Source organism: Lepisma saccharinum, chromosome 21 (genome assembly GCF_977018435.1).
Source record: "Lepisma saccharinum chromosome 21, izLepSacc3.1, whole genome shotgun sequence".
Lineage (NCBI taxonomy): Eukaryota > Metazoa > Arthropoda > Insecta > Zygentoma > Lepismatidae > Lepisma > Lepisma saccharinum.
Window position 1 is genome coordinate 61190615 of NC_139249.1, and position 288358 is coordinate 61478972.

At 38.7% G+C, this 288358-nt stretch overlaps 3 protein-coding genes across 3 annotated transcripts; 2 read left to right on the forward strand and 1 right to left on the reverse strand.

Annotated features, from left to right (window-relative positions):
* Positions 1-929: 929 nt before the first annotated feature.
* LOC146004018 (protein nucleotidyltransferase YdiU-like) lies at positions 930-93070 on the reverse strand. Its single transcript, XM_083142582.1, has 3 exons — positions 92464-93070; positions 82896-83026; positions 930-2551 (listed from the first exon to the last, which is right to left on the reverse strand). The coding sequence occupies exons 1-3, from the start codon at positions 92829-92831 to the stop codon at positions 1473-1475; spliced, it is 1578 nt and encodes a 525-aa protein (XP_082998708.1). The 5' UTR covers positions 92832-93070; the 3' UTR covers positions 930-1472.
* Positions 93071-99495: 6425 nt separating this feature from the next.
* Positions 99496-238834, forward strand: LOC146004211 (MORN repeat-containing protein 4 homolog). The gene is made up of 5 exons (XM_083142881.1): positions 99496-99607; positions 143358-143595; positions 187487-187696; positions 191914-192023; positions 238647-238834. The coding sequence occupies exons 1-5, from the start codon at positions 99496-99498 to the stop codon at positions 238817-238819; spliced, it is 843 nt and encodes a 280-aa protein (XP_082999007.1). The 3' UTR covers positions 238820-238834.
* On the forward strand, positions 197631-198617 carry LOC146004020 (high mobility group protein B3-like). Its single transcript, XM_083142589.1, has one exon. It carries the CDS (start codon positions 197667-197669, stop codon positions 198234-198236), a length of 570 nt encoding a protein of 189 aa, XP_082998715.1. The 5' UTR covers positions 197631-197666; the 3' UTR covers positions 198237-198617.
* Positions 238835-288358: the final 49524 nt, after the last annotated feature.

A 288358-nucleotide genomic window follows, 5' to 3' on the forward strand; every position in this document is an offset into this window, starting at 1 on the left:
ACACAGCACGCCACACCATTAACTTACCAACACTAACCATTCAGCTTTGATCTGTCGAAAATGGGTTATCAGATAAAAATCATCGAATATTCTGTTTATAAACTTCCTTATGAACATAAACATTAGCCTTGTCTCAACAAAGCCATGTGTTTTCAACATTTAAAACAAGTTGTTTAAAACACTTTTGTTTTAAACATGCCAACTTGCTCTTCGGTGTGAAAATCTCGTCTCGTGTTGTGTGTCTCTTTGGTGTGAAACTCTCGTGTCGCATGTCTCTTCGGTGTGAATTCTCCCTAACACATGCAACCTGGTTGAGGCTGGTGTGTTAACATAGCATTTCGTTGGAAGTTCGTGTTGATAATTTTATATTGTAATGTACATGGCCTAGTAGGTTCTGCCAGTTTTTAAATTCAGTTGTCGGATTATTGTGTCTCGACATAGTGGTGTAACTAAAGTTATGCAACTATGTATTTCAAATAATACTAAAATTAAAATTATTAATCACTGCTAGAGATCCACCATCACATTTGAAAGCCTGGCATGGATGTAGTGGAGCTAGTGTCACTAATTTAAGTCAAGAGAAAGCCTGCAGTTTGCATATTTTCCAAGGTTTCAGAAATCTTGGTGCTAGTATACTAATGGGCTTTGAGTGATGGAGAACACCTTTAGCAATCCTTTGGTACCAATAGCTCAATTTTGCCCAAAATACAAGGGATGCGTCATTGCCATATGATCAACAATTTGTTTCTTTACACTACTTTCATCATGATGTAGCACAGCAATGTCTCAGATTTTCTATGTAAAGAACCAAACTGTTTCATTTTCAGAGGTACATGATTACAAATAATGAACAAATGGCACAATACAACACACAGAATTTAGACCACACACGTTTAAATTATAACAAAAATATTTCATGTAGAGCGTTTTATTTTCTATAATATGCTTGAGTGTAACACACAAAATATTTAACAATTTAATATTTACCCAAATTTTAACATTTTTAAAAAAATGTAACTACAATGAAATTTTTAATGTGTATTTTTTTAAAAAACAAATCAGCATTACAACTTGGTCAGAAAATAAAATCAAGCATATTTGACAAGGATGTATCCTTTGTTATCTCATTAACATGAACCCCCCTCCTGAAAATACTGAGAGATACTAATCACAGGTAATTTCTAATATAAAATATATATAGTTTTCAACATCAGTAAATAACATTTATACATGAACATGTGCATATATATATGTGAATCATTTAAGTAAAGTCTCAAAAAATAAAATACAAATTGTAACTTCATCAAGTATATAGATATATAAATAGATCTTTAACAAATTTTAATAACATGTAACCTTTGAGTAGTAAATATTATGCATCATAGATATTGACTTAAAACTGATTTCAGCCACATTAAAACTGCTACTTTCAGTGTATGATTTGAATGTCTTTAAGAAGGGAAGGTACGAGTTTAACTTGAACAACTTATTTTAAGTGAACAAGCCCACTTTGGCGGAGGCTTTGCGTATCCTCTTTCCTCTGCCTTCTCTTGTATTTCAAATGGCTTTAGCATAACCTCAAGGAGAAACTTCACATCACTGAAATCATTCTTTTCTGCCTTCTCTATGGCCTCCTGAAGCATCCAATTTCTCAGGACATACCGTGGATTAACAGCCTTCATGGTCGCCTTCCTATCATTCTCGCTAATGCCCAGGTTGTCAAGCAAAGTTTTGTAGTCCTCGGCGAACAAATAGAAATTCGTATGGTTGGACAGCTTTTCTAGAGACCAGTACTTCTCAAGAACGCTTGGTTTCATTAAATCCTCAACATCTACTTCTCCCAGCTGATAAAAAGTCATGGTAAAATCGGCACCTGATTCGTCCATCATCTTCATTAAATTAGAAATGATGCTGGGTTCGTAGCAGTCTTCAATTCCTAGTTTCAGCATCATACCTTGAATAAACTTTTCCCTAGCAAAAAGTTCCAGTTTTTGGAAAAACTCCCTGCAAAAACTTTGCTGTTCCTCTGTCAGGAGTGGTTCAAATGCATCATAAAACCTTGCCAAATTCCACATCATCACTCTCAACTGACAACCGAAACTATACCGTTCATTACCATCCGACAAGTTGGACACCAAATTTAAATCAGTCTCATCCATGAAACGATATGGGCCGTAATCAATGGTTAAACCAAGCAAGCTAATATTATCCGTATTGAGAACACCGTGGGTGAATCCAAAACATTGCCAAATAATCACAAGGTTGACTGTTTGGTAGCACACATTTTTGAAAAACTCCAAATATCTCTCAGAGTCAGTTTGTTCATTTATTTTTGGATAGTGCTCATCTATTATGAACTGCACCAGTTGTTCCAAAGCATCATATTCTTCATTTCTTGAGAGCACTTCGATGGAACCAATCCTAAACCACGATTCTGCTACACGCAGCACTATTGCAGCACGTTCCTGAACCACCGTCCCATCTCTAAGAGGATCTCTTTCAACAAGGTCATCGCTAACAACCAATGCAGCTGCTCGACACGTTGGCACACCTGTAGAAGATTTATATTAGTTTATTACGATGAGATTTTTAAAAATATGAATATATGCAAATTAACACTATATGAGGTAACTATGTTGCTAAAGTAACCATAAATTTGGAGACTGTAGCATAATAGGCTGAAACTTTTGGGCTGTACCCATAAAGTCAAACAAATTACTGTATAATTGCTACATGTCCCATGGCAGGGAAGCAAGATTTCCAGATGTGCAAAGGAGGTCATTTTACACAACAGAATTTTTAGGTGCATCCACACAGCATCATGTTTCAAACATGCAAAACAACAAAAAAGAGAGTATGATTTGGCAACTACTGACGAAATACCTCCCTGAAGAAGACAAGGGAACTTCGCAAAATATGACGTGCCCAAGTGCGTATGCCAGGGATTCCCAATTTTTTTTGTTTCACGACACCCTTAGTGTTTCAAGATTTTTCCGCATTAGTTAGCGGCGCACAAGGCATATTTAACATTTGCATGTTCTGTTAGTGTGGTTAGGTTGCTTGACCCAAGTTAAAAAATAAACACACATTTGGAAATATTGGAACATTTTGTTGAACCCCTTTAAGCCAGCCACGATGACCCAGGGCACCAAGGTGCATACATTGGGAACCACTCGCATATGCTCTATTACAGCACCTTATTGATTGCTGACAATTTTACCTATCTGATATCAGATAATCTGCAATTTAGTACAAATGTTTTGCTATTTTGTTGTTATTGTTATACCCGTAAACTGTTACACGCGTAAATATAAATGTATAATTTACATATCCTGGTTCTGTAGATGAAAAGTCTAAATTTGCAGTTTCTTTTTCAAAGGCAAAACCTGTTGCAGACACAATAATTAAAGAGGTGATTAAGCCATGGAACATTTGCAATTTTATATTGAATCGATAGAATAGCAGCTATTAGTATCGGTAGAATTTCGTATCAGTAATTCCCTACTAATAAAAGAATGTGATGTTCAGCCCCTGTAACGTTTGCATTATTTTTGCTTTACAAACATTACACATTCAAAAAAAAAAGTGAAGAAAAAGCGACGTTCCCTTTTTTTTAGCCATCGAAGCTCGTTTTACCTCACGATGACTTCTTGTGCTGCCTCTAGCGGCGATTTCTGAAACCACTGGTCAGCTCGTAAAATACGCTGCTTCAGTCAGTCGGCGTGTGCGTTTCGCCTCTCGCAGCTACTTCCTACTACTGCTCCGAACGGCAGGTGCCTGTTCTTGGGCACGACGTCGAATTCTTTGTCGGCAAGAGATACAACTCCACCAGAGCTTCCTGAAGTGAAACCTGCCATTCCAACCGTTAATAAGCAGAAGCCTGTTGAATGAGTATAGCGGAAGGAAGGCGTGGACCTTTGTGTGTATTGAACGTTAGTGGAGGTATGTACAAAAACTATCTTTTGACCGTGATATGGAAATGGTGATTACATCTTGCGATCCTGCCGTTCGCTGCCAACATTTTGATAATTTACTTTGACCTTTACGGAACTTTGAGTAACGAATTCTAGAAAACAAACAGTGCTTCTACTTCGGTCGTCCCCCCCCCCTCCCTTTTTTGGCTTTGTGCGTTACTCTCGATGAACTTTTGATAAGTGTTTGAAACCAACGTATGTATTGGTGAGTGGGCGTTAAACAAAAAAAAAAAGGGGAGTAAAGGAAAGAAGGCGAGCGTATGCACGCATGAACTTGTCCTATATTGCCGACGCGTTTAATAATCTGATATTTTCAAAAAAAAGCCTTACACTAAACGTGACTAGCTGCATAATTGAACTAATTAACAAAGTCTATCCGCGCATGGCCAGCGTTTGAAGATTGACAGTGAAGTGTTCCCTTTTTGATTGCCCTAAGTTGCTGTCGGAGGAGTCGAATGCACGCATGTGCGCTTTTGATTAGAAAACAACGACTCTTACTGTCTTATCCCAATTCACTATCTCGTAGTTAATAACCTACCTGCCCGCCTTTCGGTAGCACTAATTGATTAAGTATAAAAGAGAGGCATTTGATTAAGTATAAAAGAGAGGCATTTGATTAAGCTTAAAAGAGAGGCATTTGATTAAGTATAAAAGAGAGGCATTTGATTAAGCTTAAAAGAGAGGCATTTGATTAAGTATAAAAGAGAGGCATTTGATTAAGCATAAAAGAGAGGCATTTGATTAAGCATAAAAGAGAGGCATTTGATTAAGCATAAAAGAGAGGTATTTTTTTGGGTTCAAACAAAAGAAATGGCGGTACGCTATATTTTGCAAATTGTACCTTCAAGGTAATTTAGAGACACAAATCGATACACGCCAACTGTTCATGGTGTCTCGCCCCATCAAAGAATAAGGTTGTGATTTAAACTGTATTTTAGGTGCATACTCGTGGTTTGTTAACAAAAAAAAAAAAATATAGAAAGTTACGCGAGAAGATTAAAATAGCACGCAGGACGCGCAGGTTATTGTTAATGTCACATTGATTGTTAAAATTGCTCCCAACTCTAGTCTTTTTGGAGATTGTGTATACTCGCAAAGTGTATTGTTTTGGAACTTTGAATATACATATATTTGTTAAATTGAATTGTGGAGATCATTTAATTTATCTTGGTTACGTGCACTAAATAGTAAGATTTACAAAAAAGGTGGGACTGGTTGAAAGCCCGATTTGAAGTTAACCTTAAAGAACAACTATTGGATTACACGTTTGGCAACGTTGGAAAAGGAGAAAGGATATTACGTCGGGAGAACGTAACCATAAAATCTAGATTACAGCGGAGAAGGCAAGCATTGCTATCCACTGGCGAATCCCTTCGAAACTATTGCATAAGTGTGCATAATTCATAAGTTTCTTTATTCCAGGGTCCCTTTTTTGTCTCGTGCTTCTTGTGCTTGCTGCCCGTAAACTCTCGCAGTACGGTGCAGGAAGTACGACACAAGAAGATAAAAGCTTGTAGCGTGAAGTGTGGACGTTAAGATTATTTTTTACCTTGCATGCGATCGCAGCCCAGTCGTTTCCAATTGATCAATTTGTGCGATTGCGTTTGACCACACATGTCACGCTATAAATTTTGGTACCAGAGCATGGTTCCTTGATTCATTGCGGCATCATTATTGTTGATATTACTTAACCTGACAATTTTTTTCCCCCCCCGATTGTTTTTGGCCCCCCCCTTTTTTTTGGGTAATTGATTTTTTTTCTTTTCCCTTTTCAGGTCTCCTTTTTCCTACATATATATTGTTTTACTACATTATCTTTTGTGCAATTGTAACTGGATTCAGTTCAGACTTAGCAGCACTGTCCTTTTTTTTGATCTAAGCAACCAACATTGTTCCTTTTCGTTACAATTGTAACGTACCTTTTTACCTTCTTCGGTCGTCCCCCCCCTTTTTTTTCTTGGATCTTACCTCGTCTGTTTGTTTTTTTTTTCTCCATTTTGCCTTTTTTACAGATATTTTTGGGGATTTTTCCTCTGTGTGTTTACATATTTCCCTGCCTTTTTCTGAGATCGCGAGATGACATTTGATATTCCGCCTCCCTATGCACCGTCCCCTTTACCTCCACCCTCACCTTCAACTTTGGATTTTGTTAGTAGTTTATTGTTACCCCAGCACCATACTCCCGTGCGTGACTTTGTCCGCTTTAATACCTTCAAATTCCTTTTTACGGATTTGCCTTTGTTACATGGACGGGATATCCACCTTTTGTTCACTTTCATGTTTAGACTCCATAAGATTGTTAATTTGGAATTGCTCGATGTGGAGTCTGTTTTGTTATGGGCCCTACAGTATACCTTACCCCCACTTACAGAGATTTGGATGGAGGGTCTCTTACAAAAGTTGCCCTGGCATTTATTTAAGTTAATGGTTTGGAATCGTTTGGTTCCATACTCCTTATTGTTGCCCTTTCAGAACGAGGTTTTACATCGGGTGCAGCAACCCGGAGAAAGCTTATATTCTTTCGTTCGCGACATTTTTGATGCTTGTCAAACCCTCCCGGTGGAATGGTCTGAAGCTCAGTTGTTACGCACGATAATTGAGGGTATCAATTTCCCAGCTCGTGCGTTACTTTTGGGCCATTCTTGTCCTCAAACTGTTGCGGATCTACTCCTTTTGGCACAAAACATCTGGCAGTCGGAATTGAAATGGAATCTCCAGCAACAACCTGACACTGCGGCCATTCCGGCTCATTCGCCTTTGGCGGACGATTCCGCGGATTGCAATCTTTCGCCCCATGATCCCCCTTCAGTTCAATCATGTATGCCCGCGGTAGCGTCTTTAACGCAGCCAGATTCTGGTTACGATTCACATTTGCCTTCTAGCACAACGCAGGTGGCCACACCTCCTGTTTCGTTACATGCCGAATATCCATTTTTGTTTGAAGGTCACTCAACACCCACCATGCGGGTGCTCCTTAATCAACAGCCTGTTTTGGCGTTACTAGACACAGCTGCGTCGGTATCTATAATTTCTTCTTCCTTACTCAATACACTTAACGGTTCTTTTCCTATTTTTTCTGATCATTCCATCGAATTGAGAGATGTTACTAACCATTCATTTTCTTTATCTTCTTTTTGTTACCTACCTTTGCGACTCGATCGACTTACTTGGCAATGGCGCTTTTGGGTGTCGGACGCTCTCCCCTTTTCAGTGATTTTGGGCACGGATTTTTTGGTCCATACCAAGGCGACCATTTCTTTTGAGACGCAACTTTTATCCTTTCCTTTTCATCAGGAGGGTGTACCTATGACTTTCCCTGACCTTGCTCAGATCTCTATCTCTGAGGCCCCTTTGGGTTCCTCTTCGAGTTCACCGGACACTTCTCAGGTGTCTGCCATTACCGATCCTCTTCCTGTTCACTTAGATAACCAATCCTTACAATCATTGTTACTTCAATTTCAGGATGTGGTTACGGAAAAGGTTGGTACTTGCACTTTGGATCCGGTTTCGATACCTGTTATTTCAGATATCCCCTTTCGATCGAAACCCTTCCAGCTAAATCCTGTTCAAACTGACATCATGCGGACCCAGATAGCAGAGTTGCAGGCTCAGCACATCATAGAACCCTGCCGGTCATCTTACTCCAGCCCGGCCTTTCTGGTTCCAAAAAAGAACGGTACTTACCGTCTAGTATGCTCATATAAGAACCTTAATCGTCTGATAGCGTATGATCAATTTCCACAACCGCGCATAGACTTATTGTTTCAACATCTCCAATCAGCGGCGGTATTCTCTTGTTTGGATCTCTGCCAGTCGTTCCATCAGATACGGTTAGATGATAGAAGTAAAGACTTGACAGCATTTGTCACTTCCTTTGGCCAGTATCGGTATACTCGCGTTCCGTTTGGCATCAATCTTGGAACTCAGATCTTGTCAAGAGTTCTTGATGAGGTGTTGGGGAAGTTTAAATACAAGTTCCTTTTGACCTATGCAGATGATTTATTGATATATTCACCGGACGAATCGTCTCATATGGAACACCTTAGAGTGGTCCTTCAGGCTTTGCGATCGGCTGGTCTTACTGTTAACCCGGATAAATCTATTTGGAAGGTGTCAGAAATTAAGTATCTCGGTTATATTGTTCGTAAGGGCCAGATGGTTATGGATCCGGATCGGATTTCAGCCATCCAAGATATTCCGGCTCCTAAAAGCCAGAAGGGTGTTTCTCAGGTCATGGGTTTACTCTCATATTATTCCCGGTTTCTTCCCCAATTCGCTGATCGTACGTCTTTTCTGACAGATAAGCGGAAGAAAGATACTACCTTTGTGTGGACTGCCGAGGATCAAATTCGGTTTGACAATTTGAAAGCCGCATTTATTGAACATACGGTTCTCGCTTTGCCCGACTTTACAAAGGAGTTTGTTCTTCAAACAGATGCTTCAAGTTTGGCACTGGGTGCTACCTTAAACCAACGTGAAGCGGATGGCTCCTTGCGTCCCATTGCATTCGCATCGCGAAAGCGTACGACCTTAGAACGTAAACAATCTATATATGAAGCGGAGTGTTGTGCTGTGGTCTTTGGCTTCAAGAAATTTGAAACATATTTAACTTCTAAACACTTTGTTCTCCAAACAGATAATCAGGCTTTGTCTTGGTTGTTAAAACACCCTGAACAATTTGGTAAGTTTGGTCGATGGCTTTTGTATTTGTCTCGTTTCTCTTACCATGTAGAACATATTGCTTCTGCTAAAAATCCGGTGGCCGACTGTCTTTCACGCATGCATTCTTCTGATGATTTTATGGTAACATCTCCGTCTTTTACTAGTTTGGCTTGCGCGGCTCCCAAATTTAATATCATTCCCTTTAATAGGTCAGACATTGTGGTTCTGCAAAGTCAGGATCCAGACTTGTCTCCCATTATTACGCAGTTGAAGGATAATCAACAGGTTAAGCATTATCATTTGCATCAGGATCTGTTGGTTTGGCAGCCGCCTCGTTCTACATCTTCTCTAGTTGTTGTTCCTCACGTTCTTCGACACTTATTATGTCGTTATTATCATGACACCCCTGTTGGTGGTGCGCATTTAGGCGTCAATAAAACCATCAAGAAAATAGCGACGCTTTTCTGGTGGCCTACTTATTTCTCTGATATCCGCAAATATGTCCGTTCTTGTGACATTTGTCAGAGGGCCAAACTAGCTGTACGTAAACCTCCTGGCCTTTTATCTTCTGAGGTTATACGACACCCTTGGCGTCGATTATATATCGATTTGGTTGGTCCTCTTGTTCGTTCCACTAAGGGTAATGTGTACATTTTGGTGGTGGTGGATGCCTTTTCCAAGTGGGTGTCCCTATTTCCGCTCAGGTCGGCTACATCCCATCACATTATTGATAAGCTCCGCACCTTGTTTCTGTTGTTTGGTGCTCCATGTGAGTTGGTCTCGGATAATGCTTCTTATTTTCGTTCTAACTTCTTTAATAATTTTCTATTCGAGTCAAATATTCGTCATATTTACACTAGTGCTTATTACCCCAATCCTTCCTTAGCGGAGAGATTCATACGGAACCTGAAGGCTTCATTAATTTGTTACCATTCTAAGGATCATTCCAAATGGGACTCTCATCTGGAAAGCATAGCTTTTGCCTTCAATACCGCCCAACATGATAGCACTCATACATCTCCATCTAAAATTATTTTGGGTCGAGACATAGACGGTCCGATGAATTTTTTTTGGGAGTTACAAACTGATTCCGAATTGGCAGCTCCTCCTTCGCCGGAGCGGGCACAGCGCTGGGGAGAGGCTTACCAACATCTGTTAAAGTCTTGGCGTTCTCGCCAACTTAAATATGATCCTTCCCGATCCCAGGTTTCCGTGAAACCAGGCGATATGGTACTTTACCGTACCTTTCCCCATAGCAATGCATTGCTTCACATATCTTCGAAGCTTCAAGAGCGTTGGTTGGGTCCGGCCCAGGTGTTTAAAATGCTGGGTCCGGTTACCGTCATGCTGGTCGACCCTGACACTCAGCAAATCGTCCGAAAGGTTCATGTCTCCCATATCAAGCCATATGTCATTCGTGACGAGGAAGTTGATCCTCAATCTGTCGATTTAGCGGATTCAGATGTTGCTGCTACTCTCCAGTCTTCACCTGTCCCTTCCGGTTCATAATGGGCTTTGATATTTTTTTTATGGGGTAGTGCTTGGTTCATCCGATATATATCCTAGCTCCCTTTCTTAAATCGCTCTTGTGTTTATATATATGATGTAAATTTTTCCAAGGTTTATTGTCATGCACACAGGTATTATTCTTATAATTAAGGCTTTATGTGTATTTATGAATGATTTTCTTCATTCTTTGCAAAGGTGTTTGTTAATACTGTTCATTATGTTCTCTTGAATATTGACTCTGTATATGTTCTGTATCCTATTGTTATTCCTGCTTCTTGCATCTTTTGTAATAGTGCTACCTTCCTTTTCCCAGTTGTAGTAATTTCCCTCCTCTTCTTTTCTATTTCTTACGTCTTCCTTCTCTCTTTTCTAGTTTTTGATTCCTGGTTTTTTTTTCTTTTCTATGTTTTTACTCCTCCGAGGATGTGATTTACTACTGGTGCTCTTTGGGAAATGGTTCAGTGTTACTACTCTCTGTACAACTCGGCGTAGCCATTTCATGCATGCCTAGGAATGACAACGTTGCAGATATGTTTCAGTCCGGAGAGAGTTGGAATTTTGTCAGACATCGAGGTGTTTCGACCGGGAGGCGTGCACGATGTTCTGCAAATTGGAGGATCGACATCAGAATTGATTTTCAAAATCTTGAACTTTACGTGTTAATTATGAAAATTGTCAGAGTTGAACTCTGATTGGTGATTCCGATTTAGTGTGCTTCATATGTGTTTTGTTAATTTTTTGGAATTTTTTTTTACTAGTATTACTTGCTTTACCATTCTTATGTGGTTGGTTCATAATGGGTATATATTTGTATTGCCTTCTCTATATCAGTGGGTTTTTCCTTTCTCTTTTCTAGTGGGGGGTATTTGTAACGTTTGCATTATTTTTGCTTTACAAACATTACACATTCAAAAAAAAAAGTGAAGAAAAAGCGACGTTCCCTTTTTTTTAGCCATCGGAGCTCGTTTTACCTCACGATGACTTCTTGTGCTGCCTCTAGCGGCGATTTCTGAAACCACTGGTCAGCTCGTAAAATACGCTGCTTCAGTCAGTCGGCGTGTGCGTTTCGCCTCTCGCAGCTACTTCCTACTACTGCTCCGAACGGCAGGTGCCTGTCCTTGGGCACGACGTCGAATTCTTCGTCGGCAAGAGATACAACTCCACCAGAGCTTCCTGAAGTGAAACCTGCCATTCCAACCGTTAATAAGCAGAAGCCTGTTGAATGAGTATAGCGGAAGGAAGGCGTGGACCTTTGTGTGTATTGAACGTTAGTGGAGGTATGTACAAAAACTATCTTTTGACCGTGATATGGAAATGGTGATTACATCTTGCGATCCTGCCGTTCGCTGCCAACATTTTGATAATTTACTTTGACCTTTACGGAACTTTGAGTAACGAATTCTAGAAAACAAACAGTGCTTCTACTTCGGTCGTCCCCCCCCCCTCCCTTTTTTTGGCTTTGTGCGTTACTCTCGATGAACTTTTGATAAGTGTTTGAAACCAACGTATGTATTGGTGAGTGGGCGTTAAACAAAAAAAAAAAGGGGAGTAAAGGAAAGAAGGCGAGCGTATGCACGCATGAACTTGTCCTATATTGCCGACGCGTTTAATAATCTGATATTTTCAAAAAAAAGCCTTACACTAAACGTGACTAGCTGCATAATTGAACTAATTAACAAAGTCTATCCGCGCATGGCCAGCGTTTGAAGATTGACAGTGAAGTGTTCCCTTTTTGATTGCCCTAAGTTGCTGTCGGAGGAGTCGAATGCACGCATGTGCGCTTTTGATTAGAAAACAACGACTCTTACTGTCTTATCCCAATTCACTATCTCGTAGTTAATAACCTACCTGCCCGCCTTTCGGTAGCACTAATTGATTAAGTATAAAAGAGAGGCATTTGATTAAGTATAAAAGAGAGGCATTTGATTAAGCTTAAAAGAGAGGCATTTGATTAAGTATAAAAGAGAGGCATTTGATTAAGCTTAAAAGAGAGGCATTTGATTAAGTATAAAAGAGAGGCATTTGATTAAGCATAAAAGAGAGGCATTTGATTAAGCATAAAAGAGAGGCATTTGATTAAGCATAAAAGAGAGGTATTTTTTTGGGTTCAAACAAAAGAAATGGCGGTACGCTATATTTTGCAAATTGTACCTTCAAGGTAATTTAGAGACACAAATCGATACACGCCAACTGTTCATGGTGTCTCGCCCCATCAAAGAATAAGGTTGTGATTTAAACTGTATTTTAGGTGCATACTCGTGGTTTGTTAACAAAAAAAAAAAAAATATAGAAAGTTACGCGAGAATATTAAAATAGCACGCAGGACGCGCAGGTTATTGTTAATGTCACATTGATTGTTAAAATTGCTCCCAACTCTAGTCTTTTTGGAGATTGTGTATACTCGCAAAGTGTATTGTTTTGGAACTTTGAATATACATATATTTGTTAAATTGAATTGTGGAGATCATTTAATTTATCTTGGTTACGTGCACTAAATAGTAAGATTTACAAAAAAGGTGGGACTGGTTGAAAGCCCGATTTGAAGTTAACCTTAAAGAACAACTATTGGATTACACGTTTGGCAACGTTGGAAAAGGAGAAAGGATATTACGTCGGGAGAACGTAACCATAAAATCTAGATTACAGCGGAGAAGGCAAGCATTGCTATCCACTGGCGAATCCCTTCGAAACTATTGCATAAGTGTGCATAATTCATAAGTTTCTTTATTCCAGGGTCCCTTTTTTGTCTCGTGCTTCTTGTGCTTGCTGCCCGTAAACTCTCGCAGTACGGTGCAGGAAGTACGACACAAGAAGATAAAAGCTTGTAGCGTGAAGTGTGGACGTTAAGATTATTTTTTACCTTGCACGCGATCGCAGCCCAGTCGTTTCCAATTGATCAATTTGTGCGATTGCGTTTGACCACACATGTCACGCTATACCCCTGAGGGCCAGGGGCTTCGGCAGGAAGGGAAGGGGGGGTTAAATGGCTCGGTGGACCCCCCTGGAAATTGACATCGTTCATTTAAAGATACAAGAAAGTTGAAAGTTTGTTACTCTTATTACATTGGATTGAAAACATTGAGCGAAAAATACTGGGACAAGGTTATATTTTCCCATTTCATCCAAAGAACAAATCGTTGCACAGTTTTCAAAATTCTAATAATTACAGTTGTAGGTGAAAGGTCACACAACAAACTTTATGAAAAAAGAAAAGTATATACAAAAGAAATAATGGAAAATAGTTGTGCTGGTATTCACTCGTTTGGTGGATCGAGTCTCGCCATTTATATAATAATAATTATTATTATTATTTCGAATAAAATTTATTTTGGTTAGTTTATAATATTTATTGTTGTATAACAACATTTGTAACCGTAGTAATAATACTTATCATTATTCTACTATTCAACTTTTTATCACTTGTCCAACCACCCTGAAAAAATTTCTGGTGACGCCCATGCTACCGACTACCAGCCTAACTTCCACATGCCTCCGCAGAGCTCGGCTATCATCCAGCCAGTTACGGGCTGACGTGTGGTCACCACAACAAAACCCCGTTCATTGTTGGGGGCTTCCATGATCAGGTGATGCTACTCATTTGTAGCTCCCCAACTTTCTCACAGTGGTGAATGGGCACCGTTCCCATACACTGGCTTAAATCTCAGGAAAAAAGTTGTTACACTCCACCCTTAGGAGACTCAAACCACCACGCATTCCAAGCCCAAAGCCTGATGCCTTAGACGGCACAGCCACGGTGGGGGGCATTCCTATTAATAAAGGTTAATGCATGCTATTTATCACATAAGCAAAAATGTTCTGTCATATTTTCTGTGTTAAACTGCAAGCAATAAGCAAATTGTTAAACATGCAACAAACTTGGATAAAGGTATAGTAAGTTATTCTGGGAGTCTACATGTGCAGTCCTGTCAGTCTAATATGTACATCACGAGAAGTGTAGTCAAGCACGGACAACCAAAGAGCATTATATGTGTGTGTATACTGGTGCTTGCATAACAGCCTCAAGTATAGGGTGACCAGACATCCTGATTTTTCGCAGGACAGTTTTTTTTTTAGAGTCATGTCCTGCGGTTTGCGATGCTCCTCGAAGAACCAAATATGTCCTATTTTTCGACAGCATCATGTAAAATGTCTTGCAAAACATCCAGATGAATTGTTTGCCTCCGTGAAACCATGAGTGCCTTAATAGTATTGTTACTTTGCAAACAAATACTTCTAGATCTAAAAAATTTTGCACTCGCTTCTCTTGCAACCTTGGTCTTACTGTAAAGCTCATATTAATTGCTTAGAAGCAGATATTGCATGCAATCTGTTCATGATATCATATGCAAGGTACTGAGTGATTACTAAAACTATATGCAGGAGGTGCTTTGAAAACTGAAAATAGACCAATTCTGGGGATTTGCACATTTGATGCATTGATGAGATGATTACTACAACTGCGGCAAGAGACAAATACACTGGTCAACAACTGCATGGTATGGGGGCATAATGAAAAATGGGGAAACACCACTGCACATCTTCGCCGCAGGATCCGTTACTGGAGCACGGTATTCTACCAAGATCCTGGAAGGTTATGTTCGTTTTTTTCGGGGTGCAGTGGGCCCTGACTTTCTTTACATTGATGATAATGTGCGTCCACACAGAACTGTCCACGTGACAGAGACACTGGAAAGAGAAAACATCACCTGCATGGACTGGCCTTCATATTCACCGGATCTCAATCCCATCGAACATGCGTGGCATGCTCTCGGAAGGCAGGTTGCACAAAGGAATCCCCCACCCCGGACCATGCAGGAGCTGAAAACTACACTTCAGGAAGAATGGGACAATATACTAGGGATGGGCAAATGGATCCGGATCCAAAAAATCCAAATCCGGGATTTTCGGATCTGGATCCAGATCTGGATCTGGATCCAAAAATCCCGGATCCAGATCCAAAAGTTCCGGATCTGGGTCCAAAAGTTTCAGGTCTGGATCCGGATCCAAAAGTTCTGGATTTTAGAGTTTCGTATCTCAATCCCATTATAATATTACCACACCTTAAAAGGTATTATGATCTTCGATTACAAAGAAATTTTTCATTAGTTAGTCCTTCAAGATTTTTTTTCTAGTGTTGTTCCTAAAATACTTTGCTACGCATCGGCTAACACACTTGTGCACAAAAATAATCTTACTTGTTTAACATAAAATGTTAGAGGTGATTTTGTAAATGCCACTGAAACGAATATGTATTCATTCGAATGTATTGGAAATGGAAAAACATATAAATGTGAGACATTCCATTCCAGGATTAAACCTTTAACACATTTAAGAAGATAGAAATGTAAAAAAATATATACAATTGTTCTACAGTTAGAGTTTTAAAAATTAAAATAAAACATTATAATATATGCAGTGTTATATAATTACAAAGTGTAAGACTAACAAGGGAGGTTATCTAAGTGTCCCCCTCCGATTTCCATGAAACTTCGCAGGTGTATAGAGGAGCCCAAAGGAAGAAATACGTGTTTTTTCTTTCGGCTAAAAAAACTGTTCTAAGGGGCATTCCCCCCTCAAACAAAAAAAAACACGTATTTCTTTGGGCCGCTCTATATACCTGCCAAGTTTCATGGAAATCGGAGGGGGAGACTTAGACCTCCCTTGTAAGTGTATTAATTACACAGGGCCGCCATGGGTTCTGTTGTTTTTATAATTTTGGGTGTTTTACATGTATTTGAACTTGCTGATGCTGAAACTGGCATTAGTTTTCTCACATCAGGCAATAATTTTTTACAATTCACGATTTATATATGTGGGTTGTGGTATGCACGTATCAGTGTAATTGAAGTGATTGTCACTAGATGTCACTAGTACGTTTCAAAGTTATTCAACAAATAATAAAGACGAATAAGCTTTAAATACAGAGAAGGTTTGTTTTATTTAAATTAATTAATATGTTTCTTGCCTAAATGCTGAAAAATAATACTATGTGAAACATTGATATATCATTTGAAATTAATTTTATATGTAACTGTCAAAAGTCCTAATTTGCTTCCATGGTATGTAAGATATGTTTGATCTCCTACATTAACATTTGGTTGTTCAGTGTGGTACATTACTGTGGTGTGGCTATGGCATCTCATGGTTGTCTGAATAGCTACATCTGCGGTGAATTTGTTCCCCGGATACAGAGACAGGGAAATTACAGATTTTGTAAGAAGAGCATATTGCGCATACTTTAAAATGAAACTAGGAGATCAAGATAAATCGTGGGCCCCACACAAGGTATGTAGAGCATGTGTGGAATCTTTACGAAACTGGAGCACGGGAAAGCGGCCATCTATGCCATTTGCAATACCCATGGTGTGGAGGGAGCCTCAGGATCACAACAATGATTGTTACTTCTGTTCCTGTAAAATTATAGGTCGAAATATTAGAAACAAGAAGAGGATAGTGTATCCCAATATTCCCTCTGCAATGAGACCTGTTTTGCATGGTCCAGACTTGCCTGTACCGACACCTCCATCAAGTCTTGAGTGTGTAAGTGATCCTGGTTCACTAAGTGATTCAGTGGAAGGAAATGAAATCGAAGATGACATTTATGACCACCCTAACGGATCTCGTGACCCTATACCGTTCACTCAAAGCGAACTCAATGATTTAGTTAGATACCTAAATTTATCTAAAGAATCAGCTGAGATTCTTGGTTCCAGACTTAAAGAAAAGAACTTGCTGGCTTGTGGAACAACATTTTCCTGGTACAGACACCGAGAAAAAGAGTTTGTGCCTTATTTCTCGAAACAAGATTCTCTCGTGTTTTGTTGTGATGTGTCCGGTTTGCTGACTAAGTTAAATTTTCCTTGTCTTTCAACTGATTGGAGGATATTCATTGACTCGAATAAAATAAGTTTAAATTTTTTTCTGTTACATAATGGAAATAAGTTCCCCTCCATTCCTATTGCTCATTCTGTGTCACTAAAATAAACCTACAGCAATATGCAACTTGTTCTTAATAAAATTAAATATGAGGACCATGGTTGGTTGGTGTGTGGTAATCTTAAAGTTTTGAGCATTTTACTTGGACTACAATGTGGATATACGAAAATGTCATGTTACATCTGTGAGTGGGATAGTAGGGCACGAAATTACCACTGGGAAAGAAAAGAATGGCTAATACGGAAAATGTTGAACCCGGGTTCAAAGAACATCGTACAAGAACATTTAGTCAGTCCTGAGAAAGTTGTACTTTCCCCTCTTCATATCAAATTAGGGCTGATTAAACAATTTGTGAAGGCACTTAACAAGGAAGGACAATGCTTTCAGTTTATATGCAACAAATTTCCATCCTTGTTGTACGGCAAAGTGAAAGAAGGTATTTTTGTTGGACCAGACATTAGGAAATTAATGAATGATAAAGACTTCGAGGAAACAATGACTGTAGCTGAAAGAGATGCTTGGATATCATTTAAAAGTGTAGTGTTGAACTTCTAGATAATATTATTATATTATTAGAATAATTAAATCAAGAAGACTTAGGTGGGCAGGCCATGTGGCACGAATGGGAGAGGAAAGAGGAGTTTACAGGATTCTTGTTGGGAAACCTGATGGTAAGAGACCTGTAGAAAGGCCAAGACGAAGATGGAGGGACAACGTTGAGATGGACCTAAGGGAAATTGGTAGGGATGGAAAAGAGTATATAGAACTTGCTCAAGATAGGGAAAGATGGAAGGCCTGTGTTGCTGCAGCCATGAACCTTCGGGTTTAAGAAGGCTAGGGAGTTAGTTAGTTAGTTAGTGTTAAACTTCTTTGGGAACCACAAAAGTCCTGATTACAGAGAAGTTGTTGAGAATATGTTACTTAAATTTCAAGAGCTGGGTTGTAACATGAATCTCAAATTACATTTTTTGCATTCACACCTTGATAACTTTCCACAAAATCTCGGTGAATTAAGTGAGGAACAAGGCGAACGGTTCCATCAGGACATGAGGGATATGGAGAAAAGGTATCAAGGACATTGGAGTGTTAGCATGATGGCTGACTACTGTTGGGCATTGTACAGAGAAACGTCAGAAGAAAATCACAAGAAAGTTAGGAAAGCTTACAGAAGAAAGCGTGCTAAACAGAACTGAAAAATATGTATTGTGTAATGATTTTCTTGTGTGTGTATTATATACTGCTATATGTCGTTTTCTATATTATATAGGTCCTTTGTGTTTGTCTATATTGATTTTAAAATAAACATGTTGATGCGTTTAGTGTGATAAGTAGAGCCCGGAAGTTTGGCAAAATGCCTCTTTTTATCTACTGCATATATTGATAAAATTTTTCCGGATATACGTTTTTCATGTTGTTTTGAATGTTTTAGAAGCCTTTTCATTTTGCCTATTTGGGACCTCACTGCCTATTTTTAATTATAATGCCTTTTTTTTGCCTTTTTCAATGAAATTTGACCATTTTTTTAAAAAAAAATGTGTATATAAATTATTTTTCTCTAAAAAAAAGTTGTTGGCATTTATTTTTCTTCCGTTTATTATGTGAATAATTTTCGCCTTATTTAAGTAATATTGAACTCACTCATGTTTCAACATTGCTGAAGGAGAAAAGTGTAAGAAAAAAGTATTTCATGCTGAGTTAGGATATTGCCTTTCGGTTAACATTTCCTTGTGCATGACTGACTGCTGAAAACCTGTTGCAGAACACCTGCACAATTACGTCCAGCGTCCGTGTCAGGAGGCTATTGACAAGAAACAGCACTAATGCCCAAGGGCCTTTGCATGGATTCCAAAATCAAGTTCTCTATCTTTAGTTTAGTTCTACACTTTGGAGGGAAAGGATCGTGTTGTTGTCATCATGCCGAAATTTAGTGTGCCATTAAGTGGTAAGTTACATGGTTACGTGCGTGAATTTGGTGAAAGCACATTTTCAACAGACGGTACAATTCTTCTCTGCAAGATATGTGAAAAAACAATCAACCATGAGAAAAAATACTTTATATCTCAGCATGTGTCCAACAGCAAAACATAAATCTGCAGCTGCTAAAATGATCGGGCAGAAGAAGATATCCCTAATTTCAACAGTGGGCACTTCATCCAACAGGCAATCTCAGTTTTCTCTTGAACTGTGTAAAGCCTTCATGGAAGCAGGAATGAATGCCTTTCTAGAAAGTGAAAAACAAGTCACTGAGGAAATTCCTGGAGAGATACACTAAAGAAACGGTGCCGTCGGAATCTATGCTGCGGAAAACATATTTAAGCATCTGCTAGGAAGAAGCTCTGCAAAGAACTGGTGCTGAAGTTGTTTTGAAAGAAGATCTGGATATCAATAGATGAAAGTACTGACGCTATGGGACGCTACATAGACAACGTCATCTTAGGAACTATGGAACCAACATGCAGAGAATCCTCGTCATTTCTTCTCATGTCAGAACAACTAGAGAGAGCCAATGGTTCGTCAATAGCTCAGTTATTCTCAAATTCCCTACTTCTGCTCTGGCCAGATGGTGTACATCATGATGACGTGTTACTTTTTATCAGTGATGCAGCTTCCTATATGAAGAAGGCTGCCATAGCATTGAAAATTCTCTTCCCGAACATGCTTCATATCACATGTGTAGCCCACGCAATGCACAGAATCGCCGAAGAAGTTAGAGTGTTGCACCCAGAAATGAACAGGTTGATTTCGAACACAAAGAAGATATTTCTGAAATCTCCCTCTCGAACCCGAAAATTTCAGGAAGTTGCGCCTGAACTTAGTTTACCTCCGCAACCAGTCTTGACGAGATGGGGAACCTGGATAGCAGCAGCTATATATTATGCTAACAACCTTGAAAAAATCAGTGAGGTGATCGATGATCTTCCAGAAAATGAAGCTGCTTCAATTCGTGAAGTGAAAAAACGCCTGTGCTATTCAGAACTGAAGAATGAACTGTCGTTTATTTTTGCACATTATGGTGCATTGCCAGAGACAATTACAAAGCTAGAAAAAAGAGGTGAGACTCTTATAGCATCTATGAAAATCTTCGAGGAATCTATGCAGCAGATGAAGGATGTGCCAGGAGAAAAGGGGTCAGCTGTTGCGGAAAAGTGCAAACGGGTAGTGAGTGCAAATGAGAACTTGAAACAATTGAAAACAATTTGTGATATTCTAAAAGGTGAAAATGCTGTTAGCGAAATGAGTCCAGCTACATTAGCTTGTTTTATGTAGTTATGTGCAATCAAGACGGAGAAAACTGAGATGCTCTTCCCAATGTAGATTTTAACATTGTACCAAAAATTAAAGATAAAAGTAAGTGACTTCCAAATGTGCCTTTTTCGGATATTTTGCCTTTTTTTTCATTTTTAGTGCCTATTTTCCACATTATAAATGCCTTTTTGCCTGCCTATTTTAACGAAAATAAATGCCTGAACTTCCGGGCTCTAGTGATAAGCTACTTATTCTGATTGAAGAAAAGAAAAATTATAATAAAACAGTATGCAATATTGGACAAAGCCCAAATTTTGAAATTTGATTTGTAAGAAAACCTTGCGTGATAGAGAAAAACGGATTTCATATTCGTGATCAGCATGGCACAAATAATAAAGTTCACCTATTAAACAAAAAACAACATTAAATTGAATTTAATTTGCGGCCCTGTGTTACAAATCGCGCACGCACACACACACACACACACTATATATACAGGGTTAGTCAAAATTATGTTAACATTAAATGGGACAAACCAATCCATTAGTGTTAACATAATTTTGACTAACCCTGTATATATACACTACCAACAAAAAGTTTAAGACCACTAGGAAAAAGTGCCAAAAATCAGTAGAAATGAATATATTTCGTAATTAATATACAAGAAATAGATGTAAGAATCTGCTTGGCAATGTACAGTACAAACATACCGTAGGTACATCCACTATACATACTAACGTCACCTCATATTTTGCTTTCATCTATATGTCCACCATGGGCCTTAATGACAGCAGCGCAAACACGTGGCATGCACTCCAATAGTTTGTCCAGATAGGATGGTTGAATGTTACACCAGGCATCGTTGATGAATTCCCGTAGCTGTTGAGTGTTGCTGGGTAACTTCTTCCTGATGTCCCTATTGATTTGGTCCCATAGCAGTTCAGTTGGTGAAAGATCAGCAGACTGTGGTGGCCACGTCATGAGAACTAATGCCCCTGCTGTTGCTTTGCGTTCCAAATACTGCATGCACAGTTTGGATGTATGTTTGGGATCATTATCTTGTTGAAAAATAAACCCATTACCAACAAGACGACGACCAGAGGGGATGGCATGGTGCACCAATATCTGATGATGCCCTTCTTTTACCAATGTTCCCTGAATTTTATGAAGGTCCCCCATCTGGTTTCCGGCAAAACATCCCCACACCATTACACTTCCACCCCCATGTTTCACTGTGGGAACAAGACACTCTTCTTTCATTCTCTCGCCGACCTTTCGACGCACAAAGGTTCGCCTATTGCTGCCAAGTAATTCATATTTGGATTCGTCGGTCCAGAGTACCCGTTTCCAGTTATCCACAGTCCAACCATGGTGCGCTTTAGCCCAGGTCAATCGTTATGTCTTGTTCAAACGTCGTAACAATGGCTTTCTAGCAGCTACTCTGCAACGCACCCCTTCTTCATGCAACCTATTCTTCACTGTTGACACAGACACAGGCGTCACTCTGCTGTTATTCAGGGAAGCAGCGATGCCTGTTGCTGTTAGGCGCCTCTTCTGTTTGCTAGTTACTGTAATATATCTCTCGTCAGCTGCAGACGTTACACGAGCTCTTCCACTACGTGCACGGTCAGCATGACTGTTGGTTTTACGGTATCTGTCCAATGCACAATGAACACCAGTCTTGGAAATATTCAGTTTTCTTGCTATTTCGCGTTCCGAATAACCTTCATTTTTCAGTGCACATATCACAGCATGCTTTTCAACCGAAATTGCCTGTTCCCCACCATGACGGGCCATTTCACACAGCTCCACTTACCTTGCACACCTCACACAATAATGGGCTCGCAATGTCGCCTGCAAGAACAGCAACTGACCGTGAGCCACTGATAAAGATGCACATGAGGCTGGCTACCGTACTGACCGGTTTCACGCACACAGCTGCAATGTTGCCAGCTTCAGCAACGTTTTTGTCACTTTCCATTTTGCCAACCACATGCTGCACATTCGGAAAAAAGTTGGTTTCGCATCTTGTGAGGTTCAAACTAGACTACATTGCATTTTCCATATGTATCATCATCACGTCTTTCTTGGACAGTAACCGTTGGTTCTATACAACACTCCATACTGATTTTTAGGCCATGTTTCATGGTGGTCTTAAACTTTTTGTCGGTAGTGTATATATATATATGTATGTATGTGTGTGTGTGTGTGTGTGTGTGTGTGTGTGTGTGTGTGTGTGTGTGTGTGTGTGTGTGTGTGTGTGTGTGTGGGGGGGTACGCAAATATATTCTTCTTAGGACCGGCGTATCTTTAAACACCTTTCTTAATGGGACCAAAAAAAATGTTGGGACTTTTTGCCGGTCCCAATAAGGAAAAGGCATTTCGAGACTCCTGAGAGCCCTTGCGACCTGTACGCGAAGTATTTCGAAGGTACCAAAAAGTTCATATTTGTTGGATTAGTGTTTATGTCGCTGTGTTACACTCTGCCACCTGCTGGTGAAAGCTGGTACCTTCAAGGCTGTGTAAAACTGTGGTGTTTAATCGCATCCCTTGGTACCGTGAAGTGTGGGTGTGTAAAATCTTGGATCTATTTCGCATGTATTGGTACCGAACATCCCAGGGGGATGAGAGGCGAAGAAAGGTACGTGCAAATGCCGACGGGGTTCCCCTCTCCCCTGGCCGTCTTGTTGCTTCCGAGCTGTCAATGTTGCCAACTTAAAACTTTGGAACCAGATCTGTTTTTCTATTATCTTCTAACCCTCCAAGTGTAATTGTAATTGATTTGTTTTGTTTTACTTCGCTTTTTGTACCACTGTTGGCTAATTTGCCAAGATGGGGATGAGTGATGATATCATGAAATTGATGAATCGACTCCCACAACATCCATGCCCAGACCGGGATTCGAACTCGGGAACCCTGGTGTCGTAGCGCGATGTGTTAACCACTCCACCACGGGGGTCGGCTTTAAATCTGCAATCAAACAAAATGCTACAATAGAATTTATTCCTCCAAATGTGACCGTTCTATATGTGCCTATAACAAATTATTAGTTGGGTTTTACTATAATACTGGTAAACAGAAATCCATTTGTAAAGCTCATTTTCTTCCATTACCAGGAAACAAAGAGTAGAGTTATCAGATGTTATCAGTAGAAACTCGTTACTTGTCTCCTTTCGGCCATGATGAGGATAAGAATGGAGATTTCTGACCAAGGCGACAAGCGATCCGGCAAAAAGGGGGGGGGGGGGTTCATATCGAAGTGACAAGTGACACGATACCTCTGTCTACAAGCAAGCGTTCTTCTCAAATGCTCTAACAGACCAAGGCGACACGCTGCATGACATCCATGACTTTCAGAAGCGGAAGCCGAGAAGCGAAACGTTTCGAAACGAAGAAGCAAGTCTCGCCTGTTACTTCCGTTTGTCAATATCCTGAATTGGGTCGCCTAGGTCTGGTGTTCGGGCTTTAACAGTGAATGCTTACTTGAAGACTGAAGTGGCTTGTCTTTCTTTTCGCTTGTCACTTCGGTATGAACTTCAGTGTCATTTGCAGCCGTCGTTTGCTACTTGTTGCCTGTCGTTTCGGTTTAAAATCTCTCGGCAAGAAAGCATTCAATGCGTAGGCATGACCACCAGACCGAAGCAACACGATAACGTCCCTAGTGCGTGAAACATGCAAGTGGCACGTGTAGTTTGTCATATCACATTTGTTAGAAAGTTTTATTTATTTAAGAATTTTTGTTTCCAAAGCCATTTATCGCTTCGGTACGAAAGTTCCATTGGGACGAAGCGACGAGCAACGAGGGGTTTCTCACTGAAGTAACACTACCCGTGCAGCATAGCATATATTATTGAGTGTTTGTTTCCAAGTGACACGTGTCGCGTCTCACTTCGGTCTGAAAGCATCCCAAGACTCGTACGGTATTCGAACATAGGATCCCTATTCGTAGAACACGAACACAAACGTTTATACTTCTCAAAGTTAACGGCTTGATTGCAATCCTTAACTACATTTAATTTCAATGCAGTTCTTTTTTTAACAGTCGTGTTTGGCAACACTGATAAGTGAAGCGAAGTTTTCACTCTCGCCTCTGCAGCCGCGCCGAAACCGTGGACAGAGAGCTGTGGATGTCTTTTTGCGACGTTGCATGCTACACGTATTTGACGTCTTCTGTACTCGCTCGCTCTGTTTAACGTGCGACTAAACGAGAGGGGAAAGTCTTCACCCGACAACGTCGGAGGGGCAAAACAATCGCTTCCTTGCTTGTAGTAAGTTAACCGCGCATTTTCCCCCTGTGTCTGTTGTCACGGTATCTTCGGCTTGATCTCTCTATTGCGTTATTTTCACAAAGTAGGAACTGTGTCCTGCTCGTCACTTCGGTTTGCGTGTGTTTCTTCATAGTTCAAATGTAAAAAGATAACATACAAATGCTTACGCAGAGATATTCGCATTATTATATGCGTATAACGCATTTGCTTATACATAATTGATTGATTGATTTGGTGTTTTAAGTCCACTTTATGCACAATAAGGCTAATCGGGACTTGACCTACAGTTTAAAGTGGGATCCGAACCACTATGAGCTTCCACCGGTTATCGAACCCGGGATCCCTTGATTACAAGGCAACGACGCTACCACTGCGCCATCTTATGCATAAAACAACCGAGAGAACAATGACATGTACATTTGATAATGTTCCCCACCAGAAAACTTTAAGGGAAAAAGCTCGAGTTGAAGACATCGATTCAATTTTTTATATAATGCCTGGAAACAACATATTTGCCTTCTATGACCTTAACGAAAATATTAAATCCACTGTAGTAAACATTACTTTCTAGATGGCAAAATAAAATGTAAACGACATAAATACTCTTCCCGTTTCTAAACCTGACAATTTATAGCCGTGTATTTGATTGCACTTTATAATTAATAATGAAATTAAGTAAATGGTCACAAAGTATTCAGGTTTAGTGAACGATAGCGTATTCCTTCCCTCAGTGTGGTCTTTATATAACAATATTTACAAAGTTACAGAAGCAAATGTACTTGAAGGGACAGCAAAGATTTTATGCCATCAAAATATATGTGGCGACTGCCTGTGTTCTCCCCTGTGTATGGCAGCGTGCCGTGACACCATTCGAGCAAATGATATGGCTCCACACATTCTCGATCTCTGCCGTAGTGAAAGAGACATGAATGATCAACACCACACTCTGATGTAATCTAGGGGTGGCGGGTTCGACACGCGGTGGAGGCACATGGCACAGTGGTTCGGATCCCACTTTAAACTGTAGGCCCAGTCCCGATTAGCCTTACTGTGCATAAAGTGGACTTAAAATTCCAATCAATCAATCGATCAAAAACCACGCTCTGATGAAGCATTATAAAGGGAAGTCTCCTTAAAACGAACATATTCAGTAGATTCGACTCTATTGCAGCTCACCTGCGTGAAGGAAAGGTTAACACAGTGCGTTACGACGATACGTGGTTTCAGGTTCGAATCCCGGCCTGCTCATGGGTGTTCCTTTGACGGTGCCCTTCATCAATTTCATCATATTCTTACTCATCCTCGTCGTTTGGATTAGCCAAAAATGAAAAAAACCGACGCTAAAAATAATCTAATCCAATGTATTCATTTGTTACCTTCTGGCCTCCATGAAGAAGTAGCTACGAAGCCAGAAGCCCTACTTTTGAATCCTGGGTGAGGAATGGATATATCATCGTGTTCGTTCTAATTCCACCATTAATTCTTATTAACGATTAACCTACGACGTAGAAAAACGCTTAAAATTAACGTAAATATACGTCGCATTCTTCTGTCGCTACATTGATGTGGATCATTTCTCTATCCTAGGGGGAAAATGTTAGTTTAGCAACGCGAAGAATATTCGCTTTCGAGGCAACCCAAGGCATTAAGAGGCAGTGGTGTAACAAGGGGTGAGGGAAGTGCCCGACCGCATGGCTCCTCGCGCGTAAAGGTGCCTCGCGTCGAATGAGCTTGAAACGAAAAATGTTATAAACAGAAGTGGGGGGACATGGAAAATGCTATTTTTGCGGGAAATAATATTAAAACATTTATTTATTATTTATCTGGTTTTAAATTCTAATTAAACGTTATAATTTGAATGAATACGTCAAATCAGAAGCATAACATACAGGCAGGCAGGTCTTAAGCCTAAGGGGCACGAAAGAAGTAAAAAATGATCGTCGTATTTCTCACGTGAAACAGTTAGCAAAAATTCACGATAACTTGCTTAGACATTTTTACCCATTTATTCTTTCATTGAATAAAAAGCCCGTTGTCTTGTATTCTCTTCTTTCTCTTTATCTTTCACTCCCGAATTTAATAAGTTAACAACAAACACCTCCAACTGCCACGAAGCAAGCGTGAGGCATTTAAATGCTCGCGTTTTTTCATTCCTTCCTAGAACAGGCCTGTACCCAGGATATTTTTGAAGTGGTTGGAGACAAATCCGAAAATGTGGAACAAAAGAGAACATCCGAAATGCTGTTGGATTTGTTGAATTAGGCTATTTTACGTCGATTTTCTGACACTTTTGGCTGATCGCGATGATGAGGATGAGTAACGATATGATGAAATTGATCAAGGAACACTCGCAAAGAACATCCATGCTCAAACCTGGATTCGAACCCGTAACCCACGGCTTCGTAGTGTGCTGTGCTAACCACTCCGTCCAGTTGGTCGACCCTGGTCGGCGAAATGCTGTTGGGAGTATAGGATGTGACCACCAATGTTATGGTAGTATTATTGTACGAGCTAGTGCTAGCTCGTAGATACAATGCTAAGTGTACACTCAACGGTTAAAGCAATATGTCCATCTCCTTTGAACTGTCATTCAGTCTGTTTTCCACAGTGTCATGATAATGGGTTGAAATAGAAACGCAGATGTCAACATAAACTTCGCATGAAAAGAATTAATGACCCCGTAGAACAACACAAGTTGTAGAGTAAAGAGAGAATGAAAATGGTGGTGAACAAATTGCCTACTATTATCTTTCCTAGTTGTAGAATTGTAGAGTTGCAATGTTACGGTCCAAAGTATCGGGAAAAATCAACTCACTGATAACCCCCTCCCCCCTATCCGACAATCAGCATTCAGCAACGCAATCGCTTACAGACTAAAGTTGTCACAAGGCGTACAGCTTGGTGCTTATTGTTTACGTTCAATTCTCAGAAGTATTCGAATATTTCTGTCTTCCGCAAACTAACAATATTTTATTTTTTTAGAAATGTTCTTGTACCAGCACCATTGAACAGCCGTGAAAATTCTATGGTTAGAAAATAATACATTTGTAAATGAAATGATATACATTAGCAATCATTATTAAAATGAAGAACATGTCTAAATGTGGGTTAACCCCCCACCCCCACAAATAAAACTCGAAACATTTTGGTAAATACGACTTAAGTTTGAAATAAATTGGGACAGGGATTTGGAAGAATGGACTGTCTCGACTAAATTAAATGTCTTGTAAACAGGCATCAATGATTATAAAACAAAAATTACAAGGACAGTTTACTTTTCCTTGGTAGATAAGGTTTAGCATAGTGCTGGTGCAAAGGTGGAAAAAAAGAGGGGAGAGACTACTCGCCCCCCATTTCCCCTTAATTTCCGCCACTGGATGGGGGCCTCGCATTCTAATCTCTTCCAGGGCGTCGCTATATGTTGCTACGCCACTGTTGAGAGAGGATTACTAAATTCAAAATTCCATCTTTAGAAGCGTCATACATGTTTTGTGCACTAGTTTTTATACAAGTACTTATTGTTAGTTGATTTAATTTATTTGACGTCGCATTTCTACCACTTCTGGCTAATTGCGAGGATGCAAACGAATGTCAGAAATTAATGAAGGGACAATCACAGATTTAAGGTTCTTATCAATAGCAACCAATTTTCGCGACGTGTGCAAGTCGCAACTGGACGTGTTCATTGTCAAAATAGGGGTGACGGAACTATGTTCAGGAAGTGAGTTTCGTGAAAATTGTCTGCTGTGGAAACAACAATGAAATTTCAAACGTAGTAACATCACCATCAAAATACGTAGAGATGTTTACGAATTATGTAAGGGTACAGAATGAAAAAAAAATAACCATCCATATACTACTATATACGCAAACGGAACATATCAGGAAAGTATTCATTACGTCACATTAGTAGATAAACTTGTTTGTAAACCAGGAACTTTATTTTGGATCATTCACTTAAATTGGTCTCCTTAGTAAATCGTATAATCAGCACAAATGCACACAGCAGTAATCAGGATAATATTCACTAGTAATAGTGTTCACAATAAAGAAAATGTAGTAACTGAATGTTTTTTGGCATTCTGTATTGTATCGAGGGCGTTTGTAGAATGTGCAACAGGGACCAAAGCGTCACAGTTTTATTTGTTCCACTTCGAAACGGTTTGTTACGAATTGTAAGAGATATCACAAACACAACACAGAAAGCAGTAATAAACACAGCAAGCGAACCTTAGCAAGCAAAAGGCACAGGGTGGTTTGGTGAGTGTTCTACCTGCTTCCCCTCTCGCGTTTGGAATCGTACTTTCCAGCTAGTTTCGTTTCCCTTGAACGGACTTTACCAGTCAAATAATTTAGAACTCCAAGTTACTTGGTGACAAATAAAAAAAATACTACACTAATCCGAAAAAAAATTTACCTTACTTCACAGAATATAATACTAATATGATCCTTTCTTTAACATGGAATTATCATTACCCGCAGACTATATGAGTGTTTCCAAAGATCTGCTGCATATACCCTTTCCCTCATAACAAACATCAACTAAAAAGTAAAACACGAGCGTTTCTCTATTTGCAGTCCGTCATTGTTTACGTGTAGCACGCAAGGTTAAAGTTTCAGGGTTTGAATCCCAGAAAAGCATGTTTTTGCACTTGTCCTTTCTTGCATCATGATAAGATGTACAAATGTCTCAGCTCGACAAAATTCGACGGCAGAACTGTTCTGCTGCTTGCAGGAGTGTATGTTATCTGCTTCAGTAATCTATACTCCCGTGTTCCACCTGCCAGGCTGCGAGAGTAGTGCTTTCAATTATTTTGACTGGTATGCAATTTTCGCTGCTGGCTACAAGCAAGGTGTAACAAAATCATACCTCGTGTGATATTGAATTTGAATTTAAAAATTTTGGGTGCGTCAGCACTTAGGCTATTTTGCACCCGTCACAATATACGGGGTCCAGCTCCTTACCGTAACTAAAATAGCATTATTGCACTGTCTTGTTACTAAATTACAAAAATTTTCTGGCTTTCGTTAAAAGCTGAGGCTGCAAAGTGGAACTCAGCACACACAAGGACAAAAAACAGGACAAGACACACAAAATTATACTAGCCATAGTGCCAGTCGCCAGAGCCTCGTTCGTCTGCAAAATGTAGTGTAGGGTGTACTACTTGACAATTGGGTGTACTACGTTGAAGGCCACCCCTTACACCCCACCTCAAGTGGGGATTGTTACAGATTAATTATTCGTTAAAATTAACATCAACAAGATAGCAAACAATGAACTATGAATCAACGAAATTAATAACAGCGTTTGCTTTTCTTTGACGGTTTACTCAGGAAACTGACCAGTGATCCAATATTTTGTTCCCAGTTATTTAAATTCATTATTTTATTATTATTATTATTATTATTATTATTATTTAAATCTTGTATCTACAAAGAAAATTAAAAAAAAAGAAACATAAGGACGTCTTATTTGAAATTCTTAACCCGTAGCGTGAAACAAAGGATGGGAGGGACTTCGAAATACAACAGTTAACTTTCGTACTTGGTTCTTGGAGAGAACGTGCGTAATATTAATTTAACGAATGGTTTGTCCAATGAATGATTAATAATTGTGACAGACAGGCGGAGCAAGGGGCGAAAATCCCGTGGATAGAACGAAATTACTATTTACATTGGGAACCATCAAACGTGATGTAGTTACCTAACAACCACTGCATAGCCAACCTAAATCTCGACAAATTAAAAGTAAAAGCGAGCAAATGTAGAAATATTATGCAATAGATATTGGTCCATCATTCCCAGCTGAATTGTATCCCCAGACATCTCTCACAAGTGACTTATCAAAAGTTTCATCTCCACATGATTTTGCAAAACTCTACCTCTCCAATTCTACTTCCCTCTCCAGAGGTATACCATGTTCGATTCCCGGTGGAGGCACATAGTGGTTCGGATCTCACTTTAAAACTATAGGTCGTGTCCCATTTAACCGATCTGTGCATAAAAGTGAACTTAAAACTATACATTAAAAAAAACTCGAGAGATATTCCGATCTCCGCACGGAGTGCTTAGCAGAGAGGTTACGAAGCCAATGGTTACGGTTCGCATCAACCCCTGGACGTGGGTGTTCTTTGTAAGTGTTCCTGCATCAACTTCCTAATTTCTTCCTATCATCACTCATCCTCATCGTCGCGATTAGCCAGAGTGATAGAAAAGCGACGCTAAATAACAAAATCGAATAATTCCAGACACACACACACACACAAACAACATACATACACTGAAGAGACTGAATAGTAGGAAATGTTTTGACATTTTTTATCACAAGTATGTGTGTTTTACATTGAAGGTAACTTCAATAATGCTTTGGGATGGGCCCAAGATATGTAGATCCGTCAATGACAGTCATTTGTTTTCTCCTCTCTCTTCCTCCGCATTGCTTTTACCCGAGAACCGCCGTGTTGCCAGTTTCCTTCAGTGCTTCGTTGTCAAAAGCTTCAAAAACGATAAATATTACATCTCTACTTTCGATGTCTAAGGTTCATGATGATACAAATGCTTAGCATTGAATAAAGGCGACGACCATCTGTTCAAGAATGCTTAACATTTTGACAACGCAAGGAAAGGATTCTATTGTAAAGAGCTGCTTGCGTCACCCACGCTCCGACCGCTCCCTTACTGTTGGACTTATGCACGTTGTGGTTCGCATACCACTTTTAATTATAGGTCAGCACCGATTAGCCCATCTTTGCATAAAGTAGACTTAGAACTCAATTTAGCGTGATCACAGGTTCCATTACCGAACATTTCGGTTTCTTGAAGGCAATTGGGGAGCTACGTGAAGTAGAGGATAAAGATTACAGGGGCAAAGGGATTCGATGTGCTGACCACGTGTCAACTTATAAGAAAGCCACTTAACAGGCCTTTGTTATTCAAGGCCGTTTCGCCACGGAGTTTTTTCATCGTAACTGTTATGGAGATGATTAATTTTATATAAGATTGGCGAGAAAATATTAACAAAACATCCTATTATTGTGTTTCACGCTAATCGGAGGTGAATTATGTTACTGGGTGATAGATGGGTGTTATGATATGTCAGCTGTAAAGTTAAGAACAGTGGCGTATTTAGAAGGAGTTTTAGAGCTAGGTAGTCTTATTTTTGCTCAACTTTCCTAAAAAAAAACGTCAAATTTAGGAAAAGATGGCATGATCTAGGAGTGGTAAGAAGTAACTCATAATCCCTTTACTGCATTTGTGAGTACGCCACTGGAAGCGTGGGGAATACTGCTGCAAATGGAGAGGGTTCCTTACATAACGATAACAGGAGCGAGGTGTAATGAATGGCTTTCCTGCAAGAGCCTAAATGTCAACCTCTCTTCCACGTCCTGGACTCAGGGGGGGGGGGGGGAAGGTTGCCATTAGGTTATCCTAGGCTATAACCTAGGGCCACACAAAAATGAGACACTGAAGGGACAGAAGTGAAGACCATGGACTATTAACATTTCTTAATGTTGTGATAATGGCAAATTAAAACATGCCAAATCCTATTACTTGCTTATTTCGTGAACGAAGGACTATCTAGCGCTTAAATAAGTTCTTACACAATGACCTATTTTCAAACGTCACCTAGATCATACAAACAATATGTACCGATATTGTATCAATGTTTTAAACTTTACAAGTTTTATTAGTACAGAGCATGCAGTTAGTGAAAATAAAGTACCATGATATCAAAATTATTAATAAAAATATCTACAGTGCCCGAAAGAAAAGATAGCCTAGGGGCCCAAATTCTATTACTATCCCGCTCTGCATTGGCTGCATTTTGCAGACAATTTGGGCATTGACGTCTAGACTCACATTCAGTCTGTTTGTTGCGTACTGTCCAAACATTTTTGTCATTGCCCTCACATCAATTCCATCCTAATCTTAGCGATTGACCAAATGAATCAGAAGCGAGAAGTGAAATTAGTTAAATCAATCTGTAGATAACAGCAGAAAATGGCTGTGCCTTCCTCAAATTGAAGATTCCTATCGCAAATATATAATATAACATGAAGGATAGTATGAATGATGAAACAGATTGTTGGAACAAACACAATTTCATGTCAAGGTTTTCCAGAATGCGAACCTAGGACCCCGAGTTTTGTAACACGGTACGCCAACCATTCAGCCACAGAGCCGACCTGAAATACTTTTTTTATTATTATCTAAACCTCAAAATAATATGTTAATATTGAATCAATGCTTTTTCTTGTTCACATCACATCACCTACAAATTATCAGTGATTGAAGGGTGTGTGAGGCCCTACACATCGTTTTATATATTCTGTTAGATAGTCTGGTCATTGTTAAGAGACTAAACAAAATGCAGGACTACATTTAGAATATAATCGTTATATTTGCACCTTCAATAACTGCCACAATCACTGTAGATGTAATGCCTATAAAGTGTGTTTACAACACGCTCCGAAACGTTTGCCGGAATCATTGCAATGGGTGTGATTTCGCGCAAACAATTGTGGGGGAAGTTGTTGGCTGAATATCATCCAATGGTAACAGCCGCTGAGGCTCTAATGGTGTACAGCAAACTTGAACCATATTGGGAGTACTGCATTCCCAACTAGTTGCCCCCATGCAGACGCCACTGTTGCTTGTGTATATAAGTGTTCACTCACTTACAAGCGAAACCGAAACTCGAGCTCTCAGCGAGACAACTCCAGGCGCCGTGAAACAGATAACGGTTGAGCCACTGACGTTCGTTGGAACATGCATTTATACAGTCGTGGCGCCCCACTGCTTTGGTTGCGTTGAAGTATTTTGACAGGTGTCCGTATTTCGTTGCAGGATACATGCAAGACTTAACAGAAGAATGTTAATGATATACATATGATATAAAATGGTGATTAATTATTATTCGGAAATTAATAGACGATTTCTCTTCTGCAGAGTGTAAGAATGTTTTCTTCCGATAAAATTAACGACGAAATAGTAAAAAAAATATTTAACCAGAAATCAAAAAAGTGAATAACAGCCCTTGCTTTTATTTACCTTTTGATATATTACCAAAGTAATTACTGACCTTTTTTTAATACTGTCGATACTGTGCGTAAATGCAGTCAGTACCCCTGCCCCCAAAATGATATGTTTACTGTCTCCTTATATATATATCTCTGCCTCTAATTAATTATATATTTGCCACGTAAGACAGATGAAACTGACATAGGAATTCGAACCTAGAATTTATTGTGTTCAGATAATGAGTCGACCGACATTTAGCAATCGTGACGTCCTTTAACTTCTCCAGGCACAAATAGCCTAGATATATAAATTTACTTTCTTTTGGTCTATAAAACACCCGATATTAACACAATTTCAAAAAACATCTTTTACATATGAAGCAAATTAAAACTGATTTGTGAGGGCATAGGAGTGCGCACGTGGGTTGCCAGTGGTGCATGAACACCTCCAAATGCGTCCTCAAAAAATTAAGAATGTAGAGACAACCATTATAATAATGAAAATAATGTCTCCCCTGCTGTCTCGAAATTTTAATGGTCAGATCTTTCTAAAGTTAAAGCCAGAAGAGTGAAACGACTTGCAGCCAAAGATATCCTCTTCTCTAAATTTAAGCTGCTCTTGCCTATCCTCTTCTCTACTCTGCTTCATAAATTACAAACGTGTCGTGAGGCTAACGCTCTCTTCATTTTCGTCAGTTAATTTTTGAACAGCCTGTGTAATTTTACTTTTCCTCCTTGATATTTTGCTTTTCTGACAGTGCGCAGCATATCTTCAAGGAAAAAATTCTTCTAAATGCAACTCAAATTTCGTAAATTCTTCTTCGCTCATTCCCGTGCAAGATTTATGGTACAATCAACAGCAAATGAATTAGGAGAAAAAAGATTTTCTCGACGAAAAATGAGTTGGCAATGCTGCGAACACCGAGGCATTTGCGATAAGACGCTTGAGGAGCTTCAAGCAAAGTTTTCTCAACGCACAACTTCAGTACCGAAGGTCATGTCGATTGGCAACTTTCGGGAGTATGTTGTCTGTCTACCTCTACACAGTTCTCCCCAAATGCCTGTTTGAAAATGATCTGGTGTTCACTTTTTTTGCCAACGTAGTTCTGACATTGCAGTAATGTTACAATATTTTTTTCCTTATTTTGCTTTGTTTTTACCATGACACATTTATAATTTGTCGCAACTATGAGGATGGATGATAATTACATTAAATTGATAAGGAAACACTGCAGAGATAGAACTCCATGCTGAGACCAGGAAATGACAATTTTTCCATCCCATGAATAAGGTATAGCGTCCCTGGGCTAGTGTGCTTCATAATTTCTACATTTAATTTGAGAAATCATTTTAAAAGATCTATAGTTTTGTTCCTCAGGTTCCAGGAGCTTAATAAAAATATCCTTAACTAGTAAATGTTAACAAACCTGAAACTTTTGGGGCCAAGTGTCCCTCTTTCAGATGCCAGAATTTGAACCCTAAAATAATAATTCTGAATTTATGAATAGTAGCGTGTTGAATGGCAGTGGGTAATTAGAGGTGCTGTGCGTATTATTGCTTTACGAATTCATTTTCGTTCTGAAGAAAGTTGCCATTCCGATACAGACAGAATATTTCGAAAAGTCTTTAATCATTCTGAGTCTGAGTTTTATGCACAAATAGGCAAACCGGGACGAGATCTACAGTTTAAACTAGAATCCGAATCACTATGTGCCTCCACCGGGCATCGAACCGAGAACTCCTTGATTACAATGCGGCGACGATTTCCTTGCGCCATCGTGGAGGCTCTCTTAATCAGTTGCATATGAATAAATTAGTATAAATTAAAGTATATTTCTCATACTACATAGAATTCATTATAACCTCAGTCGGGGAAAATAGTTTTAGAGAAAATTGAAAATAGAGGAATATCTATCGCTCTTCCCGTTTTACTATTTCTTATAAAATCAGAAGCATTTCACATCACTGTCACAATCTAGAGCCGCTATTGAATGCAGAAACAGCAATACTTCAAACTTTGAAATCGACACCGAGGGTGATATTTTTGTTATTTCACGTCACTGTTCTACCAGTCTCGGATAATCGCAATGATGAAGGTTGAAGATGTGATAGATGGAAGTGGGATGCAGACAATGACACATCTTCACCTTACTTCGAAGCGCGTGCGCTAACCAATTAGCCACGGGGTTGGCTTTTTTGTGTTTATCAGTTCACCAAATTAATTTATTCGTCATTCAAGATCCAGAGGTAGAAAAGCAACGTAAAATAACGAAAACAGAAAAAATACCATTCACTTATCATCGCCCAACAATTTCATGCTGACCAAATCCACACACGAACCTCTTTTGGCATTCGTTTTGCAGAATGGCCTTGGGGATTAAAAATCGCCCATTTACTGGTTCAGCTCGAGACAATCCAGGTGACCATGTGATCGAAGCTTATCTTCAATCCTTCACACAACTTCGCTATTTGCTTCTTACAGGTTTGACATCTTAACAGAACTTCTATCGAACATCGCTCATAGAGTATGTTTTACCTATCAGCTCTTAATTAACCTTCTAATTTTCACATATTTTTTATTTTTATTTAGCGTCGCTTTTCTTCCACTTTCGGGCAATCGCGACGATGAAGATGAGTGAAGATAAAATAAATAGAACATTCAGAAACAACACCAATGCCCAGACCGGTATTCGAACCTAGGATCTTTGACGTAAAACCGTCTAGTGCTACCACTCAGTCAATTTTCACATAGAAACTTACACTTACACACCTCTTCCTTACATACGTAAGTGTTTTGTTTTACCTGCTGCACTTCTCTTATGGTGAATTCTAACCCCTCATTTCAGGTTTATCTCATGTTTATAGCTATTGCTTTGTAGTGAATGATAATCCTATTACGCCATGTGAATCTTACTCCAACAAAAACCCTGTTAGAGGATGGAAACGTTACGTGTGTAATGTTGTTAAAAGTCTGCTTTGGTTAGCTTTTTTAGTGTATTGAATGAATATTGCATTTTCATTTCGTGTTGAGGCATATTTTCGTCACCTAGATTTTGCATTTAAAATATGTAGGTCCAGTATATATTAGTCATTGTGAATTCGAGTCAATTAAAACATTTTGCGTTGTTGCGAGATTATCTATGAGGCATAACGAATAAGTAGAGAAAATGCAACTTGTATATCAAAATTGCTATGTCCAACTGATCTCCGAAAGTATTGTTTAGCACGTCACATTTCAAGTATAGTCCATGATTGTATCTAGTATATGAACGAGATGTGTCCCTCCTCTCAAACAATACGTGGCTTGTCCCCACCGAACGAAGTGTGTCACTTATAAATAAAGTGTCCGAAAGCAGGTATTAGTCATGAACAGAACAAAAAATACTCCTGAGAAATTACAAATTTTATACTCCAGTTCATGGCCGGAAGTTGTTGACGGTCACCCCACCTTATCCGCTTTAGGTTTCGGGTTCGAGTCCTGGTCTGGCAATATCTTTTTTAAGCGTCTCTTCATCAATTTAATCTCATTATCATCCATCTTCATAGTTTCGATTAATTGTAAAGGTGACATAAAAGCAAAGCAAAATAAGAACAAATACAAATAATTGTAAAACGACTACAACGTCAGAACTACATTTGAAAAATAAAATGCGAGGAGAAGGCATTTGGGGAGAATTGTGTAGACAGACAGCATGCTCCCGAAAGTTGCCAATCCACGTGTAGCATGACCTTCGATACTGGAGTTGAGTTGTGCTTTTCAGGAAAGTTTGCTCGACGCTCCTCAAGCGTCTTATCAAGAATGCCTCGGTGTTCGTAGCATTGCCAACTCATTTTTCGTCGAGAAAATCTTTTTTCTCCTAATTCATTTGCTGTTGATTGTACCACTTTTTACAAAAACTACATTCTATTGCCCCCTCATAACAAAGTTCCTTGACGCAGCATTCAAGTATTTTATTCCAGCCTATTTCGGCTGCTTCGTCCTGAGACTGAGAGATCGACGTTCGAAACATGTTTGTACCACTGACCTACTTATCGCTAGCTCCCTAATCCCTTAATCCTGTACAGCTGCAACGAAAGAGCCTGCTCACCCGATCAAACTGTACAGCTTTTTTTCACTTTCTTACGCAGGACACAAATATCTTACACACAAATAATCCTATCTCAACTTATTATTAACAAGATTTCTTAAGTTAAATGTATTATCTCAAAAAATAATCAGAAGGAACTCCCGGTACAAGGCACCATGTAGCGTTATACAAAATTGATTCGAAGATGAATTTTTTGTGGACTGACGTCAAAAGCAAAACAGTAAATAAAACCAACAGTGGATTTATATATATATATATATATATATATATATAATTAATAGAACTGTGCTTTATAGGTGAGGTTTCAACATACAATATTTATACATCCAGGCCCAGGTATCTGACATCAACGGTTTATAAACGTTTTCCGGAATACGTTGAGGGCCAGCTTCCAGAATAGATTTGTTGAGATACAATACGATTTTTTTCAATAACTCTTTGTACCGTACAGAAATTTATTTTTTCTTGTTGTAACCAATGTTGCCTACTACACATGGCAAGAAACTACCTACCCTGTCGTTATTTATTTATTATTTTATTGTTACTATATATTTTTAATTTCATCACTCCAGGCGTTAACTTCCTTAGCGCGCTTAGTAAATATACTCAACACTAAACACACTAATCAATGAACACACTGAAGCACTAAACACATGGAGGGAGTTGGGGGGAATATAAACCTGGATGGTGACTAAAATCCAGTTGTATGTCTTCCATCTTCCTTAGTTCCGCTGTCTAGGGGTCCCGGGTTCGAATCCCGCTCGGGCTTGGTTGTTTGTAAATGCCCATTCATCAATTTCATCATTTCATCCCTCATCTCCATCTTCGCAAATTAGCCAAGAGGCACAAAACGCGAAGTAAAATAAACTAAATCAATCAATCAATCATTCAGTAAATTCGACTTTATTGCTAACGGCCCCCATGGCTGAGTGGTTAGCACATCGTGCTACGTCGGCAGGGGTTCAGGGTTCGAATCTCGGCCTGAGCATAGATGTTTGTGAGTGTCCAGTCATCAATTTTATCATATCATCATCATTCCCATTGTCGAAAATTAGCCAAAGTGACACACAAAGTGAAGTAAAATAAAGTAAATCAATCCGTCAATCTATTGCAGCTAACCTTCGTGGCGGAAAGGTTAGCACATCGCATTACGACGCTACTTCGGTGTTCCTTTGTGGATGCTTTTCATAAATTTCATCGTATCATTACTCATCCCCATAGTTTCGACTAGCCAAAATGGGTAAGAAAAGCGAAGCTACATAATAATAATCTAATCAAATCCACTTTATTTTGTTCATTTTTTTACCTTGCTGCATTCAGGAAGGAGTGGCTACGAAGCCAGAAGTTCTAATTTAGAATCATGAGTAAGGTATGCCATTGTGTTCCTTCTATCATTTATATCTGCATTCCAGCATTAATGGTCATTAACGATTAACTAAAGAAAAGGACTCAGATTAACATTAATAGGCTATACGTTTAATTTTTACTGTCGCTTCATTAATGTGGATCATTTCACTATCCTAGGGGAAAATGTTACTTGAGCAACGTAAGGAATACTTGCATTCGAGGCAATGCAAGACATGGGAGGGGGATTACTAAATTTAAACTACCACCTTTCGAAGCGTCACATATATTTTATGCAGTTTATGCTACACTGAGAGCATTTTATTGTTAGTTCATTTAGTTTATTTAGCGTCGGATTTCTACCATTTCTGGCTAATTGCGAGGATGCAAATGAATGTTAGAAGTGGAGAAGGGACGATCAGAAACATATAACGCAAACCCCACAGAGGATGATTATGTATGGCAGTTGGCAGTGGCTGAAAACAAAAATAAAGTATTTAAATTTTTCCTTCCGAATTTTTATGTGCTGTTTTATGTGCATGCATTACATTTCAAGCTCTTCTTGGTGATTTTGTTTTTCTACCGACTTGAATTTCTTTGGCCGTTATCTCTTTGTATCGATGTCACGGACCCAAACAGCACAGGTGACGTCACAGAAAGTACAGTAGTGCGTCCCAAATGGCGCAACGTTACCGTAATACGTCAACATATTATGCGCCGCTCAGTGTTCTGTTTTTTACGCCGAACAACCGATTGGGAATTTTAGGTTTGAAAATGAAAGCCTTAACCTCCAAAAGTATCATATTAATATGAAAGATTAATCTTAGAAAATGAAAGAAACTCTTCAACAAAGTTTTAAACTATATACGAATTGTAGTTATAAAAACCTACCGATTAAATTATATTCTTACACCAATATCCATATTTTGAAACATATTTTTATAGAAATAAATTACGGCTTTTCAACAACACTTTTAATGTCAGTTAAAATATATTCATATTTTCAATCATTGATTGACGCATAGTCGTAACGTAATTTCCTGAGAAATATGGTGTGAAAAGATTAATTTCCCCACTTCTAAAGGTTCGACTCTGTGGACGAGTGCGTTGAGTGACCGTACACTCCGAGTTCGAGTCCCGTCAGCCTGGACGAGGCTGTTTTGTGAGTGTCTCTTCATCCATTTAGCATAATCATGATCCATCGTCGTGAATAGTCAAAAGTGGAAGAAAAGCGACATAAAATAAATATGAAATACAAATGGCTTCTAAACAACACTGACCTGGAAGACGACAAAGCTTCGTATTGTCCATAAACTCCACAAATGAATTTCGCAGTCCATCACCCTCCCCCCCCCCCCACTTCCCTTTTAAACAGGGGATCATTTCGTGGGCTTATAACTGTACAAATATAAGACATAAAATAGAACAAAGTAGGTTTCACCGGTGACCAGTAGCATAGAAGCAGCTCCCTCACTGCAGGGAAGGGGGAGGCTAGAGAGCTGGAAATGTTGTCTATGCCTTCAAATATTGGATAATTTCACGTACATATTTTTTTACACTAATAAACCGGTCTAAATTGTCCATTTTAACCCTAAATTGAGTAAAGAAAATTTCCTCGCTCGGCTCACAATGAGAGCTTTTCTTCATATAGAGTATATATGTTCTAAAATAATACTTTCGACAGAAGCAAAAGTTTAATGATGTGTAAAGGGTGTGTCGAATTGTGTTGTTCTCTTTGGCATACAATTCTCAACCTACGGCTCTCTGAATGCACAAATTTTAAACAATATTCACTGTACAACTTCTCTAACTGAATGTAATGTATTCGCTATATGTTATACGTCTAATAATAATAATAATAATAAATGCATGTTAACTGAATCAAGTCTTTTTCGGTGTAATGGGCTTTCGATCCCCTAGAAATCTTAAATATCGATCTTTATGTGTGAGACGAGACTTTTTGCCCCTGGAGGAAATCTGTCGACGCTAACTAAACAGATTGGTGAAACTTCAACTGCCCTGGGAAAGCCAAGGTTTGCCAAGCAGTTTTTCAATGAATAACACCATGTCAGTGTATGGAGTCCAATTAATTTTGAAAGAAAAGCAGAATGAAACGATACCAAAATTAATGAACAACCATGAGTAGAAAAATTGCGAAAATAATTAAACACGAACACTTTCAGCACGAATAGAGGTTACATGGAAAGAACCCCTGCAACAATTCTATGCTGTCTTCAGCCGAAAAATATACGCAATGTTAGTGGTATAGGTGACTTCGCACACACCACACTGCGAGAGGAGGGGCCCGTGCCCCAAGACTCCATTCCGAGACCGGAAAGTGAAAGAAAGAAAATAATTATGATGATAGATTGAATTCTTGAAGTGCATCCGATTTGGAACACCTTTTATTAAATAATTCTGAATTTTGCGTACGTATTATGTGTGCCCATATTTCTATTATTCATTTAAATTATGAAACTAATTAGTATATTAATACTTGCTATTTAATCAAGTTAAAACATCATGACACTTTGCTGAATGAGTTGAAAGGTGCTTAGACTTAAAATGTGCTAAGGTGACAAGAGAACAGGCGATTGGTTTACATGCTGTTAACGAACAGCGATATCTCTTTATATGTAATCATCACGATCTCTCGCACAAACACTGCGTTATAAAGGAAGCAATAAAGAAAGATTCTGCCGAACTACTCTCCAATTAAAAATTATGGCTACTGGAGTTTGCACTCAAATTAAAAATTAACCACTTAACTTATTGAATTCTGATTTAAGCTAAAAAAAAAACTATTTTTTTTTCAAGTATGCTCTCAATTTCTTATCGTCGTGAGAACAAAAAAATGCAGCTTTTTTGTTGTTTTTCAAACTATGCTCTCTTTGAGATTCTGTAATTAAAAAACTTGTGGTCCAATCGGGACGAAATTTAAATACGTAGCTCTACTGGTTAATTTTTAATTGGAGTTCAAACTCGAGTCTCCATAATGTTTAATCCGACTGTAGACAATCATTCGCTCTCAGGCCATAAAGCAGAGAAAACAGGAATGGCATAGTCTCACTTCTGTCCGTACTTTCAAGCGGCAACCCTCGAATCAGCCACGAACGGCGTCACCAACCCCCTCCCCTCCCTTAACGTCCCCTCGCACTCAAGCAAGAAGCACAGCGTCGAAGATCCAATTGCTTACATGGGCCAATCTTGAAGGTCTCAAACAATTATTAAAATTCTGGTTTGAAAGATTGCGTTAATACTTTTTCACAATTTTCCGCAAAGTTTAGCTAAATCTAAAGAATAAACGCGATAATATGGAGTCATGGACATCGTGTTTGTACCTTCATAATTTTGTCATTCCACCTCATTGTCTCGATTTATCCACGAAATAGACCAGCGGCGAAAAATAAACAAAATAGAAATAGCTATGTAGGGAACATTTTAATTGAATAGGTCGCTAATTCTTTCTAAATAATGTGACGTGTAGAAACGTTTATATTACAATCGAAGCAAGCAAGAAATATTATTTTGCAAAATTGAGGGGAAAACCGGCAATTTTGACCAAATATTTAGTCTAAAATTTCTACTAAAGTAAAAAGTTGTTAACCGTAAGTGGCTGCTGGGAGATCAGAATGTAATCTTGATTTATTTGGGAGATGTAGGAAATGTCTCGTCTGACCACCCACTTCCCCCAAGAACAAAGTGTGCCTGTATAAAATGAGTAGGCATAATAGTCCTTCCATTAATACTGGCCATGGTTTGATTGCATTATCTTTCAGACATCTGTATTTCAACTGACTTGCAAAAGCGTTTTAGCATGATTTTTCTTTTACATTTGTTGAACAAAGAAAACTGGGAAACATTGTTAACTGTTCGACCATTTCTTACATTAATAATACGCAAATGCGCGTAGGCGTGGAACTAAACGTACTTGCAATCACACGTGTAGGTACTTTAACTTTGTTTCGGGCGGGGTATAATACTAGGAAACTCATTAACATACAAATACGTATTGCATTCTCCGTACCTTGTCCGGTACCCCTAGTGTCGTAGCGCCATGTGCTAACCAGTCCTCCACGGGGGCCTGCCGCGACGATATATCGCCTTCATGATAAATATCGCCAAATGTCGTGACTATATATCGCTGACACCTTATATGTCGCCAATTATCGTGACGTTATATCGCTGACACGATAGATGTTTTAAAATTTATTGACGATATGTTGCGCAACACTAGTAAGAACTAATAACCTGGAAGTTAAATTGGAAGTTTAATTCGAAAATAAACGAAAGAAGGCAAGGAGAGGAAATTTAAAATTACAAACAGATTTAATAAATGATTCAAATGTTTGTAGATAAGCGAAGATTTGTGGCCACCGAGAAAAGTGAGTTTACACTGGATATAAAGCAAAACAAACAGCCCGACTATTTCTTAAAAGTTCTTGAAAGAAATGGGCCGGAAAAATCAGACCATCCCATTGGCTGGTCGCAAATCTGAGTTAACCATTTTTCAGGACCAAACTTGAAACCAAAGCTGAAGAAAAGAAAACAGGCAGTTTCTGGATCCACGCATCTTTCAAATCTCCATTGCCGAAGTTGAAATTAAAAGATTGTCGAAGGGAATGTAAGGACACTTTATGTTTTGAAACATAAAAATGAACAAAACAAATTTTGCACTTTCATTTAGCGTATCGAACCGTACTCTTGGTTATTTGTTAGTTTGATTTTACAAGTAATCCTCTGCTCCAACACACCACACAAACACGTGGGGCCTCTCCGATGGCGTAGTGGCAACGTTGTCGTTTTGCCAAGAGGTCCTGGCACACAGTACAGTGGTTCGGATCACACTATAAACTGTAGGTCCAGTTCCGATTAGCCTATCTGTGCATAAAGTGCACTTTATTAACAATTCAAATCAACCACACATTCATATATACACATATTTGTGTGAAGTCAGGTAGAAGTCGTAGAAATAGTATAAACATATGTTTAAACGTTTTGGTATTATATTATCAAAGCTCAATTATTGTTTTCCCCTCCAATAATTCCCATCAAGCATCGTGTCACAACCCCCTCCCTCCGGACACCCCTGCCTCCAGTTTGTTTCACGACTGAGTTCACTGAAAACCTTGTCCGGTCAACTTAAGTAGCTGTTTTGTAGGGATATAAGAAAACAAATGCAGAAGTTATTAACTTTGAGCATCTCAAGAATTCTCAGAATTCAAGATTAAAGAATTTTTACTTAGAAATGCAGAAAGTGATTAAAAACAAATTCTCACGATAACTTATGACATGTGTTTACAAATTATTTATCTCGGTCAATAAGACTTACGAGCGAAAAATATGTGCGACTTCCAGAAAAAGATAATAATGATTTGAGATTTCCCCGCAACACAGTGGCGACAAGCGATAAAATAGTAAAAATGTACACATTTTTGTAAGTACTGTATACTGGTTGTATACATTCTGAAACAATAACGTCTAAGATTACATCAACTTCATACATTCTCTCTTTCCTTTTCCCTCTACTAGAAAGAACTTTTCGTTAAGCACTTTGGTTAGCGTAATTTGCATTGGATACCAAACTCTAGATTGAATTATTCTTGTAATAAATTGTTGACTATCAGCCAAGACATCAGAAAAGCGTCTTTGTCGTATTAGAACTTTCCTAATTTTACGCCTCCTCTCTGACAATTTTGATTGATTCCGACGATGAGAACGAATGATGAAGACAAGAAATGACAAAAAAAAAAAAAAAATTAAAAAATTTGTTTTAAGTCAACCTCTTGCAAAGATCGGACTCCAAAATGTGCCTCCGCAGGGAATAGAACCTAGAACCCCTTGATTACAAGGCAACTGTGTTACCCACTGCACGATACACTACACAAAAATAAAACAGTCATTCCCAAACAAGGGGTGTATGCTTTATGTGAATAAAGTGGCCTTAAAATTAAAACAAAAACTAAAAAAAGAAAGATAGAAAGCAGAAATAAACTCAAGGGGTTCAACCTTGAACCGTTGGTGATGATATCTACATTCTGTCATTTGACATCTGAAACCTTTAGTCGATTTCCGTTGCGGAGTAAACGGCGTAACACGCTGTGAAGCCTCAGGTTCCTACGTACCTGGTCAGGCGTGGATGTATCATTGTGTGATCCATCACCATTTCATCGGTTCGTCATTTATCCTCTTCGTCGCGATTAACCAGATAGGTAGAAAATGGGCGTAAAATAGAAATACACTGGAACCCTTAGTTTAGTGTTGTATTGGCGATGCATGGCAACTGTAACCACAAACATTCGTTCGTGTATTAGACGACCAAGATTTGAAATGTGTGCTCCTTTTCGAAGAATTCAATTGCTACTTTTTGCACAGAAAGGCTATTCGAGACTGAACCTACAGTCTAAAGTGGAATCCGAAACACTGTACCACGTGTCCCCACCGGTATCAAACCCGTGACGCGACCCCTTGATTACAAGGCGACGCTATCGTTTTCCAAGACCACAGCAAAACGTCCTTTTGCTGTATACAGTCAACGGCAAAAATTATAGCAGGCAAGATATCAATAGTTTTTTTCAATTATTTACTTTCCCAGACAGGGCTTTTTTTTAAGAAGCTGTATGACGATTCCGATCCTTGAAAATCACATTGAGGAACACAGACTTAATTAACATAATGATGAGCAATTTGTCTATTATTACATTTGCCTTCGATTGTGCGCACAACACAGGAATTCTGCATTTATCGCAAGTTACACAGGAAGAGCGAGAGAAACCTGGGAAGTGCTTTTACATATAACATCTAAAAGCAACACCGAGTTGTTTCCCCCCCCCCCCCATCCCTTGTCTGCGAGGGGCTTAGTGGGCATGGTTGCCACTGCTTCAGAAACACATTCAGGCCGTGTGGGAAGAGAGAGAACTAATAACGCTCACTCCCGTGTTCTCTCAGCATTGCTTCACGAAACGTATAACAGAAATATTTTCAATTTAAACTTTGTAAACCAACTTTATGCTTTAATGTTGAAAAAATAACGTTATTTAAAAGCAGCGAAGTTAATCATAAAAGATGAGTGTCTGGCAACCTTAGATACCGATAGAAGAGAAACAAGATCGCCTGCTTGACAGTAAGGTTGTCCTGTCTCCTGGTTGCAACGTTGCAAACGCAAGCTGCAGAAAATGCAAGCTCTTCGAAAAAAAGTTTAGAAAACACCTTTTTTTATAATCAATCGGTCTACAAACCGAAGGCAATAGCAATTGAATAGAATGGCCATATTTTCACGCAACAACTTTACTTTTTACTCTACTTTTTTTTGTCTGAGAGCGTACCGGGGGTGGGGTCTGTAGACTCCCCTAATACATTAGCAATATTCAAAGAAATTTAAATGCAGTATTTATTCATTCATTCAGTATAGGTTATATACGCGTGACTTACAAAGTACGAAATTACCTTACATATAATTTTGTTGTGGATTTGTCACATTTTACATTGTTATAACAATTTTCTTCTGCGATAAACAAGTGCTTAGCTTTCCTTAATTTGTCATTGAATATAAGTCAACTAAGGGGAAAACAGAAATCCTCAGCATTGTACGTACCAACATGTGACACTGACGACACCACACAAAATTAGATAAACTTCATAATACAACGACCTCGTACTCTAAACCAAACCAATGCAATGCTCAGGTTATAATACCAATAATATGGCTACCGTTCCAAGTATTTTTTTTTGTGAAAGTATTGTGGATTGTGTGGATTAGTACGAGGTGAAGGTAACTAATTTGTACCGTCTGGTTAACCACGACGCGGATATGAGAGGACGTGCAGAACGGAAGAAACGGAATGTTTCCTGCAAGTTATCTAAGGTTCTGGTCAAATAATCGTCTGCAATAAGTGAGAAATAATTCCAAAGGGCGGAATCACAGCCTGATTAACTGAAATTGCTGTTCTCTGCTTGCTTTCCTACTCAATAACATGCAACTCGCTATCACTACAATTCACGAATGTTGACGAAAAGAAGATTTAAATAAGATAAGGCATTTTGCCACCGCAAACTCGTTCACCCCAAGGTCCGGGCTGAGACGTTAAGGCAAAATAAATTCATTAAATGAAGGGCTCGAGTGTAAAACATGGTAAGTGACATCTTACCATGTACATCTTATACGTACCATCTTACAAAAATGATCAAAATGTCACAAACAGTTCAATCTGTTCTTTATACTTAATTTTTTGCGATTTTCTTGTCACTTGAAGTGAAGCGAAGGAAGGTTTTTCACCGTAACACTGGATTGCTCAATATCCCTCGAAACGATCTCCTCTCAGCGGATGATAGTGCATGAGAACTATTGGGAGCGAAGAGGTCCAAGGGCAAGGTGCAACGGTGGCATTTCCACAACAATCTCTCTTTCAAAAGATCATTAACAGATCTACAGCAATAGCAACGTATTCACAATTAAAGTGAAACAAGAAAGGACAATAAATATAAGAATGAAACCTAATTGATTTATATTAATAGCAAAACTAAACACAATGTTTCAAGTGTTACGCCGACATCCGTGGAGGAGTGGTGCTACGACGCCTGAGGTCCCGGGTTCGAATCCCGGCCTGGGCATGGTTATTTGTGAGTGTCCCTTCATCGGTTTCATTGTACATCAGCCATTTCCATCTTCGCGATTCGCCAAAAGTGGCAGAAAAGCGAAGTAAAATAAACCAATTCAATCAATCAATCTTTCAGCTGTACCATAATAAAACAATTTCATCAATTTTGAAATTAATTGACATCTTTAACCACTTAGTAAAGAAATCAGTTTGCTACTTTATGCAAATCTGATATTTATGAAAGTAAAAAATAATTCTTTAAATGTATTTAATAATGTTATTTCTAAATATTTAGTTATTTAGTAATTAGTAATGTTGTATTTAATTACGTATACATATTAGCGCGCACGTACGTGTAGATTAAGATCTTTGTAAACCTCAACCAGTGATTTCACACCATGTACACGAAGCAAAAAGAAGAAGAGTCAGTATTGATTGATTGAGTTGATGTTTTAAGTCCACTTTATGCACAGTAAGGCTAATCAGAACTGGACCTACAGTTTAAGGTGGGATACGAACCACTATGTGTCTCCACCGGGCATCGAACCCGGGACCCCTTGATTACAAGGCAACGACGAAGAGTCAATATGATGATGTTACACCCATATTCTGCCTTCCGTTCCAAAGATATGGGCCTTCCTGATTGTTTCATGCCCAACGCTGTCGCTTTGTAATGAAGGGATTCCGAGATCGAACTTTCATGCCTGCTTGGGGTAGATTGATCAGAGGCTCGAATCCCACTTTAAACTGTAGGTCCTTCCCGATTAGCCTATCATGCAAAACGTGGACTCAAAACAAAGTTAAACCACAGATGAATGTGGTTTGACCAAAGTTTTGCTTTGACACGTACGCCATATTAAACGATGAAACAACATTGACCCCCCACCCTTCACTCATCCGTTTTGCTTTGTATTTCGCATGTATTGACTTCAATTATATCCTACTTAAGTGGATGATGAACCAAGTTTGATGTACAGATATTACCAACGATGGCAAAAACGAAGTACGTAGTGACTAGCAGCTAATGCAAACGCAATTTTGAGTCTGTAACTTTTCCGAACGCGGGATGAGACTTCCTGGCGCCATTCTTTACTCCGCAGACGCTGCCAGCAAGGGAGGCCACGAAGCAAGTTGCACAGAATTATAAAAAAAACCGCGTTTGGTAGAACCTGTCCCGCTTCCCGCGCTAGGGAGCGCTCGACAGTTTCGGTGCCAATGAGAAACGAGGAAAAAATCGTCTGCTGGGCAGCGAGGAGCGAATGGAAGCCAGAAGAGAGGCGCTTACGTAGACGCTGTTGCGACGTTGCGTATTTTAATTGGCTGCCTGGCTTTGACTTTCCCCAGCACCGAGAAAAGCCAGGGAGCATCTAGCGCGGGAAGCGGGACAGGTTCTACCAAACGCGGTATAGTTATTGCTTGTGGCGTTCTGAAAGACCACTGTGGAAAGTAAAGGAACCCACCACAGAGTGTTTTCTTTTTACTTTGTACAGTCAACAGCAAAGAATTGGTAGGAAAATTGTCCATTGCTATCTTCATTACTTTTTATTCTATATCCTGTGCTGTTTTAAGGAATGACACTATGTTGGTTCGAAGCAGGCATTGCCCTCTTCATATTGACGTCATTATTTCAATTCAGTACCATCACATTGTGTAATACAGACTTAATGAAAATGGTGGTGGACAATTCGCCTACTGTTTCTTTCGCCGCTGAGTGTACAGCAGAACTATTAAATACATTTATAAAATGATCAGAAAATACTATAACTTTAGATCAATTCGTATTTTCTTTAAAAAAAAATCAGCCTGAGGCTATCCAACTACTCTTCTTTAGCCAACATATTTAAAGACGCTAAAAGCATGAAGCTTGTACAAAATTATGTAACGAGATTGCTAATTTGAAGCAAGTATATATGATAAAATATTTTGAGACTCATTTTAATCAACGCAAAGCAATGTTCATTTTCTGCAGCGACCAATTTATTCGTCCAACAAACTTATGTAAGTTATTTAGATAACTATCCACTTCTACTCGTTCCTCTGGACCGGCACCAGAAGGCAGAGTAGTTAGCACATCGCGGTACGACGCCAGGGGTCCCGGGTTCGAATCCTGACCTGGGAACGGAAGTTTGTGAGTGTGCATTCATCAATTTCATCATATGATCACTCATCCTCATCTTCGAAAATTAGCCAAAAGTGGCACAAAAAGGGAAGTAAAGTAAAGCAAATTAATCAATCAATCGTTCCTTTGGGGCAGGTAGGAGATTCAGTTCAGACGCGATTGAGTAATGTGCAACGGTTTCACCCCTAAATAGAACCGAGACGTAGTGCGATAATATTTTCTTTCGCCCATCTTTTTGTTAGATGTTTGACTATGCATTATGGCAATTGCCAGTGAGTCACTGATAAAATAAAAACATTTAAATATGAAGGATAATAGCAGGTTGACGTGTGAATATACAAAATTATTAATTTGGAGTACCTAAATGTAAAATCGTCGCGATTAACAAAACAGGAAGAAAAGCCACGTAAAATATACAGTGCATTCAATTTAAAATTGAACCCACCGGAAAAGCATCATGAGAGTAAGTATTTATTTCCTTTTCAATTTCCTTGCCTCTAAGTTCCACACCAAGCTACGTGACTATGCAGCCGTAGTGTTACCATTACAAACATATAAATGCATTGCGTTAGGTATTCGTAAATGGGCGGACTGCGGTACAATTTTAAATTAAACGCGCTGTAAATAACCGAGTATAAATAGTTGTTTATTAACTTCGGATTTTCCTTTTGTGTTGCTTACGAATTTAGAAACAGTACCTGAATACTTTCTTCCGAAAGAAGCACTGCACAGGCACACAACCTCCACATGTGTACATAAGTATAAGTGTGTGATTTGAAATTAAATATGAATGATAAGAAACGTTATACTTTTTAAAGATGGTGGAGTTATTGATTTACCGTTACTTGAAAATTCCGGAATATCAGGTATTGGCAACGACGAAATATCGATATATCGAAAAGGTACCTTCGTTATTTTCCGGTACTTTCTGCATCTTTGATGTAACCGGTAGTTCGAGATATTGAATCAGGGTATCTAAAACTCACTCTATTCTCGTAATATTCTGAGACTGACTCTTGCAAGGTATAAGTTTACTCTCCAGCACTTGAAATGAGAAGAGAAAGGAAAGGGGGGGGGGGGGATTTCTCGCGCCCATAAGCAAAGATGAAGACATGGGACTGGATCGCAATTCTGCCATTGATGGCAACAACTAGGGTGATGTTCTAGCCCCTTTTAGCCCTAGTAATGAGCATCACCTCACGTCACGAAGTCTCCGGGGTGTCACTTCGCGAGGTTTTCTTTCTCCTGATAGGAGAGGGAGCTACTTTTTTAGTTTTACCGTCGGGGCAAAACGAGCCGACATCTGGACAAAGCCTCGGGTTCGAATCTCGAACGTCCCCCAACCTTTACGTTGCAGAGAAAGCAATGGCAAATGGGCGCGGTAGGAAGAGAACCAACGAAACGCACGCATTCATGTAATATAAAGATTTTCATATAAAACGTTGTTAAATGTTTAAAAACTCATACTTGACTGATCGAAATCAAATTATTTCAAGGATGGGGTCGACTTCTCAACTGATCACTCTTTTGGTTTGCCTCTAATTATGGTCATCCATTCTTAACTTACTTATTTCTTTTTTCCATTGCTTTTGAAGTGGAGATGAGTGAAGTGTCAGGAAATTTCGTTAGAGGACGCAGTTGAGGGGACAAGAAGTGCCAAAATTTGAGGAGAGGCAACTACCCCCACGCCCCCATAATCGCCGCCACTGTGTATAATCCTATTCTAGTTAATATTATTAATAATAATATGTTAATGTAATTGCCCTTGTTCACCAAGAAGTGATTCCATGGCTGATGGTTACTGTGGCACGATATTTAGGGAGTGGCCTCGGCTGGAATCTACGATGGAATTATTTTTTATGTAATCCGCTTCGAGTTAATTACTTCATTTCCTTGTTTTTAACTTGCTGGTGTATATAGTGCACCGTAAAGCAGGCAAAATTAAAAAAAATATCCTGAAATGGTCACATAAAGGGGATATATTTTGTGCTGTTAAAACTATTGATTTATTTGGTTTATTTTACTTCGCTTTCTGCCACCTACGGTTAATTGAGTTGAGGACGAGTGATCATATAACCTAATGAAATTGATCAAGAGACTCGCACAAACAGCCAATTTCTGGCCAGGGTTCGAACCAGGGACCCCTGGCTTCGTAGCGCGCTGTGCTAGCCACTCCGCCACGGAGGCCGGTTGCTGAAACCATCGATATCCGTTATCTGTACTCGAAAATATGACCTCTAAATATCGATATACTGAGAACCTACATTTTCGGTATCTTCGGTAACCAACATAAGGTACTCTCTTTAATGGTGACATTCATTTATATCTTGTAAGGTTGAAGAGTAGAGGCACTAACGTTAGGCCCTACGAGAATATTTGTGCGCGTCTGAATTTATTTGCTCTCATCTACCAACCACTTCGACTCATTGTTATATTTATGATAGAAACGGATGATTTGATTTGAGTTGATTTAGTTTATTTTACTTCGCGTTTTGTGCCTCTTGGCTAATTTGCGAAGATGGAGGATGAGTGATGAAATGATGAAATTGATGAATGGACATTCACAAACAACCAAGCCCGACCGGGATTCGAACCCGGGACCCTTGGCGTCGCAGCGCGATGTGCTAACCACTCGGCCACAGGGTCGGGCTAGAAACGGATGAAAAACGCCCGCTCTAGTAAAGACGATTTTATTATTATCACTATTAATATTATTATGGTTTGTATATATTCTTTGCCCCAACAGGCAGCGAGTAGCAGAAGGGCGATTGAGTTGTGTAGAAAGAGCCACAACTGATGACCGAGACGCACTGGGAAAACATCCCCCACCCCCCTTTTTTTCAGAAGCGTGCGGTAAAGGAAACTGAGCAAGCACCACTTGCGTTTTGTTTTTTTTTAACATTTTTGTTCATGTCTTTCAATGCCTTTAACACCTTAGAATGGAATTAATTTCTACAACATATTTACATGTGCAGACCTTTCAGTTCTCCTATTTGCAGTGGTATTGCCTGCAAACATAAACCGGCTCGCTCAGCCACGCGGGTTAGCTGATCGCGTTACAAGGAAGAGACTGAAGCTTGACGCCCAATGAGACGCGGCGAAACATGGAAATTTCCGGCAACAGATCTGCTGTCTGCTTCTACTTAAATCAAATGGTGTAACGCCCACTACAGTGAAACGCGCGAAACCGAAGCACGAAAATTTTGGCAGGCTATGTTACAGATTATCGCCCACTGAGACGCCGGAAACGGGTCTGTCGTGTTCATTTGCTGAGTTTCTCCGCGTCTCAGTGGACGTCATGCTTTATGCAGTACTTACATGGTCACTGTCCGTCCCCCTTCACGTTAAATAAAAAGCGATTCCAGGCCCGTGTTTGTTATAATAAGCCGAAATGGAAAATTGACCCGTCGTTTGCCTATCACGAAAAGTCACGCCCCTTTCCCCCTTCCTATGGTTTAGCTGTTTGACTGTGCATTCTGGCGAATGTCAGTGAGAGAAGGATACGCTTAAACTAATATATTTGTAAAACATTACTCACATTATTCACAGTTTAGAAGTATATAAGATCGTCACGGTTAACCCAATACAAACAAAAGTGCCATAAAATTACTTAGTATAAATAGAAGTAATACTTAATTTGTCTAAAGTTGCATTATTTTCATAAAGCTTATCCCTTTTGCGTTGATTCCCAATTTAGTAAAAAAAAAAAAAACGAACGCACGTTCACCCCCCATATATTTTTAGTTTTGAGTTTGTATTTTAAGGCCACTTTATGCATAGATAAGCTAATCGGAACTGGACCCACAGAAGTGCAGAAATGCAGGACGTTGTCTGATTGCAATATAAATACAACTTGTAAGAAACGTGATACTTATTACGGCTGCTGGAAATATCAATATAGCAGACCCCCAAGTATTGGCATCAAACAAATATGTTCTGCATCTTCGATGTGACCTGTATTTCGATACACCGAAACCTGGTATCTAAAATCCATAACTGGCTGTCCTACGCATTTTATTCTGGGATTGACACTTCCAAGGCACAGTCAACGGCAAACAAAATGGTAGGAAAATTGCCCAACGCTATTTTCATTACATTTTCATTCTATTGTACATCCTATGTTGTTTTTAGGAGTAAACTACGTTAGTTCGAAGCGGGCAATGGCCTCTGCTTATTGATGTCATTATTTCAATTTATTATTATCACACTGTGTAATACAGACTGAATGAAAATGGTGATGGATAGTGGCGGCAATTGGGCGCCAAAACTGCGGTGCAAGGTGCCAAAACGGGGGGAAAGATGCCAAAACTGGGGGGAAGGTGGCAAGGACAGTTTAGTTTCCCTTCGTATATAAGGTTTAGCATAAAAGTTGCAAAAAAAGGGAGGAAGTGCCCCCCTTGGCACCTCTGGCGATGGACAATTCGTCGTTACCAGGATTTCTGAATAATAGAGCTGTCCTATGTTTTCTTGATGTTTTGTGCATAATAGGTTAGACGAACCAGGTGATTTAAATTGACTTGAGCTTTTATTATAAATCAACTTTGTGTAGAAATAGGCTAGTCATGGTGGATCTACAGTTTAAAGTTGAATCATAACACTATGTGTCTCCATCGAACACAGGACATCTTTATTACAAGACAACGAAGTTGCCACTACACCATCGGGGAGAGCCTCTAAAGACACACCAGCCAAATTATAATCGAGAACTCCAAATTACTTAGGGACAAATAAAAAAAAATAGTACACTAACCCGAAAATGTAATACTAGTATGTTCCTTTCTTTAACACGAAATTAGCATGACCTGCAGACTACATGAGTGTTTCCAAAGACCAAAGATATGTTGCTTATACTCTCTCCTTCACAACAAACTTCAACTAAGAATTAAAACACGAGTGTTTCTCTTCGTCATATTCTGGTGAACCTGATTAACAAAAATGTCAGATCTAAATTTTACTTCCAGTCCGTCTTTATTTACGTGCAGCGCGCAAGGGTAACGTTTCAGGTTTCGAATCCCAGAAAAACATGCTTTGTACTTGTCCTTTCTTGCATCATGACAGCTGTACAGTCACGAACAGTTCTGGGTTGTAACGATTTCATTGACTTTCAATAGGACAATTACAAACCAGTAGTGTCAGTGACTGTACTAACGTCCCAATTCGATATTTCAACGGCAGAGTGTTTCTACTGCTTGCGCAAGTGGGTGTTATCTGCTGCCGTAATCTACAGTCCTTCCCCTTCTCCCACTGGTTTGGCTGCGAGAGTAGTGCGTAAGAATTATTTTGACTGGTATCTAATTTTCGCTTCGGGCTACAAGCAAGGTGTAACATGATTGATTGATTTAGTTTATTTTACTTCGCGTAAAAATTGCCTCTTGGCTAATTTGCGAAGATGGGGATGAGTGATGAAATGATGAAATTGATGAATGGACATTTACAAACAACCAAACCTGACCGGGATTCGAACCCGGGACCCTTGGCGTCGCAGCGCGATGTGCTAACCACTCGGCCACAGGGTCGGGCAACATAATTATACCTAATGCCACATATAACATGACGATTATTATTAGAGATTAATTATGATTGCCCTTTTGCGGAGTGAAATACTTTTCTCTTTCGCAATAACTAACAACAACGGGATAGCAAAGTTATGAACTATGAATTAACGTAGTGAATAACAGCGTTGGTTTTTCTGTGACAGTTTACTTAGGAAACTCACCTGTGGTCGAACGTTTCATTCCCAGTTTTTCTAAATGTAATATAATTATTTTATTATTTTTCTAAATCTTGTATTTACAACGACAATCAAAGAAAAGTAAGAATACCTTATTTGAAATTGTAAATCCCCCGAGACAAAGGGAGACTGAGTTCGGAATGCAAAAGTTAACCTTCGTACTTGGTTCTTGGAGAGAACCTGCATAGTATTAATATTACGAATGGTTTGTAAAATGAATGAGTAATAATTGCAACAGACAGGCGGATCAAGGGACGAAAATCCCGTGGATAGAAAGAAATTACTATTTACGTTGGGAACCATCAAACATGATTTGCTTACCTAAACACTACTGCATACCCAGCCCAAAGCTTGACAAATTAAAAGAAATAACGAGCAAATGTAGAATGAAATGTATTAAGAAACAGTTATTGGTCCATCATTCCCAGCTGAGTTTTATCTTTAGACATCTCTCATAAGTGACTTATCAAAAGTTTCATCTGTCCATGATTTTGCAAAACTCTACCTTTCCAATTCCACCTTCCTCTTCAGAGGTATACCTTGTTCGATACCCGGTGGAGGCACATAGTGGTTCGGATCTCATTTTAAAACGTTAGGTCCAGTCTCATTTAGCCTACCTGTGCATAAAAATGGACTTAAAACTATCCGTAAAAAATCCAGAGATATACCGACCTCCGTGCGAAGTGGTTAGCACAGAGTTTACGACGCCAGTGGTAACGGGTTCGCATCTCTGCTGGGCATGGCTGTTCTTTGCGAGTGTTGCTGCATCCACTCCGTAATTTCATCCTATCATCACTCATCCTCATCGTCGCGATTAGACACACTCTGTAGGCGACGCTAAATAACAAAATCAAATTTTTCCATGGGCCCGCACGCACGAACAATATATACATACATTGAAGAAACGGAATAGCAGAAAGGTTTTGACATTTCCTTTCACATACTTCTGTATTTTACATTGAAGGGGCCTTAAGTGATGCTTGCCATGGGCCCAAAATATGTAGATCCGTCACTGGCAGTCATTTGTTTTCTCCTCTCTCTTCCGCATTTACCCGAGTACCGCCGTGTTGCCAGTTTCCTTCACTCCTTCGTTATCAAAAGCTTCAACAACGATAAATATTACATCTTGACTTTCGGTGTGTGACGTTCATAATGATAATGCTTAGCACTGAATAAAGGTGACGACCATCTGTTGAAGAATGCTGAACATTTTGGCAACGCAGGGGCAGGATCACATGGTAAAGAGCTCATTGCGTCACCACTCTCCGACCGCTCCCTTATTGTTGAAAATTAAATAACAGGGCCAGTGGATTTTTCTCATCTTGGTCAAGCTTAAACATCAAATTCATTCTCTCTATTTTTCTTAGCTGAAGTTCGACTTTCAATCATTCTTCGGCTAATTCCGTCCTTTGCAGCTGATACGTTTTCACCTTTCAAGTAAATGCAGGATTGATTGATTTGGTGTTTGAATAGCACTTTCTGCTAATCGGGACTGGACCTACAGTTTAAAGTAGGATCCAAACCACTGTGTGCCTCCACCGGGTATCGAACCCGGGACCTCTCATTACAAGGCGACGACGCTACAACTGCGCCATGGGGGAGACCCAAGTAAATGCAGGAAAAATCATGCCTTGTGTAAGAAATAAGAAGCTAAGAGGATGAAAAACGTTTCTGCTCTGTCACTTTGCCTTCCTGCAAGAAAGCGATAAGAACTGCGTGCTTTTTTTTCCTTTCGCCAAACTACATTGTACATGCAGTACAAGAAGACCTGTGTCAGGTGGTGCGGACGGAATAGATAGTCAAAATGCTACAAAAGAAACGTTTGACCCATCTTTCAGTGCTGACGGAGTATCTTTGCGAAACTTTTCTTTGGTTTGTTCAAAAGATTTACTGGTAATTCATTACTGCAAAGATTAGGTACTGTAACTGTGTTTGCTTTATCAATATTATTTCCGTAATCAACCCACGATTTTCAAAGTGCTTTGAAGCAGTCGAACGGTTATTGCCTAACATATACGGCCAACCCTATGTAGTTGTGGTAATTTCTTCGGCCTGTAATCAAGGAGATCCGGGTTCGATACCCGGGGGAGACACACAGTGGTTCGGATACAACTTTAAACTGTAGGTCCGGTCTTGATTAGCCCATCTTAGCATAAAGTAAACTAAGAAATCAAGTTAGCGTGATAACAGATTTATTTACCGGTGGGAGCTCGAACATTTCTGGCTCTTGAAGCCAGTTGGGAAGCTACGTGAATTAGTGGGATCCGATCGAGAAAACCAGATAACAGCGGCAATGCGATTCGATGTTCTGATCACGTGTCAACCAATCAACAGGCGTTTGTTATTCAAGGGCAGTTTCGCCACGGAGTTTATTCATCGTGACTGTTATATAGATGATTAATTGATAAGATGAGCGGGAAAATATTGAAGAATCAGTCTGTTATCCTAACCACTACGTCAGCTTGTATTGTGTTTCACGCTAAACAGAGCCGAATTCTGTCACTTGGTTATGATATGCCAGCTGGAAAGTTATGGAACAGCTGCCTATCTACTCGTACAAGGGGTTTTAGAGCAACTTTCCTTTTAAGAAAACGTCAAATTTAGGAAAACAATGCATGATCTAGGAGTGGTAAGAAATAACTCATAATCTCCTTATGCTCACATCCCTTTACTACATTTATAGGCACGCCACTGAAAGGGTGGGAATATTACCCACAAACAGGAGCGGGGTGTAAGGGATGACTTTCCTTCAAGCGCCTAAATGACAACGTCTCTTTTAGGTATGACACGATGGACTCAAGGAAGGGGGGCGGGGGGTTGGTACTAGATACCTAGGGCCGCACAAAAATGAGAAGCTGAAGGAGCAGAAGTGAAGAAGACCATGGACTATTAAAATGTCTTAACGTTGTTATAATAGCAGAATAGAACATGTCAAATCCTTTTTCTTGCTAATTTCATGAACGAAGGAGTATCTAGCGCTTAAATAAGTTCTTACATCATGACCATATTTTCAAAGGTCACGTGATACAAACAATATGTACAATTTTATTGCTCGAATATAAACAATTGTTCCTCGAAATAAGAATGTAAACATTTTGAATGCCAACAATTAAAAGTCAAGTGGAGAGATATTGAAGGCTGAAATCAACATCCTTGTTTCTTGGTTCGCGTCCAGTGTGGCTATTGTTTTCCTTTAGTGCGTTTGCGGTATTTGTGTTATATGGCGAAATATATATTGAAAGTGGCAGTTTTAAAGGACAACGAAGTTTAATGAATATTTTTAATCAGATGTATCGATATTTTAAACTATACAAGTGCTATTAGTACAGAGTGTGCATTTTGCAGACAAACGGGGCTTTGGCGTCTAGACTCACACTCAGTCTGTGTGTCGCTAACCGCCCATGCGTGTTCGTCATTGCCTGGCTTCAATTTCACCCTAATCTTCGCGTGACCAAAAGAGACAGAAGCGAGATGTAAACTAATCAAATCAATAAGTAGATAACAGCAGCAAATGTTGTGTCTTCATGCAAATGTCGCATATAATGTGAAGGCTAGGATGAATGATGAAACAGGCTGTTGGAACAAACACAACTTCATGTCCAGGTTTTTTAACCGGGATGCGAACCTAGGACGCCGTGTGTTTTGTGGCACGCTACGCTAACAATTCAGCCACAGAGCCGGCTTGCGGGAGTGATTTCCGATACGTAAACGATATAACTGGGAAGATGAAAAGAGACTGTTGCATTGGCGTCTTCAAGTCTGCACGGAGCGTTCACCACATCAGTTGCAAAACCTTAACTTGATTTTGCTGTTTCATGGGTGATAGATATTATTTATTCCCATATTTTCGGTCATTGTGTTTCTGTATAATCAAGGGGTCTCGGGTTCGATACCCGGTGGAGGCACTAGTGGTTCGGATCCCAATTTTAACTGTAGGTCCAGTCCCGATTAACCTGACTGTGAATAAAGTGGACTTAAAACACCAAGTCAATCAATTGTGTTTCTGTAGTCGACCTTTGAGATATGCATGCGAAAAGAAATGTTAATTCCACGATGGTGGATTAAGGGTGTATGCTTTGTTAACTGACTAGCAATTACAATTATGGAAAATTAAATCTTTGTAGGTAGGCTCACCTAAAGAATACTGGTAAAATGTTTTACTTTTATGTAGGAGTGCTGAATTCACCGCATTATTCCTACAAGGGAAGGGAAACTATGCCTTCAAAATGTAAATACTTTTATCCAAAACCCGATTAGCCTTCCTGTGCATAAAGTGGACTTGAAACAAAAAAATAATCAATCAATCTTATCCAAAACGCTAGTAAAAAAAGTAAAAAAAGAGGGTGGGAAAAGTTGTTTTCAGCACTCTGTCGCTGTCCTCAATATTTCGGCATCCATGTCTTACTTCAGAAGCACGGACTTGAACTTTCCTACAGTATAAACGAAATATTACGTGCAACCCTCCCCCACTCCATCCGCCAAAAAATCTGCTGCTACCAGGGGGCTCTGGGTTCTACTCTAACTCCGCGCTTTTAATCCGAGGAGACGGGGTTCTTCACACATTGACTCACATGTTAGCCTTTCATGAAAATTCGCGCTTTTAGTAGGTCATTCCCAGTGAATAGAACTGCGGAGGTGTAGCTCGCGCACATTGAAACAATGTTTGTTAAAAAGAACTTACGAAGCTTGTTTCACGTCAAAATAGAGGCCTAGCAGTCTTTGTCGAATTGTATGACTCGTTCCCGTGTGTCTCCATATCGATGGCGGGGCAATCGTTTCACGGTTAAGCTCTCGAAATTAGTAATATTTTATCATTACTGCAAGAATTGTGCGTTACTCTTCCTTTCCTTTATGCTTACTTGAGAAATGTAGATTTATTTCAATTTCACTGGTTTTTATAGTTTTCACTTTGTTCTACAATACGTATATCCTATCAACATACGTATTTTGTATTTTTACCTGCTCAAATGATATAACTTGGTTCTCTAATATCTAGAGTTGAACAACGGCCAATTTGTAGCCATTTTTATACCTTACTTAAAACTGTTATTCCGACGAAAATTATTTGTGTTATTGAAGTCGTGACTTTACAATTTTATGATCTGTAGGAATCGAAGATGAAAGAGTTTCAAATTACATCACCTAGCCTATACCTTTTTTCGACTACATTTGAATTGTATTCTAGCTCAGGAGTAAAATACAGAATAGGAAAGGTGGCAGCCAAATTGTTGATTGAATGGGAATCTGACCAAAGCGAAGAACCCTTGCAGCAATACCATATAGGGTAACTTCGGTGAATAACGCCACCAATTGGTCATTTCGTTCTAGAACTCGTACATTTTTATTGTTAGGAACATGAAACTTACATGTATAGGAGAATGAACTTTCCTCTATTGTGTAACAATAAAACATTGATTGCACTGTTATAATGAAAGCAATAAAATACTAAATTCTGTGTTAATGCAAAATGTCGTTATTTCCAGACCTGTCGGGTAATAACGCCATGTTCTTAATTACAAGTAAAACATTCACATTTTCTTTACTAAACTGTACTAGGAAAAATAATTACTGTAGTAAGTTATTAGAAAAAGCATGTCTTTTTTTGTCTTTTCGCGATACCCAGTCCCTCAAAGTTCTGCGAGGAATTTGGAACAAATGTACAGCACATGCTATCTTCATCCCTTGTTTGATGGCCGCCATAGCTTGCCTCAAGTCATCTACTGGCCATTTGGCCCGTATATTTCTACATTTCCTCGCCATCTGAAAGAGGAAATTAACCGAGAATAAATATCTGTACGCCTCGAAGGTAACTGAGCAAGGATAAACCTATTTTCGAAATCAACATTTCCTTAAATTTGAGTTTAAATTGAGTGGCGTTATTCCCCGACACGATGATGGCGTTATTTCCCGAAACAACAGATTGCAGTTTAACCAACTGTTCTAAACTTACGACACCGACCCTGAAAACCGTACACACATCATTCTCTTACGTAATAAACGTATTGTGTACGTACAGCATTGTTATCATTAAAAATCTAATCATACAATAGAAAAACGCTCATCTTTGTCGGCGCGATGAAAATGTGGACCCTTTTTCCTCGAAACGCAACTCAAACGTCTACACTGTTCAAAGTGTTTCTCTTAAATGAAGGCTCGACAATGGCAACCGTTCTTATCAGCAATGCTACCAGGCACCATTGTTTATCGCACAACGGTGAGTCACCCCTTAACTTTACATGCATCCATGCTTTCAGAGTTGAAACTTTGAAATGGCGTTGTTTCCCGCCTGGCGTTATTCACCGAAGTTACCCTAATACATGATTGCAAGCATAAAACCATTGTTTTACAAAAGAACTACAGTTAAGACTGGAATAAGTTTGGTTTTTCTTATCCCTAGCTTCCCCTGGCGTACAAGAAATTAACATACCTGAGGGGGCCTCAGAGGCCCAGACATTTTTTTCCTTTTTAACATTAAAATTAAAATTCATGGAACAATTTTTTAATGAATCATTTCTTCTTTTGTTTTTCATATAACTTATATAACAAATATAATAATTGCAAAATGACCATCATGTGAACCAATTATTACACGAGTCTCACACACATTTTATCATTCACTAGATCTCAAAATTACATGTTAATGTTGAATCAATGGTATTTCTTGTTTTCGTATGTGCTGTTCTCAAGTAATTATAATAACTACATTAATTACCATAATTATCAACCAATTGTACACTGTTACAGGCACAAGTTTCATGGCGGAACATACTGATAGGCCCACAGCGTGAATTTTCCTCCTATGTACGTTACCTTCATCATTGTATGAGCAAAAGTAATTCAGAAATATTGGTAGGGACCATTGCAACGTATTTCAATTTATTTTCATTTTTTAAATACAAATGTCCACAGTTGAGAATTTGGTTGGCCTGGAATCCCCCCCCCCCGGGTAAGCTAGTGCTAACAATATATCATTTTAATTAAGGGCGCGGGGGAGGGGCTGATTCCAAATAAATAATGGTTATGCACAATATAATGTAATCTAGTCAGTAGGGCGCCTGTCTGCCACACGGGAGTCCCTTGGATGATCTAAGGTCGAAATGTTTCCGTCGTTGTCCCCGCGTAAAGCGACTGGAGCTCATCCAGCCTCAAATAAATGGTGGGTAACTAGAGGTAAAACTCTGGGGTGTAAAGGCGACAGGAACGTAGTGCTGATCACATCACCTCCAAATTGGCCGGGATCGAAGAGTGTGTGAGGCCTTACACATCTTTTTAGATAGTCTGATAGATAGTCTGTTAATCTTTACGAGGCTAAAACAAAATGAAGAAGAACTGCATTTAGAATGTAATCGTTATATGCGTACCTTCAGTCACTGCCACAAATACTGTAGGCGCAATGCCTATCAAGTGTGTTAAAAAAACACCCCGAAATGTTTGCCGAAATCGTGGCCATGACGGTGGGTGTGATTTCGCGCAATGAATATCATCCAGTGGAAACTGAACCACTGAGGCTCGAACGCCGGACCGCCGCATCGTTACATGTGATACCGTTACCACTACGTGACTTGCGATAGTGGACAGCAGTCATACTATTTCCCCATCTTTCTTTGCAGTTCACGTTAATTGTGCAGCGAACTTGAATCAATTGGGGGTATTGCGTTCCCAACCATAACTATCCCCCTGCACACGCCACTGATGCTTGGGTGTATACATTACTCTCGTTCACTTGGAAGTGAACCCGAAACTCGAGCTCTCACAGCAGATCCAGCACACATGTCTGGGCGAAACAACTCCAGAGTCCAGACTCTTAGGCGCCAGTAAAAGTTAGCGGTGGAGTCGTGCGAGTTTCGTTGAAAGGAACGTTCATTTTTACACACGTGGCCAAAGTCCTTTGTTACACTGGTTTTGTTGCGTTTTTACTGTTGTCAATATTTAGCTGCAGGATACATGCAAGGCGTGACAAAATTACGATTTATCTTTTGCAGAGTAAAAAAAAATCTCTTTCGATAAAGTTAACAACAACGAGATAGGAAAATACTTAACCAGACATCAACAAAGTGAATAACAGCATTTGCTTTTCTTCACCTTTTGATGTATTACCAACGCAAATAGATGCCATTGTTTTTTTTAAAACTGCCGATACTGTGCGTAGATGCAGTGAGGACTTCTGCCACCAAAATGGCACGTTTGCTGTCTCTTCCAATTCTCTCTATACTCTGTCCCGGGTATATATGGAGCAAGGCTGCGCAAGAAAGGGGAAGAGTGAGTAAGCGGAGCGCTGCTGGAAAGGGTGGTCGTTGTTCACCTTTACCACAATCCCGTTCCCTCGCACGCGTTCGTTAGTCAGTCCTCCATATTGACTGATTGCGCAGAGACTTGCTTTCGTTCGGCCGCTGCAGAGAAACCTGGGGCAGAGCATATTTCCAAATTATTTCCTATTTGCCTCATTAGAGATACGAAACTGACATAGGAATTCCAACCCAGAATTTTTGGTGCTAAGATAATGAGTCCACCGAGATTTTACAATCCTAACGTCCTTTAACTTTTCCAAGCAATCATAGCTGAAAGATATAAAAAGGTTCGATTATAATTCTGTTAAAGTAGAAGCATTTTTCGTAAGTAACGAAAGCGCTTTGCTCATATTCGAATAGCATCGTTCAGTAAACAAACGATTCATTGATTGACTTTGTGTTTTAAGTACACTTTATGCACAGTGTGGCTAATCGGGACTAGACCTACAGTTGAAGGTGGAACCCGAAACACTATATTCCTATGCCTTCATCCGCTATCGAACCTGGGACCCCTTGATTACAAGGCGACGACGTTACCACTACACCAACGGGGAGGTCCCAGTTAACAAACGAAACACAATACGAGTGCAAGGAAGAGTAACAGTGTAAATAATGCTTTCTTTTCTTCTACAACACACCCGATATTAACACACTTTCAAACAACATCGCTAATTTTGGTTACCGTCAATACTTTCTTCTACAGATGAAGCAAATGAAAATTGATATGTGAGGGCATAGTCTTGAGCACGGGGGGTGCCAATGGTACCTGACCACCCTCGAATGTGTCCTCAAAATATAAAATATGTAGAAACAACCACTACAATAATGAAAGTTATATTTCCCGTAATGCCTCCAAATTTGAATTTTAACAGTTTGGTCTTTCTCGAGTTCTAGCGAGATGGGAGAAGCGATTTGCAGCCAAAGCTGGAAACATCTGGAAACATCTCCCTTTCTCTCATTCTCATTCTACCTTTACTAACCAGATATTGTTGAGAAGCATCGACATGGAGAAAAAGTATACAAAATTGATTTATGTACGAGAGGTGGTCAGAATTGCTACAGCGTAGAGCTAGAATTTATGTTTGCATTCATTAATATTTACATCGCTTTTCAGCCACTATTGGCGACGACGAAGATGAATTATGAGTTACACTTACAAAGGTAGACTCATGCAGGCCGGAACTTAAAAATACTTGATTGATTTATTTAAATTATGGACACGTCAGCACATTTAACACTCACTCTGGTCCCCCATTTCCCAGTTCTTCACTGCCTTCATTTGAAAATGTTGGTTTTCTTAAAATTTCGGAGTGGACCGTAGCCCCTTCAACCATCCCCCCCTCGGCCTACGCCAGTGATTACGTACAGTCGAGGCAAATACTAGAACTGCCGTCGTCTGAAGACTCAAGTCTGTACACCCTAGTTAAAAACAGATGTTGCGAAGGGCAACTTAGCATGCAGGGCGCCAACACGCAACCGCAGAGGATTATACTGTCCGTGCATCTGGGCTCCAGATCCTCATTATTCTGCAGAATGCGGTCCAGGGTTTTACTGCGTGGAATTCGTACTCTTCACAAACGTCACGCCTTACACCTCACACAGGGAATCGAACCCGGATCCATTGGCACCTAGGTCGCCAGTTTACCACTGAACACGCTCGACCACCGAGCTATCTACGTATGACCCATACAATGCAATGAAAAATGCTGCACGCCAGGCTGATAAAAATCAGAAGGACTGATAATAGCCTAATTGTCAAAATACTTTTTACTCCAAGGTGTGAGTTTAACGACTAACTAAAGTAAACCGTGCTCTAGAGAAATATTTTAGTGCTAAATTTTGAACTTTAGAAGATGTTGACTTTCTTAAATGTTCCCTCCTAATATTCTAAAGCTCATGAAATATTGTTGTTTTGCAAACACCAATTCACTTCTTCTCTGCCTACAGAGGAACGGGACCCGCCTCTGCAACTCATATGACGTCATGCTTCAGAAGGGAGAGTTTCCATGACCGCGTTGCATTCACCTTGTGGTCTTTCAACGGTGGGAGAGCTCCACCTTTGACCCCTGTGTACCTTCACAGCATGATTCAATGCACGTAGATTATATTTACCTTTTACCTTTAGAATAAGTATCACTGAAGATTTCAACGACGAATTTAAAATTCCTTTTTCTCCCATTTTCCCTGTTCCCTCTCACGCGTTAATTGGTCGAGCACTCTCGAGTCACTCTCGGAACAGAGTATACAAACAGAGCTACAATGTGCCTAGCTCGTAACTTCACTCAAAGTTTCAGAAAATTGTACATGAAAGGCCGAGTTATCCAATATATATAAAGCCCCAATCCCACCACTGACTAACTCACTGACACAAATGTTCTCCATGAAGGAACCCCCGGAGGCGAGAAATGCCCAACTACGACACCCCATGAAATCGTCACAAAAGGCCGAGAAAATTCAAAAATAGCTCAAATAGCCCTTCTTTTTTCACGTCCTTAGCAACCGTTGCCACGGACATTTTTTGCAGCACACACTGTTTCCTTCAATTCTTAATTGTGGAGATACATTATATTTCTCACAGATCTACAACACACAGCTGAATCAACTCCTGGCTTTGAAAAGGTGGATCAAACGAGGGTGACATCTACATAATAAGGAGTTTCAGCCCAGATACAATTACGTACATATATTGGTAAACTCAATGCAAAAATATTATCTACATCGTGGTTGCTTTAACTAAATGTTTAGAGGTATAATAACAAACAATTATTTAGAGAGTTTGCCGTGCTTGTTGTTCACCATGGAAACGGACGTTTCCCGTTTTGAACGAGACAGTCCTGTTTGAGAGGCGTGTCGCGGTCGTCCCTTCGATATTATTTAAAAACACTATTTGTACCGTTTTAGAAAAGCCTAGGGGTTAGCTTGAAAACCAAGTATAAAGTTGAGACATTTCATGCTAAAAAAAAAAAAAAAAAAAGTTGTATTGTTTTGCGTGTGTTCCGTTATTTGTAGAGAGTGCATAAGTATGCCCAAGAAACGTATATGCAGTTTCAATATGAACTTGGGACAAACCACAAACTGAAGTGGGAAATCTCGCGTCAGATGTGTGGGGTAAGGTTTTTGAGGAGATTTACAAACGGTTGGTGAAAAATAAAGCCGCTCTCAAGAAGATTGATTGTTCTGATACATACTTCTGGCACTCCCCAACTTCTGCGTAGGGCTAACATCAAAGGTTGATCAGAAGGAACCAGAAATACTGTGTAAGTCACACCGAGATTATAATAAATAATAGCTTTTGACAACGAGAGATCATATTTCAAATAATAAAATAATAATAATACTTTAATTATAACAATAAATTTATAATTAGGCCTAACTGATTTTTCAGGAGGGGAGGAGGTACACTGATCTCCTTGGGATGTCCCGTTTTGGGGTCAAAATATTATGGGCACCCTACTACTAGGGTGCCAAATATCTAGCCCCTGGGTTCTCATTCCATTGTAATTATCATACTCTTACCATGAAAAGGTCTCCTGCGTATTATCTGCGGTCCCGGGTTCGAACTTAGATGAGAGCTCCAAAATTTGGGTGATGACACAACACAATTAATATAATTCAAAGACTTAATAAGGTTCTCCAGGCGGGGGAGAACCGGAAATTTTTCCACCTGTTCAGGCAGCTCCGGCGTCCACCCATCGTCGTATAAAGTGGGTACCTGGAGGAAACTCTGGGGGTAAAGGCGGCAAGGGACGTGGTGCTGATCACATCACCCCCACCTTCGGCCGTAATCAAGAAAGTGTGAGGCCCTAACCCCACGCTCCCTATACGCCTTCATGGCGTGGTGCATTGCACAGGGGAGCACTTTCCCTTCACTTTTTTTTTTTTTTTTTTTAAATAAGGACGATCTGGCTCCTATTGAGAAAGTCTGATAACAGCGTCGATGGGACTGAATGCGATCAACGAAGAACCCATTTGATAAGCTCTGGTCTTCAAAAGGCTGTTGGACTATAGAGTTACTAAATACATGGTAAAAACAGATAACTTGGTCCAAATTTAACAATGTATATCTTGTCCCAACCCTCCATCCCCGGTCACGTTCCTGGTCTTGTGTGTATATATATATATAAGTGTCACTTCACCAGAAACCGAATTCATTGCCTGTGTGCTCACTGCAGGTCGGTCTGCTTGAGACGATTCCAGACACTTTGGCGCCAGCGGCCAGCTGGGTCGCTCGGAACTTGCTTTTGGCGCGCCACGATTCGGATGGAAACAGACAACTCTGCTAGTGATTCTTGCAGTCTAATTCTCGAATGAATATTTCACTTGCTCTCGTTGCCTTCACTAATTCTATTTAAACCAGCCCAATAATCAAAGAACAAAATAGCTATATTGGGAACCTTTCCAACAACTCCCACATTCGCAAAATAGTACATATTTTGCTTGGTTAAGTCCGCTTTATGCACAGTAAGGCTTATTGGGAATGGATCTACAGTTTAAAGTGGAATCCAACCCACAAAGTGCCTCCACCGGGTATCGAACCCGGGACCCTTTGATTACAAGGCGACGAAGCAACCAATACGCCATTTTTTTTTAAGGAATACCCCTAACCGGAAGTATCCCCCGTTTTTCACTATATTATCAAGATTTTCATTTCTCGGTTATTCTCAATTTTCAGTTTTTCTCATTTGGACAAACAAATACCCGTGCCTTACCCGGGACTCGCACCCGGAACCCCTGACGTCGTAGCGCTCTGTGATAACCACACCGTCACGGAGGTCGACAGGGCCATCGGGGAGGCTTTAAGTGGAACTCGTACCCCTCCTACTTGACTGCGAGAAGAACTACCGAAATAAGAAAGGACCGGGCGTCCGGTAAAAAAGGCGCGAAAACGAAATGCTTGTGGTCTAGGTGCTAGGACGCAAAGAAGCACCAGCAGGCTTCATGGGTGACGTGGAAGTAGAGGTCAGGTGATCAACAGTTACTGTGATTGGGTGGTTGCAAGGAATGAGATTTATAAAACATTTTCTTGTTCGCTCCATTCGCGAAACAAACATTTCTCTACGATTCACATCAAGTTTATACGTCAATCATTCTTTATTACAATTATGCCCTATTTCAGGGGATCCCAAACTTTGTAGTTTCAAAAGTTTTCTGCGGCGCCCAAGTCAGAATATAGGCATAGGCCTATCTAAAACTTGCAACGCTAAGTTAGTGTTGTTAGGTTGCTTGCCTTATGTTAAAAAATAAGCACATATTTCAAATTCAGAAACATTGTTTATGTAAATAGTACTAAATAAGCACATGTTTGGAACAAGCATATCTAAAACCCTGTGTAGATTAACAAGTAAGTGGCATTTCAGTTAAAATTCCGGAACATTTCGCGGCACCCCAGGGCGCCGCGGCGCACCCTTAGGGAACCACTACCCTATTCAATATTGAATCAGTTTGTTAAGAAAGGTTTAATTAAAATGTCCATTAAGACTCACACCATTATAAACTTGGATAGTTTCGCTGTACTGGACTTCTGGTAAATTAACACTTAATTCATTTTACAAAGAAATTAAATAAGTTACTTTTCCTTTGCTCCTTTTGTTCAAATCTACAGTCTACATGGAACAGCCATCTGAAGCACCACCCTCCTCCCCAAATCTAATAACTCCAACAGAAATAACTTTTTTGTCGACTATAGTCTCCAAATTCTGTTCTCAACCAGAGAGATAAAATCGTAACAATTCTATTGCGAGTGACCCTTCACAACGATGAGGAAAGTGAGATCCAAGTTCCAGCGAATAATTTGTTAGGGCCGCTTCAGTTGATTATAGTGCACGCTGAGTTTCAAATATAATGAGTGGCTTCGCAAATGATCTACGGAGACTGTATTTGTATAAGCATTCTCTTCCTTTCCTGAGGAGAATTCAATAAAACAATGGCTTGGTGTAGCTTTCAGAGGGGAGCGGCACGTGACACGCTTAACTTGCAAACCAGCATTCAGAAATAAATGCAACCTTTCGTATCAAGACAGGTCAAGCTGCACGTGTAGCTCAATACCGTGCATCCTGTCACCTAGTGCTCTTGTTAGCTCATGCGCGGTGAATGTTTGGATTTAGACTAACTGTGCTAGTGTCGCTTGCCGCTTGCAGCTTCTGTGTGAATTCTCCGTGTCGCTTGTCGCCTGTCACTTGTCGTCTGTCGTTTGCAGCTTTCTTGCCTTGTAAGGGAGAGAAAGCGCCAACCAACACATGTCCCTTGGAAGCGAACCAGCAGTAATGAATTGAACCTTTCGAACAGAAGCGACACGACAAGATGCAGGTGTCGCTTGTAGCTTGCGTGGCGCTCTGATTGGCCAGTTTTGTTAATACCGTGCATCATGTCGCTTCGTACTTTTGTTCGCGCATGCGCGGTGAATGCTTTGCCTTATATTGAATGGTCTAATGTCGCTTGTCGCTTTGGTATAAAATCTCCATGTCGCTAGTCGCCTGTCGTTTATGCCGTTTAAGCAGATTCCAGACCGAAGCGTAACGCGACAAGCGACAAGCCTCGGTAATCATTGCAACGTTTCGAACTGATACAGCACGGTAAGCTGCAAATATTGCATGTCGCTTGGTTGTGTCACTCAAACTGGCTACTTTATCAATGTTGTGCATCGTGATGCCTCCACTTGTCGTGCACGGGCGGTGAATGTTTTATTCTACAAGACAAAAGGGAACCGTGTCTCTTGTCGATGTGGAAGCACACTGTCGCTTGTCGCATCCGTCAGAATTCTTCCCCTGACCCCTTCAAGGAGACTTCAGATCGAAGCGACAAGTGGCAGGCGACAATCGACAGACAACACTGGCATGGACGTCAGCAGGGTTTTTTCCAGGGAAGGGCAAGGAAGGTATTTTTTTTTACAGGGGGAGCAAATAAGCCACATTTTACCCAATGTTCCTTCAAAAAAACATTGCTTACATTTGAATTTATTATGTTCGTGCATTAATTAACACATATTATTGTGGCTGAAATGGAATTATATGTGTGAAATATATAATTTTTGGTTGACTTTGATTTTCCAAAGGGGGCACGGGTCCCCCTTGCCCCCCCCTTACGGACTCCCATGAACACTGGCGACTTCGATCTAAAGCAAGAAATTCACCGCTCATGCGCGAAAAACCTAATGCACCGAGCCGAAAGCGACATGTGCAGCTTGCCCTGTCGCATCAATGCGAAAGGTCGAATTGATTACTGAGGGTTCAATTCCAAGCGATACGTATCTCTTGTCGCTTGTTACCTATTGCGTTTCGCTTGGTAGCGTTCCAATAAAGAGCTTCGTTTCACACAGTTGCGGCATGATAGGCCACACAAGCCTGCTTTGATTTCTGAAATCTTCAAACAACACATAAAAGTATGCAAAGTAAAAATTAAGAGTCAGCGATTAGGGTAAATGTGATTATTTTCTCAATTCCACAGTGGGGCAAAAACCCCTTAAGTACGGCACTGACTGCACAACAGTTAACCCCTTCCTAACTCCGCCGCGAGAGGAACTCTTCTTTTTCCCCTCCCCTTCCGACCGCCGCGAGAGGAACTCTTTCCCCCTCCCCTTCCGAATGCTCTGCGCCGAGACAGAAACGTCCAAGTTACGCGCTCTCAATTGACGCCGTAAAGCGCATTTCACAACTATTTGCTCAATTCGGTATGGTACGTAGCTGCTTACACACAGGAAGAAATCATGTGACCTACAAGAATTGTGATTGGTTGGACGGTTTGTGCAATATTGATCGGTACCCACAACGGATGCAATTGTATTAAAAATTACAACACGTAAATTAGACAGGTGATATTGGTACCAGGTTCCAACAAGAATAGTAACCATTTTTTCGTGAGGAAAACTGCATAAATGATAATTTTCAAAAACCACGGTGGTATTTGTAATCACATGCATGGTCTCGACATTTTAAAATGAATTTTATTTTGCTAATTTATCAAATTATAGTGGTTCCAACAACATATGTACACTCACTCGGGCCTTATAAGACCACGTTTACACGTATGTGTGTGTGTGTGTGTGTATGTATGTATGTATGTATGTATGTATGTATGTATGTATGTATATTATATATATACTATATATATGTATATTAGCAGGTAACAATATGTTATAAACACATTCTTACTTTCCAAAAAAGCGCTCATGTGGGATGGCAAAACGGATCCGGATCCGAAAAATCCGGACCCGAAAGTTCCAGATCCGGATCTGGATCCTAAGGATCCGGAACCAACCGGATCCGGATTTTGGATCCGTGAGGATCCGGATCTGGCCATCCCTACAATATACCCCTCGCGCTCAGGAACGCTCTCATCGACAGCATGCCAATCAGGTGTGCAGTTTGCTGTGCAGTCCGCGGTGGCCACACCCCATACTGATTTCCTCTGGACTCACTCTACACATGCCCAATTGTGATTAATGTGCTTTCTTCACTTTGTTTTGCTTATGCTGGTTTTGCTTTATCACGTCTTGTTTCTTTGGTTGATGAGGATTCCCAGTCATCTTTTCTCAATAAACCTTAACTGATATCTGTACTTATATATTGTTCACTTGTTGCACCCTGATCACGTAGTCAAAAGTTATTGGTCAAAACGTGTTTGTTCGTTAGCAATTGTCGACCAGTGTATATTCTCAGTATTGAATAAAATGTATTATTATTTCACAATGTATGGATGCTATATGGTAAAAAAGTAAGGAAAAACACACACACAAAAAACAGTAAGAACAAGAGAGATAGGAGAGTTAAAAAAAGAAAAAAGGAGGGACGAAAAAGATAGAAATGAAAAGGAAAGACTGCTAGGAGTGGTTGAATGCTAGGATGCCAGGCCAGGGGTCCTGGGGTCGAATCCTGGCCTGGGCATGGATGTTCTTTGTGAATTTCCATTCATATCATCACTGGTATTCATTGTTGTAATTAGCCAAAAGTGACAGAAAGGTGACGTTAAATAACAAAAATCAAATCAAGAAGAAAAGAGATTACAGAGAGTTGTGTAATACAGTCAGGAGACATGTAGGCAGCGTGACTTTTTCTTTGCCAAAGAAGGGTGTGTGTGTGTGGGAGGGGGGAGGAGGTGCACTTGGCCGTGCTCTTTTAGTTGTGGCTGCAATCCCCTACATACACATCCATGGATGTCCTGCTTTTCATTTCAGAAAATCTCGTCACCCTACTCACGTAACATGGAAAGTTAGCCAGGCCTTCAGTATTTATGTTCTCAGTGATCAGACATGCCAATGTGCTCTATGTTTGGTGGACTGTGAAATACAGCGTGTCCATAAATATACTGTCTTACTTTAAAGTGGTATTACGTCGCTTTGGATAATCATATTTAAATGAAATTGGTGACATTTGAAAGAAAAACTCAAATATTTTATTTTACAACTCATAGACATTGAATGTGGCCCCCACGAATGGCCCTGCAGACATCAAGGCGATATTCCCATTCATGCCACACAAGCTCCAACATATCCACAGGGATGGACTGGATTGCAGAAGTGATGCGAATTTGAAGTTCTTGCAGGTTTTGAGGCAATGGGGGTACATAGACACAATCTTTTATGTAACCCCATAAAAAAAAGTCACAGACCGTCAAGTCAGGTGACCTCGACTTCAATCTGCACGCTGAACCTTCACCAAACTCTCCGTGGAATGATAAAACACACCAACACATTCACCAAACTCTACGTGTAATGATATTCTAAAACACACCATCTACGTTCCTAAATCTTCTGTAATAACAACACAATTTTAAAGGAAAACATTCACATGTAACCTGCCTGCCTGCTAAATATCCATTGTTGTCAGGAGTGAATTTATTTCAGTTTCTATGTTTGATCTCGTTCATTGTTGTCCATTGCTGATATTGGTGTCCATTGTTGACATGCACAAAAATATTTGAGATTTTCTTTCAAATGTCACCAATTTAATTTAAATACGATTATCCAAAGCGACGTAATACCACTTTAAAGTATCACAGTATATTTATGGACATGGTGTATATTGTGCATCATGTGAACTAGTCTCAGTTTGCTGAATGATCAATGCCAGTGATTACATTGGTCCTCTGGAATCATGTTCACTCACGAACTCACCCTCTCTCTATCACTCACACACACACTGTGGAATCTCCTCCTCACTTATGAATTGCACTGTGTTGGTTTTATGCATAATAATGCGAGATCACATGTGATTCAGATGATTTGTGTAAGCATAATCTGCCTTCGCTGATAATAGTCACACAAGGCAGGTTCCCGACATATAGCAGACTAGCACATGTCTGAATCGTGACCTCTGGGGAGGAAAGTTCCCAACCCTTGACATTGTGGAAACTGCACCACACGGATTCTTTGCTTCCCATTCTAAGGAATTTTATCACAATGGAATCCATGGTCTTGCGTCACTTTGGCACAGTATTCTTCACGACTATTTTTGTGGCTACATATATTTTCATCCTGCCATACTGTAAACCTCATTTACATTCTAACCTGCATTATCTGTGATGAGCTGATGACCGTGTGAAGGTGAGTCAAATAAAAAGCCTCTAAGGTGCAACAAATATTTTAGGACAGATTGTATACAGCTCAAATTTAGGTTAGGTATTTGCTGTTATTTGCCAACATCCCCAAGGTTGAAACATTGACCAAATGAGCTATAAAATGCCATTGTACCTTGAACTATGGCAAGCGTAAAACCTGTCGAAATTCTCCAGGATGTGAATATTCAATATCTCTATGCAAGCTTACCACAGCAGTAAGTTTACAAAGAGATAATAAAGAGATAAATTTGCATCACTTCACATGGAGATAGATGGAGAGAGTGGCATATAAGTAGATGACTGCGTGTGTTTCCTGAAGATATATTTTCCACAGGTTACCCAGCACTTTTTGGACACTTGAAAATATGTGTTGATCAACAAAGAGTCTATGTTGAAATGTGGCAAAATTTTGCAATCATTTTGTAGTTCATACAAAAAGTTATTACATATGAAAACAAAATCAAATTATGGTTTTCATTGGACTTATCCTGATATATTACAGTGATTAAAATGTTCAGGGCACTTATAACCAAACCTTTGTGAAGACAATACATACAAACAAACAAATGTTCACTATTGGAAATAAAGGTAGGCTATGATTTTACAATACCGGACAATTCCCCGATTTCGTTCATATTTTGCATATTCAATAATTTAGGGCTCCTAATCATGAATCTGAAGTTAATATTTGGCGCTCACGTGTGGAATTCCCCCCCCCCCAAAAAAAAGGGCGTTCATGATCACAACCGACAATGTACGATTGCTCATTATTTACTGGAAGATTTTGTGTTTCTAATACTACGACACTGCTGTAATTTCTATCCTACTTCTTATACTCACAAAATATGTAGTCCCGATGAAGTATCTGAGGTTAACATGTGGGGGTAACGTGTTGAAATTGTTAATTGACGTGCAGAAGTTGTAAAATAAGCATTTCAATGACCGCATCGTTTTCCGTATCTAGCATGGAGACCATGTTTGTTGATATGAATACGTGACATTGCGAATCACTTGTTCAGTAATCTGTGTGGTCTGAGGAAGATGGTGACTTTGAAGGGGAAAAAAAGTTATTTCTTTCGTAAGTTCTTTTTAGTAACTTTTAGTTGGGTACATACGGGTGACAATTAATGAACTATATGAAATTAAACCGTCATAATTTCTGAACGGTTCCCGTGATGACGTCCAAACTGCGTGGCTGGCTACAGGGCATGATGGGAATTCGTATGCGCATGTGCACGCAACGTGTTGATGTCGGCCATTTGCAAGTGAAAATGTCACGATACAGTGTGCAGGCACTTGTGAAGGCCTATTATGTGAGCAATAACAGTCCGACTGCGGCGCAAAGGAAGTTTGCGACCGAGTACAAGTTAAAGACAACCGGTCCAAGTGTGCTAACAATCAAGAATTTGATTCGCAAGTTTGAGAGAACAGGTAGTGTTTGTGATGACAGTGTTGGCAATGTCAGTCGACAAACAAGTGTGAAAACGGCTGTTCGTCTACGCCACATCATCACCAGAGATGGCAGACATATCGAACATGTCATAACCTAAATCCGAATGTCTGTAGTGCCGTTTACATGTGCAATACAGTTTGTGTACTACGTGGTTTGTCACTAATTTCCATTTTATTTCATATAGTTCATTAATTGTAATGTAATTCATAATACAGGGCATTCGTTCATATTTTGCATAGTCAATAATTTAGGACACTTGATGTCAATTGTGTAGTTAAAATTTGTCGCTCAAGTGCTACAAAACTTACATTTTCTTACGGTGCCCCACACACCATTCACACATAGCCCCACAAACCACTCACAAATAGCCCCACAAACCATTCACGGTAAGGTTAGGTTAGGTTAGGTTAGGTTAGGTTAGGCAAACACTTAAAATTTTGGGTTCATAGTAATATCAGGAATGTATACTTCGTTTTTTTCAGTATGAGAAACACAAAATCTTCGGTAAATAATGAGCAATTGTGCATTGTCGGTTGCGATCACGGACCCCCTTTTTTGGAAATTCCACATGTGGGTGCCAAATATTAACTGCAGATTCGTGATTAGGAGCCCTAAATTATTGAGTATGCGAAATATGAACGAAATCGGGGAATTGTCCGGTATTGTAAACTCGCTCCAAAATAAATGTCATCACTAGAGCCTGGAAGTTTGGCAAAATGCCAATTTCTTCCTACTGCATTTATTGATAAATGTTTTATTGTTGCTAATGTACTCTTTATAGGGAGTATTTATGGATTAAGTTCTAAATGTATGCAAAATAAGAACAGCAAGAACAAAAGTGGATAATTGGAATATGAGACCTATACATTGACAAGCATTAGTATATGCAGATGACATAATACTAATAGCAGATACAGAGAACAAGCTACAGGAAGTGGTTACCAAATGGGTAGAAATGCTAAAGGCTAAGAGAATGACGTTAAATGCAAATAAGAGCAAAGTGATGCAAATAGGAAGAAGGGAAGAGGTAGTAGAAAGAATTCACATAATATGCGATGGAATAGAACTGGAGCACACAGAAAGATCCGAGTATCTGGGTACAATCAAAAACCAGAAAGGAAGGATAGAAGAGGAAGTTATGAATAGAGTAAGGACATCTAACAGTCCACACTACCAACTAAGCCAGACCATTTTCGGAAAAAGGGAAATACACACCAAAACTAAACTACAAGTGTATAAGTCAGTAGTGGAACAAATTTTACTATACGGAAGCGAAACGTTGCCAGTCAGAGGAAAAGAAATAAGACAAATAACGACAGTAGAGATGAAATGCTTCAGTACAATAGTTGGTAAAACAAGAAGAGATAGAATTAAATCAAAAGTCAATAGAAGAGAAACTGACACAAAGACAATCGAAATGGTTCGGGCATGTGGTAAGAATGGATGAAGCTAGCAAAACAATTAATGGAAGCTAGAACAGAGGGAATGAGAACAAGAGGTAGACCCCGGAAGACATTCAAAAAAGGAACAGAAGAAATAGGACAAAGGGAAAGAAAAAGAATAAGAGAAATGAAGAGGATGGCAAAGGAATGGGAGAGATGTAAGGAGTGGATAGATGCAACCCTGACCCTATGATGCAAAAGGGGAAAGAGGAAGAAGAAGATGATAATGTTTTAGAAGCTTTTCAATTTTAGCTATTTTTAATTTTAATGCTTTTTATTTAAAAAATCAATAAAATTTTTGAGAATTTTATAGAGGTTTGTATTTATTTATTTATTTATTATTATTTTTTTGTTGCTAAAACACCATTAGCATTTATTTTTATGTGGTTTATTATGTGAATAATTTTTGCCTTATTTAAGTAAGGGGACTGCTGAAGGAGGAAAGCTTGAGAAGAGAGTGATTCATGCATAGTTAGGGTTGCTGTTTAATATGCAAAAAATATGAAAAAGAAAAAAAAAACAGCGATGTTCTACCAGAAAATGAAGCACCTTCAATTTGTGAAGTCAAATAATTCCTGCTTTATTCAGAACTGAAGAATGAACTTTCATACATATCGGTACATTATGGAACGTTGTCAGAGACAATTACCAAACTGAAAAAAGGAATGAAACCCTTGTAGCATCCATGGAAGTCTTCGAGCAAATTGGTGCAGCAGCTGATGGAAGTACCAGTGGGAAAAGATGCTAGCTGTTGCAGAAAAGTGCAAACGTGTAATGAGTGCAAATGTGGACTTGGATTGAAAACAATTTATGATATTCTTAAAGGTGGAAATTCTTTTCTTGACGATATGAATCCAGCTAGAATATTCTGTTTCATGAATGCTCTAATTACTTCCGTTGAAGTAGAGAGAAATATTCTTTCTAACAGACGTTTTCAATTAAGACGGCCTCTGTGGTGAAGTGGTTAGCAGAGAATGCTATGGCACCAAGGGTCTCAGGTTTGAATTCCAACCTGGGCTGGAGTGTTCTTTGTGAGTGTGACTTCATCAATTTCATCATCACCACCACTCATCCTCATATTCGCGATTAGCCAAATGTGGCAGAAAAGTGAAGTAAAATAAACCAATTCAATTTATTGAATCCAAATCTATAAAAAAAAAAACAAAAAAAAAACAGCTAGTTTAGTTATGTGCAATCAAGACAACATGTTACTTTTATGTAGATTTTAATGTTTTGAATTAAATTGTAAATATAGTAATTGTAATATACTTGCAATTTGACACTTTTTCATTTTTTTTTTCACATTATAAATGCCTCCTTGCCTGGCCATTTTAACCAAAATAAATGCCTGAACTTCCAGGCTGTAGTCAACACTAGTTATGGCCATGGCCTGTATTTCAGCCAATTGTTGATTCTGTGGATCTCCGGCCCAGGAAGAATTTGAAAAATATCATGAATGTCCTACATTTAGCATCACATAATATTAATTAGGAAAATACATGCTTCAGTTGAACAAAGAAATCATGCAAGTTGCAAGTCTATTGACTGCACTCTCAAACTCAATAGAGAAATTTATTTTGATTCAATCATTGCCCAATATGACAATAAAAGTTTGTCCTGCTAGAACAAAAACGGAAGCAATTTATGAACGAAGTTTTGGGGGTCAGATTCTGATGATGTCACTGTTCAGTGACTGAGTGAAATTCCTTGCCTTCGGATTTATACTGATAGAACAAGGTGTTTCCTAACCTTATTCAATATTTTGAATGTAAATCATGTGGCATAGAGAACAAAGTTATTGAACTAAAAACTACCCAAAGTGGAACCATTTCAAGTTACGGTAATTGCTGAATATTTGCCATTTAATTCCAAGCCATAATGATTTTTTTTTCATTAGTCTGCAGTGGCGGACCTTTCCAATAGTGTAAGCCTATCATGATGAAGGCTATTTCCTGTTGTGCTTATTTTTGGGCTGACATGGTTAGTGATTTATCCACACACATCAATCCCCACCCCCATTTTTTCATAACACTTCCCTGGAATTTTTCACAAAATTAAAAATTTTGGATATATCCCTGGGATTGGTGTTTTCTTTGCTAGGCTGTATATCTCCTACATTTCAACAGATAATTAAGTCAGTGTTATTCCTATCGTAACATAACAATAAAAAATATGCAAAGTTAGATAAAATGAATAATAATAATAATAATAATAATAATAATAATAATAATAATAAAGAAACGAAAACAGTAGGAAACAGAAAAGTGCTGAATACTTTTTACAACCACATAACCAAGTATCAGCTTCGTACCATGAATCACAAAATCGGCGTACTTTATTTTCGTTTCTGTTACTATGTCTGCTAGAGAAGGAAGGGGTGGGCCTACCTACATCCACAAGTTTCTTCTTGGCAACATAATCCTTGCTGGACAACGGCATCTTCAACAAGTTCTACACCCCACCGCACAATCACACTCATTTTATTCCATAATGCACTTCACTATCACACCACAGCACAGGGACGACAGTCTGCTTTTCAATAGATGGAATTTGCAAAAGCAATACCTCGAGACTTTAACAAACACACAACAAGAAGGTGGAAACAAAAATAAACCAGATATAAAATCAGTCACTGCTTTTAGCAGTGACCTTTCGGACTGTGAGAGGAATATCCCATTCGGATATAAATAAATTCCCTCTCTTGCCTTAAAATTCCATATATTTAGTAAAAAAAATACCAATATAAAATAACTGCTCACTAATTGTAGGGACATATCCAGAAATTTCTATCAAAGGACATGTGCTTTCTTAGGATAGTGTAAAAGCAAATCTAGTACCTAAAATATCATAAACAGGTTTTTCGTACGTTGTTCGAAGAGCGTTTGAATAACGGACTATGTAATTAATAATATATTTGGTTCATATTTGACATGAGGTTTGTAAAATTGGTTCAATCTTCAGCTTTCATTAACATTTATTATTTATTTATTTATTTTCTTTTTTTGCGCTTTTTAACTCAATTATTACCAGCTGAGTTCATACATAAATGGAAAACAGAGATCTTAATATTTCTGATGTTCATGCTCTCCTACAAGCGAAAAACAGGAACAAGAATTTAGCACATCAATGTGTATCTAATTTTCCCATATCCCGCTCATTTTTAGGTTTCCCTTTTTCCCCTTCCTGTTAGATTTTTGCTTCAGAATTCCTTGTTCCTGGGGGAAAAAACCTCCTTGAAGCACCGCCGGCTCAAATTTCCTTTGCAGTCAACCATTCATACCCAAACAACGCTGGAGCCCCTCCTCTTGCAGGGCCTGTGTCTCGCTGGCACATATTCAGTGAAGCCAACCCAAGCATAATGGTGCTAAATCTCGCACAAGTTTAAAAAGTCGTTTGTAAGTTGGGGATATAAATAAAACAAGAGGGCCACTTTTCGTTGTGGTTGAATTTTCTCAAACTTTTCACGTATAAGGTCGAACCCATGCCGTTGATTGAACCATTCGAATTTATATTTATGTTTTTGTTATAAATTAATATTAATAATGAAAATCACAGAACAATTTAGTAGTATGTAGCATAATTTCGGACTTTAAACGACACCATAGATGTCCAGAAGGGGCCAGGCGAGGAGACACTTCCTGAAAAATGAATGTCAACCATTTTCACACATACAATTTCATTTCAGTCACATCAAATTGTTAATTATTGTAAGGGCGTTTCGCGTTGCAGAAAAATGTTAACTTCAAATTGAATTAGTATATTTTGAGAAGGGATATATACCTACTTTACCCCAACCCCTGAAAAAAAAATACTTTGCTTAATCCTCCCTGGTGGAAAGAAATACTGCGGACGTCCATGAACAACACTTTTTCTAAACAAGAGGTTTGCAATGCTGCTGTAAGCTTTGGGCTGTAGGTTTACAAACGTACGGTTCTGGCCCTCTCTTCTCCCTATATTCCTTGCTCTTCTCCATCAACATACGGTAGGCGACAGTAGGCACTAATCCTTTGCGGTCAGAAATTTGTAAGGCAACATTCAGACGGCTTACAACTTTCCGCAAGCAGAAGGCGGGAGTTCGCATGTGCCGCCTGGTGCTGAAGTGTTGCAATCTAACAAACAGGATCTAGAAGACTGGTATCGGGTTGAGTCGAACTTTGAAGTTTTTACTATATAATTACATACATTTTACTAGAACTAATAAAGTGTAAGCCCGGCTTACAAAGCTTACATGGACGCTCCACGACTGTTAGTCTGTAAAAAGTTTTTACTGGTTCAGTGTATTTTCAACGAATTTGTTGTTCAATTTCTTACACCGCACGGCCATGGCGCAGGACAATCAAAGGCCTTCCGGACCACTGTGTGTTTGAGGACACATAGTGGTCCGGAAGGCCTTCAATATCGCAAATTTTCATGGTTGCCACCCTTGCACTGAAACATTGTTTCTAAAATTGTCTTAAATCATAATCTGTTCATCAAACATACTAAAATTCCTGAAAAGTACAACACAAAAGTTGTGGTAAACTAATCTAGAAACTTGTAACAGAATAACCCAGTGGTGTGCCTCCCTGAGGAGGCGCCGGAGTTTCGCAGGGGAGGGACGAGAACTTGCGTAAAAATATTTCCTTTTCTGAAAATTTAAAAGGCGTTAATTAAAAAATACCAATTTCTTCTTATGTATCATTGCAACTGATTTTGGTTGTCCATCGAACTAACACAGGAACTGCATTCGAATCATGTATAACTAAACCATGCCAATGCTGAAAAATTCATTTATAGTGTCTTTGTACGAAAATTGGCATCCTTTCTGATATTTTCCACAAACTGAATTTTCTGAATGTACCTCTACAAGGTGAACCATTCGGACAAGTTGGCAGCCTTCAAAAGGAAGTTACTGGTTTGTAAGAGAAAGATTAAAGATGAAAGTATTGGTGGCTGCTTCCTCACATTAAGCAAGCTGTTAGAAGAAACAGCCATGCCTGTTCTTAACATCTATTATTTAGCTTTTCTTACTGTCTGTATTATCCTGTTATCTCATGAATATCGTATTGCTGAATGAATTGACACAAGGTTATAAATATTAAATATCACCTGTATTAATCAGACATTATATTTTCATTACTTGTATGTGTACCAATAATAGATAAAGTCATGTAGAGATCTTGTGTTGGTCTGCCATGGTCCTTATCTATTATGATTGATTGATTTGATGTTTTAAGTCCATTTTATGCACAGTAAGGCTAATCGGGACTGGACCTACAGTTTAAAGTGGAATCTGAACCACTATGTGCCTCCACCGGGTATCGAACCCAGCACGTCTTGATGACAAGGCAACAACACTACCACTGCACCATTGAGGAGGCATGTATTAGGTACCTATTATTATTATTGAGTGGAATCGCGACCAGATTTTTGAAGCTGAGGGAAGCTATGATAGTAAAAAGTTTAAAAACCCCTGGTATAACCAATAAGAAATTCATGTACTATTGTCATGACACAAGAGTATAAGAGTGAAGCATAATCTTGTAAGTTTACAAGAACTTATGAATCACTCTGGTACTCAAAATGTTTGGATTTAGGTGGAGGGATATTTGAAGAATCTGTTAGATAGTCTATTTGCTCCTGAACAATAGAATTACTGAAAGGTTAGTTGTATAGCTATGATCTTACCCAAGTTAGCCATGGCCTCGCATGCTAAGAACTCTCTAATGCATGAACGCAGAACAGCCCTTCCATCATCCATGCGGGAATATGGTGTTTTTCCTGCTCCTTTCAGTTGCAACTCCCATCGTTCACCATGCCTGCAAAAAGTGCATGAAAAGAAATGCATATCATATCCATAGGGAAAAACAAATTATGTACAATTGTCTAGACTGAAAGAATTCTTCTTGTGAACGTGCCTTTTCTTTAAAACTACACATGATATTTCAGTCCCGTCTTTTTTTCATTAGTATACTTATGAAGGTATGACATATACGAAATCTTACAAAACAATATATCTATTGTTACTATTATTAACAAGTGCAAATTGAAAATGTATTTTTCCCCCCTCCGAGTATTATGTAGTATATTTGTATTATGGGATATATCTTATAAAACAGGCTATAACACCTCAACCATGGCAATTTGCTGATATATTTCACTCTTACATGCAATAATGAGAACAAAAGAATGTGTTCATAACTTGCAATTACTAGTCCAGGGAGAAATGGCCAATTTTTAAGATTTAAGCAAATTATGACTTTAAAAAAAATGTGTGATTTCCGGTTTTTTCCTGGGGCCGGGCATTACATGTCCTCAAGGTTACACAAATGGGAAAAATGCAAAATTTTGTCAAAAAGTTGAAAATGAGAGTGGTGTTTTGTCATGGTTCCCTGCAAATTTGGTCCATCCAGCATTCATAGTATTGACGCTAGAAGTGAAATGCTGTATTTTTTCCAGTATGTCTGCAACACTGTCTCTCTTATACATTGTTATTATTCTTCCACCCAAGTAATATCAGCCTATTTTCAATGCAACTTTACATGGTTGTAGAAATGTACCACTGCTACACACTACATTTTCATTCACTTTGGTCTATTGTGATGGCCATAGGAATGAGCTGATTACCAATTTATTTTTTAAATTTTAATTTTCTTCTTCCTCCTTTATATTACTTGGAGGTTAAGGTAAAAGGTAAATTTTCTGTATACCATGGCATAAAGCAGGGTTGGCATGTTTAAAACAACTTGTTTTAAATGTTTAACACACAGCTTTGTTCGTTTCACAAATGTTTAAAACATTTAAAACAAAGTGTTTAAAACATGTGTTTATTAGATTTTGATACTTGATGTTTGATAGTCTGTGGTTATTTGCGGGTTTTGTAACTTTGTCTATTCATTCATTCTGTGTCATTTTGTTTACTGTGCACAGAAATCTGTTCAATGGCTGAAAATATATATACAATTAACAAAGAAACATATCGTGATGAATACCTGTTAGTCCCCTCTAAAATTCCTGCCTGTTCTTTTTATACAAGTGTTTCAAACATTTTTAAAATTGAATTCCATATGGATGAAACAGTTTTGTTCCTCACTTGATACACTGAACATAGTTGTTAATGGTTGCATTCAAGAGAAAATTTTGTATTTCGAAAAACGAGTAGCCATGTGAGAGTAGCTACCACGTGGACTGAGTGGGGCCTGGCAACTGTGCATTAATTGAAGCTTCTTGAATGGCCTACATGCGGGATTTTAAGAAGTTAGTCAAGCGTTTATTTCATAATTAGGAACATAGTTCTTCCTTGGATTTAACATATTCCTTATTAATCATTATTCTTAGAAAATAAGTCTTCTTGGCATTATGTTTTAAACGTTTTGTTTAAAACATGTCTTATTCGGTTCATGTTTAAAACATGTTTTATTCGATTCTTGTTTCAAACACTGTTTAAAATATTTAAAACAAAAAAAAATTGTTTGTTTAGTTTTTTCGAAGGAAAAAAAATGCCAATAAAGGCACATTTAGGAAATGTAGGGTTAGGGCCACCCATCCCGGAAAACTTACTAGGATGCACAATGTATAAATTTGACCTCTGCTAACAACCCTGCCATTCCGAAAAAAAAAATCATCCCTCTACAAGAATTGGTTCTTGAGCTAGGATTTTTTATTCATACAGTATCATCCGTTTGAGATGTCAGAAAAGTACAAGAGGTTACATACATATCTCTGTTTTGTAATATAAGCAGAAAGGATGTAAGATTTAAGTGAGTGGACGATTAGAGAATTCCGCTGTGTGGCAGTGCTGGCGGGCATGCATGGTAGACAAAGTTGGTGGTCACGCCGCAAAAGTGTCAGATGGTATGCAAAATTTTTCAGTGTTACACGGACCCAGCGAGCTTTTACACAACAATACAACTGGCACCATGCCCCTTCACATAGGGACATTGTTAATTGGTACATGTTCCTGGACAATGCTATAGCTATGCCTCATGTATAGGGTGACCATACGTCCCATTTCCTGTCCAGATCGTCCTTTCGATATTACTTAAATAATGCTGTTTTTCACATTATTGGTTCTTCTGACAAATAATTCTAGTATTCTTGAACTTTAGCGTAGGACTAACATCAAAGATTCTTCAGAAGGAAACAGAAAGACCACGTAAGTCACACCCAGATTATTATCATTATCATCTTTTGACAATGGGAGATCATATTTCATTTATTGTTTATGATGTATCATTTGTGATCCATACTTTAATAACTAAAATTTCATAATTAGGCCTAACCGATTTTTCAGAAGGGGGAACACTGACATCCTTGGGATGTCCCATTTGGGGTTAAAATATTATGGTCACCCTACTCATGTCCACACGTTATCTGTGCCATGTCTACAACGACTGTCATGTTGAATGCTAATGTACTAGGACACGAAACTTTTGATTCTCCTACATATGTATGTACCATAAACAGGCAACGCATTCAAATATTTTCTAGTATACAACGGTTTACTTTTCTGGCAACTCAAACAGATCACCCTGTACAGGTCAGTACCCAGGATTTTTTTGAGGGAGGGGGCCAGATCCAAAAAATATGCATAAGAGATGATTGTAAAGAGATTACAATAGTTGAAATGTTACTATTAGGTCTTAGATTTATATTCAGTTCTTGCTTTCTATTAATAATGATCAATAAGATTTCATACTTAGTCTTGTATTCGTGTTTTTTCTTTATTTTGTACATGTTTCTATGAGGTCCGTACCCATGATCATTTTAAAGGTGAGGGGGTAGATCTGAAAATGTGGAGCAAAGAGAAGATCTGAAATATTGCGAGGTTGATTAAATTAGGTTATTTTGCTTAGCTTTTCTGCCAAATTTGTCTAATCGCGACAATGAGGATAAGTGAAGATATTGTGAAATTGATGAAGGAATATATTAACAAAGAACACCTATGCTTATGCTGTGATTTCGGAGCTGGAATCCCTGGCGTCGTGTCATAGCACACCGTGCTAACCACTCTGCCACTGTGGTGAGTGAAATGCTGTTGGAGTATTAGATGTGACCAACAATGCTGTGGTAAAATCACTGCTACAGCTAAACGTACAATTGTAGTTTCAACATTATGGTCCAAAGTAAGGGAAAAAATTCAACTCACAGATAACTCCTCCTCCCTCCCATCAACAAACAGCCACACAGTCATTTACAGACAAAGGGTGTCATATAGCATACAGCTTAGTGCTTATTAATTACATTCAATTCTCAGAAGTATTCAAATAGTTCTGTGTTTTCCGAAAATTAACAGTGTTTTCAAATTACATTTAATTTTCTTATAGCAGCTCCATTAAATAGCCATGATAACTCTATGTTTTAAAAAATATATATATATAATGATGATTATGATTAGATATAATGATTAGGTGAATTTCATGAGAGAACACCCAAGCTAAGGATGGGATTCATAAAGAAAACCAGTCAACATACTTGACCAACAAGGAGTTGGCCCAAGCTCCTTTTGTTTAATTGTGATTTCATGTAACACATGCATTTCTTACATGGTTCGATTTTGTTTTGTGTGTGTGAAAGCTAATTTGGAGAAATGTACATTAATTTCTCAGCATGTTGAATATTAGGGACATTTAATAAGTGATAAAGGAATCAGTCTGTCTCCTAAGTACATAGAAGCTTTAGTATGCTGTCTAGAATCAAAAGATGTGACCCAAGTTAGATCATTTATGGGTATGGTAAACTTTCATCGAAGGTTCATTTCAAACTTAGCCTCCAAATTATTTAACATTACTAATTTGCTGAAGAAGAATGTCACATTTAACTGGCCAAAGGATAGTTCAGATAAATTCCACAATATAATTTCAGAAATAAAGAAAATTGTCAAATCGTTCCATTTTATCTGAATAAACAGATTGTTCTTATTTGCGATGGTTCACCATATGGATGAGGAGAGGAGCTCATCTATGCCATCGGATTAATGGCAAACTGCATACTGTTGCATGCGCATCTTCTATTTTTAATGAAATTGAGAAGAAATACGCTCAAGTTGAACGTGAGGTAATGAGTGTGCTATTTGGTATCAAGAAGTTTATAAATTTCTACTAGGTCAGAAGTTTGACATAATATCTGATGTCACTGCAATAAAATACATATTTTCTTCTGACAAAGCTGTGTCGAATCACACATCCAATAGACTTGTTCGTTGGTCTTTACTGTTATCAGCATTCAGGTATAACATCATTTCCTCTTCTAAAGTTCCGGTAGCGGGTATGTTAAGTAGACTACCATTACTAGAAGACTCTTCAATTGATGTTAACCTTTAAACAGCTGAGCAGGTTTTCGAAAGTAAGCCTTTGTGTGCGATTTTTAAATTTTTACACTTATTTCAGAAAAACGTTATATATCTGAGACTATTTGAGCAATCTACTTCGGATAACTTTTGTTTGAAAGAAAAAACATCGGAGCACGCGACCGTGTACAATTCAGAAAGGCCAAGTGAGAAAAACGGGGTTGGGAGGGGCCAAGTTCCCAAATTTCAATGAAAAAAAATCTGGCGTTCGCTTCCTCTTCTCCCGTTATTTTGGAAAAAGAGTGCAAACTTTTTGCTTTGTTTTCAAAGAATAGAACTTTTGCAACATAGTGAAACTTGTTTCAAGTCTCTAGTCCTCATACAGGCTGAAATATGATGCAATATGTACAATCCTGCATTTTGCAAAAAATAGCTAATTTGCATATTAGAGAATAAATTAGTATATCTCGGAGACTATTTGAGCAATCTACTTCGGATAACTTTTGTTTGAAAGCAAAAAATCGGAGCACGCGATGGTGTACAATTCAGAAAGCCCAAGTGAGAAAAACGAGGTTGGGAGGGGAAAAGTCCCCAAATTTCAATGAAAAAAAATCTGGCGTTCGCCCCCTCTTCTCCTGTTATTTTGGAAAAAGGGCACAAACTTTTGCATTGCTTTCAAAGAGTAGACCTTTTGCAAGAAAGTGAAACTTGTTCTCATAGACGTAGAGACAGGGGGAGGGGGGGGGGGTTTCTTCTACATGACATTTCAAAGTCTTATCTCAACATCTGTCAGCGTTTACAACCTCACATACAAGTATGAAGGTCCTAAAAGCACGTGAATGTTGTAATTGGCACCATGGGTCATATATGACCTATTGGCTGTTTAAAGGTTAATGCTGTTCATGTTGCCAAATAGACGAGAGAAGAGGACCAATCTCAGTAAAGGAAATCGCAAAACACACGGGTAAAGATCCTCTACTCAACGAAGTAATTACATTTATTCAGAATGGATGGCCTCAACGCTTAATGTTAGGACTGATGCAGGATGGTTTGGCATCCTTTTTCTTTTTTTTGAAAGAAGACAGTTTCTTTCCTATGAATCGAATTGTGTGATGTGGATGGTCGAACCAGTAATTCTGTATTCTCTTAGAAGTACTGTATTACAGCTCTTCCACAAACATCATCCTGGAGTAAATGCAATTAAAGAGATGCTCACATCAAAATTTTGGTCGCCAAAAATGTCCAAAGATTTATTTATTTTCATCCAGAAATGTGATATATGCCAGGCTTGCAAACCTAAAGTTTGGAAAGGACCGAACAATAAATAGAAAAGTGCATCTTCTGTTGGAGAAAGACTACACGTAGATAATTTCTTCTTAGCTGCTTTCAGTCGTTAGTTGGATGTTTGGCCCCTGCATTCTCTCGATACTTCGGAAACTATAAGGTGGATTCTACAGTCTTGTTCGGTGATTGGCTTACCTAAAACATTGACGTCTGACAATGGACCTGCATTTAATAGTCTTAAGTTCGAGACTTTCTGTCAACAGATTGGAATACAACATTTCACTATTCGCCCATACCACAGGGGTTGGCAGAGAGATATGTTCAAACGGTCAAAGATCAACTTTAAAATATTCTTCAGCAACACCCTCACTTGACACCTTAGCAGCTTGACATAAAAATTTCAGGTGTAATACAAGATTAGGTGAAGAAAATACTATCTTCAGCTACAGTATTAGCATTTATTCCTAGAACTTGGTGATCACTAGAGGATAGTCATGGTGATGATAGCCTATAGGAAGTGATAAAGCTCCATTTCTAAAGGCTCGGAAGCCAGGAAGGCAACCAGAGGAAGATTATGGAGAAGGTGATTTAGTCTGGGTACAATCTCCTAATTTTGTGAGAACTGCTTTTCGCCGGGAGTGGTTCATCGAAAAATAGGTTCCACTTGTCTCTATGAAGTTCAGATGTTGGATGGCACTCATAAAATTGTGCACATTCGATGGATGCGATAACTCTTGCAAAGAAGATATAAGCAGAGTGATGGTTTGTCTTCCCCAGAAGTTCAGCAACACACTCTGCCTATTCCCCAGGCAGAAGGAAGGAACATTACTTCGGCTCCGTCGAACGATGGTATGGCTACACCTAGAGTACTTAGAAGGTCTACTCGAAACAAGAAACCTCCAGATAGATATCAATGTAATTAAATTTGTCCAAAGTGTGTTCAGATTTTTTTTCTTCTTTTAGTCCAGGAGAAAGATGATAGGTTCAGTTTATAAAGCAAAGGTAACCGAATATGTATTCTGTGTTGGTTATGATGACTACAAGATGTTGTTATATGAATGGATGAACATGAATAAATGTATACATGAATACGTTATTATTGTGATACATTATGTGTAAGTTTTACACAATTAAACCGGTGTTGTTCCTAATGACTTTTATTCATCATGAAATAAGTCTAAGCAACGAGGAGCGAGACGATATCAATCATCGGCCATTTGTTTACTAAACATCTCCTTGGTCAAGAGTCGTAGTTCATCTTCTGACGCAAGCATGGAATGCTTTCATAGTTAGGTTAGGCATGTTAGGTTTAAATCTCTTTGCATAAAAACACTACATTTAGCCTAACAACAAAAGTATTTAACCTGACGTTAGAAGATGAAATATGGCACTTGACCAAGAAGGTGTTTGACTTACGAGCAATAAGTGAGAGCTGCTCCCCTCCCCCCAAACAGTAAGAAGTAAATAACGGTAGTAGTCTGTGCATTTTGTTTTGATTTTGAGACTTAAGTCCACTATATGCACAGAAGGTTAATCCCTACTGGACCTACAGTTGAAAGTGGATTCGAACGACAATGTGCCTCCACTGGGTATCAAACCTCTGACCCGTTGATTACAAGGAGACGATGTTACCACTATGCCATCAGGGAGCCTCATCAGTGCGAAACTGGGATGTATGCTTAAGGTACCTCTTAGATCATATTTTTGCCTATAAAGTGGACTTTTTTGAACAGCAAACTGTGTTAATTACTTTCAGGGAACTTCCAAATTTACTTCCACAATCATTCCTACTTATCTACGATCCTTCCTTTTTTTCTGTGAATGGAGAATTGGGGAATGCTTGAACAAGAATAATTCTTTAAAGTTTTTTTTCAAACATAAATACCAGTTTCCTGTAATCCAGACAGTGCTAATTACTTTCAGAAAGTTTCAAATTTAGCCTGACAGTCATTGACACAATTTTGCAATAATTAGTCTTTATCCTACAAGACTTTGAAAAAATCATTAAAGAATTGGAATCATTACGAAGTCAAAGTTGCCAAAGTTTCTTTGAAAACAACCCATGTATTTTGTTTTCTGAAAAAAAAATATATATATATATTACATTTTTATAAAGCATTTTCTGTTATTTTGTTGTCCATTAAACTCCTAGCCCTACTGATAACCGAAGTGTTAACACACGAATTATTTTAATACGGTATGCACCAAAATATACAGTACTGAAATGAAAAGATGAACACACGTTTCAGTACTGTATATTTTGGCGCATACTGTATTATAAGATTTGGGTAACAGTTCCATATAGAGGAGACTGATTTCTTACTTTTTACAGAAGAAAGTACTTACGGAAATCATTTTCTGTAGCCTTGTCGAGGTTCTGGAATATAGTTTTTATCCTTTTCAACGCCAATTCAAGTTTTCTTCTGGGAAAATATCTCTCCGACACAGAATTGCTGTTGCGGCCATTTCCTTTCTGCACGTGAACACGATGTTCCGTGTTTTAGATGACGTAACCCCCAATAAGTGTTGCAAACCACGCAGTGTTATTGCAAGAAGATGACGTTTCTAGGATGCATCGTGAAGTTTTTTAACTATGTTTCCCTAACATAACCAAACCTAACCTAACCTTACCGGAAATGGTTTGTGGGGCTAATGTTGATTGGGGCTAACGATGATGGTTTGTGGGGCTAATGAGGTACTAGCATAATTTCCAATCCGGCCATGAAATTAGGTACTTTTCGGTGAATAAGGTTGAAACAATGCATTCACACTCCAAATCGACAAAACAATGCCAGATTGCACGATGAACCAGTACGCTATCACCATATTGCATGTTACAGAACCGAGAAAAGGAAGAACAGTAAGTACTCGTAAATGTAAGAAATATACATTATTTCAGTTAGAAATTCATTATTACACCTAAAGAAATATTCCGCAATGCAGAATTGTACATTAGCAATGTAAAAGGTAACAGTTTCATACATTGGAGACGCATTTCTTAATTTTTACAGAAGAAACTAGTTACAGAAATGAGTTTCTCTAAGGTTTCCAACGTTAGTCGAGGTATTTTCTTTCATCGTGGTATCTATTTGACCGGGAAATCATGTCAGTGTTTCCAATACCTTCTTTTAACTATGCTTGCCTAACCTAACATTATTGGAAATGGTTCGTGGGGCTATTCGTCAGCTACCTGTGCATAATGTACAATTTGCACACGTGACGAACACGATAGTAGGTATTTTTCAGTGAAGAAGGTTGGAAACAATGATATTCGAAAACAAAAGAAGCGATATCATTCGCAAAGTATGCAATATCGCACCGTTATGTGCGTTCGGTAGCACTTAGAAAAATGCGTTATTTTAGTAGAAAAAGTGTTTGTTTTCGTGTAAAAAGCATAATGGCACCTTGAACTATGTTCCGCAATACACAATTGGTAAGTACGAACCATGCGATACACAAAATATCCAATTTTAATGTGTCTCCGATCTATGAAACTGTTACCATGTAGGTAAAAAAGTGTGAAATAACTAATTAAACTTAATTTAACAATACATATCATTAATACTTGGAACGTGTATTGACCAAAAAATCAGGCCATTTCCATGTCCTGACTGCAGTGAGAGGGCATGGATTATGACACTTATATGTACACTGATGTATGTGCATCAAGATTCATTATCATACCTGCTAACATATTCGCCCAGCAGAATAACTCTTCCATCTCCCAGTTGATTTTTCCAGTTTCCAAATTGATGCCCGGCGTACCTGTGAGCAAGAGGTGTTGAACTCGGATCAAGAATTTTTCCAGATACAAAATCTAGAAATTCACTAGATGAGGCTACGGCAAGATTCAGGTCGAGGAAATTTTCAAGTACATCATCAGACGTTGCAACTAACCTGACCTCAGAAATAAAAGGGGTGGGCATTACATAAGAAAACACAGCTCCTTTGACATTTTCTCTAATGTAATTTTCCCGTTCTTCGTCAATAGGAAGTTCAAGCAACTTGCAAGGTGAAAAATGCCAATCCATCAAGTTATCAATTTTAGACATGGTGAGAAAATGTTGATTTTCCTAATGTGACAGGGACTACAGTGGTTTATGAATGCCAGTTGACATAACGTTATGTAAGTTTATAACACTACACTTTTCGTCAACTTATTTCTTCAACTTTTTTTGACGCGAAGTACGAAGCAGTTTCATAAATTGCAATCTTCCATCATACGCATTTTACTTAAGTGTTGTAACGATTTATCCAATGGCGCAACTAGCAAGGTAGACAGATTTATATATATGGTATGTTCTTTTGATTATATTAAAATTATGTAGTTATGCTCTTTAGCTTCGCATAAGTTTTTGAAATTTTACTCGGATGAGTCAGTTATGTTCAGACTCCCTCGTGTAAGATTGTAATAATTTTTCTGTTGCTTTCTGAACAGCATGGGACAATTAACTAAATCCTACCTTTCTTAAAAATAAATTATACAGGTCCTACTAATTGTTCTATACCATAGAACTATGCGGGACAGAATTTTTTTTGGCAGTGTCTGCTGCCACGTTCTTTTTCTGCTGGAATCTCAAAAAAGATGCGCGTGGCAGTAGACTCGGTCTTTGATTTCCTCATGCTATGTATGCAATTTCGTCTCTGACACATACTGTGAAGTTGTAGCGATTACTTTCACAAAAATGTTTTAAGATTAGGTCCCTCAGCATTCTTCTAATAATAAACCTAAATGCTCTCGTAGTTAGGTTAGGTTCTGTTAGCATTAAAATAATATCGCTAAATGCTTTCCAAAGAAAAAGGTTCTAAATTGCCTGTACATTCATTCCCACTAATCATAAACTTGCATTTCTATCGTCTTAATCAGTTCTTAAGATTTGTAACATACTCTTAGCAGACGAATTACGTGTCAGGAGCAAATTTGACTCTTATTCTTACTGGTGACACGCAGGGGCTGCTCGTTCGGCGGCGCAGATCGTATGGGCAGTTGTCCGTGGATGCATTACGTCATCGTCGAAACTCTTGGCACGGAAAAGGCTGGTTCCTTATGCAAATATTGAGATATTTGACAACGAATATCTTCTAAAATATAGTAGCAGGGGAAAAGTTACAACTTTTACTGTTAAAATTCATCCTTTCTAATCAATTTATCACAAAGTTGATTCAAATGTGTAAAATGATTTTCAAGAAATCGTGTTACGAAGGAACCCCTGTTTTGTTCTCTCCAGGCTTCCAATGCAAGGGAGTTTTAACTTAAGCGCGTTGGATTTATTTTTGCTCTATGTTTTGAATAAGATTATTTTGTTCTTGTCAACTGAAATCATGCCTAAATGCTATGGAAAGCTGTGAAAACTATTATCAGAAAACTAACGGAAGAAATCTAAAATATCACAGCTTGATTGATATAAAAAATACGGGAGTGCCCATTTTTGTGAAAAATTCATTGTGCGAGATCTAAAAGCAGAACTTTTTAATGTATGTAAATGTAAGGGTGTAATAAACGTGACTGCTTCCCGTAAAATATCACTGCACTCTCCACGTTTCTCTTCTGTCTTTTCTTTGGCGCCGTCAATAGCTTCAACACGTTGTTTCGTTTTATATATATTTGTCACTTGTTTTAATTAGTATTCTGCTCGTTCTGCCACCTGAACACAGCAGCTAGAGCTCAAAGGGCAGTGCAGTTACACCGAAAGAAGGCTCGGAAATGGCAGGCTTCAGAAGTTAACTCATCCAAATTAAATTAAACAGGTATATGATCTCTCTAAATTTAAATCATAGTTCACAAATAATTTGATTAAAAGTTTTAAAAGTATCTGTTTTATTTAATAGCGTATTAATTGGTGCATTCTTCTCCAGCATAGCTATAGGCAGTGACCACACTACGGCGCGGGGGGGGGGGGGGGCAGGAACGCCCCCCTATTGTCGTTCGACAATTTCTCTCGCTCTCTCTCTTATCTGCCCCCAGTAACACGACAAAAATAAATAAATGAATGAACGCTCATTTAGCCAAAATATGCATTTTTGTGTCGTATGTAACGGAATAATAAACATGATTGCCCCGGGAAAATATGATTTACCCCTCCATCTTTACTATTGCGCCGTCACTAGCTACAACATATTTTGATTTATATTGTTCCCACATATTTATTTTAATTTTAGTATTGTGAATCATATTCCACTGTGTTACCTCACGTAGACACCCCCCCCCCACACACGTTCGATTTCAGTTGTAAGTTTTAGACTAAGCTTGTCAAATGTCCACTTATATCTTTGTATTCTTGAGCCATTTTAAAAAAAAATCATTTCGCCCCTTCTTCTGCACTATTTCATAGCAATGTTTTCCCGCTGGAATCCCCTTTGCAAATCGAGATCCGGGGATATAGCCTTCCCAAGCCACCGTCCCCTCCAAATGCTCTCTTGGCCTCATGAAAGAAAAATATATGTATTTATACGAAATATTAATTTGACTTCGCAGTTTCTTTATTCGAACAGGAATAAGTTTTAAATTTTAATAGCTTATAAATTTACACTAGCAATTTTGAGTAAAGGTTTTGCGTAACCCTAAAAGTACATTTAGAGACTACAAGGTCAACTCTCGATATTTCAGATATATTAATAATTTTCATCACAACGTCTTGTAATAATTATTTGTTACTTCAATAACCTCCTCGCAAATGCTTCTCGCATATTAAAACATAGATGCCATTTTCTGTTTATTTCCTTGTAATGCTGACCTCCGGGGCGAAGTGGTTAGCACAACGCTTTACGATGCCAAGGCCCCCAGGTTCGAATCCCCGCCCGGGCATGGGTCTACTTTCCTTTCTTCAATTTCATCATATCATCATCACGCATCCTCATCTTTGCGATTAGCCATATGTGAGAGATAAGCGAAGTAAAATAAACTAAGTATATTAATCAATTATTTTTTTAAACTCTTCGATTCTTCTTTAGCATGTCACGTTTTTGTTAAAATTATATTACGATTTGTAAAATGACGAAATTCTAAAGGAGAACACGCAACCTTCTTTGTAGCGCATCGGTCAGAAAGTTTCAGGAATATGGATTTTCAAAAGCGCGTTTTAAATTATGTTACTAATCATTAAAAGGATGCCTCAATACCATCTTGGAGGATGAAAATTATTATTTTCCCCCTCCTAAAAGTAATAATATACTTTCGCTCTCTGAATCTCCCATATAAATGCTAAGGGCCGTCTGCTTCAGACAAGCTCACTGCTTCTCCGGTGACGTCACGCGTTCGTGCAAGATCGGCAATCTTCGGATGACTTTACCTAATCTCTATGTACCTTGGGTGACACGTGCGTGGCAGCAGACTCGGCCAATTTTTTTTTGGTCGGGACGGGAAATTTGTTTAATCCCGACATTCAGGACGGGAAACTTCGCCATTTCCCGACAAAGTCGGGAAATTTTCGGAACGGGAAATGTCCGAAATTTCCCGAAGCTCTGAAAATCTCGAATTATAGCTACACGTTATTTTCAACTTAAGTGATTGTTTTTGCATTTCTGGAATAAAAACAAACAATTTCCAAAAAGTTCCAGACACTTGAAATGCAGAGAACGTCGAGAATTAACAACTTTTAAAAATGACCATTCCCGAAAAGTCGGGAAGTCATTTCCAGAAGTCGAGATCGGGAAGGGAATTTTTTTTTCCCGATCCCGGTCCAGACTTTTCAGGATCCCGCAAACCCCGACTAGTTACAGTAAGTGCACTCGTTTGGCTCAACAATCGTCTGTTTCAAATACAGAACAACAATCAGAAATATACTTACCATGATTCCAAACTTGTGGAACTCAGGGATTAGTATAGGGATTATACAACTACGAATCCAGATAGTAATTCAACACATACAGTCATTGTCAACACAACTTGTGGCAATCTTCGAATCGACACTTTAAGTGAAGGGGGGGGGGGGGAGGATATCAGAAATGGGTACAATCTTGCAATGGAATGTCAATAGTTTGTCTGCTCGGAAACTACTATCCGTGACAAAAATATTGAGCCCTCGGTTTGCGTGCTTGTAAAACTGTACTCCTTGGGAGGAAACAAGTCAAATATACCTCATTGGAAAGCTACAAGTGTCTGCTTTTAGACAAAAGCAGGACAATGTGATTTTAACGCTGTCTGTTTTCTATTGAGACAAAATTGTTTGTAAAAGTGTAGTTTTTTCGTGCAATTTTTACATTAGTCGAATTCAATTGTGTGTATCTTCATGTAAAACCGTCGTAAAAATACAATTTTTTTTGTGATTGAAGCTTGGTTATGTGGAAATATCTCAGCCAAATATAATGGTACTATCAGCTGTAGAACAGCCACAATTAATGATTAATTCTGATGTTGCATTCTCGGAAATGGTCAGTCCAATGATCATGAAATGCATATCAAAATGATGGCCGTGGAATAAAAATCAAATTTCCATATCTCATTCTTTCACACTGTGCCAATTGAAAACAACAGAGCGAATTGTTTTTCTTGGCAACCGGTTCCCGCGCGATTCCCATCGTTGCTATGAACGCACGTAGAGCAAGTGAGCTTTGTTGCCAAGCGTTTCCATTGCCCTTTAAACTCCGCGTCCAATCAGCTTTGACACGGGAAATGAGCCGAAACAATGTGCTGTGAAAAGGAAAGCATTGTAGAGATACCGAAAGTTTATTTTGTTACTTCTGTGTTTACATTCCTCCCACGAATATTGCCTGAACACTCACATAGCCATAATAATTCTTACGTGCATTCTGTCCATGTAGTAAGTCTCTCACAAGTTCGCGTGTTTGTTCGTACGCACAGTATTGAGTGATAGCTGTTCTGTGAAGTGATTTTTTTGTTGCATTATAATGACAAGACGGTAATATCATAGTGGTGCAAAAGAAATGATAGTCAATGCCAAGACATATTTCCCATGGTAGTAGTAGTAGTATTAGTAGTAGTATAAGTAGTAGTAGTACCAAAGACGTTATTACCCTCGTAAATTATGCAATTATGAAGTTGGTGCTAAAGCATTTGTGTTCGAACAAACGATTTGAATTATTTTTTCAACACGTTCAATTTCACATTAATAATAATGGGTAAGAAGCACACAAACTATTTTTGAAAGACAGAAAATGCTTGATAAATGCATTCCAAATATAATTCTTTTTTACATTAACATGTATAAATTCTATGCACGATATAGTATGTTTCACATACATGTAACATGGAGCGATGTGGACACTAAATTGTGTACGTATTCAAAGTTTCATTGATACATAACATATATTATTTAAATACATCACACAATCAATTCATCTATCTCACAATAAACCAACAGCAAAATTACATAATGTCTCTAAAATGTGCACGCTCCTTTTCCTCAAAGCAATTGTTCACGCATTTAAAACAAAATCAATTAAGACAAGTCTTATTTCTCTGTCTGGTAATTTGCAATGCATTAGAGAGAACAAATGCATTCTCTATTTTACAAACTTTTGTGCCTCCCCGGTGGTGTAATGGTAACATCGTCGCTTTGTGATCAAGGGATACCGGGTTCGATACCCGCTGGAGGCACATGGCACAGTGTTTCGGATCCCACTTCAAACTGTAGGTCCAGTCCCGATTATTCTTTCTGTGCGTAAAGTGAACTTAAAACCACAAATAAATAAATCAATTTTACAGCCTATTTTCATTTAGATCGTTCGGCACCCAGCAACCGGTCTGAACTTGATAAGACGATTGATTGATTTGGTGTTTTAAGTCCACTTTATGCACAGTAAGGCTAATCGGGACTGGACCTACATTTTGAAGTGGGATCCGAACCACTGGGTGCCTCCACCGGGTTCGAACCCGGGGTCCCTTGATTACAAGGCAATGATGCTACCACTGCGCCATCGGGGAGGCCCTTGATAAGACTATGAAAATCAGGCATTGCGAGCGAAGCGAAGAAGAAAATTTTACGAAAAGTGTTTTTATTTGCATAAAATTTGAAGTTGTGGCCGGTGATTGCCCCCTGCAGTTACTTGGCTGTCAATGTTTGCCCCCCTTGCCCCTAGAACTCATTTCCGATCAAGGTTGGGGGGGATGAGCCCCTGCCCCCCTGTGGTTGCGCCACTGCCCCGCATCGACCTGGAGACACAGTATCCATAGTCCCATCAGCTTCTAGCTTGTAGCACGGTGGATTGGGGAACACCAAGCTCCATACTGTACAACAACAGGATGGGGCACCGCCCCAGTTTTCACCGGTAGATGGATTAGTCGTGCCTCGCAAAAGGAATTACCCCCCTTCCGCTGACCTGACCCCACTTAGACTTTTTAATCTGGGGGTTTATCAAGTCTAAGGTGTACGAGGTGAAGATCCACACCTTTTCCCAGTTGAAACAAGACATTACACCAGCAGTTGCTGAGATTACACCAGCTGTGATGGAGAAGGTGTTTCAGGCTGTGGTGGATCGCTGGTATCTGTGGGTAGACTTGAGGGGTGGTCACATTGACTTATACTGATTTTGTGTCCTACTGTGATATGTGTTTTAGTACATATTGTATTTTGTGCACAAATCCTGTTCATGCAGAAATGTATTACAATGAATATTTCCACAATCTAACTCACTTACAGTGATCAAGAATGGGTGTCATGATCCCAGGTTGGCCACCACAACAATTGCCTTTAAACAAGGGAATGGTTACTAACAAAGTGATAACTGCAACGATTGCCATAGAAATTGTCCAGCACGATGGATGAAGAAGATGTTAATGAGGTGCAGAAGATACACATGTTGGCAACAAAACAAGAACTGGTGGTGACGGAAGATGGAGCGAGTGTGAATTTTCGTAAGAAAGATCAAGGTAAGATTGTGTCTAGGAGATTAGAGCTCCAAATATGTTGGTAGAATAGGCAGCAAAAGCAAACCGGGGTGTTACCGGTTTGGTTTGATTCGATTTTTGTTATTTATTGTCGCTTTTCGGCCACTTTTGGCTAATCTCGACGATGAGGATGAGTGATGATGATGAAACATGAGACGGCACTCACAAAGAACAACAATGCCCAGGCCTGGATTCGAACCCGGGACCCGGGACCCAGGTGTTGCCAGTGTTTAATACATTAACTGCCACGTGAGTTGTATTTAACTCATGCTAATTTTACCCCCGAGGCCTAGTGAAGCGTATTTAACTCACACGGCTCTTTACCTTGGAAGCCTCGTGGTGCACTGGCATCTCACGTTAAAATGCTACAACATACAAGTTACGCGAAGAGTGGCCTCGTGGACAAAACTTTGCAGATGGTTCGTGAAAATTTTATTTAGTGATGCTGTAATTGTTACAATTAATACAAACAATTGAAGAAGCGTGGATCAAATGAATAGGTGTACATTAACTTCCTTTATATCTTTTTGTCTTTAAATCTGATGACAAGTAAACAAAAAAATTCATATTCACTCATGAATTGTTTTCGAGTTTTTCCGATTGTGCGTTTGGCCTTGAATTATTGCTGGCCAGCTCCTCGAATGATATCGATACAATCATGGGCGTATATATAGTTCACGTAAAGGAGGGGGGGGGTCAACTTTTGGTATGATTAGGGTTGCTATATTTCATAAGTGAAAATCCGGGACACAGCTGACCTGAAGCTTGTTGGGGAACCCCGGGGGGGGGGGGGGGCGAGGTAATGGACCCGACAAATTTGTATGTATGAAACAGGCGCGGTTGGCCTTATAGCGCACAGGATCAGTGAACCCCCAGTAATATACGATAATCACCTCGAGAATGAACAATAAACAACGTCTTTACATTTTAACATTATTTCGCTAAAAATTCTAGACAGTAAGTCATGTATTTGTGTCCGTAACACGGCGAACTCTCTTTGAGAAGAAAAAACCGCGAATCGGCCGCCCTGATACAGACCCTCAGTTGAACCCCCACAGGACACCTCGTGCCATTGTGAAAGTTTCGTGCGGGAGAAGAAGCTCGAGGAGCACATAGGACAAAATACAAGGAACAGGATATTGCAGAACCTATGTCTCCACCCAACGGTCATGCGCAGTTCGTCCTCTCGCAGAAGCCGCGGGACAAGGCTCCGTTCTCGCTGCTTCCTCCCTTCCAGTGTTGCTGTGTGGGGTTCAAGTTTGAAGCGCACACATTACATATTCAATCTTCTCTTGTATCATTTTTGCACCGAACTTCTTGGAATAAATGCAAGATTGTGGCAGAGATGGATGAGTGGAAACAAATACAAGCTGGAATTAGATGCGATGAATTAAAATAAAGGAGATACATTACCAAAATGGCTCGTGCATGCATTCAGAGATTTTTCCTTAAAGGTGGAAACACTTCGGGTTCGCGAGAGAGAAAGAATGACGCGAAGACGTGACTCGCTGTCGCTCGGTGTCAATGTCTCAAGTTTGTTAGTTTTTGAAGTGCTTGGATACTTGTTGGAAAGTATTAAGTGATGCTGCGAGTGAAGCGAGGGATGGACTTCACCTAGGTTATGTCATTTGATGCAGTGTAGGCATTGCTGTGTGCGCAGGTAAGAAATGACCGATAGAAATGCACATAATTAACGTAAACAAACTTCCTTGACCACTGAAAAAAAAAGCGTGTGCTGGTCGACCAGCCCCAAATTTGAACAAAGCTATCGCGTATCAATGAAAGGGTCTCAGGTTCGATTTCTAGTGTGCACATGCCATTAGTTGCCATTTCCATTTAATAAATGTAGGACCAGTTCTGATTAGTCAGCATGGACGTCCGAAAGGGAAAAAGGGGGCCGCCCCCCATGAAAATGGAATGTCAACCAAAAATTATATATTACACGCATATAATTTAATTTCAGTCACAGTAATTTTTGGTAATTATTATAAAAGCGTTGCAGTAACTTCAGACTGAAGGAGTGTTTTTTGCCCCTCCTGGGAAAAAATATATTCCTTCACCCAACTTGAGGACGTCCATGATATTCCAACAAAACTCCACTTTTTTCATAAAGGCACAATTTATTGTAGTTTCCGCCCTAAATTTATTCGCACACCCCTACTACAAAACCTTATAGTCCTAGATGAAAAAATTCTAGACAAATCTTTTAAGCCCTCCCCCCATCCTTTTGTTAGGCGAAGGAAGTCTATTTTGCAGAAACTGAATATATGTCGCATAACTTCAGTGAACCCCCGGGTAAATAATGCACGAGCCGCGCCTGGTATGAAATGTACGCGCACCTTTACCTCCGAACAATTGATTGATTTGTTTTATTTTACTTCTCTTCTTGTGCCACTTTTGGCTAATTTGGGAAGATGGGAATGAGTGATGATATGATGAAATTGATGAATGGACACTCACAAACATCCATGCCCAGCCAGGATTCGAACCAGGGACACTTGGCGTCGTAGCGCGATGTGCGAACCACTCCGTCACGGGGGCCTGCCTCCGAACAATTATTCCTGCATTTAAGACAAAACTTTTTAGCAACAACAGTCTGAAGTTCTTAGTTGTTATTATTTCTCTCTTTCTAGTAATTTACACTGCAGTACAGAAAAGAAGTAGCGAGCAAGAAAAATTTCTGGTCCTAATTTTTGCAAACTGAAAACAATATTGATTTAATAGGGCAAAAAAAAATCATGGGGTGCCATGCCATGGCATTCTCTTTACATTTTTTAATTTAGATTGTTTGGCGCCGATAGCCAATTCCCGCAAAAAAATTAAATTGAAAGGGCAATTGCCCATCTGTTCCCCACTGCAGGTTCTCTTGGCTGTCTGGAAGATATAATGCAAGAAAGACGTAAAAACTAATACCATCTTGAGTGTCCTTTTGTCCTGCTACTTTTAGATTCAGCTAGCCTTGCTTTCTTTTTCTTAAATGTTTGCCCCCACCCCGAATTGATTTCCGTCCACTGCAACCCCTTTCCCCATAGTTGCTTTGAACTTTCATCAGCTTGAAAATATAATATCGTTTAATAACCGCAATAAGATTCCGCTACACTAAATTTCTAGGTGAAAGTATAATACAGGGGAATGGACATCTGGAAGGGGGACTAGGATGGCCACACTTCCCCCTTAGAAAACGAATGTCAGTCTAAAAGTACGTATATATTTCACACGTATAATTTGATTTCAGTTACAGTAATTTACATTAATTTTTATAATGGGGATGCGGGAATGCGACAATTTCAAATTCAAGCGGTGTATTTTGTGGGAGCAAAACTATTATCGGGGTAATATGACCCATGGAAAAATACCTTGCTTGTCCCTCCGTGGAAATATCTGCGGACGTTCATGATCAGGGAGGGAGCAATTTTTTAATATCTCGTTTAGAAACTGACATGTTCACAGTACCCCTTTTGAGGTGCCCAACATAATCTTGCATTGCATGAAAACAATTTGATTAGAACAAGTGGAGATATTTCAAACTCACCACAGGTTACGCAGTGAAGAAACTGAAGAGCTTGCTGAAGTATTTATCTTCTACTGGTAAATTGTAAAGTCCGTAGTTTCTATAATTAATGAATATAATTCCACAAGGTACGCTACTTAGTATTGATGCTTTTCTGTTCATCTTGTGTCAAACAACTTGAGAATGTTTCGGTGTTTCCCTGTTGTTGTTTTTTTGCACTGCGTTTTTAAAGAAAAAAACAATTTAAGAAAACTCGAAGGAAAAAAATAGTTTATTTGACAGAAGGAAAAACATAGTCTATTTGACAGTTCCAATACAGTTTCTTATCGCAGAAATTCCGGAACTACAGTATCAGGAAATTGCAGACATTTGATCTGCAGTTCCATCTAGTGTGTGTAATTACGTAATTTTCTTCCCAGTCGTATCCTGTATTATACGTCTCTAATTCAGAATAAAATAAGTCCGCAGAAATTTTTATGATCAAGTAGAACAGGTAATCTGGTAATTTTATTGAACCATAAGGGGGGGGGGGTTGGACCCGTTGACCCCCCCCTTAAATACTCCCATGGATACAATAGTATGTGGCAGAGTCATGTTGTAATCAGCATAATAATTGATTCTAGCCGCGCTTGAGTTGCATATGATTCACGCACATAAAATATTTTAAATTAACATTTTTTTATCTAATAATCAAAAAACATATTGCTTTCAACGTTTTTATTATATTCTTGTAATAAAATATCGTGGTTCTAGGGAATTTTTTCAGATATTGTGGCAGTCAACGGCTGAAGGAGGATTTTTTGCTATCATAGTGTAAAACTTTAAAAAAATATATTATCGCAAATGTTTGTTTACACACGAATTTGTCACACATCAAGGTATCTTTGTCGAATTCTCCGTTAATGTGTTTCCAATATGATTTCTTACGGAAAGAGCTCATATCATACGCGGAAGATACAAAGCTGACTTTCAAATAGCTGAACAGAAAGCACCAATTGCTTCCATTCGCGCTAAATTTCGGGATACGTACCCTCTGTTGTCACCGTTGGAATGGCAAATGAATAGTTTGAAGCACAAGGGACTTGGAAAGACGCATCCATACTATCCAATCGCCTTCGCTGTTAGCCGAAGTCGTTTGTGAAAGCGCCCCTAGACTTCAGAACCGTGATTTCCCAAGGGAGTGGTGTGGTACTTTATGTATGTTATTTTACGTCGCTTTTCTAATTCTAGGATAATTGCGACATGTGGATGAATATGTGTTGCTTACGTAATATTTGTGGAAGGACTAACACAACGGAATAATGATGCTCAGGATGGGACTTGAACCAGGACCCTAGAGAGTGGGCATGAGTTATATGTTGATAAATTAGTTTAAAAAACACGTACTCTTTCTCTCTATTACATTTCTCACTCCAGACCTCGAATTCTCTTCTCATTCCTCTACGTCTGTTTCGCTGTCCCATTCATATTTTCTTATTTATTTATATCTTGCATTCCTTCTCTGCTTGTGTTATCCTCCTCCTTTCTCTCATTCCATTCTTCAATTCATCTCCTTAAATTATTTCTTGACACCACTGTGTGAATTTAGCTTCTTGCTTGGGAGGGGTCATGCCCATTCAGTGGCGAACTTGTCATTTCATTTCGGAAGGTAGTTTTTTTGGGGTATGTAAATTTGAATATTTTACCATTCAGTAAACTAAATTACTGCCTTGGGGCAACATTGGTTCTAACCTGAGTCATTAAATATTTTGATCATTTACACGTAATTTAGTATATTTATAATGTAAGAAAACCCAAACAACTCGTGCACAAAATGAGCTATGGAACTGGAAACACCGAAAACTTGATCAAATTTCTATTGACAAGTTCAACCTTAACGTCCACCTAACTTACCTACAAGTTTCTTGCGAACACTTTAATACATGTAAAATATCAGAACTAGTCTGGTGTCAGCTCGGTAAGGCTATCAGTTGCGAATTGGTGACCTTTAATCCACAAGCCTGCATATTTTCGGCAGGGAAATCTTTAATGGCTGAACCATTAATGGACACGAATTATTTTCTTCAAATATGTTCGTTACGTAGTTCAGAAATAATATACTATATGCTTTCAATTTCAGTTTTCTTTGAGGGGGATAGAAACATGCTCGGAAGGAATATATATATATATATATTGCAGGAGAAAAATTCTTCGTGGGGCAAAATCCTCGGCATTCCCCCCGTTAATTGCACAATGCTTGATACGCATTCTCTCCATTTCTATTTCATTTCCTCTAACTTCCCTATTTCTCTTCCCTATATCTATCCTTTACTCTGTCCCCTATTCTCTTTGAATCGCTCATTGCGTATCCCCCCCCTCTCTCTCTCTCTTTCTCTACTGGCTCTTGAGACACTCCATTGTCACGGGTGGGATGCACAGATTAAATTTTCGACATTATATTAAGTATTATACTAACAGTTTAGCAACATTTTTCTTACAGTTTATGTGGAATGAATTATAAAGCTAAAAGCTGATACATATAACTACCCTTAGAATGCTTTCCCAGATTTATAGCAATTGGTCAAAAATTTTTTGGCGTGGGTGAGACAGATAAAATACCTTCTAAAACTTAATAATAACTTTATATTTATTTCTGTGAATTTTTAAATGATAAAATATATTTTTTAAGCCAAAGAGAGGAAGCAATTTTCTCAAGGGGAAATGAAGCAATTACAGAAGAAATTAACTGTTTTTAGGTGTCTTTAGGTTTTTCTTTTGGTGGAACACAATACGGAACAAAAACTTAAAAAAATTAATAAAAATAAACGAACATTATGTAAAATATCTTCTACGATTAAATAAACTATTTATACCGGTAATATTTGAATTTCTATCCAAATGGCAATTTTAGATTGTTGACACAAGATGGAATAAAATTATAGGATTGCATTTAATTTTAAAAATATAGATTCAGAGGCATTTCTCGTACCATGAGGATATTAAATTTCGATAAAATTGCTTTATCCTTTTGACCTTAAAAGTGTCCTCTATATTAATGATTATTAGTATTGTGCAATAGTTATATCTATTGTTATACACACACATGCATGCTTGCTGTATGTCATGAACCACCGATAACATTTAATAATTGGCAACGTGTAGAGAGGCAAACAATTTTTCTTAATGGCTTTCCTGTCGGCCTCCGTGGCGGACTGGCCAGAACAGCGTGCTACGACGTCAAGGGTCCGGGGTTTGAATCCCGCCATAAGTATAGTGAGTGTACCTTCAACAATCTCATCATATCATCACTCATCCTCATCTTCGAGATTAGTCAAAGGTGGCTGAAAAGCGAAGTCAAGTAAACCAAATCCATCAATTAATGAGTCTTCCAGTTGAGGCCTTGTTATGGGGCAAGAGCCTTCTGAAAATGTATTTCCTCTGTGTATGCAACCATGCGCTACAAATTACATGACATTTACTTCTACTAGCAGATGACGAACTAAATACATACGAACTTATACGTAAACGGGAAGATTCTAGCAGAGAAGACGACAGGATGAAACACCAGAGCATAACCCTTTCGCACAATTCATGTATTAAGAGAGGAAGAGAGAGGGTAAGAGAGTCAGTGTGAGAGCGAGTGTGTGTTATGATAACATTCCGTATTATGTGCTTGTAACTAAAAAAGTGCTGTTCCTTCGTTGAGGTTTTGTGGTTCTCTTCCTTAGCCCACACGGGCTTTTCTCCTGTGTATAAATGAATCTTTCTACTAGAATTATTCTATCGTATTTGGAGTTCCTGAGCCAGCTGGATGCCCGAGGGAGTTAAGGGGTCGATTTTCGATCTTGCCTCCGAAGTCTTCGGGTTCGAATCCCTGTCTTGGCATATTCTTAGCGAGAGTCCCGTTAATATTTTAAAGTAGGGTAAATGGGGGGACAGGTGACGCATCACGTGTCTAGCATAGAAGGAGGCCGTTGGCGCCACTCTTCCACAGTTTTGGAGAAGAGACAACAGGACGACCGAGTGAGCGTTGTGTTCCCGATAAACCAGATAGCAGAGATATTACAAGGCTTTTACGTCGACAGGACATAGCTGGTAAGTGAAATAAATTTATCACCACTATTTTGTAAGCATCGCAGATCTCATCTAGGAAACAAATAAGAAATTATCAAACCCATGTTCGTGGAGCTTGTCTGTTGCACTTCTATAGCTGGTTTGTATATGCATGTGAGGCCAACCATCTGGTGAGGTTCTGTAGAACCTCATCTCGACGTTGTGGAAGTAAGATGGTGCAATGTACATTTGGACAGATGGCTACTCTTTCTTCGCGTGCATATTGTCCTTACATGGTGATACAGAACTTAGTAATTGTACATTTTTATTGTTCTTCAAGAATTGAAATATGATGTAATCTACATTGAAAATACATAACAAGATAAATAAATAGCTTATTTTCGTTGACTGAAAATGTGCGCCGTCCCCCCCTCCCCGCCTTTACCCTAATCATCACACATCACACATGTTCATGGTCAGTAGCGAAGCGTGATATATTTACGTAGCCATCGCAAGATTTGCCAAACGTCAGGGTCGATCTTTCAACGGAGAGGAGGGGAGGGGGGGGGGCAGAATATTTCTCTGCGATAACTGCCAATTCAATGTAAAAGCTCATACCACAGAACGTACGACTACATAAGATACATAATTCTATCCCATACGACGAAAATTATTAAATATGATGGAAACTGATATGCAAACATCTCAATTGTCGCATTTCAAGGTAAGAAGAACCTTTATGGTTCGCCGCCAATTGTTGTTTTGATAATGAGAAGCAAATTAATATCGTTCAATGTGCGCTTTTCCTCTTAACAAGTAGACATAGTAGAAATTCGAGTGGTGTGCCCAGGATTTTCGAAGGGGGGGGGGGAGGTTACGTGTGAGGCGGCAATCGACACATTTTGCCTACTAGGACACATAAATATTTCCAAGTTTCTCTAGTTCTTATACACTCACTTAACCAATGTTGCATCGTCCCCTCACATTTACATTGAATACATAAGTTATCGTCCGATAACACTGGTCAACAAATTTTAATTTTTTTTTTTGCGACATGGATGAAAATTCAGTTTTCTTTATCAATCCATGATGCTGAACACGAAACTGACAATGAAAATGCCACTCGACTTCCGGTTCAAGAATTATGCGAGGTATTGTCGAAAAGTCGGGTTTCCCAATGTTGTAACGTAGTGAAATGACGTATGCTTGATGTGCATGTGACTTTTACGTTTGAACTGTATTATGCGAACAGTACAAAACGTGGGTACATTTCCATTTGCCTTTTCAAAGTAAATTCATGAATCAAAGTTTTTACATTATCACAAAACAAATATTTTCTACTATACTACTGTATGGTGTGTTCTTTACTACTTACGTGGGATTAAATCCGCTTCCTCTTTGCTTCCCTCTTGTAGTGAAGTTCAGGATCATCCCTGGTTACTGTCCAGCAATAGTCGGCAAGCATTCCTCTACTCCATTTCCCTTGGTATCTTTTCTCCATTACAGATATTTGTTGGTGGAAACGCTCACCGTGTTCATCACTTACCTCCCCACAACTTTTCGGGAAGAAATTGAGATGAGAGTAGAAAATGCAATTTAAGGAACATATTGCAACCCATTTTTTGATACGATGAAACCAAATTATTTACAAGTTTTTCATAGTCTTCAGCACGTTTGTTTCCCAAGAAATTGTTGGAGACTTCTCTGAAAGAACTCCATGCACCTTTCTCAACATCACTTAGCAGGTGTTGGAAGATCTCGTCCTGGTGTTGGAGAATCTCGTCCTGGTGAAGTTGACGATTTTGAGGGTCCACAAAATTCCTTCCTTGATCTTCTGTTCACTGATTTTTGGAAATTTGTAAAGTACATATTTGAATGCCATAGAGTTTCGATCCAACTTTTTGATCAGTCCAAGCTTTATATGAAGTGCAGGAAGTATAGTATTTTCAGATTCAATGAGAGGTTCATTTTGTACATTCATATTTCCAGTTTCCATACTTCGACGTAATGGCCAATCCTTTTTATTGAAAGAAGAAGCTCTGTCTCTGCTATTCCATTCGCAGAGGAAACAGCAATATTTGGTATAGCCTTGTTGGAGTCCAGTTAAAATAGCAATGACTTTCAAATCTGCACATATTTTCCATATGTAGTTGTTGTATTTAATTGATTGAAGGAGGAATTTTAGGCTATCATACGAGTCTTTCTTTTACACAGAATAACCAATAGGGATTGACGGCAATTGATTGCTGTTATGAAGCAGTACAGCTTTTAGACTTTATACCGATGCATCTATGAACAACCGCCACTCCTCACAGATGTGCTTAATGCCCATAGCCCCCAATAAACCATTAATATCACTGCAATATATCAGATCTTCTTCGGTAGAAAAGTATTCTTCCATCTTTTTCTGACGGTCACGATAAAATGACACCTTCACATTACTAGCTAGAAAATTCCATTGTTGAACTCTGGAGGCTAATAGATCTGGCTTGGCTAACCTTGTGCTGTTCTGTAAGTTTAACATCACCTGCAAAGTCCGGATCTGTAGATGTGGAAGGTTGTGGATCGTACAGTTCGTCTTGTGAGTCTACGGAATAGGATTCAGGGGGTGTTGGAACAGGTAGTTCATTACTATGCGCCATAGGACGAGTAGCAGAACGAATATTTGGAAATACAATTGTCTTCTTTTTAGTTTTGGACATACGTTGTAGTGGTGGGACCATAGGCCTACAAAAAAATAAACAATCGTCTGTATGATTAGTGGGCTCCAGCCAAATCATGGGAATAGAAAATAGCATCGATGGTCTTCTGTGATTCAACCAGTCCAGCAGATTCGTGTAGCAGGTCTTACAACGGAAATGTGGAGCGCAAGTCTTATCTTCATCTCCGAAATTGCAGTATTTACCGAAATATAGATTGTAGGCTGTTCTTACAGCAGGGATAATATTTCTCCGCTGTCCAGAAAAGACAATTTCACCACAAACATAACAGAAATTTTTAGCATTGATAATGCATTTACGTGGCATTTTTTACCATCACTCAGAAATTTAATCAAATGCCAACCTTACCAGAAACACATCACGTAATACGTGATTTATCTTCGATAAATGCACACACTCAACCTAGTTTTATAAAGCCACAATCACATCTACAAAAAATGAACACCTCACAAAACAATGAATAAAGAGGTTTTGTGGCTGGTCTTGAACAGTTCCCCCTTTCCTTACAACAAATAAACAAAGATAAGATAAGAAAATCTCAACATTTAATTCTTACAGCTATGCAATACCATATACAATAGGGAACTTCTCCAAATCAACAACTCAATTATAATTAGTCAATTGCGATTTTCAACGACAGTTTCGTATTTAGGGGACCAATATTGACTAGAAATTGTATATATCACTCATGTCGCATTTTGGCTGTTGACCAGTGTAACCGAATTTTACATAATTTCGTCTCAGTAACCACAAGATCATGTACAACACTATACCACACAGACGTAATATAAGAAGGCATATGTTTTGCATGGACATTTTTCCAAATTTGACCCCAGTCTACCGTTGGATTTCGGAGAGTGACTTTACACGTTATCATACCTGGCACGCAGAAACGCTTATAAAGAGCTGCCACTGTAGGTACTACAAAATCCTTGGAAGTGAGTAATTGATAACAAATTTCCACGATCGAGTCTCGCAAATGTTTATATTTTTTAGGTATACGTTCAACACAAATGGGCGACATCAGTTCGGTATCATTAAGCATTTCCTTCATAATGACAGCAGTTAAACAAGTAGGGTGATTCACTAGTGTTGCAATGTCGTTGCGTATTCGAAGAGCTTGAATCTTCCGCTCAATATTGGTCAAGGTTAATCCTCCGTGTTGCAGAGGTAAACAAAGCGTCTCGTGGCTAACCCTGAATATGTGCTTTGTCCACGCAAACCAATTTATCGCACTTCTGATCTTTGTGTAGTCCATTTTCCTCATTGGAAGTAACTTTGCAAGATACCATAGTTTCGAGCAAGCATACATGTTTACGAACGCAACACGAGACTTGAGACTGAGATCACGAGATTTGTGTTGCCACAAAATAGCTTTCAGCGAATTTATACACGGGGCATAGTTACGTTCTATCATCTCATTGAACGAAGTATAAAAATGAATACCAAGAATTTTAAGAGACGTAACTTCTCTGAATGGTAATAACATAGAAGTCAATTGTGTGTCGCTAAGTGACAAATATTGAGTTTTATTATAGTTAATATGTAAACCTGATGCTGATTCATATCGCTCTAATAATTTATATAATATCGTCAAATCCTGAGGCAACTTCATACATAGAGTTACATCGTCAGCATATCCTAGTACTTTTAAGGTTACAGAATGCAAGGTGAGACCTTGTAACTTGTGTTGCAGTTCCTGTAAAAAAGGATTCAATGCCGCACAAAACAAAAACACAGACAAAGGGTCACCCTGTCGTACCCCTCGTTTTATAGACAAGGTTTTAGTTAAGAAACCATTAATTTTGATACAGGTGCAGCGTTTGCATACAAACTTTTGATAGCATTTAGAAATACATTACCACAACCAAATCGTTTTAGAATTTCAAACATATAATCATGATTGACACTATCAAAGGCGCTCTGAAAGTCTAGAGCAACCATTGCATGTTGCCCCCCATCATTCCCAAAATGATAACCCATAATCACTTCTCGTACAGTTTGCAGAACCTGTACAATATTTTTATTTTCCCCATAACAATACTGAGCAGGACCCACAATAGATTCTGTATATGGAAGTAAACGTCTCATTAAACATCGTGAATATATTTTGTAATCTGCACATAACAGAGAAATCGGACGATAATGTTCCACTTTCGTGGGTATCTGTATTTTGGGGACCAATACTAAAACCCCTTTATTACAAGTATTACCAAGACGATGATTTCGAAAAACCTCATTTACCCATTTTGTGAACAAATTCCCAACAATGGGCCAAAATAGTTGATAGAAAGAGGTAGGTAGCCCATCAACACCTGGAGATGAATTTTTTGAACCTTGTTTTACAGCTGCATGAACCTCATCATTAGTGAAATCTGATTCTAATATCTGACGCTCATCATCCGTCAGAGTATCTGGCACATTGTTCACAAAAATGAGACAGCATGGTCCCTGTTACATACCGATACATCATATATCTTTCTAAAGTACTCATAAATAACATTTTTGATATCCGGATAGTGTGTAAATCTATTACCAGTTGTATCTGTAATACTATGAATCATTTGAGTTTTACCACGAGCACGTTCACGTAACACATGGGTTAATGATTCCTTTTCATGTAAATCAAATGGCAAAATTCTACTTCGAATTTTTACACCTGCTCTTTTTTGGGCATGCATTCGCAACAATATAGCTTGTACATGTTTCATTTCAGTGAAAACCTTTTTACCTTGCAATGCCTCATTATGCATTTCACGCAACACTGTATAATAAAAATTATATTTGACATTCCAATCACGTGTACTGTCACGACAATATTGAATACAGAAACGTTTGATTGCTGGCTTTAAATATGTATCCCACCACGTAGGTAAATCACGTTGTTTCTGACTAAGAGCTTCCCAATATTGCCATTTTTTACTAAATTCAAGTTGAAAAGTGTGATCCTCAATCATGGAGGTATTTAATTTCCAATATCCATATCCATGTTGAATAGAAGGCAAGTTAATGTTACAAGACATAACTATCGCAGTGTGATCCGAAAAACACACTGGCTGAATTTGAATAGCAGAGACATTACATATCAGAGATTGAGTTACATATATTCTATCTAATCTAGAGGAACAATTATCTCTCATATATGTAAAACCAGTTACAGCTGGGTGAATGGTAGACCACACATCAGAAAATTTAAACCCACTAACAATATTTTGTAAGGCAATTGATGTATTAAATCCCGGTCTCTGATCTTTAGGCAACAGTATACAGTTGAAATCACCAGCAAGGATAATGTGTTCAGCACAGCTTGGAATTTCAGGTGCAAGATCATTCATAAAGAAACTGTTACGGTTTTGGCGCTGTTGATTCCCTGATGGAGCATATACATTACAGATCCAAATATTATGGATCTTGACACTTATGATCCGTCCACTGGGATGCATGATCACGTCCGTTATCGGGATATTGTCCTTTACTATTATGGCTGTTCCTTGTGCCTGGTAAGTAGCATTATTATATACACGAAGGGAAAATGGTAAGTCAAATTGGAGAACCGACACTTCTTGAACCAATGCAATATCAATAGATGATTGCAAAATAAAATCACCCGGGCATGTTGCTTACATTGGTTCTGCATTTTATTGATATTAATGGTTGCAATTTTAATGTGTGTGTTCATCACAACAAAATTAATATTATAACTTACCAAGAATACAGCATGTCGCACATCATCCTGGAGAAACCTATCGTACCACACAAAAACACACCATATACTAACGCGAAAAAATAACCAGCACAAATTTATCATATTGAAAAATTCTAATTTTTCTCACTTTCAGTTGCGAGAACATTAGTATTTGGGTTACTCTGGGATCTGGTGATACGTGCCGGTGATGGATACGGAGAAGGTCGATCTTCAGGCTTTTTTGCAGAAAGTGAAGTCACCTCATTCTTTTCCTGGCCTTTCTTCCTTTTGTGTTTGCCCACCTGTTTCTTACTTATGTTTGAATTGGAACAATCGGGGATGTTTTCAGGCAATGGGTTTTGTAATTGCTCTGTACTAGATAATTTCATAACACCAGTCGGATCAAACACCATACAAGAACTATCACTTCCGTTCAAATGCAAAGAGGAGGGAACCTTCTCCGCGTTTGTCTCGGTATTATCAGACATCAGACTTGAACCCATTTCACTATCTTCAACTTCCTTTATCCACGAAGAACTCGTCGTGAATTTCTCATCCTGCCGGATTTCGGAGATATTTTCCTCTTGTGGCGAATTTGTTTGTACATACACGGGTTCATCCTTATGTATCACTGGCTCTTTCGGCACGTCTCCTTTCGTGGTGTGAACCGAAAATTGTAATTCAGTCGGTAGAAATTCCACTGTGTCCTCCGCAAGGGGCAGCTGGATCGGAGAGCGAAGCACACTTTGTGCATAAGTCGCTGTTGACGTCTTTTAGGGCACATTATAGCTGTATGGGACACTTCCCCACACAGTCGACAAGTAGGCTGTTAACCAGGATAAGTTGTCCAATAACGAATACCTAGAATTGTCACATAAGACGGTATTGGTTTCTTGAGTGACATTTCAACTAGCTTCCTCCCAGTACGAACAGGGTATATATGTTTACCTGAATAAACTTCATCATTGAGAGATTTGATTTCACCATAGGATGTCAACACAGCCCGAATCACATCGTCCGAAAGTTCCATAGGCACTACATGTAATCGTACCAGCACAGTGGTTTTATCCTCCCAGTCAATTTTCACGTCATGAGAACCCTCTTCGTCAACATATTTCAGAGTGGCACCGAATTTAGCTATTAACTGTTCACCCAGAACTCGCGAAATCAGTTTAACATACACACTTTCCGAAAGTAATCAATCTCAATACTTAGCACTTGATCAGGGGTCAATAACAGCTTGTCACTAATGAAACGATGAATATTCATAGATGCCGGTACACGAGATACAGTCGTAAAACACAATTTCAAAGTATTCACTCGCTTAGTTTCCATAGTGCGTCAGGATCTATTCAATTTCTCTCGCACAGCTACCGTGGCCGAGCACCAGTCCACGCAACACACAGGAGCTCACAAGCGATGTTGCTCCTTAGAAGGCTGACCTTCGACTGGCTGAGCCACCGCGGCCACCTCTCTAAAATATATAAAATGCAATATTTTTTATTATTTTGCTTGGTCATCGCCGCATCTCCCGATGACCGGTCACAATTAGCCAAACAGAAAAGCGACTTAAAAATAACAAAATATTAAATGTGAATTTATGAGAACGTTCAAACATCAGCGGAAGTTCAACTTATCTAATTTGTTATGGGTGAAAGTCAAGACGCCAGAAGACTTTTTCATTTGTTTCTTTAGTAGTTATATTCGTAATACTTCTCGGAAACCCCACTTATTGGCTCAGTCTATTGGTCGATATTCCACATATTGTAATCACATAAGATATTTTAAAGATCAAGATTTTTATGTTTCAAGTGCCTTGAAATTTCAATCTGCTTCGCAAGAAAAGTGAAGGAAGTTGGAAGAGAAAAGCTAAAATTAATTTCATTTCAAGGTGCTAAGCGTCAGATAATTGGCTACGATTTTCGTAACCTTACTCGGCCACCAATTCGTCAAAGGACAGCGAAGATTTTTATAGAATGATACCTTGTGAACATTTCGGGTGTTGACAACATTCAAAAGAAAATTATGCATAAAGTTGAGACCAGCATATTTTCCTCATGTGTGAGTTCAGTTTTTTTTTAAAGAGCGTAACTTAGGACATAACTTTGGTGAGGAGGGCTAAGAATCAAAATTTCCATCCCATAAACATCATCCAGAATTATATGCTAAATAATTGTTACATTTGCAAAATCACATGCATTACTCTTTATTACTTTGCTTCCCAGGTCAAAGGCTAATAAAAGTAATAAATCTGAAAATTTTGGGGTAGGAAAGTACCCCTCTGCCCCGCCAAGTTACTCCTATGGGTGTGCGGCACGAGAAGTTTTTTCAAATTTAGGCCGAGTCCGAAAGATGCAAGACCGTACTTGAAGCGAGGAACTTCGAGAATGGTCTCGCAACGCGGTCTGGAAGTGAAAATCTTTCGAACTGCACTTCGACTGGAGCGCCAAATACGATCAGTAGATAAAACCGAGGATGCGTTGGTTTTCCACGTTTTAAACACTTGTTTTTCACCATAGAAATAACATAGCATTTGCAAATGTTCTTACACATACATTTCCACACATTAGAAATACTGCAACAAACAACTTGCTGGCTTTCTACCCCCGCGATTTCATACAAATGAACAACAACGTCACTTGTCACGTAAAAAGCCTGCCCTGTGGTATCGATACCTCGTAAACTTGGCGCTTTCCAACTGTTCTAGGTGACGTCATTTCCGTCAAGACCATACATCAAGTCTGTACTTTGTACCTTTCTGACAGAGCCTTCGACGTTCGGTATGGGAAATGCTTGAACTTTCCAGACGGTATGAAAATATGGAAATCTACACGGTATTTTTACCCCTAAGAAGTTCCATTTTCAATAAATTTAGTTTTTATGGTGCAGAAAACATTGAGATTAACCACTTTTAAACACTATCAGTTGGGATTTCTCAAATGTTCGGGCACCGATCCCGATCGTGACTTTTCTGTAACCTGCACTCTACTATTGGTTTCTTGGAATTTGTACAGGTGGGCATAGAATTTTTGGGGTTGCCGGGTGTCCAGTCGGCCACATCTTGCGCCATCCCTGCTCCAGAGGCGAGATCCTTAGTCAAGCAGGAAATGCACTAGGACAGTGAGGAGACGAATTCCCCAAGCGGGAACCAACGGAGCTGAAATCACGAAATTCTAACGTGCAAGGCAAGGGTTGGATCAAAACATAACATGGGAAAACGTTGCAATGTACAAAAAATCAGAGGTACCAGGTAAATGCACTTGCAAATTGTGAATAGTATACATATGCCTAATAGTGAAGACTTGAAGGTGATGCTGTTGACATGAATGCGAATGTAAAGTTTTCTTCAACGCCAGACACCTAAAATGTCAAAAATCAAAGGTAAGTCAATAGACAAACCAGTGTAAAAAGGTAAGTTTCTAGAAATATGTATGTAGACTTGTGCCTAAAAAAAATGAACTATACTTTCCTCATTATCTTCAGCAGATTTTAGTTTCTATCCACAGCAAAAGAAACGCGCCAAACGGCTTACTAGTTGGTAACATTGATTAGAGTAGGTCATCATAATTCGGGAATACTAAGAATACTTCCATATTATTAAACGAACATGTACAGATTAATCGCACAGAACTATTTAAATCATAATTTCTCAGAAAAACAAACCGAAAGGCAACTATTAAACATTTTGGACGGTCGCACCTCTATAAAATTCGTCTTTTATGAAACTAATTCATGACCTACAAACATAGGAACACATTAACCTTGATAAGGTTCAAGATTTAAATAAAATTTCACAAAACCAGAAACAAGGAAAACGTATGTTTGCTACAAATAAGCTATAATAAATTATCTTCATCATTGTAGTTAAGTAATACTGAAATAATGAATAAACTGTATAAGATCTGGTCCAAGTGTAAAATAAGGTTACGTAAAATTATGTGAACGTTGCCTCTGTGAGAGTGACTAGTATCTCAAATAAATACAATACAGATTACAGGTGCATATTAAATAAATGAACATCACAACATTTACATAACCGATATTTTTTATGAATTGCTAGGTACGTGCAGCTTTCACATCTAATGGATATTATACCCCATACATGTAATTCAATTACTAGAAACCTAAAAATAAATATTGAGCTGCTTTCTACAAAGGACTTTCGTCTGCTGTCTGCTCTTTGTAGTTCCCCCAACTCGAGAGGAGGTATTTCAGACACGACTCATGAAGAGGCCAAGGTGATAACAGAGGACGAAGGATACCAAAAACAAAGAACGGGACGGAAGAGTTCACCGACAATTCCTCTCTGGGGGCGGAGGAAACATGGGAGTAGAATATTCGCTGTTATCTAAACTGCGACATTCTACTTCCATGAATCGACGAACCGAAGGAAGCAGCAAAAGGACATTGAAGACACAGGACAAAGGAGAAGAAAGAACTAGGAATGGAACGGAAGCGTTCACCGTCAATTTCTCTCTGAGGGCGGAGGAAACATGGGAGTAGAATATTCGCTCTTATCTAAACTGCGACATTCTACTTCCATGTATTGACGAACAAAAGGAAGCAGCAAAAGGACATTGACAACACAGGACAAAGGATGAGAAGGAATTAGGAATGGAACGGAAGCGTTCACCGTCAATTCCTCTCTGAGGGCGGAGGAAACATGGGAGTAGAATATTCGCTCTTATCTAAACTGCGACATTCTACTTCCATGTATTGACGAACAAAAGGAAGCAGCAAAAGGACATTGACAACACAGGACAAAGGATGAGAAGGAATTAGGAATGGAACGGAAGCGTTCACCGTCAATTTCTCTCTGAGGGCGGAGGAAACATGGGAGTAGAATATTCGCTGTTATCTAAACTGCGACATTCTACTTCCATATATTGACGAACCAAAGGAAGCAGCACAAGGACATTGACAACACAGGACAAAGGAGAAGAAAGAACTAGGAATGGAACGGAAGAGTTCACCGTCAATTCCTCTCTGGGGGCGGAGGAAACATGGGAGTAGAATATTCGCTGTTATCTAAACTGCGACATTCTACTGCCATATATTGACGAACCAAAGGAAGCAGCAAAAGGACACTGACAACACAGGACAAAGGAGAAGAAGGAATTGGGAATGGAACGGAAGCGTCTACCGTCAATTCCTCTCTGAGGCGGAGGAACCATGGGAGTAGAATATTCGCTGTTATCTAAACTGCATGATTCTACTTCCATATATTGACGAACCAAAGGAAGCAGCAAAAGGACATTGACAACACAGGACAAAGGAGAAGAAGGAATTAGGAATGGAACGGAAGCGTTCACCGTCAATTCCTCTCTGCGGGCGGAGGAAACATGGGAGTAGAATATTCGCTGTTATCTAATCAGCGACATTCTACTTCCATGTATTGACGAACCAAAGGAAGCAGCAAAAGGACATTGACAACACAGGACAAAGGAGAAGAAGGAATTAGGAATGGAACGGAAACGTTCACCGTCAATTCCTCTCTGAGGGCGGAGGAAACATGGGAGTAGAATATTCGCTGTTATCTAAACTGCGACATTCTATTTCTATGTATCGACGAACAAGGAAGCAGCAAAAGGACACTGACAACACAGGACAAAGGAGAAGAAGGAATTGGGAATGGAACGGAAGAGTTCACCGTCAATTCCTCTCTGAGGGCGGAAGAAACATGGGAGTAGAATATTCGCTGTTATCTAAACTGCGACATTCTGCTGCCATGTATTGACGAACCAAAGGAAGCAGCAAAAGGACATTGACAACACAGGACAAATAAGAAGAAGGAATTAGGAATGGAACGGAAACGTTCACCGTCAATTCCTCTCTGAGGGCGGAGGAAACATGGGAGTAGAATATTCGCTGTTATCTAAACTGCGACATTCTACTGCCATGTATTGACGAACCAAAGGAAGCAGTAAAACGACACTGACAACACAGGACAAAGGAGAAGAAGGAATTGGGAATGGAACGGAAGCGTCCACCGTCAATTCCTCTCTGAGGGCGGAGGAAACATGGGAGTAGAATATTCGCTGTTATCTAAACTGCGACATTCTACTGCCATGTATTGACGAACCAAAGGAAGCAGCAAAAGGACACTGACAACACAGGACAAAGGAGAAGAAGGAATTGGGAATGGAACGGAAACGTTCACCGTCAATTCCTCTCTGAGGGCGGAGGAAACATGGGAGTAGAATATTCGCTGTTATCTAAACTGCGACATTCTACTGCCATGTATTGACGAACCAAAGGAAGCAGCAAAAGGACACTGACAACACAGGACAAAGGAGAAGAAGGAATTGGGAATGGAACGGAAGCGTCTACCGTCAATTCCTCTCTGAGGCGGAGGAACCATGGGAGTAGAATATTCGCTGTTATCTAAACTGCATGATTCTACTTCCATATATTGACGAACCAAAGGAAGCAGCAAAAGGACATTGACAACACAGGACAAAGGAGAAGAAGGAATTAGGAATGGAACGGAAGCGTTCACCGTCAATTCCTCTCTGCGGGCGGAGGAAACATGGGAGTAGAATATTCGCTGTTATCTAAACTGCGACATTCTGCTGCCATGTATTGACGAACCAAAGGAAGCATCAAAAGGACATTGACAACACAGGACAAAGGAGAAGAAGGAATTAGGAATGGAACGGAAGCGTTCACCGTCAATTCCTCTCTGCGGGCGGAGGAAACATGGGAGTAGAATATTCGCTGTTATCTAAACTGCGACATTCTGCTGCCATGTATTGACGAACCAAAGGAAGCATCAAAAGGACATTGACAACACAGGACAAAGGAGAAGAAGGAATTGGGAATGGAACGGAAGCGTCTACCGTCAATTCCTCTCTGAGGCGGAGGAACCATGGGAGTAGAATATTCGCTGTTATCTAAACTGCATGATTCTACTTCCATATATTGACGAACCAAAGGAAGCATCAAAAGGACATTGACAACACAGGACAAAGGAGAAGAAGGAATTAGGAATGGAACGGAAGCGTCTACCGTCAATTCCTCTCTGAGGCGGAGGAACCATGGGAGTAGAATATTCGCTGTTATCTAAACTGCATGATTCTACTTCCATATATTGACGAACCAAAGGAAGCAGCAAAAGGACATTGACAACACAGGACAAAGGAGAAGAAGGAATTAGGAATGGAACGGAAGCGTTCACCGTCAATTCCTCTCTGAGGGCGGAGGAAACATGGGAGTAGAATATTCGCTGTTATCTAAACTGCGACATTCTACTGCCATGTATTGACGAACCAAAGCAAGCAGTAAAACGACACTGACAACACAGGACAAAGGAGAAGAAGGAATTGGGAATGGAACGGAAGAGTTCACCGTCAATTCCTCTCTGAGGGCGGAAGAAACATGGGAGTAGAATATTCGCTGTTATCTAAACTGCGACATTCTGCTGCCATGTATTGACGAACCAAAGGAAGCAGCAAAAGGACATTGACAACACAGGACAAAGGCCAAGAAGGAAGAAGGAATGGAACGGAAGAGTTCACCGTCAATTCCTCTGTGGGGCCGGAGGAAACATGGGAGTAGAATATTCGCTGTTATCTAAACTGCGACATTCTACTGCCATGTATTGACGAACCAAAGCAAGCAGTAAAACGACACTGACAACACAGGACAAAGGAGAAGAAGGAATTGGGAATGGAACGGAAGAGTTCACCGTCAATTCCTCTCTGAGGGCGGAGGAAACATGGGAGTAGAATATTCGCTGTTATCTAAACTGCGACATTCTACTGCCATGTATTGACGAACCAAAGGAAGCATCAAAAGGACATTGACAACACAGGACAAAGGAGAAGAAGGAATTAGGAATGGAATGGAAGCGTTCACCGTCAATTCCTGTCCGCGGGCGGAGGAAACATGGGAGTAGAATATTCGCTGTGATCTCAACTGCGATATTCTACTTCCATGTATTGACGAACCGAATAAAGCAGCAAAAGGACATTGACAACACAGGACAAAGGAGAAGAAGGAATTAGGAATGGAACGGAAACGTTCACCGTCAATTCCTCTCTGAGGGCGGAGGAAACATGGGAGTAGAATATTCGCTGTTATCTAAACTGCGATATTCTACTTCTATGTATCGACGAACAAGGAAGCAGCAAAAGGACATTGACAACACAGGACAAAGGCCAAGAAGGAAGAAGGAATGGAACGGAAGAGTTCACCGTCAATTCCTCTGTGGGGCCGGAGGAAACATGGGAGTAGAATATTCGCTGTTATCTAAACTGCGACATTCTACTGCCATGTATTGACGAACCAAAGCAAGCAGTAAAACGACACTGACAACACAGGACAAAGGAGAAGAAGGAATTGGGAATGGAACGGAAGAGTTCACCGTCAATTCCTCTCTGAGGGCGGAGGAAACATGGGAGTAGAATATTCGCTGTTATCTAAACTGCGACATTCTACTGCCATATATTGACGAACCAAAGGAAGCAGCAAAAGGACACTGACAACACAGGACAAAGGAGAAGAAGGAATTGGGAATGGAACGGAAGTGTCCACCGTCAATTCCTCTCTGAGGGCGGAGGAAACATGGGAGTAGAATATTCGCTGTTATATAAACTGCGACATTCTATTACCATGTATTGACGAACCAAAGGAAGCAGCAAAAGGACATTGACAACACAGGACAAAGGACAAGAAGGAATTAGGATTGGAACGGAAGAGTTCACCGTCAATTTCTCTCTGAGGGCGGAGGAAACATGGGAGTAGAATATTCGCTGTTATCTAAACTGCGACATTCTACATCAATGTATTGACGAACCAAAGGAAGCAGCAAAAGGACATTGACAATACAGGTCAATGGACAAGAAGGAATTAGGAATGGATCGGAAGCCTTCACCGTCAATTCCTCTCTGAGGGCGGAGGAAACATGGGAGTAGAATATTCGCTGTTATCTAAACTGCGACATTCTACTGCCATATATTGACGAACCAAAGGAAGCAGCAAAAGGACACTGACAACACAGGACAAAGGAGAAGAAGGAATTGGGAATGGAACGGAAGCGTCTACCGTCAATTCCTCTCTGAGGCGGAGGAACCATGGGAGTAGAATATTCGCTGTTATCTAAACTGCATGATTCTACTTCCATATATTGACGAACCAAAGGAAGCATCAAAAGGACATTGACAACACAGGACAAAGGAGAAGAAGGAATTAGGAATGGAACGGAAGCGTTCACCGTCAAATTCCTCTCTGCGGGCGGAGGAAACATGGGAGTAGAATATTCGCTGTTATCTAAACTGCGACATTCTACTTCCATGTATTGACGAACAAAAGGAAGCAGCAAAAGGACATTGACAACACAGGACAAAGGAGAAGAAGGAATTAGGAATGGAACGGAAACGTTCACCGTCAATTCCTCTCTGAGGGCGGAGGAAACATGGGAGTAGAATATTCGCTGTTATCTAAACTGCGACATTCTATTTCTATGTATCGACGAACAAGGAAGCAGCAAAAGGACACTGACAACACAGGACAAAGGAGAAGAAGGAATTGGGAATGGAACGGAAGAGTTCACCGTCAATTCCTCTCTGAGGGCGGAAGAAACATGGGAGTAGAATATTCGCTGTTATCTAAACTGCGACATTCTGCTGCCATGTATTGACGAACCAAAGGAAGCAGCAAAAGGACACTGACAACACAGGACAAAGGAGAAGAAGGAATTGGGAATGGAACGGAAGCGTCTACCGTCAATTCCTCTCTGAGGCGGAGGAACCATGGGAGTAGAATATTCGCTGTTATCTAAACTGCATGATTCTACTTCCATATATTGACGAACCAAAGGAAGCATCAAAAGGACATTGACAACACAGGACAAAGGAGAAGAAGGAATTAGGAATGGAACGGAAGCGTTCACCGTCAATTCCTCTCTGCGGGCGGAGGAAACATGGGAGTAGAATATTCGCTGTTATCTAATCAGCGACATTCTACTTCCATGTATTGACGAACAAAAGGAAGCAGCAAAAGGACATTGACAACACAGGACAAAGGAGAAGAAGGAATTAGGAATGGAACGGAAACGTTCACCGTCAATTCCTCTCTGAGGGCGGAGGAAACATGGGAGTAGAATATTCGCTGTTATCTAAACTGCGACATTCTACTGCCATGTATTGACGAACCAAAGGAAGCAGTAAAACGACACTGACAACACAGGACAAAGGAGAAGAAGGAATTGGGAATGGAACGGAAGCGTCCACCGTCAATTCCTCTCTGAGGGCGGAGGAAACATGGGAGTAGAATATTCGCTGTTATCTAAACTGCGACATTCTACTGCCATGTATTGACGAACCAAAGGAAGCAGCAAAAGGACACTGACAACACAGGACAAAGGAGAAGAAGGAATTGGGAATGGAACGGAAACGTTCACCGTCAATTCCTCTCTGAGGGCGGAGGAAACATGGGAGTAGAATATTCGCTGTTATCTAAACTGCGACATTCTACTGCCATGTATTGACGAACCAAAGGAAGCAGCAAAAGGACACTGACAACACAGGACAAAGGAGAAGAAGGAATTGGGAATGGAACGGAAGCGTCTACCGTCAATTCCTCTCTGAGGCGGAGGAACCATGGGAGTAGAATATTCGCTGTTATCTAAACTGCATGATTCTACTTCCATATATTGACGAACCAAAGGAAGCAGCAAAAGGACATTGACAACACAGGACAAAGGAGAAGAAGGAATTAGGAATGGAACGGAAGCGTTCACCGTCAATTCCTCTCTGCGGGCGGAGGAAACATGGGAGTAGAATATTCGCTGTTATCTAATCAGCGACATTCTACTTCCATGTATTGACGAACAAAAGGAAGCAGCAAAAGGACATTGACAACACAGGACAAAGGAGAAGAAGGAATTAGGAATGGAACGGAAACGTTCACCGTCAATTCCTCTCTGAGGGCGGAGGAAACATGGGAGTAGAATATTCGCTGTTATCTAAACTGCGACATTCTATTTCTATGTATCGACGAACAAGGAAGCAGCAAAAGGACACTGACAACACAGGACAAAGGAGAAGAAGGAATTGGGAATGGAACGGAAGAGTTCACCGTCAATTCCTCTCTGAGGGCGGAAGAAACATGGGAGTAGAATATTCGCTGTTATCTAAACTGCGACATTCTGCTGCCATGTATTGACGAACAAAAGGAAGCAGCACAAGGATATTGACAACACAGGACAAAGGAGAAGATGGAATTAGGAATGGAACGGAAGAGTTCACGGTCAATTCCTCTCTGAGGGCGGAGGAGACATGGGAGTAGAATATTCGCTGTTATCTAAACTGCGACATTCTATTACCATGTATTGACGAACCAAAGGAAGCAGCAAAAGGACATTGACAACACAGGACAAAGGACAAGAAGGAATTAGGAATGGAACGGAAGAGTTCACCGTCAATTTCTCTCTGAGGGCGGAGGAAACATGGGAGTAGAATATTCGCTGTTATCTGAACTGCGACATTCTACATCCATGTATTGACGAACCAAAGGAAGCAGCAAAAGGACATTGACAATACAGGACAAAGGAGAAGAAGGAATTAGGAATGGAATGGAAGCGTTCACCGTCAATTCCTGTCCGCGGGCGGAGGAAACATGGGAGTAGAATATTCGCTGTGATCTCAACTGCGATATTCTACTTCCATGTATTGACGAACCGAATAAAGCAGCAAAAGGACATTGACAACACAGGACAAAGGAGAAGAAGGAATTAGGAATGGAACGGAAACGTTCACCGTCAATTCCTCTCTGAGGGCGGAGGAAACATGGGAGTAGAATATTCGCTGTTATCTAAACTGCGATATTCTACTTCTATGTATCGACGAACAAGGAAGCAGCAAAAGGACATTGACAACACAGGACAATGGCCAAGAAGGAAGAAGGAATGGAACGGAAGAGTTCACCGTCAATTCCTCTGTGGGGCCGGAGGAAACATGGGAGTAGAATATTCGCTGTTATCTAAACTGCGACATTCTACTGCCATGTATTGACGAACCAAAGCAAGCAGTAAAACGACACTGACAACACAGGACAAAGGAGAAGAAGGAATTGGGAATGGAACGGAAGAGTTCACCGTCAATTCCTCTCTGGGGGCGGAGGAAACATGGGAGTAGAATATTCGCTGTTATCTAAACTGCGACATTCTACTGCCATATATTGACGAACCAAAGGAAGCAGCAAAAGGACACTGACAACACAGGACAAAGGAGAAGAAGGAATTGGGAATGGAACGGAAGTGTCCACCGTCAATTCCTCTCTGAGGGCGGAGGAAACATGGGAGTAGAATATTCGCTGTTATATAAACTGCGACATTCTATTACCATGTATTGACGAACCAAAGGAAGCAGCAAAAGGACATTGACAACACAGGACAAAGGACAAGAAGGAATTAGGATTGGAACGGAAGAGTTCACCGTCAATTTCTCTCTGAGGGCGGAGGAAACATGGGAGTAGAATATTCGCTGTTATCTAAACTGCGACATTCTACATCAATGTATTGACGAACCAAAGGAAGCAGCAAAAGGACATTGACAATACAGGTCAATGGACAAGAAGGAATTAGGAATGGATCGGAAGCCTTCACCGTCAATTCCTCTCTGAGGGCGGAGGAAACATGGGAGTAGATTATTCGCTGTTATCTAAACTGCGACGTTCTACTTCCATATATTGACGAACCGAAGGAAGCAGCAAAAGGACATTGACAACACAGGACAAAGGAGAAGAACGAATTAGGAATGGAATGGAAGCGTTCACCGTCAATTACTCTCTGAGGGCGGAGGAAACATGGGAGTAGAATTTTCGCTGTTATCTAAACTGCGAAATTCTACTTCCATGTATTGACGAACCAAAGGAAGCAGCAAAAGGACATTGACAACACAGGTCAAAGGAGAAGAAGGAATTAGGAATGGAAAGAAGCGTTCACCATCAATTCCTGTCTAGGGCCGGAGGAAACATGGGAGTAGATTATTTGCTGTTATCTATAACGCTAGATTCTGCTTCCATGTATCGACGAACCAAAGGAAGCAGCAAAAGGACATTGGCCATCAGGACAAAGGAGAAGAAGGAATTAGGAATGGAAAGAAGCGTTCACCATCAATTCCTTTCTAGGGCCGGAGGAACCATGGGAGTAGAATATTCGCTGTTATCTAAACTGCGGCATTCTACTTCCATGTATTGACGAGCCAAAGGAAGCAGCAAAAGGACACTGACAACACAGGACAAAGGACAAGAATGAATTAGGAATGGAATGGAAGCGTTCACCGTCAATTCCTCTCTGGGGGCGGAGGAAACATGGGAGTAGAATATTCGCTGTTATCTAAACTGCGACATTCTACTTCCATGTATTGACGAACAAAAGGAAGCAGCAAAAATACATTGACTACACAGGACAAATCAGAAGAAGGAATTAGGAATGGAACGAAAGCGTTCACCGTCAATTCCTCTCTGAGGGCGGAGGAAACATGGGAGTAGAATATTCGATGTTATCTAAACTGCGACATTCTACTTCCATGTATTGACGAACCGAAGGAAACAGCAAAGGGACATTGACAACACAGGACAAAGGAGAAGAAGATTTAGGAATGGAAAGAAGCGTTCACCGTCAATTCCTTTCTGGTGCCGGAGGAAACACGGGAGTAGATTATTCGCTGTTATCTATAACGCTAGATTCTGCTCCCATGTATCGACGAACCAAAGGAAGCAGCAAAAGGACATTGGCCATCAGGACAAAGGAGAAGATGGAAGATGGAATGAAATGGAACTCTACACTGTAATTCCCTCTCTGGGGGAGGAGTAAATAAGTGAGTAGAATATTCTCAGTTATCTAAACTGCGATATTCTACTTCCATCTATGGACGAGTTGAATGAAGCTGCAAGGGGACATTGACAACACAGGAGAAAGGAGAAGAAGGAAATGGACACGTTCACCGTCATTTTTTCTCTAGGGGTGGTGGAAAGATGGGAGTAGAATATTCGCCGTTATCTAAACTGCTATATTCTACTTCCATCTATCGACGAACCAAAGGAAGCTGCTAAAGGACATTGACAACACGGGACAAAGGAGACGAGGGATTGAAATGGAAGCGTTCACCGTCAATTCTTCTCATGGATCAGAGTCACCAACAGTTCAAGAATCTTAGGTACCCAATGTGTCGACAGAGATGTATTAGAAGAACAAAGAGAAATCGAAGGCATATCTTGCGTCTGGACTGCAAAGGTAAATTGCAATTAATTTGTAATTAGTTATTATGTGAATAGATTATGCAGTCAGTCATATAGACAGTACATGCGAATTTTCATTTTGCAAACATGAGGACAATGGAATAGATTGTGCTACCAAAGAATATTGCTGCGAGATAAGAATTACTCATTAAGATACAGGTATATCAGACTTGCGAAACGACAGTATTTTGTTTTGTCTTTTTCATACTAACTTATTATGTTTTGAATTTTATGTCTTTGTTATTATTATTACTCTGTTACACTCTTACATTTTTGTCATTACCTTTATCACCTCATGAAATACATGAAAAGTTATTTCTGGGGAGTGATTTTTATCTTAGTAATATTTGTTGGAGAATGGTTACATTGTCATCATGTGCTAAATTGTCGCAAACTTACACTAGATCATGTGGACGATAAATAATTTAACAATTGTAATTATGTTTAGTGTTTAAGCTGCAAGTTTTGCCCTGTTATGACATGTTGGAAGTTGATCCTCATAAAACTGCGATAATTTTGTCGAAATAATGTTTTACCATGCAATAACAATCCCTAATGCACTTTTGATATGAACTGTAGGAAGTAGGCGATTTAGTTTTTCCCGGCTTTAATATATCTGAACTTCCCCCTGTCTTATGAGCTGGAACGTTGCCATGGAAATGGAAGATACTTCGTGATGTTTTTCACAAACAAGGAAAAGATAGGATAGATGGAAAGGTTGACTCTTTATTTGGGAAGCACTATAATGATCGAAATAAACATTACGTGGATTACAAGACAATATAAGAGATAAGTTTTACATAGAAACGCAACTGAACAGTAACGTGCACAAGGAAAATCACTAGGAGAATGTAGATAATGATGAAACAGGTGACTGCAATTTCATTGGAAAAAAGGGGAAAATAATTAGGTTTCAAACCTATAATTAATAATTGTGACAGCCTTCATATCAGGAAATACATTTCGAATATCCAATAAAGTTGCTTCCACTAAGTAAAACTTAGCGAGAAGCCTGTAGGCTTAGAGAACAATTACAATTTATTTTTATATATTTAGCTAACTTACATCGCCCTATTGTTGCACAAATGGAACATTCATACGCAGAGGTCAGACCTTTCCAACTTTAAAATGTAAGAATCCCTATTGGATTGTAATTACATTTACTGTTGCCATAGTATGAAATTAATTACTTTCTATATGAATTATAAAAAATAGGAGAATAAAATAATAAATCGTATCCATGAGAATCTTATGTCTATTGTGGTTGGTTGTCCGTCGGAGGACATGAATCACAACATGTCACTACATGTGAAACCTTGCAGCTTCATTTGTATTTCAGAGCTTTTTAGAGCATTTCAAATATTTATTTCTTAATATACTACAGAATAGTACCTTTCGTCTGTTTAACTTTTACTATAGGAGTATTACAAATAATTTATGATTACTATTAACACCACAGACATCAAATACCAGAATGGAAATTCCGATTCTTCCACCAGTGAATTGGTTAAATTCAAGCCAAACATTCCAGGCAAAGATAAACAAACATGGCCGAGCACCATGTTGTTTCCAGATAGTAAATTGAGTTTCTTTTAGTAAATGCCGTTGATTTCCTTCAAGAATTCTATACTCCATAGCTCGCTAAAGCTCATGTCAGGATTTATATGCGAGGAGGAAGGGGCCAGGGTACAGCAAGACTGTAAATCCCCCTTTCTCGATACATATTAAATATTCTAGTTAGACCAAGTCATGTCAAATGTTGTTTTCTTTCTAATATTATTCACCACATTTCTAATATCTCACCCCTTTTCATTTCATGTCACTTTTCAAAGCCTCTTTGCAGAGTATAAGCATCCAAAGTCCGGACCTGAGCAAAATGCGAGGCTTAATTTCCGTTCTGGTAACTTGACATCTGTGGGTTACGCTTGTGTATCTGTTAAATTGTATCATGGTGTATAATATCCATCAGATGTGAAAGCTAGCATTAAGAAGGGAAAATGTATTACATTCATATTCCTTAAAGCTATCCTTTTGAGACCTCTTCGTAGCCAGAAGATTGACTGATTGATTGATTTATTTTACTTCGCCTTTTGTGCTAATTTGCGAAGATGTGAATGAGTGAATGATGAATGGACACTCACAAACATCCATGCCCAGGCCAGGATTCGAACCCGGGACCCCTGGCGTCGTAGCGCGATGTGCTAATCACTCCGCCAAGGGGGGCCGGCAGTAGCCACACGAGTATCACAAATGTATTTACTGAACAATACTTACAGTACTTAACAATCATTTTGTGATGAAACTGTAACCAGTAGGCGAAACATCACTAACAAAACAAAAACCAAAAACAACGCAAGATGACAGATAAATTAAACATAAACAAAGAAGAGACTTAAACATATTTTGATGACGATTGCAGAAAATTGTGTTCTGGTAAGAAATTAAATAATGAGTGCAGCAGCCTCATAGCTAGATATTTTGGCGCCTTAGGCAGCATTGTACTGGGGTTATGTCTTAGTGACTGATGAACATCTTTTAAAACGTACAGTTACTACTGCTTTCAGAAACAGAAAATTCCAACAGTGTGTTACCAGATTATAAGCCTACAAGCCTACCTTGCTCTGAAGCAAATAAAAATACTTTCCTATTCAAAAATGGGGGTGTTAAAAATAATAATTGAAATAAATAAAACTGAGCAGTTCGTTCTCAATAGAAAAAATGTAATTTAAAATATATTTATTTATTTTATTTATTTATTGAGAACAACTACAGGCCCAATTACAGCGTTCCATAAATCTGGCATCGTATTCATCATAATAATTACAATAAATTTAGCTGATACAATTATACAATACAATACATTCAATAAAGATATACAATACAATACAATATAAAATAATGAAGATATAAAAATAAAACAAGTACAAGGATATAAATTGATTACTATTGTAGTTTTGTAACTTATTACGTCTACTGTCTTAAATCATGAAATGTATTGAGGATATTTAATCGGAATTCCTTTAGGTTCATAGAAAATATGTCGATGTTTTTGTTCCTAGCTACTAGATTGTTATAACTTTTGCACATTCTATATAGACCTATTGGTGATTTTTTAGTATGTCAGTTCTAGCCCTTTTCGTTAAAAAAAAATCACTTTGTTGTGATGTTCTCAGTGAGGGAACCAGAAGTCTGACTTTTGATAAGAGACTGTGTCGTTATTTATTAATTTCCACAGGAGTATATTTTCATGAAGTGTTCTTTGTTCGTGTAGCGTTGTAAAGTGAAACAAGATTGTAATAGTGTTCAAATGTAGGATATACTTTCTCTATTTTGAATTTTATGTACGGATGGAATTTATTCTGAACTCTCTCGATCTCCTTAATATTCTTTATCGTGTCTGTACTCCATACCACGGATGCATATTCGAGCGTAGGTCTTGCATACGAGAAGTACATTGCCTTGAGTGCTTCGGTGTTTCGAAATTCCCTTCCCTGTCTAATAATAAATCCTAGAGTCCGCAGCGCGTTGCTAATTACATGATTTATGTGCTTATTGAAAGTAAAATTAGATTTACAAAATGACCCCCCCCCCATTCTTTACTGCATCATGTCTAGTAAGAGTATGGTCATGCATTTTGTACATATATTCTACATGACATTTATTAATATTTAGTGTTAAGTCATTGTCGTTTGTCCACTTTTCTAATTTTCAAATGTCATTTTGTAGTTGAATGATGTCATCTGCCGTAATTATTGCCTTGTAAAATTTAAGGTCGTCAGCGAAGAGTAACTTGTTACTGTTTTCTAGGCAGTCTGGTAAGTCATTTACAAGTAACTTAAAAAGTAGTGGCCCTAGGTTGGATCCCAGAGGCACTCCTGACGTGACATTTATCTCGGACGATGTTTGACTTTTACATGTAACATACTGTTTCCGGCTTTGAAAGTAGGAAGCAAGCAGTGGTCGTAATTGTTCTGACAGGTTGAAACATGCTAGTTTGTTTATTAGTACCTCGTGATTAACCATATCAAATGCTTTGCAAAAATCTGTGTAAATCACATCTACTTGCCACCCTTATCCAACGTTGTGCTAATAACGTTATGTTGTAAAGATTTGTCTGAACTGACCTGCATGGAATGAAGCCATGTTGGAATTTAGATATGACGGGTTTTACATGAGCAAATATGTATTTGGGTAAAATTTTCTCAAATATCTTTGCTGAGGTTGATAGTATACTAATTGGTATATAGTTTTTCACATTATCGGTATCCTTGCTTTTGGGAATAGGACAGACTGCTGCAATATTCCATTTTTCCGGAAATTTTTGTGTTGACACTATTAGATTAAAAATTAAATAGAGTGGGTATTTTAGAATTTCTCCACATCCTTTAATCACATAAGGCGGGTCCAGCTGATTTTTTTAATTTTAATTTCTTAATTGCATTTTCTACATCGAGAATGTAAGATTCTTCCGTAAGATTAAGAATGTCCAAGGTCTCGTATGCCGTGTTTATCGGTATGGGACCCGTGTTACGTGGTGAGTTCTTATATACTGATTCAAAGTGCTGCGCAAAAGCTTGGACTACAGATTTCACATCTGTCAACTTATTGTTTTTGAAGTGCACTGGATCTTTATTAATATTACGCCTTGTCTTTTTTATATATAATCAAAACAGGGAGCTATCGTTTTGAATACTTAGCTCGGAGTTCGCAACCTATTGCTTATAAGCGCCATCTATTTATTTCCTAATTTCTGCACGTAATTCACTAAATTTGTTGTAATGATATTGCCTAATTCCTATCTGTTGTTTCCATTTCTTATGGTGGTAATGCTTGATGCTTATCATTTTGATAATACAAACGCTGTCGCGGAGAAGGTGAGACAATTTTTTTCCTGGCTTGGCAACACTGCCTATGGTTTCGGCACTAGTCGCGTCCTGTAGGATGCCTCATTGTGTTTCCGTAGCAAGTTGTCACATGTTGCGAAACCACGTTAGTGACCAGCTGTGTTGCTTTACGTGGAACGTGGTTTCGTTTACCCCTCCAGGTTTTTGTGTATAACATTGCTTTTCGCGATGAGTATTCAAATTGAACAGCGACATGCCATAAAATTTTTTGGCGTTTAGGGAAAAGTGCTGAATTCGGAATAAAAATTTTGTGGTTTGTAATTTTTTTTGTTTCATTTTAATGATTCTTGGAGGGGTCCATGTACATTAAGGTGGAGTGAAAATATAGGGCAATTTTTTTTTCAAAAAATGAAGATGCCTGTAGTGGGAAAAGCTGTGTTATTATACAGTTAATTAACCCTAATTATTTCAGAAAAAAATAATTGATTTTTAGTGGTGCCCCAGGGTCACTGAAGATTTCATATTGAAAATCAACATTTACTCATCGAAAATTATAATTTTTATTTATTTTCCAGAAATGAAACACACAATACCCTGTTTCCTAAGTAAACAAGTGCAAAAAATAGGTATTTGAATACAACCAAAAAGTTGTGCTACCGAAATACATAAAATAAACTACCCAAGTACCCATTAGTACCAGAAATATGTTACAATGTTAAACTTTTACATTTACATATAGCCCAATATCGTAATATTAATTACTCTTACAACTTATATTCTTTCTTAGTGTGAAATGTTTTCATCAATGCTCTTGACTTGATAGTTGAAAAGATAAATCCATCTCTTTGCACTGGAGTATATACCATCACCACAAAGGTCACAAGAGTTGTCAAATTATTTGAGGGCCTATCAGTCTATACATACAACAGTAGCAGTCTTGCAGCTGTTGTTAGCCACCTAGAATGGTTTAATGGGCCTGGTTTGCGATTCGCTAATTCATCACTGCAGTGTCCATTTGTTACACTAATACACCAATTATAGAGATACCTCTGATCAGTACTTAAGTCTTCAAAGTCAACATTACCAACAAGCTGACAAGAAGAAGGAACATTTATTGGATCGACTTGCACAAGAGGTTGTTTTTCGCAAGTTTGTAGAGCTTTTCCTATTTGCCCAGAAAAATCTTTTGGACCAGTTGTGAATCCATCAATTTTCTGAAAGAGATGGCGCAGTGGGAGTTCATTTATATGCAGCAAACAAATAAGCCACTGGAGGGGTCTACCAAGTTGTTTTCTTCAGTAAAACAATAACCCCTCCATTGTTTCCTGTATTCACATTTGTACCATCACACCCAACTGTTAAAAGATCGTCCATACTTATTTCCTTCCTAGCACAGAAGCTCAAGATCTCATTTTTTATAGTGATACAGTGACGTGTCCTATATACTTGGAATTTGGCTCCTGGACTAAAAGTCACATGCTCTTCTGTTACGACGCGACCATAATTTTTCACTCCTCTCTTCTCATTAATTCTTCTCTGGTCCTTCCTGCCATCAAAATACAATCCAGTAAGAGTATCCAAACTATCAGCAGCTGTTTTCCTGACTTTACTTCTTTCCCTTCTAACCTTGCTCCCATCTATCACTTTAGAAACATCTGCATCACTAATAACACCTACATCTTGAAGAACTGCACTAGCAATTTTAGCTGCACTTCTGTCAGATATGCGATGTCTGTCACACTCTCTAGCAAAATTCTTAAGAGGCAACCGCATTTGAGTTTCGTTTGAGGTTAATGAGGAATTCGCTGAAGTGGAGGGCATTTCCGATTTGGTTTTAAGTACTTTACTCGTGTCGCTGTCAGTATCTCAACCTTCTTCCTCCAGTTCACTTGATGGACTTGATTGAGGACTACTAGTAACAGCATTGACACTACAGCTTGACAAATATTTCTGAAGTTTTGCTTCTTCCATAGCTTTTCTTGCTTGCTTCTTCTGCAATTCTTTGGATTTTTTGAAATCAGTTTTTGTGAACATTTTTCTCGTTGTTCTTTGATCCAAAAGAAATTCTCTTTCTTGAATAGGTACTTTCTTCTCTAGAACAAACACAGATTGAAAAGTCTTTACACTTGCAACACGATATATCAAATAATGTAGAGTTAGCATGTGAGCAATACAATGCAATTTTTTCTTCTAGTTTTCTTTGTTTTGTCTACACTTAAAGGGCTTTAAGAGATTTCGATAGTGTTCGTGAAGTTTCTTCACTTTTGCAACGACTTGCTGATGTGACTATGATGGCAATGAAGCTTTCATCAAAATTCCTACCACTTGGTGAGAAATACTTTCACTAATTTATGAAACATGAGGTTCCTGAGTTTTTCTCATTTTGCTTTTAAAGGCGGATATGAAGATATAATTTCATCACATCCAGAATTCTCCATGTATCTTTCAATACGCTAAAATAAGTGGAAATATGAAAACTTAGGAGGGCTTGGGGCACCAGAAGAAATTGACTTAGAGAGCTGATTTTTTTTGACTATCTGATACCAAAATGCAACTTTTCTGACTACAGGCATTTCGAAATTCAAGAAAAAGAATTTCACTCCACCCTAATGTACAGTGTCTCTCAAAAGTTTTAGGACAACGACATTTTAAACTAGGCAACCCAATTGACACAAGGAGTTGGTGGGTTGCGTGTAGAGTTAGGCTCAATTTCAGGTTTGCCACATGCCCAATATATATTTATGAAATACGCGAAAGAAATAAAAACAAGCATTATTGTATAAAACTAGAAAAAATATCAGTATTACATTTATTGCAAATGAGAAATACTTTCCGAAAGATAGAAAATCGATTTTCTAGTATTTCATTGCCGATGAGTCTATACAAATAAAAGAGGAGAGAGGAAACGGAAGGCGACAAAAGAGAGGAGAAGAGAGAAAGGGGAAGAGGAAAAGTAAAGGAGGTAAGAAAATAGAGGACAGAAGTGTATAGGAGAAGTAATGAGGAGAAAGGAAAAAGATTCGAGGAGAAATGAGGAAAAACAGCAAGAGGAGATACGAGGAGGAAAACGAGATGAGAGAAGAGGAGTTTGGAGAGGAGAGGAGAGAAGAGGAGGAGACGAGAAGAGGGGAGTGAAGAGTAGAGTAAAAGAGAGAAAAAGAGAACGAATGGAAAAGGAGAAGAGTGCAATGGAATCGTAAATCGAAGTCAGGAGAGGAGATAAGAGGAGTGGAGAAGATTGGGATGGAGACAAGATGCGATAAAGTAGGGAAGACGATATGAGATAAGAGCAGAGGAGAAGGAGGGGAGAGAAGGTAAAGAGAGAAACAGAAGGGACTGGAGACGAAAGGAGAGAAGAGGCAGTTGCAGAAAATATCGTCTCAGCGTCAAGAATTGATGCATTGATCAAATTATCCAAATGAAACATTCAATAACATTTTGAAATGTATTGGATAATGTATTCGATCGGTGCGAAATGCCTTTTGGCTGAGTACAGAGCAAGATAAAATCTTCCACGTAATATCTTTGATTTTACCTGCGATTATATCACTAAAAACATGAATGTAATTTTAATATTTATCCAATTTTTCTCCACTTCTCGGTTCGTTGAAATGGAGATTTTGTAATTTAATATTTCCCCTCCCCCATTGTTAATTGCAAACTGAATCATTCCATTTCACACGGCGTGGACAATGAACACAATGGAATAAGTCTAAAACTTACGAAAATTTTCTGCCACGGGACGGGTTTGAACCTACGACCATCAGGTAACCACTACCCTACAAGATTTCGCTCCTGAAAACAGGTAGAACCAGCTGACCAATGTGAAATGTAGATGCAACTCTCCTTCCACATGTAATGTGCAAAAGACTTGTTTGTAACAAAGAAAACGAAGGTAGTACGAATCAGCGAAAACATTTAATGGAGAATTTCACATGATGGAAACTTTTCAGTCGATATTTGTGGAGGTATCTTTGCATTGAACTCGAGTGGGAAAATTGGTAAAATTAGTATGTCCTGAATTGCCACAAATATAAATAGTTATTTCATTAATATTTGTCAATGTCTTTGAAGCAGTACACAATTATCGTTAGAGTATCATAATTCACGAACTTATACATGAAAATATCCCTTTGAACGTGTGGCAATTCAGTTTTTTTATATATATAAATTCCAGATGCAGAACAATGTAACTTTACTCTGCTATTACAAATAATGTCTCCGTGCTCTTCATTAATAAAAATATAATTAAAAAAAGAGAATAACTCGTAAGGTGGATCGAACCTGGGACCATAAGCAGCCCAATCAAGAACTCGAACCACTTTTTTTTTTAATAAAGGAATACCCCTACGCGATGGTATCCCCCGTCATTCACACTTTTTCAACTTTTACACTTTTAATTTTTTACAGTATTCTCAGTTTTTCACGTTTTGGACAAACACAAATACCCATGCCTTACCCGGGACTCGAACCCAGAACCCCTGGCGTTGCAGCGCGCTCTGCTAACCACTTTTTTTTCTCATTTTGATATACAAGTTATGGAATTACATTGTTTTTGACGTAAGTATATTACTGCTATTACAATTTGTATTTCTATCTGGTTAACATTTACATTTTTGTTTGACCTAAATTAAGTATAAAGCACTAATAAGAAATTTGCATACCATTTCTTCCTTGCTTGGAGAGGAATTTTTTCGTATTGTTCTTGCAAGAAGATACTGAATTGTTTCTGAAAACTGCTCTCGTCATTGTGAAATATATATAATAAGTATTCTGTTATCAACCATTGTAATGCTCGTTGTTTTGTTGGTGGAAAAAAATTGAAATCTGGAAAAACTATATCTGTATCCGTAAACTTTGTTAATGAGGTGCGGCATATACGACTGAGCATTGTTCGCAATTGGTTCCATGCCGTGGAGGAGTTTCGACACTTCGTTATCCTGTGGGCTAAAGAGTCAGGCACGTTGCATGATATACAGTTAGGCCAGTCACTGATTCCATATTGGTATGTCCTATCTCTTGTCACTATAACACGATGAACCACTTTGTACCATATTGATTGGCCCGCTTTTGAAAGGTGTTTGGCGGAGACATTTTCCCATATTTGTGGCCAATTATGTGTATTGAAATCCCTGACTATTCGTGGTACGGCGTGCTTGAAACTATTGATTCCTCTATATAACTTTTTAACAGATGGTGTAATTGTCTCATGTCGTAATAACTGGTAGCATACCTGTAAAGCGATGTCCTTATAAAACAAAAACCTTTTGGGGATACTTTGGATATCGATGGGAGCTTCTAATGGAATGTTTCGTATTATCGTCTGTATACATGCTTGGGTCGTTGACTCGTGCAGTGAGAAAGCTGTTTGAAGGCCAGTCTGTACAAACAATGATCTTGCCTGTGTGTTCACGTGTATTAGTCCCAACCCACCTGTCTTCTCTGATAACGTGACCTCATTTAGCCACCCGGAAAATTGTATCGTGCCACAAAAAAGCAGCCAACAGCTTTGTTGACCTTGGCTAAGTGCTGTGGTTTGAAAGGTAGGATTTTTGCTACATACCAAAGTTTAGAGAGAGCAAAAACATTGATAAATCTTACTCGTGCTTTTAAACTCAGAGAGCGCGTCTTGTTCACTCTGAGGACGTAGATTGCCCTCTCGCACGTGAGGTTACTATTGGCTTCGACCGTTTGATCGATATTTGCATAGAAGTTTATACCTAAAACTTTTATTTTCTTGTCTACAGGGATCTCCGTATTATTTATGAAAGGATTCTCCTTGCCAAGGGGCATCAGGAATGACTTTCGATTGTTTAGTTTTGCTCCTGATGTGAGCTCAAAAGTATGTATTTGGCTTTTAACACTGTCCAGATCTCTTTCATCCTTGAGATAAATCGTGACGTCGTTCATGAAACTGCCAACTTGTATTGTGGTGGAAGCCATAGAAATACCCTGTAAATGATGCTGGATACTCAACAAAAAGGGGGCTATTGTGAGGACGTACAATGTGCTACTTAAGGGACTACCTTGTAGTATACCCCGTCGCATTTTAAAACTTGTTGTCAAGAAACCAGTTATTTTGAGTTTTAGCAGCATATGATTATATAATGTTTTTATCAAATTAATAAAAGTGTCTCCGAAGCCATAAGCTTCTAAGACTTTGTACAGATATTCGTGACTCACTCTGTCATATGCTTGGGAAAAGTCTAAAGATAGAATTGCCTCTGATGCATTCTTATTTTGTTTGGTAATAATTACTTCTCTTATCGTTTGCAGCAAGTGATGTATACTTTGAGACGTATTACAAGCGAACTGTAAATTGCCAATAAGTTTAACCATATATTTTTTTAGACGCTGATTTATAAGTTTGATATCACTACTCAATATTGAAATTGGTCTAAAATCTGTAACGAATTTTGGATTTGCCTTTTTGGGAACTAACACTATAACTCCCGTGCTACTGGTCTTCCCTATTGTTCCTGTTGTCAACACTTCGTTGACCCATTCCGTTAATTCGTCTCGTATTAGATCCCAGAAACATTGATAGAATTCTGATGGTAGTCCATCTTCGGCTGTAGTTTTATTCCTCGGAGCTTTGAATACTGCATCATGGACCTCCTTTTTACTAAACGGTTGTGTGAGCTCAGTTCTTTCATTTTCCGTCAGTGATGCAGGGAGGTAGTTCAAAAAATTACATTGCGTTTCTGCGGGATTAAAGGCTTGACCAAGAAATTTTTTATAGTATTGCAAAAACCTGTCGTATATACTATGAGGGCTGGTGACAACTTCACCGGAATCTAAAGTTAATTTATGAATAACGTGACTCCTGGCGTGTTTATGTTCTTGAAGAATGTGACTTAGTGTGGCTTGCTCGTCAGGGTCTATAGGAAGAATCTTGCTCTTTATTATTGCTGCAGATTTTCGTTTCCTATGTATAGCAAGTAATTGCGCTTTTTTTTCATTTGCATAGGGACGATCGAAATTACCTTGCAATGCTAAACGATGGAGATCATTCAAGACTGCATACAAGAAATTATATTTGTTTCTTTGATCTCTACTAACCTCTGCACTGAAGAATTTACTGACCTGACGAAATTTAGGCTTAACTCGAGTTTCTCACCACTCGATTAGGGTCTTTTGCACTGGCCGAGAGGCCTTGGGTTCGTTCCACGTTTCCCTGATTAGCTGGACATAACTACCATTGCGTAATAATGTGCTATTTAAAAGCCAGTATCCGCTACCTTGTCGGGGTTTAACCAAATCTAAATTTATTTTGAGAATTGGGACACTATGGTCACTAAAGCATACTGGAAAATTTTGAACACTAATTATAGATTCCTGAAATCTTGGTGCGACATAAAACCTACCGATCCTTGACGCACTATTGGAGGTGATATGTGTGTAACCTTGACTTTCGCCGTTGGCGTGTATCCAAGCGTCACGCAGTTGTAACCCCTGCGTTAATTCATAGAGCGCACGTGAGAAGTTGTATCCTGGATTTTGATCTTGTGAACGAATTACGCAGTTAAAATCTCCCACTAGTATAGTGTCTAGTGTGTGGGATGTCAACTCGGACCCTACAACTGTTGAAAAAAAATCTTCTCTTTCCCGTCTGTTTTGGCTTCCTGACGGAGCATACACATTACAGAGAAACACTGAGCCTAATTTGGCACTTATTTGTCTGCCCGTGGGATGGGGCACTACATTACGTAAATCCAAGTGTCGCCTACATGCTATGGTAGTCCCTTGTGCAAAGGGAGTAAAATTGTTGTATACTTTAAACATGCTCAGTACAGAAAAATCGTCTATGGCAACCTCTTGTAAGAGGGCCACATCAATAGACGATTTAATGAGAAAGTCAGTGAGAGCTATTATTTTGGTCTTACTTTGCATTTGATTCAAATTTATAGATGCCAAGGTAAATGTTTGCATGATGATAACTGTCCACAAAAGAAAACTAAACTTACTTACATTCTTCAACATTACTGATCTCTAATTTCTGCCTATAATGCATTAACTATGCTTTCCACTAAATAAATCTGGGGTAAGTTTGTTACTCGTCGAAGGTTTCTCTTTAGTTACATTTGCTGAATTACTTGTTAAACTAGCCTTTGAAACATCTAGGTTTGGGGTACCAGGTTCTACTCTAAATTCGTTATGAACTATTGTGGAACTTACGCATTCATTATTTTTCTTCTTCTTTCTACGTAGCACCATGGACTCTTCCGCCACTGACCGTAACCTTGATACAGATCTTGACCGTGATTTCCTAGGAGAGGTAACTACGGGGAATTCGGCCTCCGCGAACAAAGCACTTGGGTGTGGGGGCGGGGGTATGTGATGCATCTCCTCTGAAGTGGTCAATGTTGGCTGCTCCATCTCTTCCCTTCCTGTTGGTGCATTCTTCACACTAACTTCGTGTCTGGTACCTGTCTCCTCGTCGGTGATTCTGGGGCTGTCCGTGTTCCCTCCATTGTTATCTCCTGACGCAGGGACTTCTGCAACTAATGGAGCTGAATCTCTTGGTTTAGTCCGTACGGGTAGCACAGTTGGTTCATATACCATCTGTACATTGTCAGCGGGTATATTAACCGGCCCCTGCGCACGCTAGGCACGTACGCACCTGCCCAGGGTATGTTATCCAATAGGAGTCTCCGTTCATTATTACATATGAGGGTATGGGTTTACGTAGTATCATTTTGATCAAGACACGTCCAGTTCGAGTAGGGTAAATGTGATCTGCAGAGTATGTCTCGTCTTCAATTTTTAACACTTTCCCATAAGACCTCATGACACGACTTATCACTTCTGCACTTAGTTCAATTGGGACTACATGTATTCTGACAAGTACATGTCGCTGGTGGGCCCATTCTACTTCAACTTTATGATCACCATCTACGTCACTATAGATTACCTCAGCACCAAAATCATTTAGTAACCGTTCTCCTACCACTTTTGTCGCAAATTTCACGTACAAACACTTACGAAAGTAATCTATTTCAAAACTGAGCACTTGGTTCGTAGGCACTTGGTAGACATCATGAAACCATCGATGAAAATCCAATGACGTAGGTCGCGTTTTGACATCAATGAAAACAAATTTCAAGGTGTTTTCTCTTTGTGTATTCATCGTGAACTATTTCATCGTATCTTCACTGGCTCACGGTAATTGTAGTCAAAACCTCGCGTGCACTTCAAAGGAAAAAATAGAACTAACACAACACTAGCAACCGTATACGGCCCTAGCTAACTCGGACAGTTCGATCACTAAGCCTTCTCACGCGAAGAGGGGAGCTCGCTACGAACTGCTTCCTGCACAAGCTGCAGGCAGACTGAACCACTTCGCCACGGAGGTCGACATCCACTACACCACGCTCTTACCTTCCGTTGTAGCCACAATTTTAAAGTAACGTGAGCTAGAAGCACAAGAAAATGTCCCACCTAGACGCCAATTTTGGAAGAAAACAGACAGGTAAGCCTATTTAAATGTTCACATTACTAATTCAGTTTTTTATAGATTGATTTAAAAGTATGGGTGCGTTAGAAAGTTGGTTATTTGCTCCATTCACAAAATACAATTACAAGTCCTCAATAAAACTCCAGTCAAGCCTCTTCCTCTGAGAGATATTCAACCCCTTAACGAATGAAAATTATGAAGTTTCTTACAATACAAAAATATCTTAATATATATTTATATATTTATTTATTAAAACTAACAGTGATAAATCCCTCATCAAAGCCAAAATAGAAACACGTATTTGGAATGTAGCCATGGAAGATAAGTTGAAATTTAGATGCCTTCCACAAATAATGGTCACTTCTAACAATTCCATTCAGTAATTTACATAACAATCATGGATGTCCGAAGGAGTACAGGGGGCTACACCCCCTGGGAAATGAAAGTTAACCAGAAATTACATATTTTGTACATATAATTTCATTTCTGTCATATCAATTTTTGCCCCACCCCCACGGAAAAAATACTCCCCTCCGTGGAAAAAATCCTGCGGATGTCAATGATTGCAATACATCATTCTGGACGCCAAATGCTTAGTTTATTTTATTTGTTGCAGGTTTGATGGCCTTGAAGACAGTATCCAGGATGATGATGATGATGATGATTCTGCAGCTGGCAGACACAATTGGACACCATACGAATATGTGTGCCTGTTTTGGGATGAAGATTTTCTAAAGCAGATGTGCAGATTTACCAACATGAAATTTCAGCAGGAAACTGGTTATGTTTTAAATCTAAATGTGAATGACATGAAAGCGTATTTGGGAGCCACACTTTTAATGTCATGTTTAGGGTATCCCAGAGTTTGCATGTACTGGGCAAAGACAACACGCGTTCCTTCTATTGCAAATGCAATAAGAAGGAACAGATTTTTTCAAATAAGAAACCATTTGAAAGTTATTGACGATGCTCAAGGAACAAATAAGCAAAGACAAAAGGATAAACTTTGGAAAGTACGACCAATTATGGATAGAGTAAGAAATGGTTGCCTTACTCTACCACGCAGCAAAAATCTTGCGGTGGATGAACAGATTATACAGTTTACAGGTGTGTGTGCAGTAAAACAATTTGTAAGGGGTAAACGAAATCCAGAAGGATTGAAGAATTTTGTGTTAGCTGCACCAAGTGGTTTGGTATTAGATTTTGAGGTTTATCAGGGTAAAAATACATTCCTCACAGTTGAAAGTGCTAAAGGTCTTGGTGTTGGTGGTGCAGCAGTGCTAAGGTTAGCAGAGACTTTGGGCCAAGGAACACATATTATTTTTGACAGGTATTTTACGTCAGTTACATTGCTGGATGAGCTAAGAAACAGAGGAATTGCTGGTACAGGGACAATCATGAAATCCAAAGTTCCAACAGCTGTTCATCTGACAGATGACAAAATAATGGGAAAGATGGAAAGCGGTTCATCTGACATGTCAGTACGCCAGGATGATCAGACATGTATTGTAAAGTGGTGCGATAAAAAACCTGTTCTCTTGTGTTCTTCAAAGCTTGGGGTGGAACCACAAGATAAATGTAAACGTTGGTCAAAGAAAGATGGAAAATATATTGAAGTTCAAAGACCAGCAGTTGACAGAGAATACAACATAAACATGGAGGGCATTGATTTGATAGACAGAATGATCAGCTATTACAGAATTAAGACACGCACTAAAAAATGGACTGTCAAGACAATACTTCATTTCTTTGATTTAAGTGTAGCAAATGCTTAAATTTTGATGAGGGAGGATCGGAAATCCAATGCAGGCGGAAAATGTGTTCAGTTTCTGGATTTCAAAATTTCACTTGAAGAAGAACTGCTGAGACAGTCGGAATATTCCGATTCCAGTGATGAAGAGATTGTACGTACACCACCAAGTACTCGTAAGCGACAAAGGCAAGATGGAAGCACAGAGGTCAGTAAGATTAACAAAAGAAGAATCAAGCATCTTCCAGAAATGGTGGATATAAAGAACTCTGTCAGATGCAAGAACAAATGTTGCTCAAAGAAAACCAAAGTCCGGTGTATGAAATGTGATGTGTACCTTTGTTTAACTGTACAAAGTAATTGTTTGGCAGAAGCTCATTCATAGAGTTTGTACTGGTTTGTAAGTAATAATATCTGGTTGGGCCTATTTCATTTATTGGTTATTTATATATATTTATTCTAATCAGTCAAATAACAATTAAAAATCACAGGCCATGTAAAGACAATATACTTAGTTTGTTATACTTTTGATCAGGTATTATTAATATTTTTTCTCTTCATATTTGTTTGTACACATTTTTAACGTGTAGCAAGAGGACTCATGTATTAATAATTTAATAATGTAAATATGAGAAATATAACATAAATATTGTACTTCCATTATTTAAAAGCTTATTATTGCCAAACCCACCAATGTTTCAGCCGGACTCATTTTTATACGACCAAGACCCAATGTCCATCGTAATGGACATGCCAAAAAATAATGTTTTGAAAATTATTTTCGAAAAATGACTGTAAGTACTTAATTGTAGTTCTATTATGAATATTATTCTCAATTTTGGTTAAAATCGACTGAAAAATATGAGCTTGGGTCTCAGGAGGATGTCTTGCTGTCCATTATTCTACGTTATTTGCAATAAAAACAGGTCACTGCAGTGTCGGTATCGGCCAACAGTCACACAGAAGGGTCAGCCATAGTGAAAAGCTATCTAAAATGTCAAATAGCCAAAATTTAAAGAAATATAATGCAATATATATTCAATACAATAACTATATATATGTAAACAAACTCATAGAAGAGATGGGGATTTTCGGAAAATCGGCCACTGAGCTGGCAAAATACATACATCTTTAATTTAGTTCTTAACCAGGGAAACAATTTTACCCTTTCTAATATTTTCTACCGGTTTTTGTTATTATTAATGAAAAATTAGAGGTAATAATCGTTGCTTAATTTCAAGTTAGTCTAAGTTGTCGGTTTTTACAGGAAATTTTACACTTCAAAGTATGTGTGAAAATTTACGAGCAAAGATGTAATTTTACGGTAGTTGTTGTTGTCAAATCATTGGTGATTTGCCTCATCACTTTGGCCTTGCGACCAGGGCCGGCCCTAGGTAGATACGGGCCCGCTGGATCTAGTCTGAAGTACAGGTGTCCAATATACTCACAATATAAACATTATTGCAAATAATAATCAATTAATTTATGTACTTCGTATTATTAGAGGAACTGGTCTAAATATGGGCTACCATTTTTTGTTTGCACATATATCACACCTAAATTTTCATAACAGAATAGTATGCAAATTGCCCTATTTCAATCCCTCATACTCTCCCAAAATCAAGTACTCTTGTACGTACATTGCAAAATTCTTATTTAAAACTTTTAGCTCGAGTGATGATAACTGCTGGGATTCTTTTCTTATTCTACGAAAGTGTAGAGTGAAATCACGGCATCTCGAGACCCACCTTTCTGGCAGTGACCCTATGTTGCTGGGTTCACTTACGAAGGAACTTGCTGTCAAACAGTCAATTAGGCCCACCGCTTGGGCAAAAGCCGAAAACGTTAAAATTCCTCCTCCCCAAAGCTGCCATTAGGGAAACAAAATTTTGTAAACATAACCGTTCTGCGCTGTGATTGTACACCGGTTCCTAGCTTCATTCTACTGTATTGTAGCCAAGTTTGAGCAGCAATTTCGGTCCTCGCAAATTGGGGAAAAATTGATTCTACGTCCGCCATTTTGAAACATGTAGGTCGATTTTTACCAAATGCAACACCAAGGTACCAATCTAGTGGAAGGATTTCAGCGTAAAAGCTACATACTATATACGGGGTTAGTGGCACAGGACAGGAACGTTTTTCACTTTTTCGGGGGTACAAAATTCAAACTGCACGCACATCGTCATACATCTGCCCCCCCACCCACCCACACACGCACGCACACACAAAACCCTTGTGCTGATAACCTGCAAAGGAGGGAATGGCCATAATAAGTCTTTGTAATGTACCGACTTCACATCGTTTCTTGGTAACTTTCCACTCATTTTCTAGAAACCTCTGCCTCGTTTTACCTTACTCTGTTTATTTGGTGGACAATTGATGATTGTCAGCTAGTTTGAAGTAGAGTTTGGTCCGAGCGGTGGTTTCATAGCTTCTGCAAACGCTAGAAGGTAGGATCACTGAGTGCCTGGGATCTCGTATTCATACATTGCGAGTGAAATTTCGAGTGATTGATTGATTTGGTTTATTTTACTTGGCTTTTCTGCCACATTTGGCTAATTGCGAAGATGGGGAGGAGTGATGATATGATGAAATTGATGAATGGACACTCACAAACACCCATGCAACCCCTGGCATCGTAGCGCGATGTGCTAACCACTCCGCCACGGGGGCCGGTCAAGTGAAATTTCGAGTGTGAAGCTGTCGGTTTGTCTTCCTCTCGATAAAATGGAGTAGGATCGATTGATCGTCCAAACGTTCTAAAAGGGTGTCCGACCACCACACAGGAGCCCACGTTTGTATCCCAGGGCGGTTGATCTCACATGTGATGAAGAATAAGCCACGTTTCATTTAAGGAAGAAAACGAGGTATGTAGTAAAAAGTTTACAGTAGTCTGCATGCTCTAGAAATATTATGTTTCAAAATTTTGCATATGTTTCTGACTCTCTGTGATTTTTCTTCATTTAGCATCCACCAGGCTTGTTAAATGTCCAGGAACCCATAAATTCTGAAGTTTTTTTTTGGGTTCCGCTGCAGGACCGTATCCTTTTTTCTCGCACAATTTAAATTCGGTCCAAGTTGCGAACTGTTTCGTTGTAACACCATTAAGCCTTGTTTCCATGATATGAATAACTAAATATGCTGACCAAGGCAGTAATTTATTTTATTAAAAACATAAACTAAACGTAACGTTTCAACCTTCTAGCAAGGTTCTTCAGACTTTGTATCAAGTACAAATGTAACAAGATACAAAAACAGGGCATTATATATACACAAACATTACTCCCTCCAGACTATTAGAAAGTTTTTCTGGAACATTCTAGCAGGTGGCTTTCCTTTGTCAACTGTACTTTCACCTAAAATGCTAAACATATTTACTTCCATATAGAATGTGGTTTGGACTTTTTATCTCACGCTCTTTTTCCTTCATTTTTCTTCCCTCTTCTCTCCTCTTTCTCTCTTGTCCTTTCCACTCTTTCTAACACCTTCTTCCATTCTTTTTTTAACTTCAGTCCCCCATTCCAGTTCATTGTGTCTTCTTCACCTTTCTTCTCTATTTCCTTGGCCTCCTTCCATTTTCTCACTAGCATTCTCTTCTCCCTTCCTATCTGCTTAGCCTCATCCCACTCTATGCCATGTCCTGTTTCTCTCGTGTATTCAAATATCGCATACTATATTGAAATACTTTAAACATTAAAAGGTTCTTTCCAGTCTAGATAGAACCCATTTACACTTGCTGATTTTCTCTGCCGGACGGGAATTGAAATTATTTACAATTCCTGTACCTTTGACAACCCTGGGATTGTTAAAGATCCAGGAGAGCATACATTCTAATATGTTCTATAGGGTTCCGTAACATGACCGGAACCATTTATCTCGCATAATTTAAATTCGGTCCGAGTTGCATATTGTTTTATTTCAATACGGAACTTGGACCGTATTTAAAGAGTTCCGGAAAAAAAAGTTCGTGGACAATATTTAAATTCATCAGGAAAAAAAGGTTTTTGGACCGTATTTAAATTGAACCGGAAAAAGGTTCCTGGACCGTATTTAAATTGATACGGAAAAAGTTTCCTGGACCGGATTTAAATTCAGCCGGAAAAAAGGTTCCTTGCCGGAATTTAAATTCATTCGGAAAAAAAGTTCCTGGATCGAACTGAAATGCTTTCTAGTGGGAGCAGCGGACTGCAACTGGCCTGGTATTACAGTAAGGGCTGAAACGCCCGGGCGAGGTGGATTTTTGGCATCCCCCCTACTTTCTACACTGCCCCTTCCTGATCTTTCTACCCTGGTCCTTCTATTTCCACCCTCCCCCAATAATAAACATGACCATGTTGTATATTTGTCCTCCTCCGTGGCCGTGCTTTTCGCGGCGGTTGCGGGACGGCATATGTTCGATCCCGGGTTCAGTCTCCGGGAATTTTTGGCCTTGTGTATAGTGAGGAAATTGGGGAGCTCCGAGTGAGTAAGCGTAATCCGTTCGCGAAGTCCTACAACGGCTGGGGGTTGGTCGGGCCGACCACCCGTCCCCCTAGTCTGGCTGCAGATCTCCACGACACCTTGGTGGCTCGCGTGGGAGGGAGGCCAGCAGACGCTAGGTAAGCCTTGGCCCAATATTGGGCTGTAGCGCTATAGGATTATTATTATGTTGTATATTTACGGAAAATAAATAGCTTTCGTTTGAAGATAGTTCAAGTGTTCCTGTTTAATATTTAATACCTACATAATGACGTGAAAATAATACTTATCTCTTAGCTTAAATTGCTACATGATTTCGCAATATAGTTATTTATATGTTATGCAGCAGTAACTTCAATAAATTCTCGTCAACAATAAATCCAACTCTCTTAAAAACGAATGGCCACTCACCCGGTGTAGGCACATAGTTGTTCACGCTATAGAACTACATTCGATTAGCCTTTCTGTGCATAAAGTGAACTTAGAAATACACACAAAAACTTACTTCTTTCAATTGACAAAGCACGTTTGGTTAGGCTTTTTGCTATGAATGAACAAAAAATATTGGGGGCAAGATTGATAACAATATATTTTTAAAATTATTGTTAAGGACGTGGGGGCCAGAAAATGAGAATCATAGCGAGTGAAAATGGAATAAAACATGAGTAGTTAAAACAGCAGTAGAGGAAAGGTTTATTCTCCACTGGTATATGTGACCGATTGTAATCAGTAGGAAAAAAAAGCCGAATGTTTTTTCTTTCCTGAAGGGCGCCGAGAGAAAAGGGTGAACCGGGATTTTGCCCGGTGTCTCGGTGGGCCAGTCCGGCACTGAGTGGGAGCAAAAATCTTTTACCCTTGAGTGGTGAACTCCGTTCCTGCAAATTCAAGTCTGCATTTTCTAATTTTCATTTCTATTTGGGCCGATACCTCCATGGTGAAGTGGTTAGCAGGTTTCGTTACTACGCCGAGTGTCCCGAGTTCGAATCCCGGCCTGTGCATGTGTCTTCATTGTCATGGTCTTTTCATCAATTTAATCTCAACTTATTCTCATGTTCACGATTAGCCAAAAAGTGTCAGAAAAGTGAATATAAACCAATCAATAATTTCTATTTGGTTATTTTACGTCGCTTTTCTAGCTTCTTGGGTTAAATGCAACAAGTAGATGGAATGATAACCCAAAGAAATGGCGATGGAACAGACATGATGGAACCACACCTGTCCAAGGTCCGAACCTGGGACCTCTGGTTTCGTAACGCGCGTCGGAAGTGGAATCGTTTGGATGAGAAACTGTTGAAAGGAGACAACATTGTACGGTGCATAAAGAGCCATGCTTAGATCCTCTAAAGAAAACTACAATTAAAGAGTAAAATTAATTTTGAAGGACAAAGCCTGCGAAGTGGTTTTCCACTCCGTGACGCGTGGTCATCACATCGAGACCCATCTAGTTCGCTTCCATATTGATTTAAAGTAGCTCTCCAATTGTCTCCACGATGTTGGATCATCACAGAAATTTTGGAATTCCTACCAGGAATCGAACCATGAACATGTCGGACCAAAGACGAATGAAATAATTTGAGCGCGTGGGAATGTTGTTATTTCCATTGCCATCATATATTCTGTTCTGCACACACAAAGAAGATTAAATTTAAGAAAAAGAATCCATAATTGTTCCTGCGTTTAAAAAGGTGATAAAATGAACTGCAATAATTACCGTGGAATTTCTCTACTCTCAACAACATATAAAATATTATCTAACATTCTTTTAACAAGACTAACCCCATATGCTAATGAAATTATAGGTGATTATCAATGTGGATTTAAACGTAACAGATCAACTACAGATCAAATTTTTCACATCAGACAGACACTTGAAAAAAGTGGGAATATAATCAAAATGTCCATCAGCTATTCATTGATTTCAAAAAAGCATATGATTCGGTCAAAAGAGATAAATTATATAATATATTAGTAGAGTTTGGAATACCTAAGAAGCTTGTTAGTATGATAAAAGTATGCACCAGTGAAACAGAAAGTAAAATTCGTGTGGGTATTAATATGTCTGACAAATTTACAATTCATGATGGGTTAAAACAAGGAGATGCATTATCTCCATTGCTCTTTAATTTTGCCTTAGAATATGCTGTTAGGAAGGTAAAAGAAACTAAAGAAGGACTAAAATTAAATGGTGTGACTCAGTTGTTAGCATATGCAGATGATGTAGACTTACTGGGGGATGATGTGAATGCAATTAAGAATAATGCTAAAATATTTTTCAAAACTGCTAAAGAGATAGGTTTGGAAGTTAACAAAGAGAAAACTAAATATATGCTTACAGGCCGAAACCAAGTGTTAGGTAATAATCAAAATCTAATTATTGATAACAACTCGTTTGAACCAGTTTCCAAATTCAAATACTTAGGAGTAATATTAACAAATGAAAATTATATTAAAGAGGAAATAAAAAGTAAGCTTAATTCAGGAAATGGATGTTACTTCTCTCTTCATAAACTTTTGTCTTCTCGTTCAATATCTAAGAAACTGAAAGTTAAAATATACAAAACAGTAATTTTGCCTGTAGTATTATATGGATGTGAAACTTGGTCCCTCACATTGAAAGAGGAACATAAATTGTGAGTATTTGAAAATAAGATCCTTAGGAAAATCTTTGGACCTAAAAGGGATGAGAAGACAGGTGAGTGGAGAAGGTTACATAATTTAGAACTACATAATTTGTATTCATGTCCAGATATTATTAGAATAATTAAATCAAGAAGACTTAGGTGGGCAGGCCATGTGGCACGAATGGGAGAGGAAAGAGGAGTTTACAGGATTCTTGTTGGGAAACCTGATGGTAAGAGACCTGTAGGAAGACCAAGACGAAGATGGAGGGACAACGTTGAGATGGACCTAAGGGAAATCGGTAGGGATGGAAAAGAGTATATAGAACTTACTCAAGATAGGGAAAGATGGAAGGCCTGTGTTGCTGTAGCCATGAACCTTCGGGTTTAAGAAGGCTAGGGAGTTAGTTAGTTAGTTTTGTTAAATTAGATGTGCGCATAAAATTTCTTATATCGTCATTATCCGATGTGTACATACAATCCGATGCCACAAAATACTCGGGCGTGTCCCATAGAATAGTGGTTTACGCGATCGCCATGCACTAAAGGGTGCTGGATTCGATTCTGGTATAATCTATATACATGAGATACCTAGCTTGAACTCATTACATAAACCTTTCATTTTCGCACCGTTGTCATACTTGTACACCTGATTCCAGCACTTTTTTATATCTAAACCCACGGAAGAGGATTTTCTCTACTTCTCAATTTTCTTAGATAAAATTTACAAATACAAGGAGGAAGGACTAATAACATTGTTCTTGGTGTCTCAAATCTAACGTAAGAGAAAATACATGGATTTTTAATGCCTGTCTAGATGCCATTAAGTTAATGAGTTAGATTTAGCATTTAGATTTCCGAATAATGGTCATGGATTTCACGAGTGGTAGATTTTTTATAAATCCGTAGATTTTTGGGGACTACAGGAGAAAATAATGATCCCTTCCAACAATATATATATATATATATATATATATATATATATATATATATATATATATGTGTGTGTGTGTGTGTGTGTGTGTGTGTGTGTGTGTGTGTGTGTGTGTGTGTGTGTGTAAAGCACACACGCATACATACCTACATACATATGCATATAGAGATACATTTATGTAGGCAGTATGTAGGCCTATATGGTATATTAATAAGTAGTTTGTTAGTGTTTAATGGTTTGATAGAAAATAATCTTAGGTTTTTTGCCCCCCACCCAAACTGATCAACCTAGCTACGTCCCTACTGTGACTTGTACTACATTCATTATTTTTAGTACTATAAGCTCTCCAAAGCTATTTCTTTTCAAGTTTTCCAAAAAAAATTGACAATCGTAGTATTTAAAGCAATAATTTACATTTTCTGAAAAACAAACAAAAAAACAACAACTTTTTGACCGTTTTTCTTTGGTGTTTTTTTCTGAAAAACTTATTTGGGTAAAACTGGGCTGGCCCACCTGGACCAACCTTGCTAGAGGGACACAAAAATAACTGCTTATTATCCAATCACTACTCCTTATATTGTCTCGTAGCGAGGTTCAGTCGATAGACCATCGATCCCACATTTCACATTTCATCAGGATGGTGCCCTACCACACTTTCATTGAGATATTAGCACGTTTCTGAATGAAACGTTTTCTGAACGTTGGATCGGAAGAGGATCCCAACTTCCTTGCCACTGAGATCCCCAGATTTGACATCATTAGACTTTTTTGCATGGGGATTAATTAAAGATTTCGTGTTCACACTTTGGGTGATTTGAGACAGCGTATCGTTGAAGCGGTTGCGTAGAAACGCCTTAAATGCTGGCAACGTTGAGGTGTACGAGCGCACATAAAGCTGTCTGAGTTATTTTGTAGAAAATCGGGACAAGAAAGTTAATACATTTTACAGATGCTAATATATATATGTGTGTATTTTTATATTCATCTAGGCCGGATACCCTGTATTATCACAAAATGTGAAGCTTGAACATTTTACAGTTTTTAGCAGAGGTCACTTCCAGCACCCTATTCCCTCTTACTTCAATTCGCCGTTGTACACTGTGAGCAAGAAAATTATTAGGATATTTACTACGAAACTGGTAATAATACTAATTTAATAAGGAGTCAATATTTTCACAAGGCCACGACCTTTACTCCTTCCAAATTTTTCATTTTTTTCTCCATGAACTTTGCCCCTGGGCTTGTGGCGGCCCCCTTACTATGGAAATTATGTGCCAATCTAAGACCTAACATTGACATACACTATCTGGATACCCCCCTCAAGAATTCCCACCAATTTAATGCTCAATCGCCCCTCTAGTAGAATTCCTGCTATAATCTAAGACTTAGAAATAACGTTGATAGTGAAGAGTTTTATAGTGCCCCCCAAAAATTAAGTCTTCATTTTCCACAAGAATTCACCTGACAATGAAAAAATAATATGAACTAGGCACTGTCCTCGCCCCCAATTATACTCATTAACCGTCCCTTAGCAGTATATCGTGACATTCCACATCGGTACGAGTAAAATCTTGTCCACACTTGTCATAACCTGCCCCTGGATTTAGTTGAGGAAAGTAGTTTTACACAGGAACTTGCCGTGGATCACAGGGGAGAGGGTGATTGAAGGTCTCCACAAGAGAAACAAAACCAGGTAATCCAGGTAGCACGGGACCTTTTGATTGCGATCGCTATACTGCTATAGGAGAGAAGCTACTCGTGCCGAACGGGGTAAGTCATCCCTTATCCGTAACATGCAATTCTCAATCAGAAATGTTGGGAATTAAACATCGAACAGGTCATTTAATTGCATATTAGTTTAGTACCTCATATCTTGCCTTTTAGGGCCATCGCAGCCAGCGAGTCTTATAGTTTAAGGGTGAATTACAACCTAATGGTTCGACCCCAAGTTTCACAGGGTGGAACGATACGGTATTAGCTGTATACGAAAAATTTGGGTGGACACAACCTACGTCCGCAAACCCGTCCGTGGCCACACCTGAATGTTGGTTGCATTTTGTCACGTGGTTGTGATACATGGTAGAATACCAGTTTTTGAGGACTCGTAACATCGAAATGAGCAAAAAGTCAGAATTTGTTTTAAGTCCACTTTATTCTCAGACAGACTAATCGGGACTAGATATACAGTTTAAAATGGAATCCTAACCGTTGGGCAATGTGCCTCTACAGGACTAGAACCCGGGGTCCCTTGATTAAAAGGCGACTAGGCCATCAAGCAGGCATGTATCCAGGAATTCCTTTCGGGGGGCTCAACACCATTTTTTAAGGGGTATAGTAAGAACCTCACAATTGTATGTTTAAGACCAGTGGTGGCAATTGGGTTCCAAAACAGAAGGGGGGGAGTAGCTACGGTGCAAGGGAAGTTTACTTTGTCTTGGTAGACTAGGCTTAACATTAAGAGGCTATAATGTTAAGGCAAAAAAATGGGGAACAACTATCCCTTAAAGCGTCGTCACTGTAAGGCTGTCATTTTAATCAGAAAGTGAAATCGGAACATTTTTTACCACTCGACTCTTCTGTTTCCATGCATTAACATTGTGTGCCGGAACCATCTCAGTATGTGTGTTTGTCCATTTCTTCTCATCAGGCATAAAAACATCTATGGTGTCTTTGAGTGTTTTTACGAAGCTGTTACACATGCATGGGATGGACAATCCACTCGACAACGCGAGATTTAAATTGTGAGCTGCAAACTGGACGCAGACAGCTCTCGAATATGTATCTCTGATTCGAGCCTAAACACCACTAACGTGTCTTGTCCTCCCATGTTTGCAGCTCTTATAAAAGCCGAAACCCACCAAATTGTTCAGATTCAGGCCTTAGCACTCACAAGTGTTTAAAAATGCCTGTCACAGCTTCCGCTGTCTTGTCATATATCGGCACGAAACAAAGGAAGTCTTCTCGAATGCAGCTGGATCACGAAACAATTAATGCACAATGAAAACCCTTCCGTTCCCAACACATCTGATGTTTCGTCTCCAAGTATGATCAAATGCTTATTCATTTATCTCCAGTGACGTGCCCAAGGGAGGGTTGGTGAGGTCATAACCCCATTTATCCCCCGTATTCCTTTTTTTTTAAGAAAAAGAAGAAGAAGAACATCAAAGGCAGGAAAAAAAATGGCAAAATCAGGACTGACCACCAAAAATATTATGTGTAACTCCTCTCCCTTCCGAAAATCCTGGTCACGCCACACACACATTTTTCAAAATCAACTTACCAGAAGTTTTTATCATTCCGTATTGGAGATTGAAGTAAGATGCGTTCTTCCTGTAGGTTTGGATATGATCCTTTAGGGTGCTGTCGTCTGCCTGCCTTCACACCTAACCTTAACAAGGCCCTAATTTTCCATCCTTGTGACTTGGATTTTCAAGACTTAGGAAGGTTTCAGACCGAAGGGACACGCAATACATAATATCGATTGGAATGGGCCAATCAACAGCAACGATTCATACCGTAGCGACACAAAAGGCCGCACAAACCTAATTTCGACTTGTGAAATCCTCAGGCAACACGGTGTGAAATCTCCCTTATTAGGCCACTGTCATTGTCACCTCGAAGTAATAACTCTTGTTGACCACAAGAAAAAACTTCTCCTCAACCGGTGGGAATGCTCCTCAGTTTTCTTCTAGTCAAGGCTGGCTAGGGGGCTCAGTTGGTAGAGCCCTGATTCGGGTCCTGGTAGAGCCTACGATTTCCGCCTAAAATGTCTACATATGCAACATCTTCTTGCTTTCTCTTCTCGACATTCATAAAATTTTCGGCTGTCTCTTTATGGTAGTTAAAGTGTTTGAATGTATTTTGAACCCAGTAGGCTTAAACAAAAGTATTTTTTATAGCATGAAATTCTCGGACTGCATATACGAAATTTAGTTCTGGCAAAACTAAATCATCACTCAAAACTTTGATTTTCATTTGATCTATGCAGCTTATTTCTGTTTTTATAAACCACTCCAAATTCCAGTACTGCTGAAATATTCGGCCCTCGACCCGAACTAGCACTACATTGAGGCCCTGGAAGTTCTACTGTCGTCAATGTCTTCATTTTCGAATCACTATATCTTATAAAGCATCCAGAGGACCCTGACTCATCACTAATCGACTGTATGAATTGTCACACTTACCTCTGAAATCTCATTAACCGATTCTTTGTAGAGATGAACCGAAAAATTGAATCCGCGTATTTATATCCTCATTATATTCTAGAACGTTCCACAGATAAAACAATTCGTTAATATTGCCAGTAGTTGACTCCTTCTCTCATTCAAGAACGTCTCTCTCCCGCCTTCCCGAGATTAGAAATTACAACGAATCGCCCTACGTGTGGCGCTACCTTTGTTGTGCAGCTTCCAAATGCTGACAAGTCTGTCCCTACATAGTGCTCAAGTGCGCTGCGACAACACCGAAAGGGCAAGGAAAGTTTACGTGCAATATTATTAACAACAGGGTTATAGAACATTGTCCGTCTTGCCTCGATAAATGTCAATCTCCTTAAATGATCGTCACATTATTCAAAAAGCCAAAAACCTAATTTTATCTAGTGAAAAATAAAAATAAATCCTGGAGGGGGCTCGAGCCACCTCAACCCCACCTCGGACACGTGCTATTAACAATAACAGGGTTATAGAACATTCTCTGTCTTGTTTCGATAATTATTTCTCCCAAATTATCATCACATTTTTCAAGAAGCCAAAATCCTAATTTTATCTAGTGTAAACAGAAACATTTCCTGAAGGGGGGCTCGAGCCTACTGATTCCCACCTTGGATACGTGCTATTGACAATATTAGGGTTATAGAACACTCTTCGTCTTGTCTCGATAATTATTTCTCTCAGATTTATAAATTTATTATCTTCACATTATTCAAGATGCCAAAAATCTAGTTTTATCTTGTGTAAATTGAAAAATTTCCTGAGGGGGGCCTCGAGCCACCTCATTCCCACCTTGGATACGTGCTATTAACAATAACAGGGGTATAAAATATTCTCAGTCTTGCCTCGATAATTATTTCTCTCCTTAAATTATTTTCAGATTATTCAAGAAGCCAAAAACCTAATTTTATCTGACGTAAACTGAAAAATTTCCTGGGGAGAGGGTTGAGCCCCCTGTGCCCCATCTTGGATACGTGCTATTATCAATAACAGGGTTACGGAACATTCACGTCTTGCCTCGATAATTATTTCTCTCCTTAAATTATTGTCACATTATTTTATTTCACACCACAAGAAACCAAAAACCTCATTTTATCTAGGGTAAACCTAAAACTTTCTGGGGGGCTCGAGCCCCCTAAGCCCCCCCTCTGGATACGTGCCTGCCATCAAGGGAAGACCCGAAATGAGAAATCGTTATTAACAAAAACATGTTCGTGTTAACGGGTTCTAGACTCTGTAAGTTTTTCGGTGATCTACGGCGACATTCTGTATCCACGCCAGCATGATATAAGGGGGGGGGGGGGGGTACAGATTTCCTTTTCAAATTCTCGGCATGGGCGTAACTTGGACCTAACTTTCGGTGCGGGGCATGATACTAAGAGACATGGTAGGCTCATGCGCATCGCCGGGGGTTCCCCGAGACCGCTGTGACGTCAAATGGTGAGCAACTCGAGATTTCGCCCGCTACATCTGGCAGTGAATCTTCGTCTCTCGCTAACAAATAGACGTTTCTTTCTTTACTGAGAGTTTTCTTCAAAATGGCTTGTGCTGTGTTCGGATGCAATAACTACAACCGTAAGACTAAAGGAGGAGCTGTTAGGTATTTTAGATTTCCGAGAGATGAAAATGTACGAAAACAGTGGATTTCGCTTTGTAGAAGCGTGTGTACTTCACACATACATGTTACCTAGGTAAAATGTAGAGCATGGGGAATTCCATTTTAGACGCGAAAATAGAGTTTTTAATGCAAAATATGCCTAAATAGTTTTTGTTTATTTATTTATTTATATTATTTACTTTTTAAAATTTATGACTAGTTCAAAAAACAGGTTTCAAGACCAGATAACAATTCCAAAACATATAAAGTTCTGAAGCTTATTCTGAGCTCATTTTGAATTTAATGGGATGGAAAATCATTAGTTTGTAATATGAAAATTGCAAGCAAAGCTACATGTATTCCTTTAAATGCATTGCTATTTAAATGAGGTTACGAGCATTCTCCCTCCTCTAACTTGATTCATTCCATATCAGGAATAATCATTTCCCACCCACTGAATATGAAAATCATGTTTTTAAATATATCGTACTTATAGAATTCCACTTCAGTTGAGTTCATTATAGAGCCCCATAGCTATATATAAAAATATCATTAAACTAATTTATGGCAGATATGTACCGTATGCAGTGCCCTTTAGTCAGACTTTTAGAAGGTGTTTTACAAGTACTTTTCTATCAAATACGAAAACTTTGACGTGTGTTAATAGCACTTTTTGAACGTTTGTTGAAAGCTATAGCGTTGTGTAGCATTTTTAAAGAAACGCAACACATTTGTAAAACATTTGACAGTAATTATTTGTAATGTAATTAGCTGTATCTTATGATGCTCTTCAAACGCTGAAAGTACTATCATTGCATATGCTAAACCGAAATCCTTCATTTCTCAGAGCAAGCAATGTTAGAAGAAAACCATACACTCGAAATATTGTTTTTTTCAATGGTTGGTGGACAATATGAAGAGCCGGTTTGAAAAGCTATGTTTATTTTCGGATATAGTCGTATACATACAGATACATACGTGTGTTTTATGGTGACATGTTAATTCCTCGTTTATATCAAAAAGTGAACTTTAATGTAAGCGATAGCAAGATTTTCGCACCTACAAAGAAAATTCAATACACATTCCCACCTCACTCGAAGACCTTGTGAATCAAATCCAAATTGTACCAATATCTACAGCTGATTGTGAAAGCGGTGTCAGTGCTATGAACTTTACCTTAACTGGTTAGAGAAATCATTTAGAAGTTTTAAACCTGCTTTTTCTTTCAATACTTGTAGACTCGCAGTGCATTGTTGTAATGCAGAAAAATTTGCAACAAAATGAATTAAGTCATAAGCATTACAGTGTCCTTGACAAGCCAACTGGCAAATCATCGAACCTGGAGAGTTTCATTATTTTGTGCATTCAACTGAATAATGTAATTTTCTTACAGTTTGACTTTAGAATTTAACTTGAAATGGAGTTGTGTTTGTGTTGCATTCAATATCAAAATTAGATTTTAAGCAATTTATTACCAATTCTAAGCATATCTATTTCATAGTTAAATCCTCCCCTTCTGATAAAATCACAACTTGCACCCTGTTTTAATGTCTAGGAAATATCGCTGATCCATTTCAACTAGGAATGATATCGAGATGAGATAAATGTATCACCACTCAAACTTTCTCAACGTATATATGTCATTAAAGCAAAAACTTTTCTTAATAACGTTTTTCTGCTTTACATTTTGTTCGTCGGTGAGAACAATTTTATCCTGAATTGATGAAACCGGGCAGCACAGGTTCGCAATTGTCACTAATGGATTAACTTTTCAATTACAATGAACAAAATAAACGACTTATTTGGATTGATTGATTGATATGTTGTTTTAAGTCCACTTTATGAACAGAAAGGCTAATCGGAACTGGACCTACAGTTTAAAGTGGGATCCGAACCATTATGTGCCTCCACCGGGTATCGAACCCGGGACCCCTTGATTACAAGGTGACGACGCAACAACTGCGCCATCGGGAAGGTCCGACGTATTTGGAATATGAACAAGATATACGCGTTGTATGTCTGAATAAGAGACACTAATTTAAATGTATTTTAAGTAAATTCTTGAAATGTGATATCAAAGTTTCGAACGAGATCGTCGGAGACATCAAGTATCGTCTCGTTTTGATTTTGCAGAGATTTATTTCAGTCTCGTCTCCAAATTTGATAATTTTCTTGTCTCAGTACCATCTGTATTTTTAAAAAATCTCTTAATATATGTAGGTTAAAGTACAGTTTTTCGAACACCCTCTGACAAAGTTATAAAAATAATCGGTGAGGTACATTGTACCCCCGAAATTGGTCTGTCGTGTCGCGTCTCGAAAACAAGACGAGGTAGGAATGAAGTATTTCGTTTCGGAAAATTCCATTTGAAAAATTCAAAATGAAAGGAGGTCAGTCATATACTCTTCTGATGCAGATTTATATTTTCGAATCGACGCGATCACTTGTTTACAAAACATGTACCCCCTTATACGAAGGGAATTCGTCTGCAGCGTGATTTTCTGAAAGTAAACCTTAGCTCATTCCATAGATCCACACACATTTGAAATAATTTTCATGAATTTAAAAAGATTTCCAAACAAAGATCAATGAACTAACTAGTAGCAAGCACAATGTAGTACATGTAGAATAAGTTTACAACGGTTTGAATTCCTGTGGTAGGCTAAGAAAAATAATGTTTACAATTTACACTTTTTGCATTGAGAAATTAGAAAATACTAGGTTCTTTTAACAGTAGTATCTTGTATCTGAGGGGGCCGGTACAAGTGGTAGAGAACAACTAGAATCTTCGATTTAGGGGGGTACAATGTACCCCCACTCCCCGTTCCTGCGCCACTGTTCTTATGGGTTTGATTCTATGTTAAGAAGGATTACGTCAGCCCTTGTGCTTGTACACCCAACGGCGAAAGGAACAGTAAGCGAATTGTCCACCATCATTTTCATTCGGTCTGTATTACACAAATGCGATGACAATGAATTGAAATAATGACGTCAATAAGCAGAGAACAATGGCTGCTTCGAACCAACATAGTTTCATTCCTTAAAACAACACAGGATATAGAATTAAAAAGTAATGAGGAGAGTGGTGTACAATTTGTTTACCATTACCTTTGCCGTTGACTGTACGTGTGGTACTGTAATGTTGTTTGTGTATTTTATAAAATTTGTGTTGAACTAAAAAAATGCAGAAAAAAACTTACATTAGAAATAATGTAACTAAACATTTGGCGTTTTGGAAATATCATTTACAAAAAAGAAAAAAACTGCATTATATCAAATTTTATATTTATATTCTTCATTCTTTCATTAAAGAAAATATTCAATTTAGATTTTTGTTATTTCATTAATTATTTTTCCACCCGACGAACTGTATCCTGGATGACTACCGTGACTACCTCTCTATGTAGGCTACTATATTTAACTTTTTTTTACTATTTTTCACAACCACTGATATCGGTATATTAAACTAACTGAAATTAGTACAATGACACTGAAGGATCTTAGAATGTGTTTTAACACGTTACATTTTATGAATTTAAATATGTAGGCTTGCTTCATTTTAAATTTACGTATCATCAGACAATATATCATTTAGTAAACGCAAGTAGTGTCTAGCAAGTTAGGAAAGTTCGAATACCGGGTAAAGCATTTCTGTTACTTGCCTTTGCGAAATATAAAAGAAAAAAGCAACAGCCATGGTGAAAATACAAAAATATTAACACTTACAAAGATCAATGCAACATGTGTTAACTTGAGGTACAGAGGAAAAAGCGACTACAGAAATTAGCTACAGGTTTTCTTCCGTATGCCCCTCCCCTACGCTCTATTCATTCCTACTTTTACTGACTTTGTGCACAAAGAAATAGCGGTCCTTTTAAGCAGTAAATAAGGTTTTAAACCTTCCCCGGAAGACTTCATTCAATGAAAATGAACCCCTGCTATGTGTTTTAGTAGTTATGCACCCGCGTAGAGTCCGATAAATCAATTGATTGGAAAAGATCGATCAAAGATCAATTGATGACCAAGCAGTGTGGGCAAGCAAGGGTGGGTGTTTTGAGTGATGACGTCATAAATGGGTGGGGTTTATTTTGTGAGGTTGGATTTGATTGGTGTGACGTCATTGAATGGGTTGTGATTAATTTGTGAGAAGTGTTTTGATTGGTTGTTGGGGGGAGAAGGAAAAGTGGCGGTTGGGGAATTGATAAGATGGTTTCCTGTTGTTAATGATGAGGTGACGGTTTTCTGGGAATGTTGATATGGGTTGGGGTTTCCTGTTGAGGAGGTGATTACGGTTAGTTTTCTGGGAATGGTGATATGGGTTTCCGTTGGGGGCGAAAATGACTGATGAAGTTGATAAGCGTCGACGGTTGAGAAGATAAAGGAATTGGAAAGGAAATGTGTTGGGATGTTGAAGCAATATGGAGAGATTGTGGAACACGTGTTGGGACATGTCGGATGTTTCTTGGAATGGGCGTGTAGAACTTTGTGGGAACGTTGATAAGGTATGACTGAGTGCAGGATACGTTAGTAGGCGGCGGAATGGAGAGCGGGCAAAAGGGAAAAGAAGTTTCCGAGAGGCAGGATGTGAATAGAATAAAGAAAGTTGTGTTCTCGGAGGAGGTGGAGTTTCATAGTATACCGGGAAAAGAGGAGGACCGACGAGGCACGTGGGCGCTGGATGCCTTGCGCGAGAGGATGCGCAGAGAATATCAGGGAATTGTTACAGAGGAGGGGTAGGTAGGTATATAAGAAGTTTTACCGTGTTTCACTTACACAGTTCGGCAGACTGTAAGCTATCAGGTAGTAATCATCTGCGACCTTGCTGACACTTGCTCCTGGACGCCCTTGCTGACACTTGTTTCAGGACGAGCTAGGTATAAGATCTGTATTCCGAGGTGAGTACTATGGGTTTCGTACGCCTATATGTGAGTAAAATGTAAATAGAACCTATGCTCGGAAATCCAAAATGGCGACCGGAAATGGGGTTATCTTGGAAACGGTAAGACTTAGCAAAAATCTGTTTGCGGATTCATCACGTATGCCTATATGTGAGTAAAATGTAAATAGAACCTATGTTCGGAAATCCAAAATGGCAACCGGAAGTGGGGTTATCTTGGAAACGGTAAAACTTAGGAAAAATCTGTTTGCGGATTCATCATGTACACCTATACGTGAGTAAAATGTAAATAGAACCTATGCTCGGAAATCCAAAATGGCGACCGGAAGTGGGGTTATCTTGGAAACGGTAAGACTTAAGAAAAATCTGTTTGCGGATTCATCATGTACGCCTATATGTGAGTAAAATGTAAATAGAACCTATGCTCGGAAATCCAAAATGGCGACCGGAAGTGGGGTTATCTTGGAAACGGTAAGACTTAAGAAAAATCTGTTTGCGGATTCATCATGTACGCCTATATGTGAGTAAAATGTAAATAGAACCTATGCTCGGAAATCCAAAATGGCAACCGGAAGTGGGGTTATCTTGGAAACGGTAAGACTTAAAAAAAATCTATTTGCGGATTCATCACGTACGCCTATATGTGAGTAAAATGTAAATAGAACCTATGTTCGGAAATCCAAAATGGCGACCGGAAGTGGGGTTATCTAGGAAACGGTAATACTTAGGAAAGAATCTGTTTGCGGATTCATCACGTACGCCTATATGTGAGTAAAATGTAAATAGAACCTATGCTCGGAAATCCAAAATGGCGACCGGAAGTGGGGTTATCTTGGAAACGGTAAGACTTAGCAAAAATCTGTTTGCGGATTCATCACGTACGCCTATATGCGAGTAAAATGTAAATAGAACCTATGTTCGGAAATCCAAAATGGCGACCGGAAGTGGGGTTATCTTGGAAACGGTAAAACTTAGAAAAAATCTGTTTGCGGATTCATCACGTACGCCTATATATGAGTAAAATGTGAATAGAACCTATGCTTATAATACTGACGTGTGCATAAATAACAGTTTTTCTTTTATTTTCAGATGGCATTGTTACCTTTTGATTTCGACCTTTTGTATGCTGACCTTAAGAACGAGAATCAGAAGGGAGAAAGAAGAAGCCTATGGAATAAGAACCAGGCTAAGCATGCGGAGAAACATATTGCGTGTTACGTCGACTTTTGCGAAGAAAACAACTTAGCGGAAGATCTGTTAAAAAATCTGGAAGAAGTGTGCAAAGATATGGAAGTAAGAATCGACAATCTGATAAAAATGTTTTCATGTATAATCGGGAAAAAAGAAAAATCTGCGGTATTCGGGGATTTCGTCGAAAATATAAAACGTGGGCAGTATGTACCTTCCCATCTATCTCTTCGAGTGTGCTTTGAATTGATGGAGTTATTTAAAGGTGTCAGACAGCAGAAACAAGAGGAGAAAATGGGGGACGAGGAGAAAGGAATGGAGAAGAGAATGGTGGAGCTTTTGAAAAAGAGAAAATTGAACAGCTAGAACTAACATTACTAATACACTAACACACTGTTCAATTTTCTGCGGTTGCATTCGAAGAGATAGATGGGAAGTTTATTGATTTGTTGCAATACAATTATTCACCTGTAGAGTTTCATTATGTGTAAGAATTTCTCTGTATATATTTTGTAAACTGATGATCGGCACTATTGATTTGTTGCAACACTGATATTATATAATTACTCACCTGTAGAGTTTCATTACGTGTAAGAATTTCTGTGTATATATTTTGTAAACTGATGATCGACACCAATAAAGGTTGCGATGTATAAATATGAACTTATTATTTGACAAAATGAAATTAAAATAAAGTACTTACATCGTCCCCGTTCTCCATTCTGATCCTTCGTTAACAATTGCCAAGTGTGAAATGATCGTAGAGAAACATGCAGCTGCCGCAAACACAGATTCCAGTATCATATCGCCTTTCAAGATAGTAAGTTAATTGCTGAATCTGGCTAATTGGTATATCTGGTAAACTTTGATTGCAGTATCATATCAAATTGGTGTCAACACTTGCGAGATGAACTCACTGCTGGCTAATCGGCATATCCGGTTAATTTGGATCGCAGTATCATATCAAGTTGGTGTCAACAGTTGCGAGATATCTAATAGCTGCATGTGGTTGAATGCTTGGCAGACTCTGATAGAAAAATAATAAGGGTCTAATTAAATATACAGCTCTCCGACAGCCCCGGTCGAGAAGTGTTGAGATAAACTGTTCTAACATAAAGTTCCTTCTTTCTGTTTCTGAATGTAATGTTATGAACCAGTGTTGTAATATCGATAGGAAAAGTCTACAAATATGGATGTTATTAGTTGAGGCAGGTGTCTCCCATAATAAAGATGTATTTTATAATATCGGTTATATATGTTTTATAATGGAGGGTATTGATTTGATGTTTTAAGTTCACTTTATGCACAGCAAGGCTAATCGGGACCGGACCTACAGTTTTAAAATGGAATCCGAACTTCTATAAGCTTTCACAGGGAATATATAACTATAACATATATATATAATATATATATAATATATAATTCTTTGAACTTGACCTCGACCTTCACCTTGACTTTGACCTTGATGTTTGACCTTGATATTGATATTTGATCTTGACATTGACCTTGACCTTTGACCTTGATCTGACCTTGACCCCGACCTTGACCTTGACCTTGAAAATTTCAAATTCCAAAATCTCTGCTCCTAATTGAGGTAGAGGAATAATTCAAACGCTATTTTACTCAGAAAAACATGCTCTTTTAGATGAACCGGGTTTCATCCTCCGGCAGTTTTCTATTTTCTTTATTTCCGGTCGGAGACCTTTGATGTTACATTCAAATGAAAGGTCTTGCCGTGCAGATTCCGAATATACAATCACTTCCTGTCTAGCTCAATTAGGGCCGACAGGACGACTGTTTAAAATTTATTTCCGGTCGGAGACATTTACTGTTACATTCAGATGAAAGGTCTTGCTGTGCAGATTCCGAATATACAATCACTTCCGGTCTAGCTCAATTAGGGTCGGCAGGACGACTGTTTAAATTTTTTGCGTTTATATAAGTAGTTATGCACCCCCGTTGACTCGAGTAGTTATGCACCCCCGTTGAGTATGATATTTTTTATTCTTTTTTTGAAAATTTCAAATTTGAATATCTCGGCTTCTAATCGAGATAGGAGGATGATTGATAGCTTGTTGGACTCGGAGTGAAGTCCTCTTTCCGATGAACCAGGTTTCATTGTTCTAGGACCAGCGGTTTCCTACTTTCTTTATTTTCAATCGTAGACCCCCCTTCCGACCACTCTTATGAAAGGTCTCGACGTGCAGATTACGAATATATAATCAGATTCGCTCTACGACAATTAGAGGAGGAGCCAGAGCCTTTTAAAAAAATTTCGTTTTTTTTTTTTTTTTTTTTTTTTTTTTGCGAAAACTTAAAATCGCTATATCTCTGCTCCTAATTGAGCTAGGAGGATGATTGATAGCTTGTTTTACTCGGAGTGAAGTCCTCTTTCCGATGAACCAGGTTTCATTGTTCTAGGACCAGCGGTTTCTTACTTTCTTTATTTTCAATCGTAGACCCCTTCCGACCACTCTACTGAAAGGTCTCGACGTGCAGATTACGAATTTGTCTTCACTTCCGGTCTAGCTCAATTAGGAGCCGAGCTATTTTCTTATCTACGCCCTTCTTCCTTTGCCGATAGATAAACATTTCAGACGTTCCTTCGTTAAGAATTTATCTACATCCTGTGACCTATGTTTACAGATAAACATGAAAACCTTTACATAGCGATATCTACGAGGAAAACATGTGGTGAAGAGAATATGTCATCACTTCCGGTCTAGCTCAATTAGGAGCCGAGCTATTTCCTTATCTACGTCCTTCTTCCTTTGTCGATAGATAAACATTTCAGACGTTCCTTCGTTAAGAATTTATCTACATCCTGTGTTTACAGATAAACACGAAAACCGTTACATAGCGATATCTACGAGGAAAACATGTGGTGAAGACGGTTAACCATTTCCAGGATTATCACATAGGGTCAGTAGAACCGTTAGAATCGGAGATAAATGTTGCGTCATGCTTGCGTATATAAAGAACGGCGTTCTCTCCACAAGACAGTCTTCGTGAAATAATTATTGTACGATCATGGACGTACAGTTATCCGCTGACGATCTGTTAGTGCTATATCGTGACGGATATTACACAACACCTGCACAATTACGGGAAGTGTTGGCGAACATTGCTCAGAAAATCATCGCGGGAGAAAATATCTCATTGGTCGAGGAGTATGACCACTTACTACGGACAGTGACAACATCCGCACCCGATCTTTCTGGAGGAGGATGGACAGGTATTCCTGAAGAGTCCCCAGACCCCCCGTCGACACCCGATCCTGTATCCCGAGTCACCAAGGAGAAGCAAGCATCCGACACAGGAACTAACGCTGCATCCAGATCACAGCCGGAGCCTTTGCCAGGACCGTCATGGAGACCGGACCCCCCAGCAGAACAGCCATCAAATGGGAAAGGTAAGAAAAGGAAACGTGCTTCAGTGTCTCGTGAACAGATAGGGAATATAACATTACATAACATTCAAGAACGTGAATATCCTAAATTCCGTTCCAAGGGACGACGTGTTGAATTCAGTTTCTCACACCCACCAGAAAATGTCGATCCTCACACTTGGATTCGCGAAGGTGTTGAAAATCTTCTCATCTACGTTAAAAAAGACACCAAGGATGAAGACAAAATAGGTTTAACTTTGTCTAACATATCTGACCCAACTGTGAAAGATATTTACATCGGGTGGCATAGATGTGATCAGTTGCATAGTGATATGGTGTGGAACATTATGTACAAAATACTACAAAGTGCGAAAACCTTCACTGCTACAGATCGTTTAATTTTACGAGCAGACCATGTCAATATACCTGTTGGAGGTGGTGGGGGTAATCGAACATATTGTTTACCTAATTATATGTTAAGCACTCCAAAAAGAAGTATCGTCGGTGTGCCAAATAGAAAAAAACCACTCTGTTTAGCTGAAGCGCTGGTCATAGGGAAAGCCTATGTTGATAACGATCCTTCCTATACTCAATACAGAAAAAACAGAAATCTTCTCAAACCTGTTTTCGAAATTATGCGAAAAGCAGATGTAGATCTGACAGACAATACGTGTGTCGGAAGTGGAATTCCCGAACTGAGAAAATTTCAGCAAGTTCTCCCAGAATATAAAATTATTGTATACAACAATCTTCGTGACGTTAAAGATGTTTTGTTTGAAGGACAGGTTGAAAACGCTTCCAAATTTATATATCTTCTCTACGATAACCTGAGACAGCATTATGATGTGATAGTGAACCGTGTTGGAGCATTTGCGGCAAAACAAGAATGTCGCGGGTGTAACGAACTCATATTTCAGAAAGCTCATAACCATCTGTGTAAACAGTTATGTTCTATGTGCCGTTCAACTCCGCCGTGTGTGCCTGAACAGGGTGTTCGTAGAATATGTCAAACATGTAACAGAATTTTCAAAAATGAGAACTGCTTCACAAATCATGTTTCTACACCGTTCCGAAACGGTACTGTCTGCAGCGAAATCCAACAGTGTCCCCGATGTTTCAGAATTATTCTCACGAACAATAGATATGAGAAAGTACATAGATGCAACATGAAATATTGTACGGTATGTAATTGTGTGAAACCTGTAAATCATTTCTGTTACATGTCTATACCGAAACCTAAACAGAACTCAAAATTTCTATTTGTGTTTTACGACTTTGAATGCTACACTGACATTCCTTATCTTGAGAAAGAAAAAACTTTTCTTCACGTTCCGAATCTTATTGTGGTGCAGACGGCCTGTCACGCATGTTACAAAAAAGAGGATTTAACAGTTCCGTGTTCTGTTTGTGGAACAAGAGAGTTTATATTCTGGGATGACCCTGTAGACACATTCCTGTCCTATCTGGAATTGCAGCATAAGTTTTCCGACATAACCATCTGTGCACATAATGCACGAGGTTACGATTGTACATTTTTATTACGGAGAATGTTGGAGAGAGAAATGAAACCTCGTGTCATCTTAGATGGTACCAAAATCATCAGCATGACATACCAAAATCTTCATTTTGTGGACAGTCTCAACTACGTTCAGACAAATCTTGCAGGCTTTTCAAAACTTTTCGGTTTGCCTGTTCAGAAAGGATATTATCCGCATTTGTGGAACACCTACAAGAACAGAAATTACATCGGACCGATGCCTCCTCCTTCTGCATACGGTTATGAATACATGAAAACAGTTGAAGATCAACACCGTTTCATGTCTTGGTATGACGTCGAATGCATGCGAAACATACCTTTTAACAACAGAAACCAACTTCTCCAATACTGCATCAAGGATGTTACCCTGTTGAGACAAGGATGTCTGAAGCTGAGACAGAATTTCCTAGACATATGCAAAATAGACATTTTCAAGGATTGCCTCACAATAGCATCTGCCTGTTCACTAATTTACAGACAGAAATTTATGCCTGCGAACACTATAGGAATAATTCCTAAAGGAGGTTACCATCATGCAGATCAGATGTCGAAGTTTGCATTGAAATGGCTAACCTACGTTGAAGAACAGAATGATGTAATACTTCTTCACGGCGGACGTACTCGTGAAAAATATGTCATAGGAGGACGTTACAGAGTGGACGGTTATCACGAGGAGACGAAAACAGTGTATGAGGCCCTGGGCTGTTACTGGCATGGTTGTCAACGTTGCATATCCGTTAACAGGGATATGTATCCGAAAGATGACGATGAAACCGATCAGGATAGTAACAGTCAGAAACACAGTGACATGTTGAACACTGCAGCCTTCAGATACGAGACAACATGTCGTAAACTTGCGGCTTTACGTTCTGAAGGATACCATGTCGTCACTATGTGGGAATGCGATTTCAACAAAATATTGAAAGCAGATCCTGAACTGAATAGATATCTATCGACACATCCTATTGTTTGCTGCATTCCTTTGAATCCACGAGACGCCTTATATGGAGGAAGAGTTGAAACAGTCAGGACTTATTACAAGATCAAGGAAAACGAGAAATTGCAGTACAACGATTTTACAAGTTTGTACCCTTATGTGAACAAATACTGTGCCTATCCTGTCGGACATCCTACAATATTTCTAGGAAATTCTATTCCTCCGGTAAATGAGGTTTTGAACATGGAGGGACTCATCAAATGTACTATTCTGCCACCGAAAACCCTTTTACATCCTGTTTTACCTACAAAAATGCACGGAAAACTGATGTTTGTATTGTGCAAGGAATGTGCTTTTAGATTAAAATGTGAAGGTACATGCAGCCATTCCGATGATCAACGTGTACTTTCAGGAACTTGGGTCATAGCCGAGGTGCGTAAAGCTTGCAGTTTAGGCTACAAAGTACTGTCAGTGTCGGAAGTGTGGAAGTATGAAACATCGATGCACGACCCTGTCACAAAGACTGGAGGACTTTTTTCTGGTTATGTCAACACCTTCTTGAAAATAAAACAGGAAGCGAGCGGGTGGCCGTCATGGTGTCAGAACGACGAGGATAAGCAGAAATACATACAGGAATATTTCGATAAGGAGGGTATTCTGCTGGAAGAAAACAGTATCGAAGTCAATCCCGGGAAACGTACTCTGGCTAAACTCTGCCTTAATTCTTTATGGGGCAAGTTCTGCCAACGGGACAATCTTTCCCAGACAGCCATCATCAAGGAATCGAAGGATTTCCTCGACAAAATGACTGACCCAAATATCATAATCGGAGGAGTCGTATTCATCAATCAGGACACCGTTTTAGTGAACTGGAAATATGTTGAAGAGGCAGTCAGTCAGAACAGGAAAGTAAACGTTCCTATCGCTGCCTTCACAACATGTCATGCTCGTCTGAAACTTTATGAACTTCTAGAAAAATTGGGTGACAGGGTATGTTATTGTGATACAGATTCAGTAATTTACATAGATAGTCCTGAAATGGAATACCATCCCCAGACCGGTGACGCACTAGGAGAACTCACCGATGAATTGGCAGATTTCGGCACCGATGCGGTTTGTGAACAGTTTGTTTCAACGGGACCGAAAAGTTACAGCATGAAAATAACAAAACCGTTCTCCGAAGCACAGTATATCTGTAAAGTGAAAGGGATTACATTGAATACCTCCACATCAGAATTGATAAATTTCGATACCATGTGCGACATGATAAACAATGAGAAACCTGAAGTTATGGTCGAAAATATTTTCCGAATCAGAAGAACAAAACAGTTCCAAGTCATCAGTACAAATGAAAAAAAGCTGTTTCAGCCAGTATTGTTGAAACGACAATTCGACCATGAACATTTATCGTTTCCTTTCGGATACTGTGCAGACTAAAATATGTCTGTAACGGTCCAGAGTTCGAACCCTTCGGGGGCTGATATAAAACGTGTTCGCAGACTGCCAGACCTTCATTTTTCTTCAGAATCTGTAAGACGTTTCTTCAGCATGATTCCTAAACTTTCTCATCCTTTCACCATGATGGTTTGCGGAGCATCAGGAAGCGGAAAAACTACTTTTGTGACAAATATGGTCGATTCCATCGTTCATCTTGTAGAAGGATCCGTCAAGAAAATCATATGGTGTTACGATCAGGAGAACAGTATTCCACAAAGTCTTCGAGATGTGCAATATCATAAAGGTATCGTCGATTGGCAATCGTGGAACGGAAAAACTCCTACTCTCATAATCCTGGATGATCTTATGATGGTTGCACAAGGGGAAAAAGTCGCCGACCTTTTCACAAAAGGTAGCCATCACAAAAACATTTCGGTGGTGTTCATAACACAGAATCTTTTTCACCAAGGAAAAAATTGCAGAGATATTTCGTTGAACGTGAAGCACTTTGTTATTTTTAAAAATCCTCGAGATATGAACCAATTCACTGTTTTTGCAAGACAACTTCATCCTCACCGCATGAAGGAACTCGAAAAAGTATATATAGATGCTACCACACAACCTTACAGTTATTTGTATATCGATCTCTCACAGTCAACACCGGATCCTTTACGTTATCAGACAGACGTTTTCAACCAGAATTACTCAACTGTATATCTTCCTCAGGAATGTTTAAAACATCGAGATGAGGAAAACGAGGAAGACACGTACCAACTCACGTTCTAACAGGAATAGACATTCCACTTCTTTCAAGAAACATTCACCTTTCTTGCATGTGTTGAAAAATTCACCGCCCAAAATCCGTAAATCATTATTGAAAAGTGCTCCGAAAAAAACAATACGTTTCATCAGCGAATGCTGCCTGAACGTTTTAAAAGGAAACGTGAAAATTAAACCGTCCGCAAAACGTCGTCTGACACCTTACAAGTCGGTCATACGCAATCTAGTGAAACCGAAAGTGAACATCGAGAAACGCAGAAAGCTTCTTGTTCAGAAAGGAGGATTTCTACCTTTACTTCTAGGCTCCTTGTTATCGGGTCTTCTCGGTACTCTCATTCCTCATTGAGAAATGACATCTTCTTACAAAAAAATGATCGTCCTTTCACCGGAACAGTTAGCACGTATTCGTGGTTCCGAATTGTCTGTGACTCAAAAATTATCCGTTCTAGATAGGAAGATGAATGATATTCTAAAAATGAAAAATATATCAGACGATCAAAAATGGCGTCTTTACAGAAAGGAACTGGACGAGTATTTATGGCTGAGTCGAAAATCCAAAGAACCATTACAGATTCCTATTGTTCAAGATAACGACGGTTCTTCTTCTACTATTTCACCAGAATCGACGTATTTTCCTCAGAACCTGGCAGAGACATTACCCCGTAATACACGTCATCAGTTACAGAATATCATCGATGAGTACCAATCCACGGCACAACATTTGATAGACGAACGTCAGGAAAAAACACTTCCGGATCCGAAAACGTTGAACTTCTCATCGTCGCCAACGGAAAGCCCTGGACCTTCTCATCGACAGAAGAAGAAGAAGAAGAAAGTGACAGTCCGTGTTTCCAGGAAAACTACACCTTTTCTGAGAACACCTGACGCTTACAAACTGGTTCCTCTGAGAAAAAGCCGTAGACAGAGAGATCGGTCATGGGAGTCTCTAAGTTGAAACACAATAAAATTCTCACCAAAATATATTACGATCCCCGACACCATGCTTCATTCTCATCTGTAGATCGTCTGTGGAAAGCGGTACGGGATAAAAATATATCCCGCGATACGGTGAAAAAATGGCTGATGCATCAGGAAACCTACACTCTCCACAAATCTGCGAGAAAAAGGTTTCCTCGAAATCATTACAATGTATGGAACATAGACATGCTTTGGGCTGATCTCAACGACATGACATCGATACAAAAACATAACGACGGATACAAATATCTTCTGACAGTGATCGACGTATTTTCAAAATATGCCTTTGCATTACCGCTAAAAAATAAAACAAGCAATTCGGTAACCGAAGCTTTCAAAACTATTTTCGAAGAAAACAGACGGAAACCTGTTACACTACAGACCGACCAAGGAACGGAATTTACAAATTCTACATTCCAGAAATTTTTAAAAAATGAACATGTACAATTCTCGACAGCAACAAATTATCCTGGGAAAGCGAGTGTAGTGGAACGTTTCAACAGAACATTAAAAGAACGGATGTGGAAATATTTCACCTCAAAACAGACAAGACGCTATGTAGATATTTTACCGCAACTTCTCCAAGGTTACAATACAGCAATCCACAGTTCCATAGGAATGGCCCCTCGAGATGTCAACGAGACAAATGTTTACATTGTGTGGAAACGTCTTAACAAACCTGACAAACATGTCTCGCAACCGTCTTCAGATCTTAATGTAGGTGATATTGTACGAATTTCTGTCGTCAAAGGACATTTCGAGAAAGGATACGAACAATCGTGGTCACGAGAACTTTTCAAAATCCATGCCCTTGTTCAGCGAACACCTGTACCTGTATACATATTAGACGATTTAAATGAAGAACCTGTAAAAGGCACATTTTACAAACACGAACTGCAGAAAGTTTATTCGGATCCTGAAGAAGAGTATAAAATTGATAAGATTTTGAACACCCGGGGAAAAGGAAAAAATTTGGAATACCTGGTTCGTTGGCTCGGATATCCACCTAGTTTCGATTCATGGATCAAGGCATCTTCCGTAAAACAGTTATCGGGAAAATAATTTCCAAAACATATTTATATCAAAATATGACGTTACTGCGATCCAGTGAGTCCTCTGTGTTCGGCGAGAATGGACGATAATTTCTACGTTTACCTCCTATCATCTGCATCGGAGGAATATTTTCCAGACAACACACTCACCCATTTCACCGTAAAACTTGCTAAACGGATCGATCTGTCTCCAGAATTGTGGGAAGTCGGATTGGCAGAACTACATTATTCAACTCTATACGATAATGTTTTGGAAACTGATTCTGGAATGTTAACTCTTCCTGTTCGGACATATGCAAGTGCTGAGGACCTGATCTCTACCATCATCGAATCTCTCCCCGACGACCTGGAAATAAGGAGATCCGTTCTCGAGAAATTCTGGCATTTTTTGACGGAACCGCAATGGGGAACATTTGGATCTACTGTTTGTGCGGATAACACACTCTATATTAACGAACAACCATTTTATTTTCCTGCAACAACATATACGATAGAGGATCTGATTTATTTCCTGAAAACAGACCCTGCTAATGTAGCTGTTCCTACTCATCTCAGGTTTTTCTTCAAACAGGCCGTGTACAAACATCTATCCGTGATAGGGGTTCCGAAACCTGAACCTGACGATGCTCCAACAAATACCGTTACACCCATAAACGAAACTGATGACTATGCTAAATTTCGATATGACATATTGAAATCTATTTATTCTACGCACGCACAGTCCAATAGCGTTGTGGATAAAAACCCATATATATTCATTTACTCCGATCTGGTGAAACAACAATTGGTCGGGGGAGAAATGGTACGTCTCTTGCGTCTTACCCGAAAACAGTGTTCGGACAGAAATACGTCTTGCACAGTACCCGTAGCCCATCAATCATTCGACCCGATTCATTATGTTCCTCTGGATAAAGCCTCTTTCGAAACAATAGAAATCGCGTTGTACGATAGAAAAGGAAATTTCTTACCTTTGAGAACTGGGTCCGTACCCACAATCGCTGTTTTACATTTTCGTAGAAAAGCAAAATCCTTTTAAAAAACAGTAGACCGCTATTTCTCTCAGTCTTTGTCGAAAAGCGAATGAATCACCATGAATTCGCAGACCGAATATTATAGTAACCAAATCCGTGGAGGAATTGGGCCCATCTACCGTTCAACTAGAAATCAAAAAGGGAGAGGATTAGGATCACTTTTCGCAGGACTGTTTAGAATGGTGAAACCTCTACTCTGGAGTGGTGCAAAGACAATCGGAAGAGAAGCTTTAAAAACAGGAGCTAACATTATCACCGACATTGCAACAACCCAACAAACTCCGAAAACTATTGTTCGACAACGGGTACGTGAAGCGGGTCAAAATCTTCAAAGTAAAGCACAACGGAAAATCGACTCTCTGGTAGGTTCCGGTTTAAGAACAAAACCTGCAACAAGAATTGCTCAGTTGATGTTAAAACGTTCAGCCACCCGTATTAGAACATCTACGATCCGTAAAAAACGAGCATCCAAAAAACGAAGAAAAACATCCGCAAAATCTAGGAGAACACGTAAAAGAAAAATCAAACAGAAGGTCTCAGGGAAAGATATTTTTGGATAATGATGGAGGATAACATGTGCATGATCTCGCAGTTTGTCATACCGGGAGCAGAAACCGATTTTCTCGATCTTCCATCTGCCTATCTCCGTCTGCAAACGCAAATGGTTAAACAGGATGGAAGTCCCATGAGTGCTTCCGAAACCGAAAAGACCCTCACAAAAAACTGCGGGGTCGTGAATTATCTTCTCCATTCACTTTTTTCCCAATATACAGCGACTCTCAACAGCATTGCTCTAACAGCCACCGATAAAAATTATTACGCATATAGCACAACGGAAAATCGACTCTCTGGTAGGTTCTGGTATAAGAACGAAACCTGCAACAAGAATTGCTCAGTTGATGTTAAAACGTTCAGCCACCCGTATTAGAACATCTACGATCCGTAAAAAACGAGCATCCAAAAACGAAGGAAAACATCCACAACACGTAAAAGAAAAATTAAACAGAAGGTCTCAGGGAAAGATATTTTTGGATAATGATGGAGGAGAACATGTGCATGATCTCGCAGTTCGACCTCTTCCGGAAAAAACCTATTCAGCAAAATGTGGAAAAAACGTACACAGCCACCTACAAACCTATCGCTTCCATCGATAATCAAAATATAATTCAGTTTGTCATACCGGGGGCAGGAACTGATTTTCTCGATCTTTCATCTGCCTATCTCCGTCTGCAAACGCAAATGGTTAAACAGGATGGAAGTCCCATGAGTGCTTCCGAAACCGAAAATGCCCTCACAAAAAACTGCGGGGTCGTGAATTATCTTCTCCATTCACTCTTTTCCCAATGTACAGTGACTCTCAACGGCATTGCTGTAACAACCGCCGATAACAATTACGCATATAAAGCAATCTTCGAAGCAGCCATCAATTACGGAAGCGATGCCGCAAACACGCATCTCACGAATGCCCTATGGTATTTGGACACACCTGAACATCAAGATGAAATCACTGCCGACAACACAGGTTTCACCACAAGGAAAAAATTTTTCCAGTATGTTCCGACGACAGGCAATCCTACGGAAGTGACAGCCGTGGTCGACCTTATGGGAAAACTTCACATAGATTTCTTCCACCAGTCTAAATACCTGATCAACGGTGTTGAAGTACGCATAGATCTAGCTAGATCACGTGACGCTTTTTACATCTGGGGAGACCAGACATCACCTACAGTCAGAATAAAAATTTTAAAGGCTGTTCTTGAAATAAATCACATCATTCCTACTCCCACCACCAGTTTGGCCATAGACAGAGCACTCACTTACGCTCCTGCTCATTATCCGTTCACCAGAAGCGTGATCAAAGCTTATTCTTACGTCGCCGGAACGCAGCAGATTTCGATCGATAATGCTTTTCAAGGTCCTTTTCCGAATGTTGTTCTTTTTGCTATGGTATCCACCGCCAGCTTTCTCGGAGACAGTAAGAAAAATCCGTTCGACTTTAGAAGTTTTAACCTATCTTCTTTCCATCTTGTGAAAAATGGAGAACTCATACCTTCCGAACCTTTACGGATCACCACAGGAGGAAACAGCGGATTGATAACACGTGCCTATCAAACTCTATTTTCCGGTACAGGCATTCACCACGCCAATTACGGACACCAGATCACACGGAAAATGTTCGAGAACGGATTCTTTTTTCTGATTTACGACATAACGCCTGACTCTTCAGGAAACGACACGCACACCAGTCTCCAGGAACAAGGCATCATCGGAGCCGAGATGCAATTTTCTCCCCCGCTGTCGGAAAATATAACATGCCTTTTGTATGCTGAATTTGAATCTGCAGTGGATATACCTAAAGATAGAAGTGTCATCCTCCATCAGTGAGACAGAATTTTCCATAAATATGTCTGCCTGTGTTTCTGACTCACAGTGTTATCGAAACAGCTCTTATGTAAACATTATACTGCTTGTGATGGAAAAACCCACCAAAGTGATAACCAGTACTATTAAGCATAGTAGTGTTTCTTCGAAAGTGACAACTTCGAAACCTGTGAAGATACAATCGTTTCCCGAACTACTTGACAACAGCCCTGGAAGCATAGAAATGACCAAAGACAGACGCATTATTATACATTATTGAAAACATAAGCAGCATGAACACGTCGCAGATCAGACAGATTCTATCTCGTAACTGTTCCACCAGAAACATTTTTTACGGTGTTTACCCGAGAGATCTTTTACCTCGGACGTTTCCTACCCCGGCCTTGATCATCGCAAACACTGACAAGTCCGGCTCCCGGGGTTCACACTGGGTGGCCTTCTATTTCGACAAAAACAATGTGGCCGAATATTTCGATTCATACGGATTTCATCCTTTCTATCAAGAATTCGTAAATTTCCTGAACAGTCATTCCTCGGTCTGGACTTACAACAACATTCCCTTACAGGGGATATTGGCCACAACATGCGGTCATTACTGTTGCGTGTATGCTTATTACAAAGCACGTCACGTTACAACCAAGGATTTCATCCACACATTTCCACCAGGTATCAGTAAAGATGGATATATCCTGCACCGTTTTCGTCAGATCTTCAAATGTTTACCACATTCCAAGTGTTCCAGAGGGGAACAAACGTGTTGTTCTATCCACACCATGCAGGCTCGCGTCATGAAGAAATCTATTTAAAATGTGTGCTGCCGTATCTTTCTCTCAGTGCCATCGAGACAGTTCTAGTGAACACACCATGGAACCTACTGCGGCTTCTATAATGGAGAAAAACGACAAACTTGTGACACGCATGACCCATAAGGATGATGTTTCCAAACGTAAACCTCGCAAACGTGTGCAACCTATTAAATTAGAAACCGTTACTATCAAGAACGAGACGGCTGACGAGGGAATGGATGTGACTACGGACTGTGATTTCATAAAGAGACGTAGGGAAATTGGTTTTTCCACAGACAAAATCGAGTGTCCTAAACTACATGACGTAGATGCATGTTTAGATCTCTATCTTGCAAACACATATTTTCTGAACAAGGAAAAAAACAAGTACGTAGCCATAGGATTCGAAAAGGAATCCCCTTTCAATTTGGTGTGGGAGTTTTCGCAACAGGGGAGATCACCCGTACGCATCGATTCTAAACAGATTAGAGAACTGTGTGCTTTAATATCTGACTTACTGAATTACGTCGACACTGGTCGACGATTCAATTATTTGGTTACTGGAAATATCACCGTTAGCGGTGTAAATTTTTTCGGGAAACGTTGCATCTCGATGTATCAACATCATTCACCGGATGCTTTTATTTTCACACCCTCTGAACTACATTTATTTTTGTGTAATCTTTTCAGACCTCTGCAAAAATTAATGAACGAACGTTATCATAAATTACAACCTGAAATGGAGGCTTTTGTATATTGTATAAAAAAGAATATGGTTTCAGAAAAAAAAGAAGTACCCGATGTATTGAACTATTTTTATGTACTTTGGTACAACGAACTGATGATTGAAATATATCTTGAGAACAATCTTGGACACACATTGGTATTGTAAATAAAATCTGTTATATATTTGCTGTTTTAAACTATCCATTGTATTTCATATTGTAAATAAGTCATTGTTACTTTTATGTATTGTGTAAAATTACCATTATCGATGTCCATATGTAAATATATTTCACATTGTGATCGAATCATATTGTTAACCTATATCTACAATTATAAATAAAACATTTGTAAATGTTCAAAAAATCTTTTATTTCTCGTACTTATTACAATAGAAACTGTACATCTTCCAGACATTTTCAACTGCACAATTTTTTTTCACGTTCTCACATTTACTATGTTCTCTGCATTTTCCTGTAGTCTTTTTCACACTATCCAATTTTGGACATTCAAGTTCTTCGATGTTGCGCACAGATATTTTACCCATACGTTTTTCTCCAAGTAATTTTTCCAACCATTTTATTTTCTCCATACCTTTGACGTACACTTCCTGATTCACAAGCATAAAATATAAAACGTCTCCTAATTTCTCATACGGTAGCCACCCATCTCCCCAGTTCAGACCGTGTTTGTTGGTACGGAGCCAGTAATTCACCCGGCGATACTTTTCACTCAACAAGTGAAAACCATATGGAGATTTCACTAAACAGTCAAATGCGCTGTCGAAAGGAAATTTTAAAATCCCCACTTCTTTCCACACAAATTCTCCTCCTGCTCCGCGAAGACCTTGAACGTCCAAAAAACAAGCTTCCATTTTGTTCAACAGGTGAAAACAGTTAAGGTATCTTCAATGCTGCCCCGGCATACGGCACACTTGTCCAATTGGGAAGCACAGAATCCGCAGGAAACAAAATGTCGACACGGAAGAATTACGACACTGCATGGATTCTCAAAACATATTTTGCACACTGTCACGGAATCCACACTAGGTTTATCGGATGTTTTCTCAACAGTCTCTATACTGTCACAATACTTGCAGCTCTTGGAGTTACGATGTAACGCCGCAACACTCTGTATGAAAGGACACTGGGGTATCAACATGTAATGTCCTAGAATAGGACAATCTTTGGATGTCCAATCGCAAAGTCCGTACGAACAATGAAAACACAATACCCTGTCGCTAAAGCCTGAATAGTAAAATCCTGCAGTCACTAATTCTTCCGGAGTCTGGCATAATCCTATAGGCCACTTTCTGTATGTTCTGTATCTCGAATTCACTGATAGGTAATCGATAACATACGGCTCGGTGCGAGTCCAGCAATTGTGGTGAGTAAACACTCTCATACGAGGTAAAAACGAATTAAATCGGGTTCTGTAGGTGACAGGGTCCTTGGCATCGGGTATGAAGGTTCAGCCAGAATATTCTCAAAATCAGATACTGTAGGTGACGGGGTCCTTGGTATCGGCGATAAAGGTTCAGCCAGAATATCCTCAGGATCGTCGGGGAACAGCCGTCTGCGAAAATCGAAACCTTCGGGAGGAACCACAGGGAAACAAGGATGACCTTCTAAGTTAAGTAACAATGGACGATCACAGCCAGAACACCACACGGAATTTCTGTCTGCCAACAAAGAAAGCCACTCTTTCACTCTCTTCTTCAAAGCTTCACCCAACTCTTCCTTCCTGCGACGTAGTTTGCAGATACACCGGTGACTCGGAAATCCTGTTCTCTCGTCACCTCTTCTTTTCCTCTCTTCTATCTCCTTCAAAGTCTCGCAGCGACGGTGAATTCTTTTTCCTGAGCCGTTGACCACGTGACATCCACACCAGGGAGATTCAGGTATCGCTACATACATAAACGGGAAATAACTCAGCAACCGATCCAGGGTCGTTCGATCGCTGTCCAGATCGCCGCAAGACCGAACAAGTTCCCAGAACTCTTCGTAGCTGATCTCGTAGAAATTCACACCATTATCAGACAAACGTGTACCGCTTACATCCATCCTCACATGATACTATTATCCTCCATCCTTTCTATTTATACCTTTTTCCCTCCTACGTCACCATTTCCGTTAAACAAACTTAAAACTACAAGGCTACGCCCAAAACATGTTCGGGCATGTTCACACAGAAAACCGTTACACCACCCAGAAATTGCAAATTCATCCAAACCTACGCCCAAAACATGTTCGGACATGTTCTATTCAGACAGAAAACCGTTAAACCCATTTCCAGGAATCTCAGACTCATCAACGGTCTCAAACGGGAAACGCCCCCCAAAAATAGCCACCCATCTCATCAACAACCGGAAACCCATATCAATCACTCATTAACAACACATCAACGCCATCTGTTTTCAAACACCGGAAACACGTACTCCAATTTATATATGACGTCACACGCCAAAATAACGTAACAAAAACAAAATGGCGTCACAGAAATTAAAACAATTCATAATAATAATATTATAATATTTAAATTAATAATAATTTAATAATATAATCTGGTCACGTGACTTCCATTTTGTGACGTCACAAACAGTCACGTGACTCCCAGAAATTGCAAATTCATCCAAACCTACGCCCAAAACATGTTCGGACATGTTCTATTCAGACAGAAAAACCGTTACACCCATTTCCAGGAATCTCAGACTTATCAACGGTCTCAAACGGGAAACGCCCCCCAAAAATAGCCACCTAATCTCATCAACACCGGAAACCCTTATCAAGTCCTCATTAACAACAAAAAACACTTCCCGCCAAACTTATCAAAGCCCCCGAAAACGCCCCCCGGAAACACTTATCACTCTCCTCATTCACAACAGGAAATCCATATCATTAAGCCCCGCCCACTTTTTCCCAACAACCAATCAAAACGCTCAAAACCCCCACCCTTGCTTGCCCACACTGCTTGGTCATCAATTGATCTTTGATCGATCTTTTCCAATCAATTGATTTATCGGACTCTACGCGGGTGCATAACTACTGTTTTCTACCCGCTGGCTGCGACATTTGTTCACCAGATGACGTAATGCGCTGGAAGGGACGAAAGTCGTCCGCCGGATGAGCCAACCTACTACTCTTAGAACCATGGTGCGGGGGGCGGGGGGGCAGAATCGAAAATGTTTCCATTGTACACAAATAGTGTCCACAGCTAAATAACTGTTACATTTGAGAGAATATAGCTCTCACGCTTACCAATCCGAATACCAAGGGGACTCCCCGATGGGGCAGTGGTAGCGTCGTCGCCTTGTAATCAAGGGGTCCCGGGTTCTATTCCCGGTAGAGGCACATTGTGGTTCGGATCTCACATTAAACTGTAGGTCCAGTCCAGATTAACCTTACTGTGCATATAAAGTGGTCTTAAAAAGCCAACTCAATCAATCAAACCGATTACGAAGTTATCACTTGTTTTGCTGCAAACTAGATAAATGTTCTTTCCCATCCAGCTGTTGATGCAATTTCCAATAACATAAATCTTAATAAAGTGAAAGGCAAATTTGAACGTTTCAAACATTGCAAGCAGCTGCTGAAGTGTTGTTATTTTGAGTTTCCTTCCTGTCTCGAAGCTTGCCATAACTTTAGGCATCAGGTTTAATTCAGACTCTAAACTGTCCATATCACAAAAGTAGTGGGGGCGAAAGATTGCAGCTTTTCGTAGTTAAAAAAAATCGGCACTTTCTGAACTGAAACGGCTAACTCCAATTAATACATCACTATCCTTAGTAAAGCTTTCCTTTAATTTAGAAATTAGGTGATCAAGAACTGGACAATAGACCCTAACTTTAATGTCCTTTTCACATGTAGCTCCTTTGCTTTCATATCCTGGAACCGAAATGGGCTACTATGACAGTACTGCAGAAATGACTTTTAACCACGGAAATATTAATTAATTAATATGTAGGCCTACGCTTAGGCCTACGAGCATTACAATTGCTCAAGCGTACTGTTTTTTGCACCTTATTGCTTATTGCAGCATTTAGTTGCTTGGATTTGTATTCACATCCACTACATGCACAGAGGCTAATCGGGACGAAATCCACAGCTTGTAGAGGAATTCGAACCAGGGTTGTTAAAGTTGAAGGTACCCATAAATTGTAATAGGTTCTATTGGGTTCCCCTGCAGGACCAGAACCTTTTTTCTCGCACAATTTAAAGTCGGTCCAAGATCGAATTGTTTCATTGAAAAAAAGATTGCTGGACCGTATTTAAATTGATCCGGTAAAAGAGTTCCTGGATCGTATTTAAATTGATTCGGAAAAAAGTTTCCTGGACCGAATTTAAATTGAGACCGAGAAAGGTTCCTGGACGGTATTTAAATTGATCTGGAAAAAAAGGTTCCTTGACCGTATTAAATTTGATCTGGAGAAAAGGTTCCTGGACTGAATTGAGATACTTTACAGATAAAAAGGTTCTTTACGGTCCAGAACCCATCCACGCTTGCTGATTTTCTCTCCTGGACCGGTATTGAACTTATTTAAAGAGTAACTTTTCCATAAAGTCGGCGCCCATGATCCTCCCGAGTCGCCCATTTCTGAACTTCTTGCAATAATGCAAAAAAGTTGATGGTATTCATAAAATGTCTTGTAAGAACGTCGTACGTGACATTGCACTGTACAAATTGCTTTCAGATTGCAACGAAGTGACATCCAAACATAATTATTTTTGTCGTTTAACAAAAATGAGAGGCCATTTCATTGTTTAGCTCTGTTTCAAGTAAAGAACTTCACGACACATGCTGGAAAACGTGATGGTGGAGAGGGTAACAGGATTTTCTGCATTTGTATGGATTCGTTGCCCCATCGGGGTAAGCAGGACAGAGAGAGAGGGAGAGAATACGTAGCAGATAACAAGCAGCGAGTCATGGCTGGGCAAGGTAAGTTTTATGCAGCTGAATAGTGATTTATCCACACATCCCTAACACCCCAATATCAACATCCTTAATGTTTTTCAGAAATGTCCAATTTATGGTCATTTTGGCTCTAAATTTACACTTTCACTTACACCCTCCCCTTAAATACGAACACCCATCAGATGGAATATTTAGGATAAACCGTACTGACGAATATACAAAAAAAATAATGAAATCGACATTTATTTTTAGAAACAAATATGTAAACAATCGAAAGCGATAGTATAATTATTTGTACGTACACAAATTAATTGATCGTTCTCAGATTCTAGGACTGTCCAATGTTAGGCCTTTTTAAATCAGGTATTGGTATACATTGATATGCCTATTGGTATACACAGGGCCGGATTAACCTATGGGAAACTGGGGCAATTGCCCCGGGGCTCCCACCAAAAGGAAGCTGTGAAGGGCCTCCACCAGAAAAAAATTTTAACCACCTGGCTGTGCTTGTGAAAAATTACATAAGAAACTGTATTTTAAAAATTAAAAGAAACTTCAATATTGTCTTATGTCTACACTCTTCTGGATCCAATTGTAGCACAGCTCTCTCCGTGCCATACATCGAAATTGGTCAAAAACTTCATTCGCGATAATAAAATACGTGTCCTAGATTGGCCCGAAAATTCCCCAGATATAAATTTCGTAGAGAATTTATGGGGTACAGTGAAGAGCAGTGTGGGAATGACTGACTGCTCAACAATAGAACGTCTCATATCCACTGTTGCTAAGGTGTGGTTTCATGATGATAAAGTGATGCTATTGTGTTCAAAACTTATTGAATCCTTGCCCAAGCACGTTCAACAAGCCCTGCAGGCTAGAGGTGGTCATGTCTTATACTAAAAATAGCATAGATATACTGTTAATTCGGTTTCTTCATTAAATTTCTTAAATTCTGAAAATGAGTTCTTTTTCATGCTTGTCCCAATTAATTTGCACAATACTGTATAACTGAGTATGAGTGGGAAATGAGGACATCGAATTTGTTAGACACTGTTTATCCACTCATCCACTGAATATTATTATTTTTATAGTCATCACCATCGTCATTATACAATTATATTCGTTTCAGCTTAAGATATACGTAATTATAAGTACAAAATACGGGGTTTTCACATGATCTTGGCCTCTGATTTTTGCGTATAAAACTCAAACTATTTGTCAAAATGTGATGAAATTTGATGCGGACATACTTTGGTGTATGAGAAGCATGGTGACGTCACAGCAAGTGGTCGCCATTAGCATCAATGCATGCCTGCACACGCTTCTCCATGTTACAGAAGGTAGCCACCAACACATCAGGAGTCACAGCGTCCATTTCCCGCCGAATGCTGTCTTGCAGTTTCATGATAGACCGTGGCTTGTTGCGATAGACTTTTCTTTTCAGCATGTCCCATGGGCAGAAATCACTGACTCATACTGTCATGCTTTGTTACTGTACTGTAATCACGAACCACTTTAGTGTAAGCACGAACTTTGAACCGAACCCGAACAAACACGAACCACTATCAGGTGCGTCACAACAGCAGGGCCAAGAACTCAGATTGAAAGCACACGTCCGTATGATTGGCATTTAAAGTCAGAACCACCCAGACGCACGCGCATGTCCACGCAAGGACTATAGAGACTGTGGCACCATCTCCAATGACCTCACCATGCTTCGCATGCACCAAGGTATGTCCGTAGCAAATCTCATTCCATTTTGTTCAATGGTTTGATTTTTATAAGCGGAAATCAGGGGCCGAGAGCGAGTGAATCACCCTGTATATAGCTCTGCCTTATTCCAGACCGTAAACCGCAGTAGTCCTCATTTTTAATTTTATTAAAAAAAAATTACATTCAACTAAAATTAAATACGTAGAACATGCATTGTCACAGTATACTTTTGGAGAAATAATGTGTTAGACGACTCTTTTCAAGGCAAAATTAAACAACAAAACAATACAGAATCGCTCACCGTGACACACCTGTCACTCTAATTAAATCATTGCCTGAATTATAAAACGGTCAGGATAAGTGCCTACAGTCGGAGCTACTAAGAATAAACCTAGGAGGATTTGTTTTCAAGCAACTGCAATGACGTGACATAGTACTACGGTGATTCAGAATATACACATATATTAAAACACAGATAAATAAACAGTACATCATGCCCTCTTTCACTCTCTCGTTCATTCATACACACATTCCATTGCATATTGGGACAATATTACAATTACAAATGTTAAATTAATTAATACTTTGAAGAGACTCGTGTCATTTCTTGGCTACATTGCCTATTACAATTTACTGTTTAGGGTTTTAAGTGTAATGCGATTAATTGTTCTTTGTGCGAACCCTTTTAACGTTTCTGGAGGTACATATATATTTCAATGAACTATTGTTTGGCTGTTAACATATACTTTGGTCTATAACATTGATTTTGTCCGCCGGAATAAGGATGTCTAGTTATGCCATAGCACTGAGTTAAGTTATGCAATGATTTACGCAGATTCGCGGTAGATTGGTGTCATCTCTCTCTCACACACATGGTTGTTCTTACCTTCGCTGCATTCCCTCTGACCTGGGTAGGGTGAAAGTGATCCTACAGTTTTAGAAGGTATCCACACTCCAGTGTTGCAGTCACGGTTATCCTGGTCGGCGAAAGTGGATCACTCAACAGTTCGATATGGCATCATCGGATACTGGCCTACACGTCCACTTCGTTGGCACGTCCATGACGGTACTCGTACACTGTCGATTCCATACGAAAACTAGCGCAGTTGTAGGTTAGTCCTTCGCTGTCAATCGTACGTAGAGATACAAGGCTTAGGCGTTGAGACGAACATACGTAATGAGCCATTCGCGGTTTCACATGGACACAAATGGATATTACATGTTATTAACTTTGGTATTGACTGTTATGCACTTCGGTATTAACTTTGCTATCAATTGTTATTAACTTCTACTAACTTAAGGCGTTGTTCCGGACGATTGACACAGGTGGACGTGTCTGGTGTTATTCTCACATAACCACACGTATGTACACGGATGCGTTGACGGCGAGGGGATCGACCCCCTGGATCTACTTTGCTCTACTCCATGGCTTTAAACAATCACTCGTTTTAAAAAGACAAGTTCAGATCACGGGTCTGATCGCGATTCGGAGCTAGGTCGCGCGTAGCTCACACTCCGGTGTCGATTCTTGGCAAAACTGTCCTGGCTATACTCAAACATCTCTTTTATCCTAGATTTGAACGTGGTGACGCTCTAGCCTCTGTGTTTAGGTGTCTATTTATTGTTTTTGGTGATTTAGGCTCGCTCTTCCGCTATTGTATCTTGCACGTCCAGCGAGGGCTCTCTCAGCGGGATGCCTCCTTTCATTTTATAGTGTTGGATTTTTAATAATGTATTACTCCCGTAGTTCGGATCTGATTATGCTGAAATTCTGGAATCTTTACTTTCATGATGTGGTCTTTCGCTGGTTAAAATCTCATCCAATTCGGTCCAGTAGTTTAGAAGTTCCTCTTTTCCTGTTATTCTCCATATGAATGCATGTAAAATTAGGATTCGGGCGAAAACGGTGGTTGAGCAAGCTCGCTTTGGCTAAATCATTTGCTAGACTTCTTTATTCGCGACGGATTTTAATATTTATATTGTAATTAATTCTTAATAACGGGCAATTAGATCAATTACCTTTTACTCAAGATTTGACCGTTATAAATTGTCAAATTCCAGCAGACGTTTCCTTTTGCTTGTTCCAGGGGTTGTGAAATTTGGATCCTTCACCCACAAGGACGGCACACGCTACATCGGAGATTGGAATTCCAAAGGGCAGAAGCACGGAATGGGCCACCTGACGCTCCCCGACTGCACTCGCTACGACGGAGGGTTCCAGGGGGGCCTCTTTGAGGGACTGGGCGTCCTAAGATTTCCCGATGGCGCTAAGTAAGTAGTAACTTGCAGACAGATTACTGATTAATCTGTGATCACTGGGGTAAGTAGGACTTTTTTCTCGGGAAAGGCTGGAATTGTAAAGGTGGATACACTCTATTCTCCCGAACCTGTGGAGATGGCCTCGCATAGCGCCAGAGAAGGTTAGGTATACGAGTGGGCAGAGCGAAGCAGTACACCCTGCTGCGAAAGCTGGTAACTGCATGCAGCCGCTTTCCCCTCCTCCCCGAAATCCCATTTCCTCTCACGTGTTCATTGGTGAAGCCGTCTTGCGTCACTACTTGCGCAGAGCCTTTAGTCTTCTTCGCTTCCTAGGGTCTCCCCAATGGCACAGTGGTAGCGTCGTCACATTGTAATCAAGGGATCCTGGGTTAGATACCCGGTGGAGGAACATAGTGGTTCGGATCCCACTTTAAACTGTAGGTCCAGTCCCGATAAGCCTTACTGTGCATAAAGTGGACTTAAAACGCCAACTCAAACAAACACACTCCTTCGCTTCCTCCAGAGATACCCGAGACATAGTATAGTATACAACATAGCTGGTTTGTAGAAGAGATGAATACACAATAAGATATCTCGTATTTTTAGAAATTTCCTTCTCAAAAATAGCAATCGGGAGTCATTTTAAAGGGGGGTTTGCATTTGCCACTTTGGTTTACCCCCGAGTTCTTCATCGAAGCAAGGACCTCCAAGGACGAGAACATCCAACGAGCGTCAGGTAAACGAACATTCCTTATGTCTTTTCTCACCCTGCCTGTTCAGTCAAAGGTAGTGTTTTTTAATAGATGTCAGTGTGTTCTTATTTCATGGGACAAGTCCCCTTGGAGTTTGAGTGCCGACGTAGCTCTCCAGAGCTTTCTCTTACAACGTTCCTATTGCTGATCTACATAAATTTTCAACATTGAGTTAGTGCCTGTATACCTTAAGAAGAATAAGTCTTTGAGTTCCACGTGCAGTCACTTATGAGCCCCTGCGAAGGCCTTTCCACCCATCTGCCTGCGAACTTTCTCACTAAACTTGCAGGCGTAGTGAGCATGCACAGAGATATTGAATTTTCATTTGCAGAGAAATTTCTGTAATTTTTAGGCTAACAGAGGGCAAGTGCACACACTGGTGCAAGTGTGTAGAGGAGGCGCCATCTTCAAAATAGCAAAAATGGCGTTTTGAATCTCACTTGATAAGTGTTGCAGCTTGAGGTCGTTTGGTAAATAACAGTTGATGCCTCATATAAGCTGAATACAGTCCGCCCTACAATTTTTATTTGTCTTTTAAGGATTTCACTTTTAAACTTGCAAAATATTATAATTTATTTATCACTACTATTTATCATCAAACCAAAGGTGATAGCGGTGGATCGGTTGATTCTTTTGTGACATTTTGTTTTCTAACGTTGTTCTTCTACCTCTGTGTTAAAAGCGACATTAGGGATGAGCGGATGATTAAAAATAGTAAAGAAATCACACAAATATCCACACATTTCCTTTAATTCAAACCCAGGACCTCAGGATTTGTAGGTCAGCCTCGTTTCCATTCCCAAAACGTTGATATTTTTGTGTACCTTTCATCACTTTATATATCAGTAGAGGCATGCATATTTCGTTTTTGACGAAGTGAAATAACACATTTTAATATTAATTTTTCATGTTTCTGAAATGTGTGAGGTGTATGTTCCTGCCCTGTTTTGTCACGAAATGAACTGCAAAATGTAAAATAGACTCTTACGAAATTTATAGTTTATTTACCGACGTGACACTTTCTAAAGTCAGAATTATCCTGTGAGTTATGCAATTCACGGAAAATTCATTCATTCTGCTGTAAATATTTGAGCAACAAAAATGGACCGCTTTATACAGGAATACACTTAATATTCTGGTAAGGACATATACGTGCAATTAGAAGGAATATGTATATTTTGTGTAATAAATGCAGTTTTTAAATCAAATTTTGTATTATATAGTAAAACCTCGTTAATCCGGACCCCGATAAGCCGGACTTCGCTTAATCCGGACAGGCAAAAGGAAAGAAGAAAGCAAAATGCAGGGTTTTAAATGTGGCTAGAAGTCAACAAGGGAACTTCCCAAAGAAAAGGCAGTCAACCACTGATGAAATTCTGTTTCCCGCAGACTTTGTACTGTACTGTATAGTGTATTTAGGCCTATGCCCTTTAAATACACCGTAATAAAGATGTTTTGTTGCTAGAAACGGAGTTTTAATGCACTTTCTACTGTTCTTTTAGGTTATTTCAGTTAATCAGGACTTTCGTTAAACCGGTCAACTTATCCCCCCATTAGTCCGGATTAACGAGGTTTTACTGTATTTACATTTTTAAAACCAAAATGACATTTTATGTACCACCTTTTCACCACGATAACACCAACATTTTATATTATTTGCCACTTTTGAACCCGAAATTGACTGTTTTCGTACTGAAATTTTGCTTTTTTATTTACCAAAAATATGTGCCTCTATTAATGAGGCATGTCAGAGGTTTCTTGTTAGATTTTAGTGTCCTGAGTTCTTGAAAGGAGTCCAATTCGGGTAGTGTTGTAACAAGACACCGACTGGTGAAGTGGAGGTTCTTTGAAATTGCCTTCCAAAATACCTAGCTTTAGAGTGCGCATGTAAAACATAGACAGTACAGTTGATCACTGTAGATTTGTAAAGTAGTGGCCTGGAGATGGTAAAGGTACCTCTGTGCGGACAGACCAGGGTTCGATTCCCAGTGCGGGGGAGCTAATGTTTCAGGCCTTGTCCCCACATAAAGCGGCTCCGGGACTCACCCAGCCTCAAATAAATGTGTATCTGAGAACAACCCTGTGGGGGTAAAGGCAGCAGAAGCGTGGTGCTGATCACACCAACTATAAAATGGCCCTACCGCCACATACCCTAAATGTGCCTTCATGGCACGGTGCTATATGAAGGGGGAGCTTTACTTTTGCCTTACCCCTGTGCGTGTGCACACATGACATTGGGGTGATGTGGAGGAATAGAGCTCCACATATTCTTCATCTCGGCCACCACCTTTACACCCCAGGGTTGCCACCAGGTACCCATTTGTACTAGACTGGGTGGGCTTCAGAGCCGCGCAGAAACAGGGAAATGGCTGGTACATATTACCTGCCCTGGCCTTCCGCGTGATAGTTACTAGCCAGATGCTCTACCAACTTTTATTATTTTTGTTAAAGGAAAGCCACTAAGCAGAAGCTTCCCCCATCACACTTCATTCACATTTTACTCAATTCTCTGTTCATTTCTTTCAAGACAGACAATCCAAACATCCAAGTCCGAACCGGGATTCTGGCGTCGTAGCACGCTGTGGTAATCACTCTGCCACGGAGGTCGACCGCTGACCTGCCGCGGCTCGCCTGGGTACTCTGCAATAATAATACTTATATGTAACATTTGCACTGTTATGACATGTTATGTTAGATTTGTAGTAAAACAAACGCTAAACCTCATTCGGCCATTTAGGGCTTTTGAATTATTTATAATTCTCTGATGGTCGAGCCTTGTGGTTAGCTGGGAATGCTCCTATGGTGCAGCGTGGTAACAATGAGACAGCTGGGAAATGATTTACGAAAATTTTGCTAACCTGGGGGGTTACTCCAATGGAGCATATTTTGGTGCATTGTCGTCTGCTGAAAGAATTTGGCACACGAGGATATACTAGCCTTTTGGGTTGAGAGTGTTTCTTAGGTTGACTTGACTTTCGTCCTGTGTCAAAAATTAACTTTCAAAAATGTTTTTCGTTTTGAAGAAAAAAGATTTTGCTCAATCCAGGCATCTGACCCCGTAGTCTACACAATAATGAATGTTCTAGAAGAACTGACAAGATCCACTTTATCAGAATTCAGAATACTGGTGGAGTTCTTCAAAACGAAACACTATTCTGCCAGATGTTTGTAACAAATGCCTACACTACAGGCCAGTGTGAACATGTAGTCAATTGTATAAATAACACACCAAAAAGTATTCGATACCCGGTGGAGGCACATACTGGATCGGATTCCTCTTTAAACTTTAAGTTTAGTCTCGAGTAGCCTATCTGTGCATAAAAGTGGATTTAAAACAAACCACAATAGACCAAAAAGTGAAAGTATTTGAATATACTGTGCTTAGGAATTAAGAAATTAGGAAAATATAAGAAAAGTGTAGATAAGACCACAGAATTATATTTTTCTCTTTGAGGCAAATTTATATTTTTCTCGCAGATACGAAGGAGAGTTCATGCAGGGTTGGTTCCACGGTCATGGGATTTTCTGGAGAGCCGATGGGATGAAGTTTGAAGGAGAGTTTCGTGGTGGAAGAGTCTGGGGACTTGGTAAGTAGGAATTGAACGATCTTTTACAGGGAGGGGCAAGGAAGATATTATTATTTACAAAATTAATGTTTCACCTTCCAAACGCTGTTTGAATTTTAAATACTCTCGATCCTGTGATAACCCTCTACTGGTTGAGCATTTAATTACCTGTCTTCCATAACTATATACATGTATATTAGAGCCTGGTAGCTCAGTTTGTTGTCGACCTTCTGTGCAGAGTGGTGAGTGCAGGGCGCTACGTCCCGGTTCGGACATGGGATGTTTGTGTTCGTCTGTCTTGAACGAAAAAGAGAATTGAGATTAATTGATGTTGAGTTTGATGTGTGGGAAAGGCTGCGGCTTACGGGTCTTCCTTTTAATAAAAAAAATATATATTTAAAAAAAAGAGTTGGTATAGCATCTGGCTACCACGTGGAAGACCCGTGTTCGAATCGCCGGGGCATGTGATCTATCTGCAACAGGAATTTTCAAGCCATTTTCCTGTTTCTCCGCAGCTCTGAGACTAACACAGCCCCGTAAATAGGCATGGAGAGAGAGAGAGAGGAGGGGGGAGAGAAATAGTACTTTTTAATTTTTTCTCGCATAGACTACTCTTACAATCAAATTCGTAACAAGAAAAACTCTCTTCCAGGCACATTACTTTGTAACGCTCTCTCTTGTTTGCATCAAATTGCCGTTTCTTCTTCAAGATTTGCACCAAATCTGGGTACACTTAGTAGGATACACTCTGCTTCAATTCACAACTACAACTCTTGCACTGTTAGTGTATGTCCGTTCGCCCCGTCCTTATCTGTACAGGGCTTGTAGAGAGTGTTCCGTGTTTTGTATTAGGCTGTATTACTTGCATGTACAATACAAAGTGTCTGTATATGAAGCAAAGGAATTTCCAATGTTCTGAGCGACAAGAAAAATTAATAGAAATTATTTCATCATTATTTGCTTTTAAATGTAGTACGTATCATCCATAATCTACCTTTTAAACCTCATTTTCATGTGTGTATTTATACACAAAAAAATCAATTTCTTAACATTTATTTTCTTCATCTTCTTCATCATCTTCTGCTTCATCTCTCTCTGTCTGTGTATATGCACAATTCTGCGTGTGTGTGTGTGTGTGTGTGTCTACGGCGGCGCCAGGATCAATCATCTAGGGGTGTTGAGAGGGTGCGGTATGAAATTTGGTGCGATTTTGAAAAAAATGGAAAAATGAGACATGCATGTACGCTTTAGCCACTACACCAAATACCAATGAACTATCAGTGGTCTTGTATGAAAATATGCCAATGAAACTAAAAGTTACTAGTGACTTTTGTTCATTTTTCTTGCTTGCTGTCACCACGAAAACAACATATACAGGGAAGTAAATTCCTGTAGTATACAATAAAAGTGGTCTTTCTTCAGTACGCTCAGTATGACGAAATGGTTTTTTACAAGTCATATTGTAACACGACACTGTAAAGTTTATAATTGTTTGCGGTTGATTGATTGATTTGGTGTTTTAAGTCCACTTTATGCACAGTAGGGCTAATCGGGACTGGACCTACAGTTTAGAGTGAGATCCGAACCACTATGTGCCTCCACCGGGTATCGAACCCTTGATTACAAGGCAACGACGGTTGAATTAACAAAACGTTATGGTAACTAAACGAAAAAAATGAAGCATTTAGTAAATTTAGTAATTTTAAACATGTTCTTTGGCAACCATAACGAAATGTACATTAATTAAAGAGCATTTTACTAGTGAAAAATAATCGCCGGTTTAAACAAATTTTTCGTTGCCATAAACTATTTGTGTGTGCGTGTGGTTATTCCAACCCTTTACTCTGTGAGAGTTACAGGAATTTTCGGATGAGAATAGCTTGTCAAAAAAAAGGGGTGCGGAAAAAAATTAAGGGATGCGCAAGCACCACCTTGGCGCCGCCCCTGGTGTGTGTCGTTACTGAGGATTTTTCGAAACGGACATATTATATTTGTGCTCTACTGCTCGGGATATATGCATAACACGCAGTTCGGGGTCCAGATCCCATACCACTAGTGTTTTCTTAATAGTCGTAGGAAAACACTTCATACATAGGAATGTGGATAGAGAAAGATTTACTCTTTCCACCTTTCCACATATTTTCCCCCAATTTTCAAACTGCTGTGTGCTGTATTCAAGGATCGGTGGATCGTGTTGCCTATCTTCGCAAAACGTGTAGGTCAGTATCCTACCGCTGAGAATCAGGAAAAAAAGTCCGGAAGAGCAGACGAGGTGTGGAAATTGTAATGCTGTTCACACAACCGACTACCGTGGCTGCAGTGTTTACAACTAAACGTAGTTGGTGAAATGCACTGTGCAAATTTTATATTCCGCCCCATCACGTAAATACTTAGCCGTTCTACAGCATGTGCTAAGGCCGCATACACACTGACAAACACTATATTCACAGCAGCATGCAAATGAAACTTAAGTGCTTTTTCCGATCATTTTTGATACCCTTGCGTAGGCTACATTTTCTGAGCGATGGCAATATCTCGGATAACTAGAACGGTATGCCCAGGGGATTTATTATTACAATCCTTATTCTCTTCTTGAGGAGAAACTTTTATTCGACACACTAGATGGCGAATTTTGGGCACAACTAGTTTTCTTTATTTTTCACATTTCATAACACGAATATTCTTCAATTTTTCAATGAAATTTTACGTACCTCGTTCGAAAAAAATATGGAAATTTACTGGAAATTTTGTTTGTGAAGTTTACGTTGTGTTATCTTTCATTTATTATTTTTAATAATAAATGATAATTAATAATTTGATAATTAAGTTCTGACTTCGTTCATTCATTTTCGACTAGATCTTTCGAGCGAATTCATATTTTGGTTATTTTGCTGGAATGCTAATTTACAGAATTTTATTTATGTTATCGACTATCAAAATTAAAATCTCTTATTGCTAAATTGATGAGAATGATATCAATATCCAAGGAGTGGATCGACTGATCATTTCGACACTCCCTTCCCGACTTCCATGTATATTTTAACAAGTGGGAGGTAACACTTTACACGAAAGCATTTTCCTTAACATTTTCCTTAACATTTATGACATGACCAAAATGCTAACATGTAAAGTGAAAAATCTTATCGCTTACTTCATGGCATTTCTCAAGAATAGAACAGGCCTTATCTCCAGGAAGGTATCAACTCAGGGGAAGCCCCGGCACCTACCGACCTGTTGTGTGAGATGAGTCAAGGCAAGAGCTTATAAAACCTTTTCCTGCTCCCCCCCCAAATAGACAATAGTTAGGCTGGAGAGTTCATGTGAACTGACCGATCTCTAACCGTAGCCCAAGGATAGAACTCGTCCTATTTCCGTAGCATTTTTCGTAACATAACCAATCAGAGGCGATATCTACGTCACGAGTGCAGGTGTAATGGCGACCGCGTGAGATATATACAAGGCATCACTTCACAATTTTAAAACACGATAACTATTCAACGGAGAGGAATAATGTTTCCTATTAAACGGTATTAGGTACAAATCAATGGCACTGCTTAAATACATACTTTATAACGTATATAGTACACGTACGGAAGAATATTTTAGTTGTTTCAATTGCCAACACCGTGCACTCACCATAGATGGCGTAACTCGACGTGCGTTTCTTGCTGTATATATTGTACTTACATTGTAATAGCAAAAGCTAACCTAAATGTTACATGAAATGCTTCGGTGTAAAGTACTATCTGCTGTAAGATTTTTGGAAGCATTTACATAGCATTTATGGTAGTAGAAATGCTAAAGGAAATGCTTCCATGTAACGTGAGCCTAAGTATGAACGGCTGAAGAAAAACATATGGAATGTAAAATACTGCGAGGGCAGAGGTCCTCATTTGTTACCTGGAAAGGGAAGCAAACCTTGTATCTTTAAGAACAACTGGAATTCCAGCTGCCCCTGCCATGCTCGCTAGTAACGAGAGAAAACACAAACGTATGCTAAAACGTCGTCATGATGAACGTCCGACACAATCGCAGACTAATCTTAGCCTGGGACTCCGCGACAAGGCAGAGCGACTATTAATTTATTGGGAGTCCCTTGCGTGGAAATTGTCTGCTCGAAATAGTTGCATCCCCTTCCCTCACTCAGCCACTGTGTGCATATGGCTTCTAGGAAACTTCTCTCCCGGTTTCTGCACACGACATCATTTCAGGCGCATTTTCGAGCATAACCAAACTATCCGATTGCCTCTGGGCACTTCAAAGTTGCATTTTAAACACATCCTGCTGGACGTATGCAGACTCCTTTGGTGCCTTGGTGCATAAGAAAGGCTAAAAGTTTTATTTACGATTATAATAAATAAATGAATACATTTGTAAATTTACTAAATCCGCGTGCGTATAGCACCGTGCTATGAAGTCACATTTTTTAGGGGATGTGGGGGTAGGACCCCACACTATATCGATCGCGGCCATTTTGGAGGTTATGTGATCAGCACCACGCTCTGGCCGTCTTGCACCCAGGTGCAATTGATTTGAGGCTGGGTGAGCCCCAGAGCCGCTTTATGCGGGTACAAGGCCATAAAAATCTCACCTTTGATCAACCACACCGGTAATCCAACCTGTGTCTCCCGCGTGGAAGTCAGACGCCAGGAAGTGCCATAACAATAGTCATCGTTATTATTACACTTGTTCTCGTTGAAGACAGTAATTCACTAACTAAAATAACTTGCTTTGGAAATGTAATTATGGCTAATCCGTGATTGCTGCTCGACAATAATAACATGTTCCTTTCAGCTGTTATCTCATGTTATTTTCAGAGATTGCTGTCTTAACGTAGCAGGAGGAAGTGTTTGTGCAAGTTTTGTGATTCTTACACAAATCGTGCGTTCACAGGAGCGATGTCCCCCATTTTCCAGCTGGGAGTCTTTCCCAAAGTGCCAAGGTGAAACAACTGAAAAACAGTACGTGTTACCACTCCCTTTAAAAAGGGGTAGCAGAAGGAACAAAATACCCATCCACCCTTCATATTTCCAGTACGAATTGCCTCCCCGATGGCATAGTGGTAACTTCGTTGCCTTGTAAACAAGGAGTTCTTGGTTCGCCACCCGGTTGAGACACGTAGTGGTTCGGATCGCACTTTAAACAGCATATCCTGTTTCAATTAGCCTTTCTGCGCATAAAGTGGACTTAAATGCAGTGAAAAATAAAATAGTATAACTACATGTGAAGATCAAAGGGTAACGTAGGAAGCAGTTCGTGAAAATCGCTTGGTGCTGACCGAACAATAAGGATTCAAAGGTAGTGACGTTGCTGCAGTAAAACATTTAGTGATTATAAACAGAAAAATGCATGCAAATGAAATCCAGAGTACGTCAGGGGGATAAGAAGTAGTCTTTTTAGAAGGTAGTCAAGTGCAACCTCAATTCCACATATTGCACTCCAGGACTACATTGTTGCAGACTAAAGGGGCTATGGCGTTTCAACTACAGCCAGTTTGTAGTTTAGCACATGTTCTATTTTCCTTTCGCGTCTAGATTCGTACACCATTTGCCAGTCGAATAGTATTGTTACGTTATTCGAAACTTTGTTGGTAACGCCATTGCATTGTTATTCCTGTCACTAGGAAACTAGAATTGACTCGTTTTGACGCCTGAGAAAGAAAACATGTCCGTCACAAGAAGCCAAGAAGCTCGAAGTTCGAGCCCCGTGCAGGGCAAAGAAGTTGAAGGGAGGCCCCGCTATTCGCAGCCCTTCGTCATCTTCCGTGAGGAGGTGAGGAAACAGATGGCCGGGCAGGACATCGACCCCATAGCTGGTATCTCGAGGGTTGCCAGCGAGCGGTGGAAGGCCATGACAGAGGACCAGAAGAAACCCTACTTGGACTTGGCAGCTGAAGTCAGGGCCGAAAAGATAGAAGCCAAGAAAGCTCTAACCAACGATCACAATCTTCGAAGTTCGGGTCCCGCGCAAGGCAAAAAAGTTGAAGGAAAGCCCCGCTATTCGCAACCCTTCGTCATCTTCCGTGAGGAAGTGAGGGAGCAGATGGCCGGGCAGGACGTCGACCCCATAGCTGGTATCTCGAGGGCGGCCAGTGAGCGGTGGAAGGCCATGACAGAGGACCAGAAGAAGCCCTACATCGACTTGGCCGCTGAAGTCAGGGCCGAAAACAAAGAAGCCAAGAAAGCTCCAACCCACGATCACAATCTTCGAAGCAGAGGTCCTTCACCTGTGTAAGAAGATGTTTCCAGCGACCACAGCCCTTCTAACAGTGACAGTTTCCAGGTTTCAAGTATTAAAATCCGAAGTGTGTGTCTTCCAAAACTGTTGAAACCTACTGAAAAACTTAATAGAAAATTCCCTCAAAATGTACTTTGTGTTTAGCCAGCAATTTGTCCAATCATTTTGTCGTCCACCTCATTTCAACTTCCTGTATGTCTGCATGAGAACATTTGCATGTGAACTTGAGGAGAAATCTTGGAAATCCACGATCCACTTTTACGACCAATTGATGCAAGGAAAATCGTGTAGTAATTTGACTGTTGAAACAAATCTACTTGTAAATAACGAATGTTGAAATTTTCTTCTTGTCCAAATAAATGAAGTAATTTCATTCAATGTAATAGCTTCATCATTATACCTCTTTCTAATACAAACTACAGCTACATGAATAGCCGAATTGCATAATGACTATCTATTCTTTATGTGTATACAAGGCCATCTATGTCCTAAGTACTGGTCAAATTATAAAAAATAAGGAAATACATGGATATAATACCAGACCAAAGCAGACTTTCACAGAAAAACATTGAAACTAAAAAAAACTTAGTCAGTTCCATCAAATTGAGGTATAGTATTTTACAATAAATTACGAAACAACATAAGGTTAATCCCTCAGAAAAATAATCAAATCAAAGCTACAAAAAGGTATTCAACTGGTAGAGCTCTATACATGGAACAAGAATAAAATATAATACTTGAGTATTTCTTACTTCAAATATATGTATGATAACTTTCTATTTTATTTTATTATTACTATTTTTACTAACTTGTGAAACTGTAAGATAATTTAATGTATTTCTAACATATGTAATTGCTAGAAATGTTAAAACATTGTAATAGTTAGTGTGTTGTTACATGTAATTGTAAATTATTTGACCTGTTCACAGTGATAGAATTGGGCCGGTATGGATTTATAGTTAAGTATATAATTTTGGAATGCAAAATGTTTTGGAAATTAATCTCCTTTGCCAGAAAATGTCGGTTGACATGCGGAAATAAATATTATGCCACGAAACTCAATAGAACATACAATTGAATAACCTACTAAATTATATAAAAGCAGAAAATATGATAAGCTTAAAAAATAAATTGAAAAAACTATTGTTAAATCAGGAATATTATAGCGTTACTGAATACTTAAATTCTAAATTATAGAAATTTAATTTTGTAATTATTTTTTTGTCTGAACTGTACTGAACCCTGCAAATACTAATGTATATGATCTATATTGAGTAATAAATTCTAAATTCTAAATTCTACAAAAGGTATCATAGCGAAGCAGCTAAATTAGTTGGGTTTCTTACCGTATGTAAAGACTATAGCTCCTGTCCAGTCTTACGGCGAGCGGCCTACATGCTGGCAAGGGAAGTGGGGACCGGGGGAAGCGACCAATTCAGCGCGATGAGAAACACACATCTTGTAGAACGTGGTGCGCGCAGCACCTCCTCCCGCGAAGACGTAACTCTCGGCTCCACCGCTGTTGTCTGGATGGTCTGCGGCGTATTCCCTGATACCCTCTTCCCTTGCCAGCATGTAGGCCGCCTGCCGTAAAACCAGACAAGAGCTAAAATGACATTGTGAATTCCGTATATAGTGTCGTCGTAACTTACTGTTCTCTATAACTCGGGGGCCTCCCCGATGGCGCAGTGGTAGCGTCGTTGCCTTGTAATCAAGGGGTCCCGGGTTCGATATCCGGTGGAGGCACATAGTGGTTCGGATCCCACTTTAAACTGTAGGTCCAGTCCCGATTAGCCTTACTGTGTATAAAGTGGACTTAAAACACCAAATCAATCAATCAATCAATCTATAACTCGGAAACTATCTCAGGTTATTTCGATATTGCCACTTTTGTTCATATGGCTCCAGCAGTGGGAAGCGTACTTTTCAAAGTTTAGTTCGGTAGATTTAAAACCTACCATATTGAATCACGATGATCAATGATATTCCAGTGAAAGAGCAGACTGGTCGTGTACATTATCTGCAGCGATTGAAATTCTAGCTGTAAGGTTTAAAGTTGTGTAGTTGCCACGGTCACATAACTCCCGCCCTGCCAATCGTAAACAAAAGGTTTTATTGCCGAATTGTTGCTGCGTCATAATTTAAAATGTCTGACGACCTTCGTGGCGGAGTGGTTAACAGAACACGCTACAACGTCAGCGTCTCAGGTTTGAATCCCAGCCTGGGCATGGCTGTGCCTTTATCAATTTAATCATATCATCACTCACCCTCATCCTCGCCATTAGCCAAAAGTGGAAGAAATGCGATGTCGAATAAAAGAATTCTGTATCATTCATGAGCTCAAAGAATGTACTTTACATAGCCTATGTTTCTTAAAATGTCAAAACTGAGCAAACGGAGGACACGTCGTTAGGCCTGCTGAGGATCTTTCGAACAATGGACGCCATATTCGGGGCTCGTCCTTGAGAAAGTGTTACACAAACTATTTACATTTCATAGCCCTAAACACAACATACCAAAAACGTGTGGCTAGCCGGTCGTTTTAGATACCAGGTCCCGATTATTTATTGCAAACCTAAATAAATCTAATTGCCGAAATACAGGGTAGCGGCCACTAGCGTAACTAACACGCTCTGCGTCCCCCCCCCCTCCCCACGCAACTTCCAGTTGTGCGCCCCTACTCGTTTTAAAAAAAAACAGCTTTCTGAAATATTAATTCACATCTACATTTATATTAGGTATGCACTTCTGTTCACAGAAAGTGGCATACTCGTTTGAGTTGAAGTCCAGCTTCGGGTCTGGCAGTACAGCCGAAGTAAGTGTTCGGAAACCAGCTGTGTTGCTTTACTATCAAACATTTTAACCACATGCATGGAATTTTGTGTCTCTCAGACTCAAAGAAAAGGGCTAACGGAAAGATTGCAGAGTAAATATTAATTAACTGGACTGTCCACGTCTACATTGAAAGTAATGTAAATGCGAAAAATTCGTGAAAGAAAACGCATTTTTGACGTTCCTGAAGAAGTGGTTATCACAATGCGTTAGAATGCGAGGGCCCCGGGTTCGAATTTGCCCTGAGCATGGGTGTTCTTTTTGAGTATCTGTTCATCCTCGTGAGTAGCCGAACATGGAAGAAAATCAAAACTAAATAACAAAAAAAAAAAAACGCAATTTGTGTAAGCGAGGCGGAAATAGTGCTGTTGTAATTCTTCAAATTATGATGAAAAAAAAAAAAAAACTTTCGGAAAAATGTTATCCTAGCCCGGAAGAAGGCTTGAAGAATATATAAACTCCTTCCCCATCCACTTTGGCAAACATAATCGCAAAGTCGGCACTGAATATGCGATGAGAAAAATAATAGAAATCCGAAGCAAGAAGAGTTTATGTCACAGTCAGGGAGGCACATGAGAGGAGGTACCCCTCCCCCACAAACACACACACATCAGTCATCCAGGCTATTAACAATAAGTCAATCGTTCATCTCTCATTTAACTTTAACAGTAAATGGAATTTTTGTAAAATGAAAATTGTCGGGGTTTCCTTTTTTACACGTGCACGTTTGTTTCGTAATGGAGCAAAAAAATAGAATTGTGACTCGTAAAATCACTACCGGCTGAATGAATTTCTCCATAGATTCAAGAATAATGACTCTTCTTTTTGAAATAAATAGTTTAAAAATAATATAATATATGTGCCGTTGGTTAATAAGATTCCTCGTCACATAGCAGAATCCGCTATGTTGATGGAAGCTACAACACGATTATCGTTTACGGTTGGAAACACTCACCTTTCACAAAAGCACGACTTCGCAACGTTTTCCTTTATTTTCATGCACAAGCTTGACTTGTATTCTGCCAGCAATGTGCACAGCACACAAACACTATCTGATGAAGCGCATTGCTTTCAAATTAATGTAATTAGCGAGAAGCGACATCAAAAGTTTCGAGCTGGACAGGAAAAGATGCAACCTTATGGATAAATTACTCGAATAGGTTGGTTTCTTCACCGTGGCTTGTGGCCATGTCGGTTAAAGGGCAGCTTTCTAAGCTGAAAATCTAGGTTTGAATCCCCGTGTCTCCAATATATTTTTCTTACCAAATGGGTGCTACGTAATATATTTTATTCTCGTCACACCAATTGCAGCCTGAATCTTTGTTATTGTTTGCGTACCAATAAGACAATATGTATTGAAACTATTACTCGTTCAGAGAACGTGAGACTACTTGAAATCGAGATTTTTTAGTTGCTGCTAATCCTCGATATTTACAACAAGTGCTAGAATTGAAAATTGTTGTGTGATAAAACACACCGTTAATATTCTCAAGAAGAAAACTACTTTAATTAAATAAGAAAGTTGTGAGGAACATCAGCAGATGTATTTTAAGATGTTACGTCACTCTCCTCGTTTTATACATAGATAGATATTTACAAGTGACCCACTCGATGAATGCTCGCACCTGAAGAGTAATTTTCAGATTGGAAAGAAATCAGCCAGAATTTTGTTTTCTATCAAGAGGAATTCTGCAACTTCGCTGATGTTCGACATGATTCTTCTTTTGATTAAAGTTGACCCTACATTGACATACAAAACAAACAATTTCTATTCTAGATACAGTGCAAGATACAACTTATCTTCATATTTCTCCCAGAAATTAGGATCGGATCCCCCTGTCTGTCGGCGTGTTACGTTAGCAGGGGCGCCTACTTGTCAAAATTATTGGGGGGCTCTGATCACTGAAATAAATTAATGAATGACTCACTTTCTCCCTTTTTTAAGTTTTGGCCTCAGTGTTCGGAATCTCGTAAAAGCTAGGGGTGACCGGGATTCCGAAAAGTCGGGACCGGGATGGGGGAAAAAATTTCTCGTCCCGATCCCGACTTATCGGGATCCCGAGCAGTCGGGATATACGGAATGCTCATTTTAAAATGTCGTTATTTCTCGACGTTTTCTGGAACTTATCGTAAATTGTTAGTATTTAATCCAGAAATCACTTAAAGTGAAAATGACGTGTAGAATTCGACATTTTCAGAGCTTCGGGAAATTCCGAACATTTCCTGTCCCAAAATTTCCCGACCTAGTCGGGAAATTGAAAATTTTTCCCGTCCCGATCCCGTCCCGCACACCCCTAATAAAAGCCCATGAATTCCATATAAGCAGATCAGTTCCTCTTACTTCCTTTCACTTTGCCTCCGATAGACTCTACTTGAACTAAAGTGTTAATCCATGTGCAATGATACACTCTAATGACGTTCTTTCACATCACACAACACAATATACTGAAATAAAAGTGAATTGGGTTTAAGTTTGTGTTGCATCACATTTTGTCCTTCAAGAGCAAAAAATGCAAGCCACACACTGCATTTTATACAATGACGTAGATTGTGGTTGATACATCATGGCTAAGAATTAAATTATTTTGTTCATAATTCAAATGCATGTACCCAAAATAATTATGCATCACCGAAAAGTAAACGTACAATTAACACTGAAAAATTTGTTGCAAATACGAGAAGCATTATTCGTTTTCTGAATTAAGTCATATTGTGTCTCATGCAGAAGGAATACACAACACTTTTGATGGAAATATGCATAGTCAATGACCACACCAACCTGAAATATTTGGGGTATAATGATTTGGTTTCAAATTCTCGAGGTGCAAACTTTATATTTACGGATATCGGAAGCGAATTAGAGTTTAAAGTGAGATCCGAACAATTAAAATGCCTCTACAGCAACACACCTCTTTATGTTGAAACTTTTATTACCTATGAATCTTAAAATGTTATAAGCGGTGATCGAAATGAGTTTGTTACAATTATTTATTATTAGACGTTATAAATTAAACAAACACATTTCCTTCTTTAATCTTTAAATATTCATTATAACTATGTACTGTACTGGACAGCTAGTCCTGCGAAAACAACATATGGATGACGTCGTTTTTCTTCCCCCTTTTGGCTAATCGCGACGACGAGGATGAGTGACGAGATGATGAAATCGATGAAGGGATATTTTAAGCACTATACATTTTCTGTTTTCTCCATTTGCGTCCACATGGCGAAGAAAGAATGCACAACCACTGTAGTTCCAAATCCTCTCGCCAGATGTCATATCAGATATCCGGAATCGCGAAGGGGCGGTGGAATAACCGCGAAAGGGATTAAGCGGGAAACGGACTAAGCGCGAAAGAGCACAACAGTGAAACGTAACACAGGATTAAACGCGAAAGGAATAAGGGCGAAACGGAACAATCGGGAAAAGGAATAAACGCGAAGGAATAAGCGCGAAAGGTTTAAGCGCGAAATGGAATAAGGGCAAAAGGAACAACCGCGAAACGGATTAAGCGCGAAACCAAAATTCAACACCGGAATAAGCACGAAAGGAACAAGCGCGAAACGGATTAATCGCGAAACCAAAATTATAAACCGGATTAAGCGCAAAAGGAATAAGAGCGAAAGGGATTAAGAGCGAAACTAAAATTCAAAACGGAAATAAGCGCGAAAGGAATAACCGCGAAACGGATTAATCGCGAAACCAAAATTGAACACCAGAATAAGCGCGAAAGGAATAAAAACGAATTTGATTAAGCGCGAAAGGAACAACCGCGAAATGAAATAAGCGCGAAAGGAACTACCGCGAAAGGAATTATAGGGAAACGGATTAACCGCCAGCATTCAAACCGCGTACATTCTCCTCTTTTGTAAAATCCTGGTGTAGGCTGTGGGGGGTGATACCTGGCTCTGGTTGACTTGCCAGTCTAAGTTAGGAAGGGACCACTAACGGCCCAAATATGCACTATAAAACTTTACCAGAGTAATCCACATCAAGTGAAATGGATAGATAAATTCGTTGAGAACACGTGAATTTTTCTTAAGGAAAAATACATGCAAAATGCAAAAATCCGCCCCTTCTTATGAGATCCTTCTCGTTTGTGTTTGTTATCGTCTCGGTTCCGACTCAAATGTTTGTTACAACAATAAGTTGTAAATGTTAGATTCATTTTGTGTTAAGTAAGGCTATAAAGACTGGATCTACAGTATAAATAGAAATATATCTGAAAAATAATTAATCTGATGAACGTACAAAGTGGCGCAGGAAGATTTTCATCGGGGAAGGGTACAAAATGCAATCTACACCTCCATAGATATTCATCGTGTTGAGCTTAGAGGGATCGAGAAATAATTGATAATTTGAAGACTAAATAATGGTTCATTAATACACCATTTTTACACATCTTGATGTTGATATATTATATCAACAGCGGTATTTAATCATTACCTCAGCTTGAGTCAACGCTTCATGAAAAGCCAACGTAGGGGACTGATTGTGAAGATGACATTTAGAAGGTCCTGCAGAAGTAAATATTTCAATCTTAGATTCTATCGACCTTTCGGACAGAAAGTTCACAATGCTCACAGCAGCTATTACTGCCACAGCTAATAGCCACAATCTTGACAGCCGAACACTATAAAATTCCACCTCCCCGCGGTGGCGCAGTGGGAGCGACCCCGCCTTGTAATCAAGGGGTCCCGGATTCGATAACCGGTGAAGGCACATAGTGGTTCGGATTCCACTTTATACTGTAGGTCCAGTCCTGATTAGCATAGATTCTCATAAAGTGGACTTAAAACAACAATTCAACTATAACGTTCCACAGTAAAGCACAAGCGAGCAGCCCATCAAGAAATCATTGACAAAACGTGTGCGTGAGGAAGTTTGTAACACCTAAAAACTTCCCTTAGTCTTGCACTGGGATAGTACGTTGGTGAAAGCTCGAACAAATCAAACGAATCTGAAACAATTGTGGATAGACTGTCACCTGTTACAGGTTATGAAGTTGGCAAAATACTACGTGCTGCAAAGGTAAGTACCATCTGGTACAGGAGATGTACAAGGAAAAGAACATTCAGGAGCTAGCTGCTCTTTTGGGGTTCATGACATTGTATGCATGAGTTTCGATACAACAGCTTCTAAGACAGGACGATGAGAGATATCAGCACAGCATTCTGTTGCAACAATGTATTGCAAGAAATTTGTTCTATTTAGCTTGCAGGCACCATATACACAAGCTGCAAGAATCAAGTTGGAGGCCCATTTTGGGGTATTTGGAACTGTCCTGGTTAGATATAAGGTATCTTCGAAGGAAAGCAAGAAATGATAACTTGTCTTAAGGCTTGTGATGAAAACTGGAGTTCAATATGCATGAAACTGACAGACTCCAAAAGCTTAGAAATAAAGGGTCTGTTTGATCTGATTAATTCAGTCTCCCTTTGCATCTAATGTTTGCTACCAGCTAATGTTGATTTCAGGTTCCAATATGAACAGAAGAGCTGGACTGACTCGCACAAATTCTAAGAAGTAGAAACAATCGTTGTCGCTTGAAGATTGTCAACGATAATGTTGAACTTTTAGTGGCTCTTATATCCAACTTTAATGAGTCAATAACAAGGGGGGGAAAGTGAAATGGAGAGCCTAATTCAGGTCGTCGGGCACCATGGAAGTCATGTTTCAGACGCTTAGATTTGGATTTTATAGCAGTTGATTTTAAAATGAGCACCGACTGAATATTTAAATTTATCTAATTTCTTTTTGTAATAAATTGCAATTCTGTTGTAAATAATTGTAGTTTTGTGATAACAACTCATTTCATATTGCAAATAGTACAATTTCTTGATAAATTATTTAATGTTGTAAACGCTCCATGTTTCCATATACGTTACATATACGTACATCCTTATGGCAAAACGTCACGTCGCCTGAACGACCTTAATTTTTTTTCCAATTTGGCTGAATTTTTGCACTAAAATATGTTCATGGGAAAGGAACAAAATTAGCAACTATGCGTTATTAAATTCGAAAAAAAATTAACAACACGCTAATATATATATATATATATATATATATATATATATATATATAGATAGATAGATAGATAGATAGATAGATAGATAGATAAAGGGGGGATGGATTATTTCTGCAGGAATCCCTTCGGGACTTCGGGACGTGCAATTTTTCCACAGTGCGGAGTTTTGTCCGCTTCCTACTTTGCCCAGCCCCATAAGAAAAAGTCACAGGGAGTGAGGTCTGGACTTCTGACAGGCCATTCGTGAGGTCCTCGTCGTCCCAGCCAACGTCTCGGAAAGATTCCATCCCAGGTCGATGAAGGAAGCTTTTGGATGCCATAGGTGACTACATTGAATTCTGAGCTGGCACAAATATAATCCAATTCCATAATGTATATGTACAGAAAATTTAATTGAGATTGGTTATATATTACAGTTACTTAGAGCCTCATAACTACATTTAAAAATATCGTTAATCAATTTATAGCCGATGTGTACCACATCTAATCTATTTTAGATGTCATGTATTCGGTATCTTTCAGAAGTATTTTTGTATCCAATACTATAACTTTGCCGTGTTTTGTCGTTTGTTGGATCGCTTCATCCTTTAATGCTGCTCGAGCGCTTGTTGAGAGTAGGGATGAACAAGAAAAACTGGAATCCAGAATTCGGAAAAATTGAAATCCGGATTCGAAAAATTTACTATCCGGATTTCGGAGCGAAAAGGATTTTGGAGGATTGGAGGGAAAAATAATTTCGGAGGCAATTCGGATTTCAATCCATATTTTCAATAATTGTCGCGTGAATTAAACAATATTCTATAATCTGGCACCCAAATAGCCTTTCTTCCACTGCATTTAGGAGACTAACGATATTCTGGCGTCTGACGTGGAGCTTGTTTTGTGGTTTTGTGATCTGCAAATGTGTGTTTATGATTTTTCTCTTCGTCCCCTTCATCTTATTACAATTCATCCTCATCTTCGTGATTAGCCAAAAGTGGAAGTATAGCAAATTTAAATAAAAGAAATAAATAAAACCAATAATGTAGTGTGTCATTCAACTAACAAAGTATGGGCTATGATAAATTCCTTCTTAATTTAAAGGGATAAGATAAAATATCTTCTATACAAAGCAAAGTACACAGTTAGCAATTGAAGAGCATCAGGGATACCAGGGATACCAGGACCTCAATTTAGGCCCTTGGTACCACTCGTGGGGATGGGTTCTCATATGATATTTTTGGAAGGTATGGATGCCTAGAGTTGGAAAATGTGTGTTAGCATGTCAGAACACTTTGCCTTTTGTTTGATATTATTGAATTAGCAATCATAGATGAAAAATAATGTTTTTTTCATATTTAGTTAATTTATACACACACGTAGGTTCATCATAGGATTCATAATAACAACTATTTAATACACAACTTACAAAACCATTTCTAAGATGACTGAACATACATTTTTACATCCAAACAACTTTACAAACAATTGAATGTTGATATCCAAATACGGTTAACACAATTCAAATATAATCCACATTTAATACATTACTTTTACACCTCCTCCCTCCCCCCGTTCCTACGCCACTGAACTTGCATGGATGTATTAAAAATTTTGGGTCCGTCGGCATGAACTTGCATGGCATTTTCAATGCATTTATGTATGTATAAAATTCGAAAAATATAATTCCTACTTACAGTGATTGAATATGAAAAGTTATAATTCACCTAATTTCATAAGTAGCAAGACTTACAATTTTTTGTGACAATTGTGGAAGTATTTAGATTATAAAAAATATATTTAAAAAAAAGGCATGCATAAAATTTAGTCGATCCGATGGGAAAAGACAATGTAATTCGAATGGTAATATTTTATTACAAATAATACTGCTTTCTGTGACTTACAGGCAGTGTGCGAATTAACAAGGGGGATGCCAGGGATTTACCCCCACAATTTTTTTCCCCGGCAGAAGAAACATTTTTTAATCCTTGCCTGGGATGTTTTTATCCCCGTTAAAGAAAATGGAACTCAAAGCATATAGTAGACAATTTCTTAACTATATGAAACAAACACCACCGAAAATCATTCTGAAAAACAGTTCCATTAACCCCTTGCCTTATCTAAAATATAACTAATAATACAATTGTAATGTCGGAGACTAAAATATTCTGACTTCAATTAAAATCTGAGGCTGTAAAGAGGCACTCAGCACAAACAAGTCCAAAACACAGGATAACACACACACACAGCCCCACAGAGGATTATACTGGTCGTAGGTCCAGACGCCAGAGCCTCATTAGTCTTCAAAATGCAGTCCATGGTGTACTGCGTGGAAGTGAGTTTGACAATTGGATGTACTACGTGGAAGGGTCACCCCCTACACCCCACAGATATTTTGCAAAAATCTCACAGATTAACGCCGTTGCTCTGTCCATTGCCAAATAAACTACGAAAGCCTACCGCCATGGCAAGAAGAGTAGATTTCGTCAGCTTTATTCATTAGAGGTACGTAGATCACATTTCTCGCCGCAAGCCAACATTGAGTTGAACACGTAATTGATATTGGTCAAATTTTCTCCTTGTATGGGTTTGTGTTTTCTTAGAATGCAAATGTACTGGTTTCTAAATTACATCCAAATGTACTTAGAACTGGAAGAAAATAGTACAAAACACTGGCAGCATATACAAATTTGCATATCTAAAAAAAAAACACTCCTTCCCCCCCTGGAAGTGAAATAACAAATACGGAAGTGAGTGACCACCCCCCCCCCCCCAATGGAAAGAACTTAATTCGCAAACAGCTTACAGGCTATTAAGTTACAGCAATTACTGCCATATTTAAAAAATAACGAGAGGACGTTTTCACAGCAGGCACTAGAATCATTTTGACTGCCTTAACTATGGATGTGCGGAACGAAAATTTTTGGTCAGGATTTATATAATCCTGTCTTTCGGGACTGAGAAAAAATGCCATTTCCGGACAAGTTTCGCGATGAGAAGCTTTCGAAATTTTCCGACGGGTGAAAATCTCGAACTTTACACACTATACCTTCTTTGTTCGAGTGATTGTTTTTGCACTTCTGGAGTAAAAAGTAATAATTTTAACAAATTTTATACACTTTCTAGGACAAAAAATATAATCCTTTTGGATCCAGATTGTCCTTGTCCCAAGTTTCTCCTCTCGACGCTGAATCTCTAATTGCAAGAAAATTTGCATGTTTTTAAGAGAAAGGAACCAAAACAGGCCAAAACATTTTTGATGAAAGGAAAAAATGTTCCCGGATATGGATCTGATGTTAAAAAATCACAATGGCAAAATATTCAATATGAAAAATCGGAACCAGCCTTGTGTAGCTTGGTCAAAGATTTGCCGAAGTTTAAGTGTACTTTATACATAAGTAGGTTGATCCGCTGCAGCTACAGTTTAATGTGGTATCCAAGTCGTTGAGTTGCTGTGAGTCTTGAGGCAAATAAGCGAATGTGTAGGGTTTGTAACAAAAACTTTTTCAGATGAATTGAATATGCCGTAAAAATCGAAGATATTATTCCGTGTTACTTTGCAGTAAATTTCGTGTGTTTACGTGCTTTTCATTTTTTCATAAAACATTGAAATTAATGAAGAGTACATGGGTGTTATTTTTTGATTGATATTGAATTAGAAACGTAAACAGCAAACATAATTGTATCTATTGTAGTTGCCATTTAAAATCGGGTTTACTATTTTATCACCACTTTCATGCAAAGAAGTACTACTAAAGCCGGTCCCCGTGGCGGAGTGGTTAGCACATCGCGCTACGAAGCCAGGGGTCCCGGGTTCGAATCCTGACCTGAGCATGGATGTTTGTGAGTGTCCATTCATCAATTTCATGTTACAATCACTCATCCCCATCTTCGCAAATTAGCCAAAAGTGGCACAAAAGGCGAAGTAAAATAACTCAATCAATCAGTAGTACTAAACATGAACCTAGTGACTTTACATGTTTGAAATCATTTTATAATGTCATATCGCAGACACACGCACACACACACATATATATATTTTGTTGCAATTTAGGCTGCACAAGTGCAGAAAAATTCACTAGACTTCCTCAAAGCCTCACTTATAAAGATGCCTGTGTAATTATTTTCATTATATAGCTATATTTTCAATTTACTTTTTATTTTTTGTTGCTAACTGTTATAACAACCTACACATACGTGCTGAGAGTAAGATGAAGCTACTCGCAAAAGGGAGGTAACAGTTCCCTACAAATAGAAAGTATTCTATACATGTCAATGTATTTTGCATTCTAAATATTTGGAACATTTTACACTTTTTGCATTATGATATAGTGTACGAGCTCATTCCTTCTCGGATATTTAAAAACATAATAAACACTGTCGTCTCCTAGCAGGTAGCAGAGAGATATCAGGAAAATTAAAATGTGATCTGAAAATGTAAGGAATGTGCCCCACCGTTAAAATTACATTACACGCTGGACACAGTGGAAGGTCCAATCCTTGTAGCAAGTGTCGATGCGGTAGACGGGTGTGTCCAACATGACAACGATAAAAGAACTACTTCCAGTATTACTAGATTGGTGTAAGTTCCAATCCTAAAAACAAAAATATTGAAGTTTCGCTGGGTTTGAATTATCAAATATATTCGTCATTTTTCTTGTAAGTCGCTTTTAACATGAAATGAAGAAGAAGCGATTTAAAATAAGAGAATTATAAAACCTACGATTACTATGTAACGACCATATGCATAAAGGGTACTAATGAGAACAGTGCATGTCCGTATTGTAAAGTATTGTGATTTTAATTATACCATTAATTTCTAAGACATATGTGAACCTACATTGAATTGCCCTTGTAAATGTTTATTTTTTGAAAAGAAATATAGTCTAAAACTGTCACTTTGTCCGAATATGTGAGAGAAAACAACATACACCACACGAAAATTCCCAACACCTTCCAAAATAAATAATTAACAAACAACCATTTCCAACAGGTTAATGATGTACATTTATTGCTCACATTTTGTGAATGTTGTTAAAAAAACGACGGTAATAATAAAGAAATAGTATTTTAAGATATATGTAGTTAATCTATGAGGGGTGATGGAGTATCCGCGAAAGGGATCAAACGCGAAAGAAAAAAAAAAGCATGTGTTGCTGACCGTCAGTATTTCAATATTTTCTTGGATAGGAATTTCACTTTCGGACCTTCTCTATAATGATCAGCACCACACCCCGGCTCCTTTTTTAAATGAATTCAAAATTGAGATCGCAACTACATCTGCGTTTTCAGATATGTTTACTCTACAGAAAGAGGATTATTACAAAATCTAAAAGCAAACCCAAAATATCTCTGTAGGTATTTCAGGTTATTTTTACATGGGACCCACGACCATAACTGTTTTTCCATGCAGACACGCGGCTGCACAATAGACAAGCGACCGAACGGGTATAAGGCTTCTGAACACCAAGGGGTGTCGTGCCACAAGAAACGTGCCGAGAGGCCACACGCAACGCCTCAAGCATAAACGCAGTATCGGAATAAGCGCGAAACTAAAATTAAAAACAGGAATAAGCGCAAAAGGAATAACCGCGAAACGGATTAATCGCGAAACCAAAATTGAAAACAGGAATAAGCGCGAAAGGAATAACCGCGAAACGGATTAATCGCGAAACCAAAACTGAACACCGGAATAAGCGCGAAAGGAACAACCGCGAAACGAAATAATCGCGAAACCAAAACTGAACACCGGAATAAGCGCGAAAGGAATAACCGCGAAACGGATTAATCGCGAAACCAAAACTGAACACCGGAATAAGCGCAAAAGGAACAACCGCGAAACGAAATAATCGCGAAACCAAAACTGAGCACAGGAATAAGCGCGAAAGGAATAACAGCGAAACAGATTAATCGCGAAACCAAAATTGAAAACAGGAATAAGCGCAAAAGGAACAACCGGGAAACGGAATATGCGCGAAACCAAAACTGAACACCGGAATAAACGCGAAAGGGATTAATCGCGAAACGAAAATTTAACACCGGAATAAGCGCGAAAGGAACAACCGCGAAAGGTATTAACCGCGAAACCAAAATTGAACACGGGAACAAGCGCGAAAGGAACAACCGCGAAACGGATTAAGCGCGAAAGGAATAAGAGCGAGACGGACTAAGCGCGAACGGAATAAGAGCGAAGGAATAAGAGCGAGAAGATTAAGCGCGAAACGGATTAAACGGGAACAGAATAACCGCGAAGGAATAAGGGCGAAAGGTACAACCGCGAAAGGGATTAACTACCTTTCGCGGTAGTTCTGGCGACCCATTGCGAATAGCGACGAAAACTACGGCTGTTGTAAGAAGAAAATGACTCCAGGATTTGTTTTACTTTTTGATTCATATTTCAAGGCTATATTTCTGCATGTTCCGACAGGTTTTCGACTCCTTCCTGCCACCCTTAGACGCATATCGTTACCATATGGTAACGCTCAACATTCGCACACTTTCGTCCTAGAGGCTTCTCTATATTGAGTGTGTAGGCAAATCTATTTCCAGAAGTCGCTCTAGGAAGCATAAAGCTTGTGTTTGAGACCATTAGTTTCAGTCAAAGTAACGACATTATTGTGAAAGGATGTATTGATTTATTTTCATCTTCGATTTTTTTATTCAAAGTGTCATACTCTGGAAACTAAATATAGTGCTTTTATCTGATTGTCTTTCATTATGGAGTTCTGAATGTTTTCAGCATTTAGTAAACACATGTAAGTAATTTAAAACTAATGATGTTTTCTGTTCAAGAATTTCCATCACTTGTTCAATTTTTACTCATAACTGGCGTTACCATATGGTAGCGCTATGCAGATACTGGAACTACAGGCCTTTTTAACAATTACTTCGTCGTCTTTCGTGTGGCTTCTTTTTTCTATTGCTTATAATTTATATGTTATTTTAATAGTATTAATAATAATAATAATAAACATAATAAAAATAATAGATGACCATTTCATGGAACATTTTGTGCCTGTTCAGTAGCTCAGCTTTGTTGAGTCTGTGATTCCGTATTAAGGAAAACATTCCTGCAAGCTATTTATTAGACGTAAACCTATAGGATTTGGTTACAAAGCCTGCCTGCTGCTTGAAAATCTTCCGTGGATGCCTCATTCGTTTTGGAATTTATCAAAGCAAGAGTATAAGAAGATTCCACTGATATTGAAAACAAATTAGAAAGACTGCAGCCCCTCTCACGCAAGAATTTCAGAGTCAAAAATTCTCCCAGCTTGGATTTGGATGGAAATCGCTCTAAACATCATTTCGTGTTGCACTTAAGGGGGTTGCACAAAGGAAGGTTTTGAAAGATGTGTGCTATGCAGGTGGTCCACCAGTAGTGTTCGCATTGGACATGTCAAATATGTGGTTGGACTTCGCGTTCCATGTTTCATACGTTTCTATGACAAGGGCCTCACCGATGACGTACTAGTATCTACTTCGCCTTGTAATCAAGGGGTCCCGGGTTCGATACACAGTGCAGGTACATGGCACAGTGGTTCCGATCCCACTTTAAACTCTAGGCCCATTCCAGATTAGCTATTCTGTGCATCAAGTGGACTTAAAACTTCAATTCAAATCAATTCAAAGTTTCTATGACAAGTGAATATTCAAGAGTGACGTACAATATAGAGAAATCATTATGTACTAAATAGTTATCTGAGAGCCTTTAGCTCAGGAAATGTAAGATTAATGTACAATGGACCTATAATATTTGTATTATATAAAGAAATAACCAAATTTTGAAAGTAATATTAAGGTTAATACAGAAATTTCAAAGTTTTCAAAAATAAATCAATTTGTAGGGGTGAATGTATAGCGTTACCATATGGTAACGAGGCATAATTCGAAAAGGGAGAATGAAAATTTTCAGAAAAATGATTCAAAATCGCTTATTAGTACATAACAACAGATAGACTAAAAACAAGAAAAAAATGACCAAAAATAATTCATGAGTTTAAGGGTTAAAGCTCAAATCGAAGTAAATTATGATAATAATGCTTACTAAACTTGTAGTATTTGAAGTAAGAAACTACAATGCGTTCGTTTTGGCTCTGGGCCGAGATCGCACGTGAACAACTTTGAACAATTCTTCTAACACAGGTTAGTACTCGTTGTGCAATATAAATGTAATTGTCTACATGCTAAAGATATGTGCGTAAATAAGCGAGACGTTACGGGACGGAAATGCCAACATCTGCACCGTGTCACGCGCTATCTCGGCCCAGAGTCAAAGCCAACGCACTGTATTTATGTATGCACATATCTGTTACACTTTATCTTCCCTTTCACACTCGCTGTTTTGATATAAATGTTTAATACTAGCTGACCAGCGACTACCATTAGATAGGGTATAAAGTCCGCTACCCCTGGATGTATGACGTGTTCGCCACTGACTTCAAGTAACAATAAATATTTAAACGTTCTAAAATTATGGAAGTTAGTTAGCATGGCCATTCATGACACTGGAGACTTGTCTTCTTCTGACTTCCTCTTCCCTATACCTTTTATTACATTTTAAAATTATTAGAGTAATGTACATAATTACTAGACCTCGGATTTTTAGGTTCTAAAAAGTGTATTTTTAGGTTCCTAAAATAGGCTCTAAAAACCCAAAAATAGGTTCGAAAAATCCTTAAATATGTCCTAAAAATCTTAAGTTAGGCTCGAAAAATCCTGCAGTTCAAAAGTTCTGAAAAATATTGATTAGGTATAGTCACCGGCAATGAAAATGGGACATCTTTATCATGAAATACGCACTATCTTGCAAAACGTTGTGTGTGTTGCCTGACCCTACGGCGATAGCAGAACTTACCCTTGGAAATTTGCTATTAAAATCCATTCTTCGACGTACCTAGGTATAGTTAGGCAAAAATCGTTGTTCATGTCATCCACAGTCAAAGTCCTCAATTTTGTCTGCGAGGATCATCTTATATGATGATAATAATCTTTCAACAAAAGCATCGTCAGTGGTGCAAACTTCAATGGTGAAATGTTAGTTTGCAAGGCGTGAATGCCACAAATCATCGAAGCGACGCGAAAGTGAGGAGGACAACACAGATCAGAAGTTTGCACTTTGGACTGTACAGGTAACAGTGGCACCAGACATTTGAGCTTCGAAAAATCACCATGGACTTGGAGGAAGGGAAACCGGCAGAGAGTACGTTTCAAACACGTTCGTCATTTAATTGTTTCTTACCAAACAAAGCAAATGCCTCTGTGTGACATAAAAATCCTGTAAAACCTTTAAAAATATATAAAAACCTAAACAAAGGGGCTTGATTTAGGCGCATAAACCTAAAATAGGTTCTAACAAGCAAAATAGATTATTTTAGGCACTATAAAACTTCATCAGTTGTTGCGTTTTTTAATGAAACGCTGACGTAACTAATTATTTCTTACATACCTGTAAAAAAACTAAAATCCGAGGTCTAATAATGACCAGTATCTTTATTTTGTAAATTAAGCTAACTATAGCGAATTTAAGTACTGTCAAAAATATATGTTACACTATCATATGTTTCTTACCTTAAAAACACAACAGAAGCAAAATGTCAAAATTCTATCCTAAGAGAAAGTGCTTCAAATATACGTAGATTACCACAGAAAATGGACAAAAAAGGTTTATAACATAGAATGCTGCTACAAATCCATAACTTTCAGGTAAATACAAGTAAAGTAACTATGAGATATCCCTTTTCTGAAAATCTACAAGACTATATCTACAGAATTTACTGAAAGGGGGTGTTTAAACCCCCCCCCCCCAATTTTCGTAACCACTTCAAACCATTGGTACTGGAGAAACCGTCGATATAGTACATGTAGGTAAAATTGAAGCGATACCATGGTGGCAGAATTTGGAGTACAAGCATCAGAGGTAAATGGGACAGGAAGGATAGTAAAGAAGACTAAAATTGGGAAACGCTGTAAGTGCCAAAAGCGAAAGTGTTGGGAAATCTCATCGTTCAGCACATCAGTCCGAACGAACGTTCACACTAGTGCCTTTTTACACGCACTTTGAACTCCTTAGAAGACTACCAGCCACTTTTCACGTTTACCACATTGTCAAGCATGGCACATTTCGCAGTTTAACGTGGAAACATCGTGTGAAATCTTGTGGCATTTACAGCGTTTACCAATTTTAGTCTTCCGTTGTACAGCGTCTCTCAAAAGCAGGGTTGTTAAAGCTTCAGGAACCCATAAATTCTAATGGGTTGTATTGGGTTGCGCTGCAGGACCGGAACCTTTTTTCTCGCACAATTTAAATTCGGTCCAAGTTACGTATTGGTTCATTGAAAAAAGGTTCCTGGGGCCGTATTTTAATTGTTCCTGAGAAAAGGTTCCTGGACCGTATTTAAATTGATGCGGGAAAAAAGGTTCCGGGACCGAATTGAAATTCTTCCGCAAAAAAGGTTCTTGGACCGAATTGAAATTCATTCTCGAAAAAAGGTTCCTGGACCGAATTTAAATTTATCCGGAAAAAGGTCCCTGGACCGTATTTAAATTGATCCGGAAAAAAGGTTCCTGGACCAAATTGAAATGCTTTAAATATGAAAAGGTTATACACTGTCTAAAACTCATTTACGTTTGCTGATGTTGTCTTCCAGTCAGAGATTGAATTTATTTACAATTCGTAGACCAGGATTGACCGATTAAAAGTTGCCTTCTAAAAATGTAAAAAATGATGCTGATCACATTACCCCCACTCACGACCGGATCAAGAAAGTGTGGGCGTTACCCCCACACCCCCTATACGCCTTCATGGCGTGGTGCTAAGCACAGTAAATAATAATAATAGTAAACGGAGAAGCATGATGTTCGAAACATGGGATATTTCACAGAAAGAATGCGTCCATTTTTGACATACGTGGTTTCTATCAATAGACAATGGAACAATTGTCAGAGAAATTAAGATGGATTTGCTTTTTCAGGTGTTGAGGAAGAAACAGACTGACTGGAGAAAAGAAAGTGGAGTGTTGTTGATAGTGTGCTGGTTAGAGTGCAGAGTTATCATCAACGAGGCCTGGGTTCGATCCCCACCATGGGCAAACTTTTTTGCTTTTTCTAGCAGTGAACAAGTATATTATATTGTTTTCTAGGCATTTTTACGAAAGAATAAACATCAAATTTAATATTTTAATCTGTCCTTTCATTCTTCTAATAGGTTCTCTATCACAATGGATATAGAGATTCTGTATCTTGGCGAAGGATATCTTCTCAATGGTTCCGTAGCTACGATTCTCTAGTCCCTTTCAACCACTTGTCTTATTTATTTACTTTCTTCATATCTACTCACGAAATACCATGAATCTAACGAAAGCACACGGATATAGTTAGAACAAGATACACACCTCTCATCGAAGGTTCCAGGCTCGAATTCTGGATTTTTTTGCGAGGGTGATTATTTCTGGGTGTCTATTTATCATCCTCGTCTAAAAACATTCCTGACTATTCCCGTAATTAACTTAGGGAGGGACCAAAGCTAATCAAATAACAAAAGTACAAAAAATAGAAGACACACCTGAAAGGCCATGTTATAATTTAGGAATTAGCAATCTGAAAATAAACTTTCGGTTTAGTCGACTACTTGAAAAAACGTTTCGTGTTGTCTCGTTTGGAGTGTTTGCTATCGTGTTGGACGAGCATGCGGGCAACCTGAGTTCGAGCCTACTGGAAGGTAACATTTTTTTGTCTAATTTCATCCAACATTATTTATAAAACAGAGGTTTCTCTAAAACCTTTTGAATTACATGCCAGTTCGTATGGTAGCATGCCAGGTGGCCCCATGGTAGCGAAAAAGTTTCTCATCCTCAAGGTTTTGGGTTCGATTCCCGTTCTACTGCACAGTTTTTTTAATAACTCGAGCAACTCATTTTTGCATTCTATTTAATAATTTATTTAAATAAAAGTGAAATGTTATTTTATTTTTAGGTAGAAATCTCTATTTTAGCGTTTTCAATTTTATTTATGAAAATGATTTTTTACGATAATTTTCCACTTTTCTCATCATTTCACAAACATTTACATCTTAAATTGCCCACGTGTTTTATTCAAAAAATATTATGCCTTGCCTGGCGAAAAGTATAAATTTATTTCGAGAAAATGACCCATAAATAAATATAATACTATTCACAAGTAATTATCGTAAAAGTTTTGAAAACAAAATTGAATTAAAAATTCATCAATTCGAATAGCAAATAAAATAGAAATGTTCATTATAAATGAAATGAAATAAATAGTTGCTAGAGTTAAGAAAAAATTTGAAGGCAATCAAACAGGAATCGCACCCAGTACCTTCTACGTGTGAAGCTAACACGCTACCACCACACCACCGGGCCTTCTTACAGTCTGATAATAATATATTCGTCTCATGAGTAACGCTTGCTAAGTTTCCAATCTTGGAAGCGCTTTTTTCTCGGAAATGACTGGCTAATGTAATTGTTGTTGTGTGTCACGGAGTTATGTTTACTGCAACATTTGAGCACACAATCGAAAAATACAGAAAAAAATGTTTTTTCTGCACACCATTACTATTCTCTGAAATAAAAAAATATCCAGAGTTCAAACTCACTTGCTAGTTATACAGTTATGAAAAACGTGCCAGTACCACACTGAGCATGCGCTTCCTCAGGGATGCGAAGGAACCTCGCAAAGTTACAGAAGGTTCTCTGCAGTTCTGACGGTTAGCCGCGGAGTCACGTGATATCTGCTTATCAGTCAAACATAACCTTGTGCATACAGACCAGCACACAGAAGCGAGCGAAGGTATTTCATATGATTTGTAAGCTGAAACAAAAAGTTCCACGGGTTACAACCGACAGAGGTTTGTCTTCAACTTACTATTTTGGGACAGGCAAACCACACTAGACATACAGAGTATAAAGCATACGAGCACATACCAAAAATATGTAAGAGAAATATTTGTTAATTTGATAATTGTTTTGAAATTGAATTTCTATCATGAACAGCAGAAAAGAAACAAAGCCTTTCCTTTTTATAGATTACAATGAATCATTTTTATTTGATTAGGAAACTAAAAATGACATCAGTATTCTCATGCAGTACACACTCTCTAAAACATATTGCTGCTCGTTGCAAAACATTATTTCCACAATCATGAAACAAAATTAAGGGCATTCTCAAGTAAAATTATATTTCTGTAATTATCAATTGCTTTACGGACTCAACGTCAATTTTTTATTGTCTGTTATCCAAATATTATTAAATTTGCAAATACTCTTTCAGTTGGTGGAATGTGCCTGAAATTGAATGCCATATTTTAAATCGTGAAAGTGTCTTCTTTCTTTAATTAAAACTTTTATTTACAATTTAGTTCATCAAACCAACCTGCGTTCTTCTCCCTTGTTTATTTATAGTAATAACTAAAAGCCCATTCAAGCATAGAAAAACCTTTCACTGTTCATAAGTCAGTCATTGTTCTCTGCAGTTTTCAATGCAACACTTAGGCTTTCTTATCGTGCATCTTAGGCTTCACATCAGGGTATGATCATTTTAAAGATGGTTTAAGCGAAATTCTCCATTTTTTATTCTTTCAATATATGATATCAATATCACATTGCAAAAACAGTTATTAATGGTTTCAATGTCATTTACTGGGAAAAAATCGCATTACTTTGGATTCGAACATGCAAACACAAGTATCAAAGTATTTACTTTAGACAGCACTCACGATTTTGAAACGTGGAAAGGTAATAGTTTTACGGAGAATGTGAAAGTTGGTGCGTTGACAGAATGTAACTACTGCCATATTAGCACTGACAACTAGGAAGCGATCTCAATGATAACATGGCTGCATGCTTTTCGCTAATTTTTCAATTTATACACAAATACATCGTCGCTTCGGAACAATAAATGCTTCCATGTAAAGTACTGTCTGCAGCAAGTTTTTTGAGAGCATTTACATAGCCATTTATGCTAGAAAAATGTTAAAGAAAATGCTCCCATCTAAAGCGAGTCTAACGCCGCACCCAGAAGCATGTAGGCACAGCGGTAATTACACGGGTTACTCACCTGACACACCGACGGCAGCGAGTAGCCACTTCCAGGACCAAACGAAGTGATATGTAAACTTCAAGCGACAGTAGCAGAACTGAAAAGAAATTCCGATCAGCAACTCGCCATGCCAAGGAAAAGAGGAAATGAAATAGGAGTCAACGAAGCAATAGACGTCCGCAGGAGTTTTTCCAGGGAGAGGAAAGCAAGGTGTTTTTTTTTCCAGAGGGTGGGGGGGCAAAAGAGGCATATTTTCTCCCATAATAGCGATACCTCCTAAAAAAACACAGCTTCAGTCTGAAATTATCAGGTCCCTTCCAAAGCCCTTATAATAATTAACATAAATTAACTTGACTGAAATGAAATTATGTGTGAAATATATACATTTTAGGTGAACATTTATTTTCCAGGTGGAGGCCGTGGCCCTCCCTTGCTCCCTTCCGGACGCCAATGCAATGAAACGCCGCTCAAAGAAAAAATCACCAAGAAAAACAATCAGTAATGAGATATAACGTCATTTCCAGATTTGCACACATGAACATCCGAAATTTATCTATCAAAAATGTTCTCGTGTTGCCAAAACATAAAATATATTTGTTAAAAAACTAGATAAAAAATTAAAAATGTAATTTCTAAAGAGAAAAATCATCGTTCTCCTGCGGTGGACTCGAACTCGCAGACCCGACTTACCTTAAGTCCACCTGCTCTAACCAACTTTTTTTTTTTTTTTTAAAGGAAAGCCCCCTAAGCGGAAGCTTCCCCCATCACATTCACTCATATCATTTCATTCACATTTCTATTTCAGGACTTTTTCAGGACAGACAATCACAAATACCCATGCCTTACCCGGGACTCGAATCCGGAACCCCTAACCAACTGAGCTACCCAGGAGAACTAACAATGAAAGCTTAAATGTTATTGTTAAAGTGACACATGGTATTTGCACATGGAAAACATTATGGGACCATTTTGGCATTTCAATTCCCGTGTTAAACAGCAGTTTCCCTTTGGAAATAACATGCAAAAACTTTTCTTTTCACTATATCAAAGCATAAATACAAAGATTCAGTTTCCAGTCCTAAGAAATCTTTCTCAAAATTGGTGCAATACCGAGACAACAGCAAGCAAGAATCTTAAACAATGCACCTTAACATTAACAATGATTCAAACTTTCTCGGATAGATGACACTACATTAGCTCCTGCAAATAAGACATTCAAATATGTTTGCAACCGAGCAATGGAATTACGTTAAGAAAACTTTAGAGCGACAAAATTGAAATTATATAATGTACATCAAAGATAAGTTTATTACTACTGAACAAAATCAAGTGTTTTTACAAACTTTTAGAGAGCTTCAGGAAGTTACGGAGTACTTTTGAGAAGAGACTTTGTACAACTATGACAATACTAAAATTGCAACACTTTAGAGTTTAACCAAGGAATAAAAGAGACGTCACTCTACAAGGAAAAATATGAAAAGTCGAAAATCAAGTCAGTCAGTATTTTGCAGTGTGCAGAAATTCTGAGTGCAAATTACTCTCACACTTTAAACGTGTATAATGTTATATAGAGCTACTACAACAAACACAGCGGAACTTTTGTAGTCATATAATTCAAGGTCCGTTCACTTGTTTGTCGCCTGCTTTGGAAGATATGTTCATAACGCCCCTTTTGAGCAAGCTGAGGTGGTTGTAAAACTGTGACGTCATATTTTTTGGCCATCCTTAGTGTGAAGGCAAGATGTGCTAGGAAAAATGTTCTGAGTAAGTGTGTGTGTAACCTCGAGAACAAAAATCTTGATCAGTCTTATCATTTGTTTGTTCAACACAAAACGAAAAATTGTAAAAGCAAAACAACAGAAAGTACTTCGTGTTTTGTCAATATTGTCGATATTTGAACCGCAGGATCCAAAAAATTAAAAGGACAAATACCATAAAGCAAAAGCAATGGATCCAGAGCTGCTCTTTTTTTCAATTCTTTCCAGCACTAACCGTGGGTAAATTTGTGTTTTTGCTTACTTATATTTTTTCTATGCACCATTACATTCCTGTATTCTGTGTAAGTTGTGTTGCGATGTTCTCAATATGTGCTTTTTCTATTAAAAACAAGACCGTTGTATGCTTTACAGTGCTGAAAATACCAGACCAGACGTCACAGAAAGCCTGCAGGGGTTGTAAACATGGGGGCTGGAAAAAAGGCGAGTTATGACCAGACCTTCAAGAGCGGGGGAAACTAGCGGTCTACGGACCTTGTAGTGGAACCACATGGAAAAGAGCCTGAACCACATGGAAAAGAGCCTGCAGTTTTGTTTCCACGTACTCTAGTTGTTTGCCTGTATATGATCGCCCCCGCTTGGAGGGGAGGGACGGAGTGTATCATGCTTCCTTATGGCCAAAGTCGAACGGGTGAAGGAGGAGGTGCGTGGGGACTTTTGGCCAAAGCTTTTTGGTTTGTGGTCGCTCTACAGCACAGCACCCTACGACGTCAGGGATCCGTGGGGTGGTTCAAATCCCGGCATGGGCTTGTACAGTGTCTCTTAAAAGTTTTAGGACAACGACATTTTAAACTAGGCAACCCAAATTACGTAAGGCGCTGGTGGGTTGCGTGTAGAGTTAGGCTCAATTTCAGGGTTGCCATATGCACAATAGATATTTATGAAATACGCGAAAGAAATACAACCAAGTATTATTGTATAAAACTCTAAGAAAAGATCAGTATTACATTTGTCGCAAATAAGAAATACTTTCTACAAGAAAGAAAATCGATTTTCTAGTATTTCATCGCTGATGAGTCTACACATAGGAAAAGAGGAGAGAGGAAACGAAAAGGGACAAAATTGAGAGGAGAAAAGAGAGCGCAAAAGGGGAAGAGGAAAAGTAAAGGAGGGAAGAAAAGATAGGACAGATGTGGATAGAAGAAGTAATTAGGAGAAAGGGAAAAGATGCGAGGAGAGGTGAGAAAAATGGAGCAAAGAGGAGAAGAGATGAGGGAAGGAGAAGAGAGGAGGGAAAGAGATGAGAGGATAGGAGAAGAGAGGAGGGAAAGAGATGAGAGGAGAGGAGAAGAGAGGAGGGAAAGAGATGAGAGGAGAGGAGAAGAGAGGAGAGAAAGAGATGAGAGGAGAGGAGAAGAGGAAGTTTGAGAAAAGAGGAGGGGACGAGAAGAGGGGAGTTGAGAGTAGAGTAAAAGAGAGAACATGAGAAGAACGAAAAGAAGAGGAGAAGAGTACAGTGAGGTCGGAAATCTAAGATAGGAGAGGAGATAAGAGGAGTGGAGAAGAATGGGATGGAGGCAAGAGGCGAGAACAGGAGGGAAGGCGATATGACATATAAACAGAGGAGAATAAGGGGAGAGAAGGAGAAGAGAAGGAGAGAAGAGAAAGGAGATGAGAGGAGAGATGAGGTATTTGTAGAAAATATCGTCTCAGCGTCAAGAATTGATGCATTGATCAAAATATCGATATGAAACATTCAATAATATTTTAAAATGAATTGAGGAATGTTTTAGATCGGTGCGAAATGCCTTTTCGCTGAGTTCAGAGCGAGATAAAATCTGCCACGTAAGACCTTTGATTGTACCTGCGATTATACCACTAAAAACATGAATGTAATTTTCATATTTATGAGAATTATCCAATTTTTCTCCACTTCTCAGTTCGTTGAAATGGAGGTTTTGTTATTTAACATTTCTCCTCCACCCCATCGTTCCGTTTCACACTGCGTGGACAATGAACACAAAGGGATATGTCTAAAAAACTCACGAAGCGGAGGGGTTTGAACCTACGACCATCAGGTTAACAATCTATAACGGTAACCAATACCCTACAAACTTTCGTTCTGGAGAATAGCTGGGAGGAGCTGACCAGTGTGAAATGTAGATGCAACTCTCCTCTTACATATAGTGTGTATACTTGTTTGTAACAAAGAAAACGAAGGTAGTACGAATCGGCGCAAACATTTAATGGAGAATTGCACATGATCAAAACTTTTCATTCGATATTAGTGGAGGTATCCTTGCATTGAACTGGAGTTTGTAAAGGGGTAAAATTAGTATGTCCTAAATTACCAGAAATAAAAATAGTTATTTCATTAATATTTGTCAATGTCTTTGAAGCAGTACAAAATTATCGTTAGAGTATCTTAATTCAGGATCTTATACGTAAAAATATCCCTTTTAACACGTGTCAATTCATTTATTTGTTTATTTTTTTTAGTAAATTCCAGATGCAGAACAATGTAGCCACTCGACACTGCTATTACAAATAATGTTACAATGCTCTTGTTTAATAAAAGGAGAATTAAAAAAACAACACGTCGAAAATATATATAAAAATTGTTGCTTGGACGGAAAGTAAAGGCGTGATGTAGTGCTTTGAGTTCTCGACTGGGCATCTAGCGGTCCCATGTTCGAGTCTCTTTCCGACGTGTTGTACAGGGTCAACGAAGTTAGTAATAAGTTTGTTTTATAGAGCTAACATTGATACACTTGTGTGTTGAATTGTATCTTCTGCAAATATGCTGTATAAAGAAACAAACTGCCGGAGTACTAAGTGAGGCGAGTGTACAATCTTTGTGTGTATCGTTCATCAATTTAATCATAACATCGATCATCCCCATCTTCGCGATTAGCCAAAAGCGACGCATGTCTCTACATGGTAGAGACATCGCCTTTGCCAGACAGATCCAGTGTTGCCAGTTGTATTTGAATAATGCTACACCAATTCTGGCTAGATTGTTCTCTTTCAAAAGTATCACTTGCGCTTGTTGTTCTTCTCTTCACTGTCATAAAAAGAAGCCTTTAAAAGCTGTGTTCTCTTGTATCATTACATGCATATTACAGTATGTGTGCTTGTCAACGGTGGTGTATGGACATTTAATGATATTTTTAACTCCGCTGATACATGGAGGTCTTCAGGATTTTTTCCAGGAAGGGACAAGCAAGGTATTTTTCCAAGGGAGGAGGGACGACGATAATGAGGCAGAATTTCCCCAAAATAATATTACTCCATTAAAAAAAAAAAAACCTCTTCAGTTTCAAGTTATCATGTTCCTGCAACGCCCTTGCAATTTTTCAAATCATTCACAAATACATCGTCGCCTCGGAACAATAAATTTTTCACTTTTTCTGCTTTCAGATTACCGACATACGAACTGGCATGTAATTCAAAAGGTTTTGGAGAGACCTCAGTTTTATAAATAATTTTGGATGAAATTAGACAAAAAAAAATACCTTCCAGTGGGCTCGAACTCATGTTGCCAGCATGCTAATCCGACACGATAGCCAACACTCCAAACGAGACAACACGAAACGTTTTTTCAAGTAGTCGACTAAACCGAAAGTTTATTTTCAGATTGCTAATTCCTAAAGTATAACATAGCTTGGCAGGTGTGTCTTCTATTTTCTGTACTTTTGTTATTTGAGTAGCTTTGGTCTCAGCCTAAGTTAATGTCGGGAATAGTCAGGAATGTTTTTTAGACGAGGATGATAAATAGACACCCAGAAATAATCACCCTCGCAAAAAAAATCCAGAGTTCGAGCCTGGAACCTTCGATGAGAGGTGTGTATCTTGTTCTAACTATATCTGTATGCTATCGTTAGATTCATGGTATTTCGTGAGTAGATATGAAGAAAGTAAATAAATAAGACAAGTGGTTGAAAGGGACTAGAGAATCGTAGCTACGGAACCATTGAGAAGATATCCTTCGCCAAGATAGAGAATCTCTATATCCATTGTGATAGAGAACCTATTAGAAGAATGAAATAACAGATTAAAATATTAAATTTGATGTTCATCCTTTCTTCAAAATGCATAGAAAACAACATAATATACTTGTTCACTGTTATACAAAATTAAAAAAGTTGCCCATGCTGGGGATTGACCCCCGGCTTTGCTGATGAAAGCTCTGGACGCTAACCAACACACTATCAATAACACTACATTTTCTTTTCTTCAGTCAGTCTGTTTCTTCCTCAACACCTGAAAAAGCAAAGCCATCTTAATTTCACTGATAATTTTTCCATTGTCTATTGATAGAAACCACGTATGTCAAAAATAGGCACATTCTTTCTGTGAAATATCCCATGTTTCGCACATTATGCTTGTCCGTTTACTGTTATTTGGACATTCACTTGGAAGTTAAAATTTAGCTTTGTCTGTGTGTTTTCACGTGCATGTGTGTGACAAGAATGATGTGAACGTGTGTTTGATGTTGTTCTAGGTATTATTTTCATTCAAAGCATTATTTGCCCGACCCTGTGGCCGAGTGGTTGAGTTCGCTGCCAGCACTGGCACGCGGTGCATCGTCTCTACGTGCGGTCCGTGTTGAGCATTTACGTGTAAGCGAGTAAAATTCCGGTTAAGTCTACCTTCTGTGTTCTGAACAATGTCTGTACGGCGAGTGAATACTGTGAAATTGGTCTTCAGGAATGTGCGACAAAACCGACATCGATACAACTGCATCGGTGGATACAGCAGAATTTGTCACTAACAGAAGATCAAGTGCTTAGTATTGAAATCGATCAATATCGTAAGTGTGTGTTTATAAAGTTAATATCGCGAGTGTTAGGCGAGCAGATAATATTAAGATCGGGAGGCACATTAGTATACACTGATGACAATGGGGAGCATGAGGTAAAACTGGAATGGGCGGATCAAAATAGCGTAATTGTGAATGTACATGTAGTTCCTATGGAACTTCCAATGGACGTTCTACAACAGACACTGACAACATATGGTGATGTGAAATATGTGGATGATGAAAAGTACACGGATGAACATATATACCCTACGCGTACCGGTACAAAGCGAATTCGCATGACGCTTAAAAAACCAATTCCATCGTACATCACTATCAAAGGTGATCGATATTGGGTAACGTACTTTGGTCAAAAGATTACGTGCAGGATATGTGAATCTATAGAACATCTCTCAAATTGTTGTGATAAGCGTAGAAAACCAGGAAGAAGGACAGCCTCAACATATGCGGAAGCCATCCACCGTTCACCAATCAATATTGATGCAGCAGAACAACCACTGCCATACCAGCCTACAAGTTTTCAATTACCCAAGAGAACCCTGGACATAGAAATGAAAGAATCCCCACAGAACCCAGATGTAAAAGAACCCGAAGGTGCCGCACAGACGCCACTGGATCCTCCGACGAACAAAGTTTCATCAGAGAGAGCAGCAAAGGAAACTTCCCATTTGTTAACAACAGAAGGTCAAACTTCGTCATGGGTCGCGGAAGTTGAACGCGAGGAACTTTCGAGTAACTACCAGGTCACGCCTGAAGCCTCGATTAGTGATAAGATGGCCCCTCCCCTCCCCGCGAACAGCTGTGTATCGGAAGGTGAAAAGAGCCAAGCAGGTGATGAGCTTTCCCTGCCAGGCGCTTCCTCGCCCACAACGACCTTGAAACCAGCAGAAGGAAAGGTGAGTGAACAACATGACCAACCTAAAATTGCTCCCCCCCCCCTTCCCTCGTCACAGTAGCAAGAAATGGTATCAGGAGATGACTCCCAAACCGAAGAGGAATCCACAGATGATAAGCAAGTTATGGACAAAGGTCAACGAAATAGAAAAAAACCGCACCAGTTCACGACTGAAAGCGGTAACAGAAGGTAAGAAAAAGAAATGTACAAGGATGTCTATAAGCCAGCAGTCCGTCATACACAGCAGGAAGACCCAACAAAAGTGAAATGTTAATTAGATGTGGGTTCAGATTGCCTTTCCCTCCCCCTCCATTAGGTAGTTAGTGTAAGGAGAAATGTTTGTTTATGTTTTGAGATGAGAGTGATTTACGGGTGTAGTCCGCGACATAAATTTGCGTACTTTCCTAGTGTATACAGTGTGATGTTATATATTACATGTTAGAGAGTTACAAGATGAATATCGATATAATAACAGGTAGAAAAAATAGTGTAAATTGTGTCATGCACATGAACGATTATCATCATTCTGAAAATACTTAGGACTATGTGAAACGCCCTCCCTTGCCCGGGAAAACAAATGCTACCACTACCTAGATACAGGCGGCAAAATCTCCCTCGGACAAGCGAAATAGCGTTACGGTCCAGGTTAAGTTCGTGTGTAGGAACCGGTGACCGACAGTGCATAGTGATAAGCCATATCGAATAAAAACAAAGACATATGTACTTTCAAATAAACACCTCTTTACCTGTAGCCCGGAAGCGGCTAGCTGCATACTTGAAAATCACGGGTAGCGACATGCGTGCGAAATGATATAGCCCAAAATTAACATGAAAATAAAAAGTATATTCTATTCATAATCAACAAAAATCAATTTACTACATCTCCCCCTCTTTCACTCTCACTTTCACTCACAGAATCAATCCTCACGGGGTCTTCGACACAAAGAATGATACATGACATGTACAGGTGTTAAGACGATAAGCCCTAATTATTGCATTCTCAATTAATTTTACCTTACTTTTTGTCTAATCAGGTCATTTGTGATTTTGCTCCAGTGCTACTCAAATCCTAGCCAGCCCTTACTTAAGTTCACCTTTTTTAAAAAGAAACTAGTCGGCGCGGTGACAATACATTATTTGATCAGCATAAACAAAGGCGTCTCAACGGCAATTACATTCACGTGGGCGGACGTTTTCCTTTTTACAAGACCTCACGTGGTTCAAACATAACAAATAACCTCCGTTGAGTGACGCAAACATATAGTCTCTAGCAGGCGGGACTTAAACACTTCGCCGCGACGAGCAAATCATATTACCAGGCAAATACTTTTACCAAATAATCACACATGCGGCCTGACATAGCTAGCACTGACACATAAAAAATGAACAAACCTCAAGTAGATTAAACAATTAAGTGGGCGGCGCTTTACTCTTATAGTACGCACTTTAAACAAATACAAAGGAGCACAAACAACAATAAATTTAAGACCATTAAAAAAATATCACAAGGAATAAGAAAAATTGACCTGAGACGAATAAATTACAAATGACAAGCGCGAAGGGAGTTTGATATAAAATTTCGAGTTGAGTGGACGTTTTCAAAATGTTGACGAATTTCAAGGGCGTTCTCTAAATCAATCGGGCCGTCACGTGCTGACAATCACACAGATGAATACATTACCAACTCTCAGCTTCCGAGGTGCATCCTGGCGTCGTTATGGGCGATTGAAAAACACATAGTATTCACGCGAAAGGTTTCCTTGGTCGCGACGATGAAGATGCGAAAAGTGTTCATACTTCTGGTTCCTCGGTTTCTCTTCCCCTCGGGATCGGTGGTCTGGGCGTCGGGACATCAACGTGGCGGCTGGTAGGCATCATCGGCGTATCAATAGGGCGGCGTTCGACGTCTCTCTCTCTCTCCATGGCGGCGGATAGGCATCATCGGCGTATCAGTAGGGCGGCGTTCGACGTCTCTCTCTCTCTCCATGGCGGCGGATAGGCATCATCGGCGTAGTCTCTTCTGACATCGGGAGAATCGACGTAACGCCCTCATCTCTCTTCTTCCTCTAGCCCGCCATAGTTTCCGGTGTTCCTCGTTTCTCAAAAAATTATAAACGGCGTAAGGTGATCACAAAAACACGGTCTCGCTTCAACTCCTCCCAGCGGTTGAGGTAGGCGCACTCGTGTAGACTTACTGCCTATCACACACTGGTGTTCGCAAAACCCAACAAAGTCCACTGTACACGAAGAGGTAGCACGAAGGTGCTCTCGTTACAAGAATCGCGGCAAAACTGTACACGGAGAGGTAGCACGGAGCTGCTCTCGCTACATGGATCGCGGTAAGACTGTGTCTCGAAAAACCATGTCCTTCGTTTTATTTAGATTTTGAAAAAAGACGCTAAGCGTTCGTTGAAGTGACGCTTCCGAAAAGGTCATTCCACTTTGCTCTATTGTCTCCCAACTGGGACGAGCCGTGCTCTAAGTTGAGTTTCTGCGGATTAAGCCTCAGCCTCGCTGTCGCCCATAGCTCAATTGCAAACGGTGTCCACAAACTGATCAATTACAACCGATTTGATCTGGCGTCCGTAATTGTTGCTTGATCGCGACGAAACTCCACACATCCGTCCTTGCACACATGCCGCTGCGCTGGTATAAGTTTCACATGAATCTGACCGCTGGAAACCGAGATATTTAAATGTTTGTCACTACGGTCGAATTTCCTAAGCTTTAGACGCATAACGTGACCCTTCAGGTGCTCACCCTTAAGACACGCGAACGTCTCGTTCCTCCCGTCGGCTTGGCAAAAATCAAGTATGTATTCTTACAAATTAAAACTCTCAACGCTTTGAATCAACACCTTTTTTTACCGCTATGGACAATAATAATAATAATAATAATAATGACGGTAAATCTGACTGTCACAACTAATACTTACTTTAGTGTAATTGTGCTCCAAAAATGCACATTTACGTGGTATTCTTATATACAGTTTTTTATAATATCTTATTGTGCATGAATTACAGCACTCGTCTTTGTACCCTTAATATCAATGGGATCTTGACGCCAGTGAAATGCAAATTGCTTGCGGACTTTGTCCGAATCCACTCGATTGATATTTTATACTTGCAGGAAGTTTGTATTGTAGATTTTAACTTCCTGTATGGGTACGAGGCTATTGTAAACTTGGGGACAAACTGGAGAGGGACGGCAATTTTAATCAAAAGTTTAACAAAAAGTATAGAAATAAAAAATGTAAAGAAATTAGTCGATGGGAGGGGAATTAGTTTTCAAAGTCAACGTTATACTTTTGTTAATATCTACGCCCCCTCCGGACAGCAAAACAGATGGGAGAGAGAACAATTTTACCAGGCTGAGATAGTATACTTACTTCCAAATAATGATTCGTGTATCATCCTAGGTGGTGATTTTAATCAAGTGCTTCGATCATGTGATTGTATAGGAAAGTTTCAAAATAGTTTAGCATTAACGACCTTAATCAGCGATTTACAGCTGAAGGACATCTGGACCGAAAAACGAAAGGATATAGTGTTTACCTATTTCAATAACAAAGCAGGTTCTAGACTGGACAGATTCTATACACTTGGTCATACTATAAAATATGTGACGACAATAGATGCTTTGCCGGTACCTTTTTCAGATCAAATAGCAATCAGAATGAGTATTAATCTACAAGAATCTAAATTAGTTTGGGGTCCGTCCAATTGGAAAATGAACTCTGCCCTACTTCAACAGCCTAATGTTAATGATATGTTTGAAGAAAAATGGAAGTATTGGTGCCGGCAACAAAAACACTATACTGATTACAATACGTGGTGGGTAAAATACGTAAAACCTCAAATTAAATCCTATTTTCAATGGCTAGGGAAAGAGAGTGCACGTGACCGGAACTTAATGTTGAACTTCTATTACAAATGTTTACATGAGTTATGTATGCGACCTGATGTCACCGGACATTATCCACAGATACAAAAATACAAAGCACAAATCCTTACGTTGCAACGGCATCACTTGGAGGGTATAAAGATAAGAACTACTCATGCGTCATCCTTGCAAGATGAACGAACCTCTTTATTTCACTATGTACACACACAAAAACAAAGGCGAGCTCTTTTGATAAACAATATTGTCGATTCCGAGGGAGATACACATAGAACTCAACAAGGTATATCACAGGCGTTTTACACGTATTATAATAATTTGTATACTGGTAAAGAAGTAGATCAATTGGCTGTACAACAATTGCTCACCTCGGTAAATAATTTTTTGACGGACGAAGACAGAACTTTGTTAGACAGTGACGTCACTGTCGAGGAGGTGTATGAAGCACTGCGTACTTGTAACGTTAAGCGCACTCCTGGCAACGATGACATAGGCTACCAATTTTATATACGTTTTTTTGATATTATGAAACATGAATTGGTCAAGATAATACAAGATGCATTTCGAAACGAATGCGTGCTTCAAAATGAAGGTATAATTGTACTGATTGCCAAAAAAACGCGTCCGAGTGCAGTGACTGACTTTAGGCCCATTACTTTGTTAAACTGCGACTATAAAATTATGGCCAAAGTCTTGGCTAATAGACTGAAACCTATATTATCTTCTTTACTCAGTTCACGGCAAACAGGTGTCAGTAAAACTCAAAATATATTTTCTACGGTGGCGGGTATACGTGATATAATGTATTATTATGAAATGCAACAAACCGCAGCTTGTATACTATCCTTTGATTTTACAAAAGCTTTTGATCTTGTAATTCACCAATATTCGTTTGAAGTACTTCGAGCCTATCGCTTCAGTGAAGCCTTTATATCTGTTTTGCAAAGTTTCTTTAGAAAGGCAACCTCCCGTCTTCTTATCAATGGATTCGTGACTCCTGCAATACACGTGACGAGATCCATTCGCCAGGGGTGCCCCTTGAGTATGCTTCTCTTCGCTTTGACCTTGGACCCACTACTTCGATATATTCAGTGCCGATCCCCACCGGCAGAGAGTGCTTTCCTTGAAAAGCAAGTGTTTACATTCGCAGACGATTTATCAGCTTGTGTAACAACAACGAACCAGCTCCAAAACATACTAAATGCAATGTGTTTGTATTGTTCTGCCAGCGGAGCGGAAGTTAACATGACAAAATCAAAGGCTTTACCTGTTGGCAACTGGAAGCAAGACAATACGGACATAAGGATAAAATATGTAAACGAACTCAAAATATTGGGCATCACTTTTCATACTAACGAATCCAGAATGCTGGATCTAAACTGGACGAAAATTGTAAGCGAAATCAGGTTACAGTGCTATCAAATGAGAGGAAGACAACTCAATTTAATTCAGCGTGTTTGGTTCCTACACATTTTTATATTTAGTAAATTAAATTATGTCGCCCAAGTGTTGCCAATCACACAGCAATATCTCCGACAAATAAAGTCTGCTGTGGGATGGTTCATGTGGTACGGACATTTTTTTCGGGTACCTTTCCCGATCATGTGCTAAACACAAATGACAGGTGGTCTAGAACTATGGAATATTGAAAATAAATGTAAGTCCCTATTTTTAGCTAGAAATTATAAATTGTACTTAATTGAAAGGTCGATTACATCAATGTGGTTGCGTATATTTACCGATACGTTTCCACCGCAAAATCCACCCAACTTGTCTCGACTAACAAAGAACCCTATGTATGTACGAATCTTTGTACAAGAATGGAGTTATGTGGAGTTTCCCATGGATTTGAAGGAGAATACTCTGTCAAAATATTTGTATGAACATTTTCAACGACAACTTATTTTGCAGCAGAGTCGAATAGAGAAAAAAATTCCTAATGTTATTTGGTCAAATGTATGGCAAAATCTCCACAAGCCTTTCCTTGACACGGACATACGAAGTTTGTGGTATACCCTGGTGCATGATCTAGTTCCAACAAATGTTCGACTAAATGAAATAAAAAGACTACCAACAAATGAGTGTAGACAATGTGGAGAGGTGGATACAAATGAACATCGCCTCACTACATGTAAAGGAATTTCAGAAATTTGGGCCTTTCTCATTATGTGCCTTGCCAGAATATGTCGTATATCGCCACAATGCTTTCAAGCAAAAACTTGTATATTACCAGACTTCAAATATTTCCCTGTGAAGAAAAAAATGCCATTGTGTGGCTAATAGCACATACAGTATACTATATATATACTATATAGCAAAAAGTTTGAACCAAATATCACCCTATATACAATGTATCTTAAAAGATCTAGATGGAAATAATCTAATAAACAAAATGTCCGATTGTCACAATATTTTGGTAAATATCTGGATGTAATGTAATTGTATGTATACATGTAGGAAAAAAAATCCATAGATGTAAACAGAATAGTGAAATAAAACTTTTTTTAAAAAAAAAGTGGTTAGCACATCGCGCTGCGACGCCAAGGGTCCCGGGTTCGAATCCCAGTCGGGCTTGGTTGTTTGTGAATGTCCATTCATCAATTTCATCATTTCATCACTCATCCCCATCTTCGCAAATTAGCCTAGAGGCACAAAACGCGAAGTAAAATAAACTAAATCAAATAAAAAAAAAATCATTCAAAGCATTACTATAATTGTAAAATATAGAACTTAGTGTAATGCAAGGAGTGAAAATATAAATCCAGTTCAGTTCTAAACAACATTAATTAAAGGAAGGTAACGTGGACCGAGTATTATTCCATGTCGAGAACACGTGACATTAATCCCGACAATCTTCATCTCGTATTTCTCTTTGGCATCACTGCTCAATTTCCCAAGATGAACACCCTTGACTGGTATACAAGCCGCAGAATTACAATGCTGTTTGGGTTGTCTACTCACAAGGCGCTAGGTGGTCAGACACCGAGAGCTTGCTTCAGTGCTTCTTCAATAGGGTCGTTAAAACCCAGCAGTGTCCAAGACTGTACATTGTACATAACGAAATGGACTATATTAGTGTGGCGTCACATTGAGTTCAAACAAACCCGTCACTTGTTGTTCCGCCATCCGTTCCAAGAACCGCAGCCAATAGGAGCCTGCTGTGTTCCCAGCAGATATCACAACAGGGACAGAAAGTGTTGCTACAACCAAGAGCAGGAACTCGCGCGGTAGAATGGGACTACATGGAGACGGGTAACGTGACTGCAGCGTTTGCGTTTAGCCCATTTCTACCTTGTATCTTAGATTCTCGAGACAGCCAGCACCTGAATTAATCTTTCATGCTAACACGTGGATACTTGTTTATCATCAGGTCCGTATTTGATCCAAGTTGCGTATTGTTTAATTTCAATACGGAACTTGGACCCTATTTAAACTGATTCTGAAAAAAGGTTCCTGGACCGTATTTAAATTGATCCTGAAATAAAGTTTCCTGGACTGAATTTAAATTGGTTCGGATAAAAGGTTCCCGGACCATATTTAAATTCATCCGGAAAAAAGTTCCTGGGCCGTATTTAAATTGATTCAGAAAAAGGGTTCCTGGACCGTATTTCAATTCATTCAGAAACAAAGGTTCCTGGATCGTATTTAAATTGATCGGGGAAAAAGGTTCCTGGACCAAATTGAAATACTTCACAGATAAAAAGGTTCTTTACGGTTCAGAACCCATTTACGCTTGCTGATTTTATATTCTGGACCGGAATTGAATTTATTTAAAATTACTGGACCTTTAACAACCCTGCTCAAAAGTCTTAGGACAGCGACATTTTATACTAGGGAACCTAACTTACACAAGGCGTTGGTGGATTGGGTGTAGAGTTAGGCTCAATTTCAAGGTTGCCACGTGCATAATAGATATTTATGAAATACGTGAAAGGAATAACACCAAGTATTATGAACGTAAAAATATTTAAAATATCAGTATTATATCGCAAATAACAAAATGCTCTCTGAAAGAATGAAAATTGATTTTCTAGTACTAATGGCTGATGAGTTGAGCCCGAATTTTTATGTAATATCAAAGTACAAAATATGTATTATCCAAAGGATATGTAGCTAAATATGTAGTATCATAAATCATGTAATATTAAGAATAATCGAGTATCCAAGCTATTTCAAGAATTCTGCTAGATATTTATTTTATTTGAACATATTCAACGTAATTTTAAAGACATAAGTTGTTCAAATTAAAATTTGTATCAAATTTATAAACTCAAGAAACCAATTTTTTCAACTATTAATTACTTTTCACATCCCAAATTATTGTAGAATATGTAAATATGCAAGATAGCTCTTCGTATAGTGCGATTCATGACTAGAACAAAGTGCGGAAGCCAGTTGACAATTCCAGTATCCAGAAGCTACTCTGTCATAATGAATGTCATAATCTAATAGAAATAAGAAATGAGGCTAGACTTAGGTGGTTAAATAACTCTGATGATACAAATTTAAGCAATTATAATAGAATAAAGAGAGAAGTTAATCGCACGTTTAGAAGTAAAAAAGATATTACTTGAAAATCAAAATTAAGGAAATTGAAACAAACAGCAAAAACAAAAATACCAGAGATTTATATAAAGGTGTAAATGAGTTTAGAAAGGGGTGGCAACCTAAAGTAAACTTGATAAAAGATAAAGACGGTGATTTTCTAGCTGACCCAAGCGATATTCTAAATAGATGGAAGAACTACTTTAATGATCTTTTAAATGTCCATGTTGGAGATAAATCAGAAGTAAATGAAGTCCACACAGCAGAACCTTTAGTTCCAGAACCTAACTTGACTGAACTTAAAGATGCTATTAATAGGCTAAAGAATAACAAAGCACCTAGCATTGATTTAATACCAGCTGAGATAATTAAATATTGTGGAAATTCGTTAATATGCCAAATTCACAAATTAATTTGTTCAATATGGAATAAAGAAGAGATCCCTCAACAGTGGAAATAATCCATAATTGTTTCTGTGTTTAAAAAAGGTGATAAAATGAACTGCAATAATTACTAATTACCTTGAAATTTCTCTACTCTCAACAACATATAAAATATTATCTAACATTCTTTTAACAAGACTAACCCCATAAAAAGGTAAAAAAAGGTAAAGTGTTCCCCTGCGCCCAATGAACTCGCATAATTTCGTATAAATTACTCATTGACATTGCTTATTACGGTGATTAGATCGTACCAGCGATAATTTTATGAAGTAAATCAGAGTACAACTTTCAGTTATTCAATTAGGCAAAGTACTTAACCTTCAGATTGTACGACACTATAAATTGTCGATGTAATTATATAACGGTGATCCAAGTTAACCTCAAAATTAACAATGTAAAAATTGACCTAATAACATTCAATTATAACTGCATAAAGGAGTAGTGTTTTTCGTCCAGGTTTAAGCTCCTACCTGAACATAAGATACCCGGAAACGGAAAAGTGAATGTAAAAATAAGAAAAGATTTATCAATGCTACTGTCTTTAAACTTCACCCGAGCTAAATTTGTATTAATTAATGATGTCTTTTGAAATGCCGAAGTATGCGTGAGAGAGTGAATTTAAGAATGAAAGGGGCATTAATGTAAGTGTTTTATGCATGTGCTCTTATATAGCAATTACATCATATATAGAACTAACCCTGTGGTGTGTAATTTAATCTACCCTTTGCAATCTCTTGGGCTCCAACTGATGGCACTTACCCTGGCACAAAAGGTAAATATGTTATTAATGATTGCCTTTTGTTTATTTGTTTATTCGTTTCTTGTTGGTTTGCATTACCCAGGTAATGTACAGCCAGAGCGTCGACAGGCACAATTAAGGTAGACGCCGTTACATTTCCACTGCGCTATCGTATCCACCCAAGTCGGACACAGATAGCTAAATGCTATACTTTTTTGGGAGTGCATACATTGAGATTTAAAACTTGGCCATTGTATATTTTCATTGTTCCTCATAACTGAATTATGATGGAATTTTCATTGAGAATAAATAACTACTGTACGAACATGAATGAGCAGTCTTCTATCTTTTTCTTTAACTTAAGAAGTGCGCTATCTATCCCCTTTAACTAAAGAACATTTAACACAATTTCATACCAATAGCAATGTTTGTTTAATGTAGTTTCTCTTTCAGGCGTTGTGACATTCAAGGACGGAAGCCAGGGTTTTCCTAGGAACGAAGGATTCTTCCAGGACTGCCGCTTTGTGAGGAAGAAGAAGTGTCCAGAAGTCATCCACAAAGCACAGAAGGTCGCTATGATGGCTCGTGTTCAGTGCAAAACCACAGCAGTGGATGATGCGCTTTGAATAAAGAAAATTATGTTTACGAAACTTATAGTATTTGGAAGTAATAAAACAACTGCAACAGAAGAGGATTGTGTTTTTATTACACTCATGACATTATCACAGTGTCATTTTAGCTAAATATATATACAGGGTGGCGCATTTTTATCTACCAACTTCAAATGACAACGAAAAGACGGCGAGTGTTTGTAGTAACTTTATATGGTTATGAAATAAAAATATATTCATAGGAATTTAATACAGTGTATAATATGGACTATACAGACATAAGTGCATCTTGAAAATAACACACACGAAATATACTAGTCCTTCTGCTTGAATGCACTGTTCGAGGTGATGCGGGAAGGCTTTCATGACGCCCGTCTCGACATGTCATGTGGGATAGCGCGTATTTCACGGCGACTGACGGTTCACAACATTATCCGTGGCTTTCCACTGTTTAACCCACCTTAAAATCAGTGTTGCCACATGAAGGAAAATTTTCCTTTTGAAAGGGAAATTCTAATCGAATTTTAAGCCAAAAAGGGAAAAAGGAAAAGGGAATTTCCATAAAAAATACAAAGAATTCAGGAAAATTTGAACATATTAGACTGAATAGTACACATTATGTTAGGTTCTACTTCCACATTTACAATTTTTTGCTGGGCCTCCCCCATGGCGCAGTGATTACCTTGTAATCGAGGGGTCCCGGGTTCGATACCCGGTGGAGGCACAAGTGGTTCGGATCCCACTTTAAACTGTAGGTCCAGTCTCGATTAGCCTTACTGTGCATAAAGTGGACTTAAAACACCAACTCAAAGAAACAAACAATTTTTTGCTGCTGTTTCTTATTCCACTCCTACATATATTTAAATTTCCATTTTGATTCTTACGTTGCTTGTCTATATCTTCGGTTAATAACGCAATGAAATGGGTTGTGGAACAAACACAATGGTACATTCATTCTTCGCCAAGGTTCGAACTTGAAACCTATGGATCAGTACTTAAAATAAGCTATTATTATTATTATTATTATTATTATTACACCTACTTTGTTTTAGTTGAAGGAAAAAAATAGTCGCAGGAGGGAAATTTTAACATCAGATTGTGGCAACACTGCTCAAAATGCTGTGTGTCTCTGGAACGGCTGCATAGCGATCTCCATTGTTCCGCCGCAGTGGCCGGTTTCTGTTTGGATGAAGGCTTACACAGCCGCAACCCGAGTCTGCATCGGACAACGCTCCATGGGATACTAATTACCCGACTCCTAACTCTCCACGGATGTAGGTATGCCACACATGCATTTTGGCAGGGTTGCCTACTTAAATTGGTAGATATAATATGCGTCACCCTGTATATGAACTCTTGTTAATGCAAAGCTTTGAATAATCTTCATGATTTCCACGTTATACAGTGTGCCCGTAAAATAATGGTGGGGTTTTAAACACTCATAGTTTTGGAACAAAACATGGTAGAAAGATGAACTATATATCAAAGCAAAGAGAAACTCTCCAAGTTTATGTATGCGAAAGCTTACGTGCTGACACCTACAGGCACGAGGGGTAACGCATGCACATTGTGTTTCAAGGACACGCAAGCTGCACGAGCTTATTAGTCAGAGTTATTGGCCCCTTCTATTTTCCTGAACAAACAATAACGGGTACCACCTTCCTGGATATGCTACAAGGGTATGCAGTGCCCCAAATACCGGAGAATTCCATTTTTCAGTAAGATGGTGCTCCTCCACATTTTTCCACAATCGTGCGGAATTTTCTTAACGAAACATTTTCTCAGCGATGGGTCGGACGAGAAGGGTGGATTGCCTGGCCCCCACGGTCTCCAGACCTTACATCCATGGATTTCTGTTTGTGGGGTTATGTCAAAACAAAAGTGTTTTCCTGTCAAGTTCGAAACCTGGACCATTTAAAAGCAAGAATCACTGAAGCTGTTCCGTCTATCGCGCAGGATTTTCTCTGACGTGTATGGGAAGAGACTGAATATCGTCTTGACGTCTGCAGGGCAACTAAGGGTTCACACATCGAAGTCCACTGAACAGGTAAGAAACGTGGAGATTTTCTCTTTGCTTTGACGTATCGTTCATCTCTTTACCATGCTTTGTTCCAAAACTATGACTGTTTAAAACCCCCACCAATATTTTACGGACACATGCTTAAAACACCAATTTATATGTAACTCAATTTTTTAATTACGTATTTATTTTCATTTTTTTACATTATGTTATATTACATAAGGTTGTGCAAGCTAAATTCAACCAATGTAAGAAACTACAACTAAACTTTTCATATGTAGAGTGGGATGCATAAATATTACAAAGCAAATTGTCCATCACCATGTTCACTCTTCGTCGTCGCCTTGTAATCAAGGAGTCCCGGGTTCGATACCCGGTAAAGGCACATGGCACAGTGGTTCGGATCGCACTTTAAACCGTAGGTCCAGTCTCGATTAGCCTTACTGTGCATGAAGTGGACTTAAAACACCAACTCAAACCAAACCAGAACCATGTTCAGGAGTGGAAACAAAACACCAAACAAGCTGCTGACAACCTCTGCACCAGAATAGGTAAAAATCAATTCCTTAAAAACGCGTTGGGTGCAAGAGAAAAGAGTTGTGGACAATTTGCCGTACAACACGTTTACATCCCACTGTACAACTTATTTCAAAATTGAAATCATATCTGAAGTATTTTTGAAATTGTAGTAAAAATTCATTGCAGTTTCGATACAAGTGTTTTGAGTAATATTTTTCAATAATTGATACAGAAATTCTACTGGTGCTGAAACCTGAATGTTCCTCGCCCTTCACCCAACTTCACCATTTCTCACCATAATTGAACGGAAAGGATAAGGGAATCGGCCAAGTGAATTTGAAAATTTTATTCCCAAGTATAGATATTTTTAATTGCTCATTAATATTTCATTGTTGTTTATTTTATTCATCTGGTAGTTTTTAAGAATTAAAATATAATAATTTTTCAGTAAATTCAAATAAAACTTGTATGAAGAAACATCAGCAAAATATTCCTGAAGCAGCTCATGATCGATATTAATGACAAGTGAACGTATATTAGAAATAAAATATTCTGCAGTTGTATAATTGTTGAGGATTTAGTTATTGTTAAATGTAAGAATTGAAATGCGCATAATTTTGTTCTAACTTAAAAGTAAAACAGTAATTATTATCCCCATATTCCACCAAATATTAAAAAAGAATCGTACGCTGTGAATTAGTGATGTGCCAAGCATTTTCGCAATGGGGTGGAAGATATTACATTAAGTGATGGAGTATGCTTTTTTAAAGGAGTCAGTACTATATTTTGATATCTTTATTTCCCTTTGGTAATCTGGGTCTAAGGCGGGTTATGATCTCACAAACCCTCTCCTGTGAAGAAAATCCTTTATGATAATAGGGGTATAAATTACCTATTCACAGTATCACACTGTTCTATTACATGTTTATAATGAAAGCTGCAAAATAGCTTTTGTGATTCCTCTCTCATACCAGATACATATAATTATATCGTTCACGAGAGTATATGAAATGTGTACAGGCTGTAGGCAGTGGCGGCGATTGGGTTTCAAAACCGGGGGGCAAGGTGGCACAACTGGGGGGTCAAAGACAGTATATTTCCCTTTGTAGATAAGATTTAGCATAGTGTGGGAGCAAAAGTGGCAAAAAGTAGGAGGGCAACTGCCCTCCCCTCGCTCCCCCTAATCGCCGCTACTGGCTGTAGCAGCTAAAAGTTTCGAACTGCTTTGATTAGATTGTAATGCCAGAGATCTCTCAATAAACAATTCCGTTACCATCAAGTTCAGGATTTTATTGATGCTGAATGTCGAATTTAATGCATCCTACAGGAAAAATTAGCAAGATTTTCATTACAAACTAATAATAATAGCCTAGTATTTAAAGACAGGTTTACTGATACGGAACTGACCGAACAAAGAGCACCTATAGTCTCCATCTTCTAGGAATTTACACTCTTAACTGTATAAAAATAATGATCAGAAATAAAGTTCAAGGAAATAAAGAAGGAAATTTATCCACCACACTCTAACACATCCCCTAAATTTCCTCAACACCCCATAAAAATCTTGCATGTCAGATTTTTCAAAATATATTTGTAATTTAGCGTCACCTTTTTTGCCACTTTTGGATAATCGTTTATTGAGAATCGCACGAAGCTTCGCCTTCACAATAACTGAGGGAAATAAACAGCGAATTTGAATCAAATTTTGCGTTAAGCTTGAACGTTCGTCCATGGAAACTATTGTGATGATTCAGAAGGCTGCAGCGAAAATAAAAGTGTGGTAAAAATGCTTCAAAGATGGTCGGGAATCTGTTGAAAGTGATCCGCGTTCTGAAAGGACGTCAACTAGCAGAAGGAGTATGTTGAAGATAGGAAAGACATTTTCTTCAAGAGTATAATGTTTAATAACGGCGATAAGATTCCTCTATCCTAAATTTTCTAAGTGAAATTATAAAATATAGAGGCATGGACTTCTTGAAGGGAGGCAAGGATGGCCACATCTCCCCTTAGAAACAGAATGTCCTAAAATTACATTTTCACATGAATAATTTGATTTCACTCATAATAATTTACATTAATTATTATAATGGGGATGCAGGAATGCGATAATTTCAAATTTAAGACGTGTTTTTTGAAGGAGCAGCTCTATTATCGGGGTAATATGCCCCATGGAAAAATACCTTGCATGATTGAGGGGGGGGGGGGAGCATTTGCTCCCCTTGCCCACCCGTGCGCACGCCTATGGTTCTTTGGTAGAACTAACTTCATTTTCGGATTTCCTGTGTCAAATTCATTAAGAAAACATTCACAGTTTCAAAACAGCAAAATCATTGACATCCAGAACTTGCTTGTAGAGTCAACACTTCTTTCTGAAAACATGTCTATGGCGTGTTGCCCTCTCATCCGTGTTTCTAAGAAACTGTATGATATACAGTAAAGTAACTTCATTTTCGGATTTCCTGTGTCAAATTCATTCATTAAGAAAACGTTCACAGTTTTCAGTTTTCAAACAGCAAAATCAATGTAAAGCAGTGTTATCTTTGTAAGCGAATCTGGTTAATCAGGGTTTTATTCTATTGAACAGTGGTTCGAATCGTAGGTCCAATCCCGAATAGTCTATCTAAGCATAAAGTGGACTTAAAACAAACTTTGCCAAGTTTTTATGTGCTGTAATGTATTCAAAATGACCGCGAGTATGTTAAAGGAATTTTTAGGGAGTGTTTCCTACCAAAAATTTGTTGTTGTGAAGCATGCTTAGGATGTATAACAATGGCCTTCGTTGCGTGTTTTCGTTATACATGAAGTTATTCATCTACTGACAAAATAAATTCAAATTTAGATTGTTATTAGTATCCCCTAACGCAGTGGTTCGAAAACATTTTTCTCATTGTACCCTTTAGTCGTAACTAAACGTCTAATATACCTTCACTATAGGTTTTCTCCGAACGGTGGGTTTTGGGGAATTTCTTTCGCTGCCTGATTGGTGGGGCGTTTCTGATATGTTGGAGGCGTGTATCTGCAATAGAGAGAAATGGCATTCGGGCTGTATGTGGAAAGATTGTAAACAAGTACACATTAGAGTGAGTGATTTGTTCTTTTAAGTCCACTTTATTCACAGTACAGCTAATCGGGACTGGACCTAAAGTAGGATCGGAACCACTATGTGCCTCCACCAGGTATCGAACCCTGGACCCATTGATTACAAGCCCGACCCTGTGGCCGAGTGGTTAGCACATCGCGCTGCGACGCCAAGGGTCCCGGGTTCGAATCCCGGTCGGGCTTGGTTGTTTGTGAATGTCCATTCATCAATTTCATCATTTCATCACTCATCCCCATCTTCGCAAATTAGCCAAGAGGCACAAAACGCGAAGTAAAATAAACTAAATCAATCAATCAATCAACCATTGATTACAAGGCGACGATGCTACCACTGCGCCATCTGGGAGGCAATAAACATTAGAATCATACCTTTATTACTTTATTCCGTGTTCCTACGTTTACAGTCTTTAAAATTAGTTACAAAAATAAAAATGTCGAACACTTTAATTTTCATATATATTTTCCAGAGTTAATACAAAGAAAGGTCAAAAACAAAAATGAGTTTGTAAAGAAACTGTGAAGCACAATTTTGAAGGTTTTATTGCAAATGCTCAAAGTTTCTCGTGAGAAGAATGTGCCTGCAAGGAACCACCCAACCGGGTTCGATACCCGGTGGAGGCACATAGTGGTTCGGATCCCACTTTAAACTGTAGGTCCAGTCCCGATTAGCCTTACTGTGCATAAAGTGGACTTAAAACACCAAATCAACCAACAAGAAACCACTCAGCTTCTTGGTGTCCAGTTGTTGTGCACTTGAAACTTTCAAGCGGAGATTCGGCTCCAAATATAATCTATTAGAGACTTCGAACGAGTCTTTTGTTTCAAAACATATGAAACAAAGATAAGTGTGTCAGTGACAAAATCAGCCTTATTTTCCTGTTGAGTGTTAAAGCTATGAAGTATGAAACGATGAAGTCTGCTCTACACACCTGCAGCATAAATGTTGTCATGTGGGTATTCTCGAAATTTCTCTTCCGAGCTAATTGCGTGCCCCCTTCAAGTTGGTCATGTACCCCTGGGGCTAAGCAAACCACTGCTTTAGAGTAAAGAATCTATAAATGTGACTTACATTTAAACTTTAGTTATGCTTTCAAAAAGATTAACTGTGAGTTAAAAAGTAACTCTCCAAGGACACAGTTATTAGACACCATTTATTAAAGAGACATTACAAACAATGGCTGCAATACAGCTATTATTCTTGATATTGGCAGCCGGAGTCGAGCTGTTCATCATCTCTCAGAGACAGGAGCCTAGCGACGCCTGAGGAATCTTCTGCGAGCGGGAAACTATTTTGGGCCTCCAGTGTTTATGTCTGAAGGGTGCGCGACCCTTTTCCAGGTCATGTTTTAGCCAAAAGGATGTTGCCATTGTAAACAATGTATTGTGAAGAAGCAAACAGGGAAACGCACCAATCACGGCAGTTGATGGGGTTTGGCAATGCCGGAGGTGGAGGGAAAGATGTGAAGTGTAAATCAACACACATCGGGATTTCCAAATTCCTTTTAGCAGGAGAGGAAGTAACTGAAAATATGTCAATTCCACGCCAAATTTTAATGAAGTTTATCGCCAGTTTAAATACGTCCTGGCTGACAGATATTCTCCGGAAAACCTTGCTCGCATGTATGGAGAAAGAGTAGGGGGATTTCAATTTTCATTAGTCCGAGAATAGTATAATTTTAATAGCCATTTCATTTATTAATGTATTGTTATTAAGTATTTTAAAGTAACCAATAAAGTATTTCTTGATAATTTAACCCTAGCTTACCCGTGCCGTACGAGAAACGTACTTACCTGAGGGCCGGGGCGGGGGGGGGGGGGGATCACAGGCCCACACTTTTATTTATCAGTAAAATTCAAGAAACCATTTTGTTATTGAAGTACTGCGTCATTTGTTCATTATATATGTGAAGTTGTTTTTCATTTTAATAATTACAAAAATTATCATCATTAATAAGAAATAATAACCAATATTACATGTGTGTCACACACATACTATTTTACATTCACTAAAACACGCAGGAAACATAATATTTTTCATTAATGCTTACGGAGGTGTTTATAATGCAACTTTATAGATGTGTAGTTGTTCATTAATTATAATAAATACAATAATTATCATCATTAAAAGCCAATTGTATACTGTCACTAGCATGAGTGTCCCGAATAACACGTAAAGGGTGGATTTGCACACAACAATATACTCTCAATAGGAGAATACGAGTTCATATGCTGTGTCCTACGTGGTATGCTATGGTTTGATGGTAGTAGTATATAACACCAAACCTCCTTGTGCATGGTTTGTTGTCTACGCGTTAACAGAAACGCATGGACGCTCGCATAAAATTTCTGAGGTGGTGGGGGACATCACAGTGGAGAAGTTATGGAGTTAAGCGAGATACACTGAAGGCCGTCATCATAACGTAGAAAAGTTTTAAGGGAGAGTGAAAGTAAGAAATACGAAAGAAGTGATCTAGAATTACAGGAGATGGAATGCAAATCAAGAAGCCAGACACACACGGAATGAAAGTGAGAGATAAAGTAAGAGACGACAGAGACTCTCCTTGGTAAAACGGTGTCTGTGCATGAGAGAGAATAGATAGATAGAGAGAGAGAGAGAGAGAGAGTAAGAACGAAGTAATGAGGTTTTGAGAAAAAAAGACAGAAATAAAAGTGATGAAGAAAACAAAAACAGGAAAGATATAGAAGTCGAAGAGAGGAGGGAAGAACAAGTGGGGAAAATATTTTCCTTACCCCTCCCCCTTCTACTTGCCTACGGGAGCCAATACGCAGAGATTAAGGTAGTGAAACAATGATGCATACAGTATAAGATGACCAAAGGTCCCGTTTTGACCGGGACAGTCCCATTTAGGAGACGTGTCCCGGTCGTCCTGTCCATATATTAAAATATCCTCAGTATGTCCCGTTTTATAAGTCCAGATGTTAGCTTGAAAACTAAATCTAAATTTGTGACATTTCATGCTAAAAGAAAGTCGATGGAATTTTTAAACTAATGTCATAGGAACATTGTTTCAAGTTCTTCATAGTGATTTGTTATTTTTGTTATGTAGCATCGCTTTTCTGGCACTTTTGGCTAACTGTGCGGAAAAATCAAAATGCTATATTATCGTCGAGAAGATTCGAGCAGACAGCAGTTTAGCTTGCGTCGCGGTTTTTATTGTTTTATGTGGATTCCAGAGCAATAAATAAGCATTTAGTTTCAATGCCGGTCTGCACCAAGAATTTAAATTTCTACGTTTCGACACAAACTCAAAAGACAATTACTAATAAATTACTGATGGCTAATATATTTTCTACTTAAGAAGACGAAACAAAACTCTTCGATCAGTGACAATTCGCAAGAAGAATCGTAACACAACTTTAAAAAGAGTGGGAAGAAAATATGGTTTATTTGTTGGATAGATGGATAGCTACAGATTTTTTTTGGTAAGTTGAAGTTTACCACATAAAGTATGACGTCTTTCTGAAAGTGGTCAAAATTGTCTTACGCTTGCCTAGTACATCCACTCCCGTTGATCATGTTTGCTCAATCCCGAACAATATGTGGACAAATGAAAAAGCTTGCTTACAACAATGAAGTCTATCTTGTTGGTACGACTAAACTTTTCCGACATTTTTTTTTTTGGGGGGGGGGGGGTTGAACAATTCTAGCATCTTTCAACTTCAGTGTCGCAGGCCTAAGCTGATTAGGAGAGAGGAGAAACACTATGTAAGCCATACCACTGAGCTTACAAATTTCCTTTTCATAATGGGAGATGATATTTTATTTGTTGTTTGTAATGTATCATTTACAAATGATAATAAAAATAATAATTTCATGATTTCCGATTTTTCAGGAGGGAGAAAACTGACTTTCTTGAGTCAAATTAATATTTATGGTTACCCTAATACGATAAGATCCAGTTTGTAAGGAATATCACTTCCATAGTCCACATCACACACCACACGAACTGTAGCGGCACGTGTTACACACAGGAGGCTAATACGGCTCATCTCAATGAAGTTTCATAAGAGCTCCATGTTAGTCTTACAACTGGAGGCGATGTGATCAGCGACGTTCCAGGAACATATTTTCCACTAAATAATAATTTGATTTGTTGGATCTGAAAATTTATTGGCGTGGATTAGCGTGGAAAAGATATTTTCGAGGTGTTTTGTTTGATTTGTTGTTTCAAGTTCACTTTATGCACAGAAAGGCTAATCGGGACCAAGCCTACAGTTTAAAGTGGGATCCGAACCACTATGTGCCTCCACCGGTATCGAATCCGCGTACCCTTTATCGGGGTTCGAAATCACTGGAGACTGGTAGGGTGGAGGAAGATCTGAATCTCCACGCACAAATATACAGTAGAGCATCGATTATGAGAATACCGATCAACCGAAAGCGTTCCAGTCGGCAAATTCACGGCCTTCAGACGGCTATGCAGTGCTTAGAACAACAAGAAGTATGTGATGCTGCCTTTAAAACTTGTCTCAGCTCTGAAACAAAATACAATTTTGGACTTCTTTTCCTAAACTGTAGGCCTACTTTACTGTACTACTTTATGTAAGGTATGTATTTGTAAGACGTGTGATACAAAATATATACAGTTTTGTGTTTAATATCGATGTTTCTTTGTTTTATATTGCTCCTATGATACTGGTACAACTTCTTTCGTAAATGATCGGTTATCCGAAAAATCAGTTATCCGAACACCCGCAGTACCGAATTGTTTCGGATAATCGATGCTCTTCTGTATGTATATATATATGGATATCTATAATGTTATTAAATATAAAATACAATTAATTACTAAATATTTAAAACATTATTATTATATACGCATAAAGGTTTGATTAATTGGTGTTTTAAGCCCACTTTATGCACAGTAAGGCTAATTGGAAGTGGACCTACAGCTACCACTATGTTCCTCAAGCGGGTATCGAACCCGGGACATCTTGGTTACAATGCCACGACGCTACCATTGCGTCATCGGAGAGGCCCAAATACGCATACAGGAATTAATTTGTTACTTTTAAATACATAACACATATTTTATAAAAATAGCAAACTAATTCCTTTACCAAATTGTTAAAGAAGTCAAAAAATTACATAATAGTCGAAATTGTTTTATTATGTATGAGCTTTGGTTTAGTTTTTGCTCTCTATAAGAAATCGATTAGAATTTACAATTATATTTGACTTGCATTCTTGTTTTACTTTTCTTGCGTGCATATTGCTATTGGTGTAGATATTTTAATGATATCTCGGCAACACTGTTTTGTGTGTTTTCGATATTGTCCTTACTATCCCTCCTGTCCCTCCAGGATTTCGCACCATTTTGATAACCACTGCTACATCGGGGATGCCCATTTTCGACTTAGTGTCAGACCTGTTGATTTATTCAGACCTGATAAATTTGCCAAAGACATGTAGGATAGTAATATGCAGTTGCCTTTCCCTTGAAATTCCATGGATTAGCTCTAACCATATTGTGAGCCGAAGCAGTGAGGAACAAGACCATTCCTATACTCTTCCAGATTGTCTTCTTCAGCATCCACCCTCGGTGCACGGCGTTCGGCGGACAAGAAAGGCGCGTTGCCTTTGTACGTCCGCTGCAGAGCGATAGCGGGTCCGCGCTGTTAATTGCCTTCATTATCTGAGCATCATGGCTGCGTAATTGGCGGCGGGGGAAGAGGCTCGTTGTGGAAGATAAACTCCCGCGTCTTCCGAGGAAGGCCACAAAAAGAGGATGAAGGTTTTTTCTTTGTTGCAGAGGCGTATCATAACGACCAGTTCCTTGTTAACCGACATGCTCTGATGCAGAAAACCTATGATGCAATTTAGTCTTTCATTCATAAGGTTTGGGAGAGGCAACACGCACAACACATGGCCTACAGCATACTGCACAGGCGTTAGGCGTTGTCCTAGAAGTGTTAGGGGGCTGATTCCACGTCAAATCACCCAGGCCATGAAACCCACCAATTTAGATTTTAATGAAACTTGGTGTATTTGTTAAAACTAACAAGGTACGAACACATGCAAAATTTTTCTTCTCTAGACTTCATAGTTACTGAGAAACAGGAGGCTAAAGCTTTAAAATTTTGCACGGATCGGTCATTGACGAGGCCAAAGTTATATCTCAGAGTCAAATCGACATATCGCTTTGAATTTATTTCCATAGTTCATACATACATACATACATACATATACATATATAAAGTTTTCACCAACATTCCCTTGCACTGAGAGCCAGAAAAAAATATTGTATTTTACGTAAATCATGTTGATTTTTTTTGTGTCAACGTCTGATGTTACTAAAATTGCATTATCACTAAAAGGCACTGCAGTTATCATGCCAATTTTTTTTTCAAATTGAAGCTTATAGTATGTTCTAAAAGGTTATAAAATAAGATTAGTGACTTTTTCACTGTTTCTCTTAATAAATCTTCATTAAAACACATTTTATGTACATTATTCATATGAGTTATTCCATGCCAAATCATCACCAAAAAATGAACGTTTCAACCCGATCATTTCAGATTTTCATGAAATTTGGTAGGATGGTAGAAGACATGAAGTAACTTATATATGTAAAATTCTAGCCCCCAGTGACGCAAGGTATTCATACAGTAGGGTTGCCAACCTTATAACAAATGTAAAATTTATGTGTTTACATGTTCAAATGAAACAATTCATAACTTTGCTTCTAATTATGGTATAACTTTCATCTTGGGCTCGTTTTGAAGCTAAGGGAGCATAGTTTTTATATAAAATATATTTATATAAAAATATTTAAATTTTCACTTCAAGGTCATATGATGTGACCTTTGACCTTGCATATGTAAACATATGTATCTCAATTTTGTGGGGAATAAAGTATGTTACACAGTTAAATGCAGTCTCTGGGTGGCGTAAGTTTCATTTTGAGATGACTTTGGAAACAGAAAAATAATAATCTGACAGTAGTATGCGCCATTCAATGAAACGCCTTATATCAGACAATGAAGTGGTGGGGGATATGTCAGGATTAATCCCATGAAAGATGAATTTTGGTCTGTTGTTAGAACACTACGAGAAGGGCAATATCCTAGAAGACCCTGTCCCTCTTCCAGGTGTTTCCCCCCCTCCTGAAACCCCAGTTCCTGACCTACAAACTTGGGTTTCCTCGTATAACCCTCTAACTAATGATCATAAACGAACAATTTTTTTGGTTGTGATTCTCATTCGATGGACTATAGTTCATCAAAGGTTCCGTTTGATTTTCTCTAATGTCAGTGGTTTTTGCTGTAATAACTCATATGAATGTACATAAAATTTACTTTAATGAAGATTTATTAATAGCAGCAGTTAAAAAGCCACTAAATTAGTATATAGCATTTAGAACATACTTCAAGCTTCAATTTGAAAAAAAAATTGGCAAGATAACTGCAGTGCCTTTTAGTGATAATGGAATTTTAGTAACGTCAGATGTTGACACAAAAAAATCAACATTATTTATAATACAATTTTTTTCTGACTCTCATTGCCAAGGAATCTTGGTGACAACTTTTTAAATGGAATATTCATATATGTATGAATTCTAGATGAAAAATTCAAAGTGATATGTTGATTTGACTCTGAGATATAACTTTTTCTGTTAAGCACTGCAGGCAACTACCATGGCCTCGGCAATGACCGATCCATGAAAACTTTAGTCTCCTGTGTCTCAGTAAATGTGTAGAGAAGAAAAATTTTGCATGTGCTTATACGTAGCTTGTTAGTATTAACAAATACACCAAGTTTCATTAAAATCTGAACTGGTGGGTTGAATTTTGAAAATTTTCCGAGTGATTTGATGTGGAATCAGTCAGGGGAGACCGGAGCTAGTTGACACTCTTTATGGATCTCTGCCTAGAGCATCTTAAGTATAGATACATAAAAAGAAAGTGAACTATTCCAGGGACTATTACAGTTTCCTCTATTAAGGAAGAAAATCTGAAGTATTTTCGCTTAATATGTACAGAGCTATGAGCGGAATGATGAAGGCATGTGAATTGTGTCAAAGTGCTCCATATACGGAGTTGGTTGACACAATATGTGGGGTAGGTAGCCACATTTGAATGAATAATATAAAACTGTACTGTTAATCTATTTTATATTTTAAGCATGTGCATTTTTCTTTTTTAAATAATGTAATGGGCATACAATTAATGTTAGGCAGCGTTTTTAAGCACAACATGTAACTCACTATCTAAACGCCTGTAGATTAATACAATATATAAGTGAACAATAATATCTAGTCTTGAAATTAAATGTGTAATAATTTATCCTTAGTTTAAAAACATGAAAAATAAACATACATAATTAAGTTATATTACACGTGAAATTGCGTTTTATTTTATCATGCCCTTTATTTGAGCCGAGGTAGCTCAGTCGTTAGGGCGTCTGACTACCATGCGGGAAACTCGGGTTGGATCCCCGGCGGGGAATTTTTCAACCTGTTCAAGCGACTCCGGTGCCCAACCAGCGTCATATAAAGTGGGTACCTGGAGGAAATTCTGGGGGTAAAGGCGGCCAGGGACGTGGTGCTGATCACATCACCCCCAGCTCGGCCGAGATCAAGAATGTGTGGGGCCCTAACCCCAAATCCTCTATACGCCTTCATGGCTTGATGCAAAGCACAGGGGACCACTTTACTTTACTTTTGTATCATGTCACAACACGTCAGTCATCATCATCTCCTCCAGCGGCGCATGTTGCATGAGTCCACTCTTCCAGCGGGAACATTGAATCCATTATTCTTTTTGCTTGCTGTTGGAATATAAATCTGTGCAAACCAAGCAGAAGAAACATATTCCCTTTGTAAAACAAAATTATGGTTCCTACTTTGGGCATAAATTGGAGACTAAAACATACATATTTGTTGTGTTCAACTTGTAAAACACAAACAAATTTAATAATGTACTTCAAGATCCAAATATTCCATCAGAAAGCATATTTCTTCCTCAATATTCCATTTGATTCAAAAGACGTCAGTTAAGCAGAGTTTCAGGTTAACCAAGAAATAAAAAAAGGAAAAGGCCCAGAATTTCTATAAAAAGACAGACATAAAATCAAACAAGTAAAACTAAATGCTCTAGTTCTTGATCTGAACTTGCCTAAAATGTAGGCAGAGTTGTTAACTTCAAGACTAATAAGGAACTAACATGGCTTAATTGCGTCAATGGAATAACAATTCTTCATCCAAAATGACTGCAATGGTGTAGCTTCCTTATTAGATGCACTAGGACAGCAACGGAATCATGAGGAATGTAGATTGATTTATTGATTTGCCTCATTTTACTTTTTTGCGAAGAAGGGGAGGAGTGATGATGTGACGAAATTGATGAATGGACAGGATTCGAACCCGGGACGCCTGGCGACGTAGCGCGATGTGCTAACCAATCTGCCGGCTATGAGGAATGTAAACTTTTCACAGATTTTCCAAAAATGATTTTGAAAGCCGCCCTTCTTTATAATAAAATAATTTCAAAATATCACAAGAGGCGTCGTGGGAAACAAGCAGTCTGATTTGATTTGATTGATTTGAGTGATTTGGTGTTTTAAGTCCACTTTATGCACAGTAAGGCTAATCGGGACTGGACCTACAGTTTAAAGTCGGATCCGAACCACTATGTGCTTCCACCTTGTATCGAACCCGGGGCCCCTTGATTACAAGGTGACACCACCACTGCGCCAGCGGGAAGACCGAACAAGCAGTCTGAGAATTACAAATACGTGGTTAGTGATTTCTTGAAAACTGCAAAGTCCTGGGATTCCTTATCTCAGATATAGATTTACATTTGAATTTTCTTTCCCAAATTCGTAAATTTATAAACAGATAAACAGAATAGATGCTTCCCCCGGAGTTTATCACCGATGGGAAAAAAACACTGCATACCAAAATAATCTACCATAGCAAATGGAACAATAAATGCTTCCTATACAAACTAATGATAGACACTCTTCAATCTAAGTACTGCAGAAAATGAGATGAAATGGAATTTTGTCGACCAGAGCTAATGTTCAGAAACTATTTGACAAACTGAACACAAATTTAGAGATAGTTTACTTATTGCTGCACTGACATAGGGTTGAACTATGCAACCATAGGAGTGCGCAGACCCTCTGATAATGGGGAGGGGGCAAAAGCTTTGAAGAAAGGTCGGTCGGAGAAAGAAAAACCTCTCTCCAACTCATTGTTTTATTGTATTAATGGGTACGAAACAAGGACCTGTAGAGAATTTGACCTGACCCACGGAATTTCCCATTAGTGTAAGTTTAAGCGAAATTACGCTTAAAGCTTGTACCTCATTTCCCATCTCTCCTCATCTCTTATTGCTCGAAATAATTTTCTCATGATCTTCCTTTACCACCTTAACAACCAATCTTCTTCTCTAGTTGTCATTACCCAACATTTGAGCCATACATGACTGATAGATTAATTGATTTGTTTTTTGAAGTACACTTTATGCACAGGAAGGCTAATCGGGACTAGACCTATAGTTTAAAGTGGGATCCGAACCACTGTGTCATGTGCCTCCACCGGGTATCGAACCCGGGACCCCTTGATTACAAGGCGACGACGTTACCACTACGCCATCGGGGAGGCCCATACAAGACTATTGTTCTCAGTAATGTTGTGTACATATATTTTTACTCGTATTATTGTGTTTCTGCTGGCATTCCTGGATTTAAACATACTTGGTATATATGCATAATAGCATCGGTTCGCATTTGTTATCCTTTCCTGTATTTCTACAGATGTCTTATTGTCTGCTGTCTGCCATTGATCCTAGATATTTAAATGCTTCAACTCTTTATTATTCTTTTCCATTTAGTTTTTCATAAGCCTCTATTCTGGCTCCCTCTTCATCTCCCATCTACATGTATATTGTTTTACTTATATTCACTTCCAATCCTAGGTCCCGTGTGTTTGCTTCCAGTTCTCTTCAAGAGCTCATTTATTTCTTTCGAAAATTGCTATATTGTCAGCATATGCTACTACATGTGCTAATCTGTTAAGCATTGTTCCTCCAGGATTGATGGGCAGTTGGCGAGTTACTTTTTCTTGTGCTACTTAAAGAGCAGTGTAGAGCACATCTTCCTGTATACGCTCTTTCCCAACTAAAAAAATACCTGTCACATCATGCTCCATCCTGACCTTGCATTCTGTTGTTTTCATGGCCATTTCTATCAACCTTATTAGTTTCCGTTGGATTTCAAACTCTATCATAATTCTGTAGATCTTACTCCTGACTAGACTATCATACGCCTGTTTAAAGTCCACGTACAGCTGATGAAGTTGTTTATCATACCCATAGAACTTCTCCAGTACCTTACCTTACCTTACCACATGGCGCTACAGCTCCTCATGGGCTTTGGCCTCCTCAACTATGTGCCTCCATCTATTCCTGTCCTCTGCAATCTTCCACCATCTTTTCACCTTCATGTGACGCAAATCTTCCAGGACACCATCTAGCCATCTTGTCATTGGTCTTCCTCTTCTTCTTGTTGAATAGATTTTTTTCTTGCATCACTTTCCTTTGCATTCTATCCTTTCCCATTCTCTGTACGTGACCCAGCCACCGCATTCTTTGTGATTTAATAAATCTCACAATATCCTCTTTCCTTAGTATATGGTTAATTTCTTCATTAGTTCTTATTCTCCAGACATTATTTTCATTAACCGGTCCATATATTTTGCGTATCACCCTCCTCTCAAATCTGCGCAATGCTTCCTCTTCTGTCTTATTCATTACCCATGTCTCTGAACCATATGTTATTATAGGTCTTATTAACGTTTTATATATCGTAATTATGAGAGCATTACACGGCGTGGACGTTTCTCACATATTAACGAGATTTTTTTTGTTAGTATATATTTATATTTTTTTCCCTGTCCGAAACATTGTTTCGTTTGACAGTTGAATATTTATCCTTAGCACGTTGTAGCTTCGAATGTTAAAAACTTTAAAATGCAGATTGTTTTAAAATTTTAAATATAAATATTGCAAGTTTGCTCCAAGTTACGGCATTTATTAAAGTAAAACAGGTCTAATATTTTAAATCCACTCGCATGACATAATCATAATTTATAATAAAATGGCACTAATAATATTAAAGATTAAAAGCAGACTTATTATTTAATAATGTGCTTTAGGCACAAAAGTTTTTTTTGCAGTATGTAATAATACTAGCTCAGCGAATACATCACTAGAATTTTATAGTTACTCTTCAGAAGAAGGTATATGATTATGTTAGCAAAGTTTATTTTAAGCGCCAGTTAATGAGAATATTTATATTATATGAATATGTAGACGTCGACGTCAAAGATTTTTTTGCGCTCCAATAACAAGTATTTTCCTTCGGATATTGGATAGCTACCGATAATCCTGGAAATCCATTCTGCCATCGCAGAATGATTTTGATTAAACCACAACGGTTTTAGTTTAAAGCTTTGCCACAATAATATGCTAAGCATATTTTAGAATGAGTAGAGAGAATTAAAGATTCTTCAAGTTTTAGTGATGTTAGTATTTTAATGCATTTAAAGATTGCATAAATAATAATTATTATTTTATTTCAGGTAGTCAGGAGTAAATCAGTCTCAATTTTTTCCTTTACCTTGTACCTCAGTACGGTTCGATTGATTTTAAGTATTTAAACATAAAGTTAACACCTGAAATTAAATAAGTTTGCAGTAAAATTTAAAAGAAGATAAGTTAAACAGTGCTAATAAATTTAGAGAATAAATCAATTATATTAAATAAATAAATTACGCAGATAATTTGAGCCTAGAGTCAGAACTAATTAAAAGTTGAGTTAAAATATTTACTAATTAAACTAGGCAGGCTTAAAGTACGTGTTAGCTTTGAAGAACTGTTTGTTTTGATTGCCTAAGCAACATGAAAATCATTGCGATTTTAGTTATTTTAAACGGATTACTTCCACACGTAAAAGCTTCTAATTTTATTTATCTGTTGAACAAGTCCTTTGACTATCCTTATAATATAATTACAATTTTATTATTAACAACATTTATTATTAGTATTTTTATAATTTTCATAATCTGTTATTTTCAATGTCACCGCAAGAAATCTATTATTTATGACCATGAGTGTACCAACGAATTACCGTTAGGCAAACTTAATAATGATTCACCGTCCATTGACCAGATTTATGACAATGTTGCATCAATGGTTGAAGTGGTACCATTGAAAACGAGTCACCCGCCAATTCCCCCACCCCTGCCTCAGTCCATTATTATTCAACCTAGGGTACAACAAGAAGTTCAGGATGTATCCAGAAATATTTTAGTCACTAAAGACGACAGTATAGATTTGCCGAAGAATATTTTATCCGTTAAAGATAGAGTTCAGAAATTTGCCGTAAGCAAGGGTCCTAATTTTGTTCAAAACAGTCGCAAAATGGAAAGTGAATTGCCTATTTCACACTGTGTTCAGCCAGTTGTAAAAGTTAAAGAGTTATTTGCGAATCAGTCACCAGTAAAAGTCGAGAAAGTTTCAAGTATTACTTTAAAAGCAGAAAGTAAGCCAAATTCTCAGGTTCCCGAACCTGTCGTATCGTTCACAGACCATATTTTTTACGACTTCACGTTCGCCTAGAATTTTTATATTCATTACGATTCGAATTTTAAGTATAATTTATTAGTCATTTATTTTTCTAACAGCTTCCCAACTTTTGTTATTGTACGAGCACGGAAGTGTTCCAGAAACACGCTGTCGCAAGCGCAACGAAGTTTTCTCTCTTTCCATCCCATCTATGATGTAATTTTAAAAATCCTTGACTTCATTTCGAATTCTCGCAGCTCTTACTAAACCTTGTTCGTAGTAAGTTAAAGTTTTGTATACATTCACGCGTCACTTAGCACGTCAGCGAATCATCGCCCTTCATTTTTCTCCTCCGCATGTTGGTTTGTCACGTTTGCTTGTTACCCAAAGCAACGATTTTTTCGTTCGCTATCCCGAACGGAACCCGAACTAACCCGAAGTTGCCGATCACGCCTGTCGCTGTAGAGAACTCAGCTCAGTTAAGTACAAGCAACGTCGGAATGCAACGAAAAGCAGAAATACATCGCAGCTGAATTTGCAAATTCCTTTTCCGCACGGAAGCTCTCTCCCGAGTACTTTGAACACGCTGGAAGTTCAGAAAACACTTAGCATGGAAATTACACCAACCAGTGGCGTTCGCCCATTAAAATTTTATGGGACCAGTTTAGCTAAGCATATAGCCATTAGAATTTGATTTTCACGATAGAACTTCATGTCAACAATGTTAGGGATATTTTGTTTTACATAGGTAAATCTAGCCATAAAACGTCGCATTTATGCACTTCAGAGTAATCACGACCAATAATTTTACAAAGGAACAACAAGACGATTTTTTTTTGCGTTTTTCTCGCAAAATTTTCCCGTTTTTCATAGAGATATTTATAGTAAGTAAATTTTGTGGGCCCAGGGCGAGCCTCAGGTACTGGGCGGGTCGCAGGTGGCGGATAGCGAATGGCCCCCAGATATGGGGGTTAGCTGCGAATAAGGGGAAACCCGAATAAGCAGTCCCGGACCGAGGCAAACTGCTGCCTTGCAGTGAGAGGGAGAAACCTCAAAGGCTAAGGGAAGAAACCCTAAAAGAAAATCTAGCAGGCCGAGGGCTATAAGGGAGGCAGCCCCTCCCACAAGGCTTTGGAACTAGGGCTGATAACCCGAGTGTCCGAGATGAAATTATTAAAAGAAACTACAGAGGAGAAACCGGACTGATTAAACTGTTGACGACCAAGAGAGGGAAAAGGATAATGAGAGTGGCAACCTGGAATGTACGTGGACTTGCTGGAAAGGAGTTTGAATTAATGACGGAAATGGTGAGAGCAAAGTTGTATATATTGGCGGTGACAGAGACCAAGAAAAAAAGGAAATGGATATGAACAATTAATAGAACCAAATAGTGGTGAAAGGTTCCTAATGTTTCATTCAGGCGTAGGCAAAGAACAGAGAGCAAAAGGAGGAGTGGCTATAGTAATCTCCGAGGCCTACAGACATTATGTTAAATGCTGGAAATTCATCAATGAAAGAATAATCTTGGTAACTTTAACCTTTAACAGTAGCATAAATGAAGACACTACTTTTATTGCTATATATGCACCAAATGAAGATGATATAGCCGAAGAGAAAGATAGATTTTACGAAGAGCTGCAGAGGACAGTGGATGACACCATGGGAGCTGTCTTTGTATTAGGTGACTTTAATGGCAGAGTTGGAAACAACATAGAAGGAATGGAAGGGCTGTTAGGGAAATACGGCGAGACGCACCAGAATAATAATGGGAGAAGATTACTAGATATGTGTGCAGGAAATGATTTTGTAATTACGAACACAATGTTCCCACATAAAGGAACACATAGATATACAAGAGAAGTCCCCAGCCGAAAGGAAAAATCTATTATTGACTACATATTGACACAGAGGAAACAGTGGAGATTTATCTTAGATGCAAGAGCATAGAGGTTACGAGATTGGAAGTGACCACTATTTAGTAATTATGCAGTTACATGTTAATATCAAGACCAATGACCCTGGTGATAACAAAAGGAAACCTAAAGAAAGAATAAAGGTATATAAATTGAGAGAAGAGGCAAGACAAAAAGACTATCAAGAGGCTGTGAAACAAAGGGTGGAAACATTGGAATGGCCCACTATGAGAGAAGATAAACTGGAAGAAATATATGGAGTTTATATAAAGAGGCAATCTTAGGAGCAGCGGCCGAAATCTGCGGAAAGTCCAGCGGAAAGTCCAGCGGAAAGCAACAACAGAGAAGAACAGCATGGTGGACGGAAGAGATAAAGGAAATGGTAAAGGAAAAGAAGCAACGGTGGAAAAAATACCTACTCACAAAACATTTAAGTGACTATGAAGCTTATAAACATCAAAGATTAGTAGTGAAGAATATAGTGAAAGATGCAAAACAACAGTCATGGGAAAAATTTGGAGAAGCAATGGAAGAAAACCTACAAAATAACCAAAAGCTGTTCTACAAAGTATTAAAATCGATGCGAACAGAGAAGCAATGTCCTCTTAAGTTCATAAAAGACAAAAGTGGTAACCTCCTCCGAAGTGAAAATGACATTATGGAGCGGTGGAAAGAATATTTCCAAGAATTGCTTGGAGGGAATATGGAAATTGGAGAAAAGGAGAAAGAACAGACTGAGGAAGAAAAACAGCAACACCAAGAGGAGGGAGAAACTGAAGAAGAAATAACTATGGAGGAGCTAAAAGGAGCACTAAAGAAAATGAAACTAGGCAAAGCGGCAGGACATGACCAGATAGCACCTGAGATGCTTAAATTCATGGGCAAAAGTGGTCAAGACATACTACTCAAGAATATTAACCTAATTTGGAAAGCAAAGAAGATACCAGCTGAATGGGAGTGTAGTGTCATTGTGCCAATATTTAAAAAAGAAGATAATAGAGACTGCAAAAACCATCGTGGGATATCGCTATTGAGTGTGCCGGGGAAAGTATATGCGAGGATACTAGAAGATAGAATAAGGAAAGTGGTAGAGCCACAGCTAGACGAGGCACAGTGCGGATTCCGACCAGGAAGAAGCACACAAGACCTCATATTTACCATCAGACAGATCAGTGAAAAACTGATGAGATATGGAAAAGAGGCACATATGGCTTTCATAGATCTAGAGAAAGCCTTCGACACCATTCCGAGGGATGAAATATGGAAAATACTAAAACAAAGAAAGGTTAGCAATCAATTAATTACAGCAACGCAGAGTCTGTAGAAGAAATGTAGAAACTATGTCCGCACCTGCAATGCAGAGTCTCAAGAATTTGAGACTATAGTAGGACTTAAACAAGGATGTATCCTTAGCCCACTCCTCTTTATCACCTTAATGGATGATGTTATTAAATTATGCAATGGGAAGGTACAGAAATTCAAGCTGGGGTATAGGTTTTTAAAACCAATATATATAAACCATTGTGCCTTCGCCGATGACATATTAATATTGGGAGATTCCGAAAGTAATTTACAAAAGAACGTGAGAATCTGGGAAAAAGAGTTAAAAAAGAGGGGTGTGAAAATAAATGATAAAAAAGACTCAGACCATGATGATGGCACGACAGCTAAATATACATCAGATTGCTTTGAATAATGGAACGACATTAGAACAGACTACAGATTTTAAATACCTCGGGGTTATAGTGCAGCAAGATGGTAGAATAGATGGTGAAATTATAGCTCGATCCCAAGCCTCAGGGAGACTCTTTAATTCGCTAAAGAGAAATTTCCTAAATAATCCATTAGTGACCAAAAATACGAAAATCCGTGTGTATAAAGTGATATATTTACCTACATTACTTTATGGTAGTGAAACCTGGACATTGACAAATAAACATAGGAGTAAAATACAGGCTTCAGAAATGAGATTTCTCCGCAAAATAGAAGGGAAAACAAGAAGAGACAAAATTAGGAATCAGACCATTAGAGCTAGCCTGGGCGTATTACCAGTGCTTGAGAGAATCGAACAGAACCAGTTACGATGGTTTGGGCACATACAAAGAATGGAAGACTCCAGAATAGCTAAACAAGCCTTGAATGCAAAGATGCAAGGAGCAAGACCACGCGGGAAACCCAGAAGAACATGGGAAGAAGATGTGAAGGTAGCTGTAGAGGCTAGAGGAGGAGAGTGGAGGAGAGCGAAGGAGCTGGCCCGAGACAGAATCCGATGGAAGACCCTCTGGGAAACCTCAACACCGCAAGGTAGAAGAGGATCGACTAAGTAAGTAAGTAAGTAAGTAAATTTTTTGGGAAATCGACGTACATTTGGTTTAAATCTGGATAAAGTCAAACGAAATTTTGATAAAATCAGGGAAATTTTACAAAAGGGCAAAATTTTATCACTTTATGCACTTAGAGTAATCAAAATTTGTCAGCAACATGCCCAGGCATAGCCTCGGTGATTGGCACAGGCATGTGCAGCAAAAGTCGCCACGGCATCGTTAGCCTTTCCAAATTTAAACAGAGTGGTTTACCACAAATGTTATAATTTGAGAATTTATTATTATTATTAATATTTATTATTAGGAAATTTAGCTCACTTACCCAATTTGCACCTTATTCGACAATGCAGCAATAAATTCATTACTTCTTACTGATTAACTTCATGTTAATGTTAGTACAGTAGGTAATAACTATTAATTTGTATTTATATTGTAATATATAGCATAACTATTATCTATCTATTTTGTTTAAACATACCTAAGGGATTGACACACCATTCTTATATGGGTTAAGTATACTTTTCCGCGGCGGGTCTGTTTACACGACCAAGTGATTTGAGGTATACGGCGGACTCAAGAAGTTTAGAGTGGTTAAAATTTCTTTTGTTTAAAGAAAATTTGAAATTGAGAAAGTTTTTATTATCTTTATTGTGTTTCAAATTTGAATTTCATTCTTTTAATTCCCTAATGCCATATTTGTTACCACCTGGAGTTTCAACGAAACTCAGAAGTAGCATTTACTGAAAATTTTGTTTTATATTGCAATATATTGAACCACGACAAATTGCACCGGCCTATCATTTATTAGGAGGCCATTAGAGGCTTGTCAAAGCAACCTTTTAGCACTGTAATAGCTTGCTTTGCGCAACTCAAATTTTATATATTTATTTTAAGGGTTCACAACATAATAATTCATTTTATAATTTTCAACAGAATTTAGAACATGCTTGCAACACTTACTTTTGTTTATTAATTTTACATTTTGTAATTTTGAAGTGAAGTCTATTACTGACAATAAATTATTCCAGTTTATTAGGACACGTAATGGTATTTTAATATCAGGTTCAGGTCAATTTATTGTTATTCAGAATTTAAATAATAATTTGAACACCCATAGATCAATTCAGCTTAACGAAGGGCAATCTATATTTTTTAATTATCAGGATTTTTCGCAGGTTATTGTGGATCAACAAATTTTACATACAAGAATTTTAGCTTTCGAACAAGTAAAAATGAAAGAAATTGAATTATTACTTAATATCCCCAAGAATTTATCTGATTTCACTATTCCTCAATGGACTCCGCTTGAACTTGCTTTAAAGCAACTCAATCAATCTATTAGTAAGGGTATCTCATTTCAGGAATTAGTTTTAAACCATTTGCCCATGTCTATTTTAGTTTTTGTTATTTGGAATGTGTTATTAACCGCAACCCTAGGATATTATTTCTTTAAGCATCATCAGCTTGCGAAACAGATTCATTTAGAGCAGCGCAGTAATAATTAATAGGTTAAGGCAACACATTAATCATGGACATTAATATTTTAATTACGGTTGGATATTTTATTTAAACTTTCCTTATTTATTTTCAAAGAGTTATGGCAATTATTTTATCTATTTATATAATTTATTTTATTTTGATGAGACAATTTAATTTGATTTTAAAGAAAAGGCAATGGAAATAAGTTGGTATTGTGTACTTGCATGAACATGAATTATACATTTCCTATCCTTCACTATTTCCTTTCTTTGTCATAATTTTCCCTTTATTCAACCTAACCTGTCTATACGGAACGCCATGGACAAGCAATGCCTACACCATCCATGGGCATTTTTCATGACGGACATCCGCAGGCAGTCTACTATTACCAGGCAGAAAGACTTATCACCATTCTACGAGGGAGACATGCAGACATTTTTAATTATTACTACATAGAAAGATTCATCACCATTCTACGAGGGAGACATGCAGACATTTCTGATTATTACTACCCGGAGACTACCTTTTACAGGAAGGATGTAATCAACCATACATTTCCCAGTATAGCGGACTATACATTATCAACAACACCTAGTGAAGGAAGCAGATAATAATTTCCCTCCACACTGTTTGCAGTTGGAACAACATTTCTCCCATTTCCCAAGTTCTACGGGTAATTTACCACATTTTTTACATTGCTCCAATGCAGTCAAGACGACAAGCAATCCAAAAAGAAGAAGAAGCAGAGAAAACATACATGCTACAAGCAGCAGTTTCGGTCACAAACAATAATTACAGAATTGTGGTTCGAATTGTGCTACAGTGTTTTTCCACACATACACATGCGAGCTCCTATCATGTGTATTTATTTGGTCATTTAACATGCATTATGGGAAACAATACTTTTCCATAGCCCTTATACACATTTTCAGTTTTGTGCCATGCATGAGAACCAGTTTTATATGCATTCAAGTTTACATTATACTACAAGGAAGCGACAAGCGCCAGTGGTGTCAATTGACCAGTGCTAGCATCAATTAGTGCATAATTTTTTTTTAAGATGAAATTTTGCACTTTGAATAAATAAACGGACATGCAAGCAATAAAAAACATAATTACAGCACTTTCGAACATTTTAGAAAGCATGCTTTAGTGCCAATATTTTATGCATATGTTTGTCGCATGCAGTTATTATTGTTATTTTTTTTCTTCTCACCAACATGGAATATCGAAAGCGACACATTTGTTCGCAGAACATTTTTTGATATTTATAATTCGAGAACACAGTTTTTGACACTTGCAAGATACCTTTTTCTTCTTTATACAGTTATATATCAATATGTTACAAGGCTATACTACAGTATATATATTAACATAAGTGAGAAAACCGAACGATATATTTATGTTTTTACCAGCGACAGTTTTCAGTGTAACTAATTATATGCATCGAATGTTGTATAATAATACATTGGAATGTGCAACATAGCCGTGCAAGTTCATATATTCAACATCAGGAGTGAAGTGGCTACGCAGTTCGTAAAACATACTACACTTTGATATGATCAGGCTTTCACACAGACAAAACAGTGAGATGTATGTATTGTGACAGTGTTCTACATGCCTACTTACGTTTTTACTCACTTGTGCACCTTTTTAAGGTTTGTAATTTATTTGAAGAGTCTTTATCGAGTGGCAATATAAACAAACATTGTGAATTCCGTTCTACCTTGCGAAGACGCTCCAGCCGTTTGCCTCGCTGGGCGACACAGAGTAGAAACCGCTTGGCGAGGCATCACAGACTATTGACTAAGCGCTGGCGGATGAGCAATTCTACATAATAAAATTTTACGTACACACAAATGTGGTACATTGAGAATTGTATTGCTTAACTACACGAACTCTTGTGATTTCTAGTCTTATAATATTACATATTATTGTTTTTTACATCGTATAAACATACGAACTTGTTATTATTAATTATAAGGTTTTTTATAATGTTTATTCAGTATAAGGTTTTAGGGAAGGAAATTTTTTCTTTCGGGATGCGCAAACAAGAGACAGTTATGTTTGTTGGTTTCTTATTTTGTATATTTGGTTTTTTTAAGAAAATACATGGAATTGGCGAACCTGAGTCATGTCAAGCTTTGCGATTTGACTTTTAAATTTTCAATGGGGAAAATTTTTCTCCGCCGGGGCGAACGTAACAATCCCTAAGATTGTATGTTTATTTTATTAAGTCTCTCTGAACGCTTCATGTTGACCAGGGCATTCACTTGTTTTTCTCAGCTGTCTCAAGCCTCTTAGGCATGTTTACTATGCATTGTGTTGTGCCATGCAAACCTCCCGAGCATTCAGGAAACAGGTAATACTTCTGGTTTTAGAGTCAGCGGTTTGCATGGTAGCAATTATTATAATCACACGATTCGGCGATTCGGGATCGAGGAAGAGCTCGATGGCCAGGGAATATAGAGGTGAGACAAGCTGGGAGGTGACTGACTTTGGAGATTGAGTGGAGAGGGAGAAGGTGGTCAGCAAGGCAGTAGGTGAGGAGTAGAACAACGCTCTGGTCGACAAATAGGAGAGAAGCTTACAGAGGACTTCGCTATTTTCATTCAGCTAAAGACTTCAGATAGACAGGTAATTATCCTACACCCAGCCATGATACAGGTTCAACGGTTCGCAAACCCAACGAGTGACCATTGTCTTTTCAGTAGTTTAATTCCTTTGTGTAATTTGTACCTTTCGCATGCCAAGCGATAACTCGTCATGCTAATGACGAGTGGTCTCATCAAGAGGATGAATGATGAGTAGTTTACATCACCCCATCAATTAACTGGTTAACCTTCTAGGTGCTCTTAAGATCCCACGAACTTTAAGGTTCGTTACGATATGGTAATTTTCAGATTCCTGTTTATTAGTTTGCTCTTTAATAATTGCATGTTTGCATAATATGCTCTATTCCCCATGTATATCCTTTCCTTTATCATGCTATCTTTTTTATTTTGTTCATTTATGATCAGCCCTAAGTATTGGAATAACCTGACTCTTTCAAATTCCTTCCCATTTATTTCTATTCTTTCCTCTCTATATTTGTCAGGTTTTTGGGTAACAATCATGTACTTTGTTTTATTGACATTTGTTTCTAGTCCTAACCTATTTGCAGTTTCTTCTAATCTCTGGTATGTTTTCTTTAAATCGTTCCATGTTCGTGCTATTATTGCAATGTCATCTGCATATGCGCATATTTGAGTGCTCTTTGTAAAAATTGATCCTCTCTTATCTACCTTTTGAACGGCCACGTGTAATGCTAGTATGAAGAGTGTGGTTGACAGTCCATCTCCTTGTTTGACTCCTCTGGAATATGGAAATTATCTACTTGTTTCATTCCCTATTTTCACTTTTGCTCTGGTCTGTTTCATTATCATTTCTATTAAATTTATTAACTTGATGGGGATTTTTAATTATTGCATAGCTCTACTCAGTTCGGGTCTCCTTATACTATCAAATGCTCTTTTGTAGTCAATGAATAGAATTAGGAGGTCTATTGCATATTCATAGTGTTTTTCAATTATCTGTTGTATAACGAATAATTGATCTGTTCTACCTCTGCCTGGTCTAAATCCACATTGATATTCTCCTACTATAGCTGCAGTATATTTCTTCAATCTTTCATTAATAATACTGGTAAGGACTTTGTACACCACATTTAGCAGCATTATTGGTCTATAGTTACTACATTCCGTTCGATCCCCTTTTTTGTGTATTGGGCATATTATTCCAACTTTCCATCCTACCGGCATTTGTTCTTCTTTCCAGATCCGTTCCAGGAGTTTATGGATTTCAATTTTCATTGTCAGCATTTCTATTATTATAAGGTCTTCTCCTGGTGCTTTGTTATTTTTCGCTTTTCTAATTGCTATTTCTATCTCCTCCATTGTTGGTGGGTCTTCAATGCTTCGCTCATTGTATCCATCTATTCCTGTTGTTCCCACTAGTTCCTCTTCTTTTCCTAGTTGTTCTTGATAATATTCTGCCCATCTCTCTAATTGTCTATGCTGATCTCCTATCACTGCTCCGTTTTTATCCTTATAGCCAATTTCCTTTGGTTGGTATCCTTTATTTACTTTTTTGATTGCGGTATATACTTTTCTTGTTTCATTTTGTCTACTCAAGTGATCTATCTCCATCAGCTGTTTCTTCATTATCTCCTTCTTTTTCTGTTTGCATGTTTTATTAGCTATATTTCTTTTTTCTCGGTACCTTTCGACATTTCCTCTCGTTTTTCTTTGTATCATTTTTTGTCTAGCTTCGTTCTTTTCCTTTATTACTTTCTCACAATCCTCATCGAACCACATTTTTTCCCCTACTTGCTTATCTTCTCCTATTATTTCTTCTGCTACTTCTTTTAGAGTTCCTTGTATTTTCTCCCAGTGTTTTTTGGTTGAGCTCCTCTCCTCTGCCGTCCAACTTTGTGTTTTTTGAGCTATTGCATCTTGGTATCTTTGTCTGATTTCTTCTTTTTTCCATTTCTGCATATTCCATTTTATTATTTTTAGTTTTTCTGTCTGTTGTGTTGTTCTTATTCTCTCTCGAACTTTTACTTTCAAAAGGAAGTGGTCAGAGTCACAGTTAGGTCCTCTGCAACTTCTAATATCTGTGATTGAGGAGGAATATCTGTGACCTACCAAAACATGGTCGATTTGGTTTGTTGTTGTTCCATCTGTGGATCTCCAGGTCCCCAAATGTATATCTTTATGTGGGAAACACGTGCTTTTTATTATCATTTTGTTTCTAATTGCAAACTGATAGAGTAGATTGCCATTATTATTGCTTTCTCTATGTAAGGTATAAACTCCACTTATTCCTTTTCTCCTATCCTCCTTGCCAATTTGTGCATTAAAATCTCCCATGATAATAATTGAATCGTATCTAGGTGTTTCTTCTAATGTTTCCTCCAGCTTATCATAAAATTCTTCTTTCTCTTGATCACCTTTGTCTTCTGTAGGTGCATACACTGTTATAATTGTTATGTTTCTGAATGATCCTTTAACTCTGAGCTTCCTTATTCTATCACATACTGGCACAAACTGCAGTATACTTTTTCTTGCTTCCTTAGTTATTATGAAGCCTGTATCTCTCTGCCCTGTCCTTTGTTCTGTTCCACTATAAAACATTGTGAAGTCTTTTTTGTCTACTCTACCCGTTCCAACCCATCTAATTTCCTGTACTGCTGCTATCTGTATACCATTTTTTTCTATTTCTTGTGCTACCTCCTGCATCTTTCCTGGGGCTAGCATTATCTTTATATTCCACGTGGCCATATTCATGTCCATTATCCGTTTAGCTGGTCCGTCATCATGTTTATCCACTTTCCGAGTCACAAGTTGTGGTTTCTGAAATATTGATTTTTTCCGGATAAGGTTGTCAGCCTCACGCCAAGCCCCAACCTGGAGGACCAGGTAATTTTCTGTTAGGGGTTTCTTCCCTTAGCCTTTATAGATCCCTCTATGACTACAAGGCATCAGTATTTGGGACTAGGAAGGAATATTAGGATAGGATATGGTAAAGATGGGACGTTGTAGAACACCTTAGTCTGGCCTCTCTTCTGAGACCTGTCCAGCATGGGTGACATTGCCGGTAGATTCTACCGCTGGCATAGCTCTCAGCCTCAACAAAGCACACAAACCCCTCCGGCCGCACGGTCAGTGCTACTTTAAGGCGGTGTTCCCTGGAGGGGACTTCTGCAGTACTTGTCGTAATAATAATATCTAATGTTCTAATGTAGAGCGATGTTTTCTGAATTCTGACTGGTAATCCCCCAATATTCTTTCCATCCAGAGTTCCATTTTATCTGCTCTTATCGCTCTTCTTCTATTTCTCTCTTACCTCTTCCACTAATTAAATTGTTCTCCGTTCAAGCATCCTTTTCCTAGTTTATTTCTCCCTTGAATTAGTGCTGAACATTTGTAATCAAACAACTTCTCTCTCTTTTGTGTTCCATCTTTCCCAGCATATTGTTTGCCACTTCCCAGATGATTGTTATCAATATCTTCCACTTGGATTCTACCTCTCCTATCTCCCATACCCCTATCTTTGTTTCTAGTATCTCTGTAAGTTTATTCTTATATTCCTTTCTTATCTGATATCCTTCAATGCCCTCGACATTGTGTTTCATCTTTCTTCTTTCCTTTTTAGTTCTTACAAAATCTACCTTCTGTCTGTACTTGATTTCACACAAGATAGTGATCTGTGTCACCGTCAGCACGTCTCCAACTACTGACTTCCATGATGCCAGATGGATGTCGCCTGTTTACTATAACATGGTCGTTTTCGTTTTTCGTAAAAGCAGGTCTTCTTTTTTATATCTTTCTGTGCGAACCAGGTACTATTAATTACCATGTCCTTGCTACTCGCAAAGTCTATCAGCCTTATTAGCATTGCTAACTTCATGTAAACTTTATTTCCCTATTATGCTGATATACACGTCTTCTCTTCTTAATTTCGCATTTAAATCCCGGAGGATCATTATCACATTTGAACTTGGTTTATTTCTTCTTCCAGTTTTGAGTAAAACGCGCCTTTTTCCTCTTCATCTGATTCCTCCATGGAGGCGTACACACAAAACACTGTAATTTTGAAGAATTTTGCTCCAAGTCTCATGGAGCACGTAATGTCATTGATTGCAGTGAAGTTAATTACGTTTGACTTCATAGACTTTTGGAGTAGGAATTCAGTACTACTACGTATTATTGAACTGTATGCTGAACTAAACAGAAGTAAGCATAACATCCTCTTCATTAGGTTTTAATGTAAGAAAGTCTGCCTGCTGCCTTCACCAGATTTACAGTTTCCTGACCGAAACGTACTTCTTACTGGTGATGAGGAGTCATGGAGGAGGTAAAGTGTCTGTACTTTGAATTCTTCCTTCTTTTCGCCAACCTCCGTCGCGGAGTGGGTAGCATAGCACGCTACGATGCCAGGGATCCCGGGTTCGAATGCTGGTCTGGGCATGGCAGTTCTTTGTGAGTGTCCCTTCATCAATTTCATCATATCATCACTCATCTTCATCTTCGCGATTAGCCAAAAGTGGCAGAAGAACGAAATAAATTAAACCAAATCAATACAAAATCAATCTGCATCCTTTAATTCGATTTGGATTAAATTTTGCCATGTATAATCTAGACGGTGAAACACGTTTTTACTTTGACTTCGTTTCCTCTCTAAGACTAATTTATAAATAAATAAAAACATGATGTTTTTCAGCAGATTCAAAACAACTACATATAATTTATTCATTTCCAATGTATGAGCAATTCATTCTACAACCACATAGAGGTAACACAACTAAGGAATAAAGTATGAGGGAGTGTTAATATCAAGAAATATACTACAAAACAAAGTAGCAGAATCCAATCTCATCGGAAATAATGCACCCCCCCCCCTCCGTATTTGCTTGGAACTTTCATCGGCTTGAAAATTCTTCATTTTTCTTCAAGAATATAATATTGTTTAGTAACTGCAATTAGATTCCTCTGCAGTAAGTTTCTAAGTGAAAGTGTAAGGGGTCAACTGCCCTTCTTGCCCCCCCCCCTGTGCGTCCGCCTGTGTGCAACAAGTATAATTGTTTCCAGTCTCCATTATCTGATTGATTAATTGAGTTGGTGTTTTAAGTCCACTTTATGCACAGTAAGGAAAATCGGGACTTAACCTACAGTTTAAAGTGGGATCCGAACCACTATGTGCTTACACCGGGTATCAAACCCGGGACCCCTTGATTACAAGGTGACGACGCTACCACTGCGTCATGGGAAGCCCGATTCTACAGTATTGTCTGGTTTACGAACAGTTATGTATGTTTAATATTCTTCAGTTTTGAACAGCGCTTGATGTTGAAAATAGTAGCTGGATTGGTGTTTGGACGAGCGTTGGTGTAAGCTGGGAAGAAGAGGAAAGCTTCTATGGTTTAACAGGATGATGCTTTGAGAAAATTCTGCTATTTGGGGATATCATTCCCCTGCATCCCCGCACTTCGAGCACTGATTTTGAATAAATTTATGATTTCTCTGTGGGCACAAATACACACAAATCAATACAAAATCAATCTGCATCCTTTAATTCGATTTGGATTAAATTTTGCCATGTATAATCACAATTCCTGTGACATCAGCATCGTGTGAGAGGAGTTTTAGCTGTTTGAAGAGAATCAAGACATTTTTGCGTAATAGTATGGGCCAAGACAGATTTTCCTGACTTGCAATTCTGGCCATAGAAAAGGACGAGTGTCATGAATTGTGTTTTCATGTCAATATGAGGAGAGTTTATAGTTTACATATTAGATTTCCTTTCGTATGAGCTTCACTTCATCAGTGCATAAATTTTTCCCCTTTCATTTCCTTTCTTAGAGCCTAATGAACACTACTATATGATTACGAGATTAATGTATTTTCACCAAATGTGATTCTGATATCTACAAAATCCTTATACTACATTATCAAATAAATTATTTATTTAATATGATTTAATCAGACTTTTCAAATAAATAAATAGCATAGAACATTTCAGTCAGTCAAAGGAACTGTCAGTGTTGAAATATTTTTGGTGAATGGGTTAACACTTTCTGGTCGGGAATCGGATGTGATGCAAGCAGACTAAAACACCCATTCTGGTTGCCAATTGGCTAGGATACAATCACCGTATTTCCGTTTCATTTAAATTTATTTGCCCAAACCTTATGCGATTATCGTTGCACACGCTTAGAGAGAGTTCTATTTTTCGCCACCAGAGACCATACAGTTATGTGTTTTTCCTTGTGTAGTGGTTGTTACGTGTTTGTGTGTCTTGTGCAGTAGTTGTGCTGTGTAGTGTGTTTGTCTTGTGTAGTAGCTGTGTTCCTTGTGTGTTTGTGTTTATTTTGTGTAGTAGTTATGCTGTCTAATGTGTTTCTGTTTGTCTTGTGTACAATCGGTAGTGTGTATGTATGTGTCTTGTGTTGTAGTTGTGCTATCGGTGGTGTGTATGTATGTGTCTTGTGTTGTAGTTGTGCTGTCTAGTATGTTTGTGTATTAGTTGTGCTGTCTAGTATGTTGGTTTTGTCTTGTGTAGTAGTTGTGCTGTCTAATTTGTTTGTGTTTGTCTTGTGTAGTAGTTGTGGTGTGTTTGTGTTTATATTTTGTTATAGTTGTGATGTGTTTGTGTGTCTTGTGTAGTAGTTGTGCTGTCTAATGTGTTTGTGTTCGTCTTGTGTAGTAATTGTGCTGTCTAATGTGTTTGTGTTTGTCTTGTGTAGTAGTTCCTCCATTCATATTGGGGGTTAGGCGTAGAGCTGACAACTCTGCACTGCAAAAACACATGTCAAGAAACAACAATATAAGGCCATGGATGTTCCCAAGGTAAAATATTCCGGAGGTAAAATAGTCCCCCGTTCGGATCTCCGGGTGGGGACTACATTGGGAGGTCCCTGGACTAAGGATAAGATATACATTAGGAATAAGGATATTAAATTAGGCACCTGGAATGTTCTCAGCCTTCACCGGCCTGGGACATTTCAGTGTACAGTTAATGAGATAGTGAAGTATAAATTAGATGTAGTAGCTGTCCAGGAAGTTAGGTGGCCAGGAGAAGGGAATTGTAAAACTAAAAATTATCCTTTTTTCTATGGTGGTACTGAAAATCATAATTTTGGAACAGGCTTTTTCATAAATAATAGAATTATCTCGGCTCTTAAAACAGTAGAATTTATTAATGATAGGATATCATATGCAGTTTTACAGGGTAGGTGGTGTAAAATTATATTTTAAACATACATGCACCAACGGAAGATAAAGATGATAATACTAAAGATGATTTTTATACAGAGTTAGAACAGGTCTTTGATAAATTTTCTCAGTATGATATGAAAATTCTGTTAGGTGACTGTAATGCACAGATTGGCAAAGAAGAGACATTTAAACCGACGATTGGTAAAGAAAGTCTTCATGAATTAAGTAATGATAATGGTATAAGATTGATTACTTTTGCAACCTCAAAGAATTTAATTGTGAAAAGTACCACTTTTAAACATAAAGATATCCATAAATATACCTGGTCTTCTCCAGATGGTAAAACTCATAATCAGATAGATCATATTCTCATTGATAAGAGAAGGCATACTAGTATAATTGACGTTCGTACACATAGAGGTGCTGACTGTGCCAGTGACCATTATTTAGTAATTGCTAAATTAAGAGAAGGACTCTCAGTGATAAATCATAAGGAACAAAATCTAAAAGTTATAAAATTTGATACAGGAAAGTTTACTGATGAAAGAATTAAGAAAGATTACCAAATTAAACTGTCAAATAGATTTGATGTTTTGCAGGATTTAAATGATGATGAAAATATAAATGAAACAGAAGTAAATAAGAATTGGGAGCACATACGTAATGCAATAGAATCAGCAGCTAAAGAAAGTATAGGATACCATAAACCGAGAAAAAGTAAGCCATGGTTTGATAATGAATGTCATAATCTAATAGAAATAAGAAATCAGGCTAGACTTAGGTAGTTAAATAACTCTGATGATACAAATCCAAACAATTATAATAGAATAAAGTGAGAAGTTAACTGCACGTTTAGAAGTAAAAAAAAGAGATTACTTGAAAAGCAAAATTAACGAAATTGAAACAAACAGCAAAAATAAAAATATCAGAGATTTATATAAAGGTGTAAATGAGTTTAGAAAGGGGTGGCAACCTAAAGTAAACTTGATAAAAGATAAAGACGGTGATTTTCTAGCTGACCCAAGCGATATTCTAAATAGATGGAAGAACTACTTTAATGACCTTTTAAATATCCATGTAGGAGATAAATCAGAAGTGAATGAAGTCCACACAGCAGAACCTTTAGTTCCAGAACCTAACTTGACTGAAGTTAAAGATGCTATTAAAAGGCTAAAGAATAACAAAGCACCTGGCATTGATTTAATACCAGCTGAGTTAATTAAATATGGTGGGAATTCGTTAATATGTCAAATTCATAAATTAATTTGTTTAATATGGAATAAAGAAGAAATCCCTCAACAGTGGAAAGAATCCATAATTGTTCCTGTGTTTAAAAAAGGTGATAAACTGAACTGCAATAATTACCGTGGAATTTCTCTACTTTCAACAACATATAAAATATTATCTAACATTCTTTTAACAAGACTAACCCCATATGCTAATGAAATTATAGGTGATTATCAATGTGGATTTAAACGTAACAGGTCAACTACAGATCAAATTTTTCACATCAGACAGACACTTGAAAAAAAGTGGGAATATAATCAAAATGTCCATCAGCTATTCATTGATTTCAAAAAAGCATATGATTCGGTCAAAAGAGATAAACTATATAATATATTAGTAGAGTTTGGAATACCTAAGAAGCTTGTTAGTATGATAAAAGTATGCACAAGTGAAACAGAAAGTAAAATTCGTGTGGGTATTAATATGTCTGACAAATTTACAATTCATGATGGGTTAAAACAAGGAGATGCATTATCTCCATTGCTCTTTAATTTTGTCTTAGAATATGCTGTTAGGAAGGTAAAAGAAACTAAAGAAGGACTAAAATTAAATGGTGTGACTCAGTTGTTAGCATATGCAGATGATGTAGACTTACTGGGGGATGATGTGAATACAATTAAGAATAATGCTAAAATATTTTTCAAAACTGCTAAAGAGATAGGTTTGGAAGTTAACAAAGAGAGAACTAAATATATGCTTACAGGCCGAAACCAAGTGTTAGGTAATAATCAAAATCTAATTATTGATAACAACTCGTTTGAACCAGTTTCCAAATTCAAATACTTAGGAGTAATATTAACAAATGAAAATTATATTAAAGAGGAAATAAAAAGTAGGCTTAATTCAGGAAATGCATGTTACTTCTCTCTTCATAAACTTTTGTCTTCTCGTTTAATATCTAAGAAACTAAAAGTTAAAATACAGAAAACAGTAATTTTGCCTGTAGTATTATATGGATGTGACACATGGTCCCTTACATTGAAAGAGGAACATAAATTGAGAGTATTTGAAAACAAGATCCTTAGGAAAATATTTGGACCTAAAAGGGATGAGGAGACAGGTGAGTGGAGAAGGTTACATAATTTAGAACTACATAATTTGTATTCATGTCCAGATATTATTAGAATAATTAAATCAATAAGACTTAGGTGGGCAGGCCATGTGGCACGAATGGGAGAGGAGAGAGGAGTTTACAGGATTCTTGTTGGGAAACCTGATGGTAAGAGACCTGTAGGAAGGCCAAGACGAAGATGGAGGGACAACGTTGAGATGGACCTAAGGGAAATCGGTAGGGATGGAAAAGAGTATATAGAACTTGCTCAAGATAGGGAAAGATGGAAGGCCTGTGTTGCTGCAGCCATGAACCTTCGGGTTTAAGAAGGCTAGAGAGTTAGTTAGTTAGTGGGCGTTATATCCCTAATGTTGATGTTAAAATCCTCTCAGTTATTTGAATGAGTTTCCTTGTTGAAATAAGGCTATAACATACTTCATTTAATATTAAGGTAAGGTAAAAGGTAAAGCTACCCCTGTGCATAACCACACGTGCCATGAAGGCACATGGGGTGATGTGGAGGTAGAGCTCAACATGTTCTTGATCTCGGCCATAGTTGCGACGATGTGATCAGTATCATATCTGGTTGCCTTTACCCTCCAGGGTTGCCCCCTGGTACCCATTGATTTGAGGTTGGGTGAGCCCCAGAGCTGCATTATGCAGGGAAAAGGCCGGAAAAATTCCGACCTTAGATCACACACCTCAGATCTAACCCGGGTCTCCCGCGTGCAGTCAGATGCTCTACGAACTTTTTTTTTCATGAAAAAGTAATACCCCTATGCGGTAGTATTCCCCGTCATTCACCATTTTTTAAACTTTCACAGATTTCAATTTTTACTATATTCTAGGTTTTTCTCATTACGGACAACCACAAACATCCATGTCTTAGACGGGATTCGAACTGAGATACCGCAGCTCATTACTTCATTTATTATTATAAATAAATTTTCATTTTTGAATTTGGCCCAATGTCAACATGAAAACGGCATAGCCTGTGATAAGTAGGAATAATTAGAAATATTATAATTATGTAATTATATCTCTGAATTGCAACAAATATTAAATTAAATATTTATCGATTGCCATCAGTCACCGTAAAATCCCACAGGTAAGGTATAAATGTGCTATTTTGTTTTTCTCATAATCTATTTCATCTTTCTCATTCTTACGATTAACATAGCTTAGATGCATAAGAAAGGTTAACCAAAAACTCAATATGCTGACCAAGGTAGAAATTTATTATATTTTTAAAACATAAACTATAAACAGAAGTATTTGGTACAGAGTCTGAAGAAGACCTTGCTAGAAGGTTGAAACGTAACGTTTAGTTTATGTTTTAAAATAAAATAAATTCTACCTTGGTCAGCATATTGAGTTTTTGGTTATCATGGAAACAAGGCTCAATGGTGTTATCATTTGAAAGGTTAAAAAAATAAGCAAAATATAAAATCTGTGCGAATGGAAATGGTATAGAATAACAATTAATTAACAACTATCTCCTTATGCACATGCCTGTATTTCCACCATGCCCCTGAAAAGTCATCAGCTGTGGAGAACCGTGAGAAAAAACTGTTTTTGCTTTGCTCCTCTTCTGTCCTGGTCTTTTTACAGAAGTGTGAAGAGGCTCATAAAATTCATTTTGTGGCTTCGGCACGCCTACTCACGAACATATCAACACTTAAGCATACACCACCATGAGACACGAACGCCCGTATTAAGAAAACCAGATGAAAGCATCTCCGAGGATGATCATTGTGGGATGTTGCAGCAAAGCATGTGTATTCCCAACTATATATCCGCTGCGGGAAGTGTACCCTTTTGTAGCTGCGTCACTAATTGCCAAACCATACAAAAATGAACCGTTTCAAACCGATCATTTCAGATTTTCATGAAATTTGGTAGGATGGTAGAGGACATGAAGTAACTTACATGTGTAAACATTTAGTCCTCAGTGATACACTGGGTTTATACAGCAGGGTTGCCAGCTGCCAAGGTCAATATTTTCATATAATACTACTTTTTACGTAAACTATGCTTCCTAAGCTTAAAATGAATGTTATCCCATAATTAGAAGAAAAGTTCTGATTTTGTTTTGTTGACCTTGTAAGTATAGGTAAACATGAATAGTTGGAAACCCTGCTGTACGAACACCGTGTAGCAAAGAGAGCTAAAATGTTACACATGTAGGTTACTTCATGTCCTCTACCATCCTATCAAGTTTAATGAAAATCTTAAATGATCGGGTTGAAAAGTTCATTTTTTTGTGATGATTTGGCATGGAATGACCCAGCTATACATTTTTCAGGTCTCCCTTCTTGGACAACACTAGAGCAACCTTGAGTTCTGACGTCACCTGGAAATGCTTTTATTGTTAGGCTAAATGCCTAAGTTGTTAGGTTAGGCTAGCTACGTTTAGTTCTCTTAGCATAAATGAAAATGTTTAAATGTGTTTATGTTAATAGAACCAAACCTAACAAGCCTAACTTAACAACGTAGTCATTGATCATCTGACGTCAGAACGGAAGGTTGCTCCAGTGTTGTGCGATAAGGGAGACGCACATGTTTCAGTCGACGTCGAGTGTAGATAAATGGTAAACTAATAGAGCTGGGAAAGTAGAATTGGTGGAGAGAAAGACTTAGCAAATTATTGGAATAATATGGGTTTGTCTGTCTAATACACCATCTTACATAAATGGGCTCCACGTAGGCAAATGGTTATAGCTCTCGCCTTTTGTGCGAGTGTAACTGGTTTCTATTCTCGGTGGAAGATCCAAAAGCATGGTGAGGACAATTTAGAAGCTACTTGAAAGAGAAGGAGCGGAATCCGGTATCGAAAGTCGGAAAACAGCGGCAATGGTATCGATGAAAAGCCGATTGTCTGGCCCTGTCTGTCAAAGGGCTTCTGTGACAAAGAGTTTTAAAATAAATACATGCATCAATCAGAAAAACATCCTAGGCATGGGCGTCTCCAGAAATGTTTGCAAGGGGGGTCGGGCAAATGGTAAAAGTTGAATAGTAGAAAAATAGTAAGTATTACGGTTATAAATATTATTATATAATAATAAATATTATGAACTAACAAAAATAAATTGTATTCGAAATAATAATAATAATTATTATTATTATTATGTAAATGGGGAGACTCTATCCACCAAACAAGTGAATAACAGAACAACTATTTTCCATTATTTCTTTTGCAATTTATACAGTTAGTACCTGAAATGAATTTTGTTATTAACTTTTGCACGTCTCGTTCAAGAAAATGCTTTAATGTTATGGGGAATTGTTTTTCATAAAGTTTATTGTGTGACCTCTCACCAACAACTGTAATTATTAGTATTTTGAAAACTGTGGAACCATTTCTTCTTTGGACGGAATGGTAGAATATAACCTTGCTGCTTTATTTTTCACTCAATGTTTTCCATCCAATAAATTTTTACTTTGATTATTCTGTTGGAGTACTAACTAAATTAACTTTATTTCTGTTCTTAACAGTAAAAGTAACAAACTTTCGGCTTTCTTGTATCTTTAAATGAAAGACCCGTTCGATCCCCCTCCCGACGCCCATGGGCCTAGGTCTAAATCAGATCCTACTCGTGGACAGGGCATGAATTTGCGGTGGGGAATGCCAGGGTCCACAGTCAACCAACAAGACCCAAGTACCCCCAGCAACAAAGGTAATTAATTCTTCATTTAAACCAGGGATAATTTTTTTTCGTACTAGAAAATTAATATAATAGCCACATTGTAACACAAATATTTCACAAATACAAACTTGTTCATGAGACTAAAAAAGTAAAGTTCTTGTGCTTTCAATCGTCAGAGTACAATAAATCATTGCATCAATTATTGCATGCTGCCGACCATGCAGGTGACGTCAGTGTGGTTCCCCCTTGGCCAGGCAACGATTGGTCATTGCCATTTTCACGTTCCATGCCGCAGTGGCCTTGTACTGGGGGTGTTAAGTGACTTATTGAGCCATAACTTTGTGGTATTGTTAACTCTGCAACAATTAAAGTTAGGTGAAAACAAATGTCACAGTTGTTTTCCTGGTGAAATTCTAGCCCATTTTGATATGTCGCACGACCCCCTTCCCATTTAAATTTCTGAAGTTGAATTCAAGATGGCGGACATCAAGATGGCTGCCTACCATGCGGGTGACGTCAATGTGGTTCCCCCTTGGCCTGATAACAATTGGTCATCGCCATTTTCACGTCCGATGCCGCAGTGGCCTTGTACTGGGGGTGTTAAATGACTTATTGAGCCACCCTGTATTGTGAGACTACTGGTAGATGCAACAAGACCCGAGGAAGTTAAGTAGGTCAAGCACTAAATTATGAATTCCCCCAGCTTTTCTGGTCGAATCCTTGTTCTCGTCGTTGATTGGTTGTAATGTGTTTGTTAATATTAGCTGTAAAAGAGTGAAATATACCAATTTAATGGAAAACTAATTTATTCAAATATAACTGTTTACGGATGTTCTAATGGGGGGCTTGAGCAAACTATTATTATTTGAGGAGAATTTCAGCTAATTTCCTTGTGTAACAAGATTTCTAGACTATTAAGCCTCCCCAATGCACTAAAAATGGATATAAATAAAATTTCAGAGGTAGCAGTAGAAAAACGAATGATCCGGAAAAAAAGAGATTAATGTGAGTTACTTAATAATTATTAAATTTTTCTAGGCTTTGTTAGCAGTAGTGGTAGTACAATATGGTACATTTATCTGCTTCAGAGAGAGAGAGAGAGAGAGAGAGAGAGAGAGAGAGAGAGAGAGAGAGAGAGAGAGAGAGAGAGAGAGAGAGAGAGAAGGAGAGATAGGATTTCCTAGCGTTCCCCCAAAGCATAAGGCTGTAATTCACACGCTGCTCGTGGATATGTGGATACACGGAAGAAGCCTACTCCCGATTAACCGAAACATTTCTTATACAGGGTTTTCCAAAAGTTCTTTCCACATTTAAATTCACTTAACTTTGAAACGAACAAAGATATTTCATTGATATAAAGTTTTACCTGGCAACACTGCATGTCTGTGGTGATCATCGGGACACCTCTAACGGGGCTGTTCATTGCCAAACTTTTCCGCTAGAGGCGCCACATTTGTTGTGTCCCTAAATAATTTCGTTCGTCATCTGGTTGCCCTAAGCTTTACATTTACGTTTATTCAAACCTTATTTTCAACGAAGTTAAGAATTTCTCGTGTAAATCGATAACAAAAATGTGTTTAGCAAATCTTTAAGATTATATGTAGCATTTTCCTGAACCTAAGAATTAATATATGAAAGCGCAACGGCAGGGTAGCTCCGACGGGCTAAATATAGAATGTTTATGCACAAAAAGCACTAAACGTGACGTAATTTTGGTCGTCCCTAGCTGCAATGGGTTATAATACAAAAATTTAGATTTTTACACTACGCTTTTATGTTTCCTCTTGTTGCGACTTGCGAGTATGGGTAATTGATTGATTTGGAGTTTTAAGTCCACTTTATGCACAGTAAGGCTTATCGGGACTGGACCTACAGTTTAAATTGGGATCCGAACCATTATGTTCCTCCACCGGGTATCGAACCCGGGGCCCCTTGAGTATGTGTAATTCAACGGCGGGAGGGAGTAGGAATCGGAGAAACTCACCAAATTACAAAGAAGAAAAAAATGTATTAAGTGAGTAAGGGCATGGTATTTATTATTATACACTATGCCCTATCTGATGCACCAACGGAAGATAAAGATGATAATACTAAAGATGATTTTGATGCAGAGTTTATGCAGAGTTAGAACAGGTCTTTGATAAATTTTCCCAGTATGATATGAAAATTCTGTTAGGTGACTATAATGCACAGATTGGCAAAGAAGAGGTAAAGAAAGTCTTCATGAATTAAGTAATGATAATGGTACAAGATTAATTACTTTTGCAACCTCAAAGAATCTAATTTATACATAAAGATATCCATAAATATACCTGGTCTTCTCCAGGTGGTGAAACTCATAATCAGATAGATCATATTCTCATTGATAAAAGATAACATACTAGTATAATTGACGTTGGTACATATAGAGGTGCTGACTGTGCCAGTGACCATTATTTAGTAATTGCTAAATTAAGAGAAAGACTCGCAGTGATAAATCATAAGCAACAAAATCTAAAAGCTCTAAAATTGAAGACAGGAAAATTTGCTGATGAAAGAATTAAGAAAGATTACCAAATTAAACTGTCAAATAGATTTGATGTTTTGCAGGATTTAAATGATGATGAAGATATAAATGAAACAGATGTAAATAACAATTGGGAGCACATACGTAATGCAATAGAATCAGCAGCTAAAGAAAGTATAGGATACCATAAACCAAGGAAAAGTATGCCATGGTTTGATAATGAATGTCATAATCTAATAGAAATAAGAAATAAGGCTAGACTTAGGTGGTTAAATAACTCTGATGATACAAATCTAAGCAATTATAATACAATAGAGCGAGAAGTTGACCGCATGTTTAGAAAAAAAAAGATATTACTTGAAAAGCAAAATTAACGAAATTCAAACAAACAGAAGAAACAAAAATATCAGAGATTTATATAAAGGTGTAAATGAATTTAGAAAGGGGTGGCAACCTAAAGTAAACTTGATAAATGATAAATACGGAGATTTTCTGGCTGACCCAAGCGATATTTTAAATGGATGGAAGAACTACTTTAATGACATGTAGGAGATAAATCAGAAGTAAATGAAGTACACACAGCAGAACCTTTAGTTCCAGAACCTAACTTGACCGAACTTAAAGATGCTATTAAAAAGGCTAAAGAATAACAAAGCACCTGGCATTGATTTAATACCAGGTGAGATAATTAAGTATGGTGGAAATTCGTTAATATGTCAAATTCATAAATCAATTTGTTTAATATGGAATAAAGAAGAAATCCCTCAACAGTGGAAATAATCCATAATTGTTCCTGTCTTTAAAAAAGGTGATTAAAAGAACTGCAATAATTACCGTGGAATTTCTCTACTCTCAACAACATATAAAATATTATCTAACATTCTTTTAGCAAGACTAGCGTCATATTCTAATTAAATTATAGGTGATTATCAATGTGGATTTAAACGTAACAGATCAAATTTTTCACACCAGACAGACAATTGAGAAAAAGTGGGAATATAATCAAAATGCATCTGTTCATTGATTTAAAAAAAACAACATATGATTAAGTCAAAAGAGATAAATTATATAATATATTAGTCGAGTTTGGAATACCTAAGAAGCTTGTTAATATGGTTAAAGGTATGCACCAATGAAAAAGAAACTAAAATTCGTGTGGGTATTAATATGTCTGACAAATTTACAATCCATGCTGTGTTAAAACAAGGAGATGAATTATCTCCATTACTCTTTAATTTTGCCTTAGAATATGCTGTTAGGAAGATAAAAGAAACTAACAAAGGACTAGAATTAGAATTAAACGGTGTGACTCAGTTGTTAGCATATGCAGATGATGTAGACTTATTAGGGGATGATATAAATACAATCAAGAATAATGCTAAAATATTTTTCGAAGGAGGTAAAGAGATAGGTTTGGAAGTTAGCAAAGAGAAAACTAAATATATGCTTACAGGCCGAAACCAAGTGTTAGGTTATTACCTAAATTATATATAATATATATTACCTAAATTCAAAATATAATTATTGATAACAACTCGTTTGAACCAGTTTCCAAATTCAAATACATAGGAACAAATTAAAATTATATTAAAGAGGAAATAAAAGGTAGGCTTAATTCAGGAAATGCATGTTACTTCTCTCTTCATAACCTTTTTGTCTTCTCGTTTAATATCTAAGAAACTAAAAGTTATAATATACAAGACAGTAATTTTGCCTGTAATATTATATGGATGCGAAACTTGGTCCTTACATTGAAAGAGGAACATAAATTGGGAGTATTTGAAAATAAGATCCTTAGGAAAATATTTGGGCCTAAAAGGGATGAGGAGACAGGTGAGTGGAGAAGGTTACATAATTTAGAACTACATAATTTGTATTCATGTCCAGATATTATTAGAATGATTAAATCAAGAAGACTTAGGTGGGCAGGCCATGTGGCACGAATGGGAGAGGAAAGAGGAGTTTACAGGATTCTTGTTGGGAAACCTGATGGTAAGAGACCAGTAGGAAGACCAAGACGAAGATGGAGTGATAATGTTTGAGATAGACCTAAAGGAAATCGGTAGGGATGGAAAAGAGTATATAGATCTTGCTCAGGATAGGGACAGATGGAAGGCCTGTGTTGCTGTAGCCATGAACCTTCGTTTTCAAGAAGGCTAGAGAGTTAGTTAGTTTATGCCCTATACAATAACTTAATAGTAACATATGTTTTCTTTGTATTAAGCAATCATTTTCCCACCATGCTTTCGTCCTTTTTGTTTTGGGTTACAACAATTTTAAAATTATAATTCCTGTAAATTAGAAAGCCCTAGAGGTTACGAGACATGAAACAGAATATAAAATATTTTTTGTATGTATAAAATAGAGAACCATATTTACTAGCCATGATGAAAAGTATGATATCACGTAAAAAAGGAGTCAGAGTCAGGAGTCAGTTAATAAAAGTACAGTCGCGTTGAATTATTATGTATTATTTTTTACCAGATTCACAAGAATAAAGCACATAGATAGTGAAAATTGCAAGTGACGTAAACAAGTCCTGTGCTTTTTAAGGCTTTTGTAAGTTTCGATATCTTTTCTGTTGTTGAAGATCGTCTTATTAAAATTCTTAGTTTTACAGCACTGATTATTTATCTATCATGTTCCGACTAATTTCTGAGGTTAAGATTAAGTTAAACTTGCAATTCAATGTAATAGCAGCACGTTCAGCATGAAAGTCAAGTATTTAAATGGGAGAACTATTGCCCATCAAATGCAAGGGGACACAACAGGGGTGCTGCCACCTACAATAGTTTGCTTTGACCAGGGCCACTGGACACCACAGTTCACATCGGCGCATCCCAGTCTTGCAGGAAATGCACATCATCATTGATACCAAATGCAACCAGCTGGGAAAGGAGGAACGTCTGCAGCATGTTGAGGCAAGTAGGGTCACGGTATCTTCCTCGAGGAAGAAGTCCCGGAATGTGTTCGATCGACACAGCGCACCACACATTCACTTTTGGGCTATCCCTCTCGTGGGTTTGGAATTCCCGTGGTGCCAGCTCACCTTCCCGGACATGTGGAAGGTAGCCCTCATCTGATAACATGATGTTCCTTCTCCTGAAACGACGCCATCTTGGAATCACCTGCTTGCTCGTAGTCACGTGATCCTCTCAACGCGCAGTGTTGCTAGTTGAAACTTTAAAAACTGCTGTGCAGTACAAACTTTATTTCACTGTTCGTTACAAAGTTATAATGAATTTAAATGTGGGAAGGACTTTTGGAAAACCCTGTATATATTTGAGTTTCTGCCAAATTAATTTCCTCGCAACTAACTGTAGAGTATCAGAGTACATGAAGGCTGACTTTGAATTTTTTATCTTCTACGTTGGTAATTTAATTATATGTACAATAATAGCATTTGAGAGGATGAAAAATGAACAACGGGGCTTGAGTTGGGATAAAGGAAAGCTTCTAAGGGAAACGTGAAGATATGTTTTCATAAGGGAGGCCTCTTGGAAGCAGTCAACGCCTACAGATGTCTCTGTCAGCGGAACGTTAAGTCTTCCGAAGCACTTTTTCTTCCTTCTTTTTGCTCACTCTTCCCTTCACCCATTTCCCTCTTTTTTGTTCCTTTTTCCACCCTCTTGGTTTGCTTTGCTAGAACTGACGGGGAATTCTCAACATAGGCGAAGCATCGAAGGTTGTATCTGATTCATTTGAAATAAAAACTGAATTAATTTTCCTGCATTATCGGAGCTGCACATTTCCTTACAGCAACAGTCCAATTCCAATATACGTCAAACAAGGGCAAGGGAGCTTTGGAATCATGTATAAGCTTGTGTAGCGATGAAGCCGAGACTTTCCGAGACTTGTCGAGCCAAGGTTGAGAACGGGTCAGACGTCTGGAAAATGGAACCGAGACAGAGATTAATTGTACTTTAGTCTCATCCACGTTCTATCACATACATAAGTAATTTACAACGTAAACAAGTTGTTAAAAATTCCTGTGAAATACAAGAGATTGTTTGTTTTACTTTCAACTGGAGTTGAAGTAACTTACTTACTTACTTACTTAGATACTCTTCTACCCAAAGATGTCGAGGTTTTGCAGAGAGCTCTCCATTGGTTACGATCCATTGAAATCTTCCTTGCTTCATCCCATTTAATGCCTCTTCTGGTCAGTGTCTGTTGAAGTAACTGCTAATTATTAGTCTGACACACACACACACACGAGCGGTCGGAAATATCAAGGGATTCCCTTGAGTAAAACATCAGTGAGATGCGGTACAAAGCAATGTTAGAGCGCGAATAACAGAAATGTAGAGTTTAGACTATGCGCAGCACGGGTTGAATTTATATTGTTAAAACAATATATCTTAGTAATTTAAATGTAATAGGTTTTTAAGACACAGCAAATAAATTTTCGAGTCCGAATTCGCGACCCACAAAACGACCCCCTCGGGACTCAGCAGTCGGTCGCGCCCCATAGGTTGAGAAACAATGATCTATAGAGATTATATTCACATATTCTGAAAATACTAAAATAGTCATTAAGAAGTGTCAAGTATGAATTGAAACAAAGTTTTGTTTTGAGGATACCTCTTCAATGCATATTTAAAATAGTGAAGACGTGACCCATGGAATCGCAGACAATCATGATTGATGAAAACGTGTTGCATGTTTTTTGAGTTGTGTAAAACTGTCAAGGTGATTTCGGCTTTCATATTGAAGTTTTACTTTCATTCATATTTGCAATCTTGGCGGCTCCAAATTTTGTGCGAATATTCACCTTGCTCTTTACAAACATTTTTTTGCTGTAGGTAAAAAAGGAGGTCCCATTGAGGAGGAATTGCCTTGCCGGGTATACGAATATTTATGTTGTTCCAGAAATTCCCTAACTTGCATCGATAACAACTTGAGAGCGGTAGGAAAAGTTAATGAAGCAATCAAAATGAGGAATTCCATTTTTTATGGACAATAGACTACTTTGCTGCGTGCAACATTCCAAGGTTGACAGACGTCATGAAGATCCTTAGGAAAGAAAGCTCTTGCAATCATGATGTACTCAACTCCTTTCAGGCAAGGAAATATAAACTGTGCAACTGACTTCTAGAGGAAATCATAAGACATGAATTTGGTCAATGATTTTACGACGTAAATCACATAGTGTGTTACATATTTGCTGTATTTGTGTCAGAAAACAACTTTTATGTCAATTCTAAAAATTAATAAGTAAATAATTGGAGCTTTCTATTTCAATTAGGATTCTAGGTATCTCCTTCAAACAAAAACCATAATTTAGCAAATCTTTTGCTCTATCATTTCGGTTATCTTTACTTTTTGTGTAAAATTCACAGTTTTCGAGATACTGTTATTTTTAATTTTCAAGGTGAATTTTGGCGTAATTTTATTCAAGATGGCTGCGATCCTACAGGGCAGAGAGTGGCGAACTCTTCAAAATCGGATTCTTGAAATTTGTTTTTACTACAGAGGCAGTTGGTTTCATTTCTGTTGCAAATAGTTCCAAACAAGACATTACTAGACTGTAAGGTGTTCACTGAATGTAGCATACACTACTCTCAGTTTTTTTATTCCTGTTCCCAAAGCCATCTCAAAATGAAACTTACATCAAACAAAGATTATATTTAACGGTATAACATACCTTATTTCCACAAAAAGTGAAGATAAGTTTTTAGGTATTCAAGGTCAAAGGTTATATCGTGTGACCTCGAAATGAAAATTTCAATATTTCCATATGAGACTATTTTTTTATGAAAACTATGCTCCCTTAGCTTCAAAATAAGCCCAAGATGAAATTTATACCATAACTAGAAGGAAAGTTATGATTTTTCTTGTTGACCTTGTAAGCATAAATTTGACATTTTCTATGAAGTTGGCAATCGAGCTGTACGAACACCGTGAATCACTGAGACCTAAAATTGTATACATGTAAGTTACTTCATATCATCTACCATCTTACCAAATTTTATGAAAATCTGAGATGGTCGGGTTGAAAACTTTTTTGTGGAAGATTTGGCATAGCTGTGGGACATCGATACACATCGAAATTTTTTGCAAGCGACTTCACAGCTGTCTTTTAGCCATGTTTGTTTTTACTTCGTACAAGAACTTTCTTACACCTTAGTAACATTTTCAGTATGCTGAACGTTCATGTAAAGCATGATTTTCTTCCTTAATGCTTCAAAAATATCCACATAGACAAAGTTAATACCCAGCGTTAAGTTTCATGTCTCCATCGATTTTTGTACAAAAGTTACGTACGTTCAAAATATCGGTTCCGTGACTCTTCGGATACCCTTTAGAAAACAGCGGCGATGGGAGGCGACTCGTTGACCCAATGAAAAAACCTTCA

Bases quoted from the DNA above. Each gene is read 5' to 3' on its own strand.
- LOC146004018 (XM_083142582.1), bottom strand. From the start codon at position 92,831: ATGTCTAAAATTGATAACTTGATGGATTGGCATTTTTCACCTTGCAAG. The intron at 83,027-92,463 runs GTATGATAATGA...CACTTTTTGCAG, and splicing joins CTGGGCGAATATGTTAGCAG to GCATGGTGAACGATGGGAGT. The intron at 2,552-82,895 runs GTAAGATCATAG...AATCTTCTACAG, and splicing joins CGAGGCCATGGCTAACTTGG to GTGTGCCAACGTGTCGAGCA.
- LOC146004211 (XM_083142881.1), top strand. From the start codon at position 99,496: ATGGATGAAGAAGATGTTAATGAGGTGCAGAAGATACACATGTTGGCA. The intron at 99,608-143,357 runs GTAAGATTGTGT...CATTCCTCACAG, and splicing joins TTTTCGTAAGAAAGATCAAG to TTGAAAGTGCTAAAGGTCTT. The intron at 187,697-191,913 runs GTAAGTAGTAAC...TTTTTCTCGCAG, and splicing joins AGATTTCCCGATGGCGCTAA to ATACGAAGGAGAGTTCATGC.
- LOC146004020 (XM_083142589.1), top strand. From the start codon at position 197,667: ATGTCCGTCACAAGAAGCCAAGAAGCTCGAAGTTCGAGCCCCGTGCAG.